This window comes from Crinia signifera, chromosome 9 (genome assembly GCF_055691185.1).
Source record: "Crinia signifera chromosome 9, ASM5569118v1, whole genome shotgun sequence".
In the NCBI taxonomy this organism is placed as follows: Eukaryota; Metazoa; Chordata; class Amphibia; order Anura; family Myobatrachidae; genus Crinia; species Crinia signifera.
The window spans coordinates 44485175-44773532 of record NC_139225.1 but is presented as its reverse complement, the minus strand read 5'-3'; the positions used below and the strand labels follow the sequence as shown (position 1 = coordinate 44773532).

The 288358-nt window shown below is 44.3% G+C and overlaps 2 protein-coding genes across 2 annotated transcripts in view; both read left to right on the top strand.

Annotated features, from left to right (window-relative positions):
- AIFM1 (apoptosis inducing factor mitochondria associated 1) overlaps nucleotides 1-31538 on the top strand; it is a 130413-nt gene extending 98875 nt beyond the window's left edge. The window contains exons 9-17 of the mRNA XM_083159026.1: nucleotides 1753-1829; nucleotides 1903-2011; nucleotides 9541-9648; nucleotides 9755-9843; nucleotides 19850-19990; nucleotides 20107-20249; nucleotides 21564-21688; nucleotides 25038-25234; nucleotides 31124-31538. Coding sequence (XP_083015152.1) covers nucleotides 1753-1829; nucleotides 1903-2011; nucleotides 9541-9648; nucleotides 9755-9843; nucleotides 19850-19990; nucleotides 20107-20249; nucleotides 21564-21688; nucleotides 25038-25234; nucleotides 31124-31195 — 1061 coding nt within the window. The 3' untranslated portion in view covers nucleotides 31196-31538. The remainder of the gene's footprint in view (nucleotides 1-1752; nucleotides 1830-1902; nucleotides 2012-9540; nucleotides 9649-9754; nucleotides 9844-19849; nucleotides 19991-20106; nucleotides 20250-21563; nucleotides 21689-25037; nucleotides 25235-31123) is intronic.
- A 26369-nt stretch (nucleotides 31539-57907) lies between these two features.
- Nucleotides 57908-273089, top strand: LOC146035519 (coagulation factor VIII-like). Its single transcript, XM_083159025.1, has 26 exons — nucleotides 57908-58095; nucleotides 62345-62448; nucleotides 67605-67727; nucleotides 72912-73124; nucleotides 87683-87754; nucleotides 95811-95888; nucleotides 105026-105247; nucleotides 115993-116242; nucleotides 146117-146246; nucleotides 171011-171098; nucleotides 176281-176492; nucleotides 197752-197902; nucleotides 200769-200975; nucleotides 202775-203372; nucleotides 210796-210952; nucleotides 215516-215704; nucleotides 221646-221889; nucleotides 230993-231172; nucleotides 237755-237868; nucleotides 240517-240588; nucleotides 251518-251603; nucleotides 256279-256434; nucleotides 258719-258863; nucleotides 258976-259124; nucleotides 266455-266634; nucleotides 272395-273089. Exons 1-26 carry the CDS (start codon nucleotides 57962-57964, stop codon nucleotides 272536-272538), a joined length of 4398 nt encoding a protein of 1465 aa, XP_083015151.1. The 5' UTR covers nucleotides 57908-57961; the 3' UTR covers nucleotides 272539-273089.
- Nucleotides 273090-288358: the final 15269 nt, after the last annotated feature.

Here is a 288358-nt window from a genome sequence, read left to right as displayed (position 1 = left end):
AGAGAATATCCAAACTCCACACAGTTAGAGCCATGGTCGGGATCGAACCCATGACCTCAGTGCTGTGAGGCAGTAATGCTAACCATTACACCATCCATATAGAAATCCTTCTGTAACCAATGCCATCAGTATGTTCTGCAACAATAAGGATGCAAAGGTCTATGCAGAGCTCTTTGCTTTTATTGATAATGAGATGTTTCTTGTGTGACACATTGTTAATGAGACTCCTTTTAATAGGTCATCAGTTGGGACTGGACCAGCTTATATTAATTTTTACTGACAAGGGGCAGTATTGCTTTCTAGTTACTGATAGATTTCAGCTGATGTCTTGGCTTTCCATGCCTATTTGCACTTCATGTGCTAACTACTTTTATGTGTCATTTCACATTATTACACAAAACTTAATGGTTTGATTTATTTGCGTGTGTGTATTGAATGAGCGGTTTCTAAAACATTTCATTACAATAGCTCCATTACACGTATATTAGAAAAATGTTGATACTGCAATGTTTTCGATACATATTTTACCTGCTGTACATAGAAAAATGTCAGGACAGCCTGGAAAGTAACTGGATAAACCTAAAGTATCTTAGTTTTTATTTGATACAACTCCTGTCACTTACCCTGAAGTAGTAATGTAACAGCATAAGTATTTCATGTTACAGGTTGAGTATCCCCTATCCAAATATCCCTTATCCAAATTATTTTGAAAACTATACATTCCAGAAAGTGGAATATTTTTTTTTGTTGCTAAAAGCACTACTGGGTACATCTGTAACAGCACTACTGAGGACATGATATGTAACTGGCACTATTTATGTGCCAAAAAATGTCTGCTTGCCATTCAAATAGTACACAAACTTTGTTTTCATGTTTTGAAACATTGTTTTATGCACAAATAAAATATTTGTGTGTATTTCATGTGTTTGAGGTGTTTACACAACATAAATGCAAGATATCTCAAGGTACATCATTGAAAAGGAAAAATATTCTGAAATACGGAATAATCCGTTATCCAAAATTCTTCTTTTGGATAAGTGATAATCAAAACACACACATGATGTTGTAATGTAAGGGCTATGCATGCTATGTATAGATTATAAGGAATATTTTCTAAATGATTCACCTCATGATTATTCCACTATACATTTGTTTGTAATTGTTTTCCCTTGAAAAATGTATAAACATATATAAAAATAAACAGGTTAACAATTTGTGAGATTTTGGTAAAATTTAAACTAACTAAATTAGGTGAGTGGCAAATGCAAAAGAAAAAAAATTGTTACAGCTTTAATGACATATAACTTCCGAACCAGTGTACATAGCCTTTTTTTTTAGATTTTTTTTTATTTTTACAGCCATGGCTGAATTTATTTGACGGTACTTATGTATTATCTAGGCTCCCATGTTAAATGCACCCCATTTTTTCATACCCCTACTATCCAACTACGCATGGAGTTGATTTTATATAGTGTGGCGAGCGCAGCGAGCCACCGTGCCCGAAGCGTGGCGAGCGGACACGGTCTCATAAGAAAAACGGGAGCCCAGATATTACATAAGTACCTATTTGACCAAATTTCATTACAATCTGAATCGGTCAATTTCAATCTTCTGGTTGATATGGTGTGAAAGTACTCTTTAATTGGTTGTTAAATCCAGTATACTTTACAGCATTCTTAACAAGTTACTGTACTTCATTATTGTAGAAATGGCATTGAGCCCATGTTTTTTTTGTTTTTTTTTTCACCATAGGAGGGACACCCCGGAATCTTCCAGCCATAGAACGGTCTAGTGAGAAAGTGAAGCAGAAAACAACACTATACAGACGGGTACTTTTCTCAGCAATGATGATAGAAGATAGTCATGTTTGTATGCAGTTTGTTGAAGACTTCTCTTTTGTAGGTTTCCGATTTTCGATCTCTGGAACAACTTTCTTCAACTGTTGAGTCAATTACAATAATTGGTGGTGGTTTCCTGGGCAGTGAGCTGGCTTGTGCCCTGGGGTGGAAAGGTGAGAGTGGGAAAACATTACAGGTAATTTGGCATGGGAGAAACTTTTCTGGGACTTTGGGTGTCATAAGAAGAGTAACTGGGATTTACTATTACCCACGATTGCTTATCGCTTGCCCGGTACTATCTTATTAGCCCCTAAAAGCCAGCACGCCAAAGCCCTGTTTCTCAGCGAAAACGTGGCTGTGGCAGCCAAAAACACACAGGTTTCACTGAACCTGAGTGGTTTCAGGAGAGCTTGTGCATTTTGTCGGGTGATCCAAATTGTATAGCCCACAGGTTCTCAAACTCTGTCCTCAGGACCCCATACAGTGCATGCTTAGCAGGTCTCCTTACAGAATCACAAGTGAAATAATTACCTCAACCTGTGGATCTTTTCAAATGTGTCAATTAGTAATGAATGCAGAAAACCAGAGAGAAAATACTGCGCTAAGATCTGATTCTTCTCATATATTATCCACTCTAATAGTATTCCCTTTTTACCACTAGAGGTCACTGTTTACTCATAAAATTGAAAGGATGCACAATATAAAAGAAAATATATATTTTTAATTCTAACTCCTAAAAAATGGATAAAGAATGCATACAACAAATTATACAAAGCAATTAGACAGCAAATAATATAAAAGGACATAAAAAGCCACTATTGGGCTATAAATGAGGAAATGGAGTTATTCCAGCAGAGATATCCCTGTGCAATGAGTGTTAATACTCTAGTGTTAGTAATGTGGGAAGCATGAGGCAGCAAAGTCAATATATATTATATAGGCAGCAAAGTCAATATATATTATATAGTAGCAGTTATTATTTGTTGTTAGTAAAACAAAATGACACAGAGGCGTTGATTGGTTAATCCATATTGGTTAGTAATGACGCAACAGTCATTTCCGGAGTTTTGGAATTGTTCTATTTACCATTCCTTTATGCAGCAGCAATGATTTTTGCTGAAAGATGAAAAGGAGACCACCCCTCTCACCAATAAACCGATTCAGTCCCAGGCTGGGTTTGCACTTCCAATTCAGCCGTTTGGGGGTTATCAATGGTGGGTCCGTCCAAAAACAGAAACACTGGTACCAGGTCCTTCTCTTGAGTAATGAATGTACCTGTACACCTGCCGGGTGACCTGGAAAACTGTGTGGGGTCCTGAGGAGCAAGGTTATGATTGTCCGCACAGACAGGTAGTTGTGTCTATTTCAGTGTTTCCAGATATGTAATTCCTATTTGATTATGAATCTTTTTAGGTTCTGGAGGTGCTTCCTGGGAATAAATTTACAGGTACTTAACAAAGAGAAAGAAGATTCCCAATTCGGGGCACTCATTCAACTGATTTAGATTATGGAATTTTAGGTTGAGAGTTTCCACCGACAAAAATGTATAGAATTAAAATATACCTTTTATTAGAGTCAGTTTAAAAATGCTGCAAGCCAGCGAAGTATAGACAAACAAGTTATATGTGCAAAATCAAGGAAAATAAAGTGATTAAAATATTGTACTGTGTGTGTTGATTACTCTGTATTGGTATCTGTGTTAACAGCCACTAGGGTATAATTAATATTGCAACACTTAAAACACTGTTACTTAAGTGCTGTGTTACAATGTGTGTACAGTGATATGAGCAGATATGATCGCTGCTCACTATCACTCTGACCGGTAATTTTGGTCTTTATTGATGAGCTGTAAACTTCTTATGGTAAACTGCCGATCATACAATATTACGATATTCTAATGAGACCGTTCCTATTATAATGCAAGTGCAGATTAGTATATAGGTTTCTCATAGGTAGCAGTATGAAATCAGACAGTGGTGCTATTAATTGCACCTCGCTTAATCATAGTGTACACACGTCATTCAGTTGTTGCCATCCACAGGTACTTACAAATGTAAAGTCACTCCGTCTGAGTAACTGTTATTGTTACCGTACACAAGCACCGCTAATTGGATATATTGCTTATGGTTACTATTGTTAGGGTGGTTGTGCTAACAATATCACCCTTTTATTGAGGACTACACACTGTCCGATAAATTGACCCCACACGCGCTGGAGGCGACTAGCCTATATCCAGCGTTATATAGTTAATTGCTGTGATTCATAGCGCATAAATGCGAAACGCCTAGATTGGCATATGGGTGTCAAAAGCCCCTATTGTGTAGCCACACAGTGGTGCTATTAATTGCACCCGATTTAATTGAAGTGTGTACACACTAGCCAATTCATTACCAGCTGTGCGGTGTATATAGCCGCTTATAAAGTCACTCTGTCAGTGACTGTGTTCACTTGCCATTTGAACACTGCTAGAAACTTGAGTGCTTGGGTCAACTTGTAGGTTAACGTCTTGTTGTAATGTTGCAGCAATATTAACATTAACACCCTTTTTATTATTTTAGAGGGTACACACGATCCAATAAATTGGTCCCACGTGTACTGGGACTACCGTTGGCGTTAGTTAGATGTTAATGCAGTTTAACATATAAATGATTTCACTTATTTAGTATACTGTTAGTGTCCCAAAGCAGTACTGATGTTTGTATACTAATGATTAGAGGATACACACTGTTCAAATGATTGATCTCACATATAAATTCAATGTCGGGGGTTTGCAATCCAAATAACGGTCATAATGTAATAGAATAAGCGGTGTTCGGCAACTGTAATGTATTATTTATTTCAATGGTATGGATGGCATCATAATGTGACCGTCATCACAGATTGTCATAGTGTTAATACACTCTATCCATATACATTGTTTTAATAGGGGTTGCCTTATGTCAAAATGACCGCTTTATTGTGGCTTAATAGGTAGCGTAACAAAGTAGTTCAACACATATCTTATTATAACTGGGATAATCCCATCAGACACATAGTACAATTTAGAAGTTTTTAAAATAAGAGAGAAAGAAAGGGCAGCATCACTCCTTAGATAGTGGAGTGAGCTGCATGCCAATGCGCATTTCGCGTCAGCTTTTTCACAGGCAAACCCGGCTGTCGGGTTAGAGGGGATTTTATAGCAGGGAAGGGACCGCCGCTTCCTTTTTGGTTTAATTTGATTGACACCTCTGTCAACCAATCCATGAGTTTCTTGAGTCAGATTACGTGTTTTAATATATTGATTTGGATATGATTTTAATGTATTTATCATTTTTATTGTCTGATATTATCTGGACAATTATCGAATTCTGTCATCTTTAGGTATCGTTTTAGTTACATATCCTAATTGTATTTGTTATTAATCAATTTTGTATATAGTTGCTAAAGCTTATAAGTTTATTAATTTATTAGTGTATGCTTAACTAATATGTGAATAGTGTTGTGGTGAATATTGTTTGCTGTATTCTATCGATCCATAAGGATTATATTGTACTTGTGAAAAAAGTGTATGGTTCATTCAAATTATGTGCAAAAGGATTTTGTGAAAAAAACTACAACCTCCAATATATTCCCATATTTGGAACGATGATAGATAGGTACAATTCTAGTGATTTAATAGTGATAAATAAGTGTAAATTTATGGTGAAAGTATAAGATATATGAAGTATAAAAAAATTATAAAAAATATATATTATGAAAAAATAATAATAAATAAATAATGAAAATCGTCATAAATAGAATAAAGTTGCGAATTATTAAAGAATATTATTTATACATTTCTTTATACAGTGAGATAGTGAGATTATGATATTAGTGTCTTTTTCGTGATAACTTTTAAGAGTTTGCATTAGCTTTAGGTTTTAACTCCTATTGAATTCTGTTATTTATCAGAATTTTCTATTGCCCATTAGTCCACAAGGATTATTTTATGACAAAAATACATTGTAATTAATATAGTCATTAAGGCCTTTGGGTTGTAGACCATCTAATAGAAAGGTCCAGTAGCTCTCCTTTTTTAACAGTTCTTGGGTTAAGTTACCCCCACGAATCCCTAAATGTATTTGTTCTAAGCCGAATGCTCTCAGATTTTTCGGATTGGATTCAACCTTAATCTGAGACTTACCTGTGAACTCAGTAAAGAAATGGTGACATTTTTGGATTTAAAGATCAACAAGACAAATGATGGTAGGATTGTCACAGACTTGCACAGAAAACATACGGCACCAAACAGCCTATTGCACAAATCGAGTGCTCACTTTCCACCAGTTCTAAAAGGGATTCCCAGAGGTGAATTCCTTCGATTAAGGAGGAACTGTACAGACCTGGAACAATACGAAATTAGATCACAGGAACTGACAGAGAGACTCATAAATAGAGGCTATAGTAAACGATCAATAAAAAAGGCCCGATATGAGTCCAAAAATACAGATCGAAATCACCTCCTTTACAAGAGGAAACCCGTAAACTCTGACCCACAACCAATCCGTTTTATTGGAGATTTCTGTTCTGAATGGCAGCAAATACAACAGACAATTCAGAAACATTTGAACATTCTTAAGACTGATCCTGATTTGGATGTAGCTCTGGGCCCCAAGATCCCCATAAGTTGGAGGAGAGCAAATAATTTGAAGGACAAATTAGTTAGAAGTCATTATGCCAAACCCAAACGAACTGACAAAACAACAAAAGGTTCATACAAGTGCGGAGGCTGCAAAGCATGCAGCTATATGCAGAAAACTACTGAATTCCAAGACAAGTACGGTCAAATGCACACCATCAAGGATTACATAAACTGCAAGACAACAGGACTCGTATATTGCTTAGTGTGCGAATGTAACAAAAAATATGTGGGAATGACCACAAGACCGTTCAAACAAAGACTTTTAGAGCATGTTGGCTCAATAAGGAACAGTAGGGAAGACCAAAGGAAATTTAAACAACTCACGTCAGTGGCGAGGCATTTTCATGACAAACATGAATCCAATCCGAAAAATCTGAGAGCATTCGGCTTAGAACAAATACATTTAGGGATTCGTGGGGGTAACTTAACCCAAGAACTGTTAAAAAAGGAGAGCTACTGGACCTTTCTATTAGATGGTCTACAACCCAAAGGCCTTAATGACTATATTAATTACAATGTATTTTTGTCATAAAATAATCCTTGTGGACTAATGGGCAATAGAAAATTCTGATAAATAACAGAATTCAATAGGAGTTAAAACCTAAAGCTAATGCAAACTCTTAAAAGTTATCACGAAAAAGACACTAATATCATAATCTCACTATCTCACTGTATAAAGAAATGTATAAATAATATTCTTTAATAATTCGCAACTTTATTCTATTTATGACGATTTTCATTATTTATTTATTATTATTTTTTCATAATATATATTTTTTATAATTTTTTTATACTTCATATATCTTATACTTTCACCATAAATTTACACTTATTTATCACTATTAAATCACTAGAATTGTACCTATCTATCATCGTTCCAAATATGGGAATATATTGGAGGTTGTAGTTTTTTTCACAAAATCCTTTTGCACATAATTTGAATGAACCATACACTTTTTTCACAAGTACAATATAATCCTTATGGATCGATAGAATACAGCAAACAATATTCACCACAACACTATTCACATATTAGTTAAGCATACACTAATAAATTAATAAACTTATAAGCTTTAGCAACTATATACAAAATTGATTAATAACAAATACAATTAGGATATGTAACTAAAACGATACCTAAAGATGACAGAATTCGATAATTGTCCAGATAATATCAGACAATAAAAATGATAAATACATTAAAATCATATCCAAATCAATATATTAAAACACGTAATCTGACTCAAGAAACTCATGGATTGGTTGACAGAGGTGTCAATCAAATTAAACCAAAAAGGAAGCGGCGGTCCCTTCCCTGCTATAAAATCCCCTCTAACCCGACAGCCGGGTTTGCCTGTGAAAAAGCTGACGCGAAATGCGCATTGGCATGCAGCTCACTCCACTATCTAAGGAGTGATGCTGCCCTTTCTTTCTCTCTTATTTTAAAAACTTCTAAATTGTACTATGTGTCTGATGGGATTATCCCAGTTATAATAAGATATGTGTTGAACTACTTTGTTACGCTACCTATTAAGCCACAATAAAGCGGTCATTTTGACATAAGGCAACCCCTATTAAAACAATGTATATGGATAGAGTGTATTAACACTATGACAATCTGTGATGACGGTCACATTATGATGCCATCCATACCATTGAAATAAATAATACATTACAGTTGCCGAACACCGCTTATTCTATTACATTATGACCGTTATTTGGATTGCAAACCCCCGACATTGAATTTATATGTGAGATCAATCATTTGAACAGTGTGTATCCTCTAATCATTAGTATACAAACATCAGTACTGCTTTGGGACACTAACAGTATACTAAATAAGTGAAATCATTTATATGTTAAACTGCATTAACATCTAACTAACGCCAACGGTAGTCCCAGTACACGTGGGACCAATTTATTGGATCGTGTGTACCCTCTAAAATAATAAAAAGGGTGTTAATGTTAATATTGCTGCAACATTACAACAAGACGTTAACCTACAAGTTGACCCAAGCACTCAAGTTTCTAGCAGTGTTCAAATGGCAAGTGAACACAGTCACTGACAGAGTGACTTTATAAGCGGCTATATACACCGCACAGCTGGTAATGAATTGGCTAGTGTGTACACACTTCAATTAAATCGGGTGCAATTAATAGCACCACTGTGTGGCTACACAATAGGGGCTTTTGACACCCATATGCCAATCTAGGCGTTTCGCATTTATGCGCTATGAATCACAGCAATTAACTATATAACGCTGGATATAGGCTAGTCGCCTCCAGCGCGCGTGGGGTCAATTTATCGAACAGTGTGTAGTCCTCAATAAAAGGGTGATATTGTTAGCACAACCACCCTAACAATAGTAACCATAAGCGATATATCCAATTAGCGGTGCTTGTGTACGGTAACAATAACAGTTACTCAGACGGAGTGACTTTACATTTGTAAGTACCTGTGGATGGCAACAACTGAATGACGTGTGTACACTATGATTAAGCGAGGTGCAATTAATAGCACCACTGTCTGATTTCATACTGCTACCTATGAGAAACCTATATACTAATCTGCACTTGCATTATAATAGGAACGGTCTCATTAGAATATCGTAATATTGTATGATCGGCAGTTTACCATAAGAAGTTTACAGCTCATCAATAAAGACCAAAATTACTGGTCAGAGTGATAGTGAGCAGCGATCATATCTGCTCATATCACTGTACACACATTGTAACACAGCACTTAAGTAACAGTGTTTTAAGTGTTGCAATATTAATTATACCCTAGTGGCTGTTAACACAGATACCAATACAGAGTAATCAACACACACAGTACAATATTTTAATCACTTTATTTTCCTTGATGGGGTCCTGAGGATTAAGTTTGAGAACCCCTGTATAGTCCAATAACAAACATTGATAAAACATTTGAAAAAAAGTGCATGCAATGTGTTCTCAGTCATAATAGGACAATTCTGTATGGGTTAAAATGGAAGGAAATCAACCGCAACTTGCCAACCGTAAACATACAAATCTCTGCAGGACAGCGCACTGGTCTAGAAGTGATCCAGATGTTTCCAGAATCTGGAAATATGGGGAAAGTTCTGCCAGAGTATCTAAGTCATTGGACCACCGAGAAAGTTAAGAGTGGTGAGTTGTTTTTTTCTTGAGTAACTAAAATATGTAAAAGTGCACGGGACTTTTGTTCCATTCTCATATGTTTTTGTATTTGTTTTTTTGTATTTTTATTATTTAGAGGGGGTTAATGTGATGCCAGAAGCTGTGGTTAAGTCTGTTGACTTTCAAGATGGGAAACTTCTTATTTCTCTAAAGGATGGACGTAAGGTAATGAAAAACAGGGTTTTCCTATTGTATTTTCATTAAATATTCTAGCTTTCAATGCAACCAAGTCAGGCTTTGCTTCAAGGTCACATATGACACCACCTGTCCATTCAGTGCCCATTGAGCAGCTGATGGAAGATAATCTCATGCTTCCTGATCCCTTCCCAGTGCTTGCCATACTGGTACACTGTACCAGTGTCGGAACTCTGACATGAATTACCCACCGAGGGAATGCAGTGACGGGCCCATACTTAGGGGGGGGTATTCAATCCTGGACAGGCAAACAATCGGTAATAATTTGAAGATCAGAATGTAATCACAGGTGGTTTCACCATTTTTGAGTACAGTTTCGCCAATGCCGTTTCACTTCTTTGGGGACGAATTGAGGTGGTTGAAACCGGCCGCAAATTCACCAAAACAGTGTGAATTCATGGCAATTTTGCAGGTTTTCGCCGATGCTGGATTTTTTGCCGAGGTGAAAATCCCAGCAATGGGATTGAATAGGGTGAGTCGAATTCACCCAAACAATGGGCTAAAATTGCCAATTTTTCAAAATTCGCCGTAATTGAATACCCCTCTTAGAGTCTTGCCTAAACCGAAGTTAGTGAATTTCATTATGCTTGTACTGCTAGGACATGCATCATAATGTACTACAATTATAACAGAAATGCACTGTAGATCATACACAATATTCCTGTCTAGCATAATCTAAAATGTGAATAATGTATAATTCAAGTGCATAGTTTGGAGCCTGATCCATTGAGGTGGGGGTAGGACTCTGTGGGGCCTACCGGGATTTTCCCTATGTCACAGTGGGCAATTCCGACCCTCCCAGGACTCTGTTGGCTTTATACATTTCCTTTCTCTTTCAAATGCCTTTGTTAATATATGGATCCTTTTACTTGGATTTAGTAGTAAAAGAAAAGGGTGGGTGCTCACTTATGACATTTAAGAGCTTCAACTGATAGTATTATGGCTTGTAGTTATATGCTGTGGGGAGCACTTATGTCCTGTCAAGGTGTCAAGATCTGTAAATGAATTATAAAATAATGAAGAAATCAATATTATCTTGTTACCTTAAAAACAAATGTGTCAGGTTTGCCAGATTATTCATAATTACAAAATAACCTATACATCTTTCACACTGCCATCAATTCCATGGTGTTATTGCAAGTGAAGGTGCTGCAACCTGGGAACTTGTGCAGTGTGAAAGCACCCAGTTGATATAAGCCAGGTAGCGAGCAGGGTTGAATAGAAGTTCAACTCCACTCACTCTGAGGTGTGAATGGGTAAACTGGGTCAATGCAACCCAGCATCGCATTCACAGCATACTGTAGAATGAGTTGGTGGAGTATTCATCATAATTACTAGCTTGGGACCTGTCGGCGGTGACGTAAAAAAAGATTGGGACAAAGTCTGAAAATGCTCTCACCTGGATCGCTCTGGTGAAGGACCCATGTTCAAAATCCTTGGTGTGACCCGGCTTTAGCGATGAGACCCAGCAATTAGTAGAACTAATACTATAATACTAATACCTGTAGGACACTTTTTTCAAAGACAGAGAAATGTTTATGCACTGAGGGGCAAATTTATTAAGGCTGGTGAAGTAATAAAGTGGGCAGTTATCATGCACAAGCCAATCAGGTCTTAACGGTCAAGTTACATACCAGGTTTGATAAAAAGATGTTAAAAGCTTATTGGCTGGTGCATTATCACTTAGCCCTGGATTTTTAGGATCTAAAAAACAAAAATTATGTTTGATCAATCCATGTTTTACGGTTTTATAGGTTTTAAAAATGTAAGTTTAGGAATTTATCTATTACATGAACATAAAACAGCCATGCAACATATCATTATGTTTGAACCAGATGCAGTCTCTAGGTCTACAAGCATTACGTCAACAGTTATTATGTTGAGTCGACCACTGCAGGTCGAAAATCACTAGGGCGATACATTCAGCTAGTAGAATTTCTGGTACTTATGTAGTAACTGGGCTGCCGATTTTGAAATCGGGTCCATCGCATCGCATCGCACCCGACCAAATCGCATGCGATGCGATGCGATGCGATGGACCCGATTTTTCCATAGGATTCAATGTTAAAATGGACTGAGTCCATTTTAACATGGAATTCAATGGGAAAAAGGGGTCCTTTTCATACCCCTACTATCCAAGTGGGCATGGAGTTGGATATAAACCTGTGGCGAGCGTAGCGAGCCACCGAGCCCGAAGCGTAGCGAGCCCCGCGAGGGGACACAGAATACCGTCCCCTCGCGGGGCTCGCTTCGCTCGCCACGCTTCGGGCTCGGTGGCTCGCTACGCTCGCCACAGGTTTATATCCAACTCCATGCCCACTTGGATAGTAGGGGTATGAAAAGGACCCCTTTTTCCCATTGAATTCCATGTTAAAATGGACTCAGTCCATTTTAACATTGAATCCTATGGAAAAATCGGGTCATCGCATCGCATCGCATCGTATGCGATGCGATGCGATATCGCATCGCATCGCATCTGATTGTATGCCTTAACTTAAGGCATACAATCAAAAAATCGGCAGCCCAGATACTACATAAGTACCGAATTTCTTTACGGTCAGAACAGTCAAACTCTGGAACTCTCTTCCCAGAGAGGTGGTAACGGCTGGCTCATTAAATGCGTTCAAGGCAAAGTTGGACAAACATTTACTGGAGAAAAACATCCATGGGTACAAATAAGAAATATAAATTGTCTGTAAAATACCAGAACCTACCAAATCAGCAATGGATATCTATACCAGGTTGAACTAGATGGACGCACGTCTTTTTTCAGCCTTACCTACTATGTAACTATGATACATTGTATAAGTTGACGCACCTAAGGTAGACATGGTCATTATGTCGGCCACCAAAGATCGAAAATCACTATGTCGATACGTGATATTGGTCGACATGGTTATTCGGTCACTATAATCATTAGGTGATTATGAAAAAGGTTAACATGATTTTTTCATGTTTTTGTTTTTTCATACTATATTATACAAGTGGGCATTGAGTGAGAATATAATAGTACGCCAAGCTTACCAAGGAACTAAGAATATACACAGAAAAGAAAGAGGGTGGTGGAGCGCTGACTGGGATATAGTTCTCAAAAAAATAAGAGTGATTAATTGGGTATCACATTTAATAAAGTGATTATACTTATATGTTAGTTGGGCGCCCACTATAGTTAGTACGCTCATACCCCCACTATCCATGTCGGCATGGAGTTGATTTTATATAGTGTGGCGAGCCACCGAGCCTGAAGTACATGGGTCAAGCATGTACAAGAAGCAGCAGCCTCCGACCCAGTGGGGGTGGTTTCTCACAACTATTCACCCTTGCCTAAAGAAACTTACTATTTATTTTCAATATTCATGAAGCATTTGCAGGTATATCCATATTACTTCCGGTACCTAATAAGCCAATAGACGGCACTTACTTTAACGCAACCTAAGGATATAAGCCTAGGTCAAATTACAGAACAAATTTTTATAGATATGTTAATAGCTAATTACCTTTATCAGGATGATCATACATGATAGAAATTCTAAGTTGAATTCAATTTGTATAGATAAGTGGTAATTTTATCCCTCGACTACAACTAAAGGTGGCCATACATCAGAAAGATATTGTACCCAATCATACAATCTCAATTGATTGTAAAGGCCCCCATACACTATGAGATTTATCTGACCTGTAAAATTGCATCTGATTTCCCTTGAATTTCCCTGGCAGCTTCCCAGGAGGCCTACATACAATTTGACACTTGATGTGCCATTTTTTACATCAAATTTGTGTCAGATAAATCACATATGATTTATCACATGTGATTAATCACGTGATTTATCTGACGCAAATTGGATGTGCCATTTTATTTATTTATTATTTATTAACAGTTTCTTATATAGCGCATACATATTCCGCAGCGCTTTACAGAGCATAGTTATAATCAAAAACACATAACAAATTACAGTACAAGACAGTTTAGGACAAGCACATGGTTAATATGGATAGTTGCATCAGGGGACAGGACACTGAAGCAATCATCAGGGTGGCAGAGGTTTATATATTCTAAGAAAGGCACATGAGGAGAGAGGGCCCTGCTCGTGAGAGCTTACATTCTAAAGGGGAGGGATAGACAGACAGGGGTGACACAAAAGGTAAAGAAGTGGGCATAAACAGTAGGTAAGGATAAGCGATGGTCAGGTTTTATGCAGGAGGGTGGGAAGATGACAGCTTAGTCTTTGATATTTTAAGTTTAAAAAAGCGCTGGGTCATCCAAGAGTAGACAGCAGAGAGACAGTTAGAGATATGAGTGAGGATAGAGGGAGAGAGATCAGGAGAGGAGAGGTAGATTTCACTGTTATCCGCATAGATGTGATAGTGGAAGTTGAGTGAGCACATAAGCTCACCCAGAGAGGATGTATAGAGAAAGAGGACACCTACTATCAATGGAAGAGCAGGAGAGGGGAGGTCATTAGAGGTACAGCTGGTCATTTTCCAAACAGACAGTGCAAGTACAAGCTTTAACAGTGATAGTAAAAGTTGTTTGCAAATGTAAAATGCTGATGTTATGGTTGAATTGCCAGATTAAGCAGCCAGGAGTAGTATGTTGTGTGAATGAATTTAACTCACTCAAAGCAGACTTTGGTTTTCTCCGTTGTTGTTTTGTCCTTCAGTTTCACTTCGGTGTAACGCTGGTATAACGCTGTAGTTATGAATCAGTTTTCCCACTTTAATAACGGCCCACTTCAATCTAGGCCCACAGATAAAATCTGCCCACAGCCTATCCGGCCACAGCCGTATGCAATGACTACTTAAGTACTCTAACAATGCATGAGTTCCCAATTCCCAATAATTGGAATCCACTCGTTTAGTCCCCACCCCCTACAACACATAGCAATAAAAGTGGCTTAGAAAAACAAAACTAGCATTCCAGGATTCTATATATCACCTAGAATAAAATAAATTCCTCCCTACACACAGGCTAGGTACTGTTGTAAAGTACACAGAGGAGATGTTCAGTGTGTTACCTAGAAGTACAAATCAATCCCACACAATAGATGTAATGCTCTGCAGTACAGAGGAGATGTTCAGTGTGTTACCTAGAAGTACAAATCAATCCCACACAATAGATGTAATGCTCTGCAGTACAGAGGAGATGTTCAGTGTGTTACCTAGAAGTACAAATCAATCCCACACAATAGATGTAATGCTCTGCAGTACAGAGGAGATGTTCAGTGTGTTACCTAGAAGTACAAATCAATCCCACACAATAGATGTAATGCTCTGCAGTACAGAGGAGATGTTCAGTGTGTTACCTAGAAGTACAAATCAATCCCACACAATAGATGTAATGCTCTGCAGTACAGAGGAGATGTTCAGTGTGTTACCTAGAAGTACAAATCAATCCCACACAATAGATGTAATGCTCTGCAGTACAGAGGAGATGTTCAGTGTGTTACCTAGAAGTACAAATCAATCCCACACAATAGATGTAATGCTCTGCAGTACAGAGGAGATGTTCAGTGTGTTACCTAGAAGTACAAATCAATCCCACACAATAGATGTAATGCTCTGCAGTACAGAGGAGATGTTCAGTGTGTTACCTAGAAGTACAAATCAATCCCACACAATAGATGTAATGCTCTGCAGTACAGAGGAGATGTTCAGTGTGTTACCTAGAAGTACAAATCAATCCCACACAATAGATGTAATGCTCTGCAGTACAGAGGAGATGTTCAGTGTGTTACCTGTTGGAGACAAGAGATGATGAGTCAGATGAATCTGGTATAACGCTGTAGTTATGAATCAGTTTTCCCACTTTAATAACGGCCCACTTCAATCTAGGCCCACAGATAAAATCTGCCCACAGCCTATCCGGCCACAGCCGTATGCAATGACTACATGAGATTTATCGGATGGGGTGGCCCTAGGGCGTGGCCTGAACAGTGCTATACCTTGCAGGTATTACTGTTCTGAGGAAAGGAGAATGGCGGTATATTTATATGTAGTTCGGGGGTGTCGTCACTCGTACAAAAAGAGCATAGAGCAACATCCTGCACCGTCTGTATGCTGGTATCATCTGCTCCATGAAATGTTCTATATGTCCTTTTAGGGTCGTCTTATATGAAACAAAGGTGTGCAACTGAAGACTGCACCTCCAGTATTAGAACATACAGCATAACCACTAGCAGCAGAGATCTGTGAATATCTAATGCACAGTCACTGACACATATACTGTACACTACAATACGTTCTATGGTGATCATTCAGCATCTAAGAAACTATTCACCTTTCCCATAGTCCCGTCTCCTAGTACTAGATAACAGACACCACTGTCTGACACTTCTCACAAGCTAAAGTTTATTTACTTTTACACGAGCAGGGGAAAGGAGGAGGGGGGTCCGGGCTCTGCTCTGCTGCCTGTGGTGTCATTCATTCATTCAGCAGGGGAGACGGGGGTCTGGGCTCTGCTCTGCTGCCCGTGGTATCATTCGTCCAGCAGCAGGGGAGAGGTCCAGGCTCTAAAGCCCGTGCAGACAATCAGGAGGGGGGGGGGGGGGCGGCTCGAATCCCCGTTCTTATATTCAGCAGCAGGGGAGAGAGAAAGTCCGGGCTCTGTCATTCCAGCTTGAAGCAGGGAAGAGTGTGTCACTGCCGCCCCCTCAGCCCTCTTCCCTCCAATCGCGCCTGCCCCTTCCTGTGACGCCGGCTGCTGCTACTGTCACTGACACTGTTGGAGGATGGCCGCGCACCTAAGGGAGGTACCTAGAGTTCTACATATAGATATATCGCATCTGAAACATCGTGGGTGCTAAAAAGCACCCACGATGGCTCAGATTCCGATATATCTTATGTTCTGCAGGTACGACCACCTGATCCAATCTGATGAGCACGGGAACGCGCATCAGATTGGATCAGATGTCACAAACATGCGATTTTGGTCCGATTTCACCCGATTTATCGGCCCAAAGTGCCGAAATCGGGTGAAATCGGCCGAAAATCGCATAATGTATGGGGGCCTTAAGATGGATTGTATGCAGATTGTGCGCACATCTTGTGTACACAAATCATACAATCTATCATCAAATGGATTGTATGACTGATTGTATGATGGGTTGTATGCAGATTGTGTGCACATCTTGTATACACAATCATACAGCAGATGGATTGTATGACTGATTGTAAGATGGATTGTGTGTAGATTGTGTGTCCAAAAACCACCAAGAACTACCGGGGATTTCAAGGGAAATTGTACACAATCATGAGCGCAATCGATCTTAAGATCGATCTTTCTGATGTATGGCCAGCTTAACTATTTTTGTTACAGGTGTCATGTGCAATTTGCTCCTTTTTATGTGTATGAATATACTTTTGCTATGTACAGTAATTGAATGTAATTGAGATTTTTCACACCTCTTTGTAAACGGCTAATTACCTACAGTGGGACAAATTACATATGAATACAATTGACTGCAAATTGGAAGAATATTCCTCTATGCTGAACAGCGAGACACTTCTGCTAATGCTACCAAGTCTTCTTTGAATATTGAAGAATACACTACATGTGCTAAGAAACAGTTTAAATGAATCCTATTCCCTGAATATGGCTTGTTAGAATTGTTAAAGCGGAGACGGACAGGGATTACGCTCCCTGCCATGTTACTCGGACGCTTGAGCGTGTGAGATGCTCGCGCATCCACGTCGGATGGAGTGCCTCTCCGCTGGTGAACTTCAGCTAAGGGAATCTGCCGTTTCCCAGCGCTGGCTGATAGGCGCTCCATCTGTAGGTTCCTGTTTAATGAGATAACTCATTGGGCGGTATTCAATGAGCCTGATTCGCCAGGTTTTTATGGGGAATTTGGGCTGTTTGGCGAATTTTTGACAAAAACGGTGAATCACCCTATTCAATGACCAGATGGCGAATACATTTGAAGGTTTTTTTCGCCATGATTCACCGAGTAGCAATCGCTATCTTTTTATGGTGAAGTGGAATGTGAACTTTTAAAATAAAGTGTTTTGTTTTTTACATTTGGTGTAAAAAAATCAGGAATTTTATTCTGAGGAGGGGCATGCTATTTTTATTCATGTGCTGTATATATTTAATTTAAAAAAAATAAAAAATATATATTTTTTTATTTTACACAGCAGCCAGCAGGGGGCGCCGGAGCCGAGCCGCTCATTAGATATTCATATATTCACTGCACCCGATCGTTACATATGCACGATCCGGTGTAGTGAATATACCCGGTCCCCTGCTGGCACCCCTGGGGGGCAGCCTGTGCTGCCTGGCACCCGGGGAGCCCACCTCCCCCCCACATACGCTCTGGGGCAGGCAGAGAGACTTCCATCTCCCTGCCTGCCACCGTCCTCAGGCTCCCTGCGGTGTCCGCCGCAGGAGCTCATATTCGCCGGTCAGGGGCAGCGAGCCCCTGACTCGTTGAATACCGGAGCCGGCGAGGCTCCGGAACGTGGCGAATGTGCAGCAAATCCTAAACAGGATTCGCTGCACCTCGCCGGTATTCACATTGAATACCGCCCATTATGTGCTTATGCCTGGAAACAAACAAAATGGTATATTCCAGCTTGTACTGTTTATGATTAGTCTTCTTTCCCCCAGATGCCTACAAGAGGGCATCTGTCTGTGGGTCCACTTGTCTATGGTCGCGTCAGTTTGATCTCCATAGCTTCTGCTATGATACATGGGGAAGTGTATCCCTGATTAGACAGGATCTGTAATGGGAAGAGGGATGTATAAAGTGTTAAGGTATGTACCATTCCTTCCTGTCCATCTTATCAAAGATTGCAGAGAGGAAACCGGGGCTATGGCCGGCGTATAGACAACATAACTATGGTGCTCAAGGGCACTGGTTTAGGTCCATTCCCAGAAAAGTATTTAGGCACATATACAGTGCCTAGGTCGCATTGAGCACCCCCCATACACAAAGGGGGCTGCTCATCTTGCTCCTATATGGGGCTGATTTTGCTGTTAAGGTTGCGGAATTTTATGGTGTAAGCTAGTGACACTGCCATTTTCTTACCTGCTATTGCCTTTGGTTTCATAGGCATCAGATATGTCTATAGGAAGTTACACAGGTATATGTGTACTTCCTATCCTTCCTGATCTAAGCATTCTTTTCATCAGTTATGGATCACAGAGTTCTCCCTTTGTAAGAGGAAGAAAACTCTGCTTACGGTGGTTTTTTCTTTCCAGGTACAGATACCAAGTTTCTTCCGGTCCACATGGTACCAGACTCCAGATGACGATAGGGCTCTTCACCACCTCCCCGATGCTGCCCAACCCCCCCCCCCCCCCCCCCCCAACCCTACCCTTAAGCGAAGATAGACATTGATCGCCAGCTGGGGCAAGCTGCCGATTCTCGGCACTGCATGAGAGGCGCTCCCTCTGTATAACGATAATACATGATTTTACCCTCAGTATTCTGGAAAAAGATGTCTCCTTCAACCTGCCACATGTATGCGTTCGCTAGAGATGGTGCCACGGGAGATCCCATGGTACAACCATTAAGTTGTTTAGAAAAGACTCTATTAAACAGAAAATAGTTATGTCTTAACGTCCATTCCAGCAAATGTAAAACAGTGGGACATCAGGCCCTGTATACGGTGTACTTCCCACACTCAGCTGTCTGACCACTTCCAGCCCAGCTGAATGTGGAATGCACATATATAAGCTTGCTACATCCTTCGTAGCTAACACAGTGTGTTCAGGGACCCTGGGACTTCACTGTGACCACCTTCTCTGTTGTATAGAGGTTGTTATTGATATGCTTAAAGCGAAGATCTTCCCCTGCTAGCTCCCAGCTTCCTGCCGTGATGCTTACATGTGCCAAACTCCCATTTGAGCCTTATTGAGCAAGTAGGAGTGGGATACCTGGATGCTAAGGAGGGAAGAAGGGGGCAGGCTGGACTGATTTGCAAGCGGAGCCTTACGTATTTAAAATTTCAGTCTCAATTTCATTTTTTATTGTAGGTGAAGACTGATCATATTGTAGCAGCAGTTGGTTTGGAGCCTAATACTGAACTGGCAAAATCTGCTGGTCTGGAACTAGATGGGGACTTTGGAGGGTTTAGGGTTAATGCAGAACTTCAGGCTCGCAACAACGTATGGGTGGTAAGTTAGCATTTTGTGATACTTTTTACTAAAAAAAAAAAAAAAATTTACAGTAACTAGATGCAAAAAAAAATTTGGTTTCTATGTTTCTGTTTTTTTTACTTTTTTTTTTATAGGCAGGAGATGCTGCCTGCTTTTATGACATTAAGCTTGGACGCAGGAGAGTAGAACACCACGATCATGCTGTAGTGAGTGGGCGACTTGCTGGAGAGAACATGACTGGAGCTGCTAAACCATACTGGCATCAATCCATGTTCTGGTAATATTTCACAAATGATTAATAACAGCAAAGAGCTAGGAAAGAAGTACAGTATATTACATGCATAAATGCTGTAATCCCTTGTATAGGTGCTTGACCTACTCTACAGTCTTTTCTTTTTTTGCCTGCTCCCGGGACCCTCTGGTTATGGTTTACTAGATCTACACTGTCAAGGTCTACTACTGTACTATTGGTTAACAGTCATAAGGTCGACATCGGTCATCATGAGTTTTTCATGTTTTTTGGTGTGTCTATGTTGACATGGACACCATCAAACCCTTAATCCCCTAATTTATATTACTGCAATGTTCTCTACCCCAGTCTACCATCAAAGGAACTTCACCGATTACAGCTAGTACAAAACACAGCTGCCAGGCTGTTAACCAACCAGCCACATAACTCCCATTCTCTACTCCCTTCACCGGCTGCCCACAAAATGGCGTTTTCAAGATCAGCTTACTGAGTTTCAAAGCCCTACATCACCAAGGCACAAGGTTCCTGAAGCAGCTTCTGATTCCATACTGTCCCACCTGATTATTGCGATCTGTAGATGGACTTTTAGCAGTACAGTACCTAACAGACTTCATCCGGGGTGTAAGAGGATTTTAAATATGAGTGTGATAAATTTCACTTTTATGAAAGCGGAATTGATGCCCAATACGCATAGTCAATATTTCCAATAAAACTGTATCCTTGTGGTACGTCAATGATTATGTATATGTTCAGGTATTCGCAGGGCTATTTTTGTGCAGGCTCCAGCAGGAACTGAGGCCCTTATTCTAGTTCACTCTTTCAGACAAAATATTTCTTAGATGGACAAAACCATGTGCACTGCAGGTGAGGCAGGTGTTACTTGTGCAGAGATAATTAGATTTGGCTGGGGTCTTACACCTGCCTCACTTGCAGTGCACATGGTTTTGTCCAGCTAAGAAATATTTTGTCTGAAAGCGTGAACTAGAATAAGGGCCTCGGTTCCTGCTGGAGCCTGCACAAAAATAGCCCTGGGTATTCGTATACACAGTTGTAAGGTGACAAAGTCTAGTACCTGTTTATAATGGTGGAATCAATACACATCCTATGGGTTCAGGTGCTCACATACACGATTTAAGGTTAAAGTCAAATGCCTCAATGGCTGAGCACTAGACTGGCTTGTGTGTTATATACTGGCCATTTGATAAATTTGCCTTTTGAACTTAGTAGCAATGATTTTGCAAATATTATTAGTTTTAAAATATGAAATAGTAGACTTTTGTATATATTTTGCCCTTAAAACTGTTGCATAAATTTGTGGTGATTTATTTTTGGGTTCTAAAGGAGTGACCTAGGTCCAGAAGTTGGATATGAAGCCATTGGAATCGTTGACAGTGCACTTCCAACTGTTGGCGTGTTCGCCAAAGCCACTGAAAAAGACACACCAAAGCGTGCAGCTGAGGAAAGCGGTAAGCCAGATATTGCAGAAAGAGTATTTGAGGGAGATGTATCAAGTCATGGAGAGTGAAAGTGGAGAATTTGCCAAAAGTAACCATTCAGCTTCTAACTACGATTTTAAGGACTGTGATAGATAAATGACAGGTGGAAATGTATGAACCCATTTAAATGTAATTATGGCCAGGAACCAGCATCCGACAAATTTGCACTCAACCAAATTTGATTGATTTTCCGTTTTTACGAAAAGCAGTATCAGACGACTTTGGCTGTATGAATCAATGCACCATCATTTAGAACTCGGGGTACTTGTTTCCTAGCACGGCGCCCGTCGGGTTGATCGCATGCCTTAAGTTTAAGGTACTTTAAGGCATGCGATCGACGCGATTTTCTGTCAATCACCAGTGTATTTGCCGGTAAAAGAGAAAATCGTGTTGATCGGGTCCATCGCGGCCCATTATAATGGGCCGCGATGCGACCGACGCGATCAACGCGATTTTCCCATAGAGAATAATGTTAAATGATTTTTAAAGTTAAAATCGGGTTGATCGTGTCGGACACGACCCATTATAATGGGCCGCGATGCGATCGACGCAATATTACATAGGGAACAATGGGAAATGGGCCAATATGGCCAATTTCTCATTGTGTATGGTTAATGCCCCCCCATTGTTAACGCCACCCCACTATTGACGCCAACCCGAAGCGTGGCGAGCGCAGCGGTACACGACCTCCGACCTTTTCATACCCCCACTATCCACGTCGGCGTGGAGTTGATTTTATATAGTGTGGCGAGCACAGCGAGCCATCGTATACCTGTGAAGTTATGCGCGTCCGCTCGCCACGCTTCGGGCTCGCTGCGCTCACAACACTATATAAAATCAGCTCCACGCCGACGTGGATAGTGGGGGTGTGAAAAGGTCAGAGGACGCGTACCGCCGCCCCTCGCGGGCTCGCTGTGCTCGCCACACTTCGGGTTGGTCTCATGGACCATTTTACATTGATTCCAATGTAAAAATAGCGTCGGTTGCATCGCATGCGATTTGGTTGGCATGCGATGCGATTGACGCGATTTTTCCGACCCGATCAATACAATCAAAATCGTGGGCTCCGTGCTAGGAAACAAGTACCGAACTCGGCTGTGTATGGCCATAGCGTTCTATCCGAATATTTACTATCATTCATATGGCTGAATATGTTTGTGAATTCAGCTCAAAATACGAATGGAATATACACCACATTTTCCATCTGGGTTTTGCTGAAGCATGCACGGATCAGTCAGATTCGAACATGCTTCTATGTGTAAAAATAAGAATAAATACATTTTAAAAATTGAGTGGGTTCTCCACGAGTATAACCAGCCCCGGACTTGAGCTGGTCCTGGTTCCAGAAATACAGGGGAACAAAATGATTAGGATCACCCTGTATTTCTGCAACCAGCACCGGCCTCTTAAAACTTTCCTGGTTAACAATATACAGGGGGACAAAAAGAATAGGGGGCCCCTGTGTTTTTATAACCAGCACTGGGCTCCAACAGCCAAAGCATTACAACCCTGGTTGGTCAGCACGGGACAGGTTTCTGGGTTGTTGGGGACATGGACCCCTGCCATGGCTAAAGACTGGGGTTGTCCCCGCCACCCCTGGGCGATGGGTACTGGGCTGATATTAAAGGTGTCCAAAAAAACAAGGGTATGGAGCGCTAATGAGCTGAATGGATCAATTGAGTATTACAATTAATTTATTATTATAGTAAAATATAGCATTAAAAATTCAACAATTAAATCTCAACGGGTGTACAAATAATATAAATAAACATTAAAGTTCATGTAGGACAGTTGGAAGTTGTATACTTATGCACTTTGGCGATCCCTCTGGTCACTCTGCTTATATGATGTCATATGACTCCAGAAACAGCCCGTGCTTAAGGGTAATGGGAATCCATAAGCCTGGCAGGATAATTTGTGTGCCCTGGAGGAATATGGAATGTCCTCTGTTTGTTTTGAGGTATCCTCACGATTTTTTGTGACAGTCCAATCCAAGTTGAGCAGGTGGTGGTATCCCAGTTGTAAATAAAGTGCTTGTCACAGCTGATTTTGCAGGTAAATTCAAGCTTGGACCAGAAAAGCCAAGGGGATCAAGTCCAATCCTCCAACATGTAATTTTAAAATATTAACACAGGCTGGTGCTCCCTAACATGTTGGCTGTTCTCTGACAGCTTTATCAAAGGTTTGATAAAGCTGTCAGAGGACAGCCAAACATGTTAGGGATGAAAAATTGCTTTTGTATTGTACTGCTGCAAAAAGTTTTAGAATCCATCTACTTGCTACATTTGGAAAAACAGCTATGCCGTGATTTACATGTTGTGACAAATTGAGAAAAAAAGTCAAGATGTATGTGGACACATCTGTGTATATGTATGTAAGGGAGAATAGCCGGCACTCCTTTGCTTGGATGGATATAAACTGCACCAGGTGCCCTCCTCCGCTCTAACCCGTATCAAGGGTGGCATACATCCATTCATCATAGGCGACACTTTGATGTCTTTCACAAAGAATTAAGACCACGCAGGTTTCATTAAGACCTTTCGAGATTTATTCTAGTCATCCTGATGACTGTGAAAGACATCAGAGTGCCGCCTATGACTAATGGATGTATGGTGTATGTATATTACAATAAAAATGCATGTACCGTATCCTACCAAATGCGAATCACACATTCTAATCTAATATAGAGAAACAGATGGTTCAGAATAAATCATATAATATATGCTGAAAACACCATTAATGATTCATCGATTTGATGAAACAGGCCAATGGTAAGGTTTCATTCAAACCATATGGTTGCAAGGTTTGCAATAAATTAATCCATTCTGACTCCCTTCTTAACAACATTTACTCACAATTACCTCCCCTCTTCAAAGGGGGGGGGGGGGATACATTCTATCATGCGATATATAATACTAGAAAGACCATGGTTACTCTAAGCGAAATGGCGAGCCACCAGCTGTTCACTGGATCCACTAGTAAGCGCAGCTCTAATGGATGACCAGTGCCCCGCAATCCTTTCTTTAATTTTCCTCTGGGTTTTCCCAATATCAGAGAGCTCGCAAGGGCAAATAATTTGGTAGACCACAAACATGCTATCACATGTGAGGTCGTGGTTAATTTTAATATTGGAACCTTTTCGTGGATGGCAAAAAGTATCATCAGCAATCAGGAATTTACAGGTCGCACAACCACATCTAAAGCAATTATAACATATCCTGTTACCATGCAGTCACAATCAAGTTTCAAGATTCAAGTTTTGTATATTTTCTATAAACTTATAATATAGTATGTTTCTTTTGCTTTCTGTACACAAAAGGCACAGGGATCCGCTCTGAAAGTGAAGTTCATGATGCATCGCAAGTCCAGAAGGAATCCTCAATTTCACTCTCCACACCTTCTCCCACACAGCAGGGAGACTCCTATGGAAAAGGAGTAGTTTTTTATCTACGCGACAATGTGGTGGTTGGAATTGTGCTTTGGAACATCTTCAATCGTATGCCAATTGCACGCAAGGTAAGGATAGTTAAATGACAAGAAAGAAGTCGGCAAATTTAATTTTATTAAGGCAGTAGAAGGTCAAATATCCTTTACTTTGCTTCACCTAACAGAAATTGATCCAAATGTAATAGCCTATGAGTTGGAAGCAGTGCGGGATTTGGCCAGCATCCCGGGCAATCTCTTACAAGGCAAAACCATGCCTTGGAAGTGATTGCCCCTTTAAAAAAAAAAAAAAGGGTTCTGCCAGCATTCCACACAGCTGCCGAACTCTGAGGCTACTACATTTGGCCCATCATCTTTTAAATTGTTGAGTTTCCCATTATCAGTGCCTTCCTACAGGAAACTGCTATACACAATGTGTTCTTGGGGGTGTTTTATTAGGAAGAAAATTTAGCCTAGTCCCCTCTCACATGGTTTTGAGTGCCCTCCTGCCCTCATAACTTGACTATTGGCTTCTAGCATTTGCACATTGAACAGGCATGTCCAAACTGAGGCCCTCCAACTGTTGTGAAACTACACATCCCAGCATGCCTTATCATAGTTTTAGTATTCCCTAATCGCAAAACTGTGGCAAGGCATGACGGGGCTTGTAGTTTCACAACAGCTGGAGGGCTATAGTTTGGACATGCCTGACATAGAATATAGGCCCCCGAGCTGAAATTATTGCCCACCCCTGCCGAATAGTGTTTATATGAGACACTGCAATGCATGCATTAAACACAATCCCACACAGTTCCTGTTTTGGAAGATGGTACTGTCCGTTCCTATTATGCTCCTATTTAAATGGGTAAGTTGTTATAACCATCCACCATATATAGATTGGCAGTCCCGCTCTCCTGTTTACCTCCTATTGGGTGTATTAGGCTGGTCCACCCAATAAGAGGTAAACAGGAGAACGGGTCTTCCAATCTACAGTATATATGGTTGACAGTAATAACAATTTACGGTGGTTGGGAGACCCCTTCTGTCGGAAGGTGGCAGCTGGCGCAGGGTGCCATGAGCAGCTCCATTGAGAGCTGCTCCATCTGCAGCCAGACAAATGTAAGTGAGCGTCATCAAGAAATTGCTGAGATAACGCCGGAAATGACTTGCTGATTCATACGAAACTTCAGAAATCAACTGCAAATGTGTATCATGAAGAAAGGTCACCATCCGGATTATATCCTATTCAAAACCAATGGAAAATAAAATGTATTCCATGCACTTTTAGATTATGTGCTAACATTTTGAATAGCATGTACCATGCCTTTTTTGTTAACATTTAAAATTGAAGCGGGTTTCAGAACGAAGCACCAAAAGTCATGGGATTAGTGCCTAGTATCATGTAGGTCCCCCTATAGAATGACAAAGTGTAGCAACTCAATGTGGCATTGATTCCTTAAGTGAACGAAAGACCTCTGGCGAGATATTGACCCATGCCACCTGGATAGCTTCCCACACATTCTTGATATATGAATGTGCAGAATCCTGGGTGCAAATGAACCACTCCAACACGTCCCATCAATTATCGATTGGGTAATGTTCAGAGAATGTGCTGCCCACATTATTTATCTGAATTCCCAGAATGTTCTGGACAATTCGAGAACAATGAGTGGGGGGGGGGGGGGGTACATGAAGTCCATGAAGGGCTGCAAATAGACCTTAAGCAAAGCAACATAGTGGTTTTATGTTCAGGCAGACCAGTGGACTCAACCCATGCCACCTGAACACACCCCACACCATTGTGCAACCACCACCAGCAGCCTGCACCTGCCTTGTTGACATTCGGGCCGGATCTGTGCCACACCCGAACCATACCATAAACCCAAAACAACTGGAACCGTGACATGTTGCCAATGCTCTAGCGTCCAATTAGTGCTGTCCGAAGCCCAGGTGAGGCACTGTGTCCAGTGATGTGTTAACAGGTTCTCATATCCCAGGTAAGATCCTAGCGCTGCACTAACCTGCTGGATGTGTCTGGTACCCCCTGCATTGAGTTTAGATGCGATTTGAACCAGTGTCTCTTACCACTGATAATTCTTTTCAGACACCAGTAGTAATGATCAATAAGCATCTGTGGTTGTAAATACTGGATGTTACAGTAGTGGGGTGGCAAAGTCATTTTCCATTTTTTTCACATACTTTTAGCCCATGGCTTTTGGCACTTCAGTGTACTTCTCGAAAAAACTTTGTCCGGTATGATGTGTTTAGGAGAATTGAATAAAGGTGTATGTGGCTTAAAATTTGTAAAAATGTATCTCTGTGGGAGCCAATCTGATATGTATTTAAATGAGACTGCCTTTGTGAAAGCTAGAATGTTAGAGACCTTCATTTCTACATCTTCTTCTTCTCTTTTTTTTTTTTTTTTGTATAGGCAATTCTTGAAAATGATTGCCCCTAAAAACTATGATCTTAGTAAAGGCAACCCTCCTTATCTGTAAGAGAGTCAGAAAGAACAAGTTCCTTAGCAAAATAATGAGGGAAATAGATGAGGGCCTGAAATTGGCAACAAAGAGCTTATGAAGTTTAGAGGCTATTACCACCACCAGATATTATAGCAGGTAGCAGGTAACTGGTTATGGGAAATCAAGAAAGTTGTTGAGACTGTTATTGTAAAATATCCCCAACAAATCTGAATTGCTTCATATCGAAGTGTGAACTATTTATCATGCAAAGGACCCACAACTAGCAGTGTTTTTCCTATTGCAGGGATAGTCCACTGGATTTAATATAAACAAAACATTCATATGAAAATGGTGCCAGTGTAACTATCCTAATCTAATACCTTTAACTGTTTATACTGTAACCAGCTATTTCATTATTTGAATTATGGTGAAATGTACTAAAGGCCCCCATACACTACTGTGATTTGGTCAGATTTGACCCGATTTAGATGGTTTGTGCTGATAAATCAGACCAAATCGCATGTGTTTGACAATCCATCGGACCCGATGCGCGGTCAGACCCTAGAGATTGAACCTCTTGCACATAGGATCTATCGGATCGGACCCATTAGCGGCACATTGCGGGTGCTGGTATTGGGTCGCATAGGTACTATGTGCAATAGCTGCTGAGGTCCAGCGGCGGGCAGCAGCTGCTGAGAGTGTTCTCTCAGCCAATCAGTGGTCAGCCTAATATTATTTATTATTATTATATATATTTTTTTTATATTCTCCTGCCTCCGCCACTGCGGCATTTTTCCGGGAGTCTTTACATGTGATAAATTGCGTGCAATTTACCGCATGTAAACAAAATGCCACATCAATGCCAAATCGTAAGTGAGCCCACTCAGGGAGCTACCGGGGAGCTCAAGGGAAATTGGTTCCCACTTGTCCTCAGGTCAAGTCGGCCCAAGCCTTGAAAAGTGGTACAACAGGACAGTGAACACTAACCATATAACATGATCAATTATATCACTTTTTAAACTTGGTACATCTGGCCCAATATGAGAAAAACAAAATTGATATCTTACAGTATGAATACATTTTAGCAACTGAACAAACTACACCTGATTGAAAACTCCAGGGTCTGTCATCCTTATAGGCAGCTTTTGAGTGCCACAGTTTGGAATATTTTAAGTACTACTAAAAGGTGGCAATCTTAAAAAAAAAAATACTGCAGGAGGATAAATTTATTCCTAGGGTCAAAAAAAAGAACAAATGTTTGGCTTAACAGCAAAGTCAAATTTGAAATAGCTACAAAAATGAGGGCATTCAAAGAGTTTAAACAAGATGGGACACCAATGGTCAATGGTGAAGAATCCTCTTCTTAATTCATTACGGAATTTCCTTTCCACAAGCCTCAGTACATGCCCGCGTGTCCTAAGTATAGGCCTGTTAGTGAACAAATCTTCTCCCAGTTCCATATGATTCCCAATCCTGTATTTGAACATACTAATCATATCACCTCTCAGCCTCTGTTTCTCCAGTGAAAACATATTCAGCCTGGTTAACCTATCTTTGTATTCTAGTGATTCAAGACCTTTTACTAGCTTAGTCGCCCTTCTCTGTACCTGTTCCAATTCATTTATGTCCTTTTTAAGGTGTGGTGCCCAGAACTGAACACAGAATTCTAAGTGTGGTCTCACCAATGCCTTGTAAAGAGGCACTATCACTTGGCATCCCTTGAATCCATTCCCCTTTTTAATGCATTCTTGTGTCCAGTTTGCTTTTGCTGCTGCGGGTGTGGATTAGTTGTTAGACAGTCATTAGGTCGACATGAGTCTAGGTCGACAGGGTCATAAGGTCTATGGATGGATGGGTGGTGGTGGCTACAGCGCTCAAGTCACCTATTGCTGGGAGCAGCTTGACTCAGCAGTCAAGACTCAAGATAGGGTTAATATACAGAATTGGTGTCAAGCTCTCACCTAATGGTTAATGGTGCTATCAATGGAGGATAAGAAATGAAGAGAATGGGAGAACAGTATAGTAAAACAAAGTGTTTTGTTTGTATATTGGAGGGTCATAAGGTCGACAGGGTCATTAGGTCGACCGTCAAAAAGATCAACATGGGGTTTTTCACAGTTTATTTACCCGAATGTCAACATGGACACAGGTGTGTGCCGCGTCCTCTCACATAGCTCGCGCTTTGCGCTCGGCACACTATTTTATTCTCCCACCATGCCCTAGTGGATGAAATACCACCTGTCGGCGCATGTCGGCTCAAAAAACAGTGAAAATCCCCATGTCTACCTTATAACCCTGTCGACATAGACTCATGTGGACCTAAATGCATTTCGACCTAATGACTATCTAACAACTTGCTGGTGACCCAAACATATTACTTCCAAAAACCGATTGAAAGCAATAAAAAACCTACAGCCCATTGCCAATGACATTTCCTTTGATGTACAAATATTTAAACTCTCACTCAAATGGACATTACACACATTTATCCACAAATAACAAACATCATTCCCCTTTAACTATATTTCTAACTTTAATGGGGCGTAGCCCCTTACAACGGTGTGAAGAGTGCCCACAGGGCGTGATGAATCACCTAGTAGTCTAATAAACTACTAACCCCAACTTCTTTACATGCTATGCCAGATGTAACTATCTCACCTATTATTTCTGTGTTCTGTATTTGCGAACCGTTTTATATTATGTGAAAGTGAAAGCATGCATTAAGGGATATGACCACATAAGCTTCTGAAATACTTGTGAAAATATATAATATTGTTAATACTCCCTAGCATTCATTTGTGCGAATGCTTTATATGTTGCTAAAAGAATATAAAACCAGAACCCTTCTTCAGATGGGAAGCGGTCATCTATTAGAATGAACTTAGGTCTACAGTCATTAGGTCGACTGGCAGGAAGGTCGACCTGACTTAAGGTCGACATGGGCCAAGGTCAACATGACTTAAGGTCGAATTTGCATAAAGGTCGACATGAGGAAGGTCGACTGGTCATACGGTCGACATGGGGTTTTTCACTGTTTTTTGCGCCGACATGTGCCGACAGGCGGTATTTCATGCCCTTCTATCCACTAGGGCGTGGAGGAGGTTATTAAAGCTGTGGCGAGCGAAGCGAGCCACCGTGCCCGAAGCATAGCGAGCGATGTGAGGGTCCGATTCTCGACATTCGGACCAAAAAAACAGTGAAAACCCCATGTCGACCTTATGACCAGTCGACCTTCCTCATGTTGACCTTTATGCAAATTCGACCTTAAGTCACGTCGACCTTGGCCCATGTCGACCTTAAGTCAGGTCGACCTTCCTGCCAGTCGACCTAGTGGGGTCGACCTAATGACTGTAGACCTAAGTTCATTCTGACAGATGTACCGATTCCCTTCAGATAACTATTTTATTTTAGCTTCATAACATTGGCATTCAGTGTTTTTTTTTCTGGGTATAACATACAGTATGTATAACTTTGATAATGATGGTTCAGACCTTTAGTATACATTTCTTTTTCTTTTCAGATAATAAAGGATGGAGAACCACACACAGACTTGAATGAAGTAGCCAAACTCTTCAATATACACGAGGAATAAACTTTAACAAAAGATGACATTTTATTACAAAACCTCTTAAAAGATCTAGACTTGCCCCTCTGGATACAAGCTATGATTTCAGGGGAAGCCATGTCACATTCAGAGCCTTGATGAAAACCTCAGTGAACATTACTATTATCTGGAAAACCAACTCGGTCCAGACACTTTAAAGCAGAAAATATACACTGTTGCAATACTTGGAGGCATGAGAGAAATCATTTGTACATGTTATTCCTAATCTAAGGTCCTCTCTTTTGCGGAAGTACAATGTATAAAATGATGCTACATCTGTAATGTGTTGGGTGGGCGAAAGATAAATTGCATACAAACGTATTGCATAAAAGGGTAAACTTGTTAAGAGCTGTTTTTAAAGTTCACCTGTGTTCCTGTGACACCTTCATGGGCAAAAGTATTGATGCCTTTATTTTTTTTCAATAAGCCAACAATTCTGATAGACAGAAGTGCAGCACTTCAATTCTTAAGTTGGGTACACACTTTAAGACATGTCCTAATGATTATGCACAATCACAATATCGTTAACTATATTATTGTCAGTGATTGAGAAAACCCCCCAAAATAGTGGGTCCCTGGGACTCCTTACTTACAAAAATCGGAGTCCTACCTGACCTTTTCTCTTTCCCAATGGAATAAAGCCTCCACTTCCCTTTCCCCCCAGCATGGCACATACAGAAGTCGCCTCCTTTCCCCCACATGACAAATACCCTGAGCCGAGGGCTGGCCCAAGGTTTTTTTTTTTTTTTTTTCCTGGTAAGCAAACAGTTTTTGGGTTGGGGGTCCATTGGCCCAATCACATAACGCAAGATAGACATATACTAGAAAATACATAATCTGTAAACAGGGACAGTGCACACCTAAGGTGCGCACAAAAATTTAGGTCATGGCCACATAATAGTACCAATTCACATTACACCACATATTAGTGGCACTTGGATACACTGCGCGAGGATTACGCACACCATAATGCCCATTACACAACATGCCATATACCATACTGTTTGCCTAAACTTGGGGGGGGGGTTTCAGCATAGTCCATAGTGTCCCAGACCTTCAGCTCATCTCTGCAGCTAAACATGATGCTTTGGGGTGCTTAAAAAGCAATAGGTGCAACCATTAAATAGAAAAGTGATGGGCACTCACAAAAAAAAAAACTTTTAATCACCCCTATGGAGTGCAAAGGGCTTGTTTAATCTAATTATTGCACTAGATCTATAATATCCTGCATCCTAAAAAATGGAAGATTATTGAATATACACACACATGCACCCAATCATCCGCATGCCACAAGACCCTTCCTACAGCCTTCCAGCTAGTCTCTGCAGTCCCAGCGCCAGAATCTACTATTAATCACCACACTGTAGCAGAAGTGCAGAAACAAGCAGCGTTGCAGGCCACGGGTACAGACAATGCTACATTATCGCCGTGCAACGTCAGCGATGCTGCTTGTTCCCGCACTGCTGCTTCAGTGCAGTGATTAATAGAAGATGCTGGGGCTGCAAAGACAAGGAGCCAGAGGTCTGCGAGAAGCTGCTGAGAGTTGCTACTGGGTGTGAAGCCTCAGGGATGCCGGTCCTCCACGCCTGCCGCTCCCGGCTCCCCCTCCATCCAAGTACCTCCTGCATTGTCATGTGCCCGCTATCATCCTGTTGTCTGTCCCCTCTGCCGCCAGTTACACTCGCTTAGGAGCCTATGTTCATCCTGCCACTCACTGCCACCGATCAATGCACGTGGACCATGTCCCATGGTGACCTGCCTGTTTAAAAAAAAAAGTGAGTCCCTGGCCAGGATTTGCTATAGCGCATATTTGCAAACCCTGATCGTGCATATTGTCTAATGACCTAAATATTGTAAATGATAGGTGAACATGGGTTGGTATCTACACCCCCTCTGTCCTTTGTACAAGCAGTCAAAATTGGCTTAAAGGTGCTGAAAAATCACTTAGTCCAATAGACTAGCAAAGCAAAAGGACCTCCTGATTGTACACCAGGGGTTAACACAGACCAATTAATCAGGCCGCATCACCCCTCTCAAGCCAAATGTCCTCCGGGATCCAAGGCATGAAAATCTGTACAAAACAAGATGAGAAGTGGCACCTCGTAGTGCATTAACCCCTTCCCGCCGCAGCCTGTTTTTGCCTTCCTGACAGAGCCCTTTTTTTCAAATCTGACATGTATCACTTAAGTGGGGATAACTTTTTTTTGCTTTTACTTATCCCTGTGATTTTGAGATTGTTTTCTCGTGACACATTGTACTTCAAATTAGTGGTAAATTTGGGTCGATACAGTCTGTGTTTTTTTGTGAAAAATGCCAAAATGTCGTAAAAAAATGGAAAATTTAGCAATTTTCAAAATGTTAAATTTTCTGCTTGTGAGACAAATAATCATACCACTCAAAATAGTTAATAACTAACATAGACCATATGTCTACTTTATGTTTCCATCATTATTTCAACTTCCTTTTAAATTTTTTGGACACTAGGAGGCTTAAAATATGAATAGCAAATTCTCAAATTTTCAAGAAAATTTCAAACACTGATTTTTTTAGGGACCAGTTCAGTTCGGATGTGACTTTGAGGGACTTGTATGTGAGACACCCCCATAAATGATGCCATTTCAAAAACTGCACCCCTCACAGTATTCAAAACAGCATTTTGGAAGTTTGTTAACCCTTTAGATGTTTCACAGGAATTAAAACAAAGTGTAGGTGAAATTTCAAAATTTCATTTTTTTTGCAGATTTGGAATTTTAATACATTTTTCTAAGGAACACAGTAGATTTTACTAGAGAAATGTGACTAAAAATTGATTCCCCCAATTCTTTTGTTTTCATAAATATAATATATGTGGCCCTAGTGTGCACGTTGACCAAACCACAGGCTTCATAATAGAAGGAGCACCTACTTGATTTTGGAGCCTCCTTTTTATGAGATTATTTTTTAGGCACCATGTAGGTTTCTAGGCACCATAAGATGCTAAAAGTTAAGAACCCCCCCACAAGTGACCCCATTTTGCAAACTACACCCCTCAGGGAATTCATCTAGGGGTATAGTGTACATTTCAAACCCCCAGGGGTTTCACCAATTTTGATAAAACTGGGCTGTGCAAATGAAAAATTAAATTTTTTACACAAAAATGCAGTTCTGGCTCAAAATTTTTCATTTTCACAAGGAATGAAGGAGACAAAGCACCCCAAAATCTGTGCCCCAATTTCTCCCGAGCACGGCAATGCCTCACATGTGACCAAAAAATACCATTTGGGTGCATGGCAGGACTCAGAAGGGAAGGAGTGATTTTTGGATTTTGCAGCTCAGATTCTGGTGGAATGTTGGTGGGTGCTATGTCGCATTAGCAAGACCCCCGAAGCACCAATACAGTGGAACCCCCCCACAAGTGACCCCATTTTGCAAACTACACCCCTCAGGGAATTCATCTAGGGGTATAGTGTACATTTCAAACCCCCAGGGGTTTCACCAATTGTGGTACAACTGGGCAGTGAAAATGAAAAATTAAATTTTTTACACAAAAATGCAGTTCTGGCTCAAAATTTTTCATTTTCCCAAGGAATGAAGGATACAAAGCACCCCAAAATCTGTGCCCCAATTTCTCCCGAGTACGGCAATGCCTCACATGTGACCAAAAAATACCATTTGGGTGCATGGCAGGACTCAGAAGGGAAGGAGTGATTTTTGGATTTTGCAGCTCAGATTCTGGTGGAATGTTGGTGGGTGCTATGTCGCATTAGCAAGACCCCCAAAGCACCAATACAGTGGAACCCCCCCACAAGTGACCCCATTTTGCAAACTACACCCCTCAGGGAATTCAACTAGGGGTATAGTGTACATTTCAAACCCCCAGGGGTTTCACCAATTGTGGTACAACTGGGCAGTGAAAATGAAAAATTACATTTTTTTACACAAAAATGCAGTTCTGGCTCAAAATTTTTCATTTTCTTAAGGTATGAAGGAGAAAAAGCACCCCAAAATCTGTGCCCCAATTTCTCTCGAGTACGGCAATGCCTCACATGTGACCAAAAAATACCATTTGGGTGCATGGCAGGACTCAGAAGGGAAGGAGTGATTTTTGGATTTTGCAGCTCAGATTCTGGTGGAATGTTGGTGGGTGCTATGTCGCATTAGCAAGACCCCCAAAGCACCAATACAGTGGAACCCCCCCACAAGTGACCCCATTTTGCAAACTACACCCCTCAGGGAATTCATCTAGGGGTATAGTGTACATTTCAAACCCCCAGGGGTTTCACCAATTATGGTACAACTGGGCAGTGAAAATGAAAAATTAATTTTTTTACACAAAAATGCAGTTCTGGCTCAAAATTTTTCATTTTCATAAGGTATGAAGGAGAAAAAGCACCCGAAAATCTATGCCCCAATTTCTCCCGAGTATGGCAATGCCTCATATGTGACCAAAAAATACCAGTTGGGTGCATGGCAGGACTCAGAAGGGAAGGAGTGATTTTTGGATTTTGCAGCTCAGATTCTGGTGGAATGAATGGTGGGTGCTATGTGGCATTAGCAAGACCCCCGAAGCACGGTGAAATGATGAACCTAATAATCCATAGATGTGTGGTATATTTTAAAACACTCCTTTATACATAGGCCGGGTTTGTCGGGGCAAGTTTCACAGTGGAAAATAGTATCCTTTCTTATTCCCTTTTTATAGCAAACTTTGCACCTTTTTTGTGTCCTGCCCTTTCTTGCAGTGGAGGGGATTTCGTTAGGAAAATGCTGCCCTGGTACAATACGGGGGCCAGTACTAGAAGTACTGGGGCCCTCTGCCTGCTGATTCCCAAATATTAGGCCCTTTATGACTTCCTCTTGAAAGTGCATAAATGTCCCCTCTGGCTGGTAGAACGGAATAGCACTTAAGCGTTATACAGTGCCATCTGGATGATATACACGGCCAGCTTCTTGTACCAGATTATTGTTTTCCGCAGGGCACTGTACGGCTTCAGTACCTGATCTGAAAGATCCACTCCGCCCATGTACCTATTGTAATCTAGGATACAATTAGGTTTTGAGGTGTGGGTACTGGTACCTCGTACAGGGACGGAGGTGGTACTGTCTCCATGAATTGTTGTCAGTATAAGGACATCCCTCTTGTCCTTATATTTGACCAACAACATATTTTCGGTGCATATTCCCCTGCTTTCACCCCTTCTCAGTACTTGGGCAATGTGCGTTTTTGGGAGGCCTCTTTGGTTCTTGCGCACAGTACCGCAAGCTGCTGTACCTCTTGAACCAAGGGCCTTAAACAGGGGGATGCTAGTGTAAAAGTTATCCACATAGAGGTGATAACCTTTATCCAGGAAGGGGTGCACTAAATCCCAGACAATTTTTCCACTAACACCTACGAGGGAGGGGGGGCATTCTGCCGGTTCAATTGTTGAATCCTTCCCTTCATATACCCTAAACCTGTGGGTGTACGCTGAGGTGCTTTCACACAGCTTATACATTTTTATGCCATACCTTGTCCTCTTACTGGGAAGGTACTGGCGGAATTTAACCCTTCCTTTAAAATGTATAAGGGACTCGTCGATACAAATACATTTTTCAGGGATGTACATCTCTGCAAATTTGGCACTGAAATGATCAATGACCGGCCTGACTTTAAATAGCCAGTCAAAGGTGGGATCATCTCTGGGTGGGCACTGTGCATTATCGGTGTAATGTAAAAATTTAAGGATTATCTCAAAACGAGTCCGAGTCATGGCCATACGGTAAAGTGGGGTGCTGTACAGAACATCTGTACTCCAATATTGCCTAATTTCTGGCTTTTTTACTATGCCCATATGTAACACCAGACCCCAAAACGTCATCATCTCTACTGCATCTACAGGGGTCCACCTAGCAAATGATGACGTGGGGTTTTGAGCAATAAACTGCTGGGCATATAAATTACTTTGGTCCACCATTAAATTTATAAAATCATCAGAGAAAAATAATTTGAAAAAGTCAATTTCTCTGAGACCTGTTGAATCAAATTGGATTCCTGGGATGGCCAAAAACTCAGGAACTTGGGGCTCAAAATTGTCTGGTGGTGGGGTCCATACGGGATCAATCATTTGGGGGGGGTCTCAGCTGCTCTACGGGGGCGTCTTTGAGGGGGTCCCTCATCACCAGAGGAGGAAGAGGAGCTTAAGACGAATCCTTCAAATTCCCCGCTTGCATCACTGGCTGTGTCAGAGTCAGAGGCAAGCATGGCATATGCCTCCTCCGCTGAATACATTCTTCTGGATGACTGGGATGACATTTGGGATGCCATTTTTATTTTTGTGTTTCTGTAAGTGTAATGTTTCAACACGTGTATAATGTAGGGGGGGTACAAACTTTATTTCAACACGGGGGGTATGTAGTGTGTAGTGTGTATGTAGTGCAGAAAAAAAATACTTTATACAGGAATTTGATCCCAATAAAAAAAATAAAAATTGAAGGGGTTAAAAAAAAAAAAAAAGGTCCTGCGCCAAAAATTGAGCACAGATGTTGGTCAGTAACGTCCGTCACTGAACAGCGCTCAAAGGCAACAGGACACCCACAAAAGCAACGTGGGTGTAAAAACAAAAAAAAAACAATTTAAAAAAACTGCAGAAAAAAAATGATATCAACCCTGTGCCAAAAATGCTGTTCAGTGATTGTACGTCACTGATCAGCGCTCAGCGGCCACAGGACACCCACAAAAGCAACGTGGGTGTAAAAACAAAACCCCACTGCACTCTCCAAAAAAAAAAAACTGCAGATCTGTGATGCAACACTGATTAGCAGTGAGGGGCAGCAGGCACACAACTGTGGGTGCAACCTGACAGGGTATATATAAAAAAAAAACCTGGACCCCCAAAAAGTTGCTGATTAATTAATTTAAACTGATCAGCACAAATGGGGGGGCAGCAGGGGGGGCAGCAGTCAGTTGCACACGCAGAACAACCTTTGGTGCAACTGACAGGTATATATATAAAAAAAAAACTCTGCACCCCCAAAAAGTTGCTGATCAGCTCAGATATAGTGATCAGCACAAAAGGGGGTGCAGCAGACACAAAATATAGCTTTCTCTATCACTCTCTGTCACTATCTCTCACTATCTCTGACTATCTATCACTATCTGTGACTCTATGACACTGCAGCAGCAGCACACAGGAAGTCACAAGATCTTTGAAGCATCCAGCTGCTGGCAGCACGCTACCAGCGGTGATCAACGGTGATCAGGCAAGGTTCAGGTTTGTATAGCAGGACAGAGTGGCCGGTGACCGCTCTGCACGCAATTCCAGACCGGAATGGCGTCTGCAGCGCAGTCACCGTTAGTTTAAATGGCGCGCCATGGCTGTGATTGGTCCGACGGACCAATCACAGCCTTGGGGGCAGGTGGGGTGAGGTGTCGTCGTCACCGTCGTCGTCACCGATGACCCCCTCATGCCCCCTCACACCCGGCGGTGATTGACACCTGTGTTACTGAGCGTCTGTAACACAGGAAAACGCTGCGAATGGCTGTTCACATTGAACAGCCAATCACAGCGATCGCCGACGGGGGGGCCCCCCCTGGGCATGCAGGGACATGTCTGCTGTCAGGGACAGCAGACATTGTCCCTCTCACTGCGTCTCTAGACTCAGTGGCACTTTGAAGTCATGATGTATATATACGTCATGTGTCGGGAAGTACATCCCGGCCATGACGTATATATACGTCAAATGTCGGGAAGGGGTTAAAAGAGTTATTTAATGAAGAATAAAAGTTTGCTCCAGGGTACGGACAATTGTGACTCATTCCAATAAATAAAACACTGTGGGCTGGTTACCACAAGGCATGGATAAAATACCAAGGCAATACCGCTGGCACCAGGACGTCCATCCGGGTCCCAATCATGTCCACACGCTGGATTGCAGTGCAGCGTTGAGGGAAGCCGGAGCGAGGAGTTCAGCCGGGTGTCAGTGTCGCAAGATACAGCCTCCCAGCGATAATTATCACACAGAAATCCAGTCACAGCTTGACCCTTTAAGGAACAAGTAATTGGTTAAATAACAGATAAACAAAAGGTGATGAGGTCACATCTTTGGCTTCTTCCATTGGTCATTCTTCGCAAGGCATTCTGGGTTGCTGGCTGCTGATTGGATGACCGTCTGCACTCAAAATAATACCAATCATGCCTATGGTAACATCCTATCTTTGAAAAATCCATATTGTGTATGGTCTGAGTCACCAGATGGTTGATGCAGATATATCCTGTGAAAGGAAACTCACATTATATATATATATATATGTACACACACCTATACATACATCCCTGAATGTGTTCACATATTCCAGCATCTTTCACCAACACCTTCTTCCATTGTCTACAGAACTGGTTTCATTTGCCCGAAGGATCTCTCAGACACATACCCAACCTCCAAAGACCGCAATTCAAAAGATACAAACTGTTCATAAAGGAACACACAGACTACAATAGCAGTATGAAACCAAAACAGTGTCTGATTAACATTCGCATAGAGGTGAATGAGAAGTACAGGTACTTGCAGTTCAACATGATTTTGCCCAGATTACTTGCTGTTTCCTAATTTATTCTGAAATGTCTGCTGACCGATAGACATTTTCCACATTAATTTATGTTGGAAAGAAAAGGGGACCTCACAGTGTATGTTCTTGATATCTGCAGAATGTGAGGCAGTAAGATGAAATGCCTGTTGGTCGGACAGGCATTTTTTATGTACAGTATGCCAGCATTACCAACAGCATACAAATGTAGCCATGCTCATCTTTGCTGCCATGCGGCATGCTGATCGCTCCATTAATTCCTAATGGAGCAATGGAGAATAGCTACATTTGTCAGACAATTGTTACAATCCACTCCATACACATTTTAAGGTTCCAAGTCCTTAGTATACAACATACAGTATACTGATTGCAGAGGGACTGGATTACCCATTTACTGATTAAGCGGTACTTGTGTAGTTTCACGACACCAGTGTGTGTTTATTAACCCCTTCCCGACATTTGACGTACATTTACGTCATGGTCGGGATGTACTTCCCGACACATGGCATAAATGTACATCATGCCATTAAACTGTCACAGCGTCTATAGACGTGGTGACAGAGGGACGATGGCTGCTGTCCCTGACAGCAGACATCTTCCCTCGTGGCCCAGGGGGGGCAGCGATGCCCCCCCCATCGGCGATCGCTGTGATTGGCTGTTCAAATGTGAACAGCCAATTACAGCGTTTTCTGTGTACCGACGAATAACGTCGCTCGGTAACACAGGGATCGGTGGTGATTGGTGCTGTTAAGTACAGCACCAATCACCACCGGGTGTAAAGGGCTCACTGGTGGTCACCCCACCTGCCCCCAAGGCTGTGATTGGTCCGTCGGACCGACGGACCAATCACAGCCATTACACCTCACAGAAAATAACGGAGACAGCCCTGCAGCCGCCATTCCGGTCAGGAACAGCGTGCAGAGCGGTCTCCGTGCCCATCTGTCCCCTTATACTGACCTAATCAGCGTTGGTGGCATCCGTGCTGCCAGCTGCTGGTGCTTCCTGGTTGGCGTTGTTTACTGTTGCTTCCTGGTGCTTGCGCTGCTGCTGCTGCAGCAGCGTCATTGTGTCAGAGATTATAATATTGTGTGATATAATTGTGTCTCTGCTGCCCCCCTTTTGTGCTGATCAGTATAAATTAACTGATCAGCAACTTTTTTGGGGTGCAGGTTTTTTTTTTTATATATATACCCTGTCAGGTGGCACCAAAAGTTGTGTGCCTGCTGCCCCTCACTGCTAATCAGTGTTGCATCACTGATCAGCATTTTTTTTTTTTGAGGGTGCTGTGGGGTTTTTTTGTAAAAAAATTTTTTACACCCACGGTGATTTTGTGGGTGTCCTGTGGCCGCTGAGCGCTGATCAGTGACTTACATCACTGATCAGCATTTTTGGCACAGGGTCGATTTATTTTATTTTTTTTGGATCAAATTCCTGTTGCCTTTTGACTCATCAGCAGTTTTTTTTAATTTTTTTTTTTTTTTGGAGGGTGCTGTGGAGTCTTTTTTTTAATTTTTTTTACACCCACGGTGATTTTGTGGGTGTCCTGTGGCCGCTGAGCGCTGATCAGTGACGTACATCACTGATCAGCATTTTTGGCACAGGGTCGATTTATTTTATTTTTTTTGGATCAAATTCCTGTTGCCTTTTGACTCATCAGCAGTTTTTTGAAAAAAAATTTTTTGGGAGGGTGCAGTGGAGTCTTTTTTAAAAAAATTTTTTACACCCACGGTGCTTTTGTGGGTGTCCTGTGCCCGCTGAGCGCTGATCAGTGACGGACGTTACTGACCAACAGCTGTGCTCAATTTTTGGCACAGGAGCTTTTTTTTTTTTCTTTTAACTTACACGTGTTAAAGCACTACATACACACTACATACCCCCCGTGTTGAAATAAAGTTTGTACCCCCCCTACACTATACACGTGTTGAAACACTACACTTACACAAACACAAAAATAATAAAAATGCCCCAATCATCGCAAAGACTGTTTTCAGCGGAGGAGGCATATGCCCTTATTGCCTCTGACACTGACACAGCCAGTGAAGTAAGCGATGAATTTGCATTCGTCTTAAGCTCCTCTTCCTCCTCTAGTGATGAGGGACCCCCTCAAAGACGCCCCCGTAGAGCAGCTGAGACCCCCCCCCCAAATGATTGATCCCGTATGGACCCCACCACCAGACAATTTTGAGCCCCAGGTTCCTGAGTTTTTGGCCAACCCAGGAATCCAATTTGATACTACAGGCCTCAAAGAAATTGACTTTTTCAAAGTCTTTTTCTCTTAAGATTTTATAAATTTAATGGTGGACCAAAGTAATTTATATGCCCAGCAGTTTATTGCCCAAAACCCCACGTCATCATTTGCTAGGTGGACCCCTGTAGATGCAGTAGAGATGATGACGTTTTGGGGTCTGGTGTTACATATGGGCATAGTTAAAAAGCCAGAAATTAGGCAATATTGGAGTACAGATGTTCTGTACAGCACCCCACTTCATCGTATGGCCATGACCCGGACTCGTTTTGAGACGATCCTTAAATTTTTGCATTACAACGATAATGCACAGTGCCCACCCAGAGATGATCCCACCTTTGACCGGCTATTCAAAGTCAGGCCGGTCTTTGATCATTTCAGCGCCAAATTTGCTGAGATGTACATCCCCGAAAAATTCATTTGTGTAGACGAATCACTTATACATTTTAAAGGAAGGGTTAAATTCCGCCAGTACCTTCCCAATAAGAGGGCAAGGTATGGCATAAAAATGTATAAGCTGTGCGAAAGTACCTCTGGGTACACCCACAGGTTTAGGGTATATGAAGGGAAGGACACAAGAATTGAACCGCCAGAATGCCCCCCCTCCCTCGTAGGTGTTAGTGGAAAGATTGTCTGGGATTTAGTGCACCCCTTCCTGGATAAGGGTTATCACCTCTATGTGGATAACTTTTACACCAGCATCCCCCTGTTTAAGGCCCTTGGTTCAAGAGGTACAGCAGCTTGCGGTACTGTGCGCAAGAACCAAAGAGGCCTCCCAAAAACGCACGTTGCCCAATTACTGAGAAAGGGTGAAAGCAGGGCACAATCCACCGAAAATATGTTGTTGGTCAAATATAAGGACAAGAGGGATGTCCTTATACTGACAACAATTCACGGAGACAGTACCACCTCCGTCCCTGTACGAGGTACCAGTACCCACACCTCAAAACCTATTTGTATCCTAGATTACAATAAGTACATGGGTGGAGTGGATCTTTCAGATCAGGTACTGAAGCCGTACAGTGCCCTGCGGAAAACAAAAATATGGTATAAGAAGCTGGCAGTGTATATCATCCAGATGGCACTGTATAACGCTTACGTACTATTCCGTTCTACCAGCCAGACGGGGACATTTATGCACTTTCAAGAGGAAGTCATAAAGGGCCTAATATTTGGGAACCAGCAGGCAGAGGGCCCCAGTACTTCTAGTACTGGCCCCAGTACTTCTCGTATTGGCCCCCGTATTGTATCAGGGCAGCATTTTCCTAACGAAATCCCCTCCACTGGAAAAAAGGGCAGGACACAAAAAAGGTGCAAAGTTTGCTATAAAAAGGGAATAAGAAAGCAAACTATTTTCCACTGTGAAACTTGCCCCGACAAACCCGGCCTATGTATGAAGGAGTGTTTTAAAATATACCACACATCTATGGATTATTAGGTTCATCATTTCACCGTGCTTCGGGGGTCTTGCTAATGCGACATAGCACCCACCATTCATTCCACCAGAATCTGTGCTGTAAAATCCAAATATCACTCCTTCCCTTCTGAGTCCTGCCATGCACCCAAATGGTATTTTTTGGTCACATATGAGGCATTGCCGTACTCAGGAGAAATTGGGGCACAGATTTTGGGGTGCTTTGTCTCCTTCATTCCTTGTGAAAATGAAAAATTTTGAGCCAGAACTGCATTTTTGTGTAAAAAAAATGTAATTTTTCATTTTCACAGCCCAGTTGTACCAAAATTGGTGAAACCCCTGGGGGTTTGAAATGTACACTATACCCCTAGATGAATTCCCTGAGGGGTGTAGTTTGCAAAATGGGGTCACTTGTGGGGGGGTTCCACTGTATTGGTGCTTCGGGGGTCTTGCTAATGCGACATAGCACCCACCATTCATTCCACCAGAATCTGTGCTGCAAAATCCAAATATCACTCCTTCCCTTCTGAGTCCTGCCATTTTTTGGTCACATATGAGGCATTGCCGTACTCGGGAGAAATTGCGGCACAGATTTTGGGGTGCTTTGTCTCCTTCATTCCTTGTGAAAATGAAAAATTTTGAGCCAGAACTGCATTTTTGTGTAAAAAAATGTAATTTTTAATTTTCACAGCCCAGTTGTAACAAAATTGGTGAAACCCCTGGGGATTTGAAATGTACACTATACCCCTAGATGAATTCCCTGAGGGGTGTAGTTTGCAAAATGGGGTCACTTGTGGGGGGGTTCCACTGTATTGGTGCTTCGGGGGTCTTGCTAATGCGACATAGCACCCACCATTCATTCCACCAGAATCTGTGCTGCAAAATCCAAATATCACTCCTTCCCTTCTGAGTCCTGCCATGCACCCAAATGGTATTTTTTGGTCACATATGAGGCATTACCGTACTCGGGAGAAATTGCGGCACAGATTTTGGGGTGCTTTGTCTCCTTCATTCCTTGTGAAAATGAAAAATTTTGAGCCAGAACTGCATTTTTGTGTAAAAAAATTTAATTTTTCATTTTCACAGCCCAGTTGTACCAAAATTGGTGAAACCCCTGGGGGTTTGAAATGTACACTATACCCCTAGATGAATTCCCTGAGGGGTGTAGTTTGCAAAATGGGGTCACTTGTGGGGAGGTTCCTAACTTTTAGCATCTTATGGTGCCTAGAAACCTACATGGTGCCTAAAAAATAATCTCATAAAAAGGAGGCTCCAAAATCAAGTAGGTGCTCCTTCTATTATGAAGCCTGTGGTTTAGTCAACGTGCACACTAGGGCCACATATAGGATATTTATGAAAACAAAAGAATTGGGGGAATCAATTTTTAGTCACATTTCTCTAGTAAAATCTACTGTGTTCCTTAGAAAAATGTATTAAAATTGCAAATCTGCAAAAAAAATTAAACTTTGAAATTTCACCTACACTTTGTTTTAATTCCTGTGAAACACCTAAAGGGTTAACAAACTTCCAAAATGCTGTTTTGAATACTGTGAGGGGTGCAGTTTTTGAAATGGCATCATTTATGGGGGTGTCTCACATACAAGTCCCTCAAAGTCACATCAGAACTGAACTGGTCCCTAAAAAAATCAGTGTTTGAAATTTTCTTGAAAATTTGAGAATTTGCTATTCATATTTTAAGCCTCCTAGTGTCCAAAAAAATTAAAAGGAGGTTGAAATAATGATGGCAACATAAAGTAGACATATGGTCTTTGTTAGTTATTAACTATTTTGAGTGGTATGATTATTTGTCTCACAAGCAGAAAATTTAACATTTTGCAAATTGCAAAATTTTCAATTTTTTTACGACATTTTGGTATTTTTCACAAAAAAACACAGACTGTATCGACCAAAATTTACCACTAACTTGAAGTACAATGTGTCACGAGAAAACAATCTCAAAATCACTGGGATAAGTAAAAGCAAAAAAAAGTTATCCCCACATAAAGTGATACATGTCAGATTTGAAAAAAAGGGCTCTGTCAGGAAGGCAAAAACAGGCTGCGGCGGTAAGGGGTTAATCCAGGCAGCTGTGTTTACAGTTTCTTAGAAAATTGGCAGCCTGCGAGAGTCCACATCCTGAGTCTGTGATTACTTTACTGTGAAACTTGGCTGGTTTCCAGACTCCTACACTGTACTAGGCTAGCACGTGCTCACTCTGGGCCTTATTCTGGTTGGAGCGGCCGGGCCGTACGCGTACGTCCCGGGGTTTTTCATGATCTGCGCATGTGCAGATACGCTAATGCGCCGGCGGGAACACTCCACAACGCTTACGGCCGGTGTCTCAACGTGCGAAAAAACCTGTACGCGAGCGTACGGGTAATGGGGCGGCATAGGGGCGTGTTGATGGGAGCGGCCGAAATAATGAGGGAAAATGGGCGTAAATATGGGCGTACACGGGGGTGTGCACCAAAAATGAGCGGTGCTACTACCGCACGATCGACTAAGGCACCGTTCATTTCGGACACCAAACAGGCGGCCGCCAACCGCCAGCTCAAACCACCCCTACAGATACCGCATGCCAGCGTGCGCCTGTGTTGGCTAATTAACGCTGATTACTACTCAAACACATACACCTGAATGTAATAAGCAATGCTGCAGTCTATTAAGTCCAAAGCATGATTTCACTACCTGCAAGCCACACACACAGCACGCAAACACATTGGAAGCTTATGTTTTTATACTTCTCCACATTTAAAGGTTTGTTTAATTTAAGGTAAGAATCTTTTTATACGCTAAGGTAGGTATTTGCTAAACAGTTAGACACATTCACTACGTGCTTTCATAGACTTTACGCAGTAGCACACACAGCACGCAAACACATTGGAAGCTTATGTTTTTATACTTCTCCACATTTAAAGGTTTGTTTAATTTAAGGTAAGAATCTTTTTATACGCTAAGGTAGGTATTTGCTAAACAGTTAGACACATTCACTACGTGCTTTCATAGACTTTACGCAGTAGCACACTCAATCTACACAAGTCGACATGTGTCAACGTGTTCACTCTAATACTAACATAGGTTTTGTATTCAGGATACAATAACATAAACCACATCTAACACCTACAAAGGATGTTTCAGCAATGTTTGAAGCCCATGACCACTATTTTCCACACAATCTTTGTATAGTACCCAAAATAATGACCTGTACCACTATCTCATCTGCTATGATTTGGATTTGACTACACTCTGGATGTAAGATGCCACCAATCACATTATTGCACTCTCATCTCTCTAACAAAGGATTCCTACATCTGCTTATGACACTGTCAAATCATATATATTTAAAAAGTTATGCATGTTTGTTCACAAGCTAATTTATCATGTTTGGCCTATTCACACATCTTTTTTTAGGGAGGACACATATGCATTCCTACACAAATGTACCTTTTCACCCTTGTTTGTCTGCCTCACCCACTCCATGAGGAAAGCATTGTTCTGGACCTGCTTTTACCTACTACTGTAGGAGCTACCTCACCTGCACACAAACTGCTTTCTCACCTATTAAGTTGCTCTGCACATGTGCTGACACAAACTAATTAGCAGGGAAAAGTTGGATAGGAACATGGGAATGGCCATGGAGAGGGTTACACATGGGAAACTTCCACCACACTTCAACAAATGTTCAAAAATACCCTGGTCAGTAAGTACACATAAATCTAGTATTTGTTTCACACAAGAAATGACACATACCACAATTTAGATTTAATTTGTAAAATAAATTTATTTGCTGTTCAGCATCACAGCTTGACACTTTAATGTGAGAAATCAAATAAACAAATAAAATAGACACACAAATAATAAAACAGCCAGAACAAGAGGTTGCATATCTCCAAACATGTGTTACCCTGCAAATGCAATGGTGAAAGAAATGGGGACACCAGAATACGTACTGCAACAACCAGGGTGAATACTAAGCAAGATACACACCACCAAAAAAAAATATCCTGCATTTGTAGAGGTCAAAATACGAACTTTCATGCCCATGGCACGCAAATGGATCGATGGCCAACTCAGGAAGCGGATGTCCGGTGCAATTTAAACCTTTGGCCTCCAACCACAGAGGAAGTGAACCAGGTCTCATTTGGGCCCTTTTTTGCCCCTTTTAGATGGGGCCTTGGGGACAGGGGCCTTTGGCTCAGCTGGCTTTCGGCGTCTTCCCCTAGTCGACACAGGAGGGTCAGCCGAGGTGGAAGGTTGGGGAGCAGCTTGGGGTGGGGCAGCAGATGGGGGATTGTCCCTTAGGGACCTGGCGGTGGACAGCTGCTCCGCAAGAAGTTCATTCTGGCGGCTGAGGTGTTGGCCAATGCTTAGCATGCCAGCCGCCAGAGTTTCATTAATGCGGTTCAAGGCCTCAACCTGCAGCTGGTTTGTGGCCTTCCACTCCGCCAGAAAATCCGCCACCTGCTGCTGACGGATCGCAGCATCCACCCCTTGCTGCTCGATCCTGTCCAGCGTCACCAACAGGCTCTCATTCCATGTTTCCTGTGGCTGGGGCTGGGGGCGACGTGTTGGTGGAGGCTGGACCACTTGCTCCACCTGTGGCTCTGCAGAGGAAGATGCTGCCGGTACATACTGTGTTTCTGCTTCTTCTAGGATAAGAATTGAAAACAATGTCACCATCACATACGCAATAAAAAATATCTTTCTAAATACAATGCATTACTGTGACTTACCATCAAAAGCAGCAGCAAAGACCTCCGCCGGGAGCTCACTGTCCATATTGGAGATCCCCCTGATCTCCCCCACATCAATCACGTCACAGGAGTCCAGCTCCAGGGGGGTATACTCCAAATGGTCAGGCATAGGACCTCTCCCGGTGGACATGCTGTGGTTGTACCGGTCAGTCATCTTCTTCTTCAGTGCACTTTTGAAGTCAGTCCACCTACAAGTTTAAAAATACAAATATCACCATGAGATATGTGCACCACTGTGCTACGTGTAGGGTTACCACCTAGTCCCTTTAATTCCGGACACATGTTACTTACACAGGTTCTGTGGCAGTTTAAAATTAGGTGAAGTGGAGTCTTGAAGTCAGCCAGCCACAGAACCTGTGTAATTAATATGTGTCCGGAATTAAAGGGACTATGTGGTACCCCTAGCTACGTGACATTTCCTAGTGTGGGTGATCTTATGTTTTTTTGCCATATGTGTCCCACACACACATTCATGTCTCAATTAGGAGGCATTTCAGTGTCTCATCTCATTCATTAGGCCACTAAATGCACATACATACATCACTATGCAGAAATGACATCATCCATGGCCAAATTAGGCACCTCCACCTGGTGTGAAACTACACATTTCACCATAGCTTGACAATGTGGTTATTAGGGAGTAATTTAACTATGGAATGGCATACTGGGATGTGTAGTTTCTCACCAGCTACACGTGCACAGTTTGCTCCTTCTTGTTTCAGTAGCATCATATGGAACATGTTACAACAACTCTTTCAAAAACACACTTTCTCTTGTCCCATCACATACTTCACATGAGCAGAACTGTGCCCATAACCTCACATCACACCAATGGTGCATGTTTCATATATCAATGTGGGTTATTAGACATGGTTGTGTTCACATGTGACATTGAAGTGTAGCACTATCTACAAACACACCTTTCTATTAGTCTCAAAACATACATGTAACATATGTACACACATATGACATTATCAGGGGGACAAAGACCAGGGCAATTTTTCAGCAGTCTCCAGCAGGAACTGATGCCCTTATTCTAGTTCACTCTTTCTGCCCAAATATTTCTTAGATGGACAAAACCATGTGCACTGCAGGTGAGGCAGGTGTAAAACCCCACCCAAATCTGATTATCTCTGCACAAGTAACACCTGCCTCACCTGCAGTGCACATGGTTTTGTCCATCTAAGAAATATTTGGCCAGAAAGAGTGAACTAGAATAAGGGCCTCAGTTCCTGCTGGAGACTGCTGAAAAATTGCCCTGACAAACACACTAACCTTTTCTTCACCGCGTCCCAAGTTCTGACCACTGGTGCCACCTGGTTCACTTCCTCTGTGATCTTGTCCCAAAGGTTTCTCCTTGCACTGGCACCCGGCTTCCTGGTTGCCAATTCAATCCATTCGCGTGCCCTGGGCACTAGAATTCGCATTTCGGCCTCTACAAATGCAGGGTTTCTCTTTCTGGTGGTGGTATCCTGCTCAGTCCTCACCCTCGATGTTGCAGCACGTTTTCTGGTGGCCCCAGTTCTCTCACCATGCACCTGCTGGGTCACACCTGTTTGGAGAGATGCAACCTCTTGTTCTGGCTGGTTGCTTGGCCCTTGTGGAGCTGGTGGAGGTTCACCAGGGCCTGTTACTGAGGGGCCCGCTTGATCTTGCAGGCTACTCCTCTCTTGGGCCCTCCTTCTCCGCTCCTGTTCCCTCTTGTTCAGTGCATCAAGCAGGGATTGTGCTGTAGCTCTCTGCAGAGCGTCCTCTGCTGCTGAATCGTCAGAGTCAGACATGTTTGCAGCAATTGTGGCCTGCATCTGACTGAATATTTATATGTTAATTTCCCGCCATGAACAAGGGGGCGTATATTTTTCCACGCAATATAGATGCAAATTTACACCGATATTTCCCGCGATAATTCCCGCTTAAATTACGCAGGTCTCAACGCACCTGACCAAACACCTGTATATGCACATACACAGGTTGTGGAGCATTGTGCTACATCGTGAAATGTGGGCACCTGTCATTCCAATGACGAGTGTTGTCAGCTGGTATCTGTTGGAGTTCGTGTATGCTTTGTGAGTCACATTTCAAAACATCACGTTATAATGCTTTCCTTACATATGTAATGTGTATGAAATTGTCATACAGCAACATGTTGCATTGTGGCCCTTTAAGCAGCGTAGTTATAAGTAGAGGGTTGCGTGTATTATTTTCCGCCCACTGTATATACAGTACTCCTCTCCATGCATATCGGTGCATCGTGCCCCCTTTAAGCAGCGTAGTTATAAGTAGAGGGTTGCGTGTATTATTTTCCGCCTACTGTATATACAGTACTCCTCTCCATGCATATCGGTGCATCGTGCCCACTTTAAGCAGCGTAGTTATAAGTAGAGGGTTGCGTGTATTATTTTCCGCACACTGTAAATACAGTACTTCTCTGTTCATTGAATGCATGCTGTTGGTTGTGGTGTGTGTATATCGGAACGGTCCGCGTAAGTTTCTATTCGCATCCAGTTTGTTAATGTAAGAGGGATTAATAAAGTTAATACCAAACAAACAATTTTTTCGACCAATCAGCAAGCACCAAAAGTGATATATGTACCTGCAATTAATAACTGCGCCATTGCCACTATGACTTGTCCTCGAGCTAGGCCCTTTTCCACCTCAGAGCTTTTGGCCCTGGTCGAAGTTATGGACCGTCACCTGGGGCCCAGGGGCCCATATGTCAGTAATGCCGACAAGCGGCGGGCGTATACTGCTGCCCGCCGCCTGATCTTCTCTACGACCGGCGTCCGCAGAAGCCTGGGGCAGGTTGAGCGGCGCTGGTCAGACCTGCGCCGGCGGCAGCCGGTTTTACTCAGCAGCCTTCGCCGCCATATTGACCGATGTAAGTTTTGATTACTAGTATGTCAGCGTTTTTTAGCAATGTTTTGTGTACTTTTTATAAATATGTTCCTGAGTATGGGGGTGTATATGGGGGGTATATGGGTGTATGGGGGTATATGGGTGTATATGGGGGGTATATGGGGGTGTATATGGGGGGTATATGGGGGGTATATGGGGGTATATGGGGGTGTATATGGGTGTATATGGGGGTATATGGGTGTATATGGGGGGTATATGGGTGTATATGGGGGGTATATGGGTGTATGGGGGTGTATATGGGGGTATAGGGGGTGTATAGGGGGGGGGTTAAGTAGTTGATCAGTTTTTGGGTGTAGGATATCAAATAGTTTGCATGATAAATGTCTGAAATATCACAGCAATGATAATTTTGAAGGTTATGAGCATGACTTATGTGAATTTTTCTTTCCCCCTTTTTTATGAAACCCAATCTTCGATTTCTATGCCATCAACATGAACATTTCAGCACGGGCAAGGGCACGCATGGAAGCCCGGGAGCAGGCAGCCCGGGACCAGGCAGCCCGGGACCAGGCAGCCCTGGAGGAGGAAGAGGAGGAGGAGGAGGAAGAAGAGGAGGAGGAAGAAGAGGAGGAGGAGGAAGAGGAGGAGGAGGAGGAGAAGAAAGAGGAAGAGGAGGAGGAGGAGGAAGAAGAGGAGGAGGAAGAAGAGGAGGAGGAAGAAGAGGAGACACTGGGTGCAGTTTGGACCCACACAATTTCCCCATCCCCTTCCCTCTCCACAACCCCCACCCCCTCCACAACGCCCACCCCCTCCACAACCCCCACCCCCTCCACAACCCCCTCCCCAACCCACACCCCCTCCCCCTCCCCAACACTGGAGACACTGGGTGCAGTTTGGACCCACACAATTTCCCCATCCCCTTCCCCCTCCACAACCCCCACCCCCTCCACAACCCCCACCACCTCCACAACCCCCACCCCCTCCACAACCCCCACCCCCCCCCTCCCCACCCCATTTCCTACCCCCCTACACCTCTCCACCACCCACCCCCAAACCTCTCCACTCCCCACTCACACCCACTACCTCGGTCCAAACTCCAGGACCATCCCCCTTGCTCCTGACCCCCCCAACCACTGCACAGCCAACCAGCGGCAACCAGGATGGCTCAAGTAGCCGTAAGTAAATAATGTGTCTAATGTTGACCTACACATTTCTACACATAAACAATCACAACAACCACATATGTGTATCCAACATCAACATTAGTTGCAACATATCACTGCAGGCCGACCATGAGGTGTGTCCTGTCCTTCTCCAGGAACAAGGCTCCCCTTGGTGGTTTTTTGGAGTGTGGCCATGCCTCACCCCTTGAATAATTGACATAACAGTACATCCAATGAGATATCCGACATTAGTGGTGTGGTAGTTATGTGGCTCCAGGTGTTGGGTAACTCCAGTTCCCAGCATGATGTGCAACACAGGGCCGGATTATAATGGAGGCGCAAGGGGTCCGTGCCCCTGGGCCCCCCTCTAGCTAGGGGCCCCCTGTGGTTGTCATGTATTTTTTAAAAATAAAATGTTTAAGTTATGTTTTTTTTTTTTTAGCTAAATGTTTTGTGCATGGGTGGGGTAGTGCTGCAGCTTCACCTATCTGCCAATGTGACAATGATTTATGGTGCTGAGCATCGGGAGCCAAGGCACACTGATTGCACAAGTGTGCAGTGCATTTCTGGGAGTTGACTAAGTCCCATGACACTTTGCACCAGAGGACAGAGGCTGAGAAGTTTGTGCTGAGCTCTGATTGGTGGAGCTCATTACATGCTTCTCAGGTCCATGGAGAACCGCAGCAGCAGCTTAGTCATAGGAGGGTTTTTAATCAGAGGCAGCACTAGGACTGTGAGGTCTCCTCCAGAGTAAGGGGCAGAGGGACAAACACAGGCTTTTCATGTGGTGTGTGTGTATGTGTATATATATATATATATATATATATATATACCCTGCAGGTAACCATTGACCAAGTTTATTCTGCCTTTACTCTGTGTTTTGACAGTATAATATTCGCCCATGCAGTGTGCGGCCAGTAATGACAAGTGCAAGGGGGCCCCCCGCTCTAAAGTACCCCGGGCCCCCCAAAGGCTTAATCTGCCACTGGTGCAACTTAAATGTAGAGATTGTTTTGTTAATAGTGTGTGAGGCCATGCGGATGCATGCTTTACAAACATAGCTGTAGGCCTATAATTTGTACAGCAATGTCCTAAATTTAAAATACTAAGGAGTGCTTAAGCCACAACAATGTCATAACCCTTAAATAGCACAGGCTAATTGTGAGGTTAGAGGACAGTCCCCCAAAACCAAAGTACCAATTGGGATACAGCATACATTCATTGATGAAGGAGTAATTGAATTAATGTTATTTACTATGTACAGTATGTGTGTGTTAACATATTTTTTTTTAGTACTGTGTTTACAGCAGACCCATCTTCAATGTAGTTTCTAAATGTATGTGGCCTTCACACATAACTCTGAACTTTTTATTATGTACAAATACAACAAACATTTGTGTATGTTATATATTAATTTTTTTTTTTTATCCCTTCTCTACAGACACTGGACAGCAGCAGGAGGAGGTGGCAGCCCTAATGAGGGAGATGATGATCACCCTTGTGTACCTCCAGCTCATTTTTGGCCTTCTGGAGGCCCGCCTTTAATTTTTTTTTTATCCCCCCCCCCCTTATTATTTTTGTTGAAAATAAAAGTTTCATGACAGTTCGAAATTGCCTGTGTTTTTACTAATAAATATGTTAGAGGGCTTGTAAGGGTAGGTACATACAGATGTGTACTGTAAGTTATACTTGTAATTTGAGGTGAGGGGTAATGATTGATGTGTGAATGTGTGTGTTTTTGAGTAAAATAACACATAGTGAAAATGCATGAATGTTTAATGTTGTTCGATTAAAACATCACACATAACATCAGGGTAGGTATACATGTTACACATTTTGGACAAAGTAATTACGGACATAATTTAGTACATATACAGAAACACCAACATAACTTGATTTAAAAGTAACAGCAATATGGGGACACATAGATAGTGATTAAAATGCCACATTAGAACATAACAAATATACATGTAATGTGGGTTCAAATGTAGTTTTATTAGGTCTTTATTAAGGTAGACAATTGAGTTAATCGAAAACAATAATTGAATAACAAATAGATTAATTAATCAATTGTCAGATTAGTAGTTGAGAGGCAAGATTTGCAGGTCCATATATGTGAAGGGTATGCCAGCGTGCACGGACGTACGCTCACTCTCACGAGCGGTGACATAAGCTGAGTTTTCCATTGAAAACAATAGGGACCCGTCCGTGCAAGCTGGCGTACGCTCAGATATCCGCAAGAAGTCGTTGGGAAGACGGACGAAAGACGTCCGTAAACGGCGCCGTACGCTCAGTTGTACGCCTGTTGTCGGAGTGTAAGGGCTGGCCCGTCCGCGTACGTTCCCGTACGCTCATTTGTACGCCACTCCCCTTCTACGGTATTTCTGCCCGTAGGTAAGCGGCTGATTTGTGGGTGGACTTAACCCTAACGGCCGCGTACGGCTAGCGTGCGGTAATGGCGAACGTACGCACGTTTGGCCGCTCCGATCAGAATAACCTCCTCTGTGCTTAATAATCTGTGTAACTGTACTAAGGTACGTTATCGGTGAAAAAAAAATTTGCGCTGCAGTAGCGTCACAGACAGTGGCTGTACTCGCAAACTGCGTCTAGTTGGCCGCAGTCACAGTTGCGTCCCAGTCACAAACACACTTTCCACACCAGCCCGAAGCATGGCGAGAGCAGCGGTACGCGTCCGACCGACTTTTTCATACCCCCACTATCCACGTCGGTGTGGAGTTGATTTTATATAGTTATCAATATTTCGCCTCCTTGTCTTTTAATAAAAATGTAATAAAGGCTATATCTTCATAAACTCTGCAATCTGAGGTGCACCACACAGAGACATTTCTCTTCTTTCTTTTTGAATTATGATTTTATATAGTGTGTCGAGCGCATGTGGATTACTTCACATGTATTCCGCGTCCCCTCGCGGGGCTCGCTGCACTCGCCATGCTTCGGGCTCGGTGACTCGCTGCGCTCGCCACACTATATAAAATCAACTCCACGCCGACGTGGATAGTGGAGGTATGAAAAGGTCAGTCAGACGCGTACCGAGGGGCTCGCTACGCTTGCCATGCTTCGGGATGGCGTGGATAGTGGAGTAAACAAGAACAACAGCTGTTAAGTCGACAGGTGTCATTATTAACAGGTTGACACCCCCTTGGTTAATGGTACCATGATGAACTGTGAGTGCAGTTCATGCTGGAGCCATGAAAGTACACAAGTAACACTACACAACTCTGTTTGTGACTTAGGTGAAGTAGATGCTATTTGTAACGCTATTCCTGAGTACAGCTGCTGTTTGAGAATGGGACGCAACCTCTTGTTGCGGCCAACGAGACTCTGTTAGCGGCTACAGACACAGTTTGTGACGGAGACGCTACTACAGCGCAAAAAAAATAACGCTATTTCACAGATAACGCGGTAACGTAGATTATTACAGTGAGCGCGCGCTACCTTAGTACAGTATAGAACTCTGAAATGCTGCCAAGTTTTATACTTTAACTACACACTGACTGAGCCCACGCGCTAGCTGGAAAGCTGCCACGTTTTCAAAGTAAATGTCAACTGCTGGGCAAGCTGCCAATTTTCTAAGATAGAGTAAACATGGCAAGCTGCCAATTTCACAGAAACCGTAAATAGACAGTGGCGCCATGAAACTACACAAGTACCGATTAAGCTGTTTAGCTTCCATAGGACATTCTAGAAGATAAAACTGATAGAATACTTGCAACTCGTTTTAAGTAAGGTCTTAGTAAGGGTTATATATTTATTTGGTCTTCTCTCTTTCTCTCACTTTCTTTCTCTTCCCCTCTCTCTCTCTCTCTCTCTCTCTCTCTCTCTCTCTCTCTCTATATATATATATATATATATATATATATATATATATATATATAAATGTCTTTCTCCCTCATTCTTTCTCTTTCTCTTAATTTCTCTCTTTCTCCCTCTCCTCCTTTCTCTTTATTTTTCTTCCCCCTGCCTTTCCCTCTCTCTTCCTTTCTCTCTCTTCCTTTCTCCCTCTCTCTCCCTTTATCTATCTTTCTCTGTGTGCCTATTTCTCTCTGTGTGTCTCTCTCTATTTCTCTTTATTTCTCTGCTCTTTCTCTATCTCTTTCTCTCATGCACTCTTTCTTGCTCTCTTACACACTCTTTCTCTGTCTCTTTTCTCGTTCTTTTTCTTTCTCTCTCTTTCTTTCTCTCTCTCTTTCACTCTGTCTTTTTCGCTCTCTGTCCCTCTCTTAGAGCTTGTGATAAAGAAATGCCAGCAGAGTAGGAAGGTTCCTAATGTTCTAGTATCAGCCCACAAAAAAAGAAATAATGTTCAGCTCACTGAGGAATAAAGCACATAGTGAATTCAATTATGCTAGCTTTTGTAGCCAAAGATAATCTGTTTTGCTCACCAATATCTGTGAGAATGTCAGTGGAAATGAAATGTGTTCTGATAAGATATGCAAGTCGCCTCCTTATACAACAATAATTTTCTTCCAGGGAATTTGATTGTCTCCTTGGAGAGTAATGGGGCACTGTAGTTCCTTTTCCTTTATTACAGAGTCCTGCTCAGATGACCAATGATAACCAATTCATTAGGGCTGCACAATGTTACATAGTTACATAGTAGGTAAGGCTGAAAAAAGACTTGCGTCCATCTAGTTCAACCTGGTATAGATATCCATTGCTGATTTGGTAGGTTCTAATATTTTACAGACAGATTATATTTCTTATTTGTACCCATGGATGTTTTTCTCCAGTAAATGTTTGTCCAACTTTGCCTTGAACGCATTTAATGAGCCAGCCGTTACCACCTCTCTGGGAAGAGAGTTCCAGAGTTTGACTGTTCTGACCGTAAAGAAATTCTTTCTACTAGCTGAATTAGATCTTTTTTCATCTAATCTATACTCATGCCCTCGTGTCCTAGATTCCTTTCTAGTAGAAAAGAGGGTGTGTGACAGTTCCTTATATTGGCCCTTGATATACTTGTACATGTTGAGCATGTCCCCCCTTAAACGTCTCTTTTTCAATGTAAATAGTCCCAAATTGCTTAATCTCTCCCCGTAGCTTAAATTCTCCATTCCCTTAATAAGCTTTGTTGCTCGCCTTTGGACTTTTTCTAAATCTATGATGTCCTTTTTATAGTGTGGGGCCCAGAACTGTACTCCGTACTCGAGGTGAGGTCTCATCAATGCTTTATATAGTGGCATAATTACCCTCGAGTCCCTAGTTTCCATTCCCCTCTTAATACATGCCAGAATTTTGTTGGCCTTTTTTGGAGCTACATTACAATGGGCACTACATCCCAGTTTGCTGTCTATTTGGACTCCTAGGTATGTTCTTGAAGAAATCAATTTGGCAATAAATTGCATTTTTGGCTTTGCTGGCTATGTTACCTTATAAAGTATTCCAAACTGAAAGAGAACGACCTACGTTATTGTCATGCAAAAACTTTGTTACATTGACTAACATTTGGAAACTGGTCAGATTCACTGAATTATTGGGTCAGTAATGGATTTAAACATACATAATTCATATCTGAACTCCATTCATTGTCTTACTCACAAATTCCATGAATTCATTGGCAATGTCAATTTTGAAGATAAGCAATGCCACTTACAGCACAGAAAGCCATCAAAATGCAATGCCACACCCTTGGTTTCCTGTTATATTTCCTTCCTTTTCAGTTATTGCAAAAGGAAAATTCAGGGAAGTATATCGTCTTGTGAGCACAGCATAGAGGGACTTGCAGAGTAGGCACAGTCTTTCTCCGACTACTTATAAACAAAATGAGGCCATTGACTTTTGTTCTGCTGTCACTTTTTTTACACACGTGTGAGAGCATCACAAGGAAATTTTACATTGCAGCTGTGGAACAGTTATGGAATTACAAGGATAGCAGTGTATTTTCTTCAGCCCAAAGGTAAATGTCACTGCACCTTGTTTGATATGTCTTGTTTGGTGTCACTAATTAGTGCTAGCACCAAATCTTTTGTGTTCTGCTTTTTCAGGTGTTCTCACAGTGGAAATCATTAATTGTTAAAGATGCTTTATATGTTTGGTACTCCAGATGATGTCATTATTACTAGCTATGAATTTATAAAAAAAAAATGTACAGCACCATTAGAATAAAAAAAGATGTATATCACCTTAATTCTATTAGGTTAAATAATATCGTATAAAACTTAAACTTGTCTTGAACTTTAATAGAAAAGCATTTTTGCACGGAGCAAAATGCTTGTATTAACTTATTCTGTTAGCTTAAAAAAAATATGAATTAAAAAATACAAAATATTCAATAATATATTCATTCTGAAATATCCCATTGGGAACAACAATGTTGCTAGTTTTTGCTTTTTACGCAATAATAAATGAAGAGTAGTGACTTAGGCTATGAACATTTTTATTTTACTTATGCAGTTGAGGTAAGCTGTTAAAAACACTTAAAAATATTAGATAAAAGCCTACTGAGAAGCAGCACATGTAAATAAATTAATGAATGGATTAAAAGAAGGTATATATGCGGCATGCAGTTAGTTGGTTGGGATGCCAACAGTCTAGATATCAATACCGAATCATGGCAAGAAGACAGTCAAAGGAGGGAAACGTTACAAGTGGAGTACACCAGGGATCTGTACTTGGACCGGTGCTTTTTAATATCTTTATTGGTGATATTGCAAATGGAATTGAGGGTAAAATGTGCCTATTTGCAGATGACACAAAGGTATGCAACAGGGTAGACACACCAGGAGGGGTAAAACAAATGACTGATATCTAGGTAGATTAGAGGAATGGTCAAGAGCATGGCAACTACAGTTTAATGCAAAATCATGCACTTGGGTCTCAAAAATCCAAAGACTATATATAGTATAAATGGCACTATAATGGAAACTACTGAGGAAGAGCGGGATCTAGGTGTCACTATTTCAGGGGTCTTAAAGGCAGGTAGGCAATGTAACAAAGCAATGGAAGAAGGCAAGTCAGATGCTTGGTTGCATAGGGAGAGTCATCAGCAGTAGAAAGAAGTAATAATGCCACTGTATAGGTCATTGGTACGACCTCATTTAGAGTACTTTGTTCAGTTCTGGAGGCCAAATCTCCAGAAGGATATAAATACATTAGAGACTGTACAAAGAAGGGCAACGAAAATGGAGCATGGCATGGACTACATCACAAAACGTACCAGGAAAGACTAAAAGATCTTAATATGTATACTTTAGAGCAGAGAAGGGAAAGGGGGGACATGATAGAGACTTTCAAATATATCAAGGGTTTTAACAAGGTACAGGTAGGAGACATTCTTCACAGGAAGAGGAGCAGCAGAACACGAGGACATGCACTGAAACTATAGGGAGGAAGATTTAGGGGAAATTTGAGGAATAATTACTTCACAGAAGGAGTAGTAGATAAGTGGAATAGCCTCCCATCAGAGGTGGTAGAGTCCCATCAGAGGTGGTAGAGACAAATACAGTAGTACAATTTAAACATGCTTGGTATAGGCATATTGATATTCTTCCAAAAACATAAGGATCAAATATGGTTTGAGGTAACCTGTTTAAAAAAGGGGCAGACTAGATGGGCCAAGTGGTTCTTATCTGCTGTCAAATTCGCTCTCGACCTTCTGATCGCTTGCATCTTTTTTGTCAGTCATCCGTATGTATTCCACATATTTGTATGTGCAACAACTATAATTACCGTTGTATATTTCAGTTTTAATAAGGTCTCAGTTTGAATTTGAAGTGCTAGATTAGGACACCTACAAGAAAGACATAAATCCCTAGATAATTATCTGACAACCCTAGATAATTAACTGACACTTAACCTTATCAATAAACAGGGAAGGCATGTTATATTATATCAGTGGTTCTCAAACACTGTTCTCGAGGACCCTTAACAGGTCACTTTTTCCAGGTCGCCTGTGGAATTTTAAAATGTGTCAGTTGGTGATATACAGTGATATACAGTGCACCTGCGGGGTGACCTGGAAAACATGAACTGTTAGGGAATTTGGTAAACGCTGCATTAAATAAAAAGAGATTGATAAGGTAGAATTATTTACTTTAATTTCATTTAGTTTAATAAAAAGATATCTTGTTCTGTGTAGTTAGGCCATCATTCTGGTTGATTTGGAAAGCTGCTTACAGAGTCCCAGAGGGCCCGCCCCGTTGCCCTGCTGAAGCGCCTCCCCCCCCCCCCCTCCCCGCCGCCATATCTCCTTGCAACCATGCAAGTGTATGTGATGTGTTATAAATGCATGTCCCACTGCTGGAGAAATCATTCGATGGTCACCGTTTGCACACAAAAGACCATGTTCATGTGCAGTCCACCAACCATTGGAACGGGACGAATTCACCCCGTCCGAATGAACTAGAATGACCTCCTTTTGCACTAATATCCATGGCCCCACTTCGCTGCACATCGCTGGCGACCATATAGATAACGTATATGCTCTAACATAATTATTACAAACCTTTGCGATGCACTCAGCGATGTGCAGTGGGTCCCCCGCGGCTCCCCCTCCCTCCCTTGCCCGGTCGGCTGCTGCTGCTTCACCCAGGGACACTACCTGCTCCTCCCTGCATCTGGAAGGGGATGTAGGGGCTAGGTCACTGGTCCAGGAAGCAGCTCAGGAGAGGGATGGGGGGTGGGGTGGAGGGGGTCCGTACAGTGCAGCAGGTGTTGCCATAAGAAGCCCATAGGCTTTTATGCTGGAAATACCCTCTGCAGCAAAAACCCGCCGTGCTGATTTTCCTGCATATCGAAATGCGGTAAAAACACTGATAGCGGGGATTTTACCGCATTAGTCTCCTGTACTGAGATGTTGATGGTAAACACTCTACCATAATGTAAAACTGGACAGGACGCCTTTCTTACAAGAAATGGTATCTGCATTTTTTAATTAGTGGGACCCATATGCATCTATATTCAAGCTACGTGTAAGGCCCATGAGATAGAATCCTGTTTTGACAGGCTTGACGTTTCAGAGCTAAGGACCTCTTCTCACAGAAATCTAAAAATTGTGGTTTAAGGCAGAGATAGAAAAGTTGTGTATTCCCCTTTAAGGGGGGGGGGGGGTGGCGCTTTGACTTGGGCTGAATCATTTGCAGCTGCTAGAGGTGTCAGGTCAGGCCTGAACTAGGTATAGCCAAAAAAGAAAAAGGAAGCAGCGCTAACCGATAATAAATTAATCAACAATTAAAACCAATAAAAAACGTATGGAGATTGGACTGATTTTATAGTAAAATAAGTACATTTTATTATCAGCGGCTTTATCAAAGGTTATGATAAAGCCGCTGGACGGTGAAACGCGCTAGTTTCCCTGCCCACTTGCACTCTTATGGACTGATCCGGACCAACCTCAAACATTTGGACCCTACCATTTGCACAATATTTGGACCTTGCCATTCGCACCACAAGGACTTCAGAACCACCAATTTGACCGCAGCTGCAGTATGTACTCCCCTACTTTAGGATTGTGACTCGGCCCAACACATTCAGGCCTTGAGTCCCTGGGAGAAATAAGATACACCACGGTCTCCAACCAATAGGTGGACGGTAATACCAATTTATTCTTTGCATTTGCACTTTATGTGGTCATTTTCGAGGCATACTAGGAACGGACAGTTAATTTCTTTCCCATGTGAGGCTTTGCTTGTATCATACTACCAGCATTTCCCCAAAACGGTCACTCATTGTATTAATAAAATGTACTTATTTTAATGTAAAATCAGTCCAATCTCCAAATGGTTTTTATTGGTTTTAATTGTTGATTAATTTATTATCGGTTAGCGCTGCTTTCCTTTTTCTCTTTTAAGGCAGAGATAGATTACACTCCATTGGGAATAAAAAGTGGGGAATACCTGGAGCGTATATAGTGTAAATAGGTTGTTCAGGCCCAGTTCAATTATTGTAAAAGTCCAAAGGTCCTCTAGTTATTATGCTGTTATTCTGACACAATCATCATCCTCTCTAGCACCAATATGCATACTAGTATTCATTCTATATAATATAGACAGAGCAGTTTGTTGCCATTATAAAACACAGAATTACAGACTGCAGCTTGTTTAATTGATGTTCTATTATAAGTGACATACTGTACATTATCTTAAAACATGTTATGTGAAGTCTGTTTCTTGAAATTACATCTGCTTACAGTATACTTTATGTTTAAGGGAAGATTTAAGGTCATCTGATTCTCAAATATACAAAAAGGCATTATACGTTGAATACACTGATGCCACTTTCAGAAAGATCAAACCACAGCAAAACTGGACAGGTGAGAGAGAGTCAAATAAAACATTTGTGTAAATCAGTATACAGTAGTCTAAGAGCCTATGAACAGCATATGCAAACTTTTTATTTCTGTTCTAAAGTCTCAACAAGTGGCTTGGTTGTTGCCTATTGTAGTACGCTTTATTATAGTAATAAAAGTTTGTATGACGCCAAAGTTTGCCAGTATCTACAGTATCTGTTTTTTCCCCCACTCAATTACTGTATTACAGACTTGTATTTTTGTTTATTTTACTTGCTTCATTAAAATCATCACTGTTTGGCTCCCTTTTGTCATAGATTAATCTCCTTGTTATTTCTATTCAGCAGCCACTTGCCTTGGTGAGGGGCAAAAGGCACAGTAAGGATGATGGTGTTACATATAGGGAGAGGGGGTCAGAGCAGCATATGCAGGGGGGTTGAGAGGTACACATGGGGAGTCAGAGGCACGTATAACAAGGGAAGATAGGAGACAGAAGCACTTATGGGGAGGGGGGGTCAGAAGCACAATTGGGGAGGCAGTGGTCAGGGGCATTCATGGGTATGGTAAGCAGTGGTACATATGGGAAGGGAAGATAATAGGTGTACAAAGGGAGGAAGGAGGCAGAGGCACTTATCAAAACTAGGGTGTGCACCAGACATTTGTCGGGTTTAGTGTTTTGGATCTGGATTGGTTTTGCCAATTCCACCCTTCCGGGTTTTGCTTTTGGATCTGTATTTTTTTTTCTGATAAAATCATAAAAAAAAACTAAAATGACAGAATTAGGGTTTATTTTGTTCCCACAGTACTACTAACCTCAATAACATTAATTTCCGCTAATTTCTGGTATGTTCTGAACACCTCTCAGCTCACAATATAGTTTTTAGGCCAAAGGAGTGCTGTAAGGGCAGCGAGGAGGTTGTAACCTGTGCATGGAGTCGCAAAGAGGTCTAGCCCTGGAATTCCAAAAGTTTTTGTAATGTTCTGGAAAACCTCTGGTCTGAGGCATACTCTGTCTAGAGTGAGGTGTTCTCAGGATAAAGAGTCTGCCGTTTAACTCCCCGGTATATAAACGGCTGAGAGGAGAATGTTCCTCTGGACAGCCCAATTCCAAATCTATTGCTTCTAGACAGAGATGGAGAGATTTGTTGCTTCCCATTCTGTCTTGATATTCCCTGAGTGTGGTAGTGTAATGCTAGTTTAGTTGACCTCAGTTCCAGTAGGTTTATTATGCAGCTCAACCCTCCTGGGAAAAGGGTCTTTTGGAGGATTGAGGACCTTTGAGATCCGAAAAGGACCTACGGGCCTTATAGCATATCTTAACCTTGCTGAGGAATTCAGGGCCAAACAGGTCTGCATCTACTAGGTTAAGTATCTCTACGGGCTTAGACCTGCTCTTGCGAGCCATATGAAATAAAAAGTTTGGCCAATCATTAAAGTGACTCTGCTTATAGCCTTTAGAAGAGCATTCTTAGATGCCCTTAAGGATACTAAGGAACCACCACACTTTTCTTTTTCAACTTTATCTAGGACAAAAAAGTAGAGTTCCCGCTGTGTCTGACACTTTCAGCTGTATCTTCCTCAGAAGCTTATCAGTAGCGTTACTTTGGGTTCTTTCCCCAATTAGCAAGCTAAGTGCCTGGCCAATTTCCAGAGCAAATAGGGCCGGTATAGTATATCAGGTATACCGGTATGGATTCTTAAAACCATCTCATTCTCTTTTACCAGAGCGGTTCTATATGCTAATTGGGAAAAATTATAAACCTCTCAGCACTCCTTAAGTGCACAATGAGAGGTATATCATTTATTTGGTGGCATTCTTCCCACCAATTGTACCCTGCCCATCTGCAGGTCACTGTACTCGCCTCTTTTTAGAGGATGCGGATGTTCTAGTGACCTCCTCCCTCTCCCAGTCTTACAGGAAGGGTTACTGGCTCACTGTAATTGTGAGGGCGAGGCAGCGAGTGCTGCGTGCTGGACTCCAAATGCTGCCGTTCAAAGGCAGAGTATTTGTGCCGGCCGTGGGCAGGAGATGGTGGTATGTCTAGGAAAGGGACGTGTTCTCCCATGCGGGCGTCTCTGTGAGAAACATTGTCTGAATGTTTCTCTTTTGTGGTATGTTTCCTCGCCTTTATCTAAGGAAAGACTGAGGGAGACTGCTGCTGACTGTGAAACTGGGAGTTGTCCCTGCTCTCCTCAGAGCAGACAGGGACTAAGCTCTTTTTCCATTTTATAATGAATTCCTCTGAGGAGGAACTGTCCCCAGACTCCTGAATATAACTCCTTTTTAGGCATTTTGAATAATTTATTGTGGGATGGGACTGGTATAGTGTGTCGTGTCTGTTGCAGAGACAGACACAGAGTCCTCCATCCTGTCAGCGCTGAAGAAAAAATTGATCTAGGGGGTGGGATCCGGGACTCAAGGAAGAATGCGCAATGTGCGTGCGCTTGGCGCTCCGGACCCACTCCCTAAAGTCGTGGGAAAGGTAAGGTAAATTTTTCACTTTACCTTTCCTGCACCATCGGGAGCCTTGACCACCTAACCCACCAGCTGTTGCTAGGTGCCAAGCCTCCCAACAAACAAAGAGAGCGCTTAGTGTAACTACATGTGACCCATGATCCTAATGAAGTGGAATGAAGCCTGGAAGCAGCGGCATCAGAGACAAACTTGATAATTATACCATCAAATTACATCTGTGGTTATCATTCTGCTTGAGAGGGTTGCTGCCCAGAGCTACATGGAAGTGGTATGGATTGTTAGGTCAACAAGATTTAGGTCAACCACTATTGGTCTACAGGCAATAGGTCAACAAATAAAAAAGGTAGACATACATTAGGTCAACATTTCAAATGTCAATACATGCATAATGTCGACATGAAAAATGTTGACATGAGTTTTTTTTTAGTTTTTTTGATGTCGTAGGTTTATATGGATTTGTCTTGCTGCACTCCCCATGCTTTGGGCACGGTGCCTCACTGCGCTTGGCACATTATTATTTTAGATTAGGGGGGGGCATAATATAATCACAGTTTGGTGCCCCCATACAGACTGAGACCAGGGCGTGTGGTCTGGGGGTAATCGGACAGAAAGGGCCAGTGTGCATATTTTATTCGAAATTTCTCAACAGGAAGCTTTTGGCCTAAGGTTGCCATGAAAAAAGGGAGAGTGAGGGTAGTGAGCGACAAAGAGAGAGTTGAGGGGAGACAGAGAGGATGAGATAGAAGCAAGAAAGAGAGGGAGACATTTATGGAGGTGGGTCAGTGAGTGGGTAAAGAGAAGATTTCATGGAAAACGAGGGAATGCGAGCAAAAGGAGTGGGAGAGAGTAAGGTGTCAGGGAAAAAGAGAGAAAAAGGTATGAGAGGGGAGGAGCAAATGAGAAGGGGAGGGAAACAAGATAGTGCCAGGAAGATACAGAGAGGGTGTAAGGGAGAGGGAGAGAGACAGGCAGAGAGATAGACCGTGTCAGGGAGAGAGAAAGAGTGAGAGCAAAAGAGGGAGATAAGAGACAGTGTAAGAGGAAAAAGAGGGAAAGGAAGAGAAACAGTGTCAGAGAAAGAGAGTGTGTCATGTGAGAGAGAGAGGACAGTGTCAGAGGCTGAGAGGGTATCAGAGAGAGAGAAAGAGAGAGAGAGAGAAAATGTAATACCCAGAAATCCAGGGATTTAGCTCTGCCCCCTGGTTAGGATCTGCCTCCCTGCAGTGCCATGATTAGCCCTGCCTCTGGTAACATCACCTGTCAATTACTGGGAGGGTAGGGAGAAGCTGCATTAAGGGGGGGGGGGGGGGGCGTGGCTGAGTGTGAAAGGGGACATAGCCTATCAATTGGCCCCACTCCCGGCATCCACGAGGTAAGAGGTGGACATTTTTTTCTTCGACTCCAGGATGGGATGAGGGAGGTCCCACGGTACCCTGGCAGTAAAGGGGGTTGCATAGCACTGCCATGAGCCCACAAATTGATTAGCTGGGGTAAGCCCAGGGATGCCCTAGGAGGCACCCCTGTTTATGTACAAGAGGGGGAGTGCCCCCCACAGCAAGAAGCCCCTGCATGGATAAAGAGTTTGTGTGAGAAAGTCCCTACAGCAGAAGAGAGGTTGACTTCCTGTGATGTATAATCTGGATCCCTGGTTGATTGACCACTGAAGGTGGACAGGCCTTAGGTCGACACCTGAAATTGGTCGACAGGGTTGGAAGGTCGACATAAGCATTAGGTCGACAATGGGAAGGTCGACAGTCAAGTTTTAAAAATGCGTACTTCCCCTTGGAACGCAGGGGGGCGATGCCTGCTCAGGGTGTGCGGCAGATGTCACATGACCTCAGCACCCAACCCCTTTCTGGCGATCAGCGGTGGAAATAAAAGTCAGTTTACACTGACTTATATTTCCGAAGGGGAGAAAAATCATTTGATGGTCAGCGACCATCGAATGAATTCTTTCCCCTGCGGCCGCATGCAAGGGGATGTTTTCACATAAGGCCTGACTGAGATAATTGCTCAACTGCACAAATATTACTGAATTCAGTCCAACTCTGAATCTGGGTGCCGACTGAGACCTGATCGCACGGCTGCAAATTGGCAGTGGCCTGTGTTCAGGTAATTGCCACTCTGCCATTTCAAATGAATGTGATCGCTGTGTGAATTTATGTGTACGACTGTACCATCGAGTGATTTTTTTTTCACTGTGTACCAGTCATTACAGGCCCAGAGTGGGCAGAGACTTACTCGTCAGCTGTGATGAAAACAGGCATTATCGGGTTGTTGCTGATGTCACACACCCTGCCCTAAAAAGCCTGGGCACACCTGTATTTTTTCTGACACTCCCAGTGTTTTTTCTGCCATGTTGGCGTTTTTCTTGGCACTCCCATGAAATGGCCAGTTACCACCCCCAGATGCCTACTTCCTGTCAATATCCTTTCCAACAGACACTGATCAAAAAAAGTAGCAGGCTTACATAGCTGGCTAGCGCCACAGACGCGCATTGTGGCTACACATGCGCAGTGTATCTATAATCGTCCGCTGTGTAAACTGTTCACAGTTTATAAATATGAACAAGCTATACTGTGTTTTGATATTATGAACATTTTATATTACAATTGTATGCTTACATATTACACAAGTGATACTTTATATAGGCCTCATTTGTAGCATTATCCTATTCATACAGTTTTAACATTTTTTCATCTAGGTCTTTTGGGTCCAACAATTCGTGTTGAAACACTGGATTCAGTTGTCATTCACTTCAAGAATAGTGCCAGTATTCCGTACAGTCTCCATGGCATTGGGATATCATATGGAAAAAGGTCAGAAGGTGAGAAAAATGTATTACTAAGATCATTACATTTCTTCAACCACTATACTTATATTTGTATTCCTTACCTGGATAGCTTATGAAAATAAATTAATATAAAATTGTGATGTATGACAGAAATACTATAAAACCGCTGAAAACTGAATTTTGACTCAATGAGTGACATGTACAGTAATAGGATGAGCTTTTAAGTAAGGTTCTGAAATCGCACCACGTTGCATGTTTAAAAATGTGACTAATTCGCAAATCTAATAGAATGCGATTTTTTTTGGGTAGAAATGGAAATTGCATGCGATTTGGCGTAAGTTTTGGTCATGAAAGTGTGAGAATTAATGCACATGTTTGATTTTTTTTTTTTTAGACACATGTAATGTGCTTTTTCCGTTAAAAAAAAAAAAAAAAAACAGCATGCCCCCCCCCCCCCCCCCAGCCACCAGGCTCAAGCGCTGGTCCTGGTTCCCAAAATATGGGGGACAAAATTGGACTTTTTATTCAAGTTCCCCAGGCCAAAGCATTAATATGTGTGGCTGGTCAGCTCCTGATGGCTTTAGATCAATCAAGAATACATACCTCATGCTCAATTTTGTACTATCGCGCTAAGAGCACCCCCTATTTGTGTCCCATATTCAGTCCTGCAAATGAATAACAAAACCTCACTCCCTCCTCTTTCCCTCTTCCCTCTCTTTTCATCTCCCTCCCCTCTCTCTCCCACCTCTCTCTCCCCCTCTCTTCCCTCCATCCCTCCCCTCTCTCTCTCTCCCCTTCCCTCACCTTTCTCCCTCCCTTTTCACCCTCTCAACCCTCATTCCTATCTTGCCCCTCCCCCTCTCTTCTCTATTTGTATCTCTCCTGTTCTATTTTCCCCCTTGCCCCTCTCTTTCTCTCAATCCTCTCTCTCCCTCCTCTCCATGTTAGTCCCTAATCTCTCTCTCTCTCTCTCTCTCTCTGCACCTAGATTTTCTTTATCCTCCTCCCCTCTTTCCCCCACCTCCACAGCATTGCGGGGTGCATCGTGGGAGTACCCCATTGAGCGATTATACTTAAGCCTGTTGCTCAGCATGAAAGATGGGTCGGCCCGTGTGTATGCCCATTTACTGTGGTCATTCTTGTTGTGTAAATGTTTGGCAACTAGCATACCTCCCAACTATCCCATTTTCCACGGGACAGTCCCGTTTTTTGGAGATTGTCCCACGGTGGGGGGAGGGGGCAGTTGGGATTCCCGTCTGAAACTCAATATTCACACAGTCTATTCACTATGAGAGAGGGGCTGGGGGCATGGCCAGCATCTCTCACCACTCTGGCCATGCTCCCCAACCGCAAATTGGAGCTTGGCTTCGCGATCATGGACATTTATGCAAAGCTATGCCATCTTTTTCATAAAGTCATGTCCCTTCGCGAGAGTCACATGACCGTGAGGCAAAATATTGGGAGGTATGAACTAGTAAGCACCCTGCAACTGGAATCAGGATACGAAGACACTGTCCTCCGAACTCCTTAGGTCGACAGTAAGAAGGCCAACACATGAAAACGGTCGACATGGTCAAAAGATTGACACAACCAAAAGTCGACGTGGGAAGAGTTTTTCATGTTTTTTTTTTTAACCAGCTTGTTCATACTTGTATACCATTCAAGTGGGCATACAGTTAGATTATATTGGTGTGCCGAGTCATACTAGGAGACGCCCATGAAATCCCACCCTGCAAGTTAATGTGCACACCATGCAAATAGATGTGTATGGCTGCAAAGACATTGCAGCCGTGCAAATGTTTCATAAACAGCTCACCCTCGAATTATTTCCCCACTGGTCACCACTGATTGCAGAATCAGAGTACCCCTGGACACGCCTGCATTTTCCTAGGCACACGTAACATTTGTTGTGGCACGCCTGTGTTTTTCTTGGCACTCCCACTAGACGGCCGGTTACAACCCCCAGAAGGCTGCTTCCTGTAAATCACCTTGTGAGTAGCGTGTGAATAGAAAAATTACCAGGATTTTAATCGCTGGACAGTGCCGTGCACGTGCATTGCGGCCTATGCGATAACACTAGGCAACAGCCAAAAAGTATCCTACATAAACACAACCAAATTTTTTATTAGTTCAAGTTTTGAAGATCCTTAGCGATGAACTAAATCGTAGATCAATGCTGTGGTCACGCATTGCAGACCACAAATACGATATCTCTTCAAATATAAAGATTTGGATAGTATCTTAACAGGTGATGAGAAAACAGCTTGGAACGATTTTCTTCTGATAGCACAAAACTTTTTGGGATATAAGAAGGCAGCAAACTACGTTGAACTGGTTGAAAATATGATTTAATATGATTTACCTTAAGTTAATGTATGCGATGGATGCGACCGACACAATTTTTGGGCTATTTTTTGCCTTTTCCCCGACAATTAAAAAATCGCGTCCATCGCATGCCTTAACTTTAATGTGTACGATGCGACCGACGCGATTTAACATTGAATGCATTGTATTCAATGTTAAATTCCTATGTAAAATCGGGTCCATTGTATGCCATTATAATGGCATACAATGCGACCGATCCGATGGACCCGATTTTACATAGGGTACAATGTTAAATGGCCCAATGGACCCGATTTTTGATTGTATACCTTCCTGATGGGTAATTTGTATGTAAAATGCCCCCCACCCCCCCCCCCCATTGTTAACGCCACACCACGATGAATGCCAACCTGAAGCGTGGCGAGCGCAGGGGGCGGCGGTACGCGTCCTCCAACCTTTTCATGCCCCCACTATCCATGTCGGCGTGGAGTTGATTTTATATAGTGTGGCGACCGCATCGAGCCAACGAGCACGAAGCGTGGCGAGGGACGCATAATACGCATAATACCTGTAAAGTTATGCATGTCCCCTCGCGGGGCTCGCTGCGCTGGCCATGCTTCGGGCTCGGTGGCTCGCTGTGCTCGCCACACTATATAACATCCACTCCACGCTGACATGGATAGTGGGGGTATGAAAAGGTCAGAGGATGCGTACCGCCGCCCCTCGTGGGCCCGCTGCGCTCGCCACGCTTCGGGTTGGCGTTAATCGTGGGGTGATGTTAACAATGGGAGGGGCATTTGACCCATCAGGTTGGGGATACAATGAAAATTGGGGTCTGGGGGGCATTTAACATTGGGGCCAATGTAAAATCGGGTCTCAGGGACCAATTTACATTGGTTCCAATGTAAAAATCGCGTTGATCGCATCGCATGTGATTTGGTTGCATGCGATGCGATCAACGCGATTTTTTAGGACCCGATGGATACAATTTTTATCGCTTGCGCCGTGCTAGGAAACAAGTACCGAAATATCATCTGAAAGGAGAAAATTGAATAAGCAGACTGGAGCTAGAGATTGAAGAATTATAAATCCAGGGAAGTAACTGTATTGACTGGACTTTAGCTAAAGACTGAAGAAATACTGAAATAGATTCAGATCAGCTGATGGGAGCTCAGGACACTGCTGAAGGATAGTGTTGCACTGGCATTAGTTCCTGGAATGAACACCTTTATATTTCCTTGTGTCTGCTTATTGTCTGACAGTGGCTGAGACTGGAATTGGTCAGTGTTGCCATGTGACCTGGGAAGATGGTAGCACCCAGACAAATGCTGCAGATCTGCTTCGCTGGCTGCTGCTGAAGTAATCAGGTGCAGAAATCTGCAAATCAGGGTGGCCAATCCCAGGATTGGAGTTCCAATCCCGGGATTTCGGGATTAGACTGAGCTAGTGCGGACCTCCCGCCGCCTCCATGTGTTAGGGAAGCCAATCCCGGGATCGGGTATTTTTCAATCCAGAATTCCAGAATTGAAATAATGCCCTGGGATTGGCATCCCTACTGCAAATAAATCATGCGCCCAACTACTGGAAAGATCCAAAATGGTTATGCCCACCAGATCATCCGGATAGGTGAGCCTCAGAACCGCCGAATGGTGATAATTGTATATGCTCCTATGTACTTAAGATAAAAAATACAATAACAGACCATATGGAAACATACTGTACAATATCCCAGCTGTGGGGATGCCAGAAGACAGATGCCGGAGATTGCCGACAGGGGAGAATACAGAGAACGATGACGGTTGCTCCGTCACTGAGGGAAGACTCTTGCCCTACCCCCTTAACCCTTCCACAGTGATCATAGCCCTCCCCGCTAGTGGCTAAACCAAACCCCTCCACCTCGCAGCCTAACCCTCCCCATCTTGTAAGTGCCTAAACCTAACACCCCCACCCTGCAGTCTAACCCTAACTTCCCCTTCTCCCGCGCAGCCTAATACTTAGCCCTCTTAACTTCCCACTTTACATTTAGAATGACTACTCTCTGGTTTCCGGCAGCCGGCATCCTGATCACCAGAATTATAACATTGGGCCAGATTCTCTAAGCTTCAAAAGTGATAAAATGGAGAGTGATAAACAGCCAGCCAATCAGCTCCTGTCTGACATTTTTCAAACACAGTCTGTGACATGGCAGGTAGCTGATTGGCTGGCTGTTTATCACTCTCCATTTTATCACTTGTTAAGCTTAGAGAATCTGGCCCTGTATCCCCACCAGGTGCATGCATGAGTTAGTTGAAAATAATAACTATACATAGCTTAAGGTGCCCACACATGGTGTTATGTTACTTTGCAATGCCTAGCGCTCCACATACATCATATCGCAAGGTACAAAAATTTTGTGCAGAACATGATTTTTGGACCAGATTGCATTGCATCTAATTCAAAACGCATGCAGCTTTAGCATATCACATGCGTTTTGAACTAGATGTGATGCGATTTAGTCCAAAACACATGATGTGTATGGGCAGTATTAGAAGCTTTGGACAGAGTTTATTAAGGGGGCAACCATTTAAAAGATCCGAGTTCTACCGGTATCCCGCACAGCTACCGAACTCAGACTTCCTTACATCCGGCTTCTTGCACGCTAAAGTTTTATGATACGTACCCATAAACAAAAACAAACTTGGTACTTATGTATTATCTGGGCTCCCATGTTAAATGCACCCCATTTTTTCATACCCCTACTATCCAACTACGCATGGAGTTGATTTTATATAGTGTGGCGAGCGCAGCGAGCCACCGTGCCCGAAGCGTGACGAGCGGACGCGGTCTCATAAGGTAAATGGGAGCCCAGATATTACATAAGTACCAAAAACATTTTTACTTCTTTATTTTTGTCAGGTGCAGAATATGATGACGAAACAAGCAAATGGGAGAAGACAGATGATGCCATTCCACCCGGAAAAGAATATACGTATATTTGGCAAGTTCCAGAAAATTATGGACCCTCCGAGTCTGACCCCCTGTGTATAAGCACTGCTTATTACTCTCACAGTAATTCCTCTTATGATATAAATTCTGGATTGGTGGGTGCTATTCTCATCTGTAAACCAGGTAAAATATATATGTGCCATTTACACTACAGATATGTATCTTCAAGAATTGATGTATTTTTAATTGATGTATTTCTTGTGCTGGTCATATACTGTGAGATCAAATTAAGATAGACCATATAATGGAGTTATTCCGTAAGGATCTCAAAAGCAAAATATTTCTCTATTGGACAAAGACAGGTGGGGCAAATTACATAGCTAAGTTTATGGCTGGGTGTGTGATACAATGTACAGTTTTTATCCACTCTGTCAGGGGGATGCGTCCAGGCTCCAGTATCCCGGCAGGCGTGGTGCGAGCAGTCACAATGCCGATGGCAGCATCCCTACTACCACTAGGAATCCAGGGCTGGAATGCTGACAGTTGTGAGGATGCCGGTCTCCAGAAGCCTGAGTGCCGGCATCCTGAACATAAATATGCATGGAGCAATAGCTTATGCCTTTTAAGTTTAGCCACTAGGGTTAGGCATCAAGGGGGAGGGGGTCAGGTTTAGGTGGTGGGTTATGGACTTATAGTTTGGTACTAGCTGGTGGGTTAGGATTAGACTGAGGGGGGGTTAGGTTTTGGGGGGTGGTTAGGCTGCAGGAGAAAGAGGGTCAGGGGGGCAAGGAGGAGTTAGGTATACTCGCTGGCCCCCTGCATGCCCATCAGTGAGCGAAAGCCCCGGCGACTGTGAAACTCGCCGAAGACGTTCGCTCAAGGGGTTTACATGTGCGCAAACCCCCACTATTGGCTAGGATTGGCAAATTCGGACATCTCGCCCCCAAAATACAGAGTCTATCCCTGTATGCAACATTGCCATATGCAGTGAAACAAGTCTGCCATTGGTGCCAATATTAAATCTTCTTTTAGGTGATAATTTAGTCCCATGAAATATATTGTAAAAAAAATCAGAATAGGTTATTGCACATATCATTTTTACAGACTCCTCCCGCATTAACATCTCCAAAGTTAAATGGGGGAAGTATTTTTACATTAAATAATTCCAGTGTTAATCTTTTCAGTAATCAAGTGGGGAGTGTAAAAGATTATAATAACTCGATATGGCTCTTCGGGGAGGTACTGGCTGTTGCAGTAGATCAGGGGTTGTGACGTTCAGTGAGGTTAGTGTCAGGTGGGGGCAGTGATGCACGCACATTGTACAGTATAACATGCAGCACCCAGCACTGTGGGCCTTATTCTGGTTCACTCTCATAGGGAAATTCCTTCTCAAATGGACAAAACCATGTGCACTGCAGGTTTGGCAGATATAACATGTGCAGATAGAATTAGACTTGGGTGGGGTTTTTCTTCAAAGTGAGATCTATATTGCAGTGTAGAAATAAAGCAGTCCGAATTTTCCCTGCACAGAAACAAAACAACTCACCCAAATCTAATTCTCTCTGCACATGTTACATCTACCCCCCCCCCCCCCCTGCAGTGCACATGGTTTTGTCCATTTGAGAAGGAATTTGCCTCTGAGAGTGAACTAGAATAAGGTCCAGTGTCTTAGGCTGTTTCGGAGTGTGTACTTTGTGTGACCTAATCTACTAGGAGAATTAATCAAAGCAAGCAATGTAGTTTAGGGCCAGCTCCATACAATACATATGCCTGAGCATACGCAAACGTAGAGGGGGTTTCTGGTTGCCTGGAAATCCCCCTCCTCTTGGCAAGTGCTTTAGATTATGACAATAGCACTGGTATATAATATGATTAATAGAGCTGCCACCACATCATGCAGTGTAAGGGACAGAGCAGAGCTGCTGCACATGCCTAGTGTACCAGCTTCTTCTACCACATTTACTGTATGTGTGGATCAGAGCCCTCAAACATCGCATGGACCAGAGAGCAGCTACCAGCAGGAAGAGACAGGAGCCTTACCATGAAGTGGGAGATTGTAAGCTTAGAAAGTGCAGTACTGGCTCTATTATGTTTGTGTGCTTATTTATTATGAGAGGTTTAATCTTTTCCTGATCACTTATCTTATTTAAATGTTTGAAACAGACTATACTATAGACCAGCTGTACTTTTAAATATTAATACTGTATTCCATACAGTATCCAGTGTATAAAAAGACCAATTTTCAAGGCTGTTACTGCTCCCTCAGACTCCTGTACTTACTCCAATGCGCTGCAGCGTGGGAGATTTTGGATTATATTTGGAAACCCCCCTCCAAAAATCCTGCGTTTGCCACTGTGAGCACAGCAGTGCCACACATGGTAGCTTAGAGGTACGGTACTGACTCATTATGGCTAAACTAATCAGTGATCTGTATAACTCAGTGAACTACTGAACTACTTGCAAGGACTCATGAGTCAGGACAATGTAGTTTATTCAGATCTGCAGAGTCCAGACCAAATCTGAGCTCAGCAGTATTGCAAAAAATTGTCAGAATAAAGAGAAAAATAAATGAAAATAACCACCTGTGAGATTAACATACGAAATTTGCTTTACATTATGAAATCAGTCAAAATGTAAATAAAGCAAACCGAAACTACGCTCAAAACTGAAATAACTATTCTTTTTATTCAAAGTGAGCTAGTGAACTAGAGAATCATTCAAAAGAACTAGTTCCTGTCACTGAGTAATGAAATGATCACCATGCTTTTTAGTGAGTCACTTTGCCCATCTCTGCTCCATGCCCGACTCAGCACTCTCCCTCGCGCCATGGTCAGCTCCTCCTTCATCTCTTCCCGCTCCGCAGCTGCCAATCATTGAGGGATCCCATGTTCCTCTCCACAGCCCTGGGTCCTAATGTCTGCTGTGTGGTAAGTCCTTTGCATTCCCCCCCAAAGGAATGCATACATTTAAAATTATATATAGGCAGCACTGACCACCAATGTAAATCCAAGGCACAAAAAGGGGGAACCCTAATTCTGGAATATCAGATATGGTCACAATTAGACAAGCACCACTGTATTATATTTCTACTCACCCCTTTTTTGATCCCTCTTGTATTTCTTTATTTATTGAAACAAGGGGGAAGAATCGTAATGGTGAAATGAGAGGTTAAAACCACATACAACATTTAACATACATACTGTAGTGCCCAAATGAGAAAAAATAGAAGTAGTGTGATGAATAGTATAAAATTCAGAGCTTGTCTTCTGCTGGGAAGTATATTATGGTGGATTCCTGGGAGACTGGTGTTAATGTCTCTAGTGAGATCTTTATTATAATTTGTTAGTCTCAGCCTTTTTTGGGTATTAAATCTAGAATGGTCTCTCCAGGGGGGTGGGTGTTTGTGCTTTCTCTATATAATTTTGAGTGAAAGAAAATTGTAACAGTATTTATATTTTCATATAAACTTATGAAGCCTTTATATTATTTTTCTGGTATTATGTAATCTGGCTTCATTCTGGTGCATATATTAAATTTTTTTTTTGTATATGCAACGGAATCTGCTGCGCTATATAAGAAACTGCAAATAAATCATACTTGCCGACTTTTGCTGGCTGCCTTCCGGGAGAGGGCAGCCAGCTCTGTTGTACAGGGGGGCGGGGCTATCGCCGGGAGCTAAAAAGAGGCAGATTGGGGACAGGGCCACAGACGGGCTTTCCTGTTGGGGGCGTGCCTACAGTGATCGCGTCATTTTACCCACACCCCCCGCAGTGCAATGCCGGTTGGGGGCGTGCCTACAGTGATCGCGTCATTTTACTCACAGACCCCCGCCGAGGGGCGGATTGCGGGGAATTGGGGTTAATGCGGGAGGGTTGCCCCCCTTTCCGGGGGGCCGGGAGGGGGACCCGATTTCCTGGACCCTCCCGGCCATTCCGGGATGGTAGGCAACCCTGAAATAAATAAATAATAAATAAAATATGCTAGGGCCGGGTTGTGCCGTCCCTGCAACTCGGTGAAAAGCTAACGTCTATGAGTCCTTTCATGCATACAGGCTTTTCACTGAGTTGTAGCAGCCCATAACTCCCTTTTCACTTTCATTTTTAAAGAAAGACCATGGACCAAATGTAATAGGGTGAGAGTTTCAGAAAGTGAGAGATTTTAGGAGAGTTTTCCCATTTTTTTTAAAGCAGCAATCCATTATGCTGCTTTCCCACTGCCAAGCCGTTTAAAGAACCGGTATTTTTAAACCGTATTTAAAACGGTATTAGCTTTCACATTGCAGTAGATTACCGTTTTAAATACTGTTTAAGTACCATTCACATTGCAGTAATACCGTTTATACCCCTCGTTTCCCCTGGTACCTGTCCAGCCCCCCTCCCCCATACCTGCCAGCTGGTACCCTCGCTTCCCCCCCTGCCCTGGTACCCCCTCCCCCCTGCCCTGGTACCTGGTACCCCCTCCCCCCCTGACCTGTTACCCCCCCCCCCCTCCCCTGGTACCTTGCAGCTGGTACCTTGCATCTGGGCAGCGCATGGCAGCGGGCATAGTCGGCAGGTCCCAGACTGATTACTGAAAGCATAATGCAGGAGGAGGCTGGTGCACAGACAGCGGGGGCACTGGGGATCCGGGCAGTGCTTCAGTGCTCAGGAGGAGGACGCGGAGGAAGGTCCATTAGGAGATTGTCATTTCATCGGCAGAGGTCCCTGCTGCGAATGGGAAATAGCGGAGCCGTTCTTTAAATATGCGCATATTTAATTAGCGGCTCATTAGTTCAAATGAGCCACTAAATAAATATGTGTATATTTAATTAAAATATGTATTGTGTGTGTGACTTGTAATGGGTATTATGGTGTAAATTTTTGGCATATGTCTACGGCGCACACTGTCCCTGTTATTGGTTTATCTGGCTCCTACACTTTCATCCTGGCTCCTAGATTTAAATTTTTTTTAGATGTCCTGGCATAACATGTAATAGGCATCACTGTGTTTGGCATAATGTGTAATGGGCATCTTGGTATGTGGCATAACGTGTAATGGGCATAATGGTGTGTGGAACAATGAACAATGGCATCGCGGTATGTGGCATCACATTTAATGGGCATTATGTGTGTGACATAATGAGTAAGTGGCATTATGGTGTGCCAAATCAAGAATAGAATTGAAAGAAAAAACATGATAAGGTGAGGCAATGGGTGGGGCTGGGGATGGGTCAATGATTGGGACTGGGGGCAGATCAAAGGGTGGCCCACTCTCCAGTAATCTCTCAACAAAAAGGTTGTAACCCTAGAAAGGAGACAGGCAGAGAGTGAGCAGCAGTAACTCGCTGCCTACAGAAGTGCCCTCCTCTGGCAGGAGCTACACACACCATGTTTTTGGGGCCTGGAGCATGTGCTCCACTGGAGCCACCCTCCCTACGTCCCTGAATCTCACCATCCATGAGCAGCATATTTTCATAAAATTGCATAATAAATGTTTATTTTATTACTAGGTGATTCATCGTGCCCTACGGGCGCTCTTCACACCGTTGTAATGGGCTCCTCTGCCCCCTTAAAGTGTGAACAGCTTTATTGCGTGAAATATGGTTTATGAGTGAGGTGCGGGAGTGTGGTGTTTCCATAGGTGGATGTGCGGGTGCTGCGGGTGGTGTAGTGGCGGGTGGGTGAGGGTTGGTTTGGGGGATTTTGCGGGTGGTGGCTTCTCTCTGCTTACCCGTTAGCCTCTCTCTGCCCACGCTTTCACCCTACTATCAGCGCAAGTCCCATCTAAACACACCACAGCCAGAAGGTGGGCAGAAGCCAGATCTAATGCTCCAAGAACACTTTTTTGAGGTGGAGGGGGGGCGGATAGGAGGAGCGGAGCAGCCTTTGAGATTTCCTTTCTCTCCTTGCAGTAGCAGAGTTAACTTGTGTGTGGGGGATGGGCACGGACTGTCTGCAGTGTATTGTGTGTAGTGTGTCCTAGTCGGCCCTGTAGCTACTGGTGTAAGGGGGTCAGCTCGCGGGGTGCGGAAGGATCATGGTGTGTGTGAGAGGGGAAATAGCGTATCATGTGTGGGGGGGATCCTCTGGTCGGCTCCGTCCACCAGGCACCCGGGCAGGAGCAGGAACAGCAGTGGGCAGTGCCCCCCACATTGCGGGCCGGGGGGGTCAGGGCATGAGGGTCCGGTTCCCTGAGCATGCGCCTGTCTCCTCCCAATGCAGCCGTTGCCGATGTACTCATGGAATTAGCAGCTCCTGCAGACAGTCACAGGTCTAGCCCTGCCTCAGCCGACCAATGCCAGGCCAGGAGCACCGCCCTCTCCCTGCCCCCTGAAAATCGCAGCATCGTAATCATGGGCACCCAGCAGTACACATATGTACATGGTGGTGTGTCCCACTGCCCCCCTATATCTGTCCTATATATTAGGCCAGATCAGTGACTCCGCCCAGCGTTATACACACACTCCAGTGACAAATAATGCAGGTTTTTTAGAGGGGGTTTCCAAATATAATCCAAAATCTCCCACGCTGCAGCACATTGGAGTAAGTACAGGAGTCTGAGGGAGCAGTAACAGCCTTGAAAATTGTTCTTTTTATACACTGGATACTGTATGGAATACAGTATTAATAATTAAAAATACAGATGGTCTATAGTATAGTCTGTTTCAAACATTTAAATCAGATAAGTGGTCAGGAAAAGATTAAACCTCTCATAATAAATAAACACACAAACATAATAGAGCCACTACTGCACTTTCTAAGCTTACAATCTCCCACTTCAAGGTAAGGCTCCTGTCTCTTCCTGCTGGCAGCTACTCTCTGGTCCATTGCGATGTTTAACCCCTTCCCGACATTTGGCATACATTTACGTCATGGTCGGGATGTACTTCCCGACACATGGCATAAATGTATGCCATGACTTTAAAGTGTCACCGCGTCTATAGAAGCAGTGACAGAGGGAAGATGGCTGCTGTCCCTGACAGCAGATATCTTCCCTCGTGGCCCAGGGGGGGCAGCGATGCCCCCCCCATCGGCGATCGCTGCGATTGGCTGTTCAAATGTGAACAGCCAATTGCAGCGTTTTCTGTGTTCCGGCCAATATCGGCGCTCGGTAACACAGGGATCGGTGGTGATTGGTACTTGATCGGTACAGCACCAATCACCACCGAGTGTAAAGGGGTCTTTGGTGGTGATCCCACCTGGTCCCACCTGCCCCCAAGGCTGTGATTGGTCCGTCGGACCGACGGACCAATCACAGCCATTGCACCTCAGTGAAAGTAACGGAGACCGCCCTGCCGCCGCCATTCCGGTCAGGAACAGCGTGCAGAGCGGTCTCCATGCCTATCTGACCTATCTGACCTCGATCAGCGTTGGTGGTGTGGTGGCATCCGTGCTGCCTGCTGCCTGCTTCTGCTGCTGCAGCATCATAGTAAAATATAATTTTGTCTCTCCTGCCCCCTGTGGCTGATTGCAGTGCAGACGGGCTTAACCCTCTGCACTGCTTTTTTTCCTGCCCCCCATTTGTGCTGATCAGTATAAATTAACTGATCAGCAACTTTTTGGGGTGCAGGTTTTTTTTTTATATATACCCCGTCAGGTTGCGCCAACAGTTGCGCGCCTGCTGCCCCTCACTGCTAATCAGTGTTGCATCACTGATCAGCAGTTTTTTTTTTTTTTTTTTGAGGGTGCTGTGGGGTCTTTTTTTTAATTTTTTTTTACACCCACGGTGATTTTGTGGGTGTCCTCTGGCCGCTGAGCGCTGATCAGTGACGTACATCACTGATCAGCATTTTTGGCACAGGGTTGATCTAATTTTTTTTTTTTGGATCAAATTCCTGTTGCCTTTGACTGATCAGCAGTTTTTTTTTATTTATTATTTTTGGAGGGTGCTGTGGGGTCTTTTTTTATTTTTTTTACACCCACGGTGATTTTGTGGGTGTCCTGTGGTCGCTGAGTGCTGATCAGTGACGTACATCACTGATCAGCATTTTTGGCACAGGGTTGATCTAATTTTTTTTTTTTTTGGATCAAATTCCTGTTGCCTTTGACTGATCAGCATTTTTTTTTTTTTGGAGGGTGCTGTGGGGTCTTTTTTTTTATTTTGTTTACACCCACGGTGATTTTGTGGGTGTCCTGTGGCCGCTGAGCGCTGATCAGTGACGGACGTTACTGACCAACATCTGTGCTCAATTTTTGGCGCAGGAGCATTTTTTTTTCTTTTAACCCCTTCAAGGTTGTACCAAAAGCTGCCTTGAAGCTGCTGCCCCTTAAGTGCACTTACACGTGTTAAAGCACTACATACACACTACATACCCCCCGTGTTGAAATAAAGTTTGTACCCCCCCTACACTATACACGTGTTGAAACACTACACTTACACAAACACAAAACTAATAAAAATGTCCCAATCATCCCAAAGACTGTTTTCAGCGGAGGAGGCATATGCCCTTATTGCCTCTGACACTGACACAGCCAGTGATGAAAGCGATGAATTTATCGCATTGGTCTTAACCTCCTCTTCCTCCTCTAGTGATGAGGGACCCCCTCAAAGACGCCCCCGTAGAGCAGCTGAGACCCCCCCCCCCCAATGATTGATCTCGTATGGACCCCACCACCAGACAATTTTGAGCCCCAGGTTCCTGAGTTTTTGGCCAACCCAGGAATCCAATTTGATACTACAGGCCTCAAAGAAATTGACTTTTTCAAAGTCTTTTTCTCTGATGATTTTATAAATTTAATGGTGGACCAAAGTAATTTATATGCCCAGCAGTTTATTGCCCAAAACCCCACGTCATCATTTGCTAGGTGGACCCCTGTAGATGCAGTAGAGATGATGACGTTTTGGGGTCTGGTGTTACATATGGGCATAGTTAAAAAGCCAGAAATTAGACAATATTGGAGTACAGATGTTCTGTACAGCACCCCACTTTATCGTATGGCCATGACCCGGACTCGTTTTGAGACGATCCTTAAATTTTTGCATTACAACAATAATGCACAGTGCCCACCCAGAGATGATCCCACCTTTGACCGGCTATTCAAAGTCAGGCCGGTCATTGATCATTTCAGCGCCAAATTTGCTGAGATGTACATCCCCGAAAAATTCATTTGTGTAGACGAGTCACTTATACATTTTAAAGGAAGGGTTAAATTCCGCCAGTACCTTCCCAATAAGAGGGCAAGGTATGGCATAAAAATGTATAAGCTGTGCGAAAGTACCTCAGGGTACACCCACAGGTTTAGGGTATATGAAGGGAAGGACACAAGAATTGAACCGCCAGAATGCCCCTCCTCCCTCGTAGGTGTTAGTGGAAAGATTGTCTGGGATTTAGTGCACCCCTTCCTGGATAAGGGTTATCACCTCTATGTGGATAACTTTTACACCAGCATCCCCCTGTTTAAGGCCCTTGGTTCAAGAGGTTCAGCAGCTTGCGGTACTGTGCGCAAGAACCAAAGAGGCCTCCCAAAAACGCACGTTGCCCAATTACTGAGAGAGGGTGAAAGCAGGGCACAATCCACCGAAAATATGTTGTTGGTCAAATATAAGGACAAGAGGGATGTCCTTATACTGACAACAATTTACGGAGACAGTACCACCTCCGTCCCTGTACGAGGTACCAGTACCCACACCTCAAAACCTATTTGTATCCTAGATTACAATAAGTACATGGGCGGAGTGGATCTTTCAGATCAGGTACTGAAGCCGTACAGTGCCCTGCGGAAAACAAAAATATGGTATAAGAAGCTGGCCGTGTATATCATCCAGATGGCACTGTATAACGCTTACGTACTATTCCGTTCTACCAGCCAGACGGGGACATTTATGCACTTTCAAGAGGAAGTCATAAAGGGCCTAATATTTGGGAACCAGCAGGCAGAGGGCCCCAGTACTTCTAGTACTGGCCCCAGTACTTCTAGTACTGGCCCCCGTATTGTATCAGGGCAGCATTTTCCTAACAAAATCCCCTCCACTGAAAAAAAGGGCAGGACACAAAAAAGGTGCAAAGTTTGCTATAAAAAGGGAATAAGAAAGCAAACTATTTTCCACTGTGAAACTTGCCCCGACAAACCCGGCCTATGTATGAAGGAGTGTTTTAAAATATACCACACATCTATGGATTATTAGGTTCATCATTTCACCGTGCTTCGGGGGCCTTGCTAATGCGACATAGCACCCACCATTCATTCCACCAGAATCTGTGCTGCAAAATCCAAATATCACTCCTTCCCTTCTGAGTCCTGCCATGCACCCAAATGGTATTTTTTGGTCACATATGAGGCATTGCCGTACTCGGGAGAAATTGCGGCACAGATTTTGGGGTGCTTTGTCTCCTTCATTCCTTGTGAAAATGAAAAATTTTGAGCCAGAACTGCATTTTTGTGTAAAAAAATGTAATTTTTCATTTTCACAGCCCAGTTGTACCAAAATTGGTGAAACCCCTGGGGGTTTGAAATGTACACTATACCCCTAGATGAATTCCCTGAGGGGTGTAGTTTGCAAAATGGGGTCACTTGTGGGGGGGTTCCACTGTATTGGTGCTTCGGGGGTCTTGCTAATGCGACATAGCACCCACCATTCATTCCACCAGAATCTGTGCTGCAAAATCCAAATATCACTCCTTCCCTTCTGAGTCCTGCCATGCACCCAAATGGTATTTTTTGGTCACATATGAGGCATTGCCGTACTCGGGAGAAATTGCGGCACAGATTTTGGGATGCTTTGTCTACTTCATTCCTTGTGAAAATGAAAAATTTTGAGCCAGAACTGCATTTTTGTGTAAAAAAATGTAATTTTTAATTTTCACAGCCCAGTTGTACCAAAATTGGTGAAACCCCTGGGGGTTTGAAATGTACACTATACACCTAGATGAATTCCCTGAGGGGTGTAGTTTGCAAAATGGGGTCACTTGTGGGGGGGTTCCACTGTATTGGTGCTTCGGGGGTCTTGCTAATGCGACATAGCACCCACCATACATTCCACCAGAATCTGTGCTGCAAAATCCAAATATCGCTCCTTCCCTTCTGAGTCCTGCCATGCACCCAAATGGTATTTTTTGGTCACATATGAGGCATTGCCGTACTCGGGAGAAATTGCGGCACAGATTTTGGGGTGCTTTGTCTCCTTCATTCCTTGTAAAAATGAAAAATTTTGAGCCAGAACTGCATTTTTGTGTAAAAAAATGTAATTTTTCATTTTCACAGCCCAGTTGTACAAAAATTGGTGAAACCCCTGGGGGTTTGAAATGTACACTATACCCCTAGATGAATTCCCTGAGGGGTGTAGTTTGCAAAATGGGGTCACTTGTGGGGGAGGTTCTTAACTTTTAGCATCTTATGGTGCCTAGAAACCTACATGGTGCCTAAAAAATAATCTCATAAAAAGGAGGCTCCAAAATCAAGTAGGTGCTCCTTCTATTATGAAGCCTGTGGTTTGGTCAACGTGCACACTAGGGCCACATATAGGATATTTATGAAAACAAAAGAATTGGGGGAATCAATTTTTAGTCACATTTCTCTAGTAAAATCTACTGTGTTCCTTAGAAAAATTTATTAAAATTGAAAATCTGCTAAAAAAATGAAATTTTTAATTCCTGTGAAACACCTAAAGGGTTAACAAACTTCCAAAATGCTGTTTTAAATACTGTGAGGGGTGCAGTTTTTGAAATGGCATCATTTATGGGGGTGTCTCACATACAAGTTCCTCAAAGTCACATCAGAACTGAACTGGTCCCTAAAAAAAAATCTGTGTTTGAAATTTTCTTGAAAATTTGAGAATTTGCTATTCATATTTTAAGCCTCCTAGTGTCCAAAAAAATTAAAAGGAGGTTGAAATAATGATGGCAACATAAAGTAGACATATGGTCTTTGTTAGTTATTAACTATTTTGAGTGGTATGATTATTTGTCTCACAAGCAGAAAATTTAACATTTTGCAAATTGCAAAATTTTCAATTTTTTTACGACATTTTGGTATTTTTCACATATAAACACAGACTGTATCGACCAAAATTTACCACTAACTTAAAGTACAATGTGTCACGAGAAAACAATCTCAAAATCACTGGGATAAGTAAAAGCAATAAAAAGTTATCCCCACATAAAGTGATACATGTCAGATTTGAAAAAAAGGGCTCTGTCAGGAAGGCAAAAACAGGCTGCGGCGGTAAGGGGTTAAGGGCTCAGATCGACACGTACAGTAAATGTGGTAGAAGAAGCTGGTACACTGGGCATGTGCAGCAGCTCTGCTCTATCCCTTACACTGCATGGTGTGGTGGCAGCTCTATTAATCATATTATATACCAGTGCTATTGTCATAATTTAAAGCACTTGCCAAGAGGAGGGGGGCTCCCAAGCAACCAGAAACCCCCTCTACATTTGCCTATGACAGTGTTTGAGTGACAGATCTGGCGAAATATATAGGAGATTACAAAAATCACAGATAATTAATATTCACGATGCAATGTAATAGTCCTGTATTAATATTCACAGTGCAATGCAGCAGTCCTGCTCCATCTAGCTGTATAGACAAGGGAAGGATAGGTGGTAGTGCACGGAACCCTGATAAGGTTGGGACCTGGTACAGATGTTTCATTTGACCCCACCTGTTACTAGTCCTGTGTGTAGTGGTGTCCTAGTGCAGACTGCAATCAGAAAAGTTATGTTTATGCAATGTACTGTACATCAGGAAGTGTAACAATAATATAATATGCTCTTACCGTTCAACATTTTAATAAGAACTGTAACAGAAAGATACTTGTAAGGTGACTATAATATAATTTAAAGTCTAGAGATCGGGACCCCCGAAGTTTGTGGGCATGGTCTAGGGCAGGGGTGTCAAACTCAAATTCACCGGGGGCCGCATCAGCAGTTTGGTCACCCTCAAAGGGCCGGTTGTATCTGTAGGTCCCCCTGTATAATTATAATGCCATGACACCACAGGCTGCTCCCCCTGTATAATATAAAATGAATGCCATGACACCACAAGCTGCTCCCCCTGTATAATAATAATGCCATGACACCACAGACTGCTCCCCCTGTATAATATAATAAAAGTAATGCCATGACACATAAATGATTATACAGGAGGAGCAGCCTGTGGTGTCATGGCATTATTATTATTATACACGGGGACACCTCAGGAAACAGCAGATATATATTTTTTTTTTATTGTGAGTGTGATCCTCATCCTCACTTACTGTTTCTCCGTCTGTCCTGCAGCTGCTGCGGCTTCCAGCTTTTCTTCACTGCTTGCTACGGCCACACTGTCCCCGACTCCCGGACCAGCTTCCCTGCCTGCTCCTACTTCTCTACAGACGCATGGGCGGGCGCAGGGGCGGATTTTGGGATGAAGGCGCCCCTAGGCGCAACAATAACGCCGCCCCCCCCCCCACCCCGTCTATTATTTTTATTGTTTACTTATAAGCCCTCATTTGATAATAGCAAATATAATGGATTTATAAAAAGAGCCACTACCTGTGACATGTTCTTTTATTATGAATACATATTTACTAAGTTGGACAGTTTACAGGGGCAGTATCTGCATGTCCTATCCATTTACACTCTATTTAAGATGGAATATAGTACAGTACAGTGGATATTTTTCAGTTATTGGTACATTTTGGGCTGACAGTACTATCACAGGCATCCAAGTGCCGCCCCCAAACATGTGCCGCCCCTAGGCACGTGCCTCACGTGCCTAATGGGAAATTCGGCTCTGGGCGGGCGACGTCATCGTCATGACGTCCCCACCCAGTGTCTGTCACTGCCGGGCATCAGAGGGAACAGGCGGCCGGGCCCCCCTCCACGTAGCCGTGGAGGCCGGCGGCCATGTTTCTGTAGCCGCATACATATGTGCCTACAGGAACATGGCAGCCGACAGTGGAGGAACAGGTAAGGCGGGCGCGGATGTGGACGCGGCCCGCAACACTCCTGTTTTAGACACACTGCCCCTGCATGCTATCTCCTTGCGCGGGCCACATGACGAGGTCTGGCGGGCCGGATTTGGCCCGCGGGCCTTGTGTTTGACACCCGTGGTCTAGTGGCTTGGGTTGTGGTATACAAATTACATCACTCGTGCTAGGATAAACCCCGTTTTCACTGACCATGCCCCCAGCCTCACTGTCTCCAAGAATAGACGCTATGTGCATGCGCACAGCATCTATTCACTGCTGCTCTGTTCAGAGTAGCACCAGGCAGGGAGAACTTCCAACTCTCCCCCCCCCCCCCTCATACCTTCCAACTTTCTTCATTGTAGAATAGGGACACGAATAGCGCCCGAAAAGGGGGCATAGTATATGCAAATGAGGGCACGGCTTATGCAATTAAGCCGCGCCCCCGTTTTCGGCCGCGAATAGACGCTGTGCGTCTATTCGGTCAGATTGGGGGGAACTCCAACTGCCCCCCCCCCCGCAGTGGGACACCGACGGCCGTGGGAGGGACGCGGGAATTTCTCCAAAAATCGTGACGTTCCCGCATTTAGCGGGACAGTTGGGAGGTATGGATACTGCCGGCCATGGGTGAGACGTGGGACTGGGACTCAAAAACCCCAGTTGGGAGGTTTGATTATAGTCATTGCTGTATCTTCTGTACATTGCTCAAATTAATGTACATTTATATTATATTTGTGTTATTAGAATCCTAGTAGAGCAGGTCTGGCTAACCTGTGGCTTTCCAGCTGTTGTGAAACTACAAGTCCCACCATGGAGAGCCACAGGTTGGCTAGGCCTGTAGTAGATTATTTCTAATTTAATTATATCTTTTATAGGGTCCCTTACAGATGATGGATATCAACATGGAATTCAGGAAAAAATCATTGTTTTGGCTATATTTAATGAAGGTATGTTTTTAGATTATGTCTGTTTGCTAATAATGGGCAATATGGCTCTTTACACAGCTACTTTATCTGGTGTGGCAGAGTCAGCATCTCCCCACATGAAAGTCATGTGGATGATCCAGACCAGGTTTTAGAGCAGTAGCAGAACCCAGGTGTCTAATCAGAAGCATCTGGTATTTCCTGATATAACGGTTTCAAGGGCAGAGTGACCTTGCTCTTGATGATAACTACCCAAGTGATAGGCAGCGGGTGGACTATTGTAGAGATCATTGTAGTCTTTCAATAATCTGTTATACATAGATTACCTGTATGCTACTGCCTGTCATCTGTGATCATCTGTGAAAATAAACACTGACGTCTTCCTCTGAGTCCTCTTGTTTGTGATCCTTGTCACAATTGGTAGAGAATATGAGCAATCTACACTGTATACAGCAGAAAACTGTTGGTAAGCTACCGGTGTTTAAACAGCAAGTTTTTTTGGTACTTGTGTATTATCTGGGCGCCCAATATATCGCATTGCATGGCACTAGTTAAGGCATGCGATGCAATTGGACCCGATTTTGAGCCTTTCCCGGGAGGAGTGTACAATTTTAATATCGCGTCGCATCGCTTAACTAGTGGCATGCGATGTGACGCGATTATACCCGATAATACATTGTACAGGCACCCTGATGCCTGATTACAATGTGAAATGCCCCCCCCCCCTTGTTAACTCCACCCCAGTATCAACGCCAACCCGAAGCGTGGCGAGCAGTATGCATCCTACAACCTTTTCATACCCCCACTATCCACGTCAGCGTGGAGTTCAGTTTATATAGTGTGGCGGGCGCAGCGAGCCACCAAGCCCGAAGCGTGGCGAGCGGACACGTATTACTTCACATGTATTCCGCATCCCCTTGCGGGGCTCGCTGCGCTCGCCACGCTTCGGGCTCGGTGGCTCGCTGCGCTTGCCACACTATATGAAATCAACTCCATGCCGACGTGGATAGTGGGGGTATGAAAAGGTTGGAGGACGCGTACCGCCGCCCCTCGCGGGCTCGCTGCGCTCGCCATGCTTTGGGTTGGCGTTGATAGTGGGGTGGCGTTAACAATGGGGGGCCATTTAACATAGTAATCACATATCAGGGTGGGTGTACCATCAAAGTTCGGGTCTGGGGGGGGGGGGCATTTAACATAAAAATCAGGCATCTGGGTGCCTGTGCGATTAAAAATCGTCTCACATCGCATCGCATGTGATATGATTGTATGCGATTCGATGTGATTTTTTAACGTGCGATGAAAAAATCGGGCGCCCAGATAATACACAAGTACCGTTTTTTTACCCTCTCTGGTTATGCATTGTGCTTGCAGTGCAAGAGGCACGCAGCATTATTGAAACATAGTTTGCTGTTGTTTGTTAAATAGACAGCAAAGCAGGCATGTGGTGGCTTGGTCTGTTTAATAAGTCTGGCACATTATATTAAAATTCCTAGGTTTGCCCTTAAAGGGAAAGAGCAGGGCAATATGGAGGAATTACTAAAAAAGTTTGCTGAACTTACAGAATATGGTGGGTGGGCAACAAACCCACATACAGAGCCAGCAGGCTCAGGTCCAGATGATGAATGAGGGGCAGCAGAAGACAGCAGTAACTTCTGAAAGGCAGCAAGACCAGAAGTAGAGCCAGCAGACTCAAATTCAAATGTTGTGTGATAAGTTAAAAGCACTAAAAAAGTGAGCCAGAGCAGGAAATGCTAATGAAGCCTACCCCTGCTGATGATATAGAGGCTTTCCTGGTATGGCTTGCAATGGAATCGTCTGACTGGCTGGCTCCTTGTTTATCAGGGGAGGCACAGCAAGCATATGTGGATATTGTAAGGACTTTGAGGGGATTCCAGACTAGACTGTGAGGCCGTGTCTTTGAGTGGTGAGGATCACAGCGACACCTATAATAACTCTGTTGTCTCTCCCAGTGGTTGATTGAGGCATGCAGTGCTAGACTTCACCTATAGCAGCCGCGTACGAGTTAGGCCTGCTCCAACCCCGATGCCCCCAGGTCTTATGTAGGACAACGCATCAACCAAAACTGAGAGAAGGACAAAGGGATAACTGACTTTTATAATAAGTAAGCCCTACACAGGTCAGAATGAAACACCAAGGAGTTGAGTGGAGGAATATGGGAGCAATCCTCCACTGAACTCCCAGGAATGCAACAATGCAAGAAGATGTTATGCAAATAAGTAATTCCTCACACCCACACTTGTAACAACAGAAATACAGCAGGATGTAAACACAATATGTCCTGGCTAATGGCATAAATGCAACAATGCATGAAGATGTTAATATTACATAATATAACCCGTGTGGTGCTGGATGGCAAAAACCCCTAATAAGAGAGAACATATACTCCGAACAGATAAACTCTAACAGGACAAAAGCAGAAATACTGTAGATGGAAAACCAACACTTAGAGATAGAGCGCATCTGATCCTTGGTTGGGGATCGCCAGCATGCCTGCGCTGGCGATCGTCGGTGCAGAGGCATTTCATCTGATTGGGACGTGCGTCCCAGTTTCAAGAGTGCGCCGCGGTGGCATCCTGCCAGTCTCCTCTTCAGGGAGACGGGCAGGGATAGGGGGGATGGCAGGGCGGCGAGGGGCACCGGGGGAGGTGGCAGACGGCAGAGCCAGCTCCGTAGCCACGGAATGTGCACAAGCGTCTCGTGCGCACAGGCCCCTGGCGAGAGCCTGCTGCTGGCGGGGGCTAGTGATAGAATCGCCAGTCCCTGCAAAGCCTGCTCCATCTGAGCTTAATCCTCTGCAGAATGGAAAGCACCAGGAACACTGGACCATGGCAGGGTCAGGAGGGCTGAGGAATATGGCTGATGACCAGAGAACAGATTCAGACAGACTGCACCAAGACAGGGAAACAGACTGGACAGGCTGCACTAGCAGAACCACCAGCACCTTGGTGAAAGGCAGCATGGGAGATAAAGGAAACACTCCCAATCAGAATAGCCAAGGCTGACAAGCTCCCTTAATGAGGAGGCCCAGAGCAAATGTTTAATCAACCAGCAGCTGCACTGCACCTGGAGGACACAGGAGTCAGGCTGCAGCTCCACAGTGCAAAAACTATACACCAGCAAACATGGTATGCAAACAGACAGAATTATGTAACAGGAATGAGCCACTGATGGCTCATGACAGATATGACTGTGCCTGAGCCATGCTCCTATCCTGTTCTTAAAAAGGATTGGAGTGATGGGGCCCAGCAAGGTGTAGGAATTCCATGACTGGTGGCTGGAGGACTCTTAGGCTCCCAGGCTTCAGCTGGCCAAACTAGCCTGACTGGCAGGGGCCTGGTTGCAGCTGGATTAAAAACTCTGCAGTGAGGATTGTGGAGATAGTCGCACTGAACCATGCTATGTAGGTGTTAGAAGGTTCGGTGCAGCAGTGGGCCCTTCAGGCTGACCTCAAGACATTTGAGGAGTTGGCAGTGGTGATTGAGTGGCACCTGATGCTGGGAAAGCTGAATAAAGCAAGGTAAACCACCTCCACCTCCATTGGTGTGCTTTGAGTATGGCAAGCCTAGTCATATGTGGCAGGACTGCCCGGAATAAGTTGAGCCAATGGATTGCAGTGCAGGGAAAACAGCTCTGCCGTTGGTCAGCATGGCGGCTGTGGGTGTATCCCAAACAGAGTCCTCCCTGTTCCAGGTGCTGGTGCGGTTGGAGGGCCAGGAGATCTGGGCACTGGTGAATACTGGCAGTGAGCTCACTATTGTGGCTGCCAATGTGGTTTCTCCAGGAGCTGACAAGGTCCTGCCTCCTGTCAAGGTATTGTGCATTTATGGCGAAGTGGAGGAGTGACCATGTGTCTAGTGTACTTACCCCTGACCATTCAAGGCCAGCCACTAAAGGTGGTAATGGCTGGCCTTGAACTACCTTATCAGTTGAGCTTATCCTTGAACTACCTTATCAGTTGATCCTGGACCGTGACTTTCCATTGCTGCAGCAGCTGGTTACATGGCATGACACCAACAAACAGTTAGTCACTGCAACTCAGGAGCCAGAAACCAAAGTTTGGCATTCGGGAGAGCTACTGCCAGTCCAGAACAAACCCAAGAAACTGAGTCTGAGGCCCAATGGAATCCAGTTGGTGAAAATATATCACTAGAAGACTTTAGGAGAGATCAGCACAATGACAGTTTGGTACACGCCTTTGAGACTGTTAAAGTGGTTAATGGCAAGGTAATGGATGCTTTACCATCAGAGGGGGTACCCTTTTTGTTTTGAAAAGGGATTTGCTTTGTTGTGTTGCTACTGAACAAGAGAAAAGGGTAGATCAGCTCTTAGTTCCCCGAAAAATGGAGCGGTTGGGATTAGAAGCGGCACATATGCATTCGTGGGGTGGCCAACTGGGGGAGGAGAAAACACTCCAACGCATCCAGGTAAGGTTCTTTCGGCCCGGCATCTATGCTTCCATTATGAGGTATTTTCAGGAATGCCCAGTGTGCCAGAGGACAGCCCCACGGCCAGACTTTAGGGTTCCACTTCTACCCCTCCCTATCATTTTGAGAAGATTTGTATGGATCTGAAAGGCCCAGTGGAAAAATCTTCTCGAGGGCACAATCCATATTGGTGGTAGTTGGCTATGCCACCAGGTACCCAGAGGATATACCCCTGTGCAATATGAAATATGAGCGCTACTAATAACCATGTATACCTGCTTAGGAATACCGAAAGAGGTCTTAACGGACCTAGGTACACCTTTTGTGTCTAGACTCATGAAGGATTTATGCCAATTGCTAAAAGTAGACAGGATTACCACTGTCTGATAATTACCGGGAGAAAAAAATTCCCTGTGGCTTCTGGATAAAGAACGTACCTACGATCGGCAGACACAATATAGATTTCTGCCGGAGATGGACCTCAGTTCTTAATAAATGTTCTAACTATCTTATATTGCTTGTTATCGAAGAATCAAAGAGAGAATTAAACCTCATCAAGGATAAAATTGTGGCCTTTGAACCGCTTATTTGTCAGCAACTAAGGCTGACAAGACGCAAGATTGGCTTTCACAACATAATACCCAGATTGACAAGTATTGTCAAGCATAGGCGCAGATTTATGTGGGTGCTCAAGAGCCCGAGCACCCACAGGAATTAATGAGCACTCAAGTGCCCGTAACTCAGAGTCCCAATGCCGGGCCACTGTATTTGCTTGTTGAGCCTTTCAACAGGCTTGAGCACCCACCAGCAAAAACATAAATCGGCACCTCTGTCGTCAAGAACTTATCCAATTCCAGAAAACCAAACTTGAAACGGTTAACAGAGAGAAAGAAACCCCCTTTAGGAGGCACAACCAGAGCAAAGAGTACTCCTTTAGAAGAAGACACCCCCCCCCCCTGAAGAGGCAGTTAGTGCTACAGGCAAATCAAAAAAGAAATCAGAAAAGAAAACATAGTTTTTGATCTCTCCAAGAGAACTTTAAGTAAAATAGAAATGGAAGTACTTTAATAAAGGATTGTCATTTGTGCCCACACACACCCCAGACCCTTTTGAAGACCAGATTGATCTATACAAATTTGGCCGCAGACTAAGGCTTAGTGAGCACTTCGGTGCAGCTTCACAAGTATCCACACAGGCACTTAAGCTATGTAAAAAAGTATGTTTGATCCGGCTTCCTCTAACCCAGCGATAAAGAGCTTTACAGGATTTATTAGCCAAAGATGTCCTCAATACATGCACATCAAAAGAAGATACGGAGGAATTTATCCCTTGCTGAATGTAACACTCTGAATGATCTTAACAGCTACAAGCAGTGGTCGAAGTGGGGCGGTATACGGGGGTATGGCATACCCCCACTTTAATCTGAAGATAAAAAAAAAGTTTTTTTTCCCCCTCAGGATGCTCTCTGATCACTCAGCAGCACATATTGTGCTTTTGTAATACCCCTGTACAACGGGGCAGTCTGGCAGGGGACATTGATGGACAGGGGGGTGTCCGAAGGTGCGCACTATATTCACTCTTTACTTTTCCATACCCCCACTTCAAAATTTCCATACCCCCACTTCAAAATTTCCACTTCGACCACTGGCTACAAGGATATCATTATTAGATCGGTTAATAAGGGGGGAACCATTGTTCTTTAAGGACGTGTCCACCTACACAGATGAGGTCTAGCAACAATTGGCGGACGCACTGAGGACCCTACCTCAGTCTACAAATGTAAACTTGACCAAATTCTGGCAGAAGTGGTTGCTTCTAACCTAATGATATCGGGATAGTGCTCAGCATTGAACATCCGAAGGTGCCCCTTTTGTGTATACACAAACTGCATAAAGACGCTAAAACTAAACTGCATAAAGACGCTATTAAGCCACCTGGCAGACCGATTATTGCAGCCAGAGACTTGCTCTATTATACTGCAGCACAGTTTCTGGACTTATTTCTGCAATCTATAGTGCAGAAGCAACACATGCATCTTAAATATACCAATGCTCTTTTACTGGGGTGCCGGACGGCTCCCCGACAGTCGGGATTCCGACAGTCATTCCTCCGATGTCGGAATCCCGACTGCTCCCTCGTGGGGGTCCACGACCCCCATAGAGGGAGAATAAAATAGGTGGCGAGCGCAGCTCGCCACCGTGCCCGCAGCGTGGCGAGCGCAGCGAGCCCGCAAGGGGCTTCATTGCGCTCCCCATGCTGTGCAGTCAGGATTCCGACGTCTGACTAATGACTGTAGGAATCCCGACTGTCGGGCTACTATACCACACCCCTTTTACTGCATCTACAGCAATTATTGCTATTTCCCACCAGATACTTTCTCTGTACCATTGATGTAGTTTCACTCTACACAAGTATCCTGCATGGTAGGGGCCTTGGGGCAGTGAGGAGAGTTGTCCAGAGCAGTGGAATGTACAAGGGACCTGACATCAATTTCTTCATGGATCTATTAAATCTAGCATTATCACATAATTACTTTCTCTTTGATAACACATTCTATATACAACAGTCAGGAGTGGCTATGGCATCTTGTGTAGCCCCGAGCTAGGCCAACATTTTCATGCCCGAAGTTGAATGTGACCTGTTCTTCTCGTGTTCCTCCAAAGCATCCGGAATTAAAGCATATTTCCGCTACATAGAAGACACCCTGTTGTTTTGGGATGATACCCAAGAGAATTTTACATCCATGATGGATCCAGATAACAAATTTACCACAGCATCTAGCATGATTGCCTTGCACAAATCCAGTATTCGGGCAGGGCTGAGCAACAAGGGGCCGGACCAACCGGTTGCCAAACACTGGAAGGAGTGTAATCACAGTTTCTAAGATACAAAATGATTGACTGTATCCCACCCAGCTTACGTGGGGGTGACAGAGGCCAGTTTCTTCTTAAACTTGAATACAAGTGGATACATAGACAGAATTGTGCAACCCAATGGTCTCAATGAGTTTCAACCCATTTCGTGCTTTTTTATGACTTTGTTTCATTCCGAACCCATGGACTGCAATAGCTTTTGCCCTAACTATATTGTTAACAGACCGCACTGCCACTAGCTGTCAACAACTGTTTTGTGGCTTTCCGTACACACAGTCTGCCCCCCGATGTCTCTCCTGCGGCACACATTATCAGACTACTGAGCTCTACAAGAATTGACTGTCACGTATCAGAACTTGCAACTTATTTGTTATGACATTATTGTGTTCTAAGACTGTCTTGTTCACTTTGTGGCATGTTCATGAACTCTACTTTCTCCGGTTTTTCTTTTTTAGTTTTGAATTACCTTTTTGCTTGTTGTTTTATAGCCCATGTACCACTACTGCATCCATCATCAACCTCATATCTACCTTTTCATGTTTTGACATTTGCCTTGTTGACCTTTTACTTGTCTACATTTTGTCAATGTTGGCCTATTGCATGTCGAGCTTTTGTCAATACTGATCTAGTGTATGTCGACCTATTGCATGTTGACCTTTTGGTGTCGACATATTGAGTGTCTATGTAGACCTTTCAACAGCTTCCAGGGTATCCAGCACAAAAAATGAAACTAATTGGAAAATATTTTTTCTTCAATTCTAGGTCAGAGTCACTATTCACATAAATTAGAAGAAGATCTGCTTTATACAATCAATGGACATATAAACGGTTCTATTCCAGGTAAGACTTAAACTGGTCATACACGTTAGGATTATATTTCCATCCATCCACCTATTGGCAGATTGGAATGAAAATCTAGTAATAAAGTATATGGAAGTAAATGATTTGCTCCCAAATGCTAGAAAACCGGAAAAAAAATGGTTATTCAGATCTACATAAAGTTGTCATGCCCAGTTCACTTGAGGCCATCAGCCATGAATGGTTTCTTTTTTAAATTAATAAATTTGGGACTACTAGGAGGTACATTAAAAGGAGAAAGAAGTAATTCTAAAATGTTGTCCCATGTGAGGAATACGTACATGTTGATTTGATGTTTTTTTTTTTTCAAAAGGTTAGTTGGAATAGTTTACATACAGTTTGGTCATCTGCATTTGTATTGTATTATAGCAATTCAAGTCAGTTACTTATTTCAATAAAAAAAAAATCTAACTTCTCTATAAGTAGAAATATGGGACATATATTTAAGAGGGCAACATAGCATATGATATTAGATATTGTAGTACAGTACAGTATATGATATTAGTAGATATTGCTGGGATTAACCCTGCATGTGTTCAGTTTTGCTTTATATTTGCATGGCCAATACTATATCAATAGTAAAGGTAGAGTATCCCTTATCCGTAGATACCTTATCCGAAATATTCTGAAAACCGCAGAAAAGGCTCATAGCCTAGCTGGTAAAGACATCTGGAGAATGATACGGACAGGTGTGAGATGTCAAAGAGGAGGAGTAGCAGGAGCAAAAATATACTGTATGCTCATAGCCTAGCTAGCAAAGACATTCTGGAGAAAAGGTTCTGGTGTGAGATTAGGTCACAGCATCGTAGCGTTGGTAGTTTGTTTGGACCTCCACAAAACAAGATGTCATCCTCATCCACCGATTCCTCACCCCCTTCAGCGTTGTGTACATCCTCCTCCTCACAGTGTATCAATTTGTCCCTTCTGGAGTGACACTGCATTGGCAGACATGATGGCATTTTTGAATACTAGGCCCCAAAAGAGCACATAATGAAAAAAAGAGGTGCAAGATGGAATTGTCCTTGGGCCCTCCCACCCTTATGTTGTATAGTAAACAGGAAATGCACACTTATTTCAGCAACAGGGTCTGCCATGCGACTGTGGCTGAAATGATCGGTTTGTTTAGGGCCCCCACACAAAAGAATCAATTAATCTGTCCCTGTACAAACTGTCTCTACAGAGGCAAGATGCCGTATTCATCCTCCATTTCCTCACCCCTTTAGTGTGTACATCCTCATCCCCACAGAGTAATCATTCGTCCCTGCTGGAATCCACATCACAGATCCCACTGTAGTCTGTGGAGGCAATTGCTGGTCTTTGTTGAAGAATTGATATTGATCATCTTCTCCACATTTGAAGGAGGAGCTGGTACCGTGTCCCATTCCACATCATATGATATCTCCTGACCAGTAGTAGGTCTTTGCATCTCTGTAGACTTGTGTCCGCCAGAAACAGAGACACAACATATGCTTTAAACCGAGGATTGAGCACGGTGGCCTAAATGTAGTGGCCTGATTTTAACAGATTGAACACCCTCGAATCTTGGCAAAGCGAATAAAAGGCTTCATCCACAAGTCCCACATACTTAGTGTAATCGCTCCTTTTTATTTATTTATTTATTTATTATTTATTTATTTACAGTTTCTTATATAAAGCAGCAGATTCCGTTGCACTTTACAATAGTAGACAGTGATAAAACAAACTGGGTAACAACAGACAGACTTGGAGGTAGGAGGGCCCTGCTGCAAGCTTACAATCTATAGGGATATAGGAGGGAAACACAAGGACAGGCACCAGTAATAGTATAGCAGTCCCACCAAGTTAGAAGTTCAGAAGGGAAGCTATATAATACATAAGTGCCTCAGAGTGTAGAACTTATATGATAGGCTTGCCTGAAGAGGTGAGTTTTCAGGGAACACTTGAAAGTTTGAAGACTAGTGGAGAGTCTTATTGTGCGTGGAAGGGCATTCCATAGGATGGGAGCAGCCCGATGAAAATCCTTTAATAGGGAGCTAGTGATACGTGCAGAAGAGAGACGCAGATCTTGTGGAGAGCGGAGTGGTCGAGATGGCTCCTCCTTCACTTTCTCCAGTTGCTTCTGCAAAAACCTTATGAGGAGAATGACCTGACTCAAGCTGGCAGTGTCTGAACTGACTTCACGTGTGGCAAGTACAAAGAGTTGGAGAACCTGGCAGGTGCAGGTGCCTCCCCCCTATTTTGCCTATGTCATAGGTGGCTGTGTAGGCTTGAATGGCCCTTTGCTGCTCCTCCATTCTCTGCAGCATTAGGAGGGTTGAGTTCCACTGCATCACTACCTCTTGCTTAAGGTGATTGCAGGGCAGGTTCAGAAGGGTTTGCTGGGGCTCCAGCCTCTGGCAGTCAGTCACAAAATGGCAAAAGTGGCCCGAAATTTTGCAGGCAACCGCAAGCATCTCCTGTATACCCCTGTCATTTTTCAAGAAATGCCGCACCACCAAATTTATTGTGTGAGCACAATGCCCGCACAATATTGATGGTGTTGTCAGATACCACAAATCCCCTGGAGAGTCTGAATGGGATAAGCCATTGTGCAATGATTTCCCTTAGTTTCTTTAAGAGTTTCTCGGCATTGTGCCTCTTAGTGAAACCAGTGATATACAGCGTAGCCTGCCTTGGAACGAGCTGGCATTTCTGCTACTGGTGCTGCTGCTATTGTTACTGCGGAAGGCGATACATCTACCCAGTGTCTGTCACATTCAATATAGTCCTTAGTTTGCACTGTACCACTTGTCCACATGTCCTTGGTGATGTAGACAGTGGGTACAACCACATTTTTCAGGTCACTGAGGATACTTTTTCTGACGTCTCTGTATTGGGTATTTCCTGCCTAGTGAAATGGAATCTAGGTGGGATTTGGTACCGGGGACACACTACCTGCATCAATTGTCTAAATCCCACTGCACTAATGGTGGATACCGGATGCACATCTAAAAAGCACCATAGCTGTCAAGGCCTGAGTAATCCGCTATGCAATAGGATGACTGCTGTCATACTTCATCTTCCTGGCAAAGGACTTTTGGGTGGTCAATTGCTTAGTGAAAGTAGTGGTGCTGCTACATCCTCTCCGGGATGATAAATGACTCCTGGCAGTAACGGCAGCATTCGGCGTAGTACTGAGAGATCTTCCGGAAGAATACCTGATGGTCAGTTATGCCAGTGACATGGCCCGAAGATGTAATTCCCATCCTGATTGAGGAGAAAATTGATGAGGAGGGAGTTGGTGGTGTATATTGCAGGCGATTGGATACAACAGGAGGCCAAAGGGATTTAGTGTCAGAATTTTATAGTGACTTATGATGAACGCACTTGATGTTCCCAGGTGGTTAGCATCCTTACCCCTACTAATTTTACCAAATGTAGGATAAATATGGCGACACAGTTGTTGTCCAGATTAGGGTAGAAATAATTCCAGACACATAAAGTAGATCTTTCATCTTCTGCCCATGCATGTTGATGCCTTTGTCCACTCCGCAGACAACAACTGGGGACATACTACTTGCATCATTTGTCTAAATCCCACTGGCCTGGTGCCTAGTTTAAAAAACCACATCACCATCAGCATCCTCCTCGTCAGATTCCCCCTCAGCACTGTCTACACCAATATCCTCATTATGGTGTACTTCAACAATAACATCTTCAATTTGAATATCAGAAATTGGACTGTGGGTGTTTCTTCTAGCACTTGCAGCGGGCGTGCAAATGGTGGAAGAAGCCATCTCTTAACGTCCAATGGGGCAGATGTATTAAGCCTTAACAAGAGATAAATGCAAGGGTGATAAGGAGAGATAAACGTCCAGCCAATCAGCTCCTTACTGACTTTTTTTAAACACAGGCTGTAACATGGCAGTTAGCAGGTGATTGGCTGGACGTTTATCTCTCCTTATCACCCTTGGATTTATCTCTTGCTAAAGTGTTGGGAAGGCCAGGCTTTGCAACCGTCGACACACTTGGACTCTCCTTGGGGATTTGTGATACCAGCTTAGAATGTACAGTTCTTTGCTTTGCTTTTGCCAGCTTAACTATTTAAATTTTTCTAGCAGGAGAAGGAGGGCTTAGATAGTCGTGTGAAGCTGAACCAGGGCTTTACCCATTCGTTACCACTCCATGTCATAAATGGCATATTGCCAAGTTTACGTTTCTCATCAGGTGAAAGGTACCCCTTTAATTTTATTTTAAAATCTAATAAAATGGTGCAAACGCATGGCAGAGCCCCTTTGTTAAATGGAGCGAACACACAGGAGCACACGAGTTCACTGGTACCCCTTCAATTATATTTTAAAATAAAATTAAATGGAGCAAACACAGAGCAGAGCATCTTTGTTAAATGGAACAAACATAGGGCACCCCTAGAGCGCACGGGAGAACCCCTGCATTTATTTGGAGCACACACAGGGGCTGGCTGGCAACTTTTAGCCTGGGGGGCAAGTACAGAGCACCGGCCCATTAGTAAATGACGAAATAAAATATAATATATTTAAATTTTTTAATATATATATAGTGATTGAAGTAGATATTTTTAAGTGGTGGTATGGCAAAGTGATGGTTCAGCGTGCACGCTGCAGGGAAAGATGTGTGGCCGCTCAAAAGGGGGCATGTCCTTGAGTGTAGTGTACCCCACCATATACCTCTTACGCAAATTATGCAACACAATAGTAGACCCCCTTATACTGTACTTGTCCCTTACACTTTATACCATATGGAATAAGCCAAATTTCACAGAGATTGAGTAAAAATTCACATTATGTAATGTTACACAGAATAAGCCAAAATTTGCATAATGCCACACACAATAAACCATAATTCACAAAGAAGGAGTCAAAATTTACGTTATGCCACCTGAATTGAGCCAAAATTCACAATATGTCACACGGAATGGTCCAAAATTCACATTCTGCCGCATAGTAGGAGCCAAAATTCACATTATGTCACATGGAAGTGGGCCACAATGCAGGGATATTGTCGGCGGGGATGCAGGGACAGTGACGGCAGAGAGAGACGCAGAGACAGTGACGGCAGGGAGAGACAGATCAATAGGGAGGGATAGAGAGATGTAAGGTGGGATAGAGAGACACAGGCACTAGGGAGGGATAGAGAGAGACATAGGGCACTATGGAGGGCAGAAAGATGCAGGGCGCTAGAGATGCGTAGGGCGCTAGAGAGGGCAGAAAGATGCAGGTTGCAGTGGAAGCCGGGGAAAGGAGGAATTGGTACTGTATTAGGAGGAGTGCTGCGTATTAGAGGAGAGCCAGGACGGAATAGGTGGGAGCTGGGGACAACAGGAGTAGGTTGGCACAGGACAAGGACATAAGGAAGCTGGGTACTGCCCCACTCATTAAAGAGAGTAAGGGGACTGCTTGTCCCAGGGCAGGTGTGCTGTGATTCTGACACATCCCTAGAGAAGGTAGATGGGGAGGAACATATAATAGAGAGGGGGCGGAGCCATGTGTGCACCTGGTTCTTGCAGGGGCTGGGGTGGCTGTCATAGGTGCGGCCATAGATGCAGCCAGAGCTCAGCCCAGCCCAGAGCTCAGCCCAGACCAGCACAGAGCCCAGCCCAGAGCTCAGCACAGCGAGCCCAGAGCTCAGCACAGCCCAGAGAGCCCAGACCAGCACAGGGCCCAGCCCAGAGCTCAGCACAGCCCCAGCCCAAAGCTCAGCACAGCCCCAGCCCAGAGCTCAGCACAGCCCCAGGGAGCCCAGAGCTCAGCACAGCCCAGACCAGCACATGGCCCAGCCCAGACCAGCACATGGCCCAGCCCAGAGCTCAGCACAGCCCCAGCCCAGAGCTCAGCACAGCCCCAGCCCAGCACTCAGCACAGCCCCAGCCCAGAGCTCAGTCTAGACCCCAGCCCAGTCCAGACCCCAGCCCAGAGCTCAGTCCAGACCCCAGCCCAGAGCTCAGTCCAGACCCCAGCCCGACTCACGCTGCCGCCGCCCACTGCTGCTTCATCTAGTCCCAGGCTCCGGCAGAGAGAACTATGGCTCCAGTTCGTCAGCCAATCAGAGCTCATGTCCCGGCAGCCAATCACCGCGGCTGCTGGAACACAACAGTTCTGATTGGCTGGCGGCCGGTGCCGCACTTCAAAGAGCCGCTGGCTTGGGAGACCTGTAGCACTGTGCTGCGCAATGCGCTGCGCTGTCTATAGAACTTAAGTGAGCGCAAGAGGGAGGAGGCGGCCGAGAGGAGGCTGAGCCGCATTCAGCAGCCGGGCTGCTGCTGAATGACACATTACACGGGGAGCCTGGGGATGGTATTTCGGCCTCACTATCAACGGCCTCCCGGGAAACTTCCCGGTAGTTATAATGGAAAATCCGCCCCTGTGTATGATTATGTCTGAATCAGGCCCATTGTGTAATGTGTAGGCAGTTTAAGATTTAAAATTTTTCATGTTAAAAAAAAATCAAAAAACAGTAGCTTACTGTGGCTTACTTACTGCATGGGGTACAGCTGCATACACCCCTTGCCTCTAAAAGATCCCTCTTTCCAGGGCTGCAGCAGCTGTATAAATCCTGTGGCTACTGAGGGAGGGAAGGAAGGTGTGAGCCACACAATCAGAAAGGCTGCTAGCTTGTCCGCACCCAGCAGTGCAGTCACCTCCAGTACCGCACGCAGGGGGGGTTTCCGAGTACCCAGAAACCCCCCCAGGAATCTAAGGGCCATTGTCTGAAAGCTGAGGGTCCCCTCTTTCCAAGAGTACAAGAATTTTTAAAATCGGACCTTGGGAACCGGAGATATCTGACTTCAAAGCAGTGGTCCCCATCCAAGCCTGTTAATTGCTGTTCCCAGTCAGATATTTCAGGTTCTGTCTAATGTAGAGTTTTTCTGAGGATATATTCCAAAATATGTGACTCTGATCCCCTCGTCCCCAGTACCATTTGGTAGGTGGGATTCTCTAGTTTTTAATTCCATTAAAATCTAAGAAATCTATTTCCGGGAACTGGAGATATCTGCAGTCAAGCAAGTTGTCCTCCCACCAGAAAATTATGAATAATAAGCCCACTCCACTATACACCCCTCCTCTGCATATTAAACATCCTGTACAACCCTGGAAGTTATGTATCAGGGCCCCTTCATTCAGCCCAATGCCCCCTTCTCCCACCATCTGTGCAGTAAAGGGGTAATTAGTGGAAATTACTGATCCAGGCCCTACATGCTGAGCGGTTGATATAATACCCCCTACCACACGCGGGACATCAAAACATATACTGGGTCACCTAAGTGTCCATCTCCGTACTTTGCTCCGCACCTCTGGAAACCCCCTTCTGAAAATCCTGCGTTTGCCCCTGACCTCAGCTAGCAAGTGACCATTTTGTCAGCGTCTCCCCCAGCTCAGCCCGATAAGCCCCACCCCTCCACGGAGCTCAGTGAAGCCCCGCCCCCTTTCACGGAGCCCAGCTAAGCCCCGCCCCCTCACAGAGCCCTCCGCCTCCTAAGCATCTGCATAGTGCACACAGCAGTGAGCTGAGCAGCGGCCGCATCCTCCTGACACTGACAGCCGGGGAGGCAGGCAGAAGATCCTTCCCGGCTGTCAGGTATGCGCAGCACAAGCGGCCCTAGTGCCGCATATATGTACTGGCCCGGGGGGCATATGGCACCCTGCCCCCCCGGCCCCTGCACAGTACAGCCCACCTTTACAGCACAGGACAATGACACTCCCTTTTTTTTAAAAGGGCAAAGCAGCACCCACTTATGTGGCAGACAGGACAGCATTACAGCCCCAACACTGGCAGCATAGGACACCACAGGATTTTACTGCAGCCCCAGCAGCAAGTGTAAATGAATGACTTGTGCAGGCTGGCATCACAGGACTACACCCCACACAGGGCAGGACTACAACCCACACCACCCTCCGCTCAGACAGATGCCAGACACATCCGTCCTGCTTCCTTTCCAATTCTGGAATGAAGATGGCACCGAGCCACGGAACTTATATTAGATCAGAATATTGCGAGAATCCGAAAGTGGGAAAATTATATTTTACCTCGTTCTGGTATCCCAGTTTGGTGGCAACAGCTGAGTCCCTTTCAGATTCCGCCTCGGATAGTGAAGTCGGTAGTGCTCGAATCTCCAAGATCTGAACGCTCTCATCCCTAATATTTACTTTTATTGCAACTCATACTTACTTCTAACCTTTTGAAAGGCCAAATTAGCTCTAATAGATGAAGGTAATGTTATTTAATTTTAAATAACTTTGCTTATGTTGTGCTCATTGTTGGTAGGTTTGTTATTATTGGGTCAGTATCTTTGGGCTTTTTATTATCACTCTGGGAGCTAGGCATTTTTTAAAAATGTTTTAATAAATTGGGAGCATAAAGTATGTTTTAGCCTTACGGCAGGGGTACCCAAACTGTTTTGAATCACGGCACCCTTGAGTATACAATTTTTTTTCATGGCACCCCTGGGCCAAAAGAGAAAGTCCCAAAAAAATATAGAGTTAAGTAAATTGTGTTTACGTGTAACCATTGGGGTCAGTTATGTGGTAATGGAAAGGATCCACTTCTGTTTGTCCACTATTTTCCTATTCCTATTACCCATAAATAATTTGATTCGGTCACGGACCACCAATCACGGGCACCCCTGCAAGGGTCTCAAGGCACCTCAGGGTGCCACAGCACACCATTTGGGAACCACTACCTTAAGGAATGGGATAATAAATTTTCTTCCACCAAGAAGGAGCCCCTAATAACAAATACACCCCTTAATCTCTGTGTAGCCATATCATTTTCTGACCGTTTGCTGATTGTACTAGTGTAATTATTTGTATGGACACTGGGGGAAATTTACTAAGATGTGTATTCTACTTCACATGTGATGTTGCTATGGGCAACCAATCAGCATCTACTTCTTATTTATTTAGCACCCTCTAGAAGATAGTAGACAGGATCTGATTGGTTTCCCACAGCAACATCACATGTGAAGTAGAATACACATCTTAGTAAATTTCCCCCTCAGAGAATTTACTACTATGGCCAGTAGAAATAAATCCCCTACAGTTTGATTGTTGCTTTATATCACTTTTTCTGTAAGAATATATTTAATGTTTCAAAGATTTCTTGTGACTTGTTTCTCTATTTACTAGAGCAAAACGTGTGCCATCAGAAGCCAGTTCATTTGCATGTTATTGGATTTGGGACACATTTTGAGGTTCACAGCATTTCCCTGGAAAGTCATAACTTTGTAATAAGGGACCATCGTGTCCCCATACTTTCTGTTACTGCCTTTAGCTTTCTGACAGCAATAGTACATCCAGGGGAGAAAGGAGAATACACACTTTCCTGTCAGACTCAGACGCACCCCAAAGGTATTTATTAAGTAAAAAGCTATGATTGTATGTGTAATGCATTATTTTCTAGTATTTCCTCTGCTAAATAGATGGGGTGGTATTAAAATTCTGGCAGTCACTATCCAATGTCTAGAATGCCAGTATGGACATTATGACAAAATGCAGATGAATCCCAGTAAGTATTTGAATCCTACCCCTAACACTAACCCATCTCTCCTATAGCCTAACCCAAACCATCCCACCTCGCAACCTACCTCTAACCGACACCCACATTCTAACCTTAACCTGACCACCCCGCTCCCCTACAGCCTAACCCTCCCCTTGGTGCCTAACCTTAACCCAAGTACTTCATATTGGAATTCTGCTGTCAGGATCTGGCCTTTGTTCCAACTAGAAATAATGCAGAATATCTTCTTTAAAATAAACTGCATTATGGAAATACCAAATACCAAATTGCCTTTTATATATTTATATATATATATATATATATATATAATCTAGAAGTACGGTCCTGTAAGCAACAAGACCACCGGCACCAGGAATGAGAAAGTCCAAAACAGGAATACTTTAGTGCATATTTAATGCAAACAGGACCATACTTCTAGATTATCATTACCTGGCACAGGTTATCATTACAAGTTAGCGGGTGCGTTTGCTCTTTGGACTATATATATATATATATATATATATATATATATATATATTACACACACACACACACAATATCCTAATATTGTGCTGTATGGTGAGTAGATAAGGCTGCCTTTTGTCCTCCCTGTTGGTGGGAATCAAACAAACAAATACACAACAGTGAATGACAGGCACCAGCAAGGTGGTCACTACTTAGTGACCAGAGTAGGTCTGTTCAGAAAAACACACATATATGACATTAAAGTCTATTTATCAAAAGTTCATAAAAGAGTGTAGTCACACTTCAGGTTTTCAAAAGTTAATTCTTCATATTCAGTATACGGAGCAAGTATCCAATGCGTCTCGTCTTACAAAGACTTCATCAGGGGTAAAACTGTAATCGTAACTTGATTGATATGAAGCATTACAACATATTATCGTATAAGAGGCCTTCATATGCGCCACATGGTAAAACAATTGTTCAGGAGTAGTTCCTACTATTTACAAGGTTACAGGAGACAAAAAAAAACACGTCAAACAAACAAACTTAAATACCTGCTATGTTCATTCATTCCCCCTTCATTGCAGGAGTGAGCGAATAAAAATGATGTCACCTTGTCGGCTTCAGATAGAGTTATGAAGGGAATCCCTGCATGAATACAAATTACATTACATACAGTATAACAAACAAAAGAAAAATATATGTGCAATGTCAAGGTTGATATTTAGACAATGAAATAGTGCAAAATGTCATGATACTGGAATAATTGCATATGCAAAAAAAGTGAAAATTGCTTATGAGACTAAACATGAAAAACTTATTGTTAGCATTATTAAAAAAAGTGTATTAAATAGAAATTATTAAAAGGCTGATATCTTAACTAACTCTTATATGTATCTTCATATAAACATCAGGAAACAGTCACTAGGTCTACAAGCATTAGGTCAACAAGCATTAGGTTGACAGCACTAGATCGACATGCATAAAGGTCGACATGACTGATGGTCAACATAGGGTTAGGTCAACAGGGTCATTAGGTAGACACAAGCATTAGGTCGATATGGGGTTTTTCACTTTTTTTCGAGCCGATATGTGCCTACACGTGGTATTTCATGCCCTACCATCTACTAGCATGGTGGGAGAATAAAATAGTGTGCCCAAAGCATGGCGAGCCATGCAAGTGGATGCGGTGCTACATTTCGGTGTCGACATTCGGGTCAAAACAAGTGAAAACCCATGTCGACCTTTTGACTGTCAACATTCTCCATGTCAACCTAATGCTTGTCGACCTAGTGACCCTGCCAACCTAACCCCATTTCCACCTTTAGTCAGGTCGACCTTCATGCATGTTGACCTAGTGGTGTTGACCTACTGACTGTCAACCTAATTCTTGTCTATCCAATGATCCATACCCATTAACATCACATAAATAGTCCCGTCTCTAGAGACTTAATTGGTGATTTTTGTGATTGATTGGTATTTATCCAGGCTGGATTAACAATGGGCCTGATGGAGCTTTAGCTCCAGGTCCACTTTCCACAGACTGCACAGACCCCCTGTCACAGACTAGATGCTAGGGACAGCCACTGGACCACAAGGGCAGCTCCCATATAAAGCACTGTCCAGGCGGGCGATACTGACAGCCAGCGCCAGTATAAATATTAGTATAAGCCCAGCGCCATTACAGAGGGTGGGGCTTGCTCAGAGAGGACAATATACAATAGATTGTGTGGTGCGCTATCATACAGCAGCTGGCACAAGGGTTTGTCAGGCCCAATAGTATATAAGTAACAAAAAAGGGGGTATGTGCCAGCGCTGGCTGTAATAATACAAAGGTACACGGTTCTCAAAAAGGTATAACAATTTATTATGACATAAAAACAACACTAAAAAATATATAAATAAAAAGGTGAATCACTTTTATAGCAACAGTCCAAGGCAATGGGTATGAATACCAATGTTTTAAGAGTTATCTTGGAAATTATAGCTGCTTGAATAATATAAAAATAAAAATATTTTTGCTGTATATTACCATCCCGTTTGTGTCTGGTCATTGGTTGGAACCAGGATCTGTGACGAAGTGTCCATTAGATGTGTCCTATAATTTCAAGGACTCAGGATATCCCAATGTGGTGTCCTCTTTGGTGGTGGCTGGATGTTTAGGAATAAAACTGTATCCCATAAGATTTTTGAATCCAGAAGATTGGAAGGGAACCAACTGTGGGAGAGTGGACTTGTCACTTGATATCGATGGATGGAGGTTTTCACAGCAGCATGGATTGTTTTTGCTCAACGCGTTTCCCCGGATAACCCGGCTTCCTCAGGAGCAGATATGCTCAGAGAGGGACCAACACTGCTTCCTGCTTCTCCCTGCGGCGCCATTACTGTCTCCAGACACTCCTCAGCGGTGAGGTTTCCTTGAAGGACATCTGCAGCAGATAAGCAAGTGTTTTCTGCGCTAAAAATCTGTCCTGTCTGCAAGGGTGGATAGTATCACCTCCACTCCGGGCCAGTCACGTAAGCGTGCTTCGGACGCCATTTTGCCTGACTCAGATGCAGATTCACAGGGAGCTGATGATGATGATGAGATGCAGCCTCTATTAGAAACTCCTTCATCTCTGCGAGGCCCGGAACCTCTCAACATGGCTATGAGAGAGGTTTTGAATCTCCCCGTGGCTGAGGCACAGGAGGGCAATCCATTTTTTGTCTCAGAAAAAGCAAAATATAGTTTTTCCTCAACAGTCAGATTTAGAGGACACATTCAAAGAAGCCTGGAAACAGACAGAAAAGCATTTTCAGCTGTCCAACAGATTTAAGTCCACATTCCCCTTTGACCTAGTCAGCAGGAAAGTGTGGGAGAAGAATCCAGTAGTGGATGCCTCGGTATCCAGGTTATCCGAAAAGGTGGTCCTCCCAGTCCCGGGGTCCGACACTCTGAAAGACAGTTCAGATAAGAAGTTGGATACCACCCTTAAAGCCATTTATACGGCCAGCGGGGCATCTCAGAGGCTAGTCCTCACCAGTTGCTGGATGGCTAAGTCCATTCATACTTGGGCGACTCAGATCCAGGAAGGCATGTTGGCAGATGTCCACAGTAAAAATATAAAAGTTACACCATTTACAAGACACTGCTAAGGTGCTTTGTGAGGCGCAAAAGGAGCTAGGGGCCATTATCGCCCGCTCCTTAGCCATGGAGATGTCAGCTACACAGGAGCATGCCTCTGGTTCGACCTCCTCAAAGCCTTCAGCCTGACTCGCGGTCCCCCACGCAAGACAGCCTCGAGGAAGGGGGTCGGTTGGCATATTTCAGCCATATATGGGATGCCTCTCACTTTGAGGGATCTTATTTCCAATGGCTACAGGCTGCAGTTTGCCGGTCTGCTCCCTCAAAGGTTCTTCCGATCAGGATTACCAGCAGCTGCGGAGGATCAGGTAATACTGAAACAAGCAGTAAACAAGCTGGTAAAATCTATGGTCAAAGGCCCAGTCCCAGTGACGGAACAGGGAAGGGGTTATTACTCCAACCTGTTCGTAGTATCGAAACCGGACGGGTCGGTACGCCCCATACTGAACCTTAAGACATTGAACCCTTATCTAAAGGTGTACAAATTCAGAATGGAGTCCTTGAGAGCAGTGACAGCCAGTTTGGAAGTGGGAGAATTTATGGCGTCCTTGGACGTGAAGGACGCCTATCTCCACATTCCTATTTGGTGCCCACATCAGGAGTTTTGGAGATTTTCTCTGAAAGATGAGCATTTCCAATTCAGAGCCCTGCCCTTCAGCCTCGCACCGGCCCCGCGCATATTTACCAAAGTAATGGTGGAAATGATGCTGCTGCTCAGAAGGATGGGGGTAAACATCATCCCCTACCTGGATGACCTGCTGATCAAGGCAGGATCAGAACAGGTGCTCCTGCAAGATATTGTCACGACCAAACACGTCCTGACAGATGGATTCACAATTTACAGAAATCCTCATTGACACCGACAAAGCGTCTTCTCTTTTTGGGAATGATACCTTACACAGAAAACCAGAAGGTGTTTCTTCCCCATGAGAAAGTGGAGGACATTCAGACTCTGGTCCTGGAGGTCCTAGCCAGGACTCAGGTGTCAGTTCACCAATGCATTCAGTTGCTGGGAAAAATGGTAGCCACTTTCGAAGCACTCCAATTCGGGAGGTTTCGCTCCAGACCCTTCCAGCTAGACCTGCTGAGGAAATGGTCAGGCTCACACCTTCTAATGCACAAGAAGATATTCTTGTCCAGTGAAGCCAGACAATCCCTGCTTTGGTGGGCCCATGCTCCAAACCTGTTGGCAGGAAGCAGATTTGGGATACAGGACTGGATACTCATGACAACAGACGCCAGTCTGTTGGGATGGGGAGCGGTGATGTTGGGGAGTTCCTATCAGGGCCGATGGTCCTTGTGGGAATTGAAACTGCACATCAATGTCTTGGAATTGAGGGCAGTATATTATGTGATCCTCCATGCTCAAACCTTACTAAGTCACCAGGTTCTCCAGATACAGTCAGACAATGCCATGACGGTGGCATACGTCAACCGCCAGGGAGGAACGAACAGCACCTCATGTATGAGGGAGGCCACAAAAATTCTGCTTTGGGCAGAGTACAATGTATGAGCACTATTGGTCATCTTTATCCCAGGCGTGGATAATTGGGAGGCAGACTTTCTCTGTCGCCACGACCTCCATCCAGGGGAATGAACCCACAAGTATTTGCCCGTATTGTGGATCAATGGGGCTGCCCGCAAATCGACCTGATGGCATCCAAGTTCAACAATAAGGTGCCCTGATATTGCTCGAGAACCAGGGATCCTCTGGCGAAGGCTGTGGATGCCCTGACGACGGCCTGGTCATACAAGCTAGTGTACTTGTTCCTTCCTCTTCCGCTACTGGCAAAGGTACTCAAAAGAGTAAGAAACCAAAGGGTGGAAGCCACCAGACTGGCCAAGAAGGGCGTGGTATGCGGATCTTCAAGCCCTGTTATTGGAAGACCCGTGACGTCTTCCTCTCAGAAGCGATCTGCTCACTCAAGGTTCCTGTGTCTACCAGAACTTTGTTTAACGGCCTGGAGGTTGAGCGGCAAATATTAGCACACAAGGGCTTGCATGCTTCAGTCATTACTACCATGACACAAGCCAGAAAACCGGTCACAGCAAATCACTACCACCATATTTGGTGGAAATATATTCGGTGTTCTGAAAAATAAGATTTTCCTCCTGCTGAATTTAACCTGAACAGGTTTCTTAGATTCTTGCAGGCAGGACTGGATTTAGGCCTCCGTCTGGGCTCTGTAAAAGTCCAGATCTCGGCTTTGTTGGTATTTTACCAAAAGAAGTTGGATGTATTAGCAGAGGTACAGATGTTTTTACAGGGAGTTCTTCATATTCAACCCCCTTTTGTACCACCAACAGCTCCATGGAGTTTGGATGTGGTCCTATCATTTTTACATTCCTCTTGGTTTGAACCCTTGTCATCGGTGGATATGAAGTATCTCACTTGGAAGACGGTTATAGTTTTGGCTTTGGCCGCGGCTCGCAGAGTCTCGGAGTTAGGGGCTCTGTCCTGTAAGAGTCCCTATTTGATATTCCACGAGGATAAAGCGGAGTTAAGAACAAATCCCCAGTTCCTTCCGAAGGTCATTTCCTCGTTCCACCTAAACCAGCCTATTGTCGTTCCATATGCTTTAGGTTCTCCGAAGAGTCGCTGGATGTGGTCCGTTCCTTGAGAGAGTATGTCCTGAGAGTATTTCCTGAGGATGGCGAGAGTCCGCAAAACAGCTTGCCTCTTTGTGCTGTATAACGCACATAAGATGGGACGCCCAGCTTCAAAACAGTCCATTGCATGTGGGATGCGTGCGACTGTACTGCAGGCTTATGCAGTGGCTGGATTGGATACGCCTTCAGGATTGAATCTCATTCTACAAGGTCTGTGGGCGCATCCTGGGTGGCTGCTCGGGGTGTGTCGGCCTTGCAGCTTTGTAGAGCTGCTACCTGGTCAGGACAGCATACCTTTGTAACGTTTTACAAGTTTGACGCCCTGGCCAAAGAGGATACCCAGTTTGGGCAGGCAGTACTGCAGCAGTCTCTGCACATTCCCGCCCCCTCTGGAAGCTTTGGGACTTCCCCAAGATCTTAAGATGTTTCCCAGTATCCCATAAAGATGATAGTGAAAATAGGAATTTAATACCTACCGGTAATTCCTTTCCACAAAGTCTTTATGGGATACTCGGGGGCCCGCCGCAGTGCGGGGTCTTACTGCAGCTGCCCCCCTGCACTGGAACAACCTCCCGCCACCCATCAGGCTTTCTGATTCCCTTACCTCCTTCAAGCGCTCCCTCAAAACCCACTTTTTTCGACTAGCCTATCCCTCCTCCTAACCTCTTTTGATCCTCCTATCCTGCCTCCGTTCCCCTCCGTTCCTACTTATCCTATTGTTTTTTGTTCGACCATCCACCTATTTTTTGTATGTTAACTCTTATGAGTAGGGTCCTCCTTCCTCACGTACTCACCCTACCTCTTTACCTCACCTGTGCTCCTGTCCTGTTCTTCCCTTCATCTACTTCATCTTCAGTCTCCTCGACAATTTTGACACCTACTTCTGAACTGATACTGATTTTAGTTCTACCAGCTATACCCCTATTTATACTGTATTTTTCAACACACCCTGTACGTTACCTTGTAATTTGTTTCTTGTTTGCTATGTACGGCACTGCGGACACTTTGCGGCGCCTTATAAATAAACGTACTACTACTACTAGTTCATACTGTTCCACTAAGGTGGTATTTGGTTGTTTGTTGTATGAACGGTGTGCTGGTATAAATCTCACCACTTATTACACATATGTTGGTTAACATATTGATATGTACATATCCTTCTCTCATATGTTTCATCCTCCTTCGGGCACAGTTTTTCCTTAACTGGTTCGTGGGTGGGGATTCAGAGCGGAGGAGCCAGTACACCCAGTTCAAAGTTTTATATGTGCCTGTCTCCTGCGGATACCCTCTAATACCCAAGGTCTTAAGATGTTTCCCAGTATCCCAAAAATACTTTGTGAAAAGGAATTACCGATAGGTAATAAATTCCTATTTTCTATGCCAGGCCCTTGCATATGCCAACCTCTATGCCATTTTCCACCCTATACTAAACCCTTTGCATTTTTCCTGTGCCAGCCCCCTGCCTTTTCAAGGACACACTATATATATATATATATATATATATATATATATATATACACACATATATATATATATATATATATATATTCTTTGAAAGTATTTACTATAGGGTCATTTTCAGCTCCAGGCCCATTTAGACCTTAACATGGCACTGTATTTATTGGTTTGATAAATATGGGATCTGAACGAATGGATCATTTCTCGTCGGAGGAGGCGAGGAAGCTGGAGGCAGGGCACGATAGCTCCATCCTCCAGACTGATGGCTCAGCCGGAGGCTGTTGGGGTCGGGGTTGGTCGCACACTCCCGATCTATTCCTCAGAGCTCCCACCCCTGGCGCCCCCCCTTACCGCACAAGACGGGCGAGCTGCGAGCAGGCAGCGGACCGGGATCCCCCCCGGGCAGCGTCAGTCCGGGCCTAGCAGAGGCCCCACAGCTCATCCACCAAGCAGCCCCGGCCAGTGGACCACAGGCGCAGCGGCAGAAGAGGACCCCCGTCCATCCCGTGACCTACTGTGAGGTGAGGAGGATCTGGCTGAAGACACCAGCAGCGCCAATTCATGGCCCCAGGCTCTCTGGCTCACCCCCTCGCAGGCCGGTAGGAGAGGGAGGCCTCTGCTCCGGGAGACAACGGCATATGCTCCCTTCCCTGCATATGCTCCCTTCCCTGCAGGCCCACACCCGGCCCCCTGCCTCACCTAGGAGATGAGGCCTCTGCCCCTGGATGTCTCACCAGCAGCTAACCTCCCCCCCCCCCCCCCCCGCAGGCCCAGCCTTGGCCTAATGCTCAGACGTGACTCCCAGCAAAGGCCCCCGGCTAAATTCGAAGTGATCAGGCCTGCAGGCACCAGCCGCTGACCCCCAGCACCAGCAGATGCGGGAGCCCTCTATTCTGTGGTGGCGCCCACCCCCACCCCCAGGGAGGCGGTACGAAAAGACTATCGGGCAGCAGCATGGAACTCAGCCCAGACCTCAGCTCAGAATCTCCCCAGGCCTCAATGAATTCCCCCCCCCCCCCCCCTCTCCCCATCCCCTCCCCCCCTCCACCACCACGCAAATGGCGCTGCAAATGGCTGCCTCGGATCTGTGCACTCAGCCATATGTAACCTCTTGTCCCCTGTGTGACAACTGTACTGTCTCTGCTCATACTGTTACCTTCCAGGCTGCTGCAGTGACCAGTGGCACCGCTGATGGCTGCCTAGGTGCTGTGCAGCCTGGCGGGCATATGTTCTCTATGTGCCAGTATACTATCCCTGCTTATATTGTCACCTACCTGGCTGCTGAAGCGACCAGTGGCGCCACGGATGGCTGCCGAGGCGCTGTGCAGCTCGGCGGGTATATGTTCCCTGTGTGATACTGTTCTGTCCCTGCTTATACTGCTACCTACCTGACTGCTACAGCAACCTGTGGCGCCACTGATGGCTGTCTAGGCGCTGTGCTGCTTGGCGGGTATGTGTTCCCCGCATGTAACGTCTCAATGTAATGTATATAATGCCCCCCCCCCCCCTCATCCCTGCTTGATGCTTCACTGTACTGTATAACAAAAAATTCCTAGTGTGTAGCACACATGGCCAATAAAGTTGATTCTATTCTATTCTATAGAAAAAATGGTACTTCCTCATCTTTGCGGCCAGGATCATGACATTTTGCACTATTTCACTGTCTAAATATTAACCTTGACATTGGACATACATTTTTCTTTTGTTTGTTTATACTGTATGTAATCATTGTAATTTGTATATTTACACAGGGCTTCCCTTCACATCTCTCTCTGAAGCCAACAAGGTGAAGTCATTTTTAAGCGCTCACTCGTGCAATGGAGGGGGAAGTGAAAAGACATGGCAGGTATTTAAATGTTTGTTTGAAGTGTTAACCTTGAAAAGAAGAGTAAAGATTTGAAAAATTGGTTAATACAAAACCTATGTCTGTCGTTGTTTGATTTGAGTTGGGCACCCTGCACCGATCAGGTCTGAATCAGGCCCATTATTTGTAATTTTTCCTTATTATAGAAATGAACCTAACACAGTGTGTATGCTAAATATCCCGCTGGTCAATAATGTTATCGAGGACCATGGTGCTCACCCTCCCACTGGCAAGTACTGTAGGTATGCACCAATATCGCCGGGTACACACATCGCGTAAAGTATTGTTTCTTTTTTGTAGCTGACATGAATGAAACATGTGTGGTCTACTGATGTTGTGGACCATCAAGTCCAAAGTTAGTTATCCTGTACACTCAAAGATGCTCTTCTGCATTCCACTGTTGTAACGTATGGTTATTTGAGTTACTGCCAGTCTGGATATTCTCCTCTAAACTCTTCCATTAACAAGGGGATTTTTTCCCACTCAGATATTTTTTGTGTGTGTTTTCATCACTATTCTCTCTAAATTCATTTCTACATACTGTTATGCAAATCACAGGAGATCAGTAGTCCCTGACATACAGTATATCAACCCATACGGCATGAAAAATTATTTCACAGTCACTATGATCACATTCTGTAGTGTATTATGAACAACAACTGAACCTGTTTTACTAGGCTACATGCTATCAGAAAGTTAGTTGCTGCCACAGTTTTAACATACAAGATGATGAAAGTGACACGCGATCTTGTTTTGATGTTTAATATACAGCAATATTGAACAGAGAGAAAGACTTAGTGGAGTTGATCAGTTTAACATAAATCCTGTCTGACTTTTTTTGTTTAAATAAACAATGTTGTCACGTCCATCTTGCATCCCATATATGATTGTACAGTGCAGTGGATCAGTGTCTTTAATGCTTCAACTTTTCCTAGCCTATAAATAGTGTGTTTTGTTTTTACTGTATATTTTGTGAAATTAATGTATTTTGTATGGGAGAAAATGTGTGACAATATTATTTGGCTTTGAAGCTCATGATAACTTCTCTTAAAATGGTAATAAACTGCACTCAACAGGTACACTGAAATCTTTGATCAAAGTAGAAGATTGCCCATCTCCGTCTTTAAAGCAAAGGCATGCATCCGATTTATATGATTATGAAGATGAAGATTACTATGAGTCTACAATATGGGAATTGGACGATGATGATAATGACTTATCAAATATTCAAGTACGGTCTGCCGGCAAACGTAAACCTGTAACATGGACGCACTATGTTGCAGCCATAGAGACAGAGTGGGACTATCAACCAGAAAGTGGAAAAAAGTGAGTAGATGAATTGTGTAAGCTAAAAAATATGCAAATAAATACTTTTAACAAAGTAAAACATTTTGGGTAATGTATTTTATTTTGTAAGGGGAACATTTGGAAACTATAGCGGCAGCAAGCCCTGGAGTTATTCGGTATAGCAAAGAGAACCTCTAGTAGAAGGGTCATTACAAATATTAAGTTCATTTTTTCTTTTAATGATAGCCAGGACACTGAAATCAAATACTTCATGGACATCCTGCAACTTAATGAGTATGTATTGATTCCAGCAGTGGTATCGATTACACCCAGGGCTGGGCTGGCACTACCCACTCAGCAGAGACTGCAAAGCAGTCTCCGAAAGAGAGTCGCCTTACTGTAGAGGCACTCTCCCTGCTCTCTGACTCTGGCACTGTGTGTAGGGATGTATGGTGCTGGCTGCACCTGTCACAGTGTATGGCAGGCAGCGGTGCTGGCAGCAGAGGAGAGGAAGGGATGAGAGCAGCAGCATTAGGGTTGGATTCGGAAGAACTTACATTGGAGAACAGCAGCAGGGTGAAGTCCCTGCACCATCCACACTGCAGTACCGATCCCTGCCATAGGGGAGGTGTGGCCCGAGGGGGGGTTTCCTTAGAATGCACAACCTATCTATATGAGGTGCTATCATACTGGGATTTCTGCAAAGAAAAAGCACATGGAGCAGGTACACACTTTATTCATCAAAATTTGAAATTATTCGTATATTAAATGGCCAATAAATATTCGCCCACCAACCAGCTTCACGGCGACCTCGTTATCTCTGGTGGATCCCTAATACTAAGTTTGGACCAGGGAAGCGGGACCACAAAAAAGCCGGTGAAAGACAGTCACCCCGGGGCGGCACACAATTGAAAATCTAAAGTGTGTTAATAAGAAGGAAGCAGAAGCAAAAGTGTTATAAAATTGAAATTGCTACAAAGAATAATATTAGTGAAAAAGAAATAAATAGTGCTAAATAAATGTTAAGATGTGCCACCCCAAGGCAATTGAATATCTAGGGAACAGTAACCACAACATGGTTTCACTGGAAATCATCTTCAGCAAATTGCATCAAAAGGGACCGGCAAAATTACTAAACTTCAGAAAAGCGAACTTCGAATTATTCAGGGAAGCCCTAAAAGGAATTGTGTGGTAAACGATTTTTTGAAGGAAAAAATGCAGAGGAAATGTGGGATACTCTAAAAAATGTGCTTGAATCATTAACTATTAAATACATTCCCAAAGTAAATAAAGGTAAATTCAATAAAAACAATCCACCATGGTTGGACAAAACAGTGAGGACCGCAATCAACAATAAAACAAGAGTGTTTAAATCCTATAAAAATAACATAAATGAGGAGGCTTTCAACAAATACAAAGAATCAAACAAAACTTGTAAACGGGTAATCAAAGTTGCTAAATGGGATTATGAAGAGCGCATAGCCACGGAAAGCAAAACCAACCCCAAGAAGTTTTTCAAATACATAAATAGTAAGCGAATAATTAAGGAGAACATAGGCCCATTAACCAATACCAATGGAAACATTTTTACGGAAGATAAGGGAAAAGCAGAACTGTGAAATGAGTTCTTCTCATCAGTATTTACTGAGGGAGAGCAGACAGTGGAACGCACAAGTACCACAAATTAGATGAACAAGCCGGATCTAAACATTGTTTTCACGACCGAGGAAATAATATTGAAGCTCAGCAAACTCAAAACAAATAAATCACCAGGGCCAGATGGGATTCATCCTAGGGTACTAATGGAATTAAGGGAGGAACTATCGAAACCTCTGCATTACATCTTTGATAATTCACTATCATCAGGTAAGGTACCTAAAGATTGGAGAATAGCAGAGGTAGTGCCTGTGACAGAATGGACTGTCTCTGGACCATTCTGACAATATTGTGCTATAGTTCTTAAACAGGGCCAGGTGTGATGTTTTATTTGGGACCAGTCACTCACTGTAAATACCAGAAGCTGGGAGCAGCTTGAGCCCCTCTGAGGTCACAAATGACTATAAGGGGTTAAGACAAGGAGGGATGGCCCATCATCCCCCCTCACCTAAGGATTAAGTGCATCAAGATCCCTTTGTTCTCCCCTAGGACTGAGTCAGACACTGTGGCAGGGTAACAGCAGGGGGGATCTCTTCCTGACTCATCTCTGTTACAGATCCACATTGAGCTCTACCAATTAAGGGAGACCTTTTCCTAAGACCACCCACTGCAGGAGGGACTTTAATGGTGGAAATTGGGACAGTTTTTAAAAAGACAAGACAAGAGAGCTGGGGGGTGATTTTGCTTCTAGAAGCTACTGGCCTTGGAGTCTCAGCTCCTGCCAGTGTGCTTAGGACTGTGCCTGGGAACATGGTGGCTACTGGATTACCAGCTTCTCTTGGGGTTGCAGACTTGTTTGCTCTGCCTGGTTTATGCTAACCTTCTGGACTCACAGACTTGCTGACTCTGTTGTACAGAAACTTCACCAATCTCCTGTGATCATGGACAATTATACTGCATCTGGACAGGACAGTGTGGGAGAGTGCTGGCAAGTGTGATGGTAATCTGATGTCTATTGGGACCTGGTGTTATATTGCTAGTTCCAAATGTGTTTATGGTACTTATGTAGTATCTGGGCTGCCGATTTTTTGATTGTATGCCTTAAGTTAAGGCATACAATCAGATGCGATGCGATGCGATATCGCATCGCATCGCATACGACCATGCGATGCGATGCGATGCGATGACCCGATTTTTCCATAGGATTCAATGTTAAAATGGACTGAGTCCATTTTAACATGGAATTCAATGGGAAAAAGGGGTCCTTTTCATACCCCTACTATCCAAGTGGGCATGGAGTTGGATATAAACCTGTGGCGAGCGTAGCGAGCCACCGAGCCCGAAGCGTGGCGAGCGAAGCGAGCCCCGCGAGGGGACGGTATTCTGTGTCCCCTCGCGGGGCTCGCTACGCTCGCCACGCTTCGGGCTCGGTGGCTCGCTACGCTCGCCACAGGTTTATATCCAACTCCATGCCCACTTGGATAGTAGGGGTATGAAAAGGACCCCTTTTCCCATTGAATTCTATGTTAAAATGGACTCAGTCCATTTTAACATTGAATCCTATGGAAAAATCGGGTCCATCGCATCGCATCGCATGCGATATGGTCGGGTGCGATGCGATGCGATGGACCCGATTTCAAAATCGGCAGCCCAGTTACTACATAAGTACCGTGTTTATTTATAGCTGATTTAGAGAGCTTGTAGTAAGTAATTTGTTAATAAATATATTTTTATATCTTATTCTGTCTCCTGTCTGCATGACCTGACCCAGAAGTCCCAGAGTACACTCTGAGATTAGGCTCTGTTACTCCGGTTCTTCACAATTGGTGGCAAGCAGTGGGGTCATGCAGTCCCGCACAGTGGGAAGAGCACAAGGGGTGGTATACTGATACACCAATGCTCTACAGGAACAGGTTAAGTAAAATAGCCAAGAAACAAACAGTCCTGTTAGATAACGCAGGAAATATCCCAGGAAGAATGGCGAGTGAAGCTGCAATAGATGATTTGAGGGAAGCAGAGAAATTTTACTGGAGGACTAGGAAACAGCAGTTGTTGGAATTCTGCAAGATAAAGAAAATACCCTGTAATGGAACTGAGCAAAAGGGTGAGTTAGTCACTCGCCTATTGGAGTATGACAGAGCTCACCCAGAGGAGATTGCACTAAGTGATGAGGAGGAAGAGCAAATCCCAGAAGTGGGTGCAAGGAGAGGGAGAATGCAGAGACCAGAGACAACTTCTGAAACATTGGAACGGTTATTAAAAGCCCTAGGTGACCGAGCTTCCTCTAGGGAGAGGGCAGGAGTTATACAAACTGTTCTGGGGGTGAATATCTACTCAGAGAAACCAGCGAGGCAGGTGGTGCAAGAAGAATGGAGACGAAAACCACGGTTAAGATATGGAGATGTGCCCAGATTTAAGGAAGGAGAGACGGACATTGATACTCATCTGCAGGTTTTTGAGAAACTAATGACTGTGCACCAGATTGATGAGGAAGAGTGGGCTTGTTATGTGGGACCCAGCTTAACGGGCAAAGCTCAGCAAGCCTATCAATCCCTAGCAAATAAGGATGTGGGAAACTACCAGCTTATAAAGAAAGCCCTGCTGGCAAAATTCCAAGTGACTCCTGAATCCTACAGGGCCAAGTTCCGGACTCTAAATCTTGAGGGGGATGACTCCCACACTGAATTCGCCAGACAACTTAAAAGAGCATGCCAGCAGTGGTGGGATGGACAACACGTGTATTCCCCTGAAGAAATCCTGAATGAAGTGGTGCTGGAACAATTATTAAATAAAATGGCATCAGAGGTTCGAGAGTGGGTGGCTGATCGTAAACCTCCTAATCCAGAGGCAGCAGCTGGAATGGCAGATGAGTATCTGGCTAACCGAGTCAGATGGAAGGCACCCAGTGTAAAGAGAATAGAAACAATGGAGACCCAGAAAACCAGACCATCATCTGCCCTAGACTACCAGAGGGATGCAGCACCTCGACACCCACTACTGCAACAGGCCTATCCTCGGAGATGTTACCGATGTAATCAGCCAGGGCACATGCAGAAGGATTGCACCCTGTCTCGAGGACCTTATGTTAGAACTCAACCTGCCCCAGTTAACGTGCTTTACCAACCAGCAGGGGAATTTGAAGGAGAATATGTCCATCCTGATGCACCAGAGGTGAGGGATGGAGTTTATGTAGTGGATCTTATAGTGGGGGAGGGGTACCAAACTCCCAGAAACATGAAGGGTCATTTACAGGCTGTCTTGGTGGATAACCAGGAGGTTCAGGGTTTGAGAGATTCAGGAGCCTCTCTTACTCTCATAGAACCTGAGCTGGTGTCTGTAGACAAGATCCTTCAGGACGAAAGGGTCAGAATCACCACAGCAGGGAATCAAGTCCAGGATATCCCAGTAGCCCGTGTGCATTTGGACTGGGGGGCAGACCATGGCCTTGTGGATGTAGGAGTTCTTAGTGGACTGCCTGCAAAAGTCATTCTGGGGAATGATCTAGGACAGGGATTGGTCACACATTTCGGTTAAGTGGGGACTAGGAGCAAAGCCCAGAGAATGACCCCCTCAATCAAGTCTAGCTCCACATTTTCGTCCACCCTGACACCTGCTTTTACTCAGACCCACCCCCCTGCTGCATCTGAACCCAATCCACAGGCAGTGAGGCTTCCCATTGTTGATAATGATATGGGTATGAATGACAATACAGCAGTTGACCTGGGGGAGGTGGACAGACATGAATTCAGAAAGATGCAGAAAACTGATCCAACCTTATTCAAACTTCTCAGTGCGGCGGATAGTGGTTTATCTGATTCAAAGGGGTATAAGATAGGGTGGGTGAATGGGTTGTTGTACAGAATCTCCCCTCATACTGATGACTGGGACCACAGTACTGTTGTAAAGCAATTGGTGGTTCCTCAGAGATATCGACAGCAGTTGTTGACCTTAGCCCATATGATCCCAACAGTCAGGCATTTTGGGGTTAGGAAAACACTTGCTCGAGTTTTGAGAAACTTCTTTTGGCCCAAGGTATCCCATGATGTGAAGCATTATCAAGCCTTGTGCAAAACCTGTCAGAGATTGGGAAGTGTACCCCGAGGACACCCTTTACCTCCTTTACCTATAATCAGGGAGCCCTTCCAGCAGGTAGCCATAGATATAGTTGGACCCTTTATATTTCCCAGTAATACAGGAAAAAGATATATTCTGACTCTCGTAGACTTTGCAACTCGCTATCCCGAAGCTGTAGCACTCTCTTCTATCGATGCAGAGCATGTCGCTCAGGCCCTGATGGGCATATTTAGAAGGATAGGTCATCCCCAAGAGGTTGTAATAGACCCAGGAAGCCAATTTGAGAAGGAATTGTTACAGATATTGTGGGATAAATTTGGAATGCATCCCTTAAAGACTATCATCAGCAGACTAACATACTTGGTGACAGAAATAATGTAACTCTCAAGCGCCTGTTGCAGACGTATGTGCAGTCAGAGGGGAGGGACTGGGAGAAGGCGCTGCAGCCGCTTGTGTTTACTTATAGGGAAATGCCACAAGACTGTACTGGGTTTTCACCCTTTCAATTGTTGTATGGCCACAGGGCCAGAGGATCCCTGGATCTAGTATGTGAAAGCTGGGAAGGAAGTTTTATTGATCATGAACAACCCATCCTGCAATACATGGAAAATATACAGGAACGGATGACAAGGTTAATGGCCTTAATGCAAGAAAGCCACCATGTGGCACCGGATCGGCCACCTCAATGGTATAACCAGAATGCGAGACCCAAGGAGTTACACCATGGTCAGCAAGTAATGGTGCTTATCCCAGGACGTAAGGATAGACTGCAGGCTACCTGGGATGGCCCTTATGTTGTGGTGAAACAGTTAACCCCAATGAATTACCTGGTTGCCCTGGATAAGGGTCGCCGACATATCAGGACCGTTCATATTAATCGTCTGAAAGCTTATGTGGAAAGAAATGTAGCAGCAATGGTGGTATGCTGTACGCCCATGGAGGACCATGGGTTAGGATTGGAGGCAGTCCAACACAGGAAAACACCTAGTGCTGCTCCACATTGGGACATGGGGAAAGTGTTAAAGAGGACCACCACCCTCACTCCACATCGCACCTGGTCCAGGTCACATGGCTGGTCCTGGACTAGGACCCAACCCTGCTCCCTTGATTTAAGAAGGGGGAGGTATGTGACAGAATGGACTGTCCCTGGACCATTCTGACAATGTTGTGCTATAGTTCTTAAACAGGGCCAGGTGTGATGTTTTATTTGGGACCAGTCACTCACTGTAAATACCAGAAGCTGGGAGCAGCTTGAGCCCCTCTGAGGTCACAAATGACTATAAGGGGTTAAGACAAGGAGGGATGGACCATCATCCCCCCTCACCTAAGGATTAAGTGCATCAAGATCCCTTTGTTCTCCCCTAGGACTGAGTCAGACACTGTGGCAGGGTAACAGCAGGGGGGATCTCTTCCTGACTCATCTCTGTTACAGATCCACATTGAGCTCTACCAATTAAGGGAGACCTTTTCCTAAGACCACCCACTGCAGGAGGGACTTTAATGGTGGAAATTGGGACAGTTTTTAAAAAGACAAGACAAGAGAGCTGGGGGGTGATTTTGCTTCTAGAAGCTACTGGCCTTGGAGTCTCAGCTCCTGCCAGTGTGTTTAGGACTGTGCCTGGGAACATGGTGGCTACTGGATTACCAGCTTCTCTTGGGGTTGCAGACTTGTTTGCTCTGCCTGGTTTATGCTAACCTTCTGGACTCACAGACTTGCTGACTCTGTTATACAGAAACTTCACCAATCTCCTGTGATCATGGACAATTATACTGCATCTGGACAGGACAGTGTGGGAGAGTGCTGGCAAGTGTGATGGTAATCTGATGTCTATTGGGACCTGGTGTTATATTGCTAGTTCCAAATGTGTTTATTTATAGCTGATTTAGAGAGCTTGTAGTAAGTAATTTGTTAATAAATATATTTTTATATCTTATTCTGTCTCCTGTCTGCATGACCTGACCCAGAAGTCCCGGAGTACACTCTGAGATTAGGCTCTGTTACTCCGGTTCTTCACAGTGCCAATTTTCAAAAAAGGAAAAAGGGACGATCCAGCTAACTACAGACCTGTGAGTTTAACATCAATAGTGGGTAAACTATTTGAAGGATTTTTAAGGGATGGTATCCAGGAATATTTAGACCTTCATAGTTTACTCCGTATTAACCAGCATGGGTTCGTGAAAAATCGTTCCTGCCAAACTAATCTACTTGGTTTCTATGAGGAGGTTAGCAAAAAGCTTGATAATGGAAACAACCAGTGGCGTAACTATGGAGGGTGCAGGGGATGCAGCTGCTATGGGGCCCGGGCCCTTGGGGGGCCCCATAGCACAGCAGGCATCCCCTGCACCCTTTTTCCTTATGCTCGCTTGCCTTGGCAGAATGGCAGTGTCGGTGGTGCCTTCTCTGCCCCCTCCCCCCCGCTAGCGACGATGCGCTGCTACATAATGAAGGGAAGGTGATGGTCCGGCTGTATCAGCCTTCCCCTCTCTCCCTGCTTTGATGCTGCCGGGGACTGACGTCACTATCTAGTGACCAGCCCCGGCGTGAAACACGCTGTGCTGCTTGCCTGCTCTGTGTGGGAGACCCAGGCCCTGGGAAACAGGAGACACGGAGCTGTCCGTGTAGGAAGACTGGCACTGACAGCATCAATTGTACTGGTAAGAGGGGGAGGAGGGGGAGGGAGGAACAGAGCAGCCTGAACTGTGGGTCGGAGGGGAGAGGATGTGAATAGAAGAAAAAAAAAGGGATGCAGGTGCCCCCTCCTCATTTTCTTCCCTGCTCTCTCTCTCTGTCTGTCTGTCTCTCTCTCTCTCTCTCTCTGTATGTCCTCTCTGTATGTCCCCTCCCTCTCTCTGTATGCCTCTCTCTCTCTCTATATATATATATATCTCTCTGTCTGTCTGTCTCTCTCTCTCTCTGTATGTCTCTCTGTCTCTGTATGTCTATCTGTCTCTCTCTCTGTATGTCTCTCTGTCTGTCTGTCTCTCTCTCTGTCTCTCTCTGTCTCTCTGTCTCTGCATGTCTCTCTCTCTGTATGTCTCTCTGTCTGTATGTCTCTCTCTCTGTCTCTCTCTCTGTCTGTCTCTCTCTCTGTCTCTCTCTCTGTATGTCTCTCTCTCTCTGTATGTCTCTCTCTGTATGTCTCTCTGTCTCTGTATGTCTCTCTGTCTCTGTATGTCTCTCTCTCTGTCTCTCTTTCTCTGTATGTCTCTCTCTCTCTCTCTGTATGTCTCTCTGTATGTATGTCTATCTCTCTGTATGTCTCTCTCTCTTTGTATGTCTCTCTCTCTCTCTTTGTATGTCTCTCTCTCTCTCTCTTTGTATGTCTCTCTCTCTCTTTGTATGTGTCTCTCTCTCTCTTTGTATGTCTCTCTCTGTATGTCTCTCTGTCTCTGTATGTCTCTCTGTCTCTCTCTGTATGTCTCTCTCTCTCTCTGTATGTCTTTCTGTATGTCTGTCTCTCTCTCTCTGTATGTCTGTATGTCTCTCTCTCTCCCTGTGTATGTCTCTCTCTCTCTCTCTGTATGTCTCTCTCCACCTCCTCTCATTTACTCCTTCCCCACCATGTCTCTCCTTTTTTTCTCCCTCTTCTGCTTCAACCTCCCCTTTACACCCCCACCCCTTCCATATAATCTCTCTCTCTCCCTCCCCCCCCACACACCTGTCACCCTCTTCTCCTGTGGCGGGGGGCCCTTTCCAAATTTTGCTATGGGGCCCAGAAGGAAGTAGTTACGCCCCTGGAAACAACGTACAGTAGATGTGATTTTCCTAGACTTTGCTAAAGCTTTTGATACAGTGCCGCACAAAAGGTCATGGCATTAGGAGATAATATCTGTAGATGGGTTGGGAATTGGCTGTGTAATAGAGAACAAGGAGAGACTGTGAACAGTGCTGTATCAAAAATGATACCAGTACTAAGTGGAGTGTCACAGGGTTCGGTACTACGGCCAATTTTATTCAACATTTTTATTAACGATATTGGGATGGGGTTATTCAGCAATGTATCCATCTTTGCAGATGACACAAAACTGAGCAGAGTTATTAAATCATCAGATGTCAGACCTCCTCGTACAGGTCCTTTCTTGCACTTAGCTGCTTTCCTCCTGGTACGGATTTGTCGGCCTTTAGCCGTTGGTTAGACAGGGGACTCTTCCGAGTAGGACAGCTGGTGAGCGCGGGACGTTTTTTGTCTTTTGATGAAGTTAAAGCTGAATGGAGCCTACCAGATTTGGAGTATTGGCGGTACCTACAGGTCCGTCACTATTTCCACTCTCTTGGTCCCTCCAACACGCTAACCAGCCCCCCGTCACCCTTTGAACTCCTTTGCGCTAATAAGACCCCCCCACAACACACCATCTCCACAATATACAATCTTATCCTGGCGGATATCAGCCTCAAACCTCCCCACTTTACGGTAGCCTGGGACCGAGAACTGGGAGAGGAGATAGGTGACGCCAACAGGGAAAAGAGTCTACGCTTGGCTCACGCATGTTCCACCAATGTGGGTGTCAGCGAAACACCATACAAATTAATATCTCGCTGGTACAGATGCCCAGACACCCTCTCCAAAATGGGCACTGGAGCTCCCAATATTTGCTGGCGTTGCTCCGGGGCCCCAGGAAACCCACTGCACATATGGTGGCAGTGCCCTCTTATCCTACCTTATTGGTCGGAGATATTCAGAATGTCTGCGATTATCCTGGGAGACCAGATCCCCACTGACCAACTATTCTGGTTATTCCACCTCTCACCAGCCCCCATATCGAGATATAAAAACTCCCTGTTATGCCACCTGAACAATGCTGCTAAATCGGTTATCCCGGTGAGATGGCGCTCCTCCTCTCCTCCAACAACAAAGGACTGGTTCAAAAAAATAGATTTTTACATGGACATGGAAGACATCCTATCCTCAGCTGAGGACAGACACGCCTAGTTCAGGAATACATGGTCCCGCTGGCTGCTCTTTAAGGACACCAAGACCTACAAAGAAGGTAGAACCGCATCCACGACTATACTTTTTATCTTAACTACTGATAACTAAATTTATGAACCGGAATTCCCCCCCCCCCCCCCCCCCGTTCCGATACCCATTCCTTTTTCCCTTTTTTTTTCTCTTCCCCTCCCCCCCCATACCAGCCTTTGCAAATTCTATTAAGCTAATGTACTGCTCTTCAATTGTCAAATTTACAATGGAATTATACTGTGTTTGCTACACCTAAAAACAATAAAAATCTATTTGCATTAAATCATCAAAATGATCTCGACAATCTAGATGAGTGGGCAAAAAAGTGGAAGATGAGGTTCAATGTGGACAAATGCAAGGTCAAGCACCTTGGGAGACATAACCAGTGTGCTAGATATAACCTAAGCGGGGAGGAATTGGGAAATTCAGTACTCAAAAAGGATCTAGGAGTCCAAATAGACAACAAACTGGGGTGTAGTGCTCAATGTAACATAGCAACAAAATTCTAGCATGTATCAAAAGGGGCATGGAAGCTAGGGACTCAAAAGTGATGATGCCACTGTACAAAGCATTGGTTCGACCTCACCTCAAATATGGAGTACAATTCTGGGCCCCACACTATTAAAAGGACATTATAGAATTAGAATAAAATCCAAAGAAGAGCAACAAAGCTGAGAATTTAAGCTACTAGGAGAGATTAAGCAATTTGGGTCATTTTACACTAGAGAAGAGACGTTTAAGGGGGGACATGCTCAACGTGTACTAATATATCAGGGGCCAATAGAAGGAACTATCAAACACCCTTTTTTCTGCTAGAAAGGAATCTAGGATGCGAGGGCACGAATTTAGATTAGAAGAAAAAAGATTTTGTTCATCTAGTAGAAATAATTTTTTTTCGGTCAGAGCAGTCAAACTTTTGAATTCTTTTCCTGGAGAAGTGGTGTCGGCAGACACTATAAATACATTTAAAATAAGGTTGGATAAACATTTATTGGTTAAAAACATCCATGGGTACCAATGAGAAGCATAATCTATCTTTAAATTATCAGAACATACAAGGGTTTAGCTATTGTAAACCTAGGTTGAACTAGATCAGGGGTGGCCAAACCAGTCCTCGAGATCTACCAACGGTCTATGTTTTCCAGATCACCTAGCTGGTGCACAGCTGTAGTCATTACTAACTGTCACATTCTCAATCATGCTGCATTCATTCCTACTATATGTAGATCCACAGGTTCCCTGAAAAACATGCACTGTTGGTAGATCTTGAGGACAGGACAGGTTTGGCCACCCCTGAACTAGACTAGTCTAACTAGACTAAACTAGTCTTTATTCAGCCTCACCTTCTATGTAACTATGTAATCCAGCAACATCAATCCAAGGGGAACCTCACCCAAAATCCATCCCTAAGACTAGGTCTTACCTTCATTGCACCTTTATTTTGCAGTCTGTGGCTACCAGGGACCAAACTGGTAAAAAATGTTCAGATCATGTGGGCGGGGTGCTAACTCTAAGTTGAAGAAGTCCCAACCTTCAGGTGTACTGTTACACAATATTAAACCATGTGGGAGAGGAGGTCCTTAGAATGCACACCCTATCTATATGAGGTGCTATCATTCTGGGACTTGTAGTTCTCCAAAGAAAAAGCACCTGGTGCACACTCCACATTAATCATCAAAATTCGATGTCATATTAATTGGCCAATAAATATTTGCCCACCAACCCGCTTCACAGTGACCTTGTTATCTCTGGTGGACCCTAATATTAAGTTTGGATCAGGGGTACGGGACCCCAAAAAAGCCAAAGAAAAGTGCAGAGCCCTTCCCCCTGATCTTAGCATCAGAACAGCATGTGCCAAGCTGTGATTGGAGGAGCTCGGCACATGCTTATTACAAGAGCCCCTGATTGGAGGAGCCTATCATATGCTCCTCTGATCCCTGGAACACCAAGGATCTCACAGCATGGCTGCTGCTAGAGCCACTTCTGTCTTCCGACATTTCCCCATCATGCACTGGGTCCACATATACCTGGAGGGGGAATATAAAAGAGTGGTGAGCAAAGCGTGGTGAATGAAGTGTGGCGAGCAAAGCCAATTTATCATTTCTATACGCCATCCATATTCCACCATTTTCCAACAACATCCACTTTTGCCTTGTTTCTCCTCACAACTCACTGTTTCTCCCACATTCCTCTTCTCATTCCTCCCCTTTCTTATTCCTTTTCTGCTCTCTTCACACCTTCTGTCACTATTGTGTGAATAAGGTGCATTATTTCTATGGATCTGGGGTGTAATGGGCATTACTGTAGCTGTTATGTATAAAGGGCACTACTATTGTGGATATTATGTTTTTAAGTAATGCTACTGGGAGTTATGTATAAGGGACAACACCACTGTGGGTGTTTTAAGTGGCAGCGCTGTTGTCATTATGTTTAAGGGGCACTACTATTTGGTGTGTTGTGAATCAGGGGCACCATGTGTGATGTAATGTGAATAAGATTGTGCTAATGCATGGTGTATTTGAATTGGTGGTACTTTAGTGTGGCTATGCCCCTCCCTTATGATACCACACCCTTTATTTGTGTGCACTGTCCCTTTATTGAATATGGGAGGGTGCAAACATATAGTTTTGCTGGACACCCTAGCATTGGCTCTGATTACACCCACACATTCACATTCAAAGGGGGATCCCAAATGTTATATTGGTAAAACTTCTTGACAGTTTCTTCACAAAAAATATATAGGTCTTTAGCATGTTTTGCTCATGGTCGTGTTTGGGCATATTAGAAAAAACTCTACTCGGGAGGGATTATTCTGGTTCAAATTCACAATAACTTCAGGTGGGGCTGATGTAACCTGTGCAGAGAGTTAGATTTGGGTGGGGGTTGTACTTCAAACTGATATCTATATTGCAGTGTAAAAATAAAGCAGCCAGTATTTACTCTGCACAGAAACAATAAAACACCCCAAACTAACTCTCTCTGCACGTTACATCAGCCCCATCTGCAGTGCATATGATTTTATCCATTAGAGAGTAATTGTGCCTTTGCGAGTGAACCAGAATAACCCCCAGGGTCTGGATACAAAAGGTTTCCAATAGATGTACTGCTGCTATTGTCAACCTCAGTTTCTTTGTTATAATGCTATACCCAGTAGAACAGTGATATCTTTATGGAAGAATGGTCAGGAATGCAGAATATACAGTAGGGGTGAAACATTCAATATATATCCTTAAACAGTAAAACACTATGAAGAATATCAATTATTTTGTGCCTTTTGAAGTCCATGAAGTCTATTGGCTCTATTTTGTTACCTCTTTTTTTTAAACATTTTTATTAAACACTATTTAATACAATGAAAATTGTTATATGATACAATTTTGAATGACAGTATACATCAATATATACATTTGTTATTAAAAGTGATTCATAACATATATTTTATATTAATTTCAGTTAAAATTAAAATCATATTAAAATCAAAGGTAAGAAAAATTCAAGTATGTACCGTAATTATATCATTATACAATCCAGATTTACCTTTAAGAGGTGCTGTATATGTTAACCACTACATAGATTCAACACAGCACATGTACACATATGGTTGCACAGCTGGCATACACCTAGGGGCCAATTCAGACCTGCTCGCCCAGGTCCGAATTCATCCCTGACGCCAATGGTACTTCAGCGATATTTTCATTCGCCAGGGCACTCACTGCCTTATTGACAGGCAAGGGACATTCCGGGGTGGACACACTACGTTTCATTGGTGTGCCCACAAAAATGGTGGGCGGGCCCCAGGGAAAGCAAGCATTCCCCTGCCTGCTCAAGCGGGTGGATGACATCACATGAAATCCGCACCAGCCCCAATTCAGACAACACCGGGCTGCAGAAAAGTAATTCCTGGGCTACTTTTCTGCTGTGAACAGAGGAAAAGTCATTTAATGTTTGCTCACCATTTTTCCACTCTGCGGGCCCTTGCAACGAATGTGTAAGCGATAGAGAATTTTTAGATTGTTCTCAGAGTGTGAACTGTAAGCACACACATCTGCTGGCATGGGTGGGGGCATGTTTTTGACTGGGTGGCGTGAACCTACGTATATACGCAGCCTAGCGAGCAGGTCTGAATTACTCCCCTAGTCTGCAGAGCGGAGAAGCGCCAGGGAGGAAAGCACTCTCCCCAACCTGCTGGGTGCTGCAGGGATTTCGAGGGGTTGTTTAAATTTGTGCCTAAGTGTATACACATTTTTCGTGTGGATCATAATAAAGGATTTTTGCTAATTAAATGAGCAAATCTGGAATTTCATTATAATGCATATGTAGGAAATCAATCAATTTGCAGAACTCCAAAAATTCACCCTCCACCAATGTACAGTATTAGCATACAATACATGTCCTGACCATGTAGCCCATGGGTCTTCAAACTGTGGCCCTCCAGATGTTGTGAAACTACAAATCCCAGGATGCCTTGCCACAGTTTTGCTATAAGGGAGTGTTAAAACTGTGGCACAGTATGCTGGGATTTGTAGTTTCACAACATCTGGAGGGCCGCAGTTTGAAGACCCATGATGTAGCCAGTCAATGAGGAAGCATGGTACAGCCGCATAGTTATCATGTTGAATATGAGAAAATTTAATTGGGGCTGCTGTAATTTGATTAATCCAATGCGAAGATTTTAAGAACCCCATATATTTTTTTCTGAGATGTATATTAAATAAACTTAGATCTTTTTGAGTAAGAAGATCGGTACCTTTTTTTATAGGGAGACCCTTTGTGAGGTCAATAGTGAACTGACCTATTTGCAGAGTCTATTGTGCACCAGATTATGAGGGGTATTCAATCACAGGTCATGACTGTCAGGACGTCCCGACAGCCGTGACCCTGGCCTGTTCTCGGCCCACTCGCCTCTTATTCGGCAGGTGAGTTTCAATGGCCCCCCTGCCATTCGGCAGGCTTGCTGCAGAAATGTATGTATGGCCGAGATCACGGCAAAATGGGCACGACTGCCGTAATGCTTCTTCAATGCTGTTGGGAAAGACAGCATGGAATAGGCACCAGCCACTATTTACCCAGTCGGAAATAGCAGTGGGGGATTGAATACTGCTCTTTGATTGATAAATGTTATGATAAGTGGAGGCCACACTGTACAGTACTGTACTCGGGCCCCATGTGGTCCACAAACAGCTCTGGACTGGCCTGCTGCTCAGTGTTGCGGTATGTATGTCTGATGGCGGCTGTGTGTAGCCAACACTGGCGCATGCACGAAAGGTAACAGGGCTATGGCACATGCATACACAGCCACCATCAGACACACATACAGCAGCGCCAAGCCGCCCGCCTCCCGCATTTCACTACAGCCACAGCGCCACCGCCAAGGATGGGTGAGTCGCCGTGACTGCATGGGGCTGCAATTGGCGCCATTTTTCAAGGCTAGAATGCAGGTGTTTGGAATATCTAAAGAGGGGCAGGTGTGTGGCATTACTAATGGGACAGGTGTGTGGCATTACTAATAGGGGCAGGTGTGTGAAATTATGAGGGGCATGTGTGACAAAAATGGGTAGAAATCATAGGTAATATTAAAAGTGGCCAAAAATCTTCTAGTAGGAACATGTTATAAGCCACCCAACATAAATATACAGAGGAGGAAAAAGACCTTTTGCTCCAGGTGGGAAAGCGGCCAGCTTAGGGGACAATAAAATTATGGTGACCTTAACTACCCAGAAATAAATTGGAAAGATAGGTCAAGTAGTACCGCTAAGGGAAATGTTTTATTGGATGCCCTAAATGACCACTATTTGTATCAATTTATTGAAAGTCCATTCAGAAATAACAATATCCTTGATCTCTTGATAAGCAACGATGGGGACATTCTTACTAACATAACCATAAGGGAGACATTGGGGAGCAGTGATCACAATATGATCACATTTGATTTAAATTTTAACAAAGATAATTATATTGGAGCAACTAGGTCCTTACATTTCAGAAAAGCAAACATTGGTAAGTTTTAAGGAGTCCTTAAAGTATATCAACTGGAAGTAATTATTTAGAAGTATGGGTACTAGTAAAAGGTGGCAAACTTTAAAAAAAAAATACTGCTGGAGGGCACTGATAAATTTATTCCTAGGGTAAATAAAAGAACAAATGTCAAAAAAGAACCTATGTGGCTTAACAGCAAAGTCAAATTTGAAATAGCTATAAAAAGGAGAGCATTCAAAGTGTTTAAACGAGATGGGACACCCAAATAATGTGCTGCATATAAAGAATGTAATAAGAAATGTAAAAATACAACCAAGATGGCTAAATTAGAGACTGAACTTAAAATAGCCGTAGATAGCAAATCTAATCCCAAAAAATGATACCGTTATATGAACGGGAAATGGTTAAGGAAATATTGATCCACTAAAAAATAAGCAGGGTACCCTTATAACAGAAGGAAAATAGAAAGCTGAAGTATTCAATTAATTGTTTGCTTCGGTATTTACAAGGGCAGAACCTTCAGAAGAACTTCCACAGATTAAATGCTCTGCTCGTTATTGCTTCCAAACTGTAAATTTGAGTGAGGAAATGGTCAAAAATAGATTACAGAACATAAAGAGTAACAAATCTCCAGGCCTGGATGAAATACATACTAGGATACTAAAAGAATTGAGTTCTGTCCTAGCACAACCATTTAGGGTGGCCAATCCCGGGATCGGGATCGGCGGGATCCCGGGATTTGGCCTCAAAAAGTGCGGGATTTCAATCCCGGGATTGGAATATCCAATCCCGGGATTTCGGGATTAGACTGCGCATGCGCAGTCTAATGCCGGGCAGCGTCTGAGCACTCGCTCAGACGCTGCCCGGCTCCCGAATCCTGACCTCTGCGTGCGGCCAGCGTAGCGTGACAGTAGAGGTCACGCTGCGCAGCCTTCTCCTGTGCCTCTACGTCTCCTCCGCATGCGCGCCCGCCCGCCTCCTTTCCGGCCTGCCCTGCCTGCTAAAAAAGGAGGTGCACGAGCCTGGAGGCACCGTGCACCTCCGAACCCACTCCCGGCCGGCCGCCCGCTAATGTAAGTAAATGTGCGGGTCGGCCAGTGTGGGGGTGGGTATCTATCCACAAATATGCAGCACAGCACAGTTTTATTATTATTGTCAGCACTAAACCTAAAGCCTAAAGCACTAATTAGAAACCTTATGCACTGTAAGTGGTGGCTAGGGATGCCGATCCCGGGAATCCCGGGATTGAGCATTTTTCAATCCCGGATCCCGGGATTGAAAAAATGCCCCGGGATTGGCATCCCTACTACCATTATATCTAATATTTGAGGAATCAATAAACTTGGGGATGGTATCAATGGACTGGCGCATAGTTAACATAGGGCCTTATTCTAGTTCACTCTTTCTGACAAAATCCTACTTAGATGGACAAAACCATGTGCACTGCAGGGGGGCAGATTTGGGTGAGTTGTTTTGTTTCTGAGCAGGATAAATACTGGCTGCTTTATTTTTACACTGCAATATAGATCTCACTTTGAAGTAAAACCCCACCCAAATCTAATTCTCTCTGCACAAGTAACATCTGCCCCACCTGCAGTGCACATGGTTTTGTCCATCTAAGAAGGAATTTGTCAGAAAGAGTGAACCAAAATAACCCCCATAGTACCAATCTGGAAGAAAGGGAGCAAAACTGACCCTGAAAATTATAGACTGGTCAGACATACATCAATTGTGGGGAAAATATTAGAAGGAATAATAAGAGATAGTATCCAAAATTTCTTAGAACAGGAGAAAGTAAGGCTCAGCATGGGTTGGTCAAAAATAGATCATGTCAGACTAATTTAATTAGCTTCTATGAAGAAAGTCAGTAGAGGGCTGGACTTAGGGAAATCTGTTGATACTGCTTGATTTCACTAAAGCTTTTGACACGGTGCCTCATAAAAGGTTATTAAGAAAACTAGGTCATTTAGAGTTAGGAGATAAAATTTGTAATAGGATTAAAAACTGGTTGCACAACCGGGGACATAGAATGGTGGTAAATGGCATACATTCCAGCTGGGGTAAGGTCCAAAGTGGAGTGCCGAAAGGTTCAATATTGGGACCCATCTTGTTTAATATATACATTAATTATATAGGAAGTGACATAGTGAGTAAAATTGCAATATTTGCGGACGACACAAAATTGAGTAAGGAAATGAACTCAGGAGAGGATGTGGATACACTACAAAGTGACTTAATTAAACTGGAAAAGTGGGCGGAAAAGTGGAAAATGCAGTTTATCGTTGATACATGTAAAGTAATTCATTATGGGAACAAAGCTACTTATAGGCTAAATGGAGTTATTATGGGGAATTCTTTTGTAGAGAAGGACTTGGGGTCATCATAGATGAAAAATTGGGTAACAGTGCACACTGCTCAAGTGCAGCAGCAAAAAAAAAAACTTACACTGGCATGCACTAAAAGGGGAATGGATTCAAGGGTACTTGGGTATTATCACGGCGCCCGTCGCATCGCATCGCATACCACTAATTAAGGTATGCGATGGACCAGATTTGAGCCTTTCCCCGGGATGAGTGTACAATTTTAATATCGCGTCGCATCGCGATTTCAATGTTAAATGCCCACCCAGACCTGATTTTTAATTGTATCCCCACCCTGATAGGTAATGACAATGTTAAAGCGTGACGAGCGGACACGCATTACTTCACAAGTATTACGCGTCCCCTCGTGGGGCTTGCTGCGCTCCCCACGCTTTGGGCTCGGTGGCTCGCTGCGCTTGCCACACTATATAAAATCAACTCCACACCGACGTGGATAGTGGGGGTATGAAAAGGTCGGAGGACACGTACCGCCACCCCTCACGGGCTCGCTGCGCTCACCACGCTTCGGGTTGGAGTTGATAGTGGGGTGGCGTTAACAATGGGGGGGCATTTCAACATAGTCATTACCCATCAGGGTGGGTGTACAATCTAAAATCGGGTCTGGGGGGTGGGCAGGAATCATGCATCTGGGTGCCTGTACAATTAACCCCTTCACGACATTTGACGTATATATAAGTCATGGCCGGGAAGTACTTCCCGACCGTTGACGTATATATACGTCATGGCTTAAAACTGTCACTGCGTCTAGAGACGCAGTGACAGAGGGACGATGTCTGCTGTCCCTGACAGCAGACATGTCCGTGCATGCCCAGGGGGGGGCGGCGATGCCGCCCCCCCGTCGGCGATCGCTGTGATTGGCTGTTCATTGTGAACAGCCATTCACAGCGTTTTCTGTGTCACCGGCGAATAACGTTCGCCGGTGACACGGGATCGGAGGTGATTGGTGCTGTAAAGTACAGCACCAATCACCGCGGGGTGTAAGGGTGACACTGGTGTCACCCCACCTCACCCCTCCCGCCCCCAAAGGCCGTGATTGGTCCGTCGGACCGACGGACCAATCACAGCCATGGAGGGGGGTTTAAACTAACGGTGACTGCACTGCAGACGCCATTCCGGTCTGGAATAGCGTGCAGTGCGGTCACCGTGCCCAGCTGCCGCCTATACTGACCAGAACCCATCCAAAATACTTACCTGATCATTGATATTGCTTATGCTTGTGACATCTTGTGACATCCTGTGACATCTTGTGCTGCTGCGATTTATTAGATAGAGAGAGTTAGAGAGAGTTAGAGAGAGAGAGATAGAGAGAGATAGAGAGAGATAGAGAGGCCTAGTGCTATATTTTGTGCTGCTGCAGTGTGATAGAGCTATAGATAGAGAGATAGAGAGAGATAGAGAGAGATAGAGAGAGAGATAGAGAGAGAGATAGTGACAGATTGTGCTATATATTTTTTATATAACTGAAAGAGATAGAGAGAGATAGAGAGAGATAGAGAGGCCTAGTGCTATATTTTGTGCTGCTGCAGTGTGATAGAGCTATAGATAGATAGAGAGAGATAGAGAGAGATAGAGAGAGAGAGATAGAGAGATAGTGACAGATTGTGCTATATATTTTTTATATAACTGACTGCTGCCCCCCCTTTTGTGCTGATCAGTATAAATTAACTGATCAGCAACTTTTTGGGGGCGCAGGTTTTTTTTTATATATAGATATACCTGTCAGTGCTGCAGTGTCATAGAGTGATAGATAGTGAGAGATAGAGAGATAGAGAGATATAGTGACAGAGAGTGATAGAGAGTGCTAAATTTTGTGTCTGCTGCCCCCGCCTTTTGTGCTGATCACTATATCTGAGGTGATCAGCAACTTTTTGGGGGTGCAGAGGTTTTTTTTTTATATATACCTGTCAGTACCACCAAAGGTTGTGCACCTGCTGCCCCTCACTGGTAATCAGTGTCGCATCACTGATCACCTTTTTTTATTTTTTGTGAGTGCTGTGGGGTCTTTTTTACATTTTTTTTTTTACACACACTGTGATTTTGTGTGTGTCCTGTGGCCACTGTGCGCTGATCAGTGACGTACATCACTGATCAGCTTTTTCGGCACAGGGTTGATCTATTTTTTTTTTTTTTTGGATCAAATTCCTGTTGCCTTTGAGCGCTGTTCAGTGACGGACGTTACTGACCAACATCTGTGCTCAATTTTTGGCGCAGGACCTTTTTTTTTTTTTAACCCCTTCCATTTTTTTTTTTTTTAACCCCTTCCATTTTTTTTTTTAACCCCTTCCATTTTTTTTTTTTTAACCCCTTCCATTTTTTTTTTTTTTAACCCTTCAATTTTTTTTTTTTTGTATTTTTTTTTTTCTGCACTACATACACACTACACACTACATACCCCCCGGGTTGAAATAAAGTTTGTACCCCCCCCTACACTATACACGTGTTGAAACATTTCACTACCAGTAACACAAAAATATAAATGGCATCCCAAATGTCATCCCAAATGTCGTCCCAGTCATCCAGGAGAATGTATTCGGTGGAGGAGGCATATGCCATGCTTGCCTCTGACTCTGACACAGCCAGTGAGGCAAGCGGGGAATTTGAAGGATTTGTCTTAAGCTCCTCTTCCTCCTCTGATGATGAGGGACCCCCTCAAAGACGCCCCCGTAGAGCAGCTGAGACCCCCCCCCAATAATTGATCTCGTATGGACCCCACCACCAGACAATTTTGAGCCCCAGGTTCCTGAGTTTTTGGCCATCCCAGGAATCCAATTTGATTCAACAGGTCTCAGAGAAATTGACTTTTTCAAATTATTTTTCTCTGATGATTTTATAAATTTAATGGTGGACCAAACTAATTTATATGCCCAGCAGTTTATTGCTCAAAACCCCACGTCATCATTTGCTAGGTGGACCCCTGTAGATGCAGTAGAGATGATGACGTTTTGGGGTCTGGTGTTACATATGGGCATAGTAAAAAAGCCACAAATTAGGCAATATTGGAGTACAGATGTTCTGTACAGCACCCCATTTCACCGTATGGCCATGCCCCGGGCTCGTTTTGAGGCAATCCATAAATTTATACATTACACCGATAATGCACAGTGCCCACCCAGAGATGATCCCACCTTTGACAGGCTATTCAAAGTCAGGCCGGTCATTGATCATTTCAGTGCCAAATTTGCAGAGCTATACATCCCTGATAAATGTATTAGTATCGACGAGTCCCTTATACATTTTAAAGGAAGGGTTAAATTCCGCCAGTACCTTCCCAGTAAGAGGGCAAGGTATGGCATAAAAATGTATAAGCTGTGTGAAAGCACCACAGGGTACACCCACAAGTTTAGGGTATATGAAGGGAAGGATTCAAGAATTGAACCACCAGAATGCCCCCCCTCCCTCGTAGGTGTTAGTGGAAAAATTGTCTGGGATTTAATGCACCCCTTCCTGGATAAGGGTTATCACCTCTATGTGGATAACTTTTACACCAGCATCCCCCTGTTTAAGGCCCTTGGTTCAAGAGGTACAGCAGCTTGCGGTACTGTGCGCAAGAACCAAAGAGGCCTCCCCAAAACGCACATTGCCCAAGTACTAAGAAGGGGTGAAAGCAGGGGAATATGCACCGAAAATATGTTGTTGGTCAAATATAAGGACAAGAGGGATGTCCTTATACTGACAACAATTCATGGAGACAGTACCACCTCCATCCCTGTACGAGGTACCAGTACCCACACCTCAAAACCAAATTGTATCCTAGATTACAATAAGTACATGGGCGGAGTGGATCTTTCAGATCAGGTACTGAAGCCGTACAGTGCCCTGCGGAAAACAAATATCTGGTACAAGAAGCTGGCCGTGTATATCATCCAGATGGCACTGTATAACGCTTACGTGCTATTCCGTTCTACCGGCCAGAGGGGGACATTTATGCACTTTCAAGAGGAAGTCATAAAGGGCCTAGTATTTGGGAACCAGCAGGCAGAGGGCCCCAGTACTTCTAGTACTGGCCCCCGTATTGTACCAGGGCAGCATTTTCCCAACGAAATCCCCTCCACTGCAAGAAAGGGCAGGACACAAAAAAGGTGCAAAGTTTGCTATAAAAAGGTAATAAGAAAGGAAACTATTTTCCACTGTGAAACTTGCCCCGACAAACCCGGCCTATGTATGAAGGAGTGTTTCAAAATATACCACACATCTATGGATTATTAGGTTCATCATTTCACCGTGCTTCGGGGGTCTTGCTAATGCCATATAGCACCCACCATTCATTCCACCAGAATCTGAGCTGCAAAATCCAAAAATCACTCCTTCCCTTCTGAGTCCTGCCATGCACCCAACTGGTATTTTTTGGTCACATGTGAGGCATTGCCGTACTCGGGAGAAATTGGGGCACAGACTTTGGGGTGCTTTGTCTCCTTCATTCCTTGTGAAAATGAAAAATTTTGAGCCAGAACTGCATTTTTGTGTAAAAAAAATGTAATTTTTCATTTTCACAGCCCAGTTGTACCACAATTGGTGAAACCCCTGGGGGATTGAAATGTACACTATACCCCTAGATGAATTCCCTGAGGGGTGTACTTTGCAAAATGGGGTGACTTGTGGGGGGGTTCCACTGTATTGGTAATGCAACATAGCACCCACCATTCATTCCACCAAAATCTGTGCTCCAAAATCCAAAAATCACTCCTTCCCTTCTGAGTCCTGCCATGCGCCCAACTGGTATTTTTTGGTCACATGTGAGGCATTGCCGTACTCGGGAGAAATTGGGGCACAGACTTTGGGGTGCTTTGTCTCCTTCATTCCTTGTGAAAATGAAAAATTTTGAGCCAGAACTGCATTTTTGTGTAAAAAAAATTTAATTTTTCATTTTCACAGCCCAGTTGTACCACAATTGGTGAAACCCCTGGGGGTTTGAAATGTACACTATACCCCTAGATGAATTCCCTGAGGGGTGTACTTTGCAAAATGGGGTGACTTGTGGGGGGGTTCCACTGTATTGGTAATGCAACATAGCACCCACCATTCATTCCACCAAAATCTGTGCTGCAAAATCCAAAAAACACTCCTTCCCTTCTGAGTCCTGCCATGCGCCCAACTGGTATTTTTTGGTCACATGTGAGGCATTGCCGTACTCGGGAGAAATTGGGGCACAGACTTTGGGGTGCTTTGTCTCCTTCATTCCTTGTGAAAATGAAAAATTTTGAGCCAGAACTGCATTTTTGTGTAAAAAAAATGTAATTTTTCATTTTCACAGCCCAGTTGTACCACAATTGGTGAAACCCCTGGGGGTTTGAAATGTACACTTTACCCCTAGATGAATTCCCTGAGGGGTGTACTTTGCAAAATGGGGTGACTTGTGGGGGGGTTCCACTGTATTGGTAATGCAACATAGCACCCACCATTCATTCCACCAAAATCTGTGCTCCAAAATACAAAAATCACTCCTTCCCTTCTGAGTCCTGCCATGCGCCCAACTGGTATTTTTTGGTCACATGTGAGGCATTGCCGTACTCGGGAGAAATTGGGGCACAGACTTTGGGGTGCTTTGTCTCCTTCATTCCTTGTGAAAATGAAATATTTTGAGCCAGAACTGCATTTTTGTGTAAAAAAAATGTAATTTTTCATTTTCACAGCCCAGTTGTACCACAATTGGTGAAACCCCTGGGGGTTTGAAATGTACACTATACCCCTAGATGAATTCCCTGAGGGTTGTACTTTGCAAAATGGGGTGACTTGTGGGGGGGTTCCACTGTATTGGTGCTTGGGGGGTCTTGCTAATGCGACATAGCACCCACCAAAATTCCACCAGAATCTGAGCTGCAAAATCCAAAAATCACTCCTTCCCTTCTGAGTCCTGCCATGCAGCCAACTGGTATTTTTTGGTCACATGTGAGGCATTGCCGTACTCGGGAGAAATTGGGGCACAGATTTTGGGGTGCTTTTTCTCCTTCATACCTTCTGAAAATGAAAAATTTTGAGCCAGAACTGCATTTTTGTGTAAAAAAATGTAATTTTTCATTTTCACTGCCCACTTGTATCAAAATTGGTGAAACCCCTGGGGGTTTGAAATGTACACTATACCCCTAGATGAATTCCCTGAGGGGTGTACTTTGCAAAATGGGGTGACTTGTGGGGGGGTTCCACTGTATTGGTGCTTGGGGGGTCTTGCTAATGCGACATAGCACCCACCAAAATTCCACCAGAATCTGAGCTGCAAAATCCAAAAATCACTCCTTCCCTTCTGAGTCCTGCCATGCACCCAACTGGTATTTTTTGGTCACATGTGAGGCATTGCCGTACTCGGGAGAAATTGGGGCACAGATTTTGCGGTGCTTTTTCTCCTTCATACCTTCTGAAAATGAAAAATTTTGAGCCAGAACTGCATTTTTGTGTAAAAAAATGTAATTTTTCATTTTCACTGCCCACTTGTATCAAAATTGGTGAAACCCCTGGGGGTTTGAAATGTACACTATACCCCTAGATGAATTCCCTGAGGGGTGTACTTTGCAAAATGGGGTGACTTGTGGGGGGGTTCCACTGTATTGGTGCTTGGGGGGTCTTGCTAATGCGACATAGCACCCACCAAAATTCCACCAGAATCTGAGCTGCAAAATCCAAAAATCACTCCTTCCCTTCTGAGTCCTGCCATGCACCCAACTGGTATTTTTTGGTCACATGTGAGGCATTGCCGTACTCGGGAGAAATTGGGGCACAGATTTTGGGGTGCTTTTTCTCCTTCATACCTTCTGAAAATGAAAAATTTTGAGCCAGAACTGCATTTTTGTGTAAAAAAATGTAATTTTTCATTTTCACTGCCCACTTGTATCAAAATTGGTGAAACCCCTGGGGGTTTGAAATGTACACTATACCCCTAGATGAATTCCCTGAGGGGTGTACTTTGCAAAATGGGGTGACTTGTGGGGGAGTTCCACTGTATTGGTGCTTGGGGGGTCTTGCTAATGCGACATAGCACCCACCAAAATTCCACCAGAATCTGAGCTGCAAAATCCAAAAATCACTCCTTCCCTTCTGAGTCCTGCCATGCACCCAACTGGTATTTTTTGGTCACATGTGAGGCATTGCCGTACTCGGGAGAAATTGGGGCACAGATTTTGGGGTGCTTTTTCTCCTTCATACCTTCTGAAAATGAAAAATTTTGAGCCAGAACTGCATTTTTGTGTAAAAAAATGTAATTTTTCATTTTCACTGCCCACTTGTATCAAAATTGGTGAAACCCCTGGGGGTTTGAAATGTACACTATACCCCTAGATGAATTCCCTGAGGGGTGTACTTTGCAAAATGGGGTGACTTGTGGGGGGGTTCCACTGTATTGGTGCTTGGGGGGTCTTGCTAATGCGACATAGCACCCACCAAAATTCCACCAGAATCTGAGCTGCAAAATCCAAAAATCACTCCTTCCCTTCTGAGTCCTGCCATGCGCCCAACTGGTATTTTTTGGTCACATGTGAGGCATTGCCGTACTCGGGAGAAATTGGGGCACAGATTTTGGGGTGCTTTTTCTCCTTCATACCTTGTGAAAATGAAAAATTTTGAGCCAGAACTGCATGTTTGTGTAAAAAAATGTAATTTTCCATTTTCACATCCCAGTTGTACCAAAATTGGTGAAACCCCTGGGGGTTTGAAATGTACACTATACCCCTAGATGAATTCCCTGAGGGGTGTACTTTGCTAAATGGGGTGACTTGTGGGGGGGTTCCACTGTATTGGTGCAACATAGCACCCACCATTCATTCCACCAAAATCTGTGCTGCAAAATCCAAAAAACACTCCTTCCCTTCTGAGTCCTGCCATGCACCCAACTGGTATTTTTTGGTCACATGTGAGGCATTGCCGTACTCGGGAGAAATTGGGGCACAGATTTTGGGGTGCTTTTTCTCCTTCATACCTTGTGAAAATGAAAAATTTTGAGCCAGAACTGCATGTTTGTGTAAAAAAATGTAATTTTCCATTTTCACATCCCAGTTGTACCAAAATTGGTGAAACCCCTGGGGGTTTGAAATGTACACTATACCCCTAGATGAATTCCCTGAGGGGTGTAGATTGCAAAATGGGGTGACTTGTGGGGGAGGTTCCTAACTTTTAGCACTTATGGTGCCTAGAAACCTACATGGTGCCTAAAAAAAAATCTCATAAAAAGGAGGCTCCAAAATCAAGTAGGTGCTCCTTCTATTATGAAGCCTGTGGTTTGGTCAACGTGCACACTAGGGCCACATATAGGATATTTTTGAAAACAAAAGAATTGGGGGAATCAATTTTTAGTCACATTTCTCTAGTAAAATCTACTGTATTCGTTAGAAAAATGTATTAAAATTGAAACTCTGCAAAAAAAAAGAAATTTTGAAATTTCACCTACACTTTGTTTTAATTCCTGTGAAACACCTAAAGGGTTAACAACCTTCTAAAATGCTGTTTTGAATACTGTGAGGGGTGCAGTTTTTGAAATGGCATCATTTATGGGGGTGTCTCACATACAAGTCCCTCAAAGTCACATCAGAACTGAACTGATCCCTAAAAAAATCAGTGTTTGAAATTTTCTTGAAAATTTGAGAATTTGCTATTCATATTGTAAGCCTCCTAGTGTCCAAAAAAATTAAAAGGAAGTTGAAATAATGATGGAAACATAAAGTAGACATATGGTCTATGTTAGTTATTAACTATTTTGAGTGGTATGATTATTTGTCTCACAAGCAGAAAATTTAACATTTTGCAAATTGCTAAATTTTCCATTTTTTCACGATATTTTGGTATTTTTCACAAAAAAACACAGACTGTATCGACCCAAATTTACCACTAACTTGAAGTAAAATGTGTCACGAGAAAACAATCTCAAAATCACTGGGATAAGTAAAAGCAAAAAAAAGTTATCCCCACTTAAGTGAGACATGTCAGATTTGAAAAAAAGGGCTCTGTCATGAAGGCACAAACTGGCTCTGTCATGAAGGGGTTAAAAATCGGGTATAATCACGTCTCATTGCATCGCATGCGATCATATGGCATGCAATGCGATACGACGCAATTTTGTGGTTGTACAATGCCCAGCGATGCAAATCGGGGGCACCGAGATAATACACAAGTACCGATTCAAGGGATTCCAATGTGATAGTGCTTCTTTACAAGGCATTGGTGAGACCACACCTTGGAATACTATGTTCAGTTCTGGGCACCGCACCTTAAAAAGGAAATAAATTAATTGGAACAGGTACAGAGAAGGGCAACTAAACTAGTAGAAGGTCACAAATCACTGGAATACAAAGATAGATTAACCAGGCATAATATGTTTTCAATGGCGAACCAGAGTTCGAGAGGTGATATGATTAGTATGTTCAATTACAGGATTGGGAAACATATGGAACTGGGCGATGATTTGTTCACTAACAGGCCTATACTTAGGACACTTGAGACCTGGCTCATTAGATAGGCACGGAGCAGGACCAGCTCAGCGCTCACTGCTGCCTGGATTGCCTTTCAGCGGCGCCCATAGTCCATTGCCGCACCTCTTCTTGGGGTGCGCCTGAATTTTTGTGGACAGGGGGTAGAAAAATTTCTAGCCACGCCACTGTGCTGGGCCCTCTTGCTGTCACTGTGCCCTCCTGACATTACTCTGGGCCCTCAGCTTCGCCACATGGAGCCGACTGAGCTCCTTACAAGTGGCGCGCAGGTGCACGGTGATATCACCCACGCACCCGCCGGAATGCATTCTTGGGACCGCTGCAGTTTCAGGAGTGTGTAGGCGGTCCGCATCTCTGTCCTGGAGATGGACCCCAGTCCGCCAGTTGCCTACCACTGATATACAGTATTTAACAATATGGAGCTGCTCACCAAAATAGCACAGTAAAACATTTTAACTATTGAGCTACATGCAGTGATAAAAAAAATTCTAAACATCTGGACCAAGTCCCGATAATTAATAAACATGCTGCAATTAAAAAAAAATTGGTGCAAAGTTATATCTCTCTGTTATAAGAGATAGTAATGGCCCTGTTATTTATTCAGCTTTTATAGGTATTAGACTGTAGTGTGTTTGTCTTCAACAACAGTAACCTGAAAAGATCATTGAACAAAACCAGATCAATTTCATTGTTTACTAAAGCCGGGGCAGACATACACATTAAATTATATTGAATTTGCGTTGTGTTGCGTTGTATATGTGGCTGGCATGTATTCAAAAAATTATTATTATTTTTTAGCTCAAGGTTTTGTGCATGGCAGTGGGGGTAGTGCTGCAGCTTCTTCACCTATCTGTCAATGCGACAATGATTAATGGTGCTGAGCATCTGGAGCTGAGGCACACTGACTGTGCAGTGCATTATTGGGAGTTAACTAATGCCCCCATACACTATGCGATTTGGGAACAATTTCACCTGATTACGATAATTTGGGCTGTAAAAATCAGCCCAAATCACACATAATCACACAAATCGCAGCACGGATGGTGTAATGGTTAGCATTACTGGCTCACAGCATTGAGGTCATGGGTTCGATTCCCACCATGGCTCTAACTGTGCGGAGTTTGTATATTCTCCCCGTGCTTGCGTGGGTTTACTCCGGGTACTCCGGTTTCCTCCCACATTCCAAAAATATACAGGTAGGTTAATTGGCTTCCAATAAAATAAAATTAACCCTAGAATGTTTGTTTTGCGTGTACATGTGGTAGGGAATATAGATTGTAAGCTCCACTGGGGCTGGGACTGATGTGAATGTTCAACTATAATCTGTAAAGCGCTGCATGATATGTATGCATTATATAAGAATCTGTTAATAAATAAATAATATGTAAAACGTTGTTTTACATATAGTTTCCTTTCTTTGCAAATAGGTATATTCCTTCAGAACATTAAGTATTATTTAATTTCTGTATTTTTTGCTTTTATTCATTTTCTTCCTGATTTTTATCTTAACCCATGCAGCACCCATTTCACAAAGGTTGTGTATAGAGAATTTACAAATGCCCGATTTACCCACTTAAAACCACCAGAAATGCCTGGAACTGGAATCCTTGGGCCTGTGCTTAGAGGAGAAGTTGGAGATCAAATCCAGGTAAACAAATACATAATAATATATTATAAACTACTGATAATGTAATTATATTTTTAAGATATGTAAAATCCATAAAGTGAAATTGGAATTCAGAATCACTCAATAGAAACCTGAGAACGTGATGACAGACAGTAGTGGATGATGAACAATGTTTCATTCCACATGGCACCAATGATTTGGCATGTATGGGAGTGATACTGGGTTTTCTGGAATGCAATTACAGATGTAGCCACGCTAATCATTGCTGCACCAATGTAACACTTTTGGCTATTGGCGCAATCCGATTGCAATGCACATGCGTCTTATTCACTCCCATGGATCTTAGAAACACATTGAGTGGAGATATGACAGCGTGGTGATTCCATGCCACAGGTGCAAATTTGGTACAAAAAACATGCCGATGTCGATCCGGCAACATTAAGAGTAGCTACATCTATATGTAGAAATATTGCTGTGGAGAGTTTACTAAAAGCTAATTTTGATGTGATGGAGGTACAATACAAAGTATGTACAACAAAAGTACAAAATGATGTCTGATAGCAGTATAGTGGTGTTGTGCTAAGTATGCCAAGCATTGTATGTAAGATTTCATGGTGATACTATGTTAAGACTTCATTTGCCAACCACTTTGGTAATTACCCATAAAAATGTATATCCTTTTATTGAAATAATATTAAAAAATATAGTACTGGGGGCATGGCTAAGATGGAGAGCAGTTACTACTGTATGTGTGCTCCATATCAACCCAGAATAGAACCCAGACATTTGCCTGCCTAACCCCTCTTATCTGGTGCCATTCTGCCCTGTGCATTATTTGATGTCACAGGTCACCGCCACGGGACACAGCGGGTGGTTTACCCGTCTGTGCCTGTCGGCGGCTGTCCTGTGTGCAGAGGTCCCCTGGGGTTGGCATCAGGTGGCGGGGGTCTGGGGCTGTATCCGGTGGCAGGGAGAGCCGGGGGTGCTGTGGAGAGCCAGAGTATGCTCAGGTGGCGCCGGGAGTCTGGCGCCGCCATCTTTGTTGAGGGCAAAAGTATGGGCAAACTACTTTTGGCCAGGTTGGGAGGTTTCCTGGCTTCCCTGACATTCCAGCCAATGGCAGCCATCCCCCGAAGTACTTAGGGATGCTGCCTAGACAAACCTGTGTCAGAACAAAAAGTCTCTTGAGCCAGCTGCACCTTTGGGAGACCTCCTGACTGTCCTAGTGCCTTGGTATTCCCAACCTAGCCCCGTGCTCCGTGGCCGAAGCCTGGCACCTCTGGTCGCTGATACATTCCGATCCGGCTCGCTGCTCCACTCCGACCACTATCGGGTCCGTTTCTTACTCCAGCCTTATTTAAGCCACAGATCTCTCCGTTCAACTGCAAATCTTCCCACTGGTCTCCTTCACGGTTGCAGTCCCCTCTGTATCCCGTCATCAACGTTATTAGTTACGCAAGAACTTATTGCTCCATATTATTTACGCAGGAACTTATTGCTTCATATTATTTCCTCCGCAAGAACTTATTGCTTCCTATTTATGTTGTTCTCCCATTCTCCTCAAAGAAGTATTTGAGTGTTCTCCATTTATGAACAAGTCATTCCCTTAAACCTGCTTGTTTTAACCCTACCTATCCTGATCCATCTGTGGTCCCGGTAACTCACACGATTCCATCCGATCCTCCACCTGTGACATTTGACATATTTTATCCTTATAGTAATGCCCCTTACACATTATGCCAAACACTATAATGCCCTTTACCTAATATACCACATACCATAATGCCTTTTACACAATATGCCACAGACTGTAATGCCCCTTACACAATATGAATGCACTGTAATGCCTCTTGCACATTATGCCTCACACTGTAATGCCACCTGCACCATATTCCACAAACATAATGCCACTTAAACATTATACTTCCCACAATAATGCTCAGTACATAATAGGCACCACATAGTAAAGCCCATTACATATTATACCACACACCATAATGCACCTTACACATTTTACTGCCTTTCCCTGTAATGCCTTACACAATAAATACCACACATATACTATATGCCTTATATCATAATGCCCAAAAATACACAATATGCATCACACCGTATTGCCTGCTCTTGGGCAACATGGCTCAGGTATTCTCCATTCTCCGGCTCCATTTCTGCCAGTGGTGGAGGCTGGTGAGAAGTGACTGCAGCAATGAAGCAGGAAGGCCCGAGGGCACACCTGCATTTTTCCTGACACTCACCGGCTATCACCCACAAATGGTGAGTTCCTGTCAATCAAAATGCAGCTAGGTTTGCAAATTAAAAAATTGCTTATTTGTTTGACGCTGCAGCCCAGACACATGCGCAGTTATTCAATAATGGATTTAATAGAGAAAGCGCACAACAGTGATCAGGTCTAAGTAATAGAGAAAACGCACAACAGTGATCAGGTCTAAGCAACGCCCTGAGATGTATGAAGAGTCTGTGATCATTGTATTTCAAAAAATAGAGCTCTGACAAAAAATAGAGCTATGACAGACTTAAGACACATTTAATAACAATAATGCAGTCATGTGTTTCGCCTGGGCTTTGTCAAAGTGACGCATCACTTTTACAAAGCCCAGGTGAAACACGTGTGAGCTGACGCCTCTGATAGGCCTTCTCTGCACCCAGTCCCGGCGATCATCCTCCGGCAAATGGCTCCCGCATCCACAAACGCAGGCACTGTGCTACACAAAAAAATACAGGCAAACGGCCTGATTTCTGAATCCCTGCTGTAACCTCCATCCCACCCATCGCAGGTGCCATGCCCCATGAACTGTAATCGGACACATCAGGTTTCCGGTCAGGTACCCTTTCACCCACCTGGGAGATAGACCACACAGCTCTATCCTCAGTAGGGACATATAGCAGTAAGATTAGCAACATTGCCTTTCTTCACATGTGTTTCCTAACTAACTGCCACTTAATCCATTACTGGTTTTAAATTGTGTCCAATTTCATATCACAGCACTGTAGGATATATACAGCTTGTTGTAGTCTTTTCTTTGCTGACATTTAGAACATTGACAAAACTTAACCCCTGCTGGGGAGATTTAAATGTGTTGTATCAGTATGTATTATAAGTGGTGACAATTCTTCAATTAATCTCTACTGACACCATTCGCAGCAACTCACATCTGTAACGTGGGTACATTCCATCTTTATATACAGTAACAAGTGTCATTTCCAATTTTCCTCTTTCTGGGGGGTGGCCTCTGGATCCCACTACTCTCATCCACCATTGGTTATAAGCAGTAGATGGTGGATAGTAGAAGGAGGGTTCAGTTACATCCACCCACCCACCTTATTCTCAATTCTCATCATTCAATGCTCTCTCATCTGCCATACTGCATCTGACCACCTTGCAATTCCTTGTGGTATCAGAGAGGTTCTCTGCATGTTCCACAGAAAGCAGAAGCACATCTAAGCCCTTGTTAAAGACTCTGGTGCTCTCTCATCTTAAGGATAATTACTACCATACATCACTGGGTCGCCATTCCAAACTCAGCAGCTAAGCAGTGATTGGCCGGGTTAGTACCTGTAGGGTGGACCCACAGGGAATACTGTGGGTGAAATGTAATAGGATGAGAGATTCTGAAAGTGAGAGATTTGGTAAGAAATCTCCAGGTTTTTTTTAAAGTGTAAATCATTTACACTGCAAAATCAAACTGGTTTTGCAGTGTAAATCATTGACATTTAAAAAAAACTGGAGATTTCTTACCAAATCTCTCACTTTCTGAATCTCTCATCTTATTACATTTCACCCCCAGTGTTGTAACTTACCAAGACAGCAGAAGCACACTTTGTCTGGCCAAGGAGCTCCTCCTATCCTTACATCATATCTTTGAATGAAGTACCTATCACAGGGAACATCACTGTCCTGAGGACCGCCCCATATATGTCAGAACACTAAGCGTCTATACAATAAGGACTCTGGGTTGAAAGTGTCAAGCGTCAATAATCCCTAACTACCTCCAAACATAATGCTTATTTTACTGTGCATTGTCGCTATTCACGATTAACAAGCATTAAAATATAACGTTACAAATATTCAATCAATATTTCGCCCATTTCAGTAATTTTCCACAATACCACAACAGTGTTACTGCATTAATGTTATTAAATGTGTATTAAGTCTGTCCTATATTTGTATGTATTTTGACGCACCTTTATATTAGCTTAACAAATTAATAAAAGTTAAGTTTTAAATAATTCACTCCACACTATTACATTTATAAAGCGTGCCCCAAAAAACCTTTTGTATGTTCTCTTCCAGTCATTTCAGTGACTTTTCTTTTTGTGTTATTGGGGAACATAACACAGCCTGCGCAGCCATTTGCCTACATACTGTAGTGTAGAAGACTTTGCAGGGGAGATCTGTTATGCTGCTTGTACTCATTTTTCCAGTTGTAGGAAAAGCAACTGGTATCACTGATCGTGGAGACCTTTTCTGCATCCTCAGATTCATACGACGATTCTGTATGTTCGCCTCCATTACTAGTACTGTCTGAGGTCACCTAGTAAAGAAGTAAATTATATTGTTATATGTTAGAACGTTACAGTAAATGAATAGTTCTGGCTGTATGACTCTTACCAACTATTAGATACCATCCTTAATTTAGTTTAAAAAAACTATGTTTCATCTTTCCAAATGGACTTTGGGGTTTATTAACGAAAAGGTATGTTGTAAAACCCAACACTGCTGATCATGTTTATGCCCAATATTGCTTTTACTAGCTGTGTCTCGCTAGTAAATGCATTGTCATTTTAAAAATCAAAGATAATAAAAGATAAGATTACTGAATCAGCAAAGAGTTAGACATTACATAGTGGTGTATTAAGAGAAAAGCGTCTGTGAGCGGTCTCCGTCTACGCACTCTCCTCTTAAGGTGGTTCCCCCCCCCCCCATGTCAATTCTGTCATTTTTTCCCCCCGGAGACCGCCAGGCATGCAGGAGCTGCTTGCTGTAACAGGGGGTGGGGGGGGGGAACAGCTGCCACTGGGAAGAACTGTAAGCACTGACAGCTGAGCAGAGAGCCGGGAGTTGCCCAGCTGTATTCACAGCCCTGCATGTCCCAGCTATTTGAAATCTTGCGCTGCCGCCTGCTGGGTCCAGCAGCCAACCAGGAGCCACCACTGCCTCTCCTGAGACCTGGCAGGCGGCAGTGCTTATAGTTCTTCCCAGCTGCAGCTTTCCCCTCATTACCAGGAGCATATATCCCCCTTGGCAACAAGCATTTATTCCCACATGGCAATGACCATATAACCCCCCCATGGCAACAAGCATGTATTCCCCCATGGCAATGAGCATGTATTCCCCATGGCAACAAGCATGTAATCTCACATGGCAACAAGCATAGAACCCCTGGCAATGACCATATCCCCCCATGGTAATGAGCATGTATTCCCCATGGCAACGAGCATGTATACCCCCTTGGCAGCGAGCATGTATTCCCCCTTGACAATGAGCATAGAACCCCTGGCAACAAGCATGTAATCCAACATGGTAACAAACATGCAATCCCACGTTGCAACGAGCATAGAACCCATAGCAACAATCATCAAGGTAAGCAGTGCATATGTAGCATAATTTCTAATAGGTATTATGGTGTTAGCCAAAATACGTAATGGACATTATTGTGTGGCTTAATGCGCAATGTGCATATTTATTGAATTTATTGTGAATTTTGGCTTAATCCGTGTAGCATTATGTGAATTTTGGCTCAATCCATGTGGCATTATGTGAATTTCGGCTCATTCCGTTTGGCATCATGTGTAAGGAGCAAGTGTAATGAGGTCTACTATTTATTTGCATAATGTGCAGAATTGCTATATGGTGTGGTACACTACAAGGTGACGCCAAGGTGGTACTTTAAATGCCAGGGCCTAGAAATAATCCCATTCCCATCCTCTCTCTGCTCTCCTCCTCTCCCTCTCTGCACTGGCACCACAAACACCCCCTTCCCCCTCCCCATCCCATCCCATCCCCTATCTTGGTGCTCCACTGTCATTTTCTCCTGGATCCGCTCCTGCCTTCGCTGGATCACCCGGTCCGGGACAGCAACACCACCCAGACAGGTGGGCAGTCAATGTAGAATGCTGAGCAGATACTGGGGCAGATGTATTAAGCCTGGAGAAGAGATAAACTAGAGATAAAGTGGAGATAACTTGGAAGAGTTAACGCACCAGCCAATCAGCTGTGTTTGAAATATGACAGTTGGGATCTGATTGGCTGGTGCGTTATCTCCTTCCACTTTATCTCCAGTTTATCTCTTCACCAGGCTTAATACATCTGCCCCATTGCTTGTTGTTGGGGGCCTCTCGAACTCTGCGGGGAAGTGAGTTCCATAAAGTTGGAGCTGTATGGCTAAAAGCTGGACCCCAGTTGAATTATGGAAGAGATTCTAGGTACTGTTAAAAGTCATTCATCTACAGATCACAGTATTCGGGTGGGACAGTATGGAATCAGAAGCTGCTTCTGGTACCTTGGGCCTTGGTCATGTAGGGCTTTGAAACTCAGTAAATTGACCTTGAAAATTATTCGCCATTTTATGGGCAGTCAGTGAAGGGAGTAGAGTAAAGGTGTTATGTGGCTAGAAGGATTCGGCATGAAAAGCCGGCGGTCGGGATCCCGGCGTTCAGAATCCCGACGCCGGAATCCCGAAATCCCGACAAGGGGGGGACGTGGATCGCCCCCCCTTGCGGGCTCGCTGTGCTCGCCACGCAGCGGGCCAGGTGCCTTGCTATGCTCGGCACACTAATTTATTCTCCCTCCGAGGGTGTCGTGGACACCCACGGGGGGAGAAAGTGTCGGAATTTCGGCGTTCGGGATTTTGAACGCCGGGATCTCGACCGCCGGGATTTAAACTGCATCCCAGCTAGAACAGGGCTGGTTGGTTTATCAGCCTGGCAGTTGTGTTTTGTACCAGCTGTAATCGGTGCAGTTCTTTTGCTGTTAGGCTAAGATAGAGAGCATTGCAGTAATCCAAACGAGATGATACAGTACAAATGCATGTATGACTTTTGGCAGATCTTCAGAGGGGATTAAGTGTTTGATTCTAGCCATGTTCCTCAGATGAAAGAATGAGGATTTGATTGTGGCTGATATCTGATGTTTAAGTGTCAAGCCACCATCTAGTACCACGCCAAGATTTAGCACATGATCAGAGTTTTGTAATTCTGTACCCCCAAGTGTCAATCCAGTTGGGTGGCTATGCTGCAGTCTTGTCCTTTAATGTTGAGATCCTATTATAAGGACCTCTATTTAATCAGGATTTAGTGTCATTGATTCCTGAAGCTCTGCTTTACAGCCATTTATGGTTGTATTGGGTTTTCAGTGTACAGAGCAAAGGACAAGTACAGTTGTGTATCATCTGCATAGCAGTGGTAGACAAGGCCATGGCACCTAATTATTTCACCCAGTGGCAGCATGTACACTGCAAAAAGCAAGGCGAATAATATATAACCTTGTGGGACACCGCATGGCAGTTCAGAAGAACGGAATGCCTGAGATAGGCATGTAGTGGGTTAAACATTCAAGGCTGTAATTACCTTTGTGAAGCATGTGACTCGGTATCCAATAAGGATGCAGGGATAGCACAGTTAGCTGAGGATATGAGTTTCAGGAAGGGGAGTCTCCCTCTTTTTCCTACTTTTAGACTGGACGGTGTTTCATTGCGTTGGCTGTTTGGCCTGAAAGAATAGCAGGTTAATTGATTTAGGGTCTTCGTCAAAGGATTATTCATTGTATATAGTTGTTTTTGGTGCGCTCACCTTCATTGACTATAGGCCTTCGCTGGATCACCTGGTCGGGGACAGCAACACCACCCGGATGGGTGGGCAGTCAATGTAGAAGGCTGAGCGTATACCACTTGTAGTTAGGATATTTGTTGATCAGGTAGGATAGTTATGGGTGGAGTTTAAATAATAGCTGTTCTTTCTTGGCTAATTATATTAATCAATAAATTAAGTTAAAGTCATTTAAATAAATTAGAGCTAACACTTTCTGCCAAACCTAAGTCTCTGAGTTGTTATTTCAGGTTCCAGTTAAGTACTTATTGTCATGCATACACAAGGTCACACATCAGTTGCTAGGATATTTAAGTTTTTTCAATCTTTCCAACTTATTTTATCTCACACAAGCATTTTGATAAATATAACACTTATTCTGTATTTCAATTTATCTTTGTTTACTTTGTTTTCTTTTTTATTTTGATTTGGCATGTTCCTATTTTAGCTTTTAGATTTCATATAGATATTGTTGATAGGTATAGGTTTTGTTGGTATTTCAGGTTTGATGGTTTCCACCTGGAGAAGTGTATGCCAGTGGTTTTGCAGCATCTTTTCTATTTCTTTATAATTTCTGTTGTATTGTGCTTTAAATGTAACTTGCGGGTATTGGTTGTCTGTTTTTTGTTCATAGGTCATAAGTTCTGTACAATAGAGATTTGATGCATCTTCAGTTGCATTTACTAGAAATATTTCATTTACTAGAAATGTTTCTTTGTATTATTTTTGCATGAATTGGTTTTTCATCACCATGCTTTGATAATCAAATGTTGCTGTTTGTTATCCAGTCCAGATGGTGTTATGTTGACCACCGGGACCTGGGGAGTGAATGTTGGTGGTGAGAGCAGGTGGTCAGGCGTGAGCCCGTAGCCGGGACCGCCGGTTAGGACGGCCACAGCGGATGCTACTCTAACTCTATTGAGCCCCTGAGGCAGATGGAAAATAAGAGGGATAACAGCTGGTGAGGATAACACGGTACCCACTGAGGGGCACGGCCACGGCGGGCCACGGGAAGGAACAGGACTATGAAAAGTAAGCCCACGGAGGGGCACGGCCACGGCGGGCCACGGGAAGGAACAGGACTATGAAAAGTAAGCCCACGGAGGGGCACGGCCTCGGCGGGCCACAGGATATAAGAAATAGGGACCAAGGCTCCAAAGGAGCACTTACGTGACCCACGGATGATGGAAGAAGTGGGCCGAACGCAAGCTCACGCTGAAGCTGGCCTCAGGATGTTGCGGATGGCTTGGCAGATACAGGAAACTGGCCGAAGCTGGGACACAGGCAGAAGCAGGGCACTGGAGCAGACTGGACACTGACTGGAGCAGGACACAGGAGCTAATAGGACACAAGGACCGAGGACCTGGAAGCCTCGGGGACCGGGAGCGTGCTTAGACAGAGAAATAACTCTAGGCACAAAAAGCTATAACCGGCGTCTGTGCCCAGCAGACGCCGGCTATTTATTTTGAATTTCGCGCCGCCTGACTGACGTCAGGCGCGCGCGTCATCTGCCGCCGGGCGGAAGCTCGAGGACGTTGCCTAGCAACGTCCCGACGCTCCGCTTCAAAGGGAGGCTTGAGACGCTGCCGGGCAACGTCCCGTCACAGGGGAAAACATCCGCCGTCCGTCCGGGTGCATCGCAGCCCGGACGGCGGCGTGCAACAGTACCCCCCCTTGAGGAAGGGTTAACAACCCTTTACCACCGGGTTTATTGGGAAATTGCCGGAAAAAAACCCTTTTCAGGTTGGGAGAATGCAAGTCCTTATCGGAAACCCAAGATCTCTCCTCGGGACTAAGCCCCCTCCAGTGTACAAGAAACTGCAGAGAACCTCTTATGAGTCTGGAATCGAGGATTTTTTACACACAGAACTCCTGCTGCCCCTGCACCATCACCGGAGCGGAGCCATTCCTCAGTCTGCGAGGAAATTCTTTAGAAAAGACCACCGGCTTGAGAAGCGAAGCATGGAAGGTACTTGCAATTCTGAGGGACTTAGGTAGGGAAAGACGGAACGCTACCGGATTAACCCTCCTGACAATCCGGAACGGGCCAATGAACCGAGGCCCCAATCTTGCCGATGGTTGGTGAAGCTTTATATTACGGGTGGATAGCCACACCCAGTCACCAACTTTGAAACGGCAAGGACGTCTGGATTTATCAGAAAATACCTTCTCTCTGAGGGACGCTTCTTTAAGGGCCAAATGGACCTTTTTCCAGATGACTCTGAGTCGAGAGGCAGCAGACAATGAAGAACTGGGGGCATTGGGTCCCAAAGAGTTAGCCCGCGGGTGGAATCCATAGACCGTAAAAAAGGGTGAGGCCTTGGACGCTGAATGATGTGCGTTATTATATGCAAATTCAGCTAACGGCAGAAAACTGACCCAATCATCTTGCATTTTGGAAACAAAGACCCTTAAATATTGTTTGAGGGACTGATTGAGACGTTCCGTTTGCCCATTGGCCTGTGGATGGAATGCAGAGGTGAGACTGATCTTTACTTTCAGGGCTGCACAGAACAGTCTCCAGAACTGTGCCACGAATTGTGGCCCACGGTCGGACACGATATCACTGGGCAATCCATGCAACCGAAATAAAGTGGACAATTCCTTCGCCGAAGGTAACTGTTTTAAGGCCACAAAGTGTGCCATTTTGGAGAACCTATCGATCACGACCCAGATGACCTGACACTGGGACGAGATCGGAAGACCAACAATAAAATCCATGGCCAGATGGGACCAAGGCCTGCTGGGAACAGACAGAGGTAACAATTCTCCTAATGGTCGGGCGCGTGGAACCTTATGACGGACACAGTCCGGGCAAGACCATACAAAGTCTTTGTTATCCCTGGCCATCCCTGGCCACCAGACCACACGAGAGAGGAGAGCAAGCGTTTTATATATTCCTGGATGGCCAGCAATTTTGGAGTCATGACATTCTGCCCGAACCCTGCGTCTTAGTGACGGAGGAACGAACAACCTGTTCTCTGGAGTTTGGGCTGGAGCTTGTCCCTGTGCTTGATGGAGAAGGCCCTTCATGGTTTGATTAACTCCAGCATGAATACAAGACGTGGGAACGATGGGCCCGAACTTGACTCTACTCTCCTGTTGAGGCAGAAAACATCTAGAAAGAGCGTCTGCCCTGATGTTTTTTGATCCCGGCCTATACGAAATAATAAAAATCGCATAAAAAAAAAAGAGCCCACCGAGCCTGGCGTGCATTCAGTCTCTTGGCTGACTCAATGTACTGAAGATTCTTATGATCTGTTAAAACAAGAATCTGATGAGCTGCACCTTCTAGCCATTGTCGCCACTCGTCAAAGGCCCATTTTATGGCAAGTAGTTCCCTGTTGCCTACGTCATAATTGGACTCTGCCTGAGAAAATTTTCGGGACATGTAGGCACAGGGGTGGACTAGTAAAGACTTCGGATCTCTCTGAGAGAGAACCGCCCTGGCCCCTACTTCCGAGGCGTCAACCTCAACAACAAAGGGTAGCTCAGGTTTGGGATGTTTGAGAATTGGAGCCGAAACGAAGGCCTGCTTCAAAGTTTTAAAGGCCTGCTCCACCTGAGGACTCCATACTGATGGATCCGGACCCTTTTTTAGTCAGAGCCACTAAGGGTGCCACAATGGACGAAAAGGTGTGAATAAAGCGTCTATAATAATTGGCGGACCCAAGAAACCGTTGGACTGCTTTTAAATTAGTGGGCCTGACCCAATCCACAATGGCCTGCAATTTCTTGGGATCCATTTGGAACCCCTGGGAAGAGATAATATAGCCAAGAAAAGATACTTGGGTCACCTCGAACTCGCATTTCTCTAATTTAGCGAATAACTGGTTTTCCCTAAGTTTCTGTTGCACCTGGCGCACTTGTGCTCTATGTGACTCCAAGTCTCGGGAAAAAATTAAAATATTGTCTAAATAGACAACAACAAACTTGCCCAAGAATTCCCGAAGGACGTCGTTGATAAAGTCCTGAAAGACGGCTGGGGCGTTGGAGAGACCGAATGGCATTACCAGGTACTCGTAGTGCCCCGTCTGAGTACTAAACGCCGTCTTCCATTCGTCCCCCTCCTTGATTCTTATCAGGTTATAGGCCCCTCACAAATCTATTTTAGAAAAAATAGTAGCAGATCGTAGCTGGTCAAAGAGAACCGTAATCAAAGGAAGGGGATAGGTGTTTTTCACCGTAATTTTGTTGAGGGCCCGGAAATCTATGCAAGGCCTCAAAGACCCATCTTTTTTAGACACAAAAAAGAAACCGGCGCTGAGAGGGGATTTCGAGGGTCGAATAAAACCTTTTGCCAGACTCTCCTGGATGTATTCATCCATTGCTTTTGTCTCTGGGCCAGACAACGCATAAAGCCTGCACTTAGGAAATGGAGCATTAGGAATTAATTGGATGACACAGTCATATGGCCGGTGTGGAGGTAACCTGTCGGCCTTGCCTTTAGAAAAGACGTCAATAAAATCCTGATAAGGAACAGGAACCCCCGCTAAAGAGGTGGAATTTACCGGGAGTGAAGAATGGAAGCACTGTTCCTGACAATAAGGACTCCAATGGGCAATCTCCCCCAGATGCCAGTCTATGACGGGATTATGCTTCTTCAACCAGGGGAAGCCCAACACGATGGGCACTGAGGGGCATGATGATATAAGAAAAGTAATCTCCTCCTGGTGAAACAGACCAATAGACAATAGTACAGGAGGAGTCTGAAATGAGACCGCCCCATTGGAGAGTACTCCACCATCTAAACCCCGTAGGGAAATGGGAACCGGGAGCGGGAGTTGGGGAATCCCCAACCTCTGGGCAATGGCTACGTCTAGGAAGTTTCCTGCCACGCCACCATCAATAAAAATAGACCCAGAAAACTTATATCCCTGAAAGGATAAACACCCCGGTACTAATAACGAATCTAGAGAGGAAAATAACTGAAGGCCGAAGTGAACCCTCTCTCCGTTCACTTGGCCCGGCCTTTTACTGGCCAGTTGGGGCAATTTCTCAGAATATGACCTTTACCACCGCAGTACAGGCAAAGGCCTGAGCTCAGTCGGCGAGCCCTTTCCTCCGGAGAAATGCGAGCTGCCCCGAGCTGCATAGGCTCCTCACTTTCCTCAGAGGTCATGGGCACATAAGGAACTACCCGAGTGAGAGAGCCCCGTTCAGACCTCCGCTCTCGGAGGCGACGGTCGATTTTAATGGCTAACTCCATTAATTTATCCAGCGTTTTGGGTGCTGGGTACTGAATAAGGCAATCCTTAATCTCGTCAGCCAGACCACAGCGAAATTGGCTGCGTAAAGCTGGATCGTTCCAGCCGCAATCGTTTGCCCATCGGCGGAACTCAGTGCAGTAGGCCTCAGCTGGATCCCTCCCTTGATTAAGGGCTCTGAGATGAGTCTCAGCTGAGGCTTCTCGATCAGGATCATCATACAATAACCCCAGGGAGCTGAAGAAATTATCCAGCGAGGTCAAGGCTGGGCTGTCTGACGGTAGTCCGAAGGCCCAGGTCTGGGGGTCACCTTGCAGTAATGAAATCACAAGACCTATGCGCTGGGCCTCGGAAGTGAAAGAGCGTAGCTTGAGCCGAAAATACAGCTTACAACTCTCACGAAAATTATAAAAGGTTTTGCGATCCCCAGAAAACCGATCTGGAAGGTTCATCTTGGGGTCTGAACCCCCAACCTCTGGGGGCCGCATCCTTTGCTCTTGGGCTGTTACTTTTAACGACAACTCTCGCCCCTGGAGCTGATCCGAGAAGGTCTGGGGAGTGCTCATAGAAAAACAAAAAACACCCACACGATACAAAAACTGTTTATAAGACCAATTATGGCCTGTTTTATTCTGGCCGGTTATAATGTTATGTTGACCACCGGGACCTGGGGAGTGAATGTTGGTGGTGAGAGCAGGTGGTCAGGCGTGAGCCCGTAGCCGGGACCGCCGGTTAGGACGGCCACGGCGGATGCTACTCTAACTCTATTGAGCCCCTGAGGCAGATGGAAAACCCCTGCAGAGCTAGGCTTCACCTGTGGCCGCCGCGTCCGAAGGAGCGAGTTAGGCCCGCTCCGACCCCGATGCAGCTAGGTCTTAGGAATGGACAAGGGGTAGACGATCGCCACAGGGTACTCAAGAGGACCACTGGCTACCGGGCCTAGCTGGAAGTAGACCCCTGACTGCCGGCACCTGGCCAAACCGGGATGCGACCGAGTCGCAGACACAAGGAGACCGGTAGAGGAATCCCCAGCAGGAAGCACCACAGGGACCACGACTCCTCAAAACACTGAAACCCAAGGAACACTCCCTGCCAAATAGATAGAATAATTGACTAATGGGAGGTAGAATAAGAGGGATAACAGCTGGTGAGGATAACACGGTACCCACTGAGGGGCACGGCCACGGCGGGCCACGGGAAGGAACAGGACTATGAAAAGTAAGCCCACGGAGGGGCACGGCCACGGCGGGCCACGGGAAGGAACAGGACTATGAAAATTAAGCCCACGGAGGGGCACGGCCTCGGCGGGCCACAGGATATAAGAAATAGAGACCAAGGCTCCAAAGGAGCACTTACGTGACCCACGGATGATGGAAGAAGTGGGCCGAACGCAAGCTCACGCTGAAGCTGGCCTCAGGATGTTGCGGATGGCTTGGCAGATACAGGAAACTGGCCGAAGCTGGGACACAGGCAGAAGCAGGGCACTGGAGCAGACTGGACACTGACTGGAGCAGGACACAGGAGCTGATAGGACACAAGGACCGAGGACCTTAAAGCCTCGGGGACCAGGGAGCGTGCTTAGACAGAGAAATAACTCTAGGCGCAAAAAGCTATAACCGGCGTCTGTGCCCAGCAGACGCCGGCTATTTATTTTGAATTTCGCGCCGCCTGACTGACGCATACCTCCCAACTGTCACGATTCCGTCGGGACAGTCCCGGCACAGCGTCTATTCTCGTATGAAAATGAAGTCGCGGCTAATTAGCATAAGCCGCGCCCTCATTTGCATACGCCCCGCCCCCTTTTCGGGCGCTCGCGCGGCTTCGCCGCGCGAGTGTCCCTATTTCCTCCGGACGGAAGTTGGGAGGTATGCTGACGTCAGGCGCGCGCGTCATCTGCCGCCGGGTGGAAGCTCGAGGACGTTGCCTAGCAACGTCCCGACGCTCCGCTTCAAAGGGAGGCTTGAGACGCTGCCGGGCAACGTCCCCGCCCGCGTCACAGGGGAAAACATCCGCCGTCCGTCCGGGTGCATCGCAGCCCGGACGGCGGCGTGCAACAGATGGTGGTTACTACTTACTGGTTAAAAATTATTTCAATTGACTAGTGTTTTCATTGTTTCTCATGTGTTTTGTGTTGTCCATGATAATTATCTCTAGGTCCAAAAAAAAAAAACATTTTTGTGGTTGTAAATTCTAGGTTTAGGGTGTTGGTATTGATATATTCTATTAATGACTCAAGGTCTTCTTGTGAACCCTCCCAGACGAAGAACATGTCTACATACTTATTCCAACTTGCAATGTTGTTCTTCTATTGATTAGTGTTACAGAGGTTTTGCTTCTCCCAATTAGCTACAAACAATTTTTTTTACTAGTTAAGTTCCCCAGTTCCAAGTAGCCCATTGCCAGTAGAACTTGAATCACCTCTTGTTTCTGGTCCCTCGTCTGTAGCTTTATCTGCCTGGCACTCTCAGTACTGTGCTAATGCTCTCCTGTGACGCTTAACATTATCATACACCGGTGTGCTCCTTCCTTCCTGTACTATTCAAAGATCTGCTGGAAGTCATGTCCCCTTTCCCGTGTGCTACAATCAGTACCTGCATATCTTGGATCTTTCTGCACCTATCAATATGTGTGTGTGATTCTTCATGAGTATACTACAGCAAACTTCTATGATTGTATTCTAATTCAGTGCAAGTTTCTCGCAAAACATTCATGGGTACAGTACATTCACTAAAAGTAATTTTTTTATTTTTGGTAGATTTCGTTGATTAACGGTACGCCATACCTGCATGCGACCGCATGCGATTTTGTGGGACAATCAATGCAATGTGATCCCCTGGGGCATACAGAGCAGTGAATAAATTACATTAAAAAATCGCATCGCACGGCACTAAAATGGCCCATGCGATGCGATTCTCCTACGCAGAATAGCCCACTAAGCAATTAGCTTAGTGGGCGCCGTGCTAGGAAACAAGTACCCAAACTCAAATTGATCTTTTAGAAATGTACCCTTAGTGTGCTTCAATTTCAGCTATAAGTCTTGATGGCTGATTTCAACTCTTCACCTGTGCTGTTTCCAGCTTACATTACAGATACTACCTGTAGGGGAACATCTACTACAGTGTATCCTATATTTCACAGTGTTTTTAACACAGTTCTTAACTCTTTGAGTGCCAACGTTGCTGTGAGATATGTGCAAAAATCTTCTGAAACTGCCTGCCACGCGCACAGCAACTGTTTTTTTGGTGTGCAATATTTATTTAACTAAACTTCAATTAATTGACTTCAGATAATTTGCAGGTAATAACTAAAGTGATTCATATTTCTCAACTACGGCCCTGGCATTTTTTCCGGTTATTTTGCAATCTCTCACAGCAATGTTGGCACTCAAAGGGATAAACACACAGCTTCAAATGGTTTAGGTTTTTTTTTTCCAATATGTGTTTTATTGAAAACTTTGCACATTAAACACATTGCGTTCAATACAGGCTGAAACATTTTTGGGCATCACAGTGAGAGTTGTAATAGTTCGGTTGTACAAATCATTGGTTTGAAAGTTTCAGCTAAAACTCTAGCCATATAAATACAACATGTCCAATGATAGCAGTAATCCCAAAAATTTTACGTAGCCAAAAAGAGAATGCAGTTGGGGGCTTGAACAAAGAAGGAGGGACAGTCAACCTATGCTACATGTATGTTTCCGTCCAGCGGTTGGCTTGTCGGCCGGGTGTGTGCAAGGTAGCATATATTGTCTGTTAGCTATACTCTAAATAATCGTGTGTCAAAATGCAACAAAATTAGGGCTTATATCTAAGCGGTTTTTCTTATTTTTATTTTTAAACTAGTAACAATAATCATCTACTACTACTAAAAAAACAAAAACCCATTGCCTACCCGTTTCCAGAAGCCGTCGATCCATCCACAGAGTATCCATCTAGTCAAGGTTAGGTGAAGGTATAGGGAAATTCAGGGTGATCAGTCAAGAGGAATAGGGTTTTGGTTAGCAAGGAGTTGGTGAGAGTACCATGTAGTGTGTTGGAAACAGTTATGTATTGCTGTTTTAGTGTGGGGGGGAAGAGTTTGTATGTATTTTTCCTAGCATTGGAAAAGGGAGGGTGTTAATTTTTCTTTATGTAAGGTCGTTTCTAGCCAGTCCATAGTAAACAGAAATAAGAGTCTAGTGGTTGCCATGTGGACAGTAGGTGCGAGGTCATGTATCCATTGTTGTAGTATAGCTTTTCTGCCCACTGCAGAAAGGATAACTACAAGTTTTTTACTATATTTTGGGATCTGGGGTTGGTCGGTCAGGCATCCAAAGAGTGCCCAGGAGCTAGTGCAGCTAAAGGATATCTTCAGGGTTGTGGCGCTGTATTGACATAGGTCATTCCAAAATTTCTGTATGTGGTGGCATTCCCAGAAGCAGTGTAGGATGTCTGCATTGTCTGTGGAGCATTTGGGGCATTTTGTCCCTTCTGCAATACCCATCAAATGTCTTTTTTTAGGTGAGAGGTATGCTCTATGGAGCATTTTGTATGCCATTTCTTGGTAAGAACTTGCTGGGATGAGTTTTAGGTTAATGCTGAAGGATTTTATGAGGGTCTCGGGAGAAAGAGAGGGGATTTGGGTTGTCCATTTGGTTATCTCTGGTAGTTCTGTCTCTGGGTCTATTTCAGTACGTATCCGTGAGTATATGACAGAGGTGGAGTAGGATGTGGTGCGGTGTAAGGGGTCTAGAGAATTTGTAAAGTCCTGGTTCCGCAGCACGGGCAGGACAGATCGTAGATAATGGGATGCCTGGAAGTATGCAAATTTGTGTTGGGGTTGTAGATTATATTTCTGTGAGGCCTCCGCGAATGTCAGTGGCTTGTTAGAGGTATTTAGCAAGTCTCGTAGGGTCCTAATGCCCGCGGTTCTCCACTCTACAAAAGGTGTCACAGCCAGCCCTTTTTGGAAATCTAAGTTGCCTACTAGGGGGAGAAATAATGTATGGTGATGTTGGAGTTTTAATGTTTTCCTGGATTTCTGCCAAGCCCGTACAGTTGTAGTCAGCAATAGATTGTCTTGTGTTCGGGAGTGTAAGGTAGAGGGTTTGGCGTGTAGCAGGTAAGTGAGGGAAAGAGGAGTACATAGTTGCGACTCTAGCGTTACGTCCGTGTATATGTTGGATGTCGTGATCCAGTCTATCGCGAAGCGCAGAAGGCAGGCCAAATTGTATTGTTCGATATTGGGTAGGTTAGTTCCTCCTCTATTAACTGTTTGTGTCATTTTCTTGTAGCTAATTCTCGGCCGTTTTTTGTTCCAAATGAAGTGGGAGATGGCTGCGTTTAGTGTTGTGAGGTCCGATTTGGTTATCAGAAGGGGGGTCATTTGTAGGACATAGAGGAGTTTGGGGAAGCTAGCCATCTTGACCAGATTACAACGACCCAACAAGTTCAACGGCAATTCTTGCCAGAGGTTAAGTTCAGTTTGTATTTTGCGTATGATAGGGGTGATATTATGGGAATATAGGTCCCGGGCATGCGGTGTGAGGGCTATGCCTAGAAAGGTGATGTGATTTGTAGCCCATTTGAAGGGAAAGGGGGTGGTCTGGCAGGACCTTGCTCGCCCGAACATGGGTAGTGCTTCCGATTTTTCAAAGTTGATCGAAAAGCCGGCAAAGATTGAGAACCTGTTGATGGCTGAAACTAGCTGGGGAACGTCTCGGTTTGGATTGGACATAAAAATCAGTAAGTCGTCCGCAAAAGCTATAATTCGTAGCTCTCTGTTGCCTATAGTTATCCCAGAGTAGCCTCGCAGTTGTGTGATGTGTCTGATGAACGGGTCTATTGCTAGGTTAAAAAGTAGCGGGGATAGGGGGCATCCTTGACGTGTCCCTCTCTTCAGACAGAAGGGTGAGGATAGCATGTTGTTAACCAACACTTGTACTGTGGGGCTGTTGTAAAGGGCAGAGATGAGCTTGCAAAAAGTTTCCCCAAAGCCTTGATGCCGGAGTATTCTAGTTAGGTGGGGCCATGCAATTTTGTCAAAGGCTTTTTCTGCGTCTAGATTGATTAAGATGTTAGTTTGCATCTGTTGGGAATAGGTATGTGTGATCGCAGCTATGGCTGCGCGGATTCCTTGTACTGACTGCCTGCCTTTAAGAAATCCTAGCTGAGCTGGTGAGATCAGGCGAGCCAGGGGGTCTTGTAGTCTATTGGCCATAAGTTTAGTTAGAATTTTAAGGTCTTGGTTCAGGAGTAATATTGGGCGATAGGAACTTGTGAGCGAGGGGTCTTTCCCTGGTTTAGCTATTACTATGATTCTTGCTTCATTGAACCTAATTGGGGCTGCTCCAGAGGATAGGATGTGATTGTATAGTTTAGTCAATGTGGGGGCTATTTCACTATTGAGCATTTTGTAAAATTCCGGGCCAAAGCCGTCTGGGCCAGGGCTCTTGCCATTGGGTAATGATTTAATGGTTGCTATAATTTCTGCCTCAGTGATGGGGCTATCTAGAAGACCTCTTTCTTCCGGTGTTAGTGTTGGTAGATTGGCTTCATTTAAGAAAGAGGTTCCTTCCGCTTCGTTGTCTGGGTCAGCTGTGTATAAGGTTTTGTAGTAATGCATAAATTCTTCACATATATCAGTAGGGTTGGTAATAATTCTATCTGAGCTATTGATGGCGCTAACCCATGTCTTGGGCTGTGAGCCTTTGGCGAGGCTCGCCAGCAGTCTACCAGATTTATTACCCCAACGGTGATATTTGTTTCTTTGATAATTGTGTTGGGTTTGAGCCTGCTCCGTGAGATAGGTGTCATAGATTTTTTTTGCAGTGAGGTAAGCCTCTCTATGGGTGGGGTCATCGTGTAGTTTGTAGGCTCTATAGGCTGATGTGAGCTCGGAGCTTAGACTATGAAGTTGGGCTGAGAATTTTTTGCGTTTAGAGTGAATATATGACATTATGTGTCCTCTAAGGACCGCTTTCGAGGCCCCCCAGAACAACGAAGGGTCATCTTCGTGTATTGCGTTATCTGTCGTATAATTGCGCCAGTGCTGTTTTAAATGTAGAAGGAGGTCTTCGGAGTGTATGAGATAGGCAGGGAATCTCCAGTTCTTTGAAAATTGTTGTGGCATCGTAAGGTGAAGGGTTAAGGATATGGGTGCGTGATCAGAGATAATGATATCTTTGATAGAAGTGTGGGTGACCTTAGGGAGCATATGCTGGGAGGTAAATATGTAGTCTATTCGTGAGTGAGTTGAATGCGGGTGTGAAAAGAAGGAATATTCTCTATGTAGTGGGTGGTGTATTCTCCAGGGGTCTACAAGATTTAGTTGGGAGCAGAAGGGGGGAAGAGTGTTGCTGTCTGTGCCAGTAGCATGTGAGCTTACCTTGGATCTGTCTATGGATGGATCGACGACTGAGTTGAAGTCTCCTCCCAGGATCAGATTCTTGTTTTCCCAGGACAGGATCTTCTGTAGGAGTGCTGCATAGAAAGTTTTGTTAGAAGTGTTTGGGGCATATACATTAACCAATAAGTAGTCTACATTGTCTATAGTTGCTTCTAATAAGATATATCTTCCCTCTGGGTCTATGAGTTTCTTCTTACATGTATACTGTAGGTTTTTCCTAAATATTATGGCTACGCCTCTGGTTTTATTAGTGTAGGGGGCGGATGTGCATTCCCCGATCCAGGGGGCTTTTAGAGTGTTTCTAGGGTCTGCGGTCCAATGTGTTTCCTGAAGGAATAAGATATGGGGTTTTAGACGGTTAAGGTGGGAGAGCACTTTCTTTCGCTTTACTGGGGTATTAAGTCCCTCTATATTCCAGGAAATTATATTATATGATAGCAATGGGGTATTCCCTATAGAGTCCTGATGGGGATTGTTATGGTCCGTTATATTAACCTATGCCAGTGGATAACATCATAATACAGGTGGGAAGATTATTAAAGCAGGGCCTCTCTCCGTCCCAGCGAGCAGAGAGAGAGCACCCCGAGGTGAATCTAGGCTTCAGAGCTAGGCAGGCAATCATAACATTAACAAATACAATTACAAACAGGAAAGAGAGTAAAAAAGGGAAGAGAAAAAAAGGAAAAAATGTACTCAAGGTACATTGTGTGAACATTCACGGTGTGCCGAAGCACATTCACAGTGTGGCCCACTGTGCAGGGCTAGACAGTGACAAGTAGCAGTGCCTCAAGCTAGTTCAGGTGTCAGGGCGAGAAAGATGAGCTTGTGCAGCAGCTGGGTCTTCGAAGAAGATCGGTTTTCCATTCTCGAAGATTCGCAGGCGGGCAGGATATAACAAGGAAAACTTGGTCTTGTTTTCAAATAGCTGTTTGCAGATAGGGGTGAATTCTTTACGTTTGGCTGCAACCTGGTTGGAGAAGTCCTGAAATATAAGTAGACGTTCTCCTTTGTAAGATAGGTTAGCTGTCCTGCGATAGTGATCTAAAAGCGCTGATTTATCTGCGTAGTTCAGGATTTTCATGATGACGGGGCGTGGACGTCCAGAGGTATTTTTCCGGTCCGGGCCTATACGATGCGCCCGTTCGATGGCCAGGGGTACGCCCTTCAGATTCATAGCTAGTTGTTCCGGGATCCAGTTGGAGAGGAGGTCAAGTAATTCGTGGCCTTTTATCGACTCTGGGATGCCGATCACTCGCAGGTTATTTCTCCGACTACGATTTTCGAGATCATCAAGTTTGTCGGTGAGGCTGGTGATGTCCGCGTGTTGAGTCTCGATTGTTTCTTGAGCTGTGTGTAGATCGTCCTCTAGGTTAGAGACTCTTTGTTCTAGCTCATCTATGCGGCTAGAGTGTTGGGTTAACTGTGCTAGTGTGGAGTCTATGGCCTCTTTGATGCCGGCCAGCTTTTCATCTAACAGGGGGCCCAGCACCGCGGCGATGTCTGTGGGTTTCATTTTCGGTGGGCGGGTGGTGGATGTAGATTTGTGTCTACGTCTGGACCCAGAGCGAGTCGAGGATTCTCCTGAGTCTGAAGAGTTGCCTTCCTGAGTGTTGTCTCGTGTAGATGAGCCAGTGGGGGTCATGGATGAAGGGACCAGGAATCTTTTCATGAGAATGAAATGAGCCTTAAAATCGAGTGTGTGCTATGAGGCACAGCGTTACATGGATTATAGGTGGGCCACGACTGTGAGAGTCAGTCCATTGATTACATAATTAGACAAAAGCTGTCGCTTCCTTTCCTATCTGTCAGAATAGTTTTGCAGCAGGTAGTGAGTTGAGAGCAGCAGTGTAGCAGTGTATAACAGGTGTACAAGTCTCTTTCTCCGAGCCCGGAGGGGCACACTGTGTACCGTGCTGTAGGATAAGTAGTTTGGGGGGGCGAGTGCCGGTCAGCAAGTGTGCACAGGTGCTGTGGGATTTTATAGCAGTATTTACTGAGTTTGGTGGGGAGCAAGCAGGAAGTCCTTTTCCCCAGGTGTCTGTCTCAGATTGATATTTGTGGTAGGTGCAGCCCCACAAGCACCACCAGCTAAGTCAGGTTATTGTGGGGTTATTAGGGATGTGGGGGGGTCTGCCTGTGTTATTGCAGCAGGTCTCAGGGACACAGCAGTGTGGTCCAGGTGTTGGACTCCCTCTTCTGTGGGGTCTTCTCTGTAGGGGTGCAGCCAGTAAGATGGCTGTAAGAGCAGCTGAGGAGGTGTCCGGCTGCAGGTGTAGTGAGGGCAGCTGCGGAGGCAAGATGGCGGCCGGGGTTTATGTGCTCTTTGCAGGGAGAGGCACGTGTGGACAGGTACCAGCCCGGGTCTCCCTATCACTGGGGAGAGAGCCGGGTCCTTTGTGGTGGGTTGTGGGAGGTATGGGAGCGGGTGATGAGGCTGGCAGCCAGGTCTTTTTGCTGCCTTGCGGTGCGTGAGGGCAAAGGGGCTGGCGGGTTGGACTTTCTGGAGCCCTGCGGCTCCGTGCGGCGTGCCGAGGAATGGGGTGGCGGGGTGCCGTGATTGGCTCTGGGAGTAACTCCCGGGCACTCACCCGCGCCTGTCTGGGCTTCTGTTTTTCTCAGGTGCTCCCCGGCGATGAGATCGAGCGCTCGTGGATCTTCCGCCTCCGAAATTGAGGCCGCGGCTTCCGTCGCCGGGCTAGGCCGCAACCTGCAGGAGTGTGTAAATACACTCCCCGGCTCCGCAGCTTCGCCCGACGGCTATCGGAGTGCAGGAGGGAGGTAGGGGCGGCGGGTGACTGAGGTTGGGGAGGGTAAGGTTTTGTAAAGCAGGCTTTGTTGGTAGCGTGGAGCGGGAGCTCTTAGACTCGGCGTCCTCCCTGTTGGCCGGCTAGCCACGCCCCCATGGTTTAGGTTTTGTTGTAGTGTTCAGCAACAAGCATTTCACAACTGCCTCTGTCTAGGTTTAATCTGTCCTGTCTCACTGCTACAAGGTGATCTAACCATTGGGTAAAAGCATCATCTATACACCTAGGCCCTTATTCAAATCTGATCGCAGTACAAATTTGTTCTCAGAATGGGCAAAACCATGTGCACTGCAGGTGGGGCAGATGTAACATGTACAGAGAGAGTTAGATTTGGGTGGGGTGTGTTGAAACTGAAATCTAAATTGCAGTGTAAAATAATGCAGCCAGTATTTACCCTGCACAGAAACTCACACAATCTAACTTTCTCTGCCCATGTTACATTTGCCCCACCTGCAGTGCACATGCTTTTGCCCATTTTGAGAACAAATTTGTACTGCGATCAGATCTAAGGGCCCTTGTTCACACACAGGGCCGGTGCAAACCCTGTGAGCGCCCCAGGCAACCTACGCACCCCCCCCCCCCCCCCGCCCGCCCGCTCCTCTCTGGGGATTGCCGCTGAGGAGGGGGGAGGGGGCAGACACAACCCACGTGCTCCGGAGGGGGTGCGGCGCTAGATTGCTATGGGATGAACAGAGGAGGGGGGAAGGAAATCACAGACGGGAGTCCAGCGCGGGGGGGACGGTAGTCTGGCGCGTTCTCACTGCCTCACCTGCAGCCTCTGAAGCGCAGTCCCTCCTGACAGTTCGCCATTGCCTGACGAGGAGGATATTCCCCTGCAGCAGTAGACGGCACGCAGGGCCCCTGCACGCTGCCATATCCCGGGTGGTGTATAGCTGAGCGGCCGATGTGCCTGCACTCTCTGGCTGTCATACAGCAGCCAATCAGTGTTTAATAGTCACAGCAATAGCCAATCAGTAAAGGCTGTGGTCTTTTCCTGGTCAGGAGCATTCTGGGAGTTGTAGTTTAGTGTTTGTATAGCTTCTCGGCTCTCCTCGGCGGCTCAGTACCGCCCTCCAGTGGCCGGCGCCCTAGGCAAATGCCTAGACCTGCCTAGTGGTGGCGACGGCCCTGTTCACACACACTCCTCAACTTTCGTTCACGCTTGGGTGATTTTAGAGCAACTTTGGCAAAAGTTATAAGGGTCAAGGTGTGAAATGTCTTACATTCTGGAAGAATTTACAATTTAACAACCCCAACAGACACCTATGGGGGCTAATGATGTGATCGGAAAAGAGGGAAATACAGCAAATACTGTATCTCCCATATATGCCGTTGAACTCCCATTAAACATCCAGGTGATTTTGCTGCATTCTGTAAAATGTCTGGTTTCAGAGTGTTTGCTAACAGGTGTTAGAAACAGATTTTGTTTAATGCAATTATGATACACTGTATTTTATTGTTTATTTAGTCAATGCTCTATTGCCATGTACAGTATTAGTTCACATTCTATTACTATAACAATGTGACACTGACTAATTTAACTTCATTTTTTCTGTGATTAAAGATTGTGTTCAAGAATTTAGCTCGTCATCCATTTAACATGTATCCACAAGGATTGAGCAGCGTGAGCTCTGTCCATCCCGCTTTGACAGGTACTGTATGGTGACTTTTATAATCAATATTTTCTTTTCAATAAGTTTTACAATTTTATAAATAGGTTATATTACATACCAATCAAAATAAATCTGAAATAAGATCAATAAATCGTATGCAACATTTTAAAATAAGTGAATTAAACCAAAGTGAAAGAAAGGCAGAAGTATAGATGGCAGAAAACCAGGTAAGGGCAGAAACAGGATGACAGAAAATAGGACATTTGTGCAGTAAATCAAGATTTTTGTAAACGTGAACCAGATGCCAATATTTGATGGTATGTAGTTATTACATTGTCGACATTCAAATGTCAACATGATCAGAATCTGAATGTAAACAGCTAGAAGTTGATATATGATTTTAGGGTCAAGGTTATGCAGCATAGGGTTAAGGTTAGGCACTGAGGGGCAGATTTATTAAGCTTGGTGAAGTGATAACGTGTCCAGTTTTTATCACTGGCCAATCATCTCCTAACTGTGAAGTTGCAGGCTTGGTTTGAAAACTGACAGGTAGGAGTTGATTGGCCAGTGAGTAAAAACATTTTATCACTTCACCGAGCTTAATAAATCTACCCCAGAATTTCATGTACCTTCCAAAAAATACTGACATTTCATTTTGACTGTTAGCATTCTGGAAATGTTGATATTATGTCAGTGTTTGGTGAAATTGTGAATGTCACCATGTTAAATGTCAGCATACTAAAAATAGGAACATCCTGAATGTTAACATTCAAACCAGGTTAACATTCTGAATATCTTCATTTTTAATGACGACATACAGTAATTAGCATTCCATTTTTTATATTTAGCCGGAATAAAATATATATCCTCTTAGATTTCCCTTATTTGTCCTATTTCTGGAACAAGTCTAAACAGGTGAGATAATAGTCCATATAAATTTGATAGGTGTAACAGATGAGGTTGAATCAGGATTAAAAATAGTTCAGCGCCTGAATGTGTTTATGAAACCTCTAATCGGGTTCTTACTCATGGAAGGGCCACCCAGTGGTGTACCTATAATGGGTATGGATGTACGCAATTCCATGTGGTGCACACACTTCACAACATGCAACTATATCCAATACTCATATCTCTGAAGACCCACGTCACCACCAGCAGACTCACCGGCAGTCGGGATTCCAACGGTCATTACCTCGACGTCGGAATCCCGACTGCTAAAAGTCTAATACACGGGCAGAGGGTATTCTCCCTTGTGGGGGTCCATGACCCCCATAGAGGGAGAATAAATTAGGGGACGAGCGCAGCAAGCCCGCAAGGGTCTTCGTTGCGCTCCCCCCTGCTGTTTGAGTACGGGCAGTCGAGCTAATGACTGTCGGAATCCCGACTGTCTGGGTGTTACACCACACCCGTCACCAGCAACAGTGCTGTACAAATCAAGGCACATGGGTCCCCTTCTCTCTTACAGTATGTATAAAATGGTACCTTGATGATTGTTGCACATTAAAATTAGGAGGCTTTGGATTATATACAGTGCAAAATAAACTGTATGAATACAAGTGTAATGTAAATTTTAGATTTTAATGGAGTGAGGTTTATACTCAAAATGTTGAATTTAGAAGAATTTCAAAAAGGGAAAGTTTAGCTTCAGGAAAGAGTATAAATAACTTCTAGAAACTATCTCACTTTATAAACTTTGGCTGCCAACTATGGATGTTTATAGTCAATTACACTATTGAGTGGATAGATTGTAGACAATTCATAGTTCGGGGACTTGGTAATAGAAAACCCTACTACAAAAAATGCTCTGTATGGCAATAAGAAATTGAGGTGACTGAGCGCAGATTCAAACTGCTGCTACCTAGTAAGGGGTACTTAGCCCTTAATATAGAGATAATGTACAAACAGAAAATAAGGCAGCCTTGGTTTGGAGATGAAAGAATCTTGTATTTATTATTATTACACTTTTAAACAATTTGGCTGTAGTGCCAGGAGATTTCTATTCACTGCTGCTGCCGCCGCTTGCCACCGCTGCTTCTGTCCATCCCAGTGCCTGTACAGTGCAGATAACAGGCACCAGGACTGGTGCATGCACAGTATTGGCAACGATACTGCACATGCGCATAATCCCAGCTTCTATAGGCTGCACCGGCAACAGCCCATAGAAGCCAAACTGTGCTGCACAGCAAGGCAGGGAGTGGCTTTCTACAGAAAACCAGCTCTCTGTCTACAGCAGCCTGTACTGGCAGGCCTGGAGGAAGGGAACACCTCCTAATGAGACTGCCTTACTGCATATTACTGGCATGTCTGACTTTCAATAGGAAGTGTTACTACCAATCAGAGTGAAGCCAGTGCAGTATCAGAGACTGTTTAGCTTTAGTGAAGCCAGATGCACAGTGGCGGATTTACTGGGTGGGTTGCAGTCCTGCAGCCCATGAGTTGCTCAGATCAGAAGCAAAGAATATATCTTCTTATAACAAACTCGTTTTTTGGACCATCATTTGCCAAATCACTGGCTACTGTACTGTGCATTTTTTTTACACACTCTATTCCCCTGTTTCTGCTAAATCCCCATATTTCCCCTATCTCTTATATCTCACCATTATGTAACATGTGTTCCCCTTATTCTTTCCATTATTCCTTACATTTCCACTGCAGTGTAGTCATCATATTGACATTTCTAGGACCCCTAATAAATGAAAAAGTTTACTAGAGATTAGCAAATGGTCAAACAATAAATAGTGCTTGGGAGTAAAAAAAAGGAATGTTGCGGTGCAATTCTTAACTTCTCTATTGTTTCTGAAAATGATCTAGGTGTTTAGTGATAGTACAGTAAATTGCATAAGCAGGAGATACCAGAGGAGTGCCAGTACTAAATGGTAATGAGGCTGCCCCATTTTGGAAGTCCAAGTTTTCAAGCAGGGGTAGAGATAAAGAGTAATATCTAAGATCAAGAGACCTCCTGGACGCCCTCCATGCCAGTGGAGGACAGTAAGATATTATCAGAATGTGGAGATTTAAGTTGTGAAGAGTGTGCATGTAAAAGGTAACTAAGGGACAGGGGAGTACATATCTGGGATTCTAGATTCTAGACCTTTATCCGTAAATATACTGTGACCACTGATCCAATCCATAGCCAAATTAAGTAAGCATGCAAGTTTATATTGTTTAACATCAGGCAGATTCTCTTATGATTCCAGATTAATTTAGAAAGAAGGGAGTTGAGCTTAGAGAGGTCAGATCTACTGAGGGATGTCATTTGCATAACATACAACAATTTGGGCATATAAAGTACACAAATGTTGTGGCACGACAGTTCCCGAATATGTAATGTGTGTTTGGGCCCATTTGAATGCAAAAGGCCTTACCCAACCCTGCCATGCTTCTGATTTGCTGAAATATATGGAAAATCCTGCAAACAGGGAAAACCTAACAATTGCCGATACTAGTTGGGGAAGAGAGCATTTGGTGCTAAAAGTAAATGTAAGTCATCAGCAAAGGCTATGACACACAGCTCACGATTACCAATTATAATGCCCTGAAATCCTGGTAGTGTCTGAATGTGGCGAATAAAAGGCTCCAATGCTAAGTTAAAAAGTAAAGAAGAGAGGGGGCATCCTTGTCTGGTACCTCTCACCAGGAGAAAAGAGGGGGTAGCTACATTATTAACCATTACTTGTGCCAGTGATCAGTATAAAGGATTTGTATCAAGCCACCAAACATTGTGCCAAATTGCTGGTGTAATAGAACTCTAAAAAGATGAGGCCATGCTATCTTATGGAAGGCCTTCTCAGCATCTAGATTGAGAAGAATATTGTCTTTTGCTTTATGAAAGTGAGAGTAGGATATTACTGCTATTGCAGCCCTAATCCTCTGTACCGACTGTAACCCCATCACAAACCCAAGTTGTGCAGGTGTAATCAAGCAAGGCAGGCAAGCTTGTAAATGGTTAGCCATCAGCTTGGTGAGGATTTTAAAATCCGGATTAAGGAGAGAATTAGGGCAGTAAGAGCTAACCATAGTGGGGTCCTTTCCTGGTTTAGCCAGGACAATTATCCGAGCTTCTTTAAAATAAAGTGGTTAAAATAGAGTGGGGTGGATTTGGATGAAATAATATGATTAAATAGTTTACCCAGAACTGGCACAAGCTCTTCACTAAGCAATTTGTAATATTCGGCCCCAAAGCCATCTGGGCCAGGGCTCTTACCATTGGGTAGGGATTTGATTGTTGTGTGTAACTCCTCCTCAGTAATATGGGCACCCAGAAGGTCCCTCTCTACATCAGAAAGCTCAGGTAGATGAGCCTCACATAAAAAAGAGTGGCCTCCCCTTGCATTGTCAGGGTCAGCAATGTATAATGACTTATACAATTGCATAAATTCCGAGCATATGGCAGTGGGTTCAGAGATGTTAGTACCTGGGTAAGTAAAACATCTACCTAAGTGCATGTACGAGTACCTTTTATTAGGTTAGCTTGGAGTTTACCCGACTTATTGCCCCATCTATAATATTTGTTCCTTTAGCAGTCATAACTCCCTTGGGCCTGTTCAGTCAAACAAGTGTCATATACAGTACATGCATTGCAGTAATGTACCCGAGAAGGTGCCACCCATAGACCCGTGCCTCACAGGTATAGCGGGAAATGCCCATTGCGCCTTCCAAATGGGAGCAGCTCACCCCCATTTTAAAGAACTGAGCCAGGTGCCACCAAAACTCTACTCCCCCAAACACTGCAGAATGTCAGTCATGCTGTGGCTGACAGAAGGCTGTGACTGATACTGCCTTCGCAGATCCTCATCTATCATATTTGTATGTAAACCATCAGATTTACGTACAAAAATGAATTAGGCCCATTTACATCAAGGAAGACACTGAGTAATAAGTAGGTGGGCATAAGTATCACAAGACACTACAGAGGTCTCTCAGATCTGCGAGCACTGGAGAAATCATTCAATGGTGTCCTTTAAAGACTTGTCTATGACTAAGCCATTTTCCTGCCATTCCTCTCGGTCAGAAAAAGCGGGATGTTATATTCTGTAAATGTTTCCTTTTTACAGTATTTGAAATTGTAACACATTTGTCAGTAATCTGTAACTCTTTTTCTATATAGCACTTGTGTAAGTATGCTGTGTACTTTTTATATGTAAAGTTTTCATTTAGAAGGAATCAAGTATTCTGCTCATGTATTCTGTAATAATGTCCATTTTTTTTGTTACTTTTTCAGGAGAGCAATTAATGGATTACCCTATCTACCCAAATGAATCCATAACTTACATATGGCCAGTCACAAAGTATGACAGTCCTGCTTCATCTGATCCACGTTGTCTTACAAGATTCTATGCAAGCTTTTACCATCCACAAAAAGACCTAGCATCAGGCCTCATTGGACCCCTTCTAATCTGTTCAAAACAGACATTGGATCAGAGAGGAAATCAGGTAACTTTTACATAAAGTATGTAGCCGCTTTGTAGACAAATGTGTTTGTTCCCTAAACGTAAATATTTTTCACCTTCATTCAGAATTATTTAATGTATTTATTATATTTAGTGTGAATGTATTTTAGAAACATAGAATTTGACAGCAGATAAGAACCACTTGGCCCATCTAGTCTTCCCCTTTTTTAAACATGTTACCTCAAACCATACTTGATCCTTATTTTTTTGTAAGTATAGCAATATGCCTATCCCAAGCATGTTTAAATTGTACTACTGTATTTGCCTCTACCACCTCTGATGGGAGGCTATTCCACTTATCTACAACTCTTTCTGTGAAGTAATTCTTCCTTAAATTTCCCCTAAATCTTCCTCCCTCTACCCTGAATCTTCATCCCTCATTTGTCACACTTCGTTCTGCAATGCATTATTAACCCCTTCCCGACATTTGACGTACATTTACGTCATGGCCGGGATGTACTTCCCGACACATGGCATAAATGTACGTCATGACTTTAAACTGTCACTGCGTCTAGAGACGCAGTGACAGAGGGACGATGTCTGCTGTCCCTGACAGCAGACATGTCCCTGCATGCCCAGGGGGGGCTGCGATGCCGCCCCCCCGTCGGCGATCGCTGTGATTGGCTGTTCAGTGTGAACAGCCATTCACAGCGTTTTCCTGTGTTACCAGCGAATCAGACGCTCGGTAACACAGGTGTCAATCACCGCCGGGCGTCAGGGGGCAAGAGGGGCTCATCGGTGACGATGACACCTCACCCCACCCTCACCCCACCTGCCCCCAAGGCTGTGATTGGTCCGTCGGACCGACAGCCAATCACAGCCAAGGCGCGACATTTAAACTAACGGTGACTGCGCTGCAGACACCATTCCGGTCTGGAATTGCGTGCAGAGCGGTCACCGTGCCTATCTGCCGTGATACTGACCTGATCCTTGCTAATACTTACCTGATCCTTGCAAATACCTTACCTGATCACCTGATCACTGCTTGTAGCGTGCTGGATGCTTCCTGGATCTGACTTCTTGTGACTTCCTGCTGCTGCTGCAGTGTGATAGAGAGATAGAGAGAGAGATAGAGAGAGATAGAGAGAGATAGAGAGATAGTGACAGAGAGAGCTATATTTTGTGTCTGCTACCCCCCCCCTTTTTGGGGGTGCAGGTTTTTTTTATATATATATATATATAACTGTCAGTGCTGCTGCTGCAGTGTCATAGAGTGATAGATAGTGATAGATAGTGAGAGATAGAGAGATAGAGAGATTTGTGTCTGCTACCCCCCCTTTTTGGGGGTGCAGGTTTTTTTTTTATATATATATATATATATATATATATATAACTGTCAGTGCTGCTGCTGCAGTGTCATAGAGTGATAGATAGTGATAGATAGTGAGAGATAGAGAGATAGAGAGAGATAGTGACAGAGAGTGATAGAGAGTGTATATTTTGTGTCTGCTACCCCCCCTTTTTGGGGGTGCAGGTTTTTTTTATATATATAACTGTCAGTGCTGCTGCTGCAGTGTCCTAGAGTGATAGATAGTGATAGATAGCGAGAGATAGAGAGATAGAGAGAGATAGTGACAGAGAGTGATAGAGAGTGTATATTTTGTGTCTGCTACCCCCCCTTTTGTGCTGATCAGTATATCTGAGCTGATCAGCAACTTTTTGGGGGCGCAGGGTTTTTTTTTTTTTTATATATACCTGTCAGTTGCTGCCAGTTGCACTGTCAGTTGCACCAAAGGTTGTGCACCTGCTGCCCCTCACTGGTAATCAGTGTCGCATCAGTGATCACTAGAGACAGGATTATATGCATTTGCATATTTGCATATGCATTTGCATATTTTGCCCATTCTCACTGGTTATTGCATATTTTACCTAAAATCTAGTGATGGTGCATATTTTAGGCCCCGTCCTCTTCCCACCCGTGAGTCACAGCACTGCTTTGCCCTGCTGCTGCTGGCCAGGTAGTGGTAGAGTGTGCAGGCTGCGGCAATATGTGCGCAGTGTGGGGAACCTTGGATGTACGCTATGTCTGACACTGCTCTAGGCTGCAACTCCATGTTGATAAAAGTCAGTCAGGGCGGATGCCATTACGAAGCTCCTGAACCATTGCCTGCCCCTGGCCTGGGACTTTACACCAAGAGACAGACTTCTGAAGCAGAGGAGGCGGGCGGAAGGGTTGTGACATCACGCGGCATGGAGGAAATGCCGTGTCACAGTGGGTATGCGGCGCAGGGAGGAAGCCTTCCACTGCGCCACCCTCACACGCTATGCTGACATTTGATCCATCGCGCTGGAGATGAGGGTCTGTGTAGTTGATGCAAGAGCAGCTTTGGACGCTGCAGTCTGCTGTAGCAGCCAGGAAGAAAAAAAGTCCTGTGTACAGCACTACACATCTGCAGATGCTGTGGGCCTATTTTTGAGGTTTATTTGCAACTATTGTATGCTGATTTTTAAATAAATAAGTTAAAAAGTACTTTTTTTCTTGATTTAATGTAGCATATTTTAACACTTTTCATGCATATTTTAAGTATTTTTCATGCATATTTGCATGCATATTTCAAGCTTTTTATGTTGCATATAATCCTGTCTCTAGTGATCACCTTTTTTTTTTTTTGAGGGTGCTGTGGGGTCTTTTTTAAATTTTTTTTTTTACACACACTGTGATTTTGTGGGTGTCCTGTGGCCACTGTGCGCTGATCAGTGACGTACATCACTGATCAGCTTTTTCGGCACAGGGTTGATCTATTTTTTTTTTTTTTGATCAAATTCCTGTTGCCTTTGAGCGCTGTTCAGTGACGGACGTTACTGACCAACATCTGTGCTCAATTTTTGGCGCAGGACCTTTTTTTTTTTTTTTTTTTAACCCCTTCAATTTTTTTTTTTTTTAACCTCTTCAATTTTTTTTTTTTTATTGGGATCAAATTCCTGTATAAAGTATTTTTTTTTTTCTGCACTACATACACACTACACACTACATACCCCCCCGGGTTGAAATAAAGTTTGTACCCCCCCTACACTATACACGTGTTGAAACATTTCACTACCAGAAACACAAAAATAAAAATGGCATCCCAAATGTCATCCCAAATGTCATCCCAAATGTCATCCCAGTCATCCAGAAGAATGTATTCAGCGGAGGAGGCATATGCCATGCTTGCCTCTGACTCTGACACAGCCAGTGATGCAAGCGGGGAATTTGAAGGATTTGTCTTAAGCTCCTCTTCCTCCTCTGGTGATGAGGGACCCCCTCAAAGACGCCCCCGTAGAGCAGCTGAGACCCCCCCCCCCAATAATTGATCTCGTATGGACCCCACCACCAGACAATTTTGAGCCCCAGGTTCCTGAGTTTTTGGCCATGCCAGGAATCCAATTTGATTCCACAGGTCTCAGAGAAATTGACTTTTTCAAATTATTTTTCTCTGATGATTTCATAAATTTAATGGTGGACCAAACTAATTTATATGCCCAGCAGTTTATTGCTCAAAACCCCACATCATCATTTGCTAGGTGGACCCCTGTAGATGCAGTAGAGATGATGACGTTTTGGGGTCTGGTGTTTCATATGGGCATAGTAAAAAAGCCAGAAATTAGGCAATATTGGAGTACAGATGTTCTGTACAGCACCCCATTTTACCGTATGGCCATGACCCGGGCTCGATTTGAGATGATCCTTAAATTTTTGCATTACAACGATAATGCACAGTGCCCACCCAGAGATGATCCCACCTTTGACCGGCTATTCAAAGTCAGGCCGGTCATTGATCATTTCAGTGCCAAATTTGCAGAGATGTACATCCCTGAAAAATTTATTTGTATTGACGAGTCCCTTATACATTTTAAAGGAAGGGTTAAATTCCGCCAGTACCTTCCCAGTAAGAGGGCAAGGTATGGCATAAAAATGTATAAGCTGTGTGAAATCACCTCAGGGTACACCAACATGTTTAGGGTATATGAAGGGAAGGATTCAAGAATTGAACCGCCAGAATGCCCCCCCTCCCTCGTAGGTGTTAGTGGAAAAATTGTCTGGGATTTAGTGCACCCCTTCCTGGATAAAGGTTATCACCTCTATGTGGATAACTTTTACACTAGCATCCCCCTGTTTAAGGCCCTTGGTTCAAGAGGTACAGCAGCTTGCGGTACTGTGCGCAAGAACCAAAGAGGCCTCCCAAAAACGCACATTGCCCAAGTAATGAGAAGGGGTGAAAGCAGGGGAATATGCACCGAAAATATGTTGTTGGTCAAATATAAGGACAAGAGGGATGTCCTTATACTGACAACAATTCACGGAGACAGTACCACCTCCGTCCCTGTACGAGGTACCAGTACCCACACCTCAAAACCTAATTGTATCCTGGATTACAATAGGTACATAGGCGGAGTGGATCTTTCAGATCAGGTACTGAAGCCGTACAGTGCCCTGCGGAAAACAAAAATCTGGTACAAGAAGCTGGTCGTGTATATCATCCAGATGGCACTGTATAACGCTTACGTGCTATTCCGTTCTACCGGCCAGAGGGGGACATTTATGCACTTTCAAGAGGAAGTCATAAAGGGCCTAATATTTGGGAACCAGCAGGCAGAGGGCCCCAGTACTTCTAGTACTGGCCCCCGTATTGTACCAGGGCAGCATTTTCCTGATGAAATCCCCTCCACTGGAAAAAAGGGCAGGACACAAAAAAGGTGCAAAGTTTGCTATAAAAAGGGAATAAGAAAGCAAACTATTTTCCAGTGTGACACTTGCCCCGACAAACCCGGCCTATGTATAAAGGAGTGTTTTAAAATATACCACACATCTATGGATTATTAGGTTCATAATTTCACCGTGCTTCGGGGGTCTTGCTAATGCCACATAGCACCCACCATTCATTCCACCAGAATCTGAGCCGCAAAATCCAAAAATCACTCCTTCCCTTCTGAGTCCTGCCATGCACCCAACTGGTATTTTTCGGTCACACGTGAGGCATTGCCGTACTCGGGAGAAATTGGGGCACAGATTTTGGGGTGCTTTTTCTCCTTCATACCTTCTGAAAATGAAAAATTTTGAGCCAGAACTGCATTTTTGTGTAAAAAAATTTAATTTTTCATTTTCACTGCCCAGTTGTATCAAAATTGGTGAAACCCCTGGGGGTTTGAAATGTACACTATACCCCTAGATGAATTCCCTGAGGGGTGTAGTTTGCAAAATGGGGTCACTTGTGGGGGGGTTCCACTGTATTGGTGCTTTGGGGGTCTTGCTAATGCGACATAGCACCCACCAACATTCCACCAGAATTTGTGCTGCAAAATCCAAATATCACTCCTTCCCTTCTGAGTCCTGCCACTTTTTGGTCACACATGAGGCATTGCCGTACTCGGGAGAAATTGGGGCACAGATTTTGGGGTGCTTTTTCTCCTTCATACCTTCTGAAAATGAAAAATTTTGAGCCAGAACTGCATTTTTGTGTAAAAAAATTTAATTTTTCATTTTCACTGCCCAGTTGTATCAAAATTGGTGAAACCCCTGGGGGTTTGAAATGTACACTATACCCCTAGATGAATTCCCTGAGGGGTGTAGTTTGCAAAATGGGGTCACTTGTGGGGGGGTTCCACTGTATTGGTGCTTTGGGGGTCTTGCTAATGCGACATAGCACCCACCAACATTCCACCAGAATTTGTGCTGCAAAATCCAAATATCACTCCTTCCCTTCTGAGTCCTGCCACTTTTTGGTCACACATGAGGCATTGCCGTACTCGGGAGAAATTGGGGCACAGATTTTGGGGTGCTTTTTCTCCTTCATACCTTCTGAAAATGAAAAATTTTGAGCCAGAACTGCATTTTTGTGTAAAAAAATGTAATTTTTCATTTTCACTGCCCAGTTGTATCAAAATTGGTGAAACCCCTGGGGGTTTGAAATGTACACTATACTCCTAGATGAATTCCCTGAGGGGTGTAGTTTGCAAAATGGGGTCACTTGTGGGGGGGTTCCACTGTATTGGTGCTTGGGGGGTCTTGCTAATGCGACATAGCACCCACCAACATTCCACCAGAATCTGAGCCGCAAAATCCAAAAATCACTCCTTCCCTTCTGAGTCCTGCCATGCACCCAAATGGTATTTTTTGGTCACATGTGAGGCATTGCCGTACTGGGGAGAAATTGGGGCACAGATTTTGGGGTGCTTTGTCTCCTTCATTCCTTGTGAAAATGAAAATGTTTGAGCCAGAACTGCATTTTTGTGTAAAAAAATGTAATTTTTCATTTTCACTGCCCAGTTGTATCAAAATTGGTGAAACCCCTGGGGGTTTGAAATGTACACTATACCCCTAGATGAATTCCCTGAGGGGTGTAGTTTGCAAAATGGGGTCACTTGTGGGGGGGTTCCACTGTATTGGTGCTTGGGGGGTCTTGCTAATGCGACATAGCACCCACCAACATTCCACCAGAATCTGAGCTGCAAAATCCAAAAATCACTCCTTCCCTTCTGAGTCCTGCCATGCACCCAAATGGTATTTTTTGGTCACATGTGAGGCATTGCCGTACTGGGGAGAAATTGGGGCACAGATTTTTGGGTGCTTTGTCTCCTTCATTCCTTGTGAAAATGAAAATTTTTGAGCCAGAACTGCATTTTTGTGTAAAAAATTTAATTTTTCATTTGCACAGCCCAGTTGTATCAAAATTGGTGAAACCCCTGGGGGTTTGAAATGTACACTATACCCCTAGATGAATTCCCTGAGGGGTGTAGTTTGCAAAATGGGGTCACTTGTGGGGGGGTTCCACTGTATTGGTGCTTGGGGGGTCTTGCTAATGCGACATAGCACCCACCAACATTCCACCAGAATCTGAGCTGCAAAATCCAAAAATCACTCCTTCCCTTCTGAGTCCTGCCATGCACCCAAATGGTATTTTTTGGTCACATGTGAGGCATTGCCGTACTCGGGAGAAATTGGGGCACAGATTTTGGGGTGCTTTTTCTCCTTCATACCTTCTGAAAATGAAAAATTTTGAGCCAGAACTGCATTTTTGTGTAAAAAAATGTAATTTTTCATTTTCACTGCCCAGTTGTATAAAAATTGGTGAAACCCCTGGGGGTTTGAAATGTACACTATACCCCTAGATGAATTCCCTGAGGGGTGTAGTTTGCAAAATTGGGTCACTTGTGGGGGGGTTCCACTGTATTGGTGCTTGGGGGGTCTTGCTAATGCGACATAGCACCCACCAAAATTCCACCAGAATCTGAGCTGCAAAATCCAAAAATCACTCCTTCCCTTCTGAGTCATGCCATGCACCCAAATGGTATTTTTTGGTCACATGTGAGGCATTGCCGTACTCGGGAAAAATTGGGGCACAGATTTTGGGGTGCTTTTTCTCCTTCATACCTTCTGAAAATGAAAAATTTTGAGCCAGAACTGCATTTTTGTGTAAAAAAATGTAATTTTTCATTTTCACTGCCCAGTTGTATCAAAATTGGTGAAACCCCTGGGGGTTTGAAATGTACACTATACCCCTAGATGAATTCCCTGAGGGGTGTAGTTTGCAAAATGGGGTCACTTGTGGGGGGGTTCCACTGTATTGGTGCTTGGGGGGTCTTGCTAATGCAACATAGCACCCACCAACATTCCACCAGAATCTGAGCTGCAAAATCCAAAAATCACTCCTTCCTTTCTGAGTCCTGCCATGCACCCAAATGGTATTTTTTGGTCACATGTGAGGCATTGCCGTACTCGGGAGAAATTGGGGCACAGATTTTGGGGTGCTTTTTCTCCTTCATACCTTCTGAAAATGAAAAATTTTGAGCCAGAACTGCATTTTTGTGTAAAAAATTTAATTTTTCATTTTCACTGCCCAGTTGTACCACAATTGGTGAAACCCCTGGGGCTTTGAAATGTACACTATACCCCTAGATGAATTCCCCGAGGGGTGTAGTTTGCAAAATGGGGTCACTTGTGGGGGGGTTCCTAAATTTTAGCATCTTATGGTGCCTAGAAACCTACATGGTGCCTAAAAAATAATCTCATAAAAAGGAGGCTCCAAAATCAAGTAGGTGCTCCTTCTATTATGAAGCCTGTGGTTTGGTCAACGTGCACACTAGGGCCACATATAGGATATTTATGAAAACAAAAGAATTGGGGGAATCAATTTTTAGTCACATTTCTCTAGTAAAATGTACTGTGTTCCTTAGAAAAATGTATTAAAATTGCAAAGCTGCAAAAAAAATGAAATTTTGAAATTTCACCTACACTTTGTTTTAATTCCTGTGAAACACCTAAAGGGTTAACAAACTTCCAAAATGCTGTTTTGAATACTGTGAGGGGTGCAGTTTTTGAAATGGTATCATTTATGGGGGTGTCTCACATACAAGTCCCTCAAAGTCACATCAGAACTGAACTGGTCCCTAAAAAAATCAGTGTTTGAAATTTTCTTGAAAATTTGAGAATTTGCTATTCATATTGTAAGCCTCCTAGTGTCCAAAAAAATTAAAAGGAAGTTGAAATAATGATGGAAACATAAAGTAGACATATGGTCTATGTTAGTTATTAACTATTTTGAGTGGTATGATTATTTGTCTCACAAGCAGAAAATTTAACATTTTGCAAATTGCTAAATTTTCCATTTTTTTACGACATTTTGGTATTTTTCACAAAAAACACAGACTGTATCGACCCAAATTTACCACTAATTTGAAGTACAATGTGTCACGAAAAAACAATCTCAAAATCACTGGGATAAGTAAAAGCAAAAAAAAGTTATCCCCACTTAAGTGATACATGTCAGATTTGAAAAAAAGGGCTCTGTCAGGAACGCAAAAACTGGCTCTGTCAGGAAGGGGTTAAGAGGAAGAAGGTATTCCTATCCTATTCCTAAGAAGTACTGTATGTGTGGACTACTGTAGGGGCCGATTCAGACAGACAGATGCAGCAGAAAAGTAAGTCCTTGGCTATTTTTCTGCTGCGAATAGAGGAGAAATCATTAGAGGGTGAACAACTATTGAATGATTTCTTCTCTGTGCGGGTGCATGTGAGTGGATGTATAAGCGTACACATCCACACGCTGTGCAGTGAGGTGATTTGGGCAGTGTGTGTGTGTGTGGCATAACTACTGTAAGGCAGCCCCAGCTGTCACTTGGGGGAGCAAGCCACAGTGGGGTCTGTGTGGGCGCCGGCACCTGCTCGACGCACTGATATGCTGCTGCCTGTCGCTGTCCACTGGCTGATCACCGGCGGCTAGTCAGCCGCAGCGGGGGGGGGGGGGGGGGGGCAGTGGCAAACCCAGGATTTTTAGAGGCGGGTTTCCAAATGTAATCCAAAATCTCCCACTCTGCAGCGCATTGGAGTAAGTACGGGAATCTGGGGGAATGGTAACAGCCCTGAAAATTGTACCTTTTCTACACTGGATACTGTATGGAATATAGTATTAATATTTAACTGTACAGATGGTCTATATTATAGGCTGTTTAAAACATTTATTTAAGATAAGTGGTCTATCATAATCTCCCACTTCATGGCAAGGATCCTGTCTCTTCCTCCTGGTAGCTACTCTCTGGTCCATTCTGATGTTTGAGGGCTCAGGTTCAAACATACAGTAAATGTGGTAAAAGAAGCTGGTACACTCTGCCCCTTACACTGCATGACAGGGGCGGATTGGCCCACCAGGAAACAGGGCCATTTCCCGGTGGGCCGTCCCAAAACTCATTAAAAAGGGGATGGCTGGGCTGCGGGCAGTGGCCGCAGCACTATGCCCACTTCCAAAATGGCCACGGGAGGGCTTCTGCGCATGCGCGCACAGCACCTCCCAGGCTTCCAGTTCCCATTCCCCCTCTGCCCGGCCAGCACTGAAGAAGCAGCAGCAGGTGAGCCCCAGTCCCCCCCCCCCCCCCCCCCCCCCCCGGGCGTAAATACTGATGAATAGTATATTTGTTCATAGATGTCTGTTATGCCATGATTTTTCATACCTACTGTATTTGAGCAAACTCTGCCATGCTTTCTGTTTTGTAAATTACAGAGATGCATTTTACAGTCAATAATGCAGGGGCGGATTGACATGTAAAACCACCCCGAGAAATTTATGGAAGCAGCCCTGGGGGTGGGGGTCTGCTGAGGGGGTGGAGTCTTTCAAGAAGGGGCAGATCCCTACCAATAGAATTTCATTCGGAGTTGCATGCAGTTGTCGCCTTCCTTGAATTTTTGATGCAGTTGCATATGCAGTATTATGCTAATGCTGTTACATTGCCGTCATTGGCTCCATTATTAAAACTTTCACCAGCCCTATCATAGTTGCAGATCATCTGTCTCTGTATGGCCTCCAATGCGAGCAAATCAGCTTCTCTGTATGAAACCAATATCAGCAACTCGCCCATATCACTCCGATAACACGCCCACACTGTGAATAGCTGACCACCTGTAACCCCAAGGAAAGCATAACACATTTATAATAGATTTGTTGGTGCTTGCACATCAGCATCTCTGTATGAACACCATTACATACTGTAGGTCCCCAAAGAAATACATAAAAATCATTGACCCCACATGAAAAAAAAAACCTGACCCCCAACAGGTAACAAACACACTGGCCCCCTAATAAGGAAAAAAAACTCCAAATAAAACAAAAACATATGACCCCCAAATGAAAAAAACACACTGGCCCCCAAAGAAAAAACAAACAAACACTGGCCCAAACAGAAAACAATACACATTGGTGGCCAGGGGCGTAACTAGAACTTAGTGGGCCCCATAGCAAAAATCTTCAATGGGCCCCCAAACATTGGCACAGAGCAAGATTGATGGATAACCAGGACAGAACAGAGGTGAAAGGACAGGGACATGACAGTGGGGACAGGGCAGGAAAGAGGTGAAATTGTCAAGATAGAGGTGGCAGGACAAATGTGACAGGGTCAGCTTGCAGGAAGATGGCAAAGACAGGGGTGACAGGACCAGGAGAAAGTAAAAATGAGAAAGGGGTTTTATGGACATGACAATGGGGATAGGGACAAATTTGTGGGGACACGACAAAATGCAAGGCAGGACCAGGTTAGACTGTGAGGGAGGGGGGTAGGCAAAGGGCACAGGAAGTGGGGGTTAGGGTTAGGCTAAGGCAATAGTGGGGAGGGCTGTGTGGGTGTGTGTGGGGGGGGGGGCTGGGTTAGGGTAAGGGGGATACGGTTAGGGCACTGTTGGCAGAGCCGGCCCTAAATGACGCCCTAGGCATGATTTTGGCTGGTGCCCCCTAGCACCACCACTAGTTCCGCCTCTGACCCTGCTCCCCTTTCCCAGCAAAATCAACCCTCATCATAGCAGTCATCATTTTGGTGCTCCTACATGCAATATTTTAAATAGAAACAGTGCACACATTCGGTGCACAGCTCAAACAGGGGTATGTTCTTGCTGGGAAGTGGCATGGCCACACAATAGTACCCCCAATTCAAATTATGCCACACAGTAGTGCAACTTTATTCACATTATATCATGCGATGGTGTCCCTTATTCACGTTACATCACACAGTAGTGACACTTTACCTTATATACATTACTCCTCACATTATTCACATTATACCCTTAGAATAAAATCCTGAGAAAATATTGTATTTTAAGCACCTCCGTGGCCACACTGCAACCCAGCACAAAGCAGTGGGTGCTGGGCAGAGGAGAAGAGCTGCAGCTGTCACTTAGGGGGAGGGGGCCCGGGGCCCCCACTGGGCCCTTCCATCAGACTTTGGCCTGGATAATTTGTACCCCATACTCCTTTCTCTTGGCACCCCTGATAATACCACACAGTAATGCCCCTTACACATGACACACATTATTAATGTCCTTATAAACATTATGCCCCTTACACATTATGCCAACCCTTATTAATGCCCTTCATACACATAATGCCCCTTACACATATGTTGCACATTATTAATGCCCTTATGACACACATTATGCCCCTTACACATATGTTGCACATTATTAATACCCTTATACCCATGACACACATAATGCCTGTTACAAATATGTCGCACATTATTAATGCATTTATACATGACACATATAATGCCCCTTACACATATGCTGAACACTATTGCACAACCAGCCCACCCGCAGACAGCACTCGCACAGGCGCTATTACTGTGACTTCTGCCTCTGCTTGGATACAGATGTTTCCTCATACATCTTGCCTCAATAGGCCATGCAGCTCCTGGCCAGTTCTGCTAACGTTGTGTGTTTTTTATTTGCTGAAAATTTGTCTTATTTGCATTGTTATGTGACCAGGACACACAAGGAGCTTCCGATGATTAAAATGATATGCAGCATGCCTATATTCTGTGTGCAACTGTGGCTGTACCTGCATACGGAATGCTGTTACAGTGATTTCATACACTATTTCATATGCAGCCTCACTCACACACATAATATAGGCTATTGGGATTCTCTGTATTGGGATGCTGGGAATACCGGCATTCCCACTGCCAGGATATCGTATGTATCCCATAACATAGACAGGGAGTGTCAAGACAAGGACAGATGGAGCAGAGAAAGGACAGAGGGGAACAGGAGAGAGTAGTGACAGGGATAGTACATAGGTGACATGACAGGTATAGAGAGGATAGGGACAGGAGAGAAGAAAGACAGCAACAGATAGAAGGGACAGGTACATGACATTGAGGAGAGGACAGAGGTGCCAGGACAAGGGGACAGGACAGATCAGTGCAGTGGGGGTCAGGAAGGAGGCAATGGTGACAGTAAAGAGTGGGCAGGTAGAAGACAGCGGGGAGAGAGGTGGCTCGCTGGCTGTAACAGAGAAATATTATTTTTATATGTTCTCACAGCCAGCTCTGCACCTGATCCGTCTGTCAGCAGCGTCAGCACCTCTTCCATGGCTGTTACAAGGATCAGCAGCTGCTGGATCCTAGTGTTGCAGAGAATTTATGTGGCCACATGTAACTTCCACTGAGCAGCACTCATGAGGCCTCGGCAGATGGCACGATCACAGGAGAAGCTGGGTGAGCCGGGCAGAGGTGCGCATGTAGCGGTTGCTGCATCCGCCTACCACTGCAGAGCTTCCTGTTCTCATGAGATGATGACATCACCATCATCTCATGATTTCTCCAGCAGAGGGCTCAAGCATAAGTCAGTGGGTGGGTAAAGAATCCCGGCTCCCTATCCTAAACCTACGCAAAAACCTTGATTACAGCTAGCTTATCTATGGAAGTAAAGTGCAGTGGGGGTGCTTACTGGGCTTTGGGGCCCCTGAAACGGCCGGACCCCATAGCCGCTGCACCCCCTGCACCCTCCATAGTTAGGCCACTGTCAGTGGCCCCAACGGGAAAAACACACTGACACCAGACCAAAAAAAAAAAACAACATTAAACGCTAGCCCCCACAAGAATACAATAAAAACACATTGGGCTTCACAACAGCAGAAAAAAAAATCAGTGAGAGGTGGCAAAAATAGAAAACAGCAATCACATGTTACAATAATCTATCTATCTAAAATCACAATGCCGGCACTTAACGATCTGAAAAAAATCTTGCCAGGTGCCCTCAGGATGAGCACGGGCAGAAGAATGGAGGGGGCTTTAATATTGTTTTATACATATAAAAGCTTTTATTGAATATTTTGTTGCTATTGGAAATTATATTTATATGTCTATTAAAGACGTGATCCCTCTATTGAAAGAAACACATGTTTTCATTCATTAATAATACAACCACACATAGGGTGACATTCTATGAGATGCGATTTAGCTTTTTTTGCGGTAATTAGACCACAAAATGGCGATATCGCATTTTCCCATTAAATCGTTAATTTAATGGGATGCGCTAAGGGACTGAAATCGCATATTATGTGCGTTAAGGTATGCTGAATAAAAATGCGAGATTAATTCGCATTTTTATCGCATCCAGATGTTTTCGTATAGAAAAGTATACAAGTCGCTTATTTAATGCAATGCGCATTTGCACATCGCATTATTTAGGTGCCTAATTTTCGCACTTATTTCAGACCAGGGTCTGTTTGGCGAATTAGCCAGAACCCTGCACAGATCGCAATGTTCTGTGCAGGGTTCTGCTGTAAAAAATAAAATAAAGGGTTAAAATAAAAAAAAAACGAGCGCGGGGTCCCCCGCCCGAGTATAACCAGCCCCGGGCTCACTGAGCCGGTGCTGGTGACATAAAATCAGGGTCCCCGACAAATAGGGGTCCCCTTGATTTCATGAAACCAGCACCAGGCTCAAGGTCCGGCGCTGGTTCCCAAAATACGGGGGACAAAGTGACTAGGGGTTCCACCGTATTTTAAGAACCAGCACCGGACACAACCAGCCAGCAGGGTAATGCCACAGCCGGGGGAAACTTATTATATAAGCTCCCGCGGCCAAAGCATTAACCCCCTGGCTGGTCAGCATGGGCAGGGGTCCTGGGGAAGTGGGGACCCCCCCAATGAAGGGGTCCCACCCCTCCAGGACTTACCAGCCCATTCTGATAGTCTGGGGCTGTCCTCGATGCCCCTGGGCGGTGGGCATCGGGCTGATGGCTTGTGTAAAAAAAAAGAAGTAAAACTATTGTTTTATACTGGCGAACTATGAGTCCCAGCAAGCCTACCCCGCATGCTGGGACTTGGAGAACCACAAGTCCCAGCATGCGGGGCATTAAAGGGCCCGCTGGCACTTGTAGTTCAGCAGTACAAAAAATAGTTAACAAAATCACACTGACACACTGTAAAATAAAAGTTTAATACATACCAAACACACACACACTGATACTTACCTACCTTGAGCCCGTAGGTCGGTCCCTGGATCCTGGGTCCGTCCTCCAGGGCTCCAGGGCAGAAGAGTCCGGTTCCAGGGCCTTGGTCCTGGTTCCGGGGCTGGTCCTGGGGTTCCGGGGATCCTGGGCTGCAGAATCCGGGGTCCGGGATCCGAGGTAGTCCCCAGGGGTACCTAAGGAAGCAAATCCAACTCACCTGGTCCCCGGCGACGACCTCGGAATCCTCTCCGGTGACAGCGCTGGTCCCATCTGCTACCCGGCTCGCAGGACTTTGACAGGCGCTGAGATGTTTCCTCCTCGGCGTCTTTGCACAGAATGATTTCTTGGCCAATCAGGAGCCGACTTTCTCGGCTCCTGATTGGCCAAGAAATCATTCTGTGCAGAGACGCCGAGGAGGAAACATCTCAGCGCCTGTCAAAGTCCTGCGAGCCGGGTAGCAGATGGGACCAGCGCTGTCACCGGAGAGGATTCCGAGGTCGTCGCCGAGGACCAGGTGAGTTGGATTTGCTTCCTTAGGTACCCCTGGGGACTGCCTCGGATCCCGGACCCCGGATTCTGCAGCCCAGGAGCCCCGGAACCCCAGGACCAGCCCCGGAACCAGGACCAAGGCCCCGGAACCGGACTCTTCTGCCCTGGAGCCCCGGAGGACGGACCCAGGATCCAGGGACCGACCTACGGGCTCAAGGTAGGTAAGTATCAGTGTGTGTGTGTTTGGTATGTATTAAACTTTTATTTTACAGTGTGTCAGTGTGATTTTGTTAACTATTTTTTGTACTGCTGAACTACAAGTGCCAGCGGGCCCTTTAATGCCCCGCATGCTGGGACTTGTGGTTCTCCAAGTCCCAGCATGCGGGGTAGGCTTGCTGGGACTCATAGTTCACCAGTATAAAACAATAGTTTTACTTCTTTTTTTACACAAGCCATCAGCCCGATGCCCACCGCCCAGGGGCATCGGGGACAGCCCCGGACTATCAGCATGGGCTGGTAAGTCCTGGAGGGGGAGGACCCCTTCATTGGGGGGGTCCCCACTTCCCCAGGACCCCTGCCCATGCTGACCAGCCAGGGGGTTAATGCTTTGGCCGCGGGAGCTTATATAATAAGTTTCCCCCGGCTGTGGCATTACCCTGCTGGCTGGTTGTGTCCGGTGCTGGTTCTTAAAATACGGGGGACCCCTAGTCACTTTGTCCCCCGTATTTTGGGAACCAGCGCCGGACCTTGAGCCTGGTGCTGGTTTCATGAAATCAAGGGGACCCCTATTTGTCGGGGACCCTGATTTTATGTCACCAGCACCGGCTCAGTGAGCCCGGGGCTGGTTATACTCGGGCGGGGGACCCCGCGCTCGGTTTTTTTTTTACACTTTGCGCTGTCCTGCAAATGTGCGATTTTCAGACATGAAAATCGCACATTTTCAGGACTAAATACAGCGCACCACTTCGCCGCAAATCGCCCCTCTTCGCACTTTTCAGCCTCCAATGCGCATCACATTAAATAATCGAATTTTGGCTGAAAAGTGCGAATTAGAAAAAGGCGATTTGCGGCGATGTGGTGCGCGAATAAAACATGCGCATTTAGCGCAAACCATAGAATCTCACCCCTGATTTTTATTTTTTAATATATAGATCATTCCTAAGATAAGCCTAGTGTAAATTCAGCAATGTCCAGTTCTATACACTCATTAGTGAGTTTGTGACTCGCTTCCACAGGTGGGTTGTACACATGCAGCTCAGTGATGTGCGGTGAGGTCAGTGGCTGGTGAGGCACTGGTTTATAAACAGTGGTGCAAGTAGAAATTTGTTCTTACATGCTACCAAACTGGCCGTGGTCAAGTGTCACGAAGGTGTGTGGTCACAAGCAACTGGGGGAGTGGCTCTATAACAATACAGGCGTTGTCACATTATGCCATACACCATAATGCCCCTTAAACATTATGACACACAGGGTAATGCCAATGACACAATATGCCACATACCGTAATACCCATGACACATTATGCCACACACTGTAATGCCCTTTGCCTATTATACAATGCAACATAATGCCAATTGTATATTATACCAAACACTGCAATTGACACATTATGACATACACCATAATGCTTATTGTGTGGCATAATGTGTAATACATTATGCCACACACCGTAATGCCCATTTGCACATTATGCCTCACACAGTAATGCCGCTGACACATTTTTATGTCCCACACACAAAAATGCCTCTTGCAAATTATGGCCCACGAATTACTAATTTCCAGGGGATTCTTGGCAAAAGATGCAGCTTTCTGCATCCTCTCCCAGCGCTGCACCAATTTTCCCAGCATTTCCAGGTCTCTCTTTACCTGCACTAGTGTATTAATAAGCTTTGGGCCCTTTCATAGAATTTTAGTTTTGCTTAAACATATAATGCCCCCTGCAGTGTGACGTAGACACATATTGCCCCCTGCATAGACATAATGCCCCCACTAGTGTTGCTTAAAAATAATACCTTATAGTAGGATTTACCATCACATGTTTGTTGCCATGGGCAGTACATGCTTGTTGACATGGGGGTTTACATGCTTATTGCCATAGGGGTTTACATGCTCGTTGCCATGGGGTTTACACACTTATTGCCATGAGGGCTATGGCTGGCTGACACTAAGTATAGGGTGCATGAGTGCGCACTCACCCTGTCCACCCTGTCCCGCAGCTCCAGCATGGTGCTAACACAATATGGATAGACAGGCAAAGACTTTTCTTTGGGAACCCGGACTGCAGCCTCTCCAGCATGTCCCGCAGGGCAGCCATGCAGTGGGCCAGGTGGGGGGAAGACTTAAGGACAATGCTGCTCCCGGCCCAGGGACTCCTCGTAACGAGAACTCTACTCATACACGCAGCGCTGGAACAGGCACTACGCTCCAGCCGGGACTCCTCAACCTCCTGCAGCAGCCGCAGATTCCCGCGTCCGGTGATCACCACAAATGCGCCGGTGCCCACATTGATGAGCAGGCTCTGGTGGACACAGCCGCTCCCATGCCTTGACCCTCCTGGCCAGTTGCTACCGGTACTGTCCCCTGTTCTTCTGCTGGTTGAGGTAGGTGACGGTGCAGACAGTGTAGGGCGGGCGCGGGGGGAGCGGGAGCATTCCAATTCCTTTAGTGGCAGGGGCTTGCTTACAAATTGAATGAAAGCATGTCCCTGTCACTCAGGTATCAGTAGAGCTGCTGCTTCAACTAGCTTTTTAAATGCTTGTTTACAGCCGTCTGCATGTACCCGTCCCCTGCCTGCCCCCTTCTTTTAGCTTTTTGTAAGGGGAAGCTGGAGGCACCACTTTCGGTGCCTCCGAAATCAGGTTAAACTGTATAAAACAATTAGAAGAATTACATTAATGCAAAGAAGATACTTATGACACAAAATATGTGTCATTAGTATCTTCTTTGTATTGTTAATCATTAATGACAGGGGAGGCACTGCCTCCCCTGCCTCCCCTGACTGCATGTCCCTGATGCAGCTATATTTAAAAAAAGGAACAAAAGAAAGAGAGTATGTCACTGTGTGATCCACCTGGAGATCAAGTTTATTAAAATGTAACCAATTGTGGTTTAAAAAGCATAATATACCCCAACTTAGTGTGAGCTCCACCGATGGATATTTAAGAAATCAGGGTCAGACAGGAGTAGTGCTGCGTAATGCCCAGACCAGTTGCTGACAGTAGTAGTGCTGCGTAACACCCACACCAGTTGCTGACAGTATGAAACTCTCTCACACTTTATTTACCTTAAAATCTGGCTGGCTGGCAGTTCATCTACTCATCCTTTCTTTCATTAGCTGTGCTCCTGTGTAGCTCCGCCCCTTCCTCTTATATAGCTTGCCCCCTTTAAGGCCCTGCTGTTATGACTGATGACATCAAAGGGGGTTAGGAGCTGGGAGGGAGCTCTGTGCTGACGGTGCCGCTGCCTGTCATGCAGTGTGACAGGCGTACTGGCAGCCGGGAGCCACAGAGCCTGAGGACAGCAGTGGAGATGCAGAGCAGGGAGAGTGCCTTTCCTACCCGGCGCCTCCCTGCCTGCATCCTCTGATGAGCAGGCTAGTGCCAGTCCTGCGCACACAGAACCATCATCCCACTGCCATATTGACTTCTGTTAGAGCCAAGGCTGGCCGCGGTCATATTTGTTTTGGGCAAAGTGCTGCGGCCATGGCCGCTCGCAGAGATTGTGGTCTCCTGACCCAGCCGGGGGGTGAGCGGCCACTTCATGACTTTTATGGGCCGGCCCAATGGAAAACAGCCCGGTTTCCCCCCACAGCCAAACCACCCCTGCAAAGATGCAAACTCAAATGAACTTACATGATAGTAAATTAATCTGTAAGGAGTATATTTACTAATTTGCTATTTACTGTGGTTAAGTAGAGATGTTGTCCATACCCTTAGCAACCAATCAGATTCTAGCTCTTCTCCTCTAGAACAGTGGTCTCCAACCTTAATTGAGCGTGAGCTACTCAAGACAAAACCTCCTAAAGAGCTACTAAAATTGGCCCAATGCCCTTGGTATTATGATGCTCCTCGTAATGCTCCAGACACACTATGCTGCAAACTGTAATGCCTAATGCCCCTGACACATTATGGCACATACTGCAATGCCCCTGACACACTACAGTATGTTGCACACTGTAATGCCCCTGACACACTATGCTGCACACTTTAATGAACCTGACACACTATGCTGCACACTGTAATGACCCTGACACACTATGCTGCACACTGTAATGCCCCTTACACATTATGGCACACAACACAATGCCCCTGATACTATGCTGGACACAGAAATACCCCTGACATACTATGCTGCACACCATAATGCCCCTGACACAGTATGCCATACACCGCAATGCCCCTGACACAAGATGCTGCATACAATGTCCCACAGTAAGGCTTCTAATAAATTGTAAATTACCTGCTTATTGGCATGGGTTGATGTTCATTGCCAGGGGTTAATGCTGATTGCCATGGGGTTAATGTTCATTGCCAGGGGTCAATGTTTGTTTGTTTGTTCCCAGGTGTTAATGCTCGTTGCCAAGGTGTCAATGTGTGACCACCACTGTCGTCTTTCCCCTCACCCCTCCCCTCAAAAGAGACAGACTCTAGAAGTCATATTTGACCTCTAGCGTCTCACAGGTTGCACATCGTTGATGTAGCGTTACCTGGAAGTTCCAGGAGTGCTTAGCGCTGTGCTCCCTGTCAGACACTCGTCAAATATGACTTCTAGTGTCTGTCTCTTCCGAGGCAAGGAGTGTGAGCCTACGGGGGAATGCAGTGGCAACGGAGAAGGAATGTGGTGGAGGAGTGCGGGGGAAGGCAGCAGAGAGCAATGGTCAAGCCACCCGGATTGCTCTGGCGAGCTACCGGTAGCTCGCAAGGGACAAGTTGGCGACTACTGCTCTAGAATGTGCTAGATAAGTGATAAGTAGAATCTGATGGTTGCTAGGGGGAACATCTTCACTTCTAAGAAAACACACGCACTTAATCTACCCCTATGAATGCAGAATTCATGCAATTTTGCTCTTGAGAAATGGTCATGTACAATAAGCAAATTAGGTATATGTGTGCACATACTTATTACTTTGTGAAAAATGACTTCTACCTGGCATGCACTGGTCCCAACTTTCCTGATTACAGTGGGACAGCCTTGCTAGTTGGACACTGTCCCACTGCACCACCCATGGGTTGCAGTGTCTCTTGGGCAGGGTCAGTGATTACCGCTGCTCTGCTATGCAAAAGGTATTTACCAAATAGATTCTGGAGGTATGTGCATGGCATCTAGCAGTGCAGGGAGGGGGCTTCTCAGGTGCGCTTCACAAAATGAAGGTAACGGGGGTTGCAGTGTTATGCCATTCCCTCCAATAAGGCAGTTCCCACTTCAATAAAAGCTATGGTTGGGAGTTATGGGTATATTATTGGTGCTTGATACAGATGATTTCTTGCACATTTTTACATTGTTTAAATGCACATGCATTGAAAGTTCTCCAAGATATATGCATACTTGCCTACCCTCCCGGAATGGCCAGGAGGGTCCCGCAATTTGAATCCCCCTCCCGGCCCCCCAGGAAGGTGGGTGAGTCTTCCGCTTCACCACTACAGCCCCCGCTCCCCCTTCCCCTCTGTATAAAATCCTGAATTTTTCAGGTCAGCGGGGACGAGGCGGGGTTAAAATACCTCGTGTAATTTTACGTCACTTTAGCCCCTACCCCAATCTGCGGACCCGCAAATTAACACGGCTGACTGTTACAGTATGTGGCAGGGCTCGGTGACGTCAGCCTCATCCCACCTCTGACACATGCTGTTCTCTACTACAGGCTTCTCCCGGAGAGGAGTTATAAATAGTAGGCAGGTATGGATATATGTAACATTAATATTGCATTTTGCAGGAAATGACAGTGTACTCAGGCATAAAGTTTGTATGTATGCTTTTTAAATAAATTTGTAATATCACACATTTAATAGGATATTAAATTACTTTTTCAGTTGATAAGTAATATTTAAAAATTCTTTGACAGATTGTCACAGATAAGGAACATATCCTTTTCTTCTCTAAATTTGATGAAACGCTTAGTTGGTACTATGAGCAAAACTTCCAGAATGATCATAAATCCTCATCAGAAAAGCAGATCATAAGTGGGAGGTTTGGAACACAGAGTCCGATTTATAGTAAGTCCTAATATACACTAGATAAGATGCAATAACCCATTATATATAGTCAGATACCTTTCTAATTTATGTGTCGAAAATGTAAATAAACCATTTTGATTTATATGGTATGCAAATTACTATGCTGTGGATGAATGTGAATTTCTTCTGTATTTTTCTGAACAAGGATTGGCGGACTCCCAAAAATCTGGACTGCTGTGTAATTACTATGAGTATTTCAAGAGCCATTAATAGATCCTAAAAGTGCAACTATAAATAATACTTATAAGATCTAAGTATATATTACTGTACAATATTTTGAGTACTACTTTTTAACAAAATGCAATACTTAACAGTTTGGTTATGCATCATATGTAAACCTTTTCCAATAAGCCACCACCTTTATATATCTCATAACTATACTCATTGCCACCTCTGATAGCTATACTTATTGGACTTTGCACCCCACCCGGGCTTAAAGTGGTCCTTGAGAGGCGGTGGAACACATTTCCCTCAGCCAATGCCTCGCCCTGCACCATTAGGTGGATCTCAGGCAGTGGCGTAACAATAGTCCCGCAGCCCCTGAGGTAGCAGGGAGGCGCTGTGTAAGTGCGGATGCAGGGGGGCTGTGGGGCTATTGTAACGCCGACACCACAGACCTGCAGATTTAGTTGTATTCACTGCGGTCCTGGCTCCTCTCCTGGCTATGGAGACGGACCATCATAAAATGTCCACCCCCATACAGCAGACAGTCCTCTGAAACTGTCTGCTGTATGGGGGTGGACATTTTGTGATGGTCTGTTTTTCATAGCAGAAGCCAAGAGGGGAGCCGGACCGCACCACTGACAAGATCTGCGGGTGCCTGCTGTGGGGCATGGAGGGGGGGGGGGGGGGGCGTGGGCGGCCAGGGGGAGGGGGGGGGGGCGCTGCCAAATTATCGGCGGGGGGGCGCTTATATTATAGCTACACCACTGATCTCAGGCCAGTGCCGGGGCATTCAGCACCCTCTGCAAACTATAAATATGTGCCCTACATCCCATACTTTATAAAACATCAGTGGTCTCATAAGGAAGGGTCGTGGTCACAGGGTCGTAGCCCCAATTCAAATTACGCCACACAGTAGCACAATCATATTCACATTACACTGCATGTACTGCCACTGATTCATATTTCTCCACATAGTAGTGCCCCTTAGTCACTTAATGACACACAGTGATGCACAGTGATAGAGGAAGGTGGAGCACTAACAATGTGCTGGATCAATTAGGTATTACAATTATAGTAAATTTGGTGCTTGTGTATTATAACGGCGCCCCCGATTCCCATCGCGCAATGTTTTAATCGCATCGCATGCCATGCACCCGATGGCATGCGATGCGATGCGATTTTTGGCCCCTATACAATGAAAGATTGTAGAAGCACCCTAAAGGGTGCTTTTAAGCACCATAATGGGTGCTTACAATGTTAAATGCACCCCCACGCCACCCCCCCACTATAAACGTGAACCCGAAGCATGGCGAGCGCAGCGAGCTCGCGAGGGGCGGCGGTACGCGTCCTCCGACCTTTTCATACCCCCACTATCCACGTCGGCGTGGAGTTGAGAATAGAAAGTGTGGGGAGCGCAGCGAGCCACTGAGCCCGAAGCGTGGCGAGCGGACGCGGATACCTTCACAGGTATCGGAGTCCCCTCGCGGCCTTCACAGGTATCCGCGTCCCCTCGCAGGGCTCGCTGCGCTCGCCACGCTTCGGGCACTTTCTATTCTCAACTCCACACCGACGTGGATAGTGGTGGTATGAAGAGGTCGGAGGACGCGCACCGCTGCTCCTCGCGGGCTCGCTGCGCTCGCCACGCTTCGGGTTCACGTTTATAGTGGGGGGGGGGGGGTGGCGGGGGGGTGCATTTAACATTGTAAGCACCCATTAGGGTGCTTATACAATGTTTAATCGCATCGCATTGCATTGTATGGCATTGTATGCCATATACAATGTCATACAATTTAAAAATTGTATGGCATTGTACAATATCGTGCGATATCGCGTCGCATCGCATACCATCGTATGCCTTATGGTATGCGATGCGATGGGCGCCACCAAAATACACAAGTACCGTAAATTTTATTTGTACACTTAAAATTTCTCAATGATAATAATAATAATAATATTACAGTAATTAATCTAGCTGCAAGTGTATTGTACAGTAGCAATTAATAAAATAATTTGAATCAATAAATTTGTATAAAAACTGGACAAGAGAGGTAGTATACTTATTTGATAAGGAAATCCACTTGTTCTTGTTGTGCTCTGTCTGTGGCAAATTTTCGGTTCCCTGGTGTGGATCCGTACTTGGTATTTTTATACTTGAGGGAGTCCATAAACCTTGCAGGATTGATGGTACCGCTGGAGGGTATTGCAGCCCTCAGTCACCAGAGGATCCTCACAATATTGCGATATTTGTCATCCAAAAATTAAACCGTAAACTTGTATGTATGTATGTATGTATGTATGTATGTATGTATGTATGTATACGTATAATATTGCCGGTTCGCTGCTGCACAGATCGCACATGCAAGGTCGCACCAGGACTGAACCGGTTAAAAGTTCCAGCGCAACCCTGCATTTGCGATCTGGAAGCAGAACAAATGGTCAAAGGGCGAGATTTAGAAAATATTCTTAAGATGGATAATGTAGATGCTGCCCATAGCAACACTTCAGGTTAAAGATATAATTTATTGTATCTGTTAGAGTCTATAAGATGTTAGCTAGAGTTTCATTGCTATGGTATAGGCAATCATTCCACTTTAGAAAGTTTCCCTTAATGACTTTATCATTTCCCTTAATGACTTCATCTATGGAATAGTGACTGCCATGTCTTTTTTGTGTTTTCTAGCTATAAATGGACTTGTAGATTATTTGCATCTCAGCTTTCATCAGAATGAAGTCAGTGTATGGCATGTTTTAAATCTAGGGGTAAGCTCAGAGCTATTATCAATTTACTTTGGAGGTAACACATTTATGGTGGATTTAAGCTATCAAGAAACTCTGACTCTTTTCCCAATGAATGGGAAGACTGTTGTCATGATCATGGAGAAACCAGGTCAGTTATTTATTATTTATTTGACAAGTGGTGTTTGTTAAAAATGTTTACATTATTCATTGTGGTCGCGCCAAAACTGCCTCTGACAAGCGTCAGCATGTGGGAAATGTAGACATCGTATTTCTTATTGATATACGGTCATAGGATCGCCAAGCATTATGCTGCTTTCAGACCGCATAACTGGCTTTGACCCTGTATTTGGAAACGTTTCCAAAAACGGGTCTGCCAGATAAAACCCCTTTCACACCGCAGCACTTAAACGGTATATTACCGTTTAAGTGCCGATTTTTTGACACTGGCAGACCCGTTTTTGGAAACTTTCCAAATACAGGGTCAAAGCCAGTGCAGCCTTCAGCCCTCCCCTCCGTGCAGCTCCCCCCCCCCCCTCGCGTGTCGACCGAGAGCATGTCGACGCCCCCCGCGCATGTCGACGCCCCCCGCGCGTGTCGACGCCCCCCCCACCCCGCGTGTCGGCGCCCCCCCCCCGTGTCGACTTACCCCAAGCCGGTACCTCCGTTGTGGACTGCAGCTCAGTATGCTCGGAAAGCACTTATGAAAAAAGTGTCTTCCAGAAAATGGCTGCCCCATAGGAAACCCTGTTTAAAAAAACTGTCTTCCGTATGGGGGGCAGCCATTTTCTGAAAGACACTTTTTTCATAAGTGCTTTCCGAGCATACTGAGCTGCAGTGCCGGGAACCACAACGGAGATACCGGCACGGGGTAAGTCGACACGGGGGGGGCGCCGACACGCGCGGGGGGGTCGACACGCGGGGGGGGGCGTCGACACGCGCGGGGGCGTCGACACGCGCGCGGGGGGTGTCGACACGCGCGGGGGGGGCTCCAGTGCTGTGAATACTTAATGAGCGCTCATTAAGTATTCACTGTGCTGAATTTAGGACCCAGCTCATTGGCTGGGTCCTAAATACCGTTTCTGAGCCGATTTTTGCGCTAAAATACCGGTTCAGAAACGGGTAGGACCCTGCATTTTAACCGGTTAGAAAAAACGGCATTTTCTAACCGGTTAAGTGGGACTGGACCTTTCAGACCGCACACATTACCGTTTTAAAACGGTAAAAAAACGGCAATTTACCGTTTTAAAAGTGCGGTCTGAAAGGGGCATAAGGTTGACAAGCATTGGGTCGACACCATTAGGTCAACATGCCCAAAAGTTTACATGGGTCTAGGTCAACAGTCAAAATGTCGACATGGGGTTTTTCACTGTTCTTTGAGCCGACATGTGCCGACAGGCAGTATTTCATGCCCTCCCATCCACTAGGGCGTGGTGGGAGAATAAACTAGTGTGCCAAGCGTAGTGAGGAACCGTGCCTGAAGAGAGGAAAGGTGGTGCTACATTTCAGTGTCCATGTCGACTGTGTCAACATTCGGGACAAAAAAAGAAAAGAAAAAACCCCATGTCGACATTTTGACTGTCAACCTTGCCTAACATTAGATCGACATGACCTAATGCTTGTCGACCTAATGACCTGTCAATCTAGACCCATGTCAACCTTTCAGCATGGCGATCTAATGGTGTTGACCCAATGCATGTCGACTATCTTCTTGTAGACTAAATGGTCCATACCGTTGTTATCAATTGGTCACAAACATCCAGCTGTATCCATTACAAGGTTCTCCCAGCTGATTGCTCTCAAAAGTAACACACTCTGCTAAAAATGTTTATAGGCCATATTGTCTTACCTATTCACCATATCATGCGTTTATTTTTCTATTAAGGTCTTGTAATATGTTCTCTCAAATTTGCTGATATTTTATCTTGTTGATTTCCTCAATTGATCTAGGGCACTGGTTCGTGGCACCAAAATCCCATTCGGCAGCGTTAGATATGCGAGCAACATTAAGTGTAGAACAAGAAGATTACTATGACTATGATGCACAGTTTGCGCATGATCCCTCATTTCTAAATAATCCCTTGACCGCATCTCAAGTCTCATCTCCTTTTGGACCACGCAGCTTCCTACATAAAAAGAAAATTCTAGGAAATAAGGAAAATACAATTCTAAATGATGATTCTCTGACAAACTGGTCAGAATCAGTTGGAGCAATAGACAATACTACTGAAGCAAAACATATTAAAGAATATGAAGCAGAGGAACTACACAGTGACATACATACAGAGCACAGTGATGATAATGTGACAATCAATCAGTCATACAAGCAGTTACAAAATGAATTGGCAATTAATAAGACTGCACATAGCCATGTTGATTATTATGACGACTACAACAATGTTGATTCTGAGTATATTGATTTATATGAAGACCAATCTGATAAAGACCCTCGTAGCACTGAAAGGGAAGTGCGCACTTATTTTATTGCAGCTGTGGAGGTGAGATGGGAATATGGAGCTGGAAGTTCACCTTACTTTAAAAATCAAAAGTGAGTACAGAGATGTATGTAAGTACAGTAAATGTGTAATAGTGTGCTATTTTATTGCATAGCATGTAACAAAGGGGAAGATGTGATTGGTTTTATATATAGCAATAAAACTAATGTGATGATACATATTGTTATTTTAAAAAGAAATTGTTTTACACCCTTTGATCCAAAGCTCTTGTGGTTACATATATACTAACAATATAGAACTGCACATATCACTCCTCTAAAGGAGATCAAATATAGGTTAAACTTAATGGACTTATGTCTATTTTCGACCTCATCAACTACGTATCTGGACTCATGATAGATTGACTCTAGGTCAACAGTCATTAGGTGAACCAATAATAGTCGACAGTGGGTAGGTTGACATACTCAAGGTCGACATTGACAGAAGGTTGACACACGCAAAAGGTTAACATAGACATGCAGTGGCGCACGCAGGGGGGGTTCTGAGTATCCAGAAACCCCCCCAGTAGTTTGAGGGCCTTAGGCTGAAAGCTGAGAGTCCCCTATTTCCATGGGTACAAGAATTTTAAAAATCGGCCCTTGGGAACCGGAGATATCTGACCCATCCAAGCCTGTTAATTGCTGTTCCCAGTCAGATATTTCAGATTCTGTCTGACTGAAAGTTTTTCTGAGGATATATTCCAAAAGCTGGGACTTTCCCCCTTTGATAGACACTAGAAACTTGTCTCTACTTTTCCCAGAACCAGAGATATCAGCCTTCCAGCAGCTGGTTACTGCTCCAGCTCCACACACCTGGTATGTAGTTTTATAATCTCGTTGGCAGATTGCTCTGCCTCCTGAACTCTCATCCCCTAGTCCCCAGGGATTCAGTATGAAATCCCAGCGGTCGGGATCCCGGGGTTTAAAATCCCGACGCCGAAATCCCGACAAGGGGGGGACGTGGATCGCCCCCCCTTGCGGGCTCGCTGCGCTCGGCGCGCTAATTTATTCTCCCTCCAGGGGTGTCGTGGACACCCACGGAGGGAGAAAGTGTCGGGATTTCGGCGGTCGGGATTCCGGCGTTGGGATTCTGAACGCCGGGATCCTGACCGCCGGGATTTTAACTGCATCCCGTCCCCAGTACCATTTGGTAGGTGGGACTCTCTAGTTTTTAATTCCATTAAAATCTGAGAAATCTATTTCCGGGAACTGGAAGTAAAGCAAGCTGTCCTCCCACCAGAAAATTATGAATAATAAGCCCACTCCACTATACACCCCTCCTCTGCATATTAAACATCCTCTACCACCCTGGAAGTTATGTATCAGAGCCCCTTCATTCAGCCCAATGCCTCCTTCTCCCACCATCTGTGCAGTAAAGGGTTAATTAGAGGAAATTAGTGATCCAGGCCCTACATGCTGAGCGGTTGATATAATACCCCCTACCACCCGCGGGACATCAAAGCTTCCGCTCATAGCACCCCTACCCCTACCGCTGGAGGATCGTTAGGGGCCCCAATACATTGCTATGCCCAGGGGTCTACACTGGTGTTGATGCCCCTATATGTGTGTGTGTGTATATATATATATATATAGATATAGATATATCTATATCTATATATATATATATATATATATATATATATATATATATATATAGTCCGGGGTGTATCCACACCTGTTTAGGTGTGGAATGTCAGGCACTCGCCTAGTAATAATAATAATAAGTCCAAAAAGGTCAAGTAAAATCCAAAGGTTGTGCTGTTTTATTCAACTATCAAATATAGTCATATTGGCCCTTATTCTGATCGGTGCGGCCCGATCAGAATATGCGGCCGCAACCGTGCAGGCGAATCCCCGCCTTCCATACGGATCGCCACCTGCCGTCCGTACGCGGATATGTGGCGATCCGCATGAAATTGGACGAGGATACGCCTCCTCCGTCTTGGGAGCAGCCCCTGCATTCGATGGTCGCCGAACATCGAATGCAGGGCCGCACGCTCCACCAGGTCCCGCAACACAAGACCACACGGACACTTGTCCGTGTGAAATCATGTATGGGGGCGGGCAGCTGACATCCGGCGATGTCAGATGCCCGCCCCGTACCCACGCGTCACGGCCTCATTACCATGCATACGCCCCGCGTTTGCATGGGAACGCCCATGAAACGCGGGGCGTATGCATAGGGTAATGAGGCTAAGTAGCCCCTCACGCCCCTCTACGCCCCCTGTGCGGCGTATAAAGAATCCGTGCGGCGAAATCGCCTGCACATGCGCAGAGTGACCTCTGCACATGCGCAGACGATCAACATCGGCGGTCCGTCCGCATGCGGGAATTTCCGCACCGATCAGAATAAGGGCCATTGTCACAAGTGGTTATAGAATATGCCCCGACGTTTCAGTCCTGGGTAGACGGACCTTTCTCAAGGAGCTTTTTAGAAAAAGAGACTGGCAATCAACGGAGATCAAGAAGAAAAACACCCATGGTGCCTGGAGCTGCAGCTCCATGACTATATTTGATAGTTAAATAAAACAGCACAACCTTTGGATTTTACTTGACCTTTTTGGACTTATTATTATTATTATTATTACTAGGCGAGTGCCTGACATTCCACACCTAAACAGGTGTGGATACACCCCGGACTATTATTTGGATACCCGTACATTACGTGTATCTCTTGTCTGGCACCCCGCAGTATACACACATAATATTAAGTGTGAGTGCGATCTACACACGAATCTATCTATATATATATATATATATATATATATATATATATATATATATATATATATAGGAGACGATAGCAAGCAGCGGCACTCAACAGGGTTTTTTAAACGTGTCAAAACAGTGGTTTTATTGCTCCAACGTTCCGGGGCTGCAAACTGCCCCTTTGTCAAGGTTTTGTACACCTTGTGTATATATATATATATATATATATCAACCAAACCCCTTCTTTTTCGCGCTAAATTCTGAGAGATTATTAGTTTGCTGCCTGTTTCCACAATACCCCTGTTGGCTAAGGGGAATTAGAAAGGATACGAGAACAAGTGTGGAATGGCGCACTTCTCAACTTCAGTCCATAATATATTAAACAAAGTCCATAACTTGGTGTTATTCTCTTTATTAAAAGTCTTTTTAGACAAAAAGCCCCAACAAGGGGCTTCCTCAGGGGTATCAGCTATAAAGCATAAACAAATATCATACACATAATTAATACATAAACAGATTAAGCAATAATTTTACATAAAAAACGGACAGTCAAGATCACCTCTACAAGAGGTATTCATACATCGGAGGATGTGAAACAATAAAGGAGCAATTTATAAAATATATATATATATAACCTAACCTCCAATCACAATTTTTATCAAATTAAAGTTTGATTATACACTGTCATAATTATACTGTCATAATTTAAAAAAAAATCATATCAATATTCAAATGGATAGTTTAGAGGTAGAAATAAGTCATATTGGCTCATAAACGAAATTGAAGACTTTATTAGTGGAGTATAACATTGTTGAACAGATAATAAATTTGTGCTGGGGTTTGTAGACATATGTTTATACATATATTTTTACATATCTCACTGCAATGTTGTAAACACATACCTTTATAGAATAACGTTGTGGTAAAACTACAAACAGGGTGGAAAGTGTGTGTGATTCTTTCCTCTGAGTCTAAGCCTAAAGAGAAGGGCACCCAGCCTATGCTACTGTCTCAATCGGTTGATAACTGGCCCGAAATGGCCCCTACGCAGGGAATAAATATACAACTATATCAGACTTTTTTTGACAGAATTAGCAATTAGTGTGATTTTCAAGTTTAATCACATCAATTTAATGACATACCGCCTCTGGTAGTAAGAGTTGTTTTGGGGTAATAAATGCGGGTATTCAAGTGGATCGCCCATACAATTGGTCACCTATAAGTAATTACATATTGACTTAACCACATATTCCATATTACAATAAACAATTTTAAATGGAGCAGTTTTCCCAAAAAAATAATAAATAAATAAAATTAAAAAAATTAAAAATTAACAAAAAAGAAAGAAAAAATCCACATACCTGGATAAGCACCCCCCCCCCCCCAATTGAGGCATCAACCCCCCCACACCTGGGCAGCACAGGGAAGGGAACCAGGCAGCAGGGTCAGGTCGGTAGCACTGGTGGGCAGCGTATGTGAGATCAGCGGCAGGGTCCCTGCCACCCATTGCAGTTGTTAAGCTTAGAGAACCAGCTAGCTTTGTGCAACCTCTTGTCCTAAACTGCATGAAAACAATATTGTAAGCTATGAAGTGGTAAAAATTGATTGTAAATGAACAAAACAGACCCTAATTATATGATTTTAACAGTTTTCATCAGTTCAAGAAAGATCTGATCCAAAACCAAAGCCAGTCAGAGTACAAACCACAAAAAGGGGTTGGTGCACATAACTACTTAATGTATGAGTGATCCTGATCTCAGATGACCGAACCATCCACCTGAAACCCAGCTATAAAATGTATACATTTTAATGTTTTTAAACCTTATACACAGTGCTTTAAGTGGTCCAAGGGAGGTGGTGGAACTCACCCCTCTACACCCACCCTTGCGGGCCACACCCCTAGCACCTCCCACCTGGCAGAAGCCACGCCCCATAACTCAACCCTTACATGGTACCAAGGGTATTCAGTGGCGGGGGGAAGGTATTCGGCAGGGCGGCGTCTCAAGCGCTCGGTAAGCTGCAGATGAAGGCCATCCCGTCATTTCTGTGTTAAAAGAACCCAGTGGGGCCCCTCAGGAGCAGGTGCCTTTATGCGGCTGACTAATGGTAGCGCTGGCTATGGGAGTGGGGCAGTAATGGAAAAGTACAGGGGGATATAGGGGGCAACACAAGTATAGGATCTTATCTCCCAGCAGGGCAATAATGGGAGGGCACAGAGGGCTGTATATGGGGAGCACAGGTATCACAGCAGAGTAGTAATGGACATGGGAATATAGAGTGGGGCATGCAGGTAAGGACATATCAAGGCAGACTGGGGCATGCAGGGAAGGACATAGGATTATAGAGTGGGGCACGCAGGTAAGAGCATAGAAGCACAGACTGGGGCAAGCAGGTAAGGGCATAGGAACGCAGACTGGGGCACGCAGGGGAGGGACATAGGAAAGCAGACTGGGGCACGCAGGGGTAGGACATAGGAATGCAGACTGGGGCACGCAGGGGAGGGACATAGGAAAGCAGACTGGGGCACGCAGGGGTAGGACATAGGAACGCAGACTGGGGCACGCAGGGAGGGACATAGGAATACAGATTAGGGCATGCAGGAAGGGACTGGGACATGGGAACATAGACTGGGGTATTTGTATAGGAGGCACTGGCAGGAAGCTGCAGGTGAAGTGGGACACAGTGTTGAGCAGAAGGGTGGCCAACACTGCAGTGCTCCAGAGTGTGCTGCTGTCTACATCCTGGACAGCTGGATGGTATGGAACACCACTTCAAACACTATATTATAGCACTATATTATACATTACAGCATAAGTGTGTGCAATATATATATATATATATATATATATATATATATATATATATACACACACACTCTTGTTTAAAAACATTGGAAAAGCTTGCCTTATTTTAGTAAAACTTACATCTTACCCAAGGCTGCTCTTGCACTTACTTGTTTGTGGTGGTGGTGGCTGTCTGACTGCATAGATGTGATGATGGTGGCAGGCTGTCCTACTGCATGGAGTCAGGATCCCCAAAGGCCCATGGGAGGAGGATCTGTTGCTTCTGGGCATGTGCAGAAACCCTCCTCCTAGACCAGCGGCCATATTTGTTAGTGGCAGTTTGCCCAGGTCGCCTTTCACTTCCCCACTCCAATCATGTATCAGCCTTGACTCCGCCCACTCGTGCGCTCTCCCCTGCTGTCAGCTCAGTTTTGTGAGCGCAGCTGGGAGTCAAGTTTTGTAATGTAAGTTAGCCAGCCTGCACTGCACAACGACATGCTGCAGGCTCAGTTGTGTGTGCTGTACTGCGGGCTGCTATCTGACCTGAGAGAAGGGGCCAGGTGTCTGCTCAGATAAGTACTTGTGCAGTGGCCAAGCAATAGGGGCAGGAGAAGCGTCAGGAACTTGTTGCCTTGCAATACCGCCCTGGGTTGCTGCAGTGTTGGCTAATTTGACAATGCCGCTGATGAGAGGACGCATGGTGAGAGGCAGACAGTGTGTCACACTGTCTGCCTCTCAGCATCCTCCTTCCTCTCATCAGCAGCATGGTCATATCGTTGCCTGGGCATGGGCGTGCTGCAGAGGCAGGGGGACGCTGGCCGGTTTCTGGAGGAAGTAAGTCGCTAGGCGGGTTTTAGAGGCAGGGGGGACGCTGGGCGGGCTCCGGAGTTTTAGCTCTAAATGGCTTAATGAATGCAGCCTGAGCCAGCCTGCTGGAGGAAATCTCTAATTGTGGCCGTGCACAGTGGGCGGAAGGAGGCGGAACTGAGTTCCGGCTTCAATTACAACTGCCAGAACTCAGTTCCGCCCCGTTCCGGCCCACTTTACCCCTGCTTATACACAATCATATATGTTCACAATTCAGTTTAATTCAAAAAAATCTTTGTTTAAAAATATTTAAATTATGTAAAAAAAAACTCTATATTTTTTTTTACACGTTGGATTCGTTATAGCATATATATTTATTGATTCAATGTATTTCACTAATTCTCATAACCAATATTTCTGTATACATTTGTCATTTACTGTCTAAAATTTCAGAATTGTAATTTGCGTATTTCTGTAGTGAATGGTGTTTTAACCCCTTCAGTGGTGTTTTTTTTTTTTTTAGGGAGTGCTACCCACTGGGCGAGTTTTTTATGGGGAGCGCTCCCTAAAGAAAAAAACCCACCCCTTGCCTCCCTGGCTCCAGGCAGCGCCGTCCCTGCCCCCGGCAGCCGGCTTGTCATAAGCCTGCGCCAGATAATTCAATAGAAAAGCCGGAGGGGAACGTGGGGGGAGGAGGAGGCGCGGCGCAGGGGTGAGCGGGCTCTAAACAGTGGCAATCCCAAGAATTTTCCGGGCTTGCCAGACTGGGCACTGAGGCGCAAATTCTCGGGATTACCACTGGAGGGGTTAATAAAAACAATTTTTGAATTTTTTTTAAGCAAAACACAATTTTTTATATAATTGGAAAACTGTGAATGGTAGATGAAAGCTGCAAAATTTGAACCTCAAACTTGAAATGAGTCAAATATAAATTATGTCATGAATATGTTTGCGACCATTATATAAGTTTAATGTTTTTGGATTTCATACATTTTAGAAATTTCAATAATTTCTAGAAATAACACTACTTTAAAAAAAAAGCTTGCCTTAAACCAAGTATGTAATTTTTGCATTTAGTCACACAACTAGGATATGATCTTCAAAATGTATTTTTTTTAATTCTTTTTGATTTAAGTCTGCAACTGCCAATTACAGTTCTCTACTTTCTTTCTCTTAAGACATTCTGTCTCCCATGGGTTCCAGTGGTATAAGAAAGTTGTATTTCGGGAGTATTTGGACAGCAGCTTCACAGTACCAGCAATTCGCGGGGAAAGAGATGCTCACCTAGGACTCTTAGGTCCATGTATTCATGCTGAAGTAAATGATGAAATCATAGTAAGGAAAATTTTATGTATCATTTTATATTGTGTAGTTTTAGTGGTGATAAAGAAGTGTACAGACATTGCAAACCCCTAATGTAAGCCTTTTGTGTAGGGCTTTTTCACATGTGCACCATGCAACCTTTATTAATATCTGTCAAAGATGCTATTTGAAGCCTATTATAACTGATAACATAACAAAATCATGCACTCAGAGTACATAAGTCCATCCAATGTAAAATGTTGTGAGTGCTATAATAGTAGATAAACCGGTACTTGTGTCGTTTTAGCAGCGTAGTGTACCTGTCAGAATCAGCGTAGTGTTCTCGCGGCCAGCGTAGATAACGTAGTCAGTCAGAAGTAGCGTAGCATCCCTGGTTGCCTTACTTGTGTAGTTTCACGGCGGCAGCATAAGCTGCGTTATGAGCGTAGGCTGGCACCGTGAAACTAAGTAACTACAGGGCTGTTGGCAGGAAGAGCATCTCTGTCCCCGGCGTACCTGTTAAGCCTAGTCAGCGCCTCTCTCACACCGTCAGCGCCAGCATGATCCCCTCTCTTTGCCGGAGAGGCGCTCCATCTGATCAACACGCAGGAGCGTCTCAGACACTCCATCAATGATACACTCCTGCATCTGAGTATCTATTGCTGAGATGTATGATATGGCAGGTGTGAATGTGTGCCTGAAACACCCCCACTATCCACGGCAGCCCGAAGCGTGGCGAGGGGACGCGTTACGCGTCCTCCCGATCTTTTGATACCCTCACTATCCACATTGGCGTGGAGTTGATTTTATATAGTGTGTGAGTGAGGGTATAGTGAGGGTATGAAAAGGTCGGGAGGACGCATAAAGCGTGCGCTCGCCACGCTTCGGGCTGCCGTGGATAGTGGGGGTGTTTCAGGAACACATTCGCACCTGCCATATCATAGATCTCAACAATAGATACTCAGCCGCAGGAGCGTATCATTAATGGAGCGTCTGAGACGCTCCTGCGTGTCAAACAGGTGGAGCGCCTCTCCGTCAGCGCCAGCATGATCCCCTCTCTGCCAAAGAGAGGGGATCATGCTGGCGCTGCCAGTGTGAGAGAGGGGCAGACTAGGCTTAACAGGTACGCCGGGGACAGAGATGCTGTTCCCGGCAACAGCACGGTAGTTACTTGTGTAGTTTCATGGCGCCAGCCTAAGCAGATAACGCAGCTTATGCTGCCGCCTTGAAACTACACAAGTAAGGCAGCCATTGGGCTATGCTGATAATGTAGCTTAGCCTGCCGCAGGCAGCGGTTGGGCTGCGCTATTAGAGTAGCGTAAGCTGGCACCATGCGTAGCGTAAGCTGGCGCCGTGAAACTACACAAGTAACGATAAACATTTTATTCAAATAATGTGAAACTTATCTTATTATGTTTTTAATATATGTGTAGACATTTTCAAGTTGCTTTGAAATCAAATATTTCACCTGACAAAGCATCCGCTTACCACCTGTTTTCCAACAAATACCCATTTCCTAGCTCTTCACACACTTTACTTTTGTTAAAAAATAACAACTTTTAACTTCTCCTGGCAAGGGCTTAGTTCAGATGCACTTCTATTTGGTTTGCTGCTCATGCGCCACTGATGCACAGGGGCAAAAACATGAGAGGTGGGTCGGTAATGCAACATTACAGCACAATGGTTAAAAAAATGTTGCAATAAACTGTCAATACATACTTTTTTGGGACTATTAGTCCATCACATTAGACCACCCACCCCCTCTCTATACTTTGCAGCAGAACCAATATTCTGATACATACTGTACTAATCACTATAAGCAGTTCACATAATACAACCTTAATGGTCCGTTTGAATTGAATAACAGTCTCCTAATATGACTAAGTATAAATTATATTGACTGTCTGATAGAGGGTGTTTTTTTATAATAGGAAGAACCTTGAAATGTTGATTCAAATAGTTTTTTTTTTTTAAGTATATATTTTTACTCCTATGTAATATGTGCTTTTAATTAATAATGCTATTGACGAAGAAAATCCTTAATGTCTGTATTCAAAATCATGACCTGAAAGAATTTAACCTGCAGTCAAATTAGATTGGTGTCTACTGAGATTAAATAGAGGCACAGGAAGGTGGGGAGTTACCTTAATTCTCAACAGAAGTGGACAATGGAAGAAGATCTTCTTCCACTACTACAATAGTCACACTGTAAAGTTTCTTTAGAGGCATTTAAGAGTTACATTTTTAATGTATTGTTATTGATAATATTTTATGAGATTTTGGTTGAAATAAATGTATTAACATTCCCGCTACATCTGTTAAATTTTATTATATTAAAGTGGATGCACATATGCCGACAAGCACTTTCCATATATACACTATTTTGTGTGTAGTTCCAGAATATATTTACTGATATGTTTATATTTTTAAGGGATATGGTCACTGGGTCACCAAGCATTAGGTCGACATGCATTAATGTCAACATGACTGAAGGCCGTCATGTAGGAAGGTTGACATGACTGAAGGTTGGCATGGGTTAGGTCGACAGGGTCATTAGATCGAGATGTCATAAGGTCGACATGGGGTTTTTCACTGTTTTTTGAGCCAGCATGTGCCGACAGGCGGTATTTTATGCCCTGCCATCCACTAGGGCATTTATGGTAGAATAACATAGTGTGCCGAGCATAGCAAGCCAGGCAAGGGGACATGGTGCTACTTTCAGTGTCCATGTCGACTCTGTCGACATTCAGGTAAAAAAAAACAGTAAAAAACCCCATGTAGACCTAATGAACCTGTCAACCTTCCTCATGTCGACCTTATGACCCTGTCGATCTAATGACCCTGTTGACCTAACCCATGTCAACCTTCAGTCATGTCGACCTTAATGCATGTTGACTTAATGCTTGTAGACCTAATGCTTGTCTACCCAATGATCCCATTCCAATTTTAAGATATATCTAAATAATCTATCATTATATATAGATAAATAACAGAACGCAATTTACATATTACAGCATAGTGAAGCCCATGTGACCCAGAACATGTCTCATTATGTCAACATTGAACTTCCCAAAAATTCAGAGCCTATATAAAGACGTGTCCGCAATCCCCATTTAAGCCATATGTTCAAATTGATCATGCAATGAAATATGTGGCATAGCCATGTCTTGTGATTTTTCTTCAACCTACCTTTTTATACTAATTATTTAGCAGACAAAAAAAAAACAAATCTGCAGTATTCCAATTTTTTTATATTGCTGTTATGCTTTAAAAATAATATACAGCTTGACTGCCCATGGCTGTCCTCAAAATCTGGATGTAAACGTATAGGGTATAGAGCACATAACATTTTCAAAACACTATATTATAAGGACAGGGTTAATTGTACACCGAGCATTGTCCCATTTCAAGTGGCCAATGGGGAACATCAGAAAGACTACAAAATATCAGCTCTTAACCCATACATTAATGATCATTTAAAATACTTTTTTATACAGTAAGTCCATTCTCGGGGAGAAAGTGGGAAGCATGCCCTTTAAAGAAAATTGGTAGAGTTTGTCGTTACACCTTCCCTGCAAGTCTAGGCACCATCTTTTTTATGTTTCTTTTCATGTCCTTAACCGTTTTCTTCCTCACCATTTAATTTTACATCCATAGCTGTCTGAACACATAAATGGAAGGTACACAGATTTTAACCATTGCTTACCAGATTTTGTGCAATGGCTATATGATGTTTTAATGCATAATTATTTTCTATCTATCTCTCTATCTTCTACCTTGCTCTCTCTAGCATCCTCACTTTCTATATAAACAACATCCACATTTACCGGCAATTGATATTTCACAGGGCAGTATTCAATGAGAAAAGTTCTCCGTGTTTTGTGGAGAATTTGTGCTTTGTTCGCCTTGGACGGAGCATTTTGCTCTCCAAAAGCGAGCAACCCTATTCAATGTCAAATATTCTCCGTCTTTCTAAGTGATTTTCTCCGTGTCTCTCCGTGTAGCAATTCTTTTGATGGGGAGCTGGAATGTGAACTTTTAAACTAAAAGGTTTTTTTTTTTAATTTTGGTGTAAAAAAATCAGTTTTTTTTTTCTGTGAAGGGGCATGTTATTTTTATTCATGTGCTTATAGCACATGAATATATATTTAATTTTAAAAAAATATTCATATATTCACTGAACCCGATCGTTAATATGCACGATCGGGTGCAGTGAATACAGGGTCCCTCGCTGGCTATAGGGGGGGGCAGCCTGTGCTACCTGGGTCCCGGAGAGCCCCCCTCCCTTCCACATTCCTCTGGAGCAGCCAGGGAGACTATAATCTCTCTGGCTGCTTCCGTCCCCCGGCTCCCTGCCAGCTCCCTGCCGCGGACGCTCGTCCGCTGCAGGGGTTAAGACTCGCCGCGAGTGGCGGCGAGTCTTCAATACATTGAATAGTGGGAGCAGGAGGCTCCGGAACATGGAGAGTGCATGGAGAGCGAAATAAAACGCTCTCCATGCACGGAGAACTTACTCATTGAATACTGCTCTAAGTGTCGGCATCACAAATATGTCATGTTTTGATTTTTTGTTCTACTTATTCTGTTTTACTCTAGATAAGATTTAAGAATATGGCATCTCGTCCATACTCCTTTTATTCCAATGTTCTAACTGCACAGAAAAAAGAGGAGAATGTACTCCCACAACAGACTCGTACTTACACAGGAAGACTAAGTCCTCAGTTTGGGCCCACAGAATCTGAAGAGGAATGCAAAACCTGGTTCTACACCTCTAATGCCGACATGGTAAAAACTAAAAGATGATTTTTCATTAATACAGTTGTCATTTTTATAGTATAGATGATTTAGAAAAAGAAAACTGCACATCTGCAGCACAAAGCTCCTCTTTTGTGTCTTTTGGATATTTCTAAAAGTTAATTTTGGATGCAGTGCTTGCTACAAGATGTAATAATAATAATTTTATTTCTATAGCATTCTTTCACCAATATGAATCAAGGTGCTTTGGGATGTCCATTTTATATAATAATAATAATAATAATAATAATACTACATTTATTTATATAGTGCTTTTCTCCAGCAGGACTCAAAGTCGCATTACATACAAAAAACAAACACACATTTAACAAATAATTTGTGTTGCAGGGTTGTTTCAGTCATTTTGGGTAATAAATTACATGGCCTAATATTCCACTCGTGAAAGGTACCAGGTGAGGCAGACGTCTGGGACGTACTACATATGATTACCTTGACAAACCAAATATATTTAATAGTATTACTCCAAGTCTAACACCAAAATAGCTGTCAGGACCGCAGTTATCCGCTTTGCCATAAGATCACTGTTGTAGTACTTCATCTTCATCACAAAGGACTGTTAGATTGTCAGTTGCTTAGTGAAAGACATAGGGGTGTTCTGACTTCCCCTCTGGGATGATGAAAGACTCCCACCAACAACAGCAGCAGTGACAGCAGCAGTAGGCTTGGCACTGCAGGATCCTCCGGATGAATCCCGGATAGAAGAGGAGTCAGTCATGCCGATGACATGGCCTGCAGGACTACCTGCGATCCACATCGAGGAGGAAATTGACCAGGAGTGTCTTGCTGGTGTGGTTTTCAGGTGCTTGGATACAACAGGATCAAGGGATTTATGTGTCACTTGACTGCTTACGGTACTACAGTAGCTACAGTTTCTGCTTACGGTACTACAGTAGCTACAGTTTCTGAACTAAACAGTGACTTATGAACAAGCTTAAGGTGAAGCATAAATGAGGATGTACCTAGGTGGCCAACGGCCTCACGCCTGCTTATTGCAGCTTTACATAATTTACATAGGGCAAGAAAATTGTCTGGATCTGGATAAAAATAATTCCATAGAAAGGGGTGGATTTTTTGGCCTTCTGCCCAGGTATGGTGATGGGCTTTTTCTTCCCATAGACAACAACTGTCTCGCCCCGTGCCTCATTAAAACAAACCACATAAGCATCAGCATCCTCATCAACTTTCTCCTATACGCCAACGTTGACACCTTCAATTTCACATTCAGCAACTGGATGGCCGCCCGCCCCTTTAAAGGGTCTGGGTCTCGCGAGGTTCCGAGACCTGCGCTCTGAGCCTGGGTGAGAATTCCCAAACAGGCTTGGAGAGTGGGATCGGATTAGGGGTGTTCGCTCACACCTAATTCAAATCCTACCTGGTTTATTTTGCTTTGCGATGGGATGCGCATTCCTGTGTAGTCAGGGGCACCAGAACATTTTTAGATTGTGGGACAAGTTATAATCTAAGTGTGGTGCACGTCGCCCCCTCCCTCTGTGTTATGCCTCATAACAAAACAAGCATCCAGCCATAGGGCATTTAGCACTCAGTCACTATTACCTGCTACTCCATATAGCCTTTGTTTCAGTACCCAGGAACCTATCCAATACTCTACAGACTGAGACCCGGGTCTGTGGATAATCTAGGGCACCATGAACCACGGCAGTAAATGATTCTATAATTACTATCAGGCTGTAAATCCCTGTGCCTAAACTGTGTGATCACTGTGCAGGCACTTCCCTATAGACAGAAAGGCATACAGTATACATATATAATGTCAAGACCGTTATCAATCCAATTGGTTGAAAGGGTGCTATGTGCTATTGCCGAAGGGTTTTAATACCGCCAATGGCCCCCCAATCTTGTACTTTTCACAAGCTGATTTCAGTCCAGTCTGTTGCCGCAATGCCTATTATTGAACCCAGACATAGATACATCTACATATATTAGAGGGGATACATACAGATGATTGGTAAACAATAAACTGATATGGCCATCCTGAAAGAGGAAATCCAAACAGGGGGCGAGGTAAGTATATGTGCTCTCTGAAAGCCCCCACCCAAGCCCTCTGCAGCCAAACCCTAACTTTCCCCACTAGTTCCTAACCATAACACCCACACCTTGCAGTATGACCCTAGCCCCCCTTCTTGATGCCTAAATCTAGCCCCCCTCACCGCAGTCTAATCCTAACCTTCACACAGCCTAACCTGCCCTGCTAATGCATAACACTAACCCCCACAACACCGCAGACTGACCCTAGTCACCCTTAAACCTAGACTCCCTCCCTGCACCCTAACTCTAACCTTTGTCCCACAGCCTAACCCTAATTACATCCATTTGTGTCTAAACCTAGACCCCAATCTCTAACCATAACCCGGTCTGCATACTTACTGATCAGGATGGTGGCTGTCGAGATTCCAGCATCTCCATCTTGATCATTTTCGAGGATCTGCATCCAGTCTTCTGATGACAGTCAGAAGAGATGAAAGCAGTGCAAGGCTCTCAGAGTAGGATGGAGGCAGTATCCTTAGTGCAGGGGTGCCCGCTGAGTCAGCAGAACAGGAGTGCCAATGGTGTACTCAGTACATGCAGTGTCAGCAGTACAGGAATAACGGTGTCACCAGTTTGATGGTGCTGGAAGTGTCTTCAGTGTGGGGGTCATGACTGTGTGCTCAATTCGTGGTTGCCAGTGGTGTCAGTAGTGCAGCAGTGCAGGATTTGTGGCAGTGTCCTTATTGTTTGGGTTCCAGGCTGTGTTGGAAGCACAGGGGTGCTGGCTGGTGGGGGTGCTGGCAGCGAGGGGGTGGTGCTGCAGAGCAGGCAGTGTTGTCCCATTAAAGGCAAGCAGGAACCACGATTGGCTGAGAGCCGTGATGGCTCTCTTAGCCATTCAGGGACCTCCTATTGATATTAATGGCAGTTTTTTTAAATTGCACCACTTAGTCCCCAGCCTCCCTGCCGTCTGTTCGGCCATAGAGGTGGCGGTGCAGGGTGGAGGTGCCTTTCCCATGCAGAAGCTGCTGAGTGAGCTGCCACACTATGGGTCAGATTCTCTAAGCTTCAAAAGTGATAAAATAGAGAGTGATAAACAGCCAGCCAATCAGCTACTGCCTGACCTTTTTCAAACAGAGTCTGTGACATGCCAGGAAAAAGCTGATTGGCTGGCTGTTTATCACTCTTCATTTTATCACTTTTGAAGCTTAGAGAATCTGGCCATATGACTGCCTGCAAATGGCCCTCGACAAGAGTAACTTGGCAGTAAGGTGAAACGTACGCTGCATTTGACTCTGCCCCCCCCCCCCCCCCAATCTCGTCCAGCGCTGACGTCAGAAAGTACTTTCAATGATGTAGAACTGGCCGATAACGTTCCCCATCTTTCCTTGCTTCCTCTCTCAAATATAGGGGGGCAAGCGTCCCCCTCGCCGACCATCGAATGATGTGGAACATGCTCACATATCTAAGTGACTCTCATGCCACTTAGACATCTGGTGATGTCAGCTGCCCTTCCCCGGCACGGACTTCAAGGCCCGATTACCATGGGAATGCCCAGCTTTTATACGGGAACACTCAGGAAACGCTGGGCCGCACGCACCCGGCTTATGCACATGCGAAGAAATGACCCTGTGCATGCACATACGCCCACCTGTGGGAAGGTTCTGGTCCATGCGAAAGGACCAGTATAAGCCCCTTAATAATTAAACCCGAATAGTGAAAACAGCTCAAACCTACTGTATTTACTGTGTCTATAATGTACCTCCAAAGAAATGTGCCTTCTCTCTTTTTTTCCTTTAAGGAAAATTACATCAATAATAATTGTAAATAATATACTGTATATACCATCTGGCAGTAATAATTGTGATAAGATCCATAAGAATCCGTTAGTCTGAGCAGGCCTTTTAATTCAGTCTCCCTTAACAGTTACATATGATTAGAGACAGGATTATATGCAATATAAAAAGCTTGAAATATGCATGCAAATATGCATGAAAAATACTTAAAATATGCATGAAAAGTGTTAAAATATGCTACATTAAATAATAATAAAAAGTAATTTTTAACTTATTTATTTAAAAAGCAGCATCCTATTAGTTGCAAATAAAACTCAAAAATAGGCCCACAGCACCTGCAGATGTTTAGTGCCGTACACAGGATTTTTTTTCTTCCAGGCTGCTACAGCAGACTGCAGCGTCCTAGGATCTTCTGTTATCAACTACACAGACCCTCATCTCCAGTGCAGATCGATCAAATGTCAGCATAGCATGTGAAAGCAGCGCAGTGGAAGGCTTTCTCCCTGCGCCGCATACTCACTGTAACCCGGAGTTTCCTCCCCGCCGCGTGATGTCACAATACTTCCGCCCACCTCCTCTGCTGCAGAAATCTGTCTCTTGGCGCAAAGTCCCAGGCCAGGGGCAGGCAAAGGTTCAGGAGCTTTGTGGCATAACCCGCCCATATTGACTTTTATTAAAATAGATTGGCAGCCTAGAGCAATGTCCCCCACACTGCGCACATATTGGCCCGGCCTGCACACTCTACCACAACCTGGCCAACAGGAGGGCAAATCAGTGCTGTGATTCGTGGGTGGAAAGGTGGTGGGTCCTAAAATATGCACCATCACTAGATTTTAGGTAAAATATGCAATAACAAGTGAGAATGGGCAAAATATGCGAATGCATATGCAAATATGCAAATGCATATAATCCTGTCTCTACATATGATATTTTTTCTTCTCTAATCCAAACACTATATACATGTGTGTTTTTGTTTATATGTAATTTTAACCAACAATATAATCAAGATTTTTAGAAAATACATTTATTAAAAGTTATGTTTTAGTATATCCCAACGGAGTTTGCCTAACTCTTGTTCTTTCCTGAATATTTTTGGTTGTCATGGAGCATGTACAACTGTGAACTCGGAGAAAGGGAAATATCTTTAAGTACCAAATTCCTATTATTTCTAAGCAATCTAGACAGATTGCGTAAAAAAACAGGCTATTATTGCCTCGTGTATATGATACTTTAAAAAAACAAAAACATTTTTTATTTGGAACTACTTACATTACTAATTTGCATCATCTTTTTAACCAGAAAATAATACAATTTCAATACCCGAGGATTACATCCTGACAAGGGTTGCAAGAGAAGCCAAGAAAATGAACGACTGTTGCAGAGCGATCTAGCTTATACTAAATTTTGTGAATTAATAAATAATTTTAATTTATTAATTAATCATCTTACATTTTCCTAATTATTTAAATTAATGAATTCATTAAATCAATCCTTGATTGCCTTCTACTACATACATACTCCACCTCCTTTTTCCTGTGCTACCCAGGAGCCTCTGATCTAGTTCTTGATTAAAACATTCTTGGTTTCTATGAAGCCATATATTTTATTAAAATGCCATTTTGTCGGCCACTGTTACATGGCACTTTTTCAGGTACTTATGTAATATCTGGGCTACCGTTTTCTTATGAGACCGCGTCCCCTCGCGGGGCTCGCTGCGCTCATATAAACTGCTGTTTGTCTGTGCCACTGCTCTGATGCTTAGTTTAGCTAGCCAGCCTTTGACCACCTATCGTTCACCAATATTGTCCAAATTGTCTGGAAATTACTTGAAATTAATGTTATTGAGGTTAATAATAATGTAGTTACAAAAACAGGCCAATATTACATAATCTTTTCTGTTTCTCTCATTTAAAAAAAATACAAATACAAAACATTATGATAAAGCGAAACAAAACCTACAGTAAGCACGGGAGTCAATGTTGCTCTTTTATAAGCTTATGATTTTACTTGTGATATACAGAACTTTAATACATTTGTGTTTTTTGAATTTAGAAAAATTATCACTGACCATATATGCAAATGTATAATTCAATGCTTGCCTTTTTTATTGTTTTCACTTTTTCTGCAAGAACAAAGACTTCCATACAGGACTTATCGGGCCTCTGCTTGTCTGCCGACCTAAAGTATTGAAACGATCCAATGTCCTTCAGTTCAAAATGCAAGATTTCTTTCTTGCATTTATGGAGATTGACGAGGAAAAGAGTTGGCTCTATAGAGAAAACAAGCAGCAGCATTGTCCTTCTTATTGTTCTTTTCAGTCTTCCTGCCCTGCGGCTTGCAGTGAGGAGTCGCAGCACAACCACGTTTTTCATGGTATGACTATGAATATGTTTTTCCTTTTTTACATGAATATATAATTCTAAACATATTGAGCTTCATTTATAGTAAGGAAAAAAAAAACTGAATGAACATTGCAAACCAGCATAGGTATTTTGTTTTGCGTGTATCTTAAGATGTTCAAAATTCAAAATACAGCGTACAGTATATAGTAGATGCAAGTGCTTTAAGATAAACTATATAAGACCAACTGAAGTTAGCAACAATTGCACACTGTGGACCTGATGCAGCGGCACAGAGTAAGCTCTTTAACACTGGTAAACTGCAAATCCGTGAATGCGCATCTGCAGTATGGGTCCTCCATCATTGGATGCCGTTAGGCTGCAGGCATCAGTTGATTGACAGCCAGTAGCCATTTGGGGTAAGAAGGCAGGTGGTGATGGTCTTCGTTTCCCAAAATGGAGGCATGTTACCTCTGTTTTTTTTAGAGTTCTGTGGCCAGGGGATCTGTCTCCAACAGGGGATGTTTCCTGTCCTAACGACAGAGCTCATAGGTTACTCAGTCGGCCACTAATGTCGCAGGTGATCCAATGCTGCATTCTCAGATTCAGCAGAGGATCACACATGCATGCAGAAGTTGTCCACTTATACCAGACGCTTACTGCTGAATTAATATATGTTCGCATCACTGCTGCTTCCAAGTTAGAAACACCAGGCCTGAAGCATGGCTATTGATGCAAGCTATTTTCTATATAGACACTTTGGGGGAAATGTACTAAAGGAAATTTGTAAAAAAATAGGTGTATTTGTATTTAGAAATACACTTATTTTTGACATTTACAATCCCGAAAATACGGCAATTCATATTCGTATTGATGTGCTATCAATACGAATACGAATTGCCGTATTTTCGGGATAGTAAATGTAAAAAATAAGTGTATTTCTAAATACAAATACACCTATTTTTTTACAAATTTCCTTTAGTAAATTTCCCCCTTTCTATCTTCGTAATCCACACTTACTATAACCCAGAGCCTGGGTATGCCTATATATATATATATATATATATATATATATATATATATATATATATATATATATATATATATATATATATATATATATATGGTGTGGATTATAAAATAGACAGTGTATAGTTAGACAGCAAATTGCTCGACCACAGAAGGTCACCATGCAATAGGTCAACAGGGCAAAAGGTAAAAAGGTGGACATATGTAAAGGTAGACATAAATTTTTCAAATTTTTTGGTGCCAGTGTCGTCACCTGTCGACATTGACCTACAATTAGTGCAAGGCGTACCAAAAATTAAATAAAATTGTGAAAAACTCATGACTGCATTCTCATTTGTCTACCTTTTTCATGTCAACCTTTTGACCTTGTCAACCTAATGAATGTCAACTTTTTGGGGGTCTACTGATTGACTGTCTAACTAGACACTGTAGATCAACCGGAACCGGTAAATATATGAAAAGAATTACATATGTAAATAGTGGTATCCTATTATGCACGATAAAACATTGAATGCAAAAAAACTTTTTCGGATGTTTTATCTGGTTATCCTATTTCTCCCGATAAAAAGCATGAGCTCTCCCGAAAAACACAAGGTTTGGTGAAACTGTTGGAAAACAGGCCTTTTTTCGGGGATTTTGCTTTATAGGTTTTTGCTGAGGCAGGTGATAAAATATTCCCTATAAGCCGTGGCACCACCGGTGTTTCAGGTTAAATTAGATAGCCCAGAGCGTGCCTATTATCCGCGATAATATTGCTGTTTTTTTACTATGTTAGGGCTCAGTACCACACAAGGATAACTAAGAACAATAGAGGGAAGCGTGGAAGATAGAGAAATAGAGTGGTGAGCCGGCAATAGGCACATGATGCATAAGCTTATGAAACCAGCAGCAGCTGGCTCGGGTGGATATTATGGTCCGTCAGAGAAGAAAGCTGATGGATGTTGCTAACATCAGGACCAAACACCAGCTTCCACCTCATGTTGACCCTTAAGGTGCTCTATCACCTTTGGGATGAGGTGAAAGTCGCAGGGAACATGGTCGGGGCACTACGACGGGTGTCTCTATGGTGAAGGTGGTTATTCCTTCAGAGATAGCGCTGCCAAGGGGTATGCTGCCTGATAAACACCTGTAGTGTAAGTGCCACCACTACACAGAAATTGACATGCAGAAAAAAGTGATTGGTGAACATCAATTGGCGCTTCCCCCCTGTTCCCTTAATACCTATTAAACACCAAGGGTGACATTCTATGGGATGAGATAAATGCGCATGTTTTTTTAGCGCACCACATCGCTGCTATTCGCCCTTTTTCAAATCGCATTTTTTGGTAATAATTCGCATATTTAATGGGATGCGCTTTGGAGGCTGAAAAGTGCAAAGTGGTGCGATTTGCGGCGAAGTGGGGCGAATTTAAGTCACAAAAAAGTGAGATTTATTACGCCGGTCATGTGCGAGTTTTGGACCAACCGGAGTGCGATTTACAAAACTGTCTCTGCATGACTAAGAACCCCCCAACCTATTGGCCTACCGGTGTCCCCTCCATTATGCATCACACCCCCTATATAAAGGGGCATTGGCGCCATTTAACTCTTTGATAGGAAGTAAGGAGCATGGAGAGGAGCAGTGGCAGTGTGAGTACAGGAAGAGGTGTTGATGGCAGAGGGAGCAGTGGCAGAGGGAGCAGTGGCAGAGGGAGCAGTGGCAGAGGGAGCAGTGGCAGCAGCCAGCCAAGTGGGAGAGCCAGCAGTGTGGCAGGCAGCATGGCCACAGCAAGGCCAGCCTCCGCTGGCATCCCCATCCTATAGCCAAGACCTTGACCATACCCCACAGCAGCTGCAGGAGGGCCATATGTCAGAGGTGGAGGAAGATGGTGGTGAGGAGGAGGAAGACACTGGCATGGAGGAGGAGGGGTACATGGCTGGAGTCGAAAATGAGGAGGAGGAGGTAGAAACTGGCCGCACAAAAAGTGGCCGAAAGGTCCGATTCTCCTATGACGAAAATGCTGCACTTGTCCGGGCTATCATGCCAGTGTTTGACCGGTTACTGGGGAAAAGTCACCACAAGACCACTGCACAGCGCAAAAGGGCTATGTGGAAGGACATCACCCAGGCGGTGAACGCTGTAAGTCAGCACAAGCGCCTGGTCAGAAATGTAAAGAAGAGATTCAACGACATCAAAAGGCAGCTGAAAAGTAAAATGGCCATGGAGTTGGAGGAGGCCACCAAGACTGGCGGAGGAAGCCCCACCACTGTGTGCTACACATCGTATGAGGTTAAGTTGAAGCGCATCATACCCCCTGAGGTCCTGCCTGGCATGCACGTGGCGGATACCGATAGGCCGCAAACGCCATCCAGAGCTGGTAAGTGTGACCACATGCAATCTTAAATAAACATGCCAATGCTTTCTAACTGTATTCTTCACTTGAATTGTTATGCTAAGTAAAGTGCTGCTGTGGAACTACATAGCTCCTACTTTCAAATTGCTCATAATGCTGGCCCTTGTAGTTCCACAACTGCTCATATTGATTACCACTGTAACATTCTTTCTAGCAGCCTAACATGTATGTGGCCAAAAACACAGAGGTGTACTGGTGGTTTAGCTGCCATGCCTACATACCACAGATTATCCAATAGTTGTCATGTGTACAATAGTTTAATAATAATCTAACAAAAAAATATTTTGGTTAAAAAAAAAAAAAAAAGGTGGTGAAGAAATAATGCAGTCCTTATCCAAAGGGTATTGTCCATTATTGTCATTTCAATGCATGTTTGCTGAAAATGCTTATCCATTGCAAGGTCCATAATGCCTGCCCATCTTTCCTTGCACAGATTGTCCATCCCGAAGTGCTCACGCACCCAAGAAAAGAAGGCCCGTTGCTGCAGAATCTGTGGAAGCAGGTAAATGAACAAAAAACACGCCATTACACATACAGTACACACACCCATGTCACATCAACAATATCTCACACTACATGCATCTCCTGCTGCTACATTGCAACGGAAATGAATGTAATCTGAGCTAGGCATGTGACTTATTATTAATGTCAATGTTACATGCTCTATCGGGGTACATGTGTAAGTACATAACACCCCTAGGTATGTGCGTCCATCATCTAAAGCCCTTTCTAAAACAGTACAGAAGAGAGTCTGGCCTATATATGCATCAGTACTTACCTCTTCATCTGTATCCACAGGTACTATACAACTAGGGACAGACCAAACCGATTCTTCAATGATGGTGTTGGACGAAATGGACATCATTCTTGAACCGGTGGAGACCTTTGCAGCAGAGGAAGAAATACAGACCTCATCACAGAGTGATCTTCCCCCAAGTGGGGTGTCTCCCAACCCACCCCCACACCCCATACAGCCGCTTCAGCTTCCCAAGTAGCTAACTCCTTGGTCAATTTCAAGGACAAACAAATAGAATTCATGGCCTCCCAAAGCCTGCAAATAGGTAACATCCAGGGGTACATGCGTGACACGTTTCTTCAATTACGAAAAATTGCACGTAGTGTACGGGTAGGTGTAGGCACTCATGTGCGCATTGCTAACAGCATTGACACCCGTTTTGCAGATCTAACTTCTGCTGTGAGGGAACAGAATAGCCATATTGGCAGCCTTGCACAAAGTATAGCTGCACTAAGCCAATCATGCACAGCGCAGACCAATGCCTTAATAGGTATGCAGGCCCAACTACAGCATCTGGAAGCCAATGTCGGAGGTGGCGCAGCATCAACCCTCAGCAGTGTTTCTAGCACCCCAATAAGTGGCTCCCCCACTTCCCCACCCTGTCTGAGTATTAGGACCCGTGGTGGGCTGGGTGCAGGTTCTAGAAGTGGTGTAGGGTTGCCTGATGCTGGGAGAAGATAGCTCATATGTTTGATAGTTTTGTCATATGCAATACATCTTGTAACATCCCCCGACAGTTTTTATGTTTCACTTGCAAAAATGCAGATTGGTTCTCACATAGTAGACTGCAGTAGAAATGTCTAACCGCATACCATTGTGTCTGTGTATTATTTTAAAAACAATTATTGTGTGAATTATGACATATTGTAATGGTATATGACAATGGGATTGCTGTAAAGTAGTGTGGGGTAACTCCTGGCCCGTCAAAGGTTGTGGAACTACATATTCCAGCAAGCTCTGACACTCATGGTTTGGACTGTAATGGTTATAGTGTGTCAGGGCATGCTGGCACGTGTAGTTCCACAACACCAGTGAGCCATATTTGACAGCAAACGTAATTCATACATGTATCAAATGTACTTACAAGCTTGATACCAGCAAGGGATAGGTCAGCACCACCAGCTGCATCCGTTGGGCTCACGTGCGGGAATGCTGAGAGTGTATAGAAAGCCAACTTGTGGTCCTGCCACTCCAACTCAGAACTGGGGAATCTGATGTATGTGCGCCACAACTTCTTTAAAGCAAGTAACACTTGAGTAAAATGCTTAGAGAAAGTGGCCTGTGATACCCCCAAGGAACATGAGGTCACAGACTGAGTGGAGCCTGTGGCCAAATAGTAGAGGGCACACATTAATTTGTGCAGCCCAGACACTGCATAGTTGCCTCGGTACTCTTTACCTAGCACGGCGCCCACGATCTTGATCGTGGGCATCGTGAGGTAAAAAATCGCGCCGGTCGCGTCGTATGCGGGCTAAAGATGCCCGGACGCGACCGACGCGATGTCCACGATTTCCCATTGAAAACCATGTTAAACATGGACATCGCGTCGGTCGCGTCGCTGCCGGCCATAAATGTGCACACGATGGCCGCGACGCGATGCCCACGATTTGCCATAGGAATCAATGTTAAAAGGCCCGATGGACACGATTTTCATGTTAAATGGCTGAATGGACCCGATTTTACCATAGCAAACAATGTTAAATGGGCCTTAGAGCCCAAATACTTACCCTGAACTCTGAAATGGCCCCCCCAATTGTTTACGCCACCCCACAATCAACGTCAACCCGAAGCGTGGCGAGCGCAGCGAGCCCGCGAGGGGCGGCGGTACGCGTCCTCCGACCTTTTCATACCCCCACTATCCACGTCGGCGTGGAGTTGAGAATAGAATAGTGTGGCGAGCGCAGCGAGCCACCGAGCCCGAAGCGTGGCGAGCGCAGCGAGCCCCGCGAGGGGACGCGGATACCTGTGAAGCCCGCGAGGGGACGCGTATAGCTGTGAAGGTATCCGCGTCCCCTCGCGGGGCTCGCTGCGCTCGCCACGCTTCGGGCTGGTGGCTCGCTGCGCTCGCCACACTATTCTATTCTCAACTCCACGCCGACGTGGATAATGGGGGTATGAAAAGGTCGGAGGACGCGTACCGCCGCCCCTCGCGGGCTCGCTGCGCTCGCCACGCTTCGGGTTGACGTTGATCGTGGGGTGGCGGTAACAATTGGGGGGGCCATTTCCCAGTCAAGGTTGCCTATTTGGCCTCTGTGGCCCATTTAACATTGTTTCCTATGGCCACATCGGGTCCATTGAGGCATTTAACAGTAAAATCGCGTCGGTCGGGCCATTTAACATTGATTGCTATGGGAAATCGGGTGCATCGCATCGCGGGTACATTTATGGCCGGCCGCGACGCGACCGACGCGATTTCCATGTTTAACATGGGTTTCAATGGGAAATCGCGGGCATCGCGTCGGTCGCGTCGCGGCCAGACATAAATGTACCCGCGATGCCCGCGATGGGCGCCGTGATAGGTAAAGAGTACCGTTGCCTCCCCCAAAAGGGTCCAAATCGTCTCTCACCTGCTCATATAAGTCCAACAGTTTAATGCGGTTCAGCCTAAACATCCCCACAACCTGTTGATCCGAGAGGGAGTCCAGGTACAGCCGAGCACAATACATACGTGGGGTACGCAGTAGTCGGGGGGCTACCTGGATCTGGTGCGCAGCTTCCTCCCTCCTGCGCAGCTCCTACAAATGGGCCACATCACAGATAAGCAACTCCAAACCACTCTGCAAAATCTCCGTCTGAAACCCTCACAGGTGTCCTTAATGATGTTGGGGTTTATGTAGGGGTGTTTGTGAGTGAAAATGAGGGCACCTGTGCTGAAATTAACCATGTGTGCACTTGACCAAAATGAGTTCTGGGCCAAATCGCCAAACAGAACCTGGTCTGAAATAAGTGCGATTATTAGACACCTAAAAAGTGCGATTTCAGAAAACGCAGTTCATTAAATAAGCGATTTGTATACTTTTCTGTACGAAAACATCTGGATGCGATATAAATGCGAATTAATCTCGCACTTTTGGTCCGCATGCCTTAACGCACATAATATGCGATTTCAGTCCCTTAGCGCATCCTATTAAATTGGCGATTTGACGGAAAAATGCGATAGCGCCATTTTGTTTACTATTTATCGCCAAAAAACACATCTCATCCCATAGAATGTCACCCCAAGTGTAGTTATATGGACAAAGTACATAATCCTGATCATCACTATGAGCTTGTGTATTTCAGCTCAGGCGGCTGAGGATGGGTATAGTGGAGAGGTGGACACTAGAACCGCAAGAAGCTTCTTTCCGTTAGCTATTCACCAATTGAACAACTGAATCCATGCAAATGTAATCCCAACACCAATTGTCAAAAAATGCTTACCAATTAAGCAACCTGTCCATTACAGTCATAACATAAGAAAATGTAATGTCTTTCCCTCCTGCACCCTTGCTTGGTGCAGCACTGGAACAGGGTTGCCGACTTTAAAAAAATCCTCTCAGGGAGAAGCCCGGAGAGGAATCTTCCATTACGAGTTTTTGGGGCGGGGCTTAACTGTGACGTCATTAAGCACCGCCCCATTACAGCAAATAGCAGAAATAACTGATATCCATGGAGGGGGCGGGGCTAAAACGACACGATTGTGCCGTATTAGCTCCGCCCCCTCCCCTGAGACCCGCGGATTGCGGAATATAAATGCCGCGATCGGGGGGCTCAGTGGGGGTCCCCCTGATTCCGGGAGGGTTGCCCACCCTTCCGGGGGCCGGGAGAAAGGACCCGATTTTCGGGAGACTCCCGCAAATTCCGGGAGGGTCGGCAACCCTGCACTGGAATACACAAAAAATTCCTAGTATACGTGAGTATACATGGCCAATAAAGTTCATTCTGATTCTGATCTCTCAGGGGTCAGACCTCAGTTGAGAAGTGCTTTAAGTGTCTCCTGTTCATGCCCATCAGAGGAAGAAGGCCGGTCCAAGGTCTGGCTCATAGAAACATAGAATTTGACGGCAGATAAGAACCACTTGGCCCATCTAGTCTGCCCCTTTTTTTTTTAATATGTTACCTCAAATCATATTTGATCCTTATTTTTTTGTAAGGATATCAATATGCTTATCCCAAGCATGTTTAAATTGTACTACTGTATTTGCGTCTACCACCTCTGTTGGGAGGCTATTCCACTTATCTACTACTCTTTCTGTGAAAAAATTCTTCCTCACATTTCCCCTGAATCTTCCTCCCTCTAGTTTCAGTGCATGTCCTCGTGTTCTGTTGCTCCTCTTCCTGTGAAGAATGTCTCCCACCTGTACCTTGTTAAAGCCCTTGAGGGTGGATCAGGAGGCACCAGATGAGATGGAGGCAATTCTCCTCTGAGTGACGCCCATATGACCTTGTTGTTATCTATTAGAAAATCTACTTGGAGTATTTCCAGTTTGAATGAACATATATTAAAAAGCAGGGAACCGTTTTTAAAGTTTCATGTTATTCGTTGTTTGTAAATATTATTATATTGTTGTGGTCTTATGGTGTGTACACACGGTCAGATGTGCCTTCAGATACTATCCACGATCCGATCAGATCAGATCGTGGATAGTATCTGAAGGCGCATCCGATTTGCATACAAGTCTGACTATATAATGCAGATCTGCACTATATAGTCATGGCAGACAAGACTTTCTGCCTTGCGATACGTGAACGCGCATCGGAATCGGATCGGGATCTGAAGGGTTAAAACCCTTGCGATCTGCATCCGATTCCGATCCGATGTTGACTATATCGTCAACATCAGAAGGCAAAAAGTACCGTGTGTACACACCATTAGTTTGAGATTTACAAAATGTAAACTAAAACATTTTATTTTGTTCCCCTTGCGCTTGGTATTTTAGTAATTAATGGGCACGTTGGCGACAAACTGCCTGGACTACTCCTACCACTGAAGCAAAAAATACGATGGCATCTGCTAAGCATTGGGAGAAGTCACATTCTTTCTGTTCAATTTCATGGAAATATTGTTTCTCAACGGAGCCACACAGATCACCCTGTCAATATAGTAAACCTATATCCTGGTGAGATTTGAAAATTATTGCATTTCTTTATATTCCTTTTAATATAAATTATTCTTGTGTTTTACCACACTTATTATGCAGTGTTTTACTATTTCCTATGTGCATTTGCATTACTTTCAGTAGCCTAATTATTGTATCCCAATGTCATGTGTCATGCATGTAGTATAATCATGCTGCACCCGTTCGCACAGAGGCTGCACATGTGAATAAATGTTTATGCGCGTAAACAAAACATCGGTCCCCTGTGCAAATGCTCAGGGGAGCGATTCACCCAGAATGAGGGTCATTATGTAAGCCTATAGAAAACGAAGCCTAAATACAGTAGATAACCCAAACATACAGTATACAGTAGTTAGTAAAAAACACACATGGGGCTAGATGTAATAGCATGTGACCTGACAGATGTGTGTGACTTTGTGAGAATTACTGTTCTTAAAGTGGCAATCATTTACCAGGCTAAATGCCTGGTAAATGATTGGTGCTTTAAAAATATGGGTACTGTTGCTCTTCTTGCAGCTCACATGCTATTACATTTAGCACATGGTGAGGGAAGTAGCAGCAAGAATCAGAAAATAACATGTACAACCACAAATCTCAAAACATCACATAGGTAGGAATTAGGGCCAGACTGGCCATCTGGCAGTTCTGCCAAATGCCAGAAGGGCCGATGGCTGTGTGGGCCGATTTTGCTCAAAAACTTCACCCTGAGCCCGCTGCCTCCCTGCTTTGGTCTGTCCGTCACTATAAAGTGCCTCGCTGTGCCGCATCATTTGCATATTGACCCCGACATCGTGAAGCAGCGGCGGAAGCTTCTGAGCCCGCTGCCTCCCATCCTGCCTGCCCGCCACTCTGCGCCTCCCCGCTCTGCCCTTCATTAGTCGCACCTGATTGGCCGGCGCTGCTACATCAGGTAACAGTCCTGATGAGGGGGGAGCTGAATCATCAATGCATCATTTCCCCCAGATGGGAGAATCTTCAGCAGGGCGCCATGGTGGCGGGGTGCTATTTAAGCAGAGGGCCAGTGACTGTAGTCGGATCCATCCTGCAGTGTCAGTGCCACAGTGAAAGCAAAGACTAGTAAGTGTCCTGCTCTTTTTGTCTATGGGCATAACTGTGTGCAGCATATTGTGTAATGGTAATAAGTAAACTGTGTGCAGCATATTGAGTAATGGTCAACATGATGTGCAGCATTTTGTGTAATGGGCATCACAGTGTGAAACATTTTGTGGAATGGGCTTTATGGCTTGCAGCATTTTGTGTAATGGGCATTATGATGTGCGGCATAATGTGGAATGGGCATTACGATGAGCGCTGGAATGGGCATTGCGGTGAGCGGCGTAAAGTTGAAATGTGCATTACGTTGTGTGGCATAATGTGTAATGGGCATAATGGTGTGTTCTATAATGTGTAATGCCTCCTTTTTGTGATGCTATGCCTCCTTTCCATGCGGCCACACCCCCTTATTCGCTGCGCAAAGGTCCCGCCTACTATGCTGATTTATGGTCCCAGTCCGGCCCTGGTAGGAATAGACTTAAGCTGTTCATACATCAGGATGACCAGCGTCAAATCCAAACTGTCAAATTTTCTCAGGCAGCTTCCCATAGATAGATGTATTTTCACATAAGATCTATTATAAGATCTGTAACTCCCAGCATACTGTCGTTAGCAGCATCTTCAGATTTTACATGCAGCACATAAGATCTAAGGAGTGACCTCATGACCTGCGGGTCTGTGCATCATACCAGGAACCTCATAATTTGCACTCAAAACTCACACAATGCATTGCATGACCTGTCAAAATTGTACGTTTGGGCCTCAAATCATTGTAATGTACGGCCAGCTTTAGTCTCTGACCACTTGCATAAGAACATGAAACAAAAGGGGGGGGGGGGGGGGGACTGGACTGCACACCCTATTTTTCAACATAATAAAATGTGGTACCATGCTAAGGCTTCTAGGACCATACAGGAAAAAGAAAAGTACTGATGCATACTCTAGGTGAAAATAAAATTGATAATAAACCCTTACAATTAACATGGAATAGATAGTTCCATAACATCTCTAATACTAATAAATTATATACATTTAATTTGGGCTGACCCTCAAATATAGCCCATATTGCAATGTGGGAACCTGTGCTAATTAAAACACCTGAGGGTAGATGAGAGGGGTACCAGTACCAGAATGAAGGAGCCTTACTTTAAGTGTATAATATATACATAAATATAGAGGGAGAAAAGGGGGAGTTCTGATCTGCACACCCTATTTTAAACATAATAAGAGGTGCTAACATTGCATAACAAGGCAGAACCCAGATGAATATACTGAAACATACCACCTGTAAGGAAAAACAAATGTTATCAAGGAGTACCCTACTCATTTACAGACACAAAACAGGGAAAATCATTATATATAGGTTACTATAGTAATCACTTCTGCAATTTGGAGATTGAGAGTATAGTAGGGGGGTATTATAAACATTGTATAAAATTGTTTAGGTACACCCAGATATAAAATTCCAATTAGATTAGCACAGTCGTTTCCATAGGTGGTATAAGAATCATGAATGCTGAGTAAGCAGTGAGGGAGCATAAACCACTGATGGGTTCCCCAGGTTACACTTGGAAGGTCAGGTGATATGTTAATCAGGATGGGCACAAGGCCTATCAGAGCAGTGGGGAGGGTCAGACAGGGTAAGAAAAGTCACATGCTACATGTGAAGCTTCCTCTGTGTGGAAAAGCCCCACCCACCCTTCCCTAGTCTTCTTCTTCGGCGGCGGTAAAGAACGGTCATCCTTGTAAGATCTTGATGTGTGTGTGTAGATAGTGGGGTGTCGCTCTCCCCTGACATCTATGGTCATGGACCATGCTTCTGCCCGGGGGATGGTCACCACTAGCACGAGTGGATGACCGGGGAGAGTGATCACCAGCGATGGTGTGTATGGTAGACATCTTTAACCCCACTTTCCTATAGTGACCGTTCTTTGGTGCCGCCACCATTTTATAGTTTAGTTAATTGTCAAAATAAATTTGACATTCATTTTGAAACGCCAGCACTTGTGTCTGTGTCTTTTTTATTAGATAAGTTTAGTTGTTAAGGTTTAAGTTAAGGTTATGGTGAATTGTAAAGTGTGGACCTGGGGGATACCTGATTGGGGAGTTTATGCCTTATTTTTTAACCCAAATCGATAGGATTGTTATAATTATACTTATGTAGTCAAACATTTAAATATTTCCCTTCGTTTTCCCCTCCCCTCATTCCCTCCCTCTCCTCCTTCAAGCTCTTCCTTTCTGCTATTCTCAGAAAAACCAAAGCCAGCTCTACACACATTTATAAAAATAAAACAAACTGCGAAAAAGAAGAAACAAAACAACCAAAAAAATTTAAATAATTGATTTGTCCAATCTATATACCTAATGCAGTCTATATACACTTCGAACACCTATCTCTTTATTTTTATTTTGTCTTTTAAAACACATATATCCACCCTTTCACATATTCCAAAATTTCATTTAATTCCAAGAATTATATATCCTATTTTATAGTACTGTATAGGTCGATTCTATATAATTTTTTACCAATATCGCATCAACTGTAACTTTTTTTAAATTTTAAGAAAGTGACTAAGGGGGGTTATTCAATGCCGGACGCTATTCTTGACAGGGGAAAAAGCATCTGCCGCCTATTCAATGCTGCTGTTTCCAACAGCATTGAAGGCGGACTTCAACAAACCAGAATTAGATCTGCTTTGATGGAAAGTACAGCGGATTGTCGAATTCACTGTGAGTTTTTGACAATCCATGGCCGTTTTTGCAGACATGCCCACTATATGCAAGAACAAGAGGGGGGTAGATTGCGCAGAATTGATGACAGAACAAAAAATTGAATAAAAATAATAACAATATTAGTTTAATAAAACATACATTTATAAATATGGTGCAATTGCATAGGGAAAGGGTTAAAAATGTAAAAATAGGGATAATGGAAAAGCTGCGTCCATTGCTGGAATAAATCACCTTACTCTCAGACTGTTGAAGAGGGAGATTTGAGGATGTTTTGTAAGTCCTCCTTGACACTGGGACATATGCTCCTTTGTACAGAGTGTCCTCCAAGTGGGAACAATGATGGTATAAGTCCTCTAGATGGATTCTCTGTATTTCTGGGGTCTGTCAAAAACCAAGGGTGAGTACCTTAGAAAGGTGGCGTCCCTTCCAAACGTGGGTACTCCAATTGGAGATAGGTAGATAGATGTCCCGGTCTTATTCTCCTCTAGTGCAGAAGTATAGATTTTTCCTTTTTCCTTCTTGTTTTAGGCAAGGTGGTGTGGAAATAAGCAGCAAGATGGAAAGGGTAGGTGGGTGGCTGGGTAGCCTGGCCAACGCGTTTCACTGCTTAGGAGCAGCTTTTTTCACCTTGAAAAAGCTGCTCCTAAGCAGTGAAACGCGTTGGCCAGGCTACCCAGCCACCCACCTACCCTTTCCATCTTGCTGCTTATTTCCACCACCTTGCCTAAAACAAGAAGGAAAAAGGAAAAATCTATACTTCTGCACTAGAGGAGAATAAGACCGGGACATCTATCTACCTATCTCCAATTGGAGTACCCACGTTTGGAAGGGACGCCACCTTTCTAAGGTACTCACCCTTGGTTTTTGACAGACCCCAGAAATACAGAGAATCCATCTAGAGGACTTATACCATCATTGTTCCCACTTGGAGGACACTCTGTACAAAGGAGCATATGTCCCAGTGTCAAGGAGGACTTACAAAACATCCTCAAATCTCCCTCTTCAACAGTCTGAGAGTAAGGTGATTTATTCCAGCAATGGACGCAGCTTTTCCATTATCCCTATTTTTACATTTTTAACCCTTTCCCTATGCAATTGCACCATATTTATAAATGTATGTTTTATTAAACTAATATTGTTATTATTTTTATTCAATTTTTTGTTCTGTCATCAATTCTGCGCAATCTACCCCCCTCTTGTTCTTGTGTTATTTGTAGGGACTGACAATCCCTTTATTTGATTGCTGCAGGCCTAATCGCCCACACAGGCGCCCCACACAGACACTCAGGTGTCTGTCCATTTCTTTCTCTATGCCCACTATATGACACTCGACAGCAGGAAAATTAAATTGTGGCTGTCGAGTTTCTGTCGGGCGGAGCTAAAATTGTCCGGAATCCCGGTTTGAGTACCGCCCTTAGACTAAATCTTAATTGAATATCCTTGCCAAAATTAACACTGGTGTCCAGCACAGCAGCGCTGACAAACCACGCTTTGTGACATAGGCCCTTTAACAATGACACACCTTGCACCCTCTATAGTTGCGGTCATGATTAAATAATTTTGTTTTACCCAATGTTCTTAGTCCACCAGAACCCAGCACGTCACATCACAAATCTCTAGGTGGGCTGCCTATTATACACCTATTACACCAATTACAATTCCCGGGTTATTGCTGGGTCAACCTGGGTTGGGCCTCAGTGTAAATGGATGCAAAAAGCAGGTAAGTATGGTGTAATGGCGCTTTGCCCTGGTCAGCCAGATGTGAACTGAGAAAGATGATGTGGGGAATACTTAGCTCTGGGATTCTTTAAGATTCTGGTGTTCCCTGGCGAAGTTCTCCTTCATAGATCCTCTCGTCCCAATTGATGTATATTTGGGGAAAGAAAATTTGATTTGTGTGAGACAAATCAAATTTTCTTTCCCCAAATATACATCAATTGGGACGAGAGGATCTATGAGGGAGAACTTCACCAGACCTGTGTTCAAGGACAGTGTAAATGGGTGACAAAGGTCTACTGACCTGGGACCCATTTACATCAATGGGGGAGAGCCTATACCTCCTGACTGCAGTGTCTTGTGGTCAGTATGGAGGTTGGGAAAGGGCACAAGCAGCCTCCGCTGCTGTCTGCTGTACAGACAGCAGGGGAGCCGGGGAAGAGGTGAATGGATGCATGTGTATACGGCATCTATTCATCTCACAGTAGCTATCCCGAGTAGGCACAGCGGGAGTCCTGGCCAGCGGATTTCCCGGGACTTGTAGATGATGTCATCTTCAAATGCCAGTATTGAAAAGTGCAGTGCACAAAGCCGACTCTGGAATTTCCCGGGTCAGCACTGCAGTGTAAATGCAGTGAAACCTGGATCTGACCCGCATTGGAACCGTGTTCCAAATACAGGGTCAGTTATGGGATTTTGGTGTAAGAGAGGGGTTAGTGTTCTGTCCATTAGAAAACATGACAGACCTTGTGGCATTTGAGTACAAATAAGTGAAAAAAATTCATGGGTGAAGCAGCTACAGTATATTGTAGATTGAAAACCTCATGAAATGATTATTGGGTGTTCATTGACACTCTACAGGTATTAATTATAATAATTGCCAGCTCTGAAACTAAATCTTGTTAATGGCAAAATAAGTTGTGTTAGTTAGTACAAACATTTTGTTGGCTATTTGTAATTTGTAAAGTAATCTATTTTATTTAAAACTTTGCAAATCACATCTGCAAGGATGTCCGTTAAAATTTTTGAAAAATGTTTAAAAACATTTTAATGAATGTCATGGTGTGTATTTTATTGCAGGTGTTGGTGTAACCCTGGAGATGGTTGCTCACTTAACTGGTATATGGCATATAGAGTCCGAAGGAGGATACTATAACTATGGGATGAGAGCACTTTATCTTGTTTATGATGCACGTGAGTCCAGCCTTTATTCAGATAAGTACTAAACAGCACTTAGAGCGAGAGATTCAAAAAAAAGAAAAAGTAACTTTGCGCCTTGGCAAAACTATGTTGCACAGCAGGTGGAGAAAATGTAAAGTTAGACTTAGGAGTACATTTACTAGTTTCTAAAAATTAAAAGAGGTGACGTTACCCATAGCAACCAATTAAATGAACCTCTTAGATTTGAGCGGGGTGTGTCCAAATCTGAATCTAAAAATGTATTTGCACAAATTACATTGGGCAAAATTAGTAGTTAAAATACATATCCCCATACCCCCTGCTGGTTTTTGGGCGATGGCACTAAATGAAAGGTTAGGTTTCTTAGATGAAGTGAACCTACTCAGTTGGAGGACAGCTCGGTCTTTGGCCACATCATGAAGCTGGAACAGTTTGCTAAGATTTAGGCAGGTGTCAGCTCACCATTCATTTCTTATTACTTGTTTCTTCCAGTTTTATCTATAACTTTAAAACTAAACAAGCTGTCATAATATTAATCCTTATTAATTTATACAATACAATAAGAAATACAGCAATGCTAAACATGACTATGCTAAGACAGCCTGGTACTAAATAGCAGACAGTGGTTGGTCAGGGACTCTGGAGAAATACAAGATACATTATATATACATTCCCGAAAACACAGTAAGAATATCTATCTATCTATCTATCTATCTAACATACACTAAACATAGGCACTCACCTTTCCTAGTTTTGGGGTGCCCTATGGCTTGTGACCACATTGTTTAAACAGAAATTGTAGGGGCTCTGCACACACTAAGTTAACTGATATTAATAAATAGTGGAGATTTAGTTCATGAATTGCTCAATGCATTTAAGCCTGCAGCCCCCTTCACGGTACCCCACTTTTCTGCAGGTCCTAACACTGTTGCTCAAAATGGTTACAATACACATAGCTATTACATTAATGTTTGATTCCAGGCATGCTATCTGGTCTAAAGCTCACAGCAGACTATGCCTTTTTGCTATATATACAGAGATGTCAGAGGCACTCACGGGATTTATATGGATAAGAAATCTGGCGTAGGACATCACAGCTGTGATCAACGTTTCAGTTTATTCAACTTTTGTCATACTTTAAATAACACCCAGTGACTCCAACACTGGCAACGGGAATCATCCAATCACGCTTTCGGCGCCTAGACATAAAGTCATTTAACAGCGGAAAAAGCACAGTAGCAACATAAAAAACAATAACAATACAATACACCATAATAGAAACACAAGAAATACAATGATACACTTTTAAACAATAAAAGAAAGAAAGCAGCAAACTATAAAGGAGGCGATCAATAAATCAATAGAAGTGAAGGACAAAAAAAACATTTTATTATCTGTTTTATACATATTATAGATTAAGAAAGAAGTACCGCCATCTCTTATGCTCATTTAATCCATGTCGTGACAAATGTGCCTAAAGGGGCTATCCAACGGGCCTCACAGTGTAACAGGTACAGGACAAGATTCCCACCCCTCGATAGTGGGACGTGATCTATCATCCTGTTCTGAGAAGACAAATTATGTTTGGCAATGGCAAAGTACTGGTTTACCGGCTGCTCACTGGTACTGGTCATCAATGCATTTTTAATGGAAGAGCGATGAGAGGCCATTCTATCCTTGAATGGACGCTCAGTCTTCCCTATATATGATAGCCCACAGGGATAAAAATCTGATAAACTGTAAATTAAGATTTATTTGTATTTAATATGCATATTTAATATGCATCATTTGTCCTGTACGTGGATGATTGAATGTTGCACTTGGAATCATGTACTATCACGTCACACAAGTGCACCAAACACAACCAAGAATTTTGGAAAAAGGGCAAACATTAGCTGGAGCAGCATCGGATTTGACAAGAATGTACCTAAGACGCCTAGAGCGTTTGAAGCTAAGTAACAATCTGGTGTTATTAAGACCTAAATCAGCGTCGGTCTGTATTAACGGCCAATGTCGTTTTGCAACTTTATTCACAGCTCAACTGAGTATAGGTAGTAACCCACAGAATAATTGCAGAAGGATTAATGCAGGCGTTCCTCAGATGTTGGGAGGAACATTAGCGGCCTCCTTTTGTCCACGGCCTTTGCAGCATTGTGCAAGTCTAAATTTACTTGGCGCTGCGAACAGAGTGGAAAACCATGTGACGATGAGTGATTCCAAATGGTTTTCCCCTCATGTGCATGGCTGTGAAACACATTCGCAGCTGTGCACATGGATGTATTTTCACTCAGGTGTATTTTTACTTGGGCAGGCGGCCTTTATCTGCTTGCTCAGTTTAAAAAACCTGCAGCCCATCAAGCAGGTCTGAATTAGGCCGTGTTAGAAATAAATTTCAACAGCAGATCTTTTATTATTAATATTTCTAAAAGTATTTCCAATTTGAGGGGTTTATCCAGGCACCTGTTATATCTCCCTGTTCTTGCATATTAGGATGATACACTTAACGTTTATTATTGCTCTGTGATACATAAATAGCACTCAATACATTATACATGCAGTACTCACAAGTTAAGTGAAACATATTTGCTGTATGTCTTCTATATCTGAGAAGAGAAAAGGTAAAGAGGAGTGTCTTATATTTCTTGTTATATATTATTCCGTAGGATGTCACCAACCTCTTGGTTTATCATCTGGAAGAATTAGAGACTCGCAGATTTCAGCATCAGGACATTATGGTAAGGAACATTTTAATTTAATCCTAGTCCTAGGTTGACGGGAAAAAGGAAACCATGGCAACATTGCACCAAAAATCAATAAGGCGCCTAATGAATTATGTTGTTGGCCTTTACCATTACTTAACTCTTATGCCTAGAAATAACTGACACAAACACCGTATCTAAAATAACGACACGGACACCAACTGCGTAAGTTTAAAAAGGTCATGGTTATTTATTGAAGTGGTATGACCCCTATTTGTATATGGGATGGCAAAGAAAGCACTTGAGACCAGCACCAGTCCCGGGTGTTGCCATGGTAGCGACTGGAGCGCCCCAATCAACACCCCTTCTTGTGGGGTACACACGGACATACCGCCCCCTTCTATTGCATGGCGCGGACCTTCCATGAAGTGTCCAACGCCCCCAGCCGGAGCATGGGGACTCGCCCGCCTTCTTGGCAAAGGGGGGGCAATACCGCACAGAGACCACCTGACACCCCACCTGACTGCTGGTCGAGAGTGCCTTCTCGCCACAGCCTGAGTTCCAAAGACCCCTCAGGGTCACCACGCGGAACCAGGCCCGGCCACCCGAAACAAATATGAAACCTACGCTAAAACTAACCTAAACTAGTGAAAATGTACTGCAAAAACACAGCCATACCGGAGTCCGAAAGATGGACCCCGTCCAGCCTGTACAAACTGGGGGACCCCTTAACGATTGCAGGGTGCCTAACTGCCGTGCCGGCCTGAGCCACAAACATGCCTGAACACCGCATGGGTCCACTTCCTTCTGGCCCTCTCAATGGCTACCACGTTCCGACAACCCCGCCAGTGAAAACGGGGGACTATGTCAGACCAAACAATTCTCAAGCCGAGCCAGAGTGACGCCAGACGCAAGTCTGACTCAATTTGTATGGTAAGCGCAATGCCCGTCCTCTTGACCAGGTCATTGCCGCCTAAGTGACTGACTATCACTTCGGGGTGGCCCCACTTACGGGCTTTGGCAGATAAAAGATCCCATAGACCCTCCAACTGGAGGCCCCGGACACCGAACCACTGTACTTCACGTGCCCTTGCCAGAACAGGAGCCCTGGAGGCTAGTGGGTGCCTAGCAGCCCAAAAGATGAAAGAGTGCCCTATAAAACAAAAACCCTACCCAGAGTCAATTTGGAGGGGGATGGGGCTGAAAAAAGAAGAAACCTAGTGGCTAACATAATTATACTGTAAACACAACGGAAATGCATGTACTACGACCCAAGTGAAGGTGAAAAACTTAAAAAACCTCCTGTGAACTTGAGGGGACAGCCAATTAAATTAGTCTACAATAGAAGGAAAAAGTAAAAAATTCCCTTCACACCGTCGATTCCGGAGCGCTACCCGTTCCAGAACCGATTGTAAACAATCATTTTTGGGCCAGCACAACAGGCGCCGAAGTTACAACTTATCTAACTTATCTAAACTTATATAACTCTTATAAGTGAAAGACCACCATCTGCCAACCGCCTGAATGGCGGAAAGTGGAAGTCCAGCCGCTTTTGCGCAAGTAGCTGCCCCTCTGTGACAAGGGATCCCGTTCCCGCAGACCTAACTCCGCCGAAACACAGCCGCAAACTGGAATCGGGTCAGTGGCAGCACATCAGCGTGTGCCAAGAACTGCAAGGTGGTCCCCGGTCTGCGGGATACATATTCCTTAGCCAGGGAAACTGGACATACAGCATTGTTAGCTTGCGCCTTCAGGGCAACACAGTTGCCCCTGTCAATCTGTTCGGTTTTAGACCTCTTAATCCTGCACATAACTTGTCCCTCTCAGAAGACTATGTCTTCCCCTAGAAGTCCAGTGCTGGAGCGCTTGCTGGCAGCTATTAGCCCGCTAATGTGAAAAGCGTCATAGAAGGCAAATGTAAAAGCTACCTTAAATAAGGCCTCCTCAAATGGGTTCTTGGCCACTTTAGCTAAACAAGCTACTAGGCTACTAGTTCCCCCAGCAAGCGCTCGTCCATAGGTCCACACGAGTCCGGAGCCACCGGTAGTACCCCAGCCTGACCCCTTGAAGCCCTAGACAGTACGAAGACGTAGTGGGGTCGGGCTCACCACGCAAGTGCGAATGGAAGGCAATACCGGCCAAAGCCGCCGCCATAGCCGACTTGGACCTGCCCTTCCGGTGACCCCACACAGAAGCGAGTAACCGGTCCTCGAACCGACTCACTGCTGACATCGGTGGAGCCCTGAAAGTTCAACCAGTCCTGCCAAGCAGCCTCGCAAGCTCTGTGTGTGGAAGGGGCCAAGGACATTAAGGCAATTCTGTCATGCCGGTGCTATTATCCGCCACACAAAAGGGTGACAACTGAGCCCCAAGGGGGAAGCCTCGGGGGCTAACTCATGAAACCTCATGAAATAGAAATGGGAAAGGGCATCTGTTACACTGTTATCCACCCCGGGGACATGTCTAGCCCAGAACCGAATATTGTGCCATAGGCAGCTTAACACCAAGTGCCCCAAAAGCCCTAGTGCCCACGGGTAAGCTGCCCCTTGATTGCTAATGGTGTAGACCACCCCTGATGCGAAAACCACCATTCAGCTGAAACTATGATGGGGAAAAGTTCCAGCAGTAGCAGGTTGCACGATCGATCCACAACGGCTGCCCTGGTGCGGAGCACCACTTGCCCTGAAAATAGGCCCCGAAACCCATTGAGCCTGCCCGTCCATGAACAGCTGCAGCTCCACTCAAGAGGTGGGGTCGGAGAGCCATATAGCATCACTATGAAACTATTCAAGAAATGTTGACCAAACCCTTAGGTCGTCCCGCTTCTCCCTGCACAACCGAAGTGTGTGATGGGGATCCCTAACCCCAGCTGTGGACCTCTCTAGCTTGCGGCAAAAAACCCGCCCCATGGGAATGATGTGACATGCAAAATTAAACCACCCCAGTAGCGACAGTAGTAGTCTGCACGCGTTCCCTTATGAGTCCTAACAGCTTGCCACCTTATCTTCGGGGAGACAACAACAACCAGCATCAGAATCTATTTCAATGCCAAGGTGGGATAGCACCTGGTTAGGGCCTTCCGCCTTGTCTGAGGCAATGGGGACTCCCAGGGAACCCATAATGCCAATGGCTGCTGCTAGCCGTGCAGCGCATGCGCTGCGGTCTCCAGAACCCACAAAGAGAAAATCATCTAGATAGTGGGCCACACCACGGCAACCCATGTCGGCCTGTATGCACCCATGTAGGAAGGTGCTGAATCTCTCAAAGTAGGAGCAGGAGACCGAGCACCCCATTGGCAGGCATTAGTCACTAAACATGCCCCCGTCTGGTCAGAAACCCATAAACCTGAAGGAAGCTGGATGTAGGGGAAAGAGGTGAAAGGCTAACTCAATGTCCAGCTTTGCCATGAGTCCCCCCTGCCGAAAACCCCGGACTATGTTAAGGACCTGATAGAACAACTGATACTGAAGCAGCGCTGCAGCAGTCGTCGGGGATAGAGTCCGTGATGGAAACCCCGTGGGGGTAAGACAGGTGCTGAATGAGTCTATATTTACCAGGGGCTTCCTTGGGAACCACCCCCAGAGGGGAGAAACAAATCCCGCTCAGCGGGTTAGCCTGGGAAGGCCCCGCCATACTGCCCAATTAGATTTCCGCCAGCACCTTTTGTCTCACCACCTCGGGCTGCCAGTGCCGACCCCGCCCCGATCTGCGTGGCGTGCATCAGGTTTATACAGTTTTGAGGGGTGACCTGCCCCGCAGAAACTACATTTTGCCCCTCGGTCACACTTGCCGTCATGAAAGGCAAAGTGCTTCTCTTTGCTGCCGGATCTCACCCCGGGTTTCCCCCCTGTAAAGGGCTTCTTGCCTGGAGGCTACGCCAAAGGCAGGCCCCTACCTATGATCTCCAGCTAAATGTCAACGTGGTTGCACCCCTTAAGATGGGTTTGGACCCCTCGTGAGTATGACAACACTTACATCATCATCGCGCTGTGCTCTGTCCTTGTTGTTATGAATGGCACGGTAACCGGGAACAGGTAACGTAGGACGTTCACGTGTTCATCGGGCCCGGTGCTGAGGTAACATGAGGGATTTCTGTTTCGGCTGAAGGTAGAGGAGCCGGCATGCCGGATCCATGCTCTGCAAGGTCGGTACCCTCAGCCGCCGGGTGAGTCGGGGATGTTCCCCTGCTTGACATGGCCTCTTTGGGGAGTGCTCGCAGCTGCCGGAATGTGGACTCTGTGGAGCATCTGTGAAGTCTGCCCCCTGTTCCACTGCTGACGTCACCCGGGTAACTGCAGCTTCCGACGCGGCAGGCACCGAAGTCCAGTGGTGATGGCTCAGCCGCAGAGGAAATACGATCTGCACCAACTGTGACCTTGAAAGAAAACACAGGCAAGAGACATCACAGCGCTAAAGACCCTGGGAAACAACAAGGTGGGAGGTCACCTCGACTGACCCACGGCCCTCAGGGAGGGGGGCGCATTGGGAAACTAGGGGAATGTGTAGAGACCTTAGCTGAAGGGAAACTAGCCCAGAAAAGCTTGAGAATGCGCCAGACTACCAAACAAGAGACTGCAGCGGGGATGTGCCAGCCCACACAGGTATGTACAAAGCACCCTGTAACCTCTTGTAAGGGGCGTATTTCTGATATGCAGCCTGCTGCAATGGAAAAGCCCGGAAACCAAACTACTGTAGGCCTGTATAAACAAATAGGTGCCCAGCGGTCTGAGGTTAGGTAAACAACCATGTATTCTGCAAACTGGTGACCCACCAGCAACAAAAACATCGCTGGTAAACTCGTGGTAAAATTAAGAGGCATAAGGCCCTGTAAGCAAGGCTGCTCAGACTGGGGCCCGGCTATGCCAGTAGGCAGGGAGGCCACATGGAGTGAGCTCTGGAGGGCATGCTGGTTCCTGTAGTGCCACAAGGAGGATTTAGGGGTAACTCCTGATAGGCTGGCTCTCAACTCAGATATATTAAGTGCTGTTATCATGTAGCCTTACCGTTAAGACAATTATATCCGGCATCAGAGAAGCCCGTGACGAGGCCCGGAAGCTTATCATATCTTTTGCTAAATATATGTAACTAAGATCTCTGAATGACCCTCTATTATGTTGGTTTTTCATATCTTATTACTAATGCCCTTTGGTGTGCTGGGGGTTAAATCCCCCTCCCTTGCAGCACCTGGGGGGCATTACTAGTTTCATTGAGCAGCTCTCACCACTGTTTTAGCTAACAGAGAGGGCAGAAATGGTGGGCCAACTGTAACAGGCATGGCTGTACCATCCCAAGTGAGGCGGGGAGCCCACAGATAGAAGGCCTTGTGCCTCAAAGACACCCCCCATATTAAATGCCACAAGTGGAATCAAACCTAGTAACCAGGGCGCCAGCAGGTGGTGCTGTAGTATCACCACTGCCAGCATGGAAATCCCCAGCCCTGACACTGTCTACATGTGGCTGTGATCCAGGACAGGGTATTTTGTGCAAGCAGGAGAAGTTAAGGTACACAGACAGAAAAAGCAAGCTGTACAGGGAGGAATGAGGAGGAATGAGAGAGAATGTAAGCAATTGAAAAGTAACTTATCTGCTTCTGCTTCCAGATTTAGCTGTTCTGCTTCCAGATTGATCCAGACTCAAAGAGGCTTACTTCCTGGCTCTGATCCCTAATATACCCCTCTCTATGCTGACGCCCCCTGCTACCTGATTGGCAGTTCTAACTGACACTCAAATTTTATTTCCCTAGGCTTTACACTGATGCTTCTATACCTTTACTTATGGACAACAAATTCACAGGCTCTTAAATTCCCTCAAGCCTATGCGGCCCTCACTCTATCTGAAGCAATTAAACATTCAATTAAGGACTATATTAGCAATTCATCAAGATAATGCATGGTGAAAAAAACATAGTCATGTGCATAAACATGTATATTCTACACATACTGAGATGATTAAACATGCACATATAAAGGTTAAATGTTCTCATGATGTGGATAAATATGCAATAAACAATGTAGTATATTGCAATGGACAATTTTTATATATGTTAAATTAGGAGTTATGGAAATTGTGACTAAGATAAAAAAGGAGTAAAAGTACATCACTAACATAGACATCAATGAATCAATAAAATAGCATACTGACAAAAGGGAGATAATACTAGGAGAGAAGTAATGGAGTAGAAAGGAAAACATAGTAAGAACTTGTGACATGGTATTCTATAAACAGCATGAACAATATATGATGGTAGATAAGTGAGAAACAGAATACTCTATAAACCTATGGCCACTTTTTAAGAAGACTCCAAGTAGTACCCTCAAATAACTTCAGAACCTGAGTGGTTCATCTAAAGTATTAATGAAGAATTACCACTTTTTGTAAAACCTTATGACTCCCTTCTCCAGATGACGGATAGTGGCCCACCTGTCAAAATATAATGTCTAAAACAGTTTTAGTTTAACTTCTGCTAAAGAATGGGTCCAGCAAATACTGTAAGTATATATTTTTTTGCAACAGTAATGACTACAGCTACAGTAACAGTTGAAATTTAGACTACCTAAATCCCAATGTCTAAAATTTACACAAATAACCGCCAAAGGGTCAAGACGCAAGTGGGTAGCAAACATGGTGTTAATCAATTGAGTAACTTTGTACCAAAATTTCCAAACCTTACCACATTCCCATATAGAGTCAATAAAAGTATGAGACTTCCCGCACTTAACCCAATCACCCAATTACAAGGTAGTCATATATTTCCTTTGTGCAGGAGAGATGTAAGCCCTCTGAATCATCCATATATATGACCTTCTTTTAAAAAATATGATGATTGTAAATATTTAAGTGTGTAGTCGTAATTGGATAAGAGTTGGGACAATATAGTAATGCCAGTGATCTCCACAGACCACTTCCATAGCATAGCATACCAAGCAGAGGGCACCAACAGAGAGACCATAGGTACATTTAACAGGCTAATTGTATAGGGGACCGATGAAATAAGCTTGAGAACGGAAAAGAGAAGCATTGCCGGTTGGTTAGATTCTAAGGGGATCAGTTGTAATGCCTAGTTTGGAGATACATATAAAAATTTTGAGTGGGGAGACTAAATTTGGAATTGGAGATCTGCAAAAGAGAGTAAGCCTCCGCCTGGGTCAAAGACTATAGAAATTAAGGCCAAGCCTTTATCTTTCCAGTGAGTGAAGCCCACATTGGAAAATGAATGGGGAAATGCCGGGTTACCCCATAGGGAGTAGTGAAAATCAGCTTGGAACTTTTTGTTGATGGCAGTACATATCCATGATTGAGAGGTTCTCTTTAATAAAAGTGGGTATATCTACCAATTTAGAATGTGTAGATGGAGCACCTCTCAGCCAGGGCAGGGAATCGCCAGACATCCCCATCAGCATGGTGGTGGGGAGCGCTTTCCCTGCCAGTCTCCGCTTCAGGAAGATGGGCATGGTTAGGAAGGAGCTGGGGGCAGCTTGGGGAGGCTGCTGGAGAGCTGCAGAGGGCGGCTGAGGTCTCTGACAGTATGGGGTGTGTGAGCATCTTGTGCATGCGCACCCCCTCCTGTCAGCTGGCGGAGGCCGAAGGGAGCTGCTCCATCTGTAGTACTGCATTTTGGGAAAACGGTGAAAATAAAGCAGTGTCAAGGAGGTTGTCTGTATAGGAACTAGTCCTGAGCAGCCAGTCACCGATATATCTGAAAAATATAGCAGAAGAATATACCGCCAGATCAGGAACACTCAAACTTCCCATCACTCAAACTTCCCAGTAGTTTTAATCTATCAGCCAGGATCTAGGTGAACAATTTGTAAATCAAAATTCAATAATGATATAGGACGATAGGATCCAGGCAGAGTCAAATCTTTACCCAGCTTAGAGAGTAACTTAATAATTGCAGAGTTAAAATATAGCGGTACAGAATGAGTACAAATGATATGATTATAAAAAGCCACCAAATTCTCACCAAATCAGGGCAGCAAAAGTTGGTAGAATTCGGCAGATAAGCATCTGTAATTACTCAAGTGTAATTGCGACCGATAGATATGGGAAGATTCATCAGGGATTTGTGGTAGAGAGTGAAAAACCCAGGGAGATGGGGAATTATCTACAGCTAGAGGAACTCCCATGTGAGAAGGGTCAGAATATATATATATATATATATATATATATATAAAGGTCTTCATAATAACGGTGATTTGACATCTCAAACCCATCATAGTACAGTACCATCATCACTCCATAATGGGCGAACCATCATGGTTGACTGGGAACCCTGTAACAAATTCGAAAGTTTACCAAACTTGTGGAATTTGTAATTAGTGGAAAAAGCGTATTGATCACTCTTTATTTTAAAATATTCCTCATAATGTATTTTGGCACTAGAGTAGGCCAACTTCTTAGATGAAGTAGAGGCAGATTCAGGGCCAGTGCTAGAGTGTCCAGCACACTCCGAGTCCTGCAAACTCTATATTTGTGCCCTCCATCACATATTTAATTAATAAAGGGACAGCACACATAAATAAAGGGTATGTAGAGGAGGGACAGATGTGGGGAGAGGGAGACAGTTGCTGGGCAGAGGGGTATAGGGTGAAAAGATGATGCGCAGGAAAAGGGGGGGCAGATGCTGGGCAAACAGAGGGGGGAGCTATGATGGGCAGGGAGAGGGGGGGCAGATGCTGGGGATAGGGGCGCAGTTCTGCATATGCTGGGCAAAGAGGGGGACAGATGTGGGGAGAGAGGGGCAGATGCTGGGGAGGGATTGGTGGGGGACAGATGCTGGGTAGAGAGAGGGTGGTACAGATGTGGAGAGAAGGTGCAGATGGTGGTGAGAAGGGGGCAGATGGTGAGGAGATGGAGGAGAGATGATGGGGGGACAGATGATGGGCAGGGAGAGGGGGACAGATTAATGGGCAGGGAGGGGGAGAGATGCTGGGCAGAGAGGGGAGACAGTTGGTGGGCAGGGAGAGGTGGACAGATGATGGACAGGTAAAGGGGGAGAGAGATGATGGACACAGAGAGAGTGAGAAATGATAGGCAGAGAGAAAGGGGAGAGATGGTGGTCAGGAAGAGGGGGGACAAATGGTGGGCAGAGGGAGGGGAGATGGATGGTGGGCAGGGACAGGAAGAATACTGGACAGGGAGGGACAGATGATTGGCAGGAAGAGGGGCAGATATTAGGCAGGTAGAGGGGATAGATGGTGTTGGGACAGGACAGATGCTGTGCAGAGAGAGGAAGGCAGATTTAGCTGTTCTGCTTCCAGATTGATCCAGACTCCAAGAGGCTTACTTCCTGGCTCTGATCCCTAATATACCCCTCTCTATGCTGACGCCCCCTGCTACCTGATTGGCAGTTCTAACTGCCACTCAAATGTTATTTCCCTAGGCTTTACACTGATGCTTCTATACCTTTACTTATGGACAACAAAATCACAGGCTCTTAAATTCCCTCGAGCCTATGCGGCCCTCATTCTATCTGAAGCAATTAAACATTCAATTAAGCACTATATTAGCAATTCATCAAGATAATGCATGGTGAAAAAACATATATATATATATTAAATGTGCTGGCTGTTAATTAATTTACCTAAGGCTGGGCTGGCTTGCTGGCTGGGCTGGCTTGGCTTGCGGGTTGGCTGGCTGGGCTGGCTTGGCTGGCTTGTGGGCTGGCTGGGCTTGTGGGTTGGCTGGGCTGGCAGCCGCAAGTGACACCAGCGGAGGGCGGAATGCGGCGGGCGGCAGGCCTGCAGACAGGCTTGCGAGATGATGATATTATCATCTTGCGCGCGACTGTCTCTACGCGGCGGGCGGCGGAGAAGAGCATGGAGGCTTTTTCAAACACTGAAAAAGCCTCCTTGAGGGTTGCTACCGGATCCGGGAGATTCCCGGAAAAACGTTAGAGGTGGCAACCCTAGCTACAGGGGTACTGTGGGGTGCCTTCAGGTGGATACAGGGGCAGTCTCTCAGGGCAGATTTTGAAGGGGTTCATGGACTGGCAAGGGCTGTGTGTTATTGGATTACCTGTACTAACTGCTGCAGTTGTTGGCTTATGCCAATCACTTCCCACTTGTGGCTCCTTCTCCCACAGGCACACACTCCTGTCCTCACTTGCCACACTGCTTCTCACTCTGCTGCAGCCACGCCATGCTGCTGCTCTCCTCACTCATTGTCTCAACTCAACCTTCACTTCTGATCTCTGCCCGATAGCAGCACAGCTCTGTTTCCTTCTCTTTCAGGGATTCTGACAACTCCCCTGGGTCGTAGTGCTCTAAAGATGCTCTCTCTTTTGGCTGCTCCTGTTACCAGAGAACCAGGAAGGCAATTAACCCCTGCAGCCCCAGTCCATAAGGGCTCCATAAGAAGCATTTGGCTGAAGTCCCAGTTTAAACACACAAACAGGGGTACCTCAGAAGCACATATAGATCTCACCCAAATCTAACTCTCTCTGCACAAGTAACATCTACCCCACCTGCAGTGCACATGGTTTTGTCCAGCTAAGAAGGAATTTGCCAGAATGTTTGCAGGAACTGGAAGAGTGATCTTGGCCTCAGACCTGAACAAAGCAGTCTCAGAAACTCCTTGAAAGGAGTGGTCACCGGTACTCATCTATCTTGGTATGGCAAGTTGCCAACTATGACCAATTTATGACTATTGATGGTTATACCAACCGATGATTCTGCCTGTTCTTTGACCAACTGGCCCATGGGCCAATCAGATCCTGGGAGTGGGACTTTGTGGATATCTGTGGGTGTAGCTATGCATTGTTTTCCAACACCTTTTAAGAAAATAAATGTAGTTATACTGTGTCATTGCTCGGGGTCTGGGTAGTTTAATTTGTCAATTTTTTTACTTTTTTAAGGTAATTAAAGTATAAATTGATAACAGGAGAATTTAATGTATTATTCATTTCATTTAATGTCAGAATATAAACTTGTATTGTCGTATATTTTTTTTCTCCCATTTTTAAAGGCTCCTGGCTACCATCATTTGCCAGGTTGAAAAACAGTGGCTCTGTAAATGCTTGGAGTGTTGTGGATATTCATTCCTGGATTCAGGTGAGAAGTGACAATATACCATAGCAAAATAAATGTACCAAATAAACCTTATTATTATAAGAATATAAATAATGCAGAAGGATCAAATTCTACAAATATCTAGATTCTTGTAAATTAGCATCCCATAAGTACAGCAAACTAATAATAAGAATGTATCCAATAAGGAGATTATACTGGATCTCCTAGTCACATAAAATATAAACTACAACTCCATAATTCACTGATTGCTTCAGTTGTCTTTAGAAAAAATGGGGATCCCTATGTGGTTCTTGTTTATATTCAGTGTTAAACAAATAGGTATAGATAGATAGATGATCATTTATGTGATTACAAAAAAGATTTGATAGGACTTTTCGACTTTAGAAAAAGCTGGTTAGGGGTTCCTAAGGATATGGATAGAGAGTGATGGTGGGCTTCCTCCATAAGCTCCTTTTTGGGTTTTCAGGTCTTCAGCCTGAGAATAGGATAATTAGTCTTGCATCTGTAGAAATTGATGTCAGGGTTTTACTTAGTGCCTTACTACCTGGGGAAGCATGCAGCAAGCCTGTTGAGAGACACTGTTTGTCTTATTCTTGTCCTATGGCTGATTCTTGCTGCTCTTTCACTAAAATTTTGGTATTCTCCAGTCTCTGATTTTTAGCTATACATAAAAAAATAATAAAAAAAAACCCTTTGAGCAGAGGTCAGAAAAGGTATAAATGTAATATTTTTCCTTAACGTCTGTACTATCAAATCTCTTTTCATTAATTTCATCTAATAGTTACTATGGGCCTGATTCAGAGATGAACATGAATCCGATGCTATACATACATCTCTGAGACTGTGCATGTGCAAGTCTCCTTCTGTGTGATCCGTACTTGCAGTGTCTGCCCGCCATAGCATGATTGACATACTGCAGCTACTGTATGTGGTGGCAGGAACGGTGCTGCCTGCTTTTAGAGAAAATGGCAGCGAGGGATAGGATTCATTGGCCTTGCAAGCAGGCAGGAGCTGGCCATTCTGAGTAGGTTTAGGATTACTCAGAATGCTAATGACAAAATCATGACTGTTGGCTGCGATGATTTTCCCATGTTGCATCTTCTGAGGTCTTTGTTTTATTCTGATGCCTCCAGCAGACAAAAGCATATATTTAAATCTGTGAATTACATAGTTACATAGTTACATAGTAGGTAAGGCTGAAAAAAGACTTGCGTCCATCTAGTTCAACCTGGTATAGATATCCATTGCTGATTTGGTAGGTTCTGGTATTTTACAGACAAATTATATTTCTTATTTGTACCCATGGATGTTTTTCTCCAGTAAATGTTTGTCCAACTTTGCCTTGAACGCATTTAATGAGCCAGCCGTTACCACCTCTCTGGGAAGAGAGTTCCAGAGTTTGACTGTTCTGACCGTAAAGAAATTCTTTCTACTAGCTGAATGAAATCTTTTTTCTTCTAATCTATACTCATGCCCTCGCGTCCTAGATTCCTTTCTAGTAGAAAATAGGGTGTGTGACAGTTCCTTATATTGGCCCTTGATATACTTGTACATGTTGAGCATGTCCCCCCTTAAACGTCTCTTTTCTAATGTAAATAGTCCCAAATTGCTTAATCTCTCCCCGTAGCTTAAATTCTCCATTCCCCTAATAAGCTTTGTTGCTCGCCTTTGGACTTTTTCTAATTCTATGATGTCCTTTTTATAGTGTGGGGCCCAGAACTGTACTCCGTACTCTAGGTGAGGTCTCACCAATGCTTTATATAGTGGCATAATTACCCTTGAGTCCCTAGTTTCCATTCCCCTCTTAATACATGCCAGAATTTTGTTGGCCTTTTTTGTAGCTACATTACAATGGGCACTACATCCTAGATTGCTCTGTATTTGGACTCCTAGATCCTTTTCAAGTATGGAATTACCCAGTTCCTCTCCGCTAAGGTTTTAACTTGCACACTGGTTGTGTCTCCCAAGGTGCATAACCTTACATTTATCTACATTGAACCTCATCTTCCATTTTTTTGCCCACTCATCTAGAATTGCAAGATCATTTTGAAGCATGGTGACATCTTCTGGTGATTTGATGACTTTGCTAAGTTTTGTATCGTCCGCAAAGATGGATACATTGCTGAGTAACCCTATCCCAATATCGTTAATAAAAATGTTAAACAAAATGGGCCCCAAAACCGAACCCTGGGGCACTCCACTTAGTACCGGTATAATATCTGATACGGCACCATTCACAACCACTCTTTGTTCTCTATTACATAGCCAATTCCCTACCCATCTGCAGATATTTTCACCCAATCCTAGGTTCTCCATTTTATTAATCAATCTCTTGTGTGGGACAGTATCAAATGCTTTAGCGAAATCTAGGAAAATCACATCTACAGCATTTCCATTATCAAGGTTTTTGCTAACCTCTTCATAGAACCCTAGTAGATTAGTTTGGCATGAACGATTTTTCACGAACCCATGTTGGTTAGTACTGAGTAGACGGTGATGATCTAAATATTCCTGGATACCATCCCTTAAAAATACTTCAAATAGTTTACCCACAATTGATGTTAATCTAACGGGTCTGTTATTAGCGGGATCTTCCTTTTTTCCTTTTTCTCCAATCTTTTGGTACTATACCTGACGATAGTGACTTGTTAAAGATATAATGTAGGGGGGTAGCTAGTTCATCCCTTAATTCCATTAATACCCTCGGATGAATCCCATCTGGCCCTGGTGACTTATTTGTTTTGAGTTTGCTTAGCCTCAGTATTATTTCCTTCGGCGTGAAATCCACAATGAGATCTGGCTTATTTGTCCCGTTTGTGGTAAATGTTCGTTCCACAGTCTGCTCTCCCTTAGTAAATACTGATGAGAAGAACTCATTTAACAGTTTTGCTTTTCCCTTGTCCTCAGTAACACTTTTTCCACTAGTATCAGTTAGTGGGCTTATGTTTTCCTTAATTAAACGTTTACTATTTATGTATTTAAAAAACTTCTTTGGGTTGGTTTTGCTTTCAGTGGCTATGCACTCTTCATATAATATTTTAGCTGCTTTGATTACCCCTTTACAAGTTTTGTTTGATTCTTTGTATTTTGCGAACGCCTCCTCATTCAAGTTATTTTTATAGAATTTAAAGGCTCTGGTTTTATTGTTGATAGCTGACCTTACTTCTTTGTCCAACCATGGTGGCTTTTTTTTGTTGAATTTACCTTTAGTTACTTTAGGAATGTATTCAATAGTTAGTGAATCAAGCACCTTTTTTAGAGTATCCCACATTTCCTCTGCATTTTTTCCCTCCATAACCATTTCCCACCCAATTCCTGTTAGGGCTTCCCTGAATAATTCAAAGTTCGCTTTTCTGAAGTTTAGTATTTTTGCAGATCCTTTTTGATGTAATTTACTGAAGTTGATTTCCAGTGAAACCATATTGTGATCACTATTCCCTAATTGTTCAATTACTTTTGTGTTTGAAACTAAGTCTGTGTTATTTGTTAATACTAAGTCCAAGAGCGCCTCATCACGAGTTGGAGTTTCTACCGTTTGTGTAATAAACTGGTCTTTAAGTAAGCTTAAGAACCCACTGCTTCTTGCTGATTTACCTGTTTCGTTTTCCCAATCAATGTCGGGTAAATTAAAATCCCCCATAATTAATACCTGACCCTGATTTGATGCTTGTTTGATTTGGTTTAAAAGAAGAGACTCTTCCCTTTCATTTATATTTGGTGGTCTATAGCATACCCCTATTCTAAATTTGTTTTTTGGTTTCTTATTATTGTCGGTTATCTCTGCCCACACTGTCTCCGAGTTGTCGTCTTCCAGGTCTGTGCTCATATTTTTCTCACATGATGTTAAGTTATTATTTACATATAGGCACACCCCCCCGCCCCTTCTATTTTCCCTGTCTTTCCTGTAGAGTGTATATCCCTCCATGTTTAATGCCCAGTCATGCGACTCATTACACCATGTTTCTGTAATACCAATGATGTCGTAGTCGTCCCTACTGATCACCGTTTCAAGCTCCCCGATTTTACTCACTAAGCTTCTTGCATTAGCCAGTAAGCATTTTAATTTATGTTTATTTTTAGATATGGCTCTAATATTGTGATTAGTTTCACCCCAGGACCCATTTGAATTCTTTACTAGCTTCCTCTTTCCCCTCTCCCCTTCAATAGACTCTCTACAGGCCTCCCCACCATGCACACTGCCTGCCCTATTTATAGTTCCGGGAATTCTTCCTCTGTCATTCCCTTCTTCCCGTATACTAAGATCATCTGTACCTAAGATCTGTAATGGGGTAACGTGACTGTTACAACATAACATTTTATTACATGACATTCCTGATGCACCCTGAGAGTTACCCCTGATTATACCCTTGTTATGTCCCAGGACTTTGTCTATGTCTCCGTCCCCCCCCCCCCCATCTCCTTCCCCATATGATTCCTGATCCCAGTCCGGCTTCTCTCCCTGATGGTCCCATAATGTCTTGCTGCCCCCACCCCCCGAATTGTGACCTATGTCAGTATTGCTCCAACAAATTATAGAAAACTGATAAATATAAAAACAACTGTTTAGTGAAAACTATGTGAAAGATTCAGGAAAAAAATTACAGCTATAGTAGATTATTAGAAGAAATAAAATGTAAACAAGAAGGATTATTGTCATTGAGCTGTTGTAAAGAAACAATATTTTACTCTCTCGCAGGTGGATCTTCTTACACCTATGCTGGTTCATGCCATTCAAACCCAGGGTGCTCGGAGCCGTCTACTCTCTCTATACATATCGCAATTTATTGTGTTCTATAGCTTGAATGGAGAACAATGGAGTCAATATCAGGGGAATGCTAGTAGCAATCAGATGGTATGTGTGTACAATGCTCTTCACTGCAATAAGTGAAATCATTTTGCAATGACAAAAATATTTTCTCTTTTTTAATTTATGTCTGTGCTGTTGGTTGTGGGAATGTACTGCAGTCATAACTTCACATTCACAATATCGACACTTATAATGTCAATACCACAACGTTCTGATGTCGACAAGTTTGACACGCAACATGACATGCTTTTTTAGAATGTGGATAGGTTGACATTGTTGAAATCCCGACATTCTCAGTATTTCAACATTAGGTTTAGGCTGTGTCAAGGGAGGATTTAGAGTTAGGCATAGGGTGAAAATACATACTCATCAGAGTGCCACTTGTCTGATATCTGCACCAGAACTGCACTTCGTGGGACAGCTGGGCAGGGCCAGTGTAAGGCTTCTCAGCACCCTAGGCAAAACTTCAACGAACCCCCCCCCCCCCCTGACCCCCGCCACCAATACCCACTTTCCAACCCGTTAAGGCATACTTAGCTAAAATTTCAGAATGGCAGGGAAGCTCCCAAAATTGGGTGGTCCCCCAGCCTTTGGGGAAAGTGGTCACCTGCTTTTCCTGGAGGCCCCCTTTGCCACCCAAAATAGAATACAAGGAGAAGGGAGTAGTAAAGTAGGGAAGTATGCCTCCAAGAAAAGTATGGCGGTGAGGTCTTAGAAGTTCCACAGCCACCACCTGCATTAAGTACAAAAAGGATCCTCATAGACATCCCCCCTCCCCCCCCCCAGATCCTGGCACCCTAGGCAGCTACCTAAAGCTGCCCTGTGGTAGAGCTGGCCCTGCTGCTGGGACCAAGAAGCCTCCTCTATCATTGTAACAAAATAAGTCACTGCTAGACCATCAAAGACATTTGATGACATTCTATTAATTTAACATTTCATTCGTGTCCACATAATAAAGGCTGACATGGTCAATCCCAACATGCTAAGCAAGTTGTCATACTGCATGTTGACATTTCAACCATTAAATGTCAACATGATGGCCATGATGGATTTTGATTTTGTAAACCACGCTTGAGACATGAATCTAGGCCAAATACAATCCCATCCCAGATCAACCGGTTGTATCATTACTAAAATCCTGCATCAATAAGGTGCATTACTATGCATGAAACCCTGTAGCTTATTTTCAAACAATGGATTACTTTGCCGCTGGTGTTAAAATATCTCATGATGAGGCTATCATCAGAAAATAAAAAAATGATGTACCTAATTCATATTTGTTCAAAAAGGCAATTTTGATTTTCTAGGGTACAGGGCTGCTAATACAGGTTGAGTATCCCTTATCCGAAATGCTCGGGATCACAACCATTTCGGATAAGTGATTTTTCCTGTTTTTGGAATATATTTTTTAATAACATACGTGCCTGGTCCTACCCGATGGTCCCCGAGCGTGCATGGCAGCCTTCAGGATCTTCTTCAGTGGTCCCAAGGATGCATTGTTGGTTGTGTGTAAGTATGCTATGAGTGTGTGCATTTGGTATACATTTGCTTTGTTCATGTGTTTTGGCTGTGTGTTTATTGTATGTGTGCTTATTTAGTCCCCGGCCGCCTGCAGCCTTAGAGGGTTATTCTGGTTGATTTGCAAGGCTGCGAATTCACAGCCTTGCGAGTCCACCAATCCCCTCCCGGCGAATGAACGCCCCCCCCCCCCCCCCCTCTCGCAGTGCGGATTCGCCCGCACAGGCTACAAATGGATGTTTTGCAAAAACATCCATTTTTATGTCTCAGGTAACTGCCCACATCTTTCGATGGTCGGCGACCATTGAAAGATATGGTGCGTGCACGCATATAAAAGGGACTTTTAAGTCACTTACATATGTGTGTACGCTGGCACGTACTGCCTCATTACCATGAGAACGCTCATGATGGAATTCTGGGCATTCCCATATGGTAATGGGGTAGCCCGGCGCCCCCCTCCCATCTCAGCCGCCCCGCACACCGTCGTACCCAGCGAACCGAATGTTTGCCGTGGGTGCACATACATTAGGTCTGCACATGCGCAGAAACGCGCCTGCGGTCCTCCGTGTGAATGCACGGGTGACCAAATGTATTTGAATAAGCCCCATAATCCGGCTCTGACTAGAATCTTTGAATTGGTAATTTGTAACCTATATACAGTTATTGTATGTGCTAAATAAAGTTTACACATATACGATCATCTCCAGTATTTACATTTTTTTGTTTCGTTAAAACTTTAATAATAATCAAATAAAGATTAATTTCTGTTTATTTACATATAATATTTGAAAACGTACAATTTATTTAATAGGTATTTTTTGGAAACGTGGATTCATCAAGTATTCGAGAGAACCGTTTTGATCCTCCTATTATTGCTCGTTTCCTAAGGCTGCAACCGATACATACAGGAGTAAGGGCTGGACTACGAATGGAACTTTTTGGCTGTGACCTTACTAGTGAGATCTCTTTTATATTTCTATCTATCTATCTATCATTTTTACTTTGTCAACAAATATTTAGATTTCTTTATGCTCTAAAGCTCAGTCAGTATTATTATGTCTTTTACAGGTTGCTCAATGTCTCTTGGTCTGCAATCAGGTGAAATCCCTCCTCACCATCTTTCTGCTTCCTCATCTCTTTCTTCTGTGTTTTCTTCATGGGTTCCAAATTTAGCAAGGTTGAACCAGCAAGGTCGCATTAATGCATGGAGACCACAGGTAAGTGGCAGTGTTTGGGTACACATCGCTAGTGTCAACGAAACCTTTACTTTATAACATACAGTACTTGCCTATTTTTAATTTTGTCTATCCGGGAGAAGCTTGGTGAGGGCAACACCTCGAGGGGGAGGGGATGAGGGTGATGTCATTAAGCTCCTCCTCATGTCGTACAAATGGTGTGATCGCAGGTACACGGATAGGTTGCGGGTCTTAAATTACGCAAAATGACGCTAATCGCATGATATTGCAGGGGAAGGGGGGCCATTCCGGGAGGGTAGGCATGTCTGCTTTATAAACAAACAAAAAACTTAATTCACTGCTCAGACAATCTTTCCCATCCATTTAAAAACTGGGGAATTATATGTACCTAATCTGAGCAACAGAATGCTCACAGCCAGATAAAATATTTCAGAAACTGAGTATGTATGTCAGGGCCGGCTCAAGGCACGTTGCCCATACACAGTACAATTATTGTATACAATATCGCATCTCATCTCGTCTCATCGCATGTGCAGCACATACTTTTTGTACTGTGCGATGAGATGCCGGGAAAATCAGTGCGTGTATGGGCACCTATACTTTTTGTGATGTGCTATGAGATGTGTGACGGGAGCGAGTATCTTATAGTACCCAGCAATTGTACCGTGTATGGGCACCTTTAGGAGCATCTTCACTGGGCACAGACTCCAAAAGCGTCCGTCAGTTGGTCGCAATTTTAAATCAGATGCCAGTATAAGCAGGACGCGAGAGTGGGGGGAAGGAGAGGAGTGCGCTGCACTCTTTTTCTCACATACAGGCAGCTGCAGCAGGACTCGGATGCAGTGGCAGTGAGCACTGAGCAGCACTGTGGTGGCATACAGTATGTGTAACTGGCAGCACTGTGGGGGAAACAGTATGTGTAACTGGCAGCACTGTGGGGGAAACAGTATGTGTAACTGGCAGCACTGTGGGGGCATGCAGTATATGTAACTGGCAGCACTGTGGGGGCATACAGTATGTGTAACTGGCAGCACCATGGGGGCATAAAGTATGTGTAACTGGCAGCACTGTGGGGACATTCATTATGTGTATCTGGCAGCACTATGGGGGCATACAGTATGTGTAACTGGCACCACTGTGGGGGCATACAGTATGTGTAACTGGCAGCACTGTGGGGGAAACAGTATGTGTAACTGGCAGCACTGTGGTGGCATACAGTATGTGTAACTGGCAGCACTGTGGGGGAAACAGTATGTGTAACTGGCAGCACTGTGGGGGAAACAGTATGTGTAACTGGCAGCACTGTAGGGGCATGCAGTATGTGTAACTGGCAGCACTGTAGGGGCATGCAGTATGTGTAACTGGCAGCACTGTAGGGGCATGCAGTATGTGTAACTGGCAGCACTGTAGAGGCATGCAGTATGTGTAACTGGCAGCACTGTGGGGGAAACTGTATGTGTAACTGGCAGCACTGTGGGGGCATATAGTATGTGTAACTGGCAGCACCGTGGGGGCATATAGTATGTGTAACTGGCAGCACCGTGGGGGCATACAGTATGTGTAACTGGCAGCACCGTGGGGGCATGCAGTATGTGTAACTGGCAACACCGTGGGGGCATACAGTATGTGTAACTTGCAGCACCGTGGGGGCATACAGTATGTGTAACTGGCAGCACTGGGGGGCCATATAGTATGTGTAACTGGCAGCACCGTGGGGGCATAAAGTATGTGTAACTAGCAGCACTGTGGGGAAAACTGTATGTGTAACTGGCAGCACTGTGGGGGCATGCAGTATGTGTAACTGGCAGCACTGTGGGGGCATAAAGTATGTGTAACTGGCAGCACTGTGGGGGCATACAGTATGTGTAACTGGCAGCACTGTGGGGGCATACAGTATGTGTATCTGGCAGCACCGTGGGGGCATACAGTATGTGCAACTGGTAGCACCGTGGGGGCATAAAGTATGTGCAACTGGTAGCACTGTGGGGACATACAGTATGTGTATCTGGCAGCACTGTTGGGGCATACAGTATGTGTAAATGGCAGCACCGTGGGGGCATACAGTATGTGTAACTGGCAGCACCATGGGGGCATACAGTATGTGTAACTGGCAGCACCATGGGGGCATACAGTATGTGTAACTGGCAGCACTGTGGGGACATACAGTATGTGTAACTGGCAGCACTGTGTGGGAAACTGTATGTGTAACTGGCAGCACTGTGGGGGCATGCAGTATGTGTAACTGGCAGCACTGTGGGGTATACAGTATGTGTAACTGGCAGCACTGTGGGGGCATGCAGTATGTGTAACTGGCAGCACTGTGGGGGCATACAGTATGTGTAACTGGCAGCACCATGGCGGCATACATTATGTGTATCTGGCAGCACTATGGGGGCATACAGTATGTGTAACTGGCAGCACTGTGGGGGCATACAGTATGTGTAACTGGCAGCACTGTGGGGGAAACAGTATGTGTAACTGGCAGCACTGTGGTGGCATACAGTATATGTAACTGGCAGCACTGCGGGGGAAACAGTATGTGTAACTGGCAACACTGTGGGGGAAACAGTATGTGTAACTGGCAGCACTGTAGGGGCATGCAGTATGTGTAACTGGCAACACTGTGGGGGAAACAGTATGTGTAACTGGCAGCACTGTAGGGGCATGCAGTATGTGTAACTGGCAGCTCTGTGGGGGAAACAGTATGTGTAACTGGCAGCACTGTAGGGGCATGCAGTATGTGTAACTGGCAGCACTGTAGGGGCATGCAGTATGTGTAACTGGCAGCACTGTAGGGGCATGCAGTATGTGTAACTGGCAGCACTGTAGGGGCATGCAGTATGTGTAACTGGCAGCACTGTGGGGGAAACTGTATGTGTAACTGGCAGCACCGTGGGGGCATATAGTATGTTTAACTGGCAGCACCGTGGGGGCATATAGTATGTGTAACTGGCAGCACCGTGGGGGCATACAGTATGTGTAACTGGCAGCACCGTGGGGGCATGCAGTATGTGTAACTGGCAGCACTTGGGGGGCATATAGTATGTGTAACTGGCAGCACCGTGGGGGCATACAGTATGTGTAACTGGCAGCACCGTGGGGGCATAAAGTATGTGTATTAGCAGCACTGTGGGGACATACATTATGTGTATCTGGCAGCACTGTGGGGGTATACAGTATGTATAACTGGCAGCACTGTGGGGGCATACAGTATGTGTAACTGGCAGCACTGTGGGGGCATACAGTATGTGTAACTGGCAGCACTGTGGGGGCATATAGTATGTGTAATTGGCAGCACTGTAGGGGCATACAGTATGTATAATTGGCAGCACTGTGGGGGCATACAGTATGTGTAAATGGCAGCACCGTGGGGGCATACAGTATGTGTAACTGGCAGCACCGTGGGGGCATACAGTATGTGTAAATGGCAGCACTGTGGGGGCATACAGTATGTGTAAATGGCAGCACTGTGGGGGCATACAGTATGTGTAACTGGTAGCACCGTGGGGGCATAAAGTATGTGCAACTGGTAGCACTGTGGGGACATACACTATGTGTAACTGGCAGCACTGTGGGGGCATACAGTATGTGTAAATGGCAGCACTGTGGGGGCATACAGTATGTGTAACTGGTAGCACCGTGGGGGCATAAAGTATGTGCAACTGGGAGCACTGTGGGGACATACACTATGTGTAACTGGCAGCACTGTGGGGGCATACAGTATGTGTAACTGGCAGCACCGTGGGGGCATACAGTATGTGTAACTGGCAGCACTGTGAGGTCATATCTGTAACTGGCACCTTGGGGGCATACAGTATGGCTAGTACTCAATACTCTGGTGAGCGCAGGGGCAGCGTACGCTGTAATGCTTTCAACTGTGCTCGCCGGGCTTTCGCTGGCATTTTGATTTGCTGCCTGCACCCTATTCAACACCTCAGGGGCTCGCTGCCCCTGATGGCGAAAATCACCCAGAACGGCGACACGGCGGGGCAGGCATGATGGCTTACCAGCCAGCCTGCAGCAAGGCAAGAGGGGGACAGGGCGGCCACAGCAGAGGGACCCCCTGCCCGCTGGTGGGTGGCATGCAGTGGGATCTGGCAGCGCAGGGTCAGATCGGTAGCGCTGGTGGGCAGGGGGTCCCTGTAGTGTATGTGAGATCAGAGTTATATTTTAAATATCCCCCATCACACCAGCCCCACACTGTAGTGTCCCCATCACACCAGCCCCAAGCTGTCCCCCATCATACCAACGCCACACTGTAGTGTTCCCATCACACCAGCCCCAAGCTGTCCCCCATCACAACAGTCCCACACTGTAGTGTCCCCTTCACACGCGCAACACACTGTAGTGTCTCCCATCCAGTGACCACCGAATTGGCCCTGGCACAAGCATGCGTGCGCTGCCTCTCCCGGCTTGCAGGGAGAGGCAAATAGCAGCATGTGATGCCCCCTCTCTCCTGGACCTCAGCGGCGCACAGAGAGAGCCACTGGACCCACCGTGAGTCCAGCGGCTCTCTCTGTGCACCGAAGAAATCGGCCCCTCTGGCATTTGCCAGAAGTGCCAGATGGCCAGTCCAGCCCTGCTCCCTACCACTAGCCCCACACTGCCCCATCACAACAGCATCATACTGTCCCCCCATCACAACAGCCCCACACTGCCCCCCCCATCATAACAGCCCCACAGTTTCCATCGCACCTTGTCCTTTCTGTCCCCCTGTCTCTTTCAGAACATATAATACAAGTACAAACAATATATACTCAGGAGGGGAGTGGTGCACTGCTCACTGTCTTTTGCCGCAGATCCGTTATGGCTGTGCCTCCAACCAACCAACCAACCCCCCTCCCCTTACACAGTGGAGGGATGCAGCATTACCGAACGGGCAGAGTCAGGGACAGCGTGCGGGGCAGGCGAAGGCAGCATGCAGAGCAGAGCGGGCAGCGACTGCCGCAGTGGGTACTGGAGGACAAACATTTGAGTCAGCAGAGCTCTACGCAGACCCGCTGCCGGCACTGTACATTCACCAGGGCAGTCCCAGCTCCCAGGCCACTGGCACTCCATCTCCCGTGACCCGGCTGTCACCTCCAGTGGACGATGCCCCCCTCTGTCCGCCTTCCAGTTGGCGGCACAGCATGCGTGCTGGCTTAGCTGCTTCCCTTGCGCACACTTCCGGGTTTTCACTCTCCGCACACTGGTTGGTCAGACGTGTGTCAGTCAAAGTTTCTTGGCGTGTCACGAGTGATATGCGTGTCATAGGTTAGCCATCATGGTCCTAGACCAACTATTAGAAGTTTACCATATTCTCAGTTATTGAGAATCAGACGTACAGTTTCTGATCAAATTGTGACATCTAGGCAGATGGATTAGATGATTTGTCGCATTAGACAACGTGGCTATCCACTATCAGAATTAGAGAACACTAAAGTGAAGGTTATGGCTTTAGATCGAGCCGCATTATTACTTCCTAAATCTACTGATACTAAATCAGCTGATTGTTTATCTTGGGTAACTACGTACAATCAAGCAAGTCCCATCATTGGTGATATTGTCTGGCATCAATAGCCGCTGGTACAATAAGATAGTGATTTAGGTTTGGCTAGTACTAAATTGTTGCCTAGCTACAAGCAGTCCAAAAGCCTTAGAGGTATTCAAGTTAAATCAGATGCTGCTCCTAATTCAATACAGCAACAGAGAAAATTAGGTTGCATACCATGTATGTGCATGACTTGCAGGTTTTATGATTTCTGGTTCTACTTTTAACCATCCTCAATCAGACAAGGAGAAGGTAAAGCTCATGTGGTTTGCACTCACATGGGCTTCCAAGGGGCGCAATTGTGTTTAGCACAATAATAGACAATTAGTTCCAATAAAAAAATGTTTTTTATTTAAAAAAGGGGCAACAAGATCAATAAGAAGTGCACTTCAGATACGAGGTATTGGACAAGACAATACAGGACAGACAACATATAACAAACAGAGGCTGTATCAATTGAATAAAAGTATCTGGTATGAGGCTTAAACAGATTTAGGCATCACTTGAAATGGGTTTTTATACAGGCAAATGCAGTATATATTTACTAGTCCCGCAATAATTTCAAAAGGAACTGCTGTTTGGAATCTCCTGACTGGTGATGGACAGTTCAACCTCTAATTCAATGGAGGGGCTCCCCTGATGTTGGTGGAGAGAGAGCCAGTTCCTCAGCAATAGAAAATAACCGCTTCTTTTGTGGGTTTTTTGCGGCAGTCCTTGCAGCGGTCACTGGGTAAATAATGGTGTGGTACAGCAACAAAACGCGTTTCTCTGCCTGAATGAGAGTCAGCGGTTTCCTCAGTTGTGTATCTGAAGTGCACTTCTAATTAATATTGTTGCCCCTTTTTTAAATAAAAAACAATTTTTTATTGGAACTTATTGTCTATTATTGTGCTAAACACAATTGCGCCCCTTGGAAGCCCATGTGAGTGCAAACCACATGAGCTTTACCTTCTCCTTGTGTTGTTTGAGGTACACAACCTCTAACAAGAGGCTGCAACAGTGTGTAGCAACAGGGGATCTTTGATACATATCATCAGCGCTTCTAATAGCCCTTTGGGCTAACCTTGATCTCAATCAGACAAAGTGTTACAGATCAGACATATATTGACGTGTATTACTCCCTTTACGGTATACCAGATATAATGCCCATGTGGGTTTTTGTATATCGGTAAGATGGAGCAACCTTTTAAAGAGAGGATGACCGCACATCGGTCATCTATACAAAGTGCTTTGGCGAGTGGGTCAAGTTAAGTCAGTCAGTCACCCGGCACTTCGTATCAATATAGCTTATCATCATTGAGATATCGGATGATAGATCATGTCACGCTATCCTTACGAGGTGGGAACCGTGGTCTGCAGTTTTGTGAGGTGCATTGGATTGCCAGATTTGCACGCTGTCACCTAATGGCCTTAATGAGCAGTCTGGTATAGCTGTTCTGTTGACATGACTATATGTCCATTTTGCCTGAGTTTCTATTCTAAGTTTTATTTTATGTATGTTTATATTTGTCAGTTATGCAGCACCACTGTATTGTTTTGTTTAATGGCTGTTCTGCCTATTCTGGGTGATGTCGTTTGAATGCGCTATTCTTTGGATGGGCGGTCCCGCCCACCACTGGCGCGAGTTACACTTGGGTGCTATTTAAGGTAAGAATGGTCTATGTGATTTTAGCCTAATGAAAATACTTTCCGTATTGAAACGTTGCTAATAAACTAGGTTACCCTGACTATCGGTGTCAGTTTGGAGTGCCTCACGTCATTTATACAGTGTATATATAATTTCAAATTTGTAATCAGCACAAACTTTATATCTATCTATAGGTCGACAGTCCTGATCAATGGTTTGAAATAGATTTTGGGAATGAAAGGAAGGTGACCGGCTTAATTATACAGGGTGCACGTTCATCATTCACTTCCATGTACATCACTCACTTTTCTCTGAGTTACAGCAATGATGGCATCAACTGGAAATTTGTTCAGGGATCAAATAGTCAACGACAGGTATGTTACAATCTGTAGCATAACATATTGAGTTTTTGTATGCATGAATATGAAAGTGCTAAAATTTGGTTATGCTGAAAATGCATCAGAAAATAATTAATTAGTAACTTATTCAGTGCCGCAACTAGACATTTTGGTGCCAAAAATGGAATTGGTGCCATACTTTGTGCCAGGAGATTTAGGATTATGTTTAAAATGTAAAAGTGTGTTTTCTTCATTTTATCATAACATGTGGGATTGTGGGAGAATACGCAAGTTTTGGGATAGGGTTATGGGGCTGCTTAATGATGTCTGTCACTTACAACTGCAAAAAGACCCGTTGGCCATGCTCCTGGCGAACTTCTCTAACTGGAATTTCCAGGGCCGCAAGACGGTGCTGACTCCCTTCCTGACAGTAGTAGTTACGGTTGCTAAAAAGGTTATTCTTAAATGCTGGACATCATCGACACCGCCTTTCTTGTCGGCCACCAAGTCAACTTTACTACAAATATTGTATTTAGACAGAAGGGCGGCCCTGCCGGACATTGAGAGGGTAGTCGCAAAGTTCTAGAAAAAGTGGGGTATATATATTGATTATGTAGATCCTGAGGTGCAAACCCACATCTACAAGGTGTTTGAAGGTACTACCTGGTACCTACGTAGGTCATTGTCACTGTAGATTACCACGCCGAGCTGTTTCACACTAGTTGTGAGAGGGAAGGGGAGGGGGGAGGAATATAGTTAAATTTAGATAGATAGGGTTGATAGTCTTAAACAGCTATATCCTTCTTCTTCAAGTGCCAAGTTTTACGATAACATTGAACTGATGCAAGGTTGTGGTTTGTGAGAGGAAGAGAATTACTGTAACATGATCTTTGATCTTTACATTGTACAGTGCAAATAGACCAATATTTCTGTTTTCACTATAGAGAATGGCAAAGTTGCTATATGTTTCTTATGGTCCTGCAATACTACTTCTGTACTATCAATTGTTTTGGCAAATGATTATAAATGAAAATAAAAATAGTTTTGCAAAAAAAAAGAAGGTATTTCCTGTTAAAATTAAAAGGAGTTGTAACAAAGTCAGAGGTCATATGTGAGTGAGTTGTGGCATACCGTACACCACGTACCATACAGTTTAAACAGAGAAATGTTCATTTTTTTGTGTTGGATGGGGGCTGGCAAAGGACATTTTTGCCCTGTGCTCCATTGTTTGGTCTTAGCACCAAGGTCCAGGTGCATGCATGTGTATTTGTGACCAAACCTCTTAAAAAAAATGCAATTTTTCAGAGGTTTGATCGCATTTCTCGTATGCACCATGCTCCAGAATGTAATGCAATCCTGAGCTTTGACGTAGTGGGCATCGCCATCTGTAAATGGGCTTCTTTCTGAAATATGCATCAGTTTCCTCTCAGTGTCTTTATCTAAAGGATGCAGTGTTTTGTGTTCCACTAGACAGTTTGTGATAAACTGTATTCTTAGCTCAGTCCCCCGCCCCCCTTGGTTACTCCATACCCGCATTATGCAAACCAGGCCTCCAACATTGTGAATCCCATTTTCTATTTCATGCGCTGTTAGAATAAGCAGGGCAACTTGCTTGTGTGTGCCCCTCGGCCCCTGGTGCTATCCCTTGGGCCAATCAGGTAACCACATATCTTTATTGATTACTTTATTAATCCTCTAAAAGAGGCTAGTGGCAGCATCAGGATGTGTATATATATATATATATATATATATATACTGTTTATAGATATATATTGGTCAGAATGGCGGCACTAATGGACGGTTATGAAAACACAAACAGTACTGGTTTGTTGTCCGATACCACAGAGGACACCAAACCAGTACTGTTTTTGTTTTCATTACAGTCCGTTAGTGCCACCATCTTGACCATTATCTATCAGTCTCTGCCAAAACTGAGAGGTGACTTTGCTGGAACGGCGGTACGCGTCCTCCGACCTTTTCATACCCCCACTATCCACGTCGGCGTGGAGTTGAGAATAGAATAGTGTGGCGAGCGCAGCGAGCCACCGAGCCCGAAGCGTGGCGAGGGGACGCGGATACCTTCACAGGTAAACGCGTCCCTTCGCGGGCTTCACAGGTGTCCGCGTCGCCATGGACACCTGGGAACTGTGAAGGTATCCGCGACCGCTCGCCACGCTTCGGGCTCGGTGGCTCGCCACACTATTCTATTCTCAACTCCACGCGCACAGGTAAACGCGTCCCTTCGCGGGCTTCACAGGTGTCCGCGTCGCCATGGACACCTGGGAAGCCCGTGAGGGGACGCGTATAACTGTGAAGGTATCCGCGTCCGCTCGCTGCGCTCGCCACACTATTCTATTCTCAACTCCACGCCGACGTGGATAGTGGGGGTATGAAAAGGTCGGAGGACGCGTACCGCCGCCCCTCGCGGGCTCGCTGCGCTCGCCACGCTTCGGGTTGACGTTGATCGTGGGGTGGCGTTAACAATTGTGGGGGCCATTTCAGACTTCACGGTGACTATTTGGGCTCTGTGGCCCATTTAACATTGTTTCCTATGTAAAAATCGCAGGCATTGAGGCATTGAACACTAAAATCGCGTCCAATCTCACTTTTAACATTGATCCCTATGGGAAATCGCGGGCATCGCATCGCACCCGTTTTTTAGTGCATTCGATGGTCGCGATGGGCGCCGTTCTAGGTAAAGAGTACCCAGAAGTTATATATATATATTTATTTATTTTTTAACACAGATAATGATGTACACTTGTATATTGTGCTTATATTAATTCTATTTGTAAGAGCATAGACTAAGAAGTAGGAGTCAGGGATAGTAATGGAGTCTATACCAGGAGCTAGACGCTGACGGCGAGGTGAACCTGTGTACTTTAAATGCCAGGGCCTATTTTTAGTCCCAAGTCGGCCCTGGGATTTGCGCACAGTGCAGATACATGTAGGCAAGGAACCGCTGGCACACACCTTGAGTCGTCCCGGAATGTATTAACTTAATACATGATACATAATTGCATATATGTGGATTACACTCTACTGTAGCAAATTACAATTTATTCCTTATAGACTGCTTGAGTATCCTCAGGCTTTCATAGCTACTCAAAATATATCACATATTCAATTTAATATTAAGCCATTCACTTTAAATGTATACCAAATACAGTATACATATTAAAATGATTGATGTACATGCATAGGGCCACAATGTTCGTGCGTGATGCCTGGCTGCAATCAAGTCCTGCAAATGTTTCTGTTTGTAGGCCGTACACATGATAATTGACAGGAAGTGGTCGTGTTGAAAACTGACTGTTTCATGGGAGTGCCAGGAAAAACGCAGGGCAGGCCTTAAAAAATGGTGGGAGCGTCAGGGAAAATGAGACGTGGCAAAACCTGTTAGGGGAGGGTGTGTGATGTCAATAGCAGCCTGGATGTGCCTATATTCATTGCAGCTGCCAAGTAAAGTCCTGGGCTATGCGGCGGCTGCAGTGAATGGTGTGCTTCCGGAGGGATTAGGACATATTTGCTCGGGTGCAAATGGGTATATAGCTGCACACATCCATTCACACACAGTCATAGGCGTGCACAGCCCATTTTCTCTGGGGGTGCACCATTGAAGGGGCGTGTCCATCACAGCCTACTGGCCATTAATGCAAACTAAATAGAAGGGGACTTATTTATGTATATGCACTTCACACTGAAATCATTACCCCCCCCCCACACACACACATACCGGAAACAGAGACGGAGAAGGCACACTGCAAAAATTTACACTGTAATGTCCATTACACATAACGCCACACATAGTAATACCCATCACACAAAATGCCACGCACCATAGGGCTCACACAAGAGGCCATATTTAGACGGATACTCTGGGGCTGGCGCAAGTTTCAATCGGTCAGCTGATATTGTGTCTATAGATGCACCAATCAGTACTTCAGCTCCTATAGACAATGCAAGTGGGTGTCTCAGCCCTTACATATAAACATACAGGTACAGTGGCATAAGTTTGCCCCAGTCGCCCGGAGGCATGATTAATGTTGGTGCCCCCCTACACACACATTTTATATATCAATCTCTCACTCGGACGCACACACTCCTTTTACTCATATACACACACCTTTCACTCAGACACACACACACGCATCTCTCAATCAGACACACACACACGCCTTTCACTCAGAAACACACACACACACACACTTCTCACTCAGACACACACACACACCTCTTTCACTCAGACACACACACCTTTCAGGCAGACACACGCACGCCTCTCACTCAGACACACAGACACACACACACACACCACTCACACATCTTTTTCACTCACACACCTCTCACTGAGATGCACACACCTGTTTTACAAAAAAAAACAAAAAACACACACTCCTATTTCAACTAAATAAACACAACTTTTCCTAGGAAAACAAACACACACCTCACTGAAAAATCTACGAACATATAAAATCATTGTGGCCCCCCCACCCCCACTGCAACATGAAGCAGCAGGGGCTGTCAGTGCCTACCTGTGTGTGGCTATATTCCCCCACACGCGGTGCAGGAGAGTGCTTCAGCCATCTACGACATACTGTACAGCCTGGAAGGAGCTGGGCGCACCTGCTCCCCCTAGTGTCAGTCGGCTGCCAGCTCAGTCTCTGTGTGAGAAGAGAAGGCAGCTTCCGTGCCTCAGCTCTTCCATCGGCTAATGTACAACTGCGGGGATGAATCGGCGGACAGCAGGAGACAATGGAGAAGCGCCCCCTGAAGACCAAAAACCCGGCGGCAGCTGACTCCATTGCCTCCTGCAGTTCCGCCACTGTACAGGTACAGTATGTATGTGTGTTATATCTATCTATATATCACACACATTGATAAGTCAACACACTCTCTCTTCACTGTAATTGCTGCAGCGTGCACCATATATATAGTATACAGAAACACAAACTTACGGCACTCAGCGGACTGTCACAAATGAATCAAAGCACAATTTGCTACCTCTGCACTAGCTCCGCCATATGCTAGTGCAGAGGCTCCACTTGCTGCCAGCAATGATCATGTCGCTCAGAGCGGGGCGGCCGGTCTGACCTAATGCTGCATCGGCTGGGATCGTGGGAGGAAGGGGGACTACCTATGAGCGCTGCACTGCCGGGTGCCCCTGATCTCAACTCAGGCAAGCTGGCTGCAATCGTGCGGGGGGGGTGCCCGTAATTAGGAGGTGCCTGTGCACCCCCGGCACCCCCTGTGCGCACGGCTATGCACACAGTGAGCACATTAATTCACACTGGAACAATGCAGAGGATAAACTGATCGCTGGCCGTGCAATCAGATCTGAATCAGGTCCTATGACACACAATCCAGCAAGTATTGCTGCTCGTGCAGCACGTTGGGTATGTGTTCCCTGTGTGATAACTGTACTGTCTCTGCTATATTGTTACCTACCTGGCTGCTGCAGCTACCAGTGGCGCCATGGATTGCTGCCTAGGTGCTACGCAGTTTGGCAGGTACAGTATGTGTTCCCTGTGTGATAACTGTACTGTCTCTGTTATATTGTTACCTACCGGGCTGCTGCAACAACCAGTGGCGCCGCTGATACGCCCAGGGTACTTCTAGTGTACACCTGTATGCGTTTTTATACTGTATACTGTTTAACTGTACCTAACTGGCTGTTGCACATCAATCCAAGTCAAATTCCAAGTATATGCAAGTATACATGGCCAATAAAGTTGATTCTGATTCATTAGTAATATTTAATCATAATATAATATAAATATATTTTCTCTTTTTTAGATATTTCAAGCAAACAAGGATTCGGAAACCCCTTTATGGGTCACCATAGAGACTCCAATTATAACACGATTTTTAAAACTGCACCCTGAGAAATGGAAGGGGGGGATTGCTCTGAGGATGGAGGTTCTGGGGTGCAATATATAACTTATATGTTGTTAATATTATATTAAAGGGGTGATATGTCACTGTTTTTAATCCATCCCTGTCACATTTGAATGCATCTCATCCTAGCAGCACAGTTATGCTTATTGAATAAATTTGCACTTACAGTACCATGTCACTATAGCAGCATAGTAACATTTGTTGCAGTCAGGGGCGTAACTATATATTCGTAGGCCCCATAGCAAAAGTTTGTAAGGGCCCCCTATTTAGCGACTGATGGTGATAAATGTATGTAAAACATTTTACTTAGATAGTAAAGATGGGCCCCCTTCAGCTCTGGGCCCCATAGCAGCTGCACCCCTTGGTAGTTACGCCCTTGGTTGCAGTTATCTACCTTCAAATTATGTATTATAAAAAAAAAAAAAGGAATGCAATAAAAAGGAACAAACCATGGTATATTATACCTAAAGCCTGGAAATAATGGTAGTTAAGTATAGTACTATGCTAGTTTAAAAGTAATTAAATCACATGGAAATGTACAAACTAAAAGGCACAATATAAATCCAGTGTTGTATCAAAATAAAATATGGTGAATGGTGTGTTAAACTTTGTTTGTGTATTGTTATATTAATAAAGGATAAAGAACCAAATAGGGTGTCATACCTCCCAACTGTTCCGCTTTCCGCGGGAACGTCCTGGTTTTTGGGGATGTTCCCACTTCCCACCCAGGGACGCCACTGTCTCGCGGTGGGGAGGGGGGCAGTTGGGAGTCCCCCCAGCCGCACAGCATCTATTTAGCGATGCAGAGCAATGAAAAACGGGGGAGCGGTGTTAGGGCGCATCATTCTGCGAGGTCACGCCCCCTTTTCAAGGTGTGTGAACTAACTTAATTTAATTATAAAAATGTGTTGTAGATTAGTTACAAAGATTCGCCACCTTAATGGGTTAAAAAACTTAAAAACCATTCAAATTAAAATCTTTGCTTTCAATCCCAGCCAGTGCAGTGTCATTACAGAGGAATCCTTTGTACCATAAACTCCCAATCAAGGGGCTTATGTTCCCTCCTAAAAATTGCGTTCCAGTGGTGTACAGTGTGTGTGTGTGTGGTGGTGTCCCACACTCACTATGTGGTAATTGTTTCAGTCTAGGGGCAGTATTCAATACCTCAGATTCACCGTAGTTTACAGCGAATCTGGCATTTCTCAGAGGTAACAGTGAATTTTGTCTCTGATAAAACGATCCTCCCTATTCAATGGAGACAATTCGCTGTAAGTGAACAGCGAATGTCTGACGATTCGCCGCAATTCACCGTTGTTTTTCAATGGGGTTTTTGGTCCAATTTGCCAAGAGTGTATTCAATGCTCAAATGGAGAACTGCTTTCTCCAGTGATTTTTGCCGTGATTCTCCGTTTTGCATTCAACATATTTTAAAGGTGAACTGGAAAGTGATCTTATAAAATAAAGGGTTTTTTGTTTTGTTTTTGTGTCGAAAAATCTGACATTTTTTTTGGGAAGGGGCATGCTATTTTTATTCATGTTCTTGAAGCACATGAATATATATTAATACGCTTTCTGGAGGGGGGCAGCTTCTGCTGCCTGTGTCCCAGGTAGCCCTCCTTCTCCCCCACGCCCCTGCGACATTGAATAGGGTGACAGGGAGGGCTGGCAGCGAATGCTCCAGCCCTCCGGAACCCTGCGCATGTGCAGCGAATCCTAAACAATATTCGCTGCACATCGCGTAATTTATCATTGAATACTGCCCTATGGCTATTGACTTCTTGCTGACCTGGGTCTCTTTGGTTTTATAATAAAACTAATTTTGCACTCAACTTAAGCAGCACTAAAAATTGACATATGGGGTGAAATTTAATAGGATGAGAAATTTGGTAAGAAATCTCCAGGGTTTTTTTAAAGCGGCAATCATTGACACTGCAAAACCAGTTTGATTTTGACGTGTAAATTATTGCCGCTTTAAAAAAAAAACAGATTTCAAACCAAATCTCTCATTTTCTGAATCTCTCATCCAGTGCTTAAAGTGGTCCGGGAGAGGTGGTGTAACTAAAGCCCCCACTACCACAACTGCGCACCAAAAATGGGTGTGGTCTTACAAGAAAGGGGCGTGGCCACAAATCACATGCAATCACACCACAAGTAGTGCCCCTTACACACAATGCCTACAGTAGCAGTACAGATTATACACACAATGCCCACATTTACAGTGCCACTTATATACACAATTCCCACAATCACAGTGCCACTTATATACACAATGCCCACATTTTCAATGCTACTTAAATTCATGTCTACATTCACAGTGCCACATATATATAAACTCACAGTGCCAGATCTATACACAGTGCTCATGTTTGCGGTGCAGAGACCTGGCAGGTCTAGCCAGAGGATCCTGGGCAGCATGCAGTGGCAGATTTGGGACTCTGGAGGGGAGGAGCTGCATGGCTGTGAGGAAATGCAGTTTTCCTCAGCATAGCCCAGCTTCATAATACTGGACCATCCTGGATTATTTGTCTCTCTCTCCTCTCCACTCCACTCCCACCTGGGACCCCTGGTGCACCGGTCAGCTCTCTCAGTGCTGCTTACGGGCATTTCAAATTTGCGCCTGTACTCTCAGCCTCGCAGCCAATCAGGAGCAGCTGCTGCGGCTGTACCTGATTGGCTGCCAGTCTGAGAGCTCCAATTGGCTAGCCACTGGACAGTTCAAGTTCCGGAAGTGGGAAAGGGGAGGACGGTGCTGCTTTGACCAGGCTGGCCAGACACGAGTTCAACATGTGGTGGGCGGATGGAGGCGGAGCGGTTCCGCCTCCAGTTTTGAACTGACGGAATGCAGTTCCGCCCCGTTCTGGCACACTTTAACTCCTGATTATAATACATTTTTCAGCTGAATAGACCCAGCGATCCCAAAATTAACACACCACATTGCATACAACCCCACCATACTAGCAACCCCACTCTTCAATCCCTAATACCACCCCCAGCAGTACCCCCACCCCTTATTCCTTAATACCGCCCCACCCTTAACATACCTCAGCAGAATTTACAACCCAAATGAACTAATAACACCCCCATCTACACCCAATCCCCACTTTTTATTTACTATTTAAAACCCCAAACTCAGAAAATCATTCAACATAAAAAAAATGTATTACTGTATCAGCCAGGCATCCACCGGCTATGGATGCCCGGGACAGCCCAGGGTTTCAGCTCTGGATGGGTGAAGCCTGGGGAGGGGACTCCCACTCCCACAGGTACCCCATCTAGGACTGACTAGCAACAGTTCGCATGGTACAGCCGGGGGGACCTTATGTAAAAAGTGTCCCCCGGCAGTGGCATGACACCACAGGCTGTTTGAGCCCTGTGCTGGTTCCAAAATACAGGGTTCCCCTAGTTTTTTTTTGTCCCCTGTATTTTTGGAACCAAGACCGGTCCAAGAGTTCGGGGCTGGTTTAAAAAATACGGGGGACCCCTGTGCTTTTTGTACCCTGTATTTTTGGAACCAAGTCTGGCTCAATGAGCCCAAGGCTGGTTATGCTCAGGAGGGGGGACCTCACACCATTTTTTTGTTTTTCATTTTAACTTTTACACATTTTTTAAGACAGAACCATGCACTGATCTCAATGATCTGTGCATGGTTCTGTCAACTTCGCCTGTCAGTATTTTTTTGTGATTTCTGGTAACGTTTACCAAAAATCGCACCCAATTAAATTTGCCAGTTGTATACTTTATAATGGGAAAACATCTGGATGCAAATTGAAGTGTGAGAAAAAATCAACAGGTCAAAATGTGCGTTTCTCGCAGCAAATAGTGCAATTTTTACCACAATTTGCATCCTATTAAATGTGCGATTTTCCAAAAGAGTGAATTTGGCCATTTTTTGCGAAAAATTCACAAAAGTCAGAAAATCGCATCTCATTCAATCTCGCTCCCAGTGTTCAGATTTGGAAAGTGGCATCAGAGTCATCTAGTTCGTTAACCTCAAGTGGGGTACTAGATTCACAAACCCCTAAAAGGATATCAAGAAATTGTTCCCCAAAAGGGGTATCCAGAGCCAAGTCCCCAAGTGGGAATTTCAGAGCCACAAATAAAGACAAACTCTAACTTGTCAACTTCTCAAAATGCACTCAGCATAGTCTAGCATCCAGTTGGATTACCTGAACATTCCACAGTCTCTGGACTTGATCCATTCTCATCTGTAGGTCCACAGACTTCACCCATTCCAGTCAGTCCAAGACTCAGTCCGGTTCCATACATTTGTCCAATACAGCTTCTGCCGGTATCAGCTGATTCCTCAGTCTCTGGACACGATCTGGTTCTATCCGTAAATTCAAAGACTCCTTCATTTCCAGCGGGTTCCAATACCTCCAGATACAATCCTGTCCTATTCCTAAATCTGCAAATTTCTTTGGTTCCATCCGATTCCTCAGTGTCTAGACACAATTCTGTTCTATTTAAGGTTCCAGCCGGCCCAAGTTAATCTAGAATCAATCCTGTACCATCTGTCTAGTCAGAGACTTCATCAGTTCTAGTTTATTTAAATTACTACAAATCCATTCCAGTTTTGTCTGACGGTACGAGGACTATTCCTGTTCTTCAAAGTCCATTTCACTTTTGTCCAATGGTACGGATCAAGATATTATACCAGAGAGTTTTAAATTAAGCCTCCAATCTGCTAATCCAAGTGAGAGCTGTAATTCCACTTCCATGGCTACGTGTCCTCTTTTCTCAACTTCTATGTGTAACACAAGCACTCTATTTGATCCAATGGATTTATGTACAGACTTCTCAGCCTTGTCCGTGAGTTCATCTAAAGTTGACTCAGACACTTCCTCTCATCAGTGTCAGGATATTTCTTGTACAGTCCCTAAACTCAAGACGAATTCTAAGGTTATGTATTTGAATTCTGCACAAGACTCTCATCTTGAAATTATTTCATTGGTGTCTGATCCTATTAATCCTGTTTTATCTTCAATTGACATCCAGTCTTCCAAGCAGACACTTCAAACTCCAGCATTTACATACTTCGAAGGGAATTTATCTTAATTTCACCTTATTGTTTCTCATTCCCTTTTTGAGATGGATTCCACTCCATCAATGAACATTACCCCTGCTATTGCAGTCAAAAGTCTTCTCCGTCTCTTCAGAGACAAAATCTTAGATTGGGCTAATCCTCTCATCAAATCCAAGGATCCTATACTCAATGACCTTCATGCATTTCACAAAGCAGTCCAAAGAGAATTCTCTCCTAAACTAGTCCATTAAAAAAAAAAATAATAATCATCTTCATGGGATTCATCTGCAGATCAATTCTCTGTGTAAAAGCTTCCCAAGCAAAATCAGGCTCGGCTAGGCCAGTGTATCAAGAACTTTACGAGTTACAAGAAAACAAGGCGTTCGTAACCTTCACAAAACTCCCAGTTGCATACACCTTCTGGTGTACTTCACCTTAACATACTTCAGAAATAGTCCAAGAACAGGATTTCAGTCATTTAGGAGTTGGATACATTTCCTGCATTTCCTCCCCTGGTCTTTCATGTAGACCTGTATCCGTTGGGGCTCTGTCTGGTTCAATAAATGTTATTTCAACAGAAAGAATTTCCACGCTCACCTTGGATTGGGACTTTTACTCTGAAAATTCATTTGTCAAGGACTAAAGTTTTATTATGGGAGGTTCCGTCTTCCGCCATGTCTTCTTCCAGGAAGAAAATCCAGTTTCCTGTGATGCTGAATGGTCCATTTATTCTGATAGCAAATTTTTTCCTTCAATGATGAAGATCGGGAAGACTTTTGAGAAATTCTGGTCTGACTTATAATTTTGTTTTCAGAGCTCATAGTTCCTATAGTGGTGTCCTGGTGCCACCCCTAAAGGGGGGAGGGGTGCTGTCACAATCCGGGTAATCAGACAGACATTCTTACCATCCAAGTGCTGTCTAGACTGACAGCTCTGCACTGTCAGTATCCTATGTGCAGTACAGCTGTTCTGCGATACCCACTGTGTCCATTCAGTGCCACCAAGTCTGTGACTCTTGACAGAACGTAGTTCTCTGCTCCCTGCCGTTTCCCAGAATGATGCCACTTCTCCAGACCTTGAAAAAGCCTTATTAGGTGAAACACGTGTCGGAGCTCTCGGAGCCCACCCTCTAGCTGCATGTTATGAAATAATTTGTACATGATATAACATTTACATTGGATTCAATGTTAAATGGTCCCTGAGACCCGATTTTACATTGGGTCCAATGTTAAATGCCCCCCAGACCCCATTTTTTATTGTATACCCACCCTGTTCATACCCCCCACTATCCAAGTGGGCATGGAGTTGATTTTATATAGCGATAGTGGGGGTATGAACAGGGTAGGTATCAAATAAAAAATGGTGTCTGGGGGGCATTTAACATTGGACCCAATGTAAAATCGGGTCTCAGGGACCATTTAATATTGAATCCAATGTAAAAATCGCGTCCATCACATGCGATTTGGTTGCATGCGATGCGATGGACCCGATTTTTCTGACCCGATCAAAAAATCGGGCGCCCAGAAGTACCCAAATGTGTATGTAAAGAGGAAATAGCGCCATTGCTCACCCAATTGGGGAAGCTATTTGCAGTCTATTTTATTTGCAACATCCAGCCCTATATATTGCTATCTGTAAGATACAGGCACGCACAGGAATAAGCCACTGTTCTAAACTCCTAAACAGGAGACCACAGCGGGGCTCCAACTGCCGGTCAACCAGGGGACCCCTGTATTGGTATATACAAAAAAGTTAAATATCTTTAAAACCTATAAAGTGGCAAACCTAATTAATGTGAGATTAAGAGCCGGATACAGGAAAACAGATATGGAGATATAATCTTAGGAACTCCATACAATTTAAATTAAGGTGCAAAGTGGCAAACCCATCTAAGAATCACAATCACATAAGGAAGACTGTAATAGCATTCAAATTATCGGGCCAAGCAAGAGACCTCTGTAATACTACATAGACCATCTATGCACAGAGCGATACCTCAAATGTGATACAAATAAAAACTACACACAGAGACTTCCGGTGGGCGGGGCGCCTAGAGCGGCCGCATTTTAACAGGGCTCCCTTCTTTTCCAAAGAAAATCTGCCCCCATCGCCTTCCCTCTGCTTTAATCCTGGATATAAACCATCCCACTGTGCCCCGTGAACAGAGAGGATCGCGTGGAAGCTGTTTTGGAGCCGAAAATCTAAACCACCACCGGGGTCCGGCCTTCAGAGTGGAAGGCCTGTATGACCGCCTGTGATCAGGCGCGAGGAGCAGCGCCATATTGCAGGGTGCGCAAGGTAGTCTGAGGCCTCCTGCTTTGGTGCTCACCTTGGTTGTAGCGGTGCACCGTGTACTTCGAGGGGACCCGGCTTGCTCGCGGCACCAATCAAAACTGGAGGACGGCATTGGAGGAGAAAGGTAACGGTGAGCTCCCGGCGCTGACGCGGCATCTATGCAGCCAACTACCCAGGGGGGGGGCTGCGGTGAGCTCCCAGTGGACTCCCGGCACTGTAGCAGCACCTGAGCCATTAACTATTGGACGTCCCAGAGTGGCAGCGGTGTCCCCTTTGTTGTGGCCCGGTATCGATGTGACGCCTGGCCTGCCGGACTGGGGCGGCTACTATATCTCCATAACTGCCTGCGGGACGACACAGAACGGCCGCCGTGCTGAACCTCTTAGCAGTTGGGTGCCGCTATTATTACAGGAAAGACCTGGCCGCTCTGGCGTGTGGGGTTTGAACGGGAGGACCCCCTTGCCTCATCTGAGCAAGAGAGACGGCAGGGAACCCCGATTTCGCATTGCCTCACTGGAACTAAAGGGTTGCAGCCCAGCTACAAATACCCACGCGGTGGGTGAGTAAACAACTAACGGAGGGACATTGGAACCTTTGGGTACAGGAACAGTAGACATTTGGAACAGTACCTATTTGAAGGGGAACCCCTTTATTAATACTCTGTGAGCCCGCAATTACTATTGGCACCTTAATACCATCCTGAGTGTCAGGCAACTTTTAGAAGCTCAGAGGGAGCTATTCCTAAAACCCCTTGGTATACACTGGCTTGCTAAAGACATACCTTCCTATATTGCCGCGTGGGTTAACTTTCAGGGACTGTCATAAAGTGTATGCCCTGCAGAGGGACCTCGCTCAATTCCTCACCAGTAGATGCACTGCTAAACATCCTCTGGACATGTCAATCGGGAAGGATTGCATTTGATATTGAAATTTGAGATTTACTGAGGGACTCTCCCCTAATACTACAACAAGACACTTATGTATCTTGAGGAACAGAGGCTGTTTAATTTGTTGTTGATAATTCATTAACTAGACAACTGCTCATGATTTTATTGGCTGTTAGCTGATCAAACCAACTTATTGTAACACCCCATAAACAGGTTTTTTTTTTTTTTTGCTCAGGTTCATTATTACCTGTACATTTAAATATTGCTCTCTACATAACAACTTCAAAGACGCAGACTGATAGCAATACTCCCAAAATGTCTTGTAGTGGTGCTGTGGCAATGGAGCTGGCAACTGAGATATCACGACTACTAATACCTTATTTTGAAAAAAAGATTCATAGTATATTATCTCTTTTCGATGGTTTGGAGGCATCTTTGGATAACCAGCCTCTCAGTGTTGAAACTCCCTCCTCCACACACGATTCCTCCAAAACTGCTTGGGGTCGGAATGTGAGCCTTGGTGACATCCCTACACCCCCTGTCTTAACACACGTGGTTGATACAAGCATGCCCAAACCCACCTTTGTTACATACTATGAATATAATGACTTTTGTACACCATCGCATACAGTGACAACGGATTTAATCATGACTACAGACATATATTTGAACACAAAAGAACTGCTAACGCAGCTTTTTCCTGGTTTAAATCAGAAGCTTCTGATTAACAACACCATACTTGTACCAGCCTACTATGGAATTTACTTAGCTTTCCTTTCCTCTGAAAGGATAAATATGATTCGGATTTGGCTCCTTATGTCCCTAAGCCCCTTCCATTTTTCATTACCCTTGTTTCAAGGCCTTTTTGGTCCAGTGACATAAACGGTTAGATATTATTTTTTATATACATTACAGGACAGATTGCTCTGTTATGACCTCATTTACATGCCATGACGCACTCGAAAAGTTTATTGTTCAGGTTATTTGGTTTTAATTATGAACATCCTTTATAAATAGTATAGATGTTTATGGAGTACTGTTTTGTAGACTACTTCTTTCCTATACTTAGATCCTGATATTATTATAGATTTGCAGTAGCCAGGTAATCCTTATATAATTCAAGCTATATATACTACAGGATATTACGATGTCCAATAAACCACTGGATTACTTATCAGCTGGGTATAATTCGTTTTAATGTTTAATGAAAGGTTGTGTCTCAGATATAATTTTCAATATACCTGGCATATATACAACATCCTCATCTTTACTCAGCATATTACGTTTGGTTTTGATTATTCAGTATAATAATTTGTGGAATCTAACACGAACCGTTGAAAAAAACGGTTCCTGTTCTTCTACTTAAGTTTGGAAAATTTAGAAAAGGTGGTAGAGAAACTTTGCATCATTTAGTTTATAGATCTAACAATATTGTAACCTATTTCCTAAGCTTATTGTAAAAGATAAATCTGCTGTGATTCTCTTTGTCATACAGCTCAGGAGGTCAGTAATACCATTTACTATTGCATTCATACTGCTTATATTTTTTTTTTTGACATATGTATATTCATTATGTACATGCCCCAGCATTACATATGTTTACTGGATTTTGGATACAGTGATGTGGATGACTTATTATACTGTGATGCAAATGTTTCAATAAAAAAAAAAAAAAAAAAAAAACTACACACAGAACCGGGATTCCCAGGATTGGTCAAGAATCCCCGGTATCACATACAATCAGTTAGTGTTTAACACCAGAGGCACAGTGAATGTAAAGCTATTTAACACCCAACAGGAGTGCAGCTTTTACGAAACTGTGCATACAGTATATGCCAAAAACTCCCCCCCCCCCCCCTGATCAAACAATATAATTTCAAACCTTGAGAGAGCTTGAAATAAAAGGTTACAAATAACAATAAAAATAACATCCTACACACACACATTTCCCTAAGAGAAAAACGTACTGGGCTAAGAGCCAACAAGCAGAAGCTAATTGGCAACAATAATAGCGAGTACAAATCTCTATGAAATACATCAAAGGAGAGAAAAAACTGGGCAGGAAGCCAATGAATGGCAACAAAATATATGTATGCATAAACAGACCCAGTGAATCTCCTTAGAAAAGTATAATCAAATACAGTGCAGCAGAAGACGTGCTCTGATATATTTTTAAAAACTATTTTTCACTCTCTCATTCTTTGTATGAGCACCATGTCTAAATATATGTGATATTAACTCTTTATTTCACCTAGAACGATCCATTCCCCTCTGTTTCCATATAAATAAAGGAAATACAACAAAGGAGTATTTTTATGAAATACATTTATTAAAAGTAAAATTTTATTGACTCTGTTAATGTAAACCCAATACATAAGAATTCAGGATACAATAAAGACTTTCTTTGTGCAGAAAAGTAGTTACACTGGTAGAGTGCACACAATCTGCTGTGCTACCCTATTCCTATACACTTCTCCAGACCACAAGCATGTTGCTCCAAACAAATTGTCCCGCCAAAGCAAAACTTGGGGGCTGCCATGTTTGTCTGGTCACCTGTTCTCCTGAGCCAATCCTGTGAGGCCTGTTTCCCTGTCATACTGTCTCAGCCAATTCCAGATTCCCAGTGGGTATAAGTATGCTGGGAAATCCAGTCCTAACTGCTAGTGCTTCAGTTGTCTCCTGCTGATACATTTGGGTCTCTCTTCTGTACTGTGTTTGCTTCCAGGTATTCCAGCTCCTGTGATCCTCTGCTCAGAGAAGGATACTCACCTCAGCATAGTCCTTTCTGAGCAATCGATGTTCCGCCATCATTCCTGAGCTATTGATGTTCCACCATCGTTCCTGAGCTATCGATGTTCCGCCATAATTTCTGATGTCGATGTTCCATCATCGTTCCTGAGTTACCGATGTTCCATCATCATTCCTAAGTTATAGATTGTTCTACAATGGTTCTTGAGTTACCAATGTTCTATCATCATTACTGAGTTAACAATGTTCCATCATCGCTCCTGAATTATCAATGTTCCACCATCATTCCTACACCAACTCCATCAACAGCCACAGTAACAAACCCTTTTGTATATTGTGCCTTGCGGCAATATTGCCTTAAATAACTACATCAGTGTTTATCACTGCACATCAGTAGCGCACGCAGGGGGGGTTTCCGAGTACCCAGAAACCCCCCTAGAAGTCTAAGGGCCCTAGGCTGAAAGCTGAGGGTCCCCTCTTTCCATGGGTACAAGAATTTTAAAAATCGGCCCTTGGGAACCGGAGATATATGACTTCAAAGTAGTGGTCCCCATCCAAGCCTGTTAATTGCTCTTCCCAGTCAGATATTTCAGGTTCTGTCTGACTTAGAGTTTTTCTGAGGGTATATTCCAAAAGCTGGGACTCTGCTTCTTTGAGGGACGCTAGTAGCTTGTCTCTGCTATTCCCAGAACCAGAGATATCAGCCTTCCAGCAGCTGGTTACTGCTCCAGCTCCACACACCTGGCATGTAGTTTTATATACTCCTTGGCAGATTGCTCTGCCTACTGAACTCTGATCCCCTGGACCCCAATACCATTTGGTAGGTGGGATTCTCTAGTTTTTAATTCCATTAAAATCTAAGAAATCTATTTCTGGGAACTGGAGATATCTGCAGTCAAGCAAGCTGTCCTCCCACCAGAAAATTATGAATAATAAGCCCACTCCACTATACACCCCTCCTCTGCATATTAAACGTCCTCTACCACCCTGGAAGTTATGTATCAGGGCCCCTTCATTCAGCCCAATGCCCCCTTCTCCCACCATCTGTGCAGTAAAGGGGTAATTAGTGGAAATTACTGATCCAGGCCCTACATGCTGAGCAGTTGATATAATACCCCCTACCACCCGGGGCAAAGCTTCCCCCACCACTACCGCTGGAGGATCGGTAAGTGCCCCCAATACATTGCTATGCCCAGGGGTCTACACTGCTGTTGATGCCCCTGTATGTGTATGTATATATATATTTTTTTTTTATTATTTATATACATTTAGTCTATCTATAATACTTTAACTGACCCGGCATATACTGGGTCACCTAAGTGTCCATCTCCGTGCTTTGCTCCGTCCCTCTGGAAACCCCCTTCTGAAAATCCTGTGTTTGCCACTGCACATATTACTATTAACCATCAAAGTATTTACATCTATTGCCATACCAACATCTGTGAATTGTGTTATATATTACTGCATTTTTCAAACTGACAATTGCAAGGCTTACTCTGCTGTTACCACCTGCTGTGTTTTTAAGAAAAAAACTTTGCTTTTACTACCTGCTTCCTCCAGTTTGGTCCCACCTTTGGGTTAACGGGTTAACATCAAGTTCCATATTCTGGGTTCATGTATAAGAGCTTTATCAAGCCTTCCCGATTTATCCATCGGTTAGAACCTACGCCTGAGGCCTTTGTCAACATGACTCAGACCCAAGACATGACAGGGGCTTTATACTGTATTGTGTTCATGTTTGGAAACAATGATGGAGAAAGAAATTCTGTTTACACTCGAAAGCATATTATTTCCCATTCTTATCTATATTATACTGAAGGGGTTGGAGATGCAGGCACAGAGCAGGAACGCCTTGACTAAGGGTTAGGCATAGGGCAGGGAAATGAAAGTAGATTTGATATCAAGAAAGGTGCTAAATGTGAGTGTGCTTTGCCAAACAGGAGTTAGAGAATGTGGTTAGTCACTCCCAATACATATATAGAAAACATAGGAAGAGGTATAACTGCACTACAATTATCAATAATGTGGCAATAGAAATCTAAAACAGATATATTTGATATGATATACTGTATAGGCCCTTATTCTGGTTCACTCGCAAAGGCAAATTCCTTCTCAAATGGACAAAACCATGTGCACTGCTGGTGGGGCAGATGTAACTTGTGCAATGAGGTGGATATAGTCCTTGGTGATGGAAGAACAATTGCACCAACTCTTACAGTTGGTGGAGAATTCTCAGGTGGGTGGTATAGGTGGGTAATCCAAATTAAAAAAGCTTTGTGACACACTAGCAAACATCTGAAGGGGGTGGAGATGCAGGCACAGGCATGGAAAGCAGGGCTAGGGGATACAGGGCAGGGAAGTCAGGGTTAAGGGAGTACATGATAGTTAACGCAAGGCTAGGGGACACAGGGTAGAAAAGCCTGGATTTAGGGGTACAGGGTAAGGTAGGCAGGGCAAGAGGGCACAGCATAGGAAAACCTGGGCTAAGGTTGCACAGGGAAGGCAGGGCTAGGGGTGACAGGGCACGAAAGGCTTGATTATGGGGGGCCCAGGACAGGAAATGATGTAAGAAGGTATTGCACAGAAGTGCTAGTTCTTCACCAGCCACTTAAGCCAACTCCCCCCCCACAAAAAAAAAAATATTGATTATTTTCTACCTATTCCTCTTGTTGCCATGGGTGCTCCTCCTGCAGTAGAAACTAGTGTTCATTCTAGCACCTGCTATCTTTGAAAAACCATGCAGTTCCTCTTCCCCGCCTGGGGTGTCACTGTCTGCTGTAGTGCTTCTAGCACAGTGGGGTCTGTATATCAGAAGGAAAAAGGGGGAATGGTGTGTATTGCGCTGCTAGCCACAAACAAGTTTAAGGGAATATACTCCAAAAATCAGAATAAATAAGTAAATGAGTTAGAGACCAACGTGCAAAGATGATGCGGGCACACTGCTTTAAAAAAGTATACATTTTATATAATTAAATACATCAAGTAGTATAAGACAGACAATTAATGAAAATAAACATAAAAAATAAAAATTAAAAAATATAGTAATAGATAAAAAACACAATAAATACACTATAAATAGGTTGGACAGGATAATCAATATCAGTCCTTAGTAGGATAGGGAATGGACCTTATTAGCTTGAGGGTGCACCGCTGTAGGTAGATAGCACAAGTGGTTAGGAGCCAGATGGTAAAAGAGAAAAAATGCTGTTATGATGTTATTGGAATAATGGTTAGTAAAGCGCAGTCCAATAAATGTTATTGTTTATGAGGATGAAGTTAGTGATGGGTAACAGTCATTTAGGCATGTAGAATGTATGCAGTAGAAATAGAACACGACTGGGCTCCACGCCAGTATAAATATAAGCAGCAATTAGATAAGCAGCACTAGGATGCAGGGATTTTGACTGGTTATCTCACCCTGTACAAGTAGTGGCTTGTGCGGTCTGGTGGTTGCTCCGTTCCCGGGGTGCGGGTTGCCGCCGGTAGTTTTCCTCTGTGGGTCACCTTAACATAGGTGCCGGCGGTTAGCGATTCCTTTTCCCGTCATACGGAGCGTCCAAATACCAGAATAATGCAAACCAGACCTGTGCTAGAAACACCACAGCAGACAGCGACACACCAGGCAGGGAAGAGGAACTGCATGGGTTTTCAAAGATAGCAGGTGCCAGAATGAACACTAAGGGCCTTATTCTAGTTCACTCTTTCTGACAAAATCCTTCTTAGATGGACAAAACCATGTGCACTGCAGGTGGGGCAGATGTTACTTGTGCAGAGAGATAGATTTGGGTGGGGTTTTACTTCAAATTGAGATCTATAGTGCAGTGTACAAATTATGCAGCCAGGATTTACCCTGCACAGAAACTAAATAACTCCCCCAAATCTAATTCTCTCTGCACATTTTACATCTGCACCCCCCCCCCCCTGCAGTGCACATGGTTTTGTCAGAAAGAGTGAACTAGAATAAGGCCCTAAGAAACATTGATCAAGAAAATACAGGTAGCTACTTCACATATAATAATGTCCATTACCTGTTACGTCACACTGTAATGCTCATTACACATTATGCCTCATACTGTGAAGCCCATTCTACTTTACACCACACACAGTGATGCCCATTACACCGCACATAGTGATGCCCATTACATATTAACCACACACTGTAATAGCTATTACATATTATGAAACATAAGTGCAGCTTACCTACATGTTAATTGTAAGGGCTTCATGCTTCATGCCAGGACCTTCATGTTCTGTGCCATGGGGGATTACATGCTTGTAGCGGAGGACCCAGAGCCTATGCAGGGCCAATCAGGACTCACTCAGAGAAGCAGCTGCAGGACACAACACTCAGAGGTATCATTCATTCAGGGCAGGAGCAGAGAGGGGTGAGGGTTCAGTTCTGGGCAGGAGTGGACCCTAGGACCTGCTGGGGCAGTCGCAGCCACAGCCACAGATGGCCCACACAGTCTAGTGCACTGCAAAGTGGGCGGCGGAGGGCTCACTCAGGAGTCAGGACACTGGGACTGGGGTCTGGGACAACCAGCCTGGTGTGGTGTCAGCCTGCCCTGTGGAGAACAGGGAGTAGGAGGGTCCCGATTGGGAAGGGGTTCCTTGTTTGACAGCAGTAGTGTCACTGCCAGCCACAGGCCCATACAGTGCTTGAGTACTGCACTGGGGCTGCAGAGCCTAGGAAATCCATGCAAAATGAATACTCATTTATTTACCAAGGAGAAGCCTCATATCACCCACATCGTGTTGTTAGCTACCACATAAACAACAACCAATCACAGATCACACTACCACTAGTGTAACCCATACATACTCTGTAGAACAGCTCTAAATGGTTGATTGACTTAAATGGACAATTTTGAAACGGATTTAAACCCCACAGAAGCAGAACTCCTGGAGC

Excerpts from the sequence above, each read along its gene's own strand:
- LOC146035519 (XM_083159025.1), top strand. The coding sequence starts at position 57,962 with ATGAGGCCATTGACTTTTGTTCTGCTGTCACTTTTTTTACACACGTGT. Across the intron at positions 197,903-200,768 it reads AACACAGAGTCCGATTTATA|CTATAAATGGACTTGTAGAT; the intron begins GTAAGTCCTAAT and ends TGTGTTTTCTAG. Across the intron at positions 240,589-251,517 it reads TTCAGCATCAGGACATTATG|GCTCCTGGCTACCATCATTT; the intron begins GTAAGGAACATT and ends CCATTTTTAAAG.